Raw genomic sequence first — 263,286 nt, 5'->3', positions numbered from 1 at the left:
AACACTAAGAAGTCTCAAAATAACAATCAATCAATAATTAATCAGACACGAGGTGTTCATCTGCAATTACGCCTCAAGATGTGTTGCAAGATTCAAGTCTTCATCTGACAACGGAGAATCCTACGTAAATTATCAAAGTTAAGGCGGTGATAATAGGAGTTTAAATCATTGTGTTTGTAATGGATATTTCTTTATGCAGCAATAGTATGGCATGAAATGTCCAATATTTAATTATCAATGTTAAATAATTAAATATTACTTTATGAAAGAAAAAAAAATACACCAAAATACTTAGGCTAAGTAAACTAAAGTATTTTCACTAAAATTATTAAGTAACATTAGTGGTAAAAAAAATAATTTAATTGAATAACTTCAAATTAATTTGCTATAATTTTGCTTAAATAAATGATAAAGTCTCTTCTTGCTAAGTTTTCAAAGTTTTTTCATTTCCTTCCAGCACTTTTACAAGTGTTTTTTGACAGTGGAGTCACCTGTGCCACCCCACCTCACTTTTCTGCCAATCCGTGACCAACCACTCACCAACCGTCATCGAAATGTAGCCAGCTAGCTTTTAGTACAGCCGTGGTGACGGCATAATTTCAATAACTCTCCTGTTGTAAACCAACGCAGTGCACAGTATCTTATCGGCTTTTATTTAGCCCGACAAGGCCATGGATGGCTAACATTGCCTAATTAGCCAGCTAACTAACTGGTTTGGCTTGTTAACATTTATTAGCATCAGCTTTAAGTGAAGAGCCCGGTGCCTGCAACAGCTAGCTCGTTAATCCAATGTTACCTCTGCAGCGTCGGGGTGTTATTAGAGAAGGACACACAACTCTCAGAAGAGAAAAAAACTCACAAAGGTTACCTGAAATCATTCCCATGTTCATTAATTTTTATAACCCAGTAGTTGGAAATAATTTCTTCTTTGGTTGTAATCGCCATATGTCTATGGGTATCGCTAGCAAAATGGTTAGCTAGTGCACAGGCAGTTCGTCAGCCCGCTGGAAGGGCGAGCGACTGATTTGATTGGCTGAAGGCTGAGGGGGGGCAGTCCTTCATTATAATTGACGGTTAGAGTGAAGTACCGTTGTAAAGATACACCTTTGAATAAACGGTATTTCCAATTAAAAGTGAATTCAAATTACATTGTTATTTGGAAATTTAAAAAAGTGAAGGTATTAAATTTGATTTAATTATATTAAAATGTATTGGTTTTAAATATATTTTTCTTTATGATTCATTCATGTGATTATTTATTTTGTAATATTTTACTTATTTGAGTAATATTAAATCCTCCTTATTTTTGACACAAAGGCTCAAGAGAGTTAACAATATATATTCAACATAATCTGACTCAAGCTTTCAATATAGTAAATACAATTTCCAATACAATCATACAAAAGTATCATCCCAGAAGCAACCTTGATTCAACCCAAGCCACAATTAAAAATAACCCATTAGAAACTTCATAAAACTCAATCAGGTTAATACAATGAGATCGTAAAGTGCCCAGAGCATCAGCAGCAAGATTTTCTGTAAAATTTATGCAATCCTAGATCAAATGGCAGAAGGTTTCCAGGAACAGGGAGCCGGACGCATAAAGCTCTTTGACATGTAATGGAGCTATAAGTCTGATCATGAAGTGGAGGCCAGACTACCTGACTTTTTATTTCCCTCTGGACTACTGATGGAAATCTGGCCATGATTTCCCCAAATCCCTCTGCCGGTTAACAGAAATGGGAGCATGTATTGTTGGAATGAGAAGAATCCAGAAACGTAATCTTCAAAATTATCCAGGATTAGATCATTATAGAAGGGCCTTCATGTGTTGAATCAATGTGGATTGGCCCGTGTGTGCCTTTTTTGACAGAATCTAAGTAATTATTTATTTGAAGCATGTTTAAGCGATAGCCCTCCACAGAAAAGTAATAGTTTTATTATGTCAGAGCACAACGTTTATTTGATGCTTTTGATAAATGTTTTTTCAAGGCAATATGTCTGTAATGATGTGAGGACATTGAGGGAATAGAGCCATATATCAAACTGTTTCATTCAGTGCCTTTCTCCTCCGAGTTGCCAGAGCACCGCTCGCCCGCTGTGATGGGATTTGGGCTGGAGAACTGGGAGGCCAGGTTGAAGCTCAAGCTGTAAGTAACAATGATGTATGATTCACCCACTCATCTGAATGGCTGCTACTTGTCAATGTCAGTGCTTATGCAACACAGTTCAGCTGTTTTTCATGGATGCTGCCCAAATTAGACCAGAATTTTTAACCCCTATAGCCTCATATATCACGTCCTAATGTGACAAATGTGCTCATGAAGCTCAGCTGATTGGGTCGTGTAGGGTGCAGCTGCCTTATGGTGTCAAAAAATTGGCCCCTCAAAGCAGCGCAACAAAAGTGCAGTGTCGGCTACATTAAATGCATGCATGCTTTTATGAATGTTTGCGCATGTGTGTGAGAGACCTTTGTGTCTGCGCCTCACGGATACTTTCCCTCTGATGAAAGACGGCTCAGTGGGGGGCATTAGGCGGAGAAAAAGGGGGGTGGGGGCGTTGAAGGAGAAAGGCAGAGGGCCAAGACAGCGAAGAAAAGAGGTTTATAGTCTGACGGAGTGTAACTGTCTCCAGGTTTGATCGGGTTTAAAACTTCAGCACTGTTCAAAGATGCACTTGAAAGGACGCTGCATTATTTATTCATCAATAGACAGGAATCAAGATGCTCAATGTGCCCTCAATTACGCATCAGTGTAGGTACTGTGTGTGTGCATGAATCTGCTTACATAAAAGACTGCTGGAATAAAAGGGTTTTACAAAGGCGCTGCAATACTGAGCAAGCTGCAAGGTGTTCAACACTGACAAAGCTTATGTGTAACAAAAAGAAACATTCCTGTCTGTGCTCCTACTTCTGCAGACATTTTGTAGTCATTTGGCAGGCAGTAAGTAAACAAAACAACATCTGTGCAGAGAAGAAGTGAGACATCCACATATCACAGAAACACTTAAAGGCAGGGAGGAAGAGAGAGGGAAGAAGAAGAGGAGGGGCAGCAGTGTATTAAACCACATCCAGTCTGTCACAGCCAGCAGATACGAAGTGTTAGCACCCTCTATCTCACTGTTCCTCCTGACGTCAGTAATAAGTCATGATGGTGCTTCAAAGCAGGTTTTTTTTTTTTTATCCTTTCCCAACATGCACCACAGGCTGGGTTCTCCTCAGTGTGCAGAGCGCGCATCAGAAACACACAGCTCCCAGGCTGCAGCAGAGCTGTGAAACACTGCCCTCCTCTGGTGCAACACAGTAAACATCTATCCCACAGGCATGAGTTTATAATTCATGTAAGCAGAAGACATGTCCTGACCTGTGAGGTTGCACAGATCAATCTAGAAGACAGTGACTCTGATACTGTTTTTAGCTTCAGTAGAATATCACCATCTCGACCCTTCATTCAAGAAAATGCACAATGCTGTAATGTAAAAATACTCCATTAAAACATCCTGAAATTAAGTGAAAGTACTATCAAACTGTAAAAATGTTTGTATCTAATCCAACTTTATCATATGTGGCATAGTTATTACATCATTGCATGTTATTTCACTGTTGCAGCTGGTTGAGATGGAGCTAGTTTTGTTCCTTAATGTATTGTAGTCCAGTCCAGTGGTTTCTTATAGGGATCGAAGTGTTGCAAGTTTAACTGCCACCCAGCTGTTTAATGCACGCTTCAAACTCACCCGAGTATAATAATTATCATCTGTAAGAGCAGCGACACTCTGGACTTGGAAAACAAGGAACTACACGTCAGACTGTACAGCATTTGGTTTTGTTATCAACTTTTTATTGGCAAAGGCTTCTATGCCAATCTCCAATTAGGATCAGTGCCCATTCACACACTGATGGCTCTGCCTTCTGGTGCAATTTGGGCATTAGTGTCTTGCTCAAGGACACTTCGACATGTAGACTGTAGCAGTCAGACATCGAATCCCCAACCTTCCGACTGAGAGGCGACCGACTCTACCACTGAGCCACAGTCGCCCAAGCTGTCAAAGACAAGAACACAAACAGCATTTCACACAAATGATATCTTGCTATTGCCTAGAAATAAGAAAAACAAATATATTATATTAAGGAGGCTCAGGGAAGAGACGACCATGACTGTATTTGAGTGTATTATGTTCTTCTTGGCAGCAGTTAAACCTGTAAAAGTGATTGTCCTGTGGGCTAACAGGCTTTCATCCCTGAGGGCAAAATAGAAGTTAAATAGAAGTAAAAAAGGCTTTTTATATATTGGAAATTCTAGGACAGACACTAGGAAGACACTTAGCTACCTTAGACATTAAATTAGATACATTTCTGATATATTCTTGGCTACATTTAAAACATTTTTGTCAATCTGTGAGCCTCATTTTGTAGCGACTGTACGGTGTGGCTTAATTTTTATAATGAATGAGTTTATATGCTTTGTTAAAGAGATAAATATAAGGTCCCAAATATCCAAGTGAAGTTCAAGATTTAGTTCTTCAGTGTCATGATTTCAGGACAAGCGTCTCTGCCTTCATTGATAGGACAGCTGAAGAGAGACATATGGGCAGAAGAGTAAGGGGTCGACATGCAGCAGAGGGCCGAGGGTGGGAGTCGAGCCGGCGGCCGCTGCATCCAGGACTGTACCCTCTGTACATGGAGCGCCTGCTCTACCGACCGAGCTAAACCAGCGACCCCCTACTCCCTGAGTTTTTGCACTGACACTAAATCATTAGAAATATAGGACAGCAGTTCAGCAGAGGACGTCTGAGGGTTAACCATGGTGCTCATTTAAAGAGCGGGTTCTGTAGGAACTTGTTGCTAGTGTTGTATACTTGTGTGATTGTATTGTTAGTTTAAGATGACTTAAGAACAAAGTGCTGCTGCAGAAAAGGGTTTTTATCATTCATCATCTCTGGTCGTGTCTGGACTGTGACTGCACATCCGCTGCTGGGTTAGCCCTCAGCAGATTTACAGCGATGCTATTATAAAACAACATAAATGTATGTGTGTTGTTTCTATAAAATAAACTGAGCAGCCCTGTTTTTATTTAAACATATGACCAAAGAAAAGTAAAAAGAAGTGCTGAGAGGGAGAATGTTTCAGCCAGGTTGAACTAAACTGAAATGTTACATGTCTTGTCATATTAAACTCTATGCTGTCACAGGTTTATTCTATTTGGAGAAGAGGAGTAGAGCACAACCTTATCTTTCATTGGGGGAACAGATTTACTTGCCCAAAACAGTTCTGACCAGCCGGTCCAAACCAAACTCAGGTCAGGGTGATCAGACCCCCTCGAGAGGGTCACAAGATAAATCTGAAGGGTCGTAAACTGATACATGAGACCTTATCTTTGACCTCCTTCAGCCTCAGACAGTCTTTTATTTAAAGTGTCAGGTGTTTAGAAAGAGACTTTGGTGGGAATCATATGTCATGTTACAGTGGTATTTGTGGGTATCTTTACGTGTACGACCTGGTGTAACACTATGGATGTCTTTAAGGAAAGATTTTCTGAACAGTGTGATGTTTTCCACATAAGCATATATATATATTTATATAAAACATACAGTACGATATAACTTAGATTATCATATCTGTCTTACCTCCTACAACGGTTATAGCTGTTTCAGATATGTATATGAATATATAAATATAAATGTATATATAATGTTAAATCAGGAGAGACTTCATTTTGAGTAACAAGAAGTTAAAGTTTAGAAAAGAATGTGTGTAGAGTGTAATGTCTTAGGTGTTTAGACCCCAGCATGACGTCTTCATGTGTTCAAAAGGGGCAGAGAGGCAGAGAGCAGGATAGGACACCCCCTGATGGAGTCTAGACGCTGGTGGTGGTGAAGGAAGGATGGATGCTGGATGTGATGAGGGTGGACTTCTGAAGAGCTGGACACTGAGAATTGGATTAGAGGTGAGTGAGGTGGAGGAGATAATAATCGCACACTGAACTGACAAACGAACAGCAGCAGAGAGGAGGACAGACTGCAGCAGAGTGATCGGCTGATTAAGGTCATGGCAAATTCTGTTGTGTTTAATACTTAAAAGAGTAAACACCTATGATCAGCTGATTGGAGAAGCAGGGGGAGAGAGAGAGAGCGAGATAAGAACGAATGATGAATAAAAGAATGAATAAATGATATGAAACAGTCTTCCTGGTTGAACTTGTGCTGAGCTTCGTTACTTGAAGGTTTATGTCACCTCTGTGTCCCAATCCAGGGGCTGCATTCTCAAAGGAGGCGTTCCGAGGAGAATGAGTCATTCGTAGCCTGTGTAGACGCTAAAGCCGAACTATAATGAAACTGTCTGGTCTACTCCTGTTTGCGTCACCAGCTGTTCCCGCCCTCACCAATGCGTCCCCAAACGGTGCTCTTGTTGCCTAGCAACAGGTAGCTAGTGGGAAAACTAGATAGCATAACTAACGTCGAGTAAGTTCACCTATTATTTTAAAGATAATTTGTTTCAAGGCCCCTTTCGTTTTTTAATATGTGTGTCACGAGCTATTCGACTGAGTTGAAACCCAAAACTTGTATTCCACGGCCGCGTAAGAGTCCGCAATCTCTTTTGAACTGGCGCGCAATGCATTTTGGGATACATTGGGCCGCAAAGGATGCACCCGATGGATCCTTCGTGGCCCGGGAAAAGGAGGACGCATTTGTTGGGCGCATCTGAAGGAGCCTTTGAAAAGTCACAGCCTTCGATGTGCGGCTGTGACGCAATCGGTCTTCAAATACGGCCCCCGGATTGGGACACAGCTCTTTTCATGTAGTTGTCTTTGTTTTAAGCTGCACATATGTGACACTGACTTCAATACAAAACTGGAGTTCAAACTCTGTGCATGTGCACACATACCTGACCAATGAAGCCGATTTTGTTTCTGATATCACACTAACCCCCTGTGGAAATAGGAGAAATACTCAATGAAGTACAAGGCTCATAATTCCACTGTTCTTTGCCACTTCTTTGTTATTTCCACAGATGCACTGCAGGGCTCGACTCTCGTCTATTTTTGGGGGGTTTCCTGGGAGCATAAATTTCCGGTGACCTTCACAGCAATGACTCCGCTTGAGAAAAGCGAATTCACAGCAGTCAGTGTCTAAAATGCGCCTGCATACAGATGAAGAGTGAGAAACATCTGGCTGCATGGAGACCGCCTGACTGCCTGCATGTGCTGCTCTCCTCCAGAGGCTACACGCTCTCTGCTTCGTCAGGGTTTCTGCTGTTACACGGCTTTATTTTGAGTCCTCCAGAATAAACACAGATAGTGAGTCAGAGAGTGATTGGATGTAACACAGAAGATCACTTTACAGAGCAGAGAGAGAGGATAACAGCATGGATGAACACTTTCTATTTCATGGCTCCACTGATCTGTTAATGTCACACACCAAAAAGCTGAAAAGACTATTGATTGGACACGAAGCCTAAAGGGCCTCACTGCCCTTTTTCAGACATCTCTAAAGTCTAAGATGTCTCATAACAAGCACGGTTTGACATCAAGCCAGAGAGGGAGAGGGAACGAGACTTTCACTTGAATAATTTTCAGTCAAAACACTTTTATGGAGGTCTGAAGCGTTTATTGCAGCGGTCGTGTGGAGTTTGGTGACGACGCTCTGCCCCTGAAATGATCCTGACACACATTTAAGACACAGACCGTCCCTGAGCTCGCAGACCCTCCGGCGCGGCTTCGGATACAGACGCATTTGAATGAGCAGAAACCCACAGAGAGAAACATCCCAGAAATCACACAAATCTAAATGCAAATGCAGGAAGAGGCTGGAGAGGTGGAGCGGCACGCAGCAGAGCCGAGCGGAGGAGGATGAAGTGAGAATGAATGCCAGAGCTGTTTATGGCGCCTGTTGGAGATAAAGTAGTCTGTGGTCTTATATGATAGTATTGTTTATAACCTTTGACTTTAAAAGAATTGCACATGAAATTTCAGTGTCATTTCTGATCTTAGAAACTGTAGCTTAAAAAACAAAGCCTAAATTTAAGGGCAAAGACTGTGAATAAGAAGTGGACGTAGCCTTAAACCTGCATTCTTTCTAATGGCCTGCAGAGGGCGCCTGCACAAAGAAGTCTGATTATGCAACAAGAAGAGAAAATGACCTTCTAGACTTCTAATCACCTAATCATCCATTGCTAGTTTTAAGTCTTCTTCATTTTGTAAATTAAGGTTCCATATAAAGTAAAATTAAGGACAAAGCAGGTATTTTGGGGACCTTTCAGCCACAGTAAAAAACATAGCAATGCTAATCCAACCTAGCAGCAAAAAAAGGTCACTGCAGGCTCCAAACAAACAAGATGGCGACGGCCAAAATGCCAAACCTCCAGGCTTTCGGATAGTACTTCACAAATCAACAGGAGACACGGACAGGCTGTTTCTTCCGACCACATCCCAAGGATGGATGGATTTTGCCCCTTTACAGTATCATTGCCATGTAGCTCTCGGTTGTTGGAATGGTATGAATGGTAAGTAAGAAATTCAATAATAATCAGTATGTGATGTTCTGTGAGGTTCTCTGTATGTGTTCTATGTAGAAACCAAAAGGAGAGACCAAATTAAAGTTTGAACAAAATTAAAGAAATATTTTATTTTAGGTCCAACTAATGCTTTTCCTGTTGTTATAGGGACTGACGATAAGCATGTCCATCCATCCATCCATTATCCATACCGCTTATCCTGTTCAGGGTATCGGGGGGCTGGAGCCTATCCCAGCTGTTATTGGGCGAGAGGCGGGGGACACCCTGGACTGACTGCCGGTCGATCACAAAGCTGACTCGTAGAGACAGACGACCTTTCACACTCACATTCACACCTACGGGCAATTTAGAGTCACCAATGAACCTAACGAGCATGTCTTTGGACTGTGGGAGGAAACCCACGCATGCATGGGGAGAACATGCAAACTCCACACAGAAAAGCCCACTATACGTCTGAAATGGGATTCTAACCAGGAACCTCCTAGCTGTGAGGTGACAGCGCTAACCACTGCACCACCGTGCAGCCTTACGATAATCCTGTATTCCATTCAAAATTGATTCTTGTGCGACTTGCCTAAGAGCTAAGCTTTTGGATGACTCACCTGCACGATGAGTCATCAGGCAGGTGCATTCTGAGACAGGCAGGTAGGTCATCAGGTCACTTTTTTTCAGTCTGAATGAAATGATTGGACATTGGAGTTATTTCAGTCTTGCGAAGCCCCAGACACATGGCTGTATTTTTATCGTGATAGCGTTTGAATTATTGATTGTTGATGGGATTTGAAGAGAATTCTCCAACAAAAACTGTCCACCCTACCTTTGAGTCACCCCAGAAAAGAACCAGGTCACACATCCTTGCACAGATGCTGCATATACCTAACAGTTACAGTTAAAGGCACATATGCAAGAGGAAGCAATGAGGCACACCCACAAATGATCACCTACTGAGTGTCACCACATTTGTCGACCTGTAAGACCCTGTTGCAACATTTTCCTTAAAAGCAGCCTTTTGACAGCTCTATTGATTTGGGTGCAAATGTTTGCTGCTGTCCTTTGAAGGGAGTCAATAAGACTGTGAGCTCAACACAGCAGACACACTGAAGCAAGTACCCACAGCAGGAGGGACAACTGCACATTTACTTAAACAGTCCTGATTTTTAGCTAATATCAGAGTGGACTATATTTCTATAAAGCACTCTAAACTCAAATACAGACAGTTATCAGGATAAAACTGCAGTAAATGTTCTTTATTATGTGTAGAAGCCATGTTTGTATTATACATGTAAATCTTTCTGCTATACCGAGAAAGTTATCCGATCATTTCCGTCCATCTGTGTTTGTTTTCTCTGCCTGTGATCAACATATTCCCAAAGCTAATGGCTGAGTTGGACACGAGATCTGTTGTGTACATTCACACTCCCACCAGGAATCACCAGCACCAGGCCTCACTTTGTGCTTCTCTCATATAACTAATATGTCAGAACAGTGTTGACTGTGAAAGTAAGAACAGACTGTGAAGGCTGTTTGGCCTAAGTGGAGATCTGCACTCTGTTCTTTTTCCTGTATTATCCTCCAACAACAATGGCCGACTGTCTGGTAGCGACACAGAGTCATTTCAGCTCAGTCAAGAGTCAAGATTTCTGTGGCGTTCAGCAGGAAGCTTTCAGTTACAGCTACATGATTTTTTAATTCCTGGTCCATGACTTAAAAAGGGAAATTGAAGTCCTTGGAAAATAATCCTGCTTAAAAGTTGCATAAAGAACACCAGAGTGGTTCTAATGGCTGTAAAAAGTCAAAGAATGTATTCAAGCACCAGTTTTAAGACCCGCAGCGTACATTAAGTGAAAGTTTAAGACACTCAAAAACACTTTAAATTAAGAGCACGGTTTAGAGATCGCTCAAGTGGATGAGTGGACAAATGTTTGTGCATTTAGGGACAAGAGTAATGGGTGTGTGATCAGTGGGTGCTGCAGAGAATGATAACATCCACCCTACAGTCAAGTATTACAACACCTGCAGAATTAATAAGTCTATATTAGTTATTATAAACCTCAGCTGAGTCCACATGAGCTTTAACAATATGTAAGGCAAGCGGCAGATTACAATACAGCAGATTGCAGTCAGCCATGATGTTTACACTGCTGTTTGTGCACCTAAATGGGGGGTCATGTTGGATTGCTACTTGTGGTTGTATAACCAATATCAATATGGGGACACACTATGGACCTCTCTGTCCCTTCTCCTTGGTTTAGCTCTAAGATTTGGTGTTAACAGTGCACCCCCAGAGTCACCCAAAGACACTGTGTCTCCCACGGGACCCTGGAGGAACAGCAACAACACAGGCGGGAGCAGGGAAGACGTGGCGGGCTCCTGGCGAGACTACGACACCATCCTACCGGCCTCCCATCCCGAGCATCTTGCTGGCTAATGTACAACCCATTAGCAACAAGCTGGACGAGCTGCACTGCTGTGTAAACTCCCAAAAGGAGATGAGAAAGTGCTTTTTTCTGTTTATCTGAGACCTGGTTAACATTGGATACCCCCTGACAGGGCCACACAACCAAACGGCTTCTCCACTCATCAACTTGAACACCACGGTGAGCCGACTGGCAAGGTGAAAGGTGCGGGGATGTGTGCTTTCTGGTCGACAACTCATGGCGCACCGATAATTTAACCGTCCTGTTCACTGGTACCGAACATCTCACAATCAAGTGCTGGCCATTTTACTTTGCAAGAGAATTCCCATCCAACCTGATGAATGCTGTTTACGTCCCACCTCAGGCCAAGGCGGCAGTAGTTCTGGAGGAACTATGAGGACCAGCACCTGCAGGCTATGTCCATCATGGCGGGCAACTTTAACCACTGCAGCCTCAAATTGGTGCTAGCGAAATACTACCAGCAAGTAGGCTGCCCTTCCCTTTGGCGACAGGACTCTAGACAACTGCTACGCCCCCATCAAGGGAGCATCCAGGTCGATTCCAGGGCCTCATTTTGGTAAATCTTACCATTCATCTGTGCTCTTGCTACCTGTTTTAAAGCAGGAAGTTAAGAGTGCACCTTGAGGACAGTTCAGTGCTGGTCAGCGGCGCTCAAACTCCAGAACTGTATCGAATCAACTGACTGGACGGTTTACAGGAACCTGCTGAACCTGAACGAGTGTGCTGATGTCGTTACTGACGATGTGAAATTCTGTTTTGATTCCCACTCATACCATTTGCTCCTATCCAAACCACAAACCTTGGATGAATAGCGTCGTCCACCTGAGGCTGAAAGCAGAAGAACTGTAGCTTTTTAAATCAGGGGACAACAAGCACCGCGAGGAATCCAGACATGAGCCAAGGAGAGCTATTAAGTCAGCCATAAAACCAACACAAGCTGGAGCAGCATTACTGCCCTTTTTCTTGTCCTTAACTGAAAAATGTGAAGACTACATACTTGAAGAAAACAAAGCACTACTTATATACATCTTGAATATTGGTTATATTGCTCATAAATCCCCTTTGTTCTGTAATTTGTTTTCATCATTACAATATGGCTGATACTACAGCTGTAAGAATTATTAAGCTTTTCTATGAGATCAAAGTTGGACACATTTGAACTCCTGGTTATTGAAAGCCGGTATTCCCTCAGATCTTCAGAATCAGTAAACAGTGAGCAGCGTAGTGAAGCGTTCCTGCAGCTTCTCATTCATTCACTCATTAATTTTCTTTGCCCATCTGTTCCTTCTCTGGGGGAGGAGGAGGGGGGAAGGGGGGCTGGAGCTCATCCCAGCATGCACTGAGTGGGAAGCAAGACTAAATCATTTAAAATATGAATATAATCAACACAACATTATCAGGGAGTGATTGGAAAGAGTCTAGTTTTGTGCATTTAAACTACTTCCTGATAACAAACACATCCCTTATTACATCAGACAAAAACAATAATGTTCTGTTTAAACTGAATCATGTTCAGATGATACAGTTCTGTTCTCTGTGGATCTGGATGTTTGTGCTGCACTAAGTGGCTCAGCTATGAAAACTTAATTTGGTGTGTAAACTCTAAAGTAAAGCTATTTAATATCTTCCTCTTCACTGACAAGAAAACACCACTAGATGGTATAAAAGTAAGGTGGGATGAGAGGGGGTCAAAGTAGGATTGGATGAGAGGGGGTTGAAGTAGGGTTAGATGAGAGGGGGTTGAAGAACAGTTGGATGAGAGGGGGTCAAAGTAGGATTGGATGAGAAGGGGTTGAGGTAAGGTGGTGTGAGATGGGGTCAAAGTAGGGTTAGATGAGAGGGGGTTGAGGTACGGTTGGATGAGAGGGGGTGGAAATAAGGTAGGATGAGAGGGGGTCGAAGTAGGGTGGGATGAGAGGGGGTCGAGGTAAGGTGGGATGAGAAGGGGTTGAGGTAAGATGATGTGAGATGGGGTCAAAGTAGGGTGGGATGAGAGGGGGTTGAATTAGGGGTTGAATGAGAGGGGGTCGAATTAGGGGTTGGATGAGAGGGGGTCTTTGGTAAGGTGGTGTGAGATGGGGTCAAAGTAGGGTGGGATGAGGGGGTCGAGGTAAGATAGGATGAGAGGGGGTTGAAGAACAGTTGGATGAGAGAGGGTCAAGGTAAGGTGGGATGATGGGGGATAAAAGTAGGGTGGGGTGAGAGGGGTCAAAGTAGGGTGTATCCTCCTTTTCACTTACTTTAAATCATAGTTTTAGTATCACCAGAGTCTACACAGTACTCAGGAGTCTGCAGCGCAGCACCTGAATAATGATGCAATATTTCACTGGTTAATTATAATCTACTGGTTAATTATAATCACTGACTCACTGGTTGTGTTTGAAAATGATTTTTAAAGTGATTCATGAAATTAACATTTGAATTATACAATTAAGTATATTAGTAAAAAGTTAAATGAGCAATTATACAATCATCTACAATTATGCAGCATTAGATGTGCAAATTAATTAATGTATTTCATTATTCAGATGACTCACAACATTTTGCATGGAATATGTAAACCGTCTGTATCAATAAAATACTCTCAATATGGTTTGAAACATCAGCTTGCTAATTCACTTTGTCATTATGTTCAGTGTTACAGCTTATTTACCCTCTAATTCATCACCTGTATGTTTTTGTTCTGCCTGCCTGTAAAGCTCTCTCCCTCAGAGTGACACTAAAGAAAGAACAGCCTGTTACAGCGCTGTGAAATGGATCTACTTTATATGTTGCAGTGGTACACCGGGGGTCTCTCTTGATTTAAGGATGCATTGATTTTGTCCACGAGGTGGCAGAAAAACAAACCGACGTGTACACACACATTTCACATGTGAGTAACTGATGAAGAATTACAGCCAACATGTTAGCCTTCTACTACTCACACATCTGACAGCACAGGGCCACACTGCTGTCTGACAGGATCATGTTTCTGAATGAGTCTCAAAAATCAATCTCCATTTAGCTCTCATTTATGCCTGAGCGAAAAAATCTCTCATTACACATCTTCCATTCGGTTGAAAGAAGCAATGCTTGGGATTTATCTCAACATTTTTGCTGAATCAGCAGCCAGACACAGCTAGGGAACAGGTTAATGAGAGCACTGACCCTGAAACGGGCCAATAGCAAAGAGGTCAGTGGTGTGCAGTGGTCCCCCGTGAAGGAGCCCTCAACCTACTGAAATTTAATTTAGAAATAAAGAGTGTAGCAATCGCTGCCTCCACTGCAGTGTGGGAGTATGGAGGAGTTTTTCCTCACCACTGTTGACTGGTGTTGCCGTTGAGTTTGTTCTTACAGATGCCACACCGACACGTCGCCCTCAAGCACAGGAAGGAGAAGTGTTTTACATTATCTTTTGTTACACTTTTCCCAAGCAGTGTGAGGTTTCCAGATGGTTCCTACAATATTTTCTCAGAGGTCCTGTTGTAATTTGTCTGCAAGTTCTGTTATGGCAGGAAGACCCAGACCAGATGACCTAAATACAGTTAAAATGCAGTTTCCAACTAACAGGGGCATATAAAGAGAAAATTCTTTGTCCTGTTAAGCAGGGTACACACTGCAAGATAATCAGGCCGATTTTTGGCCCGATTCCCCTCTCTGCAAGCAAAGTCCCGATTTTTTTGATGGTTCTAAACATTATCTTGATGTTCCTGTGGTGTGAGGGATGTTAAGAGTGATTTAACTTACCCAGATCTGTCTGGAAGGCCGTCGTGGCTGCACAGATTTAAAATCCGTTACCCTGTTGTGTGGGGGGAACCCTGATGACAGCGGAGCGCGCAGTTTGTGGATTGTCATCTGGAACGAAACAATAGCCAATGGGGAAGCAAGCTGACTGAAGAAGAAGGCACAACAACTGCAGCCACGGCGACAAAAGCAAACAGGGAGCATAAAGTAACATGTACAGCCCGTGTTCACGCCGTCTCCACCACTTCTTCCACAGTTTATTTTTTCTTCCTGAATTTTCAGTAAAAAGTCCAAAAACTATCATTGCTAAGTCTTCCTGCCCGTCGTCCGCCATGTTTGTTTACTCTAAAGTCGCGTTTGACCACGAGAGTTTTGCGAGATTTCCAGCTGTGAGAGTCGGACTCTGGTTGTTGGTGAAAGAATCTGTTAGTGTGTGCTGTGCTGTTTCGGTGTGATCGTTGCTCTCCACACACTACAGGAGTAAAACTGTTAATCTATGATTATACATCATCATGTGTGGAGTCTCTCACATTTTCAACATCTGTTAAGATTTGAAAAATCTTTTAGTTTGGGCCTGGCATTAGTGTATTAATACAGATGGCTAAAGTGCTAAACTCTACTAATTTTGCTGTTGCATTTCAGAGTATCATATTGTTTGGCTGACATATGGGGCTGCCAACAAGATGCTGCAACGTGCACAAAAAGTGTGATTAGGTCACTGCATGCAAGACTTAAGAGAATCACATTGCATTTCAAAAACATCAGGATCAGGATGTAAATTAACTCCATTATTTCCTGCTCATATTATGAACAAAATACATTAAATCCTACATATGAAATAAAATGTATGTACGGTATATATTTCTCTTATTTCCCACTTTTGTTTTGAATGATTAATGGATGTTTAAAAAAAGTTAGCACAAAGTTTCTCCTGTACTGAACCTGACAGTTCTCATAACATTATTCTGTCTGTGTTTATCGATGATTGTAACCTCCTTAACGTAAGGTTACACACACCATTTTGACTTGTATTGAAATATATTGGTTGGTGAAGCTTTAAGAGACAGTGTTAACCTGGGCTGTTTTATTCAGCTGATCTCTTTTAATTCATCCTTTATATCCTCCATTTCAGAGTTCCATTTAAGAGGTTTATCGTGTGCAGCACCGTCAAGGTCAGTAGAGAGTAGGCATGCAATGATACCTTTTTACATCATCATGTCAGGTTCGGTTCTCTAGTTGTGCAGAGCACACACTCAGAGGGAGATGACGTTTAACTGATTTATTGTAATGCGCTCAGAGACCTGGAGAGTAGATGAGCTTGATTTAGGTGTCTTGTCTGAGGACGTGATGAGCAGATTGCAGGTGAGTATGGCTCTCTTTGTATGTATGCAAACATCCTCCGGAATCTTCTCAGCTGTGACTCTGTCTCAGAAACAATGTTTTGTAAATTTTTCAAGATACGCTGAAAAAAAAACTTTTGGGTGTACTAATATATACTAAATGAACTGTCATAAATGTTACCCATAAAAATCAAGATTAACTGACAACTAGAAATACTTAAAGCTCCTGTGAGGAACTTTCTGTTTGTGTTGATTTTGGCGCCCCCTGTGGACAAAGTGGTAACTCTTATCTCTTCGCTGATCTTGTCCTGTCCATGTGTAGGTCAGTTTTTACATACATGACACTTGCTGTAAATCTTTGCCATTGAAAATATAGAAAAAAGGCTGATTTGGCAGCACATAGTTAATCGCATCGTCTGACACCTACCCCCCGGCAGTGGTTACAGGTATTAATAACTATAAAGATATAATCAGTCTTTGATTTGAAGCAGGAGATTTCTTTATCTGAAAACACTTCTTACACATGAACAGGACAAGACCAGCAAAGAGATAAGAGGTACAGCTTCGTCCACAGGGGGCGCCAAAGTCAACACAAAACTTCTTCAGTGTAGCTTTCAATACATTTGCAGGCAAGGGAGGCACCACCTGACCAATCATCATCAACCCATTTTAATATTCAAGTCCTGCCTAGAAACCATTCTCCATTCAGATGAAATAAGAATACAAAATGCAGTTCTTTCTAAAGGTTACATTCTGGAGAAATATGTCAACATTTTGATGGAAGACGAGGACATGAGAGATGTCAGAATGGATTACTCATTACACTGCAGCAAAGGGTCATTCACAGCTCACCATGATGGGATGAGATCAGATAGGAAAAGCCCTCAAGAGACAATCACTTGTCAAAAACAGGTTGAAAAACGTGTAAATAGTCCCTGAATGGACACATTTATACCCGATGGCTATGGGAGCAATTTGGGGTTCAGAATCTTGCCAAAGGACACTTCGACATGTGGACAGTCAGGGATCAAACCCCCCACCTTCCAACTGAGAGACGGCAGACTCTACCACTGAGCCACAGCTGCCCCAACATCTATCCTAGCTAAAAAAGGTATTCCAGACATCCCTCACCCCAGCAATATTTTCCAGCTCCTCCTTCAGGATCCAGGATGTGTTTCCAGGCCAGATAAGATATACAATTTCTCCGTCTCTACACCAGTGTCTACACTTCCAAAAGAAGGCACCCAGGTAGGTCCTGATCAGATGCCGGACCCATGTCAAGTGGCTACTTTCCACGCGAAGGAGCTACTCCTGATGTTTGAGCTCCTTACCTTATCTCCAAGTCTGAGCACAGCAATCCTAGAAAGGACACATTTTAGTTGCTTGTATCCCTGGTCTCATTCTGTTGGTCATTTTCCAAAACTCCAGAACAAAGGTAAGGGTTGAAGCGCCATTCGACTGGTGAATCTAAAGCTTTAGCTTCTGCCTCAGCTCTCTCTTCAATCGAGACAGTTTGGTATAACATCTGCACTACTGCTTTCAACACTATGGCACCAAGCTTGAAGGAAAAACTCATTGACCTTCAGGTCAATTTTTGCTTCAATCCTCCTGGTCCCCCACACTTTGGTGGAATCTGGGAAAGGGAAATTAGATCACTCAAGGTTGCTCTGCGAGACGTTCTTGGAAAAAGTTGTTGGCGCCATAGCCAAATACTCACGGACCATTTCTAGACAAGCTTTATCCGCCATTATCTTCCCCTTGAATGTGGCATGGTTGTATTGATTGTGGACCCTCAGCTTCCCCGTTCTCTCTGGCCCATTGGAAGAGTGATTCAAACGCACCTTGGACCACCTGGTTGGGTCAGAACAGCGGAAGTGAGAGTCAAAACCCAAACTTACCGCAGACCAGTTGCGCGGCTGGTTCCACTGCCTGAGCTCAAAGATGAAGACGTGTCATGGACATGGAGGTTGACTCAAAACTGCAACCAGTTTTGCGGGCGGCAATATTCATGTCTGCCATGATCCCTCTGAGTTCAGGGAGGAGCAACATGCACACCTGTGCTGGCTGGAGTCAATCAGACACAGCTGAACTCTATCTCCCCTCAATCACGACTCTTATCCTCATCCTTTGTGGCCTGGGAAAGAGGGGGTGCATTTGTCAGCCACATCTGGATGAACCTTCGAAATGGAACAGCCTTGTCGCGCCGGCTGATTGCATCACTCTGTGATCCTTGAAATATGTCCTTCGAAGGATTCAGCCCCTGAATTGGTACAGTTGTCACCCTGACTCTGTGCAGACCTTTTACTCTTGAGTTCACACATGCACACCACAAAGTGGAGAGATTTCAGATTTCAGAAGCCTTTGTGAAAGGAGCTTTAGAGAGTCGGACCTTCAAGAGATAAAACAAATTTGTTAAAGGACTGACCTTTAACTTCAGACTTCTTCAGACTACAGAGTTCAAACTTTGAAGGCTTTAACAGAAAAGATGAAGGTCTCTGACTTTTCATTTCTGCACAATAGACTAACAGTGCTGGACACACTTGGCACCATGGCCCTGCTTGCATTGGGAACCACATAGATAACAGTGTGTTCACTACATTAATCCAAGTTAGATTGTCCTGCTAGCTTAAACAATGAGCAATTTGTCTTTGTAAAACCCTACAATAGATTTCTTTAACCAGGAAAAAAGAGTATTTGTTGATACTGAATTACAAGAAGCCTCTTCAGTCTTACAATTGGCACACAGGACGACCCTCGTGAGAGCTGGAGTTGTTTGATCGTTAAAAGAATCATAAAAGTGTCCCAATTTTACAAGAAAGACCCAGAGTAGAAACACTCTCTATAAACCAGAACTGATCACTTTTATTTCTTGTTATTGGATGACACAACTCGCCTTCTAGTTAGAGAATAAGTATGTAGCCATCCAATCTGATTGGCTTGTCTGACTGAGCTGTAAAGACGTCACACAGATTTGAAACTTTACAGAAAGTTTTTATCTGCATACCTGATATTATTCCCATAACAAGATCTTTTCTACAGATCACAAACTTTGTCATTTATATATCTTTTTTACTGTGGGATTATTTCTGACCATCTTTTTTAAAAGTTTCAAATCAGTGACCTTTATCTAATCCCACACACCATAATTCCGATCTTTGGGACTCAAGTGGTGATGAAAATCTCCAGGTGTGAACATGAGCAGCAGGAGTTGTGATGTAGCACAAATGATCAAAGTCTGTTGTGTCTTTCCGGGGATATTCTTCCTGCAGACCCCTGCAATGATCTGCCCCTCAGGCTGCTCTCTGACTCAGAAAGAGCAGAGGACATGGTGGGAGTCTGCAGGTTGTCAAGCTGAAAGAGAAAGCGCTCAAGTGCATAACAGAGCTGTCATGCTACAACTTCATCTGTTTGTAAGTTTTTTATCTCAGATTTAATCAAAGAAATCTTTTCATGAGCTCAAACATTTGCCACTCAAATGAGGAAAGTTCATCTCATCACACAACCTTGAACAACAAATATAACTTTACTCGGGCTGAAAAAATGTGTGTGGTGTGTGTGGCCAAAATGTAGTCTTTAGTATGCAAACAAAAGCATAATGTGCCCTGTGCCAAAAATACCCGGCTGTCGTACTGATCTGGAGAAAATCTCCAGTTATGCATCGGACCAGTCTACCTCGCCTACTGTCTCCCACAATGCAAAGCGCTGGGACGTCACAGCGGCGGATGAAATGACGGACAGCAGCAGCATTCCGGCAGAAGGGGGCGCATGAGCTAAAGAAGCAGCAGTTATTGTTTACTTCTGCCTGGCGTAGCATACTGCAAAATGAATTTGAAAAGCTTCTCGGTACTACATGCTACTGCAGAACACAGCATGTAGGATGTATTATGTAGTACGGCATTGTGAACACAGCCAGAAGGTCTGACACATGGCAGAGGGTAGTGGAAGGAATCAGAAGCGAGTGTTTTAGCCGAACCTAACCTAAACCAAACCAAAGTCTATTTGAAGACTGTTGAGTAAACGAGCATTTTTTGTGGAGTAAAGAGTCTCTGGATTGCCCTGGACTACAGGAGGAAGCTGCCGACAGACACAAAGAGCGGGCTGACTGCTCCTCTTGATTTGGGGGGAACTGTTCACTGCGTCGGATAATGGTGCAGTTCTGTTGGATCCTAATGGTGATTCGGTGACACTTAAGGCTTCTGAGGCTAGCCTCTTTAACACCTCTCGATCACTAACCTTGGAATAATCTTCATACCCTTTGCATAGGGGCACTCTCACACTCCCGCACTCTCACACTCTCACACTCTCACTCATACACTCTCACACTCACGCACTCTCACACTCTCACTCATACACTCTCACACTCACGCACTCTCACACTCTCACTCATACACTCTCACACTCACGCACTCTCACACTCTCACACTCTCACTCATACACTCTCACACTCACGCACTCTCACACTCTCACTCATACACTCTCACACTCACGCACTCTCACACTCTCACTCATACACTCTTACACTCACGCACTCTCTTACTCACACACTCTCACACACTCTCACTCTCGCACTCTTACTCACATACTCTCACACTCTTACTCACTCTCACGCACTCTTACACTGTTACTCACACACTCTCACACTCTTACTCATGCATTCTCACACTCCACTCTCTCACTCACTCATGCACTCTCCCACTCTTACTCACACACTCTTACTCGCGCACTCTCACTCTCACTCACACACTCTCACACTCTTACTCACTCCCAAGCACTCTTACACTCTTACTCACACACTCATTTTTGTTAAGTCTATTCAGTAGCGTGACTCTGCAGTTTATTTAGGCCTTAATTATTGTGCCCTGAATTGTTGAATGACAGACTTGGCTGTCTGTCTGGCACCCAATTTTAACAGATATAAAACTTACCAGCCTTCAGTTTCGCCAATAATCAATCAGACTCCAAATCAAATTACTTTCCAATAACCAGCAGGCAACAAAACAAACAGGAGGAATTGTTCTCTCAGGCTTTGAACAGGTGACAAATGTTCCTTCTCTTTATCTCACGTCTTTAACTTCAGCAGAAATGAAGGAGAGCAGGAGGGAAGATGTGAAAACATCATTTATTGATGCGTCGTCACAATGACAACAGAGGACGACACGTACAAACTTTTCAATAACCTCTTTTTTTCAGTGTTATTCAAAGATTACCTTCCTCAAGGACGAACCTCAGTAATTATTAATCCTGCTCCTTCTTTCATCCTGCTTCCACAAAAAGAGAGAAATGTGTTACGAAATGATCCCAGATACTTCAGTGTATCCTTGGAATTAATAACCAAATGTAAAAATAAACTAATTATCTCACACTATTATGTGTGAGTGTGTGTGTGTTATTTCTGTGTGTAATCCCCTGCTTAAATCAAGTCAACATTAGACAAGGTGGTGTATTAATTAAGAGTAAGATTAGATGGATGTATGCCAGGTAAGGCAGATAAATGTCCTACAGTGAAGAAGACATTAGCTCAATGCTAACCTTGTGTTAGAGGAAAAAGAGCAAAAGAGAGTGTGAATCAATGAATGCTAACAAGCTGTTGGACTCAATGAACTTAAGATCGTACTCGTAATATTGTTAATATAAGCGGCACTAAAATAGTTTATCCTCTTGGGAGCGCAACAATTTTTTTTTAAGGTACACCGAGTCTTTGGGAATGTTGACTTAATTGGCTGGAGGTGGTGACAGAGGAATGTTAATGCAGTGTCCAAAATGGGAATGATTCATGCTCCCCAGTGGATGAACACATCTGCATGAATAAAAATTAAACAGCATGTACTTGCACAGCTTGCGTAGGAGGTCAGTTGGTACACTTGTAATTTGTGTGATGGACTCAAACATAACTACCCGTGGCACCGACAATTGTGCCCACATATATTAACACGCTGTCCATTCTCCATTACGCACAGACAGAATACAGCCATGTGATCCAGCAGCAACAGTAAGTAAATAAACATTTACAGCCGACCTTTCTTTGATGGTCAGCATGCAGAACTTTAATGAACATAAAATCCTGTCCGAGATTTAAATCATTAATGCTGTGCCTCGCGTGTAAATGTACACAGCGTGCCTCTTTTCATTTTCGTCGCATCAATCCATGCTTCCGCATGTATCGTACAGTAACCTGTGTTTTTTTCTGCATTTTCAAGAACACAGTGGAAAGACATAAGTTAAATAAGCCGGTCGGGGTCCAGTTTGTATAAGAAGAATGACGCCTGCAGGCGCACCGGGCTCTTAAAGGGAATGACAGCTGACACTCTGATTGGTTTGATTCATGTTATGCTGAAAACACGCCTATGAATAATCCAGGGATTTAAGCCAACTTCTTTGCGCCTTGTGCCTCGCTTTGCGCCCAGATTGTGCGCAGTGTAACAAGCAAAAGTGCGTCAGACACGCCTTAAATCACTTAACGCTGTGCGCTTTAGACTGTGCACCTTCTGCTGTCTAAATAGGGCCCTCTGTATGATTCATCTTCTGAGGACGATGATAATTCAGAGCAAATTTCAGAGAAATCTATACATTAGTTCAGATGCTTCATCATAAGTTAAGATACTATCTACTTTACTGATCCCCGGAGGGGAAATTGGGTATTATAATCATACCAAAGTGAGATGTGGACATGATTTCAATTGTTTTAATGAAGTGAAAATTCAGGAAGTCATCAAAATCACTTGGAATCATCCTCTCAGGACTGAAAATCTTACATGTAAAAAACTAACAGCAGCAGTTTTTTTTTGTATTGTAGAACATTTCCATGTAAAAACTCCTCAACAGGTTAGTGTCATAATCATCTGCTGACTTTAGGACTGCTCCTCTGTGGACCATAAAATTAGTCAGTAAATGTCAAGGAGAGTTTTTAAGATCCCCTGGCATGGACCATCGTACAGGTAAAAGACATATTCCAACCTGACGGTGGTGTTAGCAGAATGGTCAGAGGGGTGCAGAAAAACACACAAGGGCAATGGCTCTGAGGAGGGAGAAGGCACCAGTGCCCCCTGTTTCCACCCAAGGGGTCAGTGTGGACATTGTGGACTCGGAGTGTGCTTAGATAAACTGGACTGGGCCAAGAACACTGAAGCCGCCTTCAAGAGGGGCCTGAGCCGCCTCTACTTCCTGAGGAGGCTGAGGTCCTTTAACATCTGCAGGACGATGCTGAGGATCTTCTATGAGTCTGTGGTGGCTCGTGCTGTCCTGTTTGCTGTTGTGTGCTGGGGCAGCAGGCTGAGGGCAGCTGATGCCACGGTGACGTTGTGGGGGTGGAGCTGGACTCTCTGACGGTGGTGTCACAGAGGAGGATGCTGTACAAGTTATGTGTCATCTTGGACCCACTCAATGATGTAATTGATGATGATAATTTTACACATTTCTTTTTATATTTGCTATATGTGTTTATGCCCTATATTTCCTCATGCTTCTTTCTGTATAAGAGTAACTGTAACACCCACATTTTCCCCAGGTGATAAGTAAAGTATTTCTGATTCTGAAATGAAAGGTCAGAAGGTCACTGCAATGACTAGATATCACTAAAAATGTCTCACTGGCAGGAAAGCAGCTGCTGCTGCAGCATCCACACTTGTGTTTTGTCAGTACAGAGGCTCAAACTGAATTTAGCATTACAGGGATAGTTTGGATTTTTTGAAGTGGGCTATGAGATCAATAGTAAGTGTACTATGTACAGTAGATAACAGGCAGCTCAGCCCCCATTAGGAGAAGCGGAAGCCGGAGTTCCTACAGTGAAGCTAAGCTAAGCACCGCTGCAGACGGGGTCAGGAGTACCACGTACATAAAAGAGCCCTACACATAAACAAACATTTTGGTTTAAGTGTGCGCTGTATTTTAGTTTTTTGTGACCGCTTCACCGATCATTTTTCTGAAGAGGATTATGCAAAACCAACGCCAAATAATCCAGCTGGACTCTTGCTTGCTCTTCACGGTGGAGACTATTTATGAACCAGAGAACACAGAGGAGGTACTTTTACAGATGTGACTGGCTGTCGGAGAGACGGGGAAACAACAGAAAACTGCAGTGTTGCATGTTGAAACAGTCCAGAAAAAAACAAGCACCAACCGTGACATCTTCAGAAAAGTGAAGTTTGATTTCAGTCTGTGCTCGCGGCTGCACTTTCTGACCCAAACAGCTGACATACGGCAGAATACACTCCACAGCATGCGTAGGAAAACATTATCCTCTAGTCCCCACTGTGAACGGCACTTTGTCGTTGCCATTATATTGTATTTTCTTTTGTTTGTCGTCTCTTCTACAAACCGCTGACACAAACAGCTGATCCGACACCGTGCGCTGCATGCGTAGGTATACAGGGCCGATGTGCAGAGTGAGACATAGTGCCGAGGGAAAAGTGTGACGTCAATGTGAAGGGGTGACAAAAATAAAACACAGCGCACACTTAAACTGAAACGTTTGTTTATGTGTAGGACTCTTTTAAGGGGCTAAAGTACGTGGTATTCGTGACCCTGTCTGCATCCGTGCTTAGCTTAGCTTCCGTGTGCCGGCTTCTCCTAACAGGGACGTCACACAACCCAACCTTTAAACACCGAGCTATCCCTTTAATGGTACAGCATTTCCTGGATAAGTTTTACCAACAGATATGACTTTTATTTTGGTATGTTCAGGATGTGAACGGATAACGATTGGAAGAATAGCATCAGATAAATAAATATGTGCTAATGAGGGAATTAAAACTTAATGACCGATCATTTTTCAAGGGACCATCTGGACTCTCCCACAGCTCCCCAAGTGTTCCCTTTTTCCCCACTTTTAGAGGAAACACTTTAAGTGTCCACTTTCTAAAGATTTATTGTGGCCCTAATTATGGACCAAGCGCTCCACTTTTAATCCTCTGTGCCGTCTCTTTATGCAAACTCTCTCAGCATCCATTCAGGATTTCCGCCTCCCCAAACCCTTAATTTTATTGACAGCTCTGTTTGCCCATCCTTCACAGCGGCTATCAAAAAAGCAGCTGTGGTCTATATTTTCCTCGGCTGCATCAGCGGGGGACTGATGACCGGGATCAGAGGAGGAGGATTTGAGACAGCTGGGTTATAAAACCTACTGAGTCTATAAGCCTGTAAAATATATGAAATTGTTATCTGGAGACCAAAGGGGGGGGATTGTGTGCAGTTCTGTTTGAGTCTCTCACAGGCCTGTCTCTTGACCTCTTGTAGCTGCTGATCAATGGGGAATGAAGCCTAATATGGAGAGTAATTTCTGTGGCTCGGAGGTGGAAAAAAGTGAGAAGACAACAAACTGCGAAAAGAAACAGATCAAAGATGGCATCCCAAACTCAGCCGGAAATCTGATTCCTCTCCAAACGTTCATGTTTGTTCAAAGACGCAAAGAATCTACTCGATCTGCTTCAGGTGTCCAAAAAGATATTCGCTCCATGCAAAACTTCAAGCAGCACAGATTTAAAGTACAAAATGGCAAAAGTGCATAAAGTTTTTTCTTGTATGATTCTGCAAAGTGCCCGAGGACACCATGCCCCAGTTTATGTTGTTTTTGAATGCGATTGTTTGAGATGGTCGTTGAAGCCGGGGGGCAGAAAGTGTCGAGCAGTTTGATTGACGCGGGATGAAAGAGAACGATCATCGGCTGGGAGGCTTCTGAGAGTCTCTCAGTGTAAAAGTACAGATAACACAAACTGTATCCAGTCCTGTTCTTAAAGCAGAGCACACTTACTGTATCAGTCGTAGTCTTGTTGTTGTAATGTTGCAGAGAGACAGCTCAGTGCTCGAGCAGCCCACAGCCTGTGAAACACTAATGTATCTCTTAAGACACATTTAGTCAGAGTGTAAAGAGAAAAAAAGCGTTGAAAGCTGTAAAGGTCCGTGATCCAAATGTAAACAGATCTCAGATCTGTGACCGTCTATCACTCTGAACATGACTGACAGCTTTTCTGATACAAACGCTACAACTAGACGGCAGCGATGACAGAGTCTGAGATGTTGCAAGATGCTGTTCAAGTTTGATTACATCAGTGTTCTTCATTAAAAGAAGACTGATCACACTCTGAAGTTTACAGTTAACTGTAACTGATGGATAGAGATCGTTTATTGATTGAGGGAATTTTACAAGCCAAATGAAAAGAGATGCTATTAATGCTGCAGTGCAGTTTTAACAGTGATGAGCAGAGAGCAAACAGTAAGGTGCAACTGTGCATGTTTATAACCAAATAAGTTATAGTTACAGTGTTCTACTTGTTGAAAAGCTCACTAGACAGACAGACAGACAGACAGACAGACAGACAGACAGACAGACAGATAGATAGATAGATAGATAGATAGATGAAATCACACATCTGTCAACCAATCTCCGCACCCCCCCTTTAGCCGGTAAGAAAATAAAAACATTTGATGCAAAATAAAATAAAAATAAAGGCTTTTAAAATTAAAAGTGTACACTGCAACACTGAGTATTGGCTGTATGGAGGTAGTGCAAAGCACGATGAGCAGAGTTAGTGCAAAAACAGTACGGTGCAAATGTGCGTAACGATTTATAACCATTAATAACTGAGCGTTAAAGTCTCATAATGCTTTAAGTCCTGGTAATTTAAATTCACTTTTCATGACACTTATTGACTTTCTCTAACTTTATGAGAACTGCCTGTAACCGATGAAGATCCACCAGCCAAAAGTCCACCGCAGGAAACTACTGATTAATCCAATATAAGACCCTAAGAGACCCCATACTGTATATGCTCCACTGTCCACTCTCCCTGATAGGTCTATTAGGATGTTTGTCAGTGGGGCTTTGCAGCACGTATTACATTTATTTGTGTTGTGTATTAGGTCTGATCCAACAGAAGAGCTCCTGTACAGCTCAAACTGCTGAAAAGGTTACAGTAATGCTGGCTCTGATAGGAAGGTGTCAGAACACACAGAGCATCACAGCTTGCTGTGTGTGGGGCCTTTATGTTGCAGCCAGACCACTGAGGTCCTCGAATGCTTCTCTTTTAAATGTTCCTTATGTGTCACACAAACGCACCACAGAGAGAGCTTTCTGTTTTTATGCCCCTAAACTGTGGAACTCACTGCCTCTGGATATCAAGACGGCGAGCTCTGTCGCTATTTATAAAGGGAAATTAAAGAGCTTTCTTTTTAATCTGGATTTTAATTAGGAGTAATTTTATAGCCAAAGTTCTTATCATTGTTTTATACAAAGTTTTATCTCTTTTTACTGTACAAAGCTTTTTAATGTTTTTAATTTGTAGATTATTAACATTTTATTGGTTTTACTGTCGTTTTAAAAATATTTTTATTACTACTTCCTTGTTTTAGTCTTTTAAAATGTTTAGTCTTTTAAAGTTGTATTTGTTTTGTCTGTTCCTTTATGAAGCACTTTTGGCTGCGTACTTGTTTGTATGAAAGGTGCTATATAAATAAAGTTGTAGCCGCAGACCGTTCACTGTGCCCGCGCTGACCCCTGTCCACAGCCGAAAACACCTACCATGGGCAGGTGAGCATCAGAACTGGACTAGGAGCGATGGAAGAAGCTGGCCTGGTCTGATGAATCACGTTTTCTTTTACATCATGTGGATGGTGCGTGTGCGTCGCTTACCTGGGGAAGACATGGCACCAGGATGCACTATGGGAAGAAGGCAAGCCAGTGGAGGTGGTGTGATGCTTTGGGCAATGTCCTGCTGGGAAACCTTGGGTCCTGCCATTCATGTGGATGTTACTTTGACACGTAGCACCGACCTAAACATTGTTGCAGACCCAGTACACCCCTTCATGGAGACAGTATTCCCTAATGACCTCGTTCAGCAGGACGTTTACCAACTACAAGGGCATCCATGAGGGCACTTTGGAGGCATCATACACAAACTATAAAACATTCATTACATTTAAAGCAACCTTATATGTGCTGATAATGTTATGAAGTAAAGATCCCACTAACACATTCGCCCTCTACACCAGCCCCTCCTGACATTTGATTAATGTAATAACTCATTCTAACGAGCCGTTGCACCATGTTGAAACTCTCACTTTAACATCAGTTAGTGAAGGTGTTCTGCAGCTTGAACCCCTGGCGTGTTAATCTCCAGACGTGAATATTGGATTCCTGCGCTCAGCTTCTTCTCTGTGAAGTCTCTGTGGGGTCTCCGTCTCCCCCACCCCCAAACACACGCTGGTCAGGCAGAGAGGGGAATTTTAATTGACCCGAGGTGTGAATGTGAATCATCCGTGTGTACGAGTGAGTTAACTCAGTAATGAACAGATGATGTGTGAAGGGTGTTCCCTCTGTGCATGCTGGGATACGCTCCAGACAGAGTGGATAGGAGGAGGTATTGTTATTCCAGCAGGTGGCAGCAGACTCAAACCAATGTGTGCGGCTGGTGGGTCTGTTTATGTAAGCAAGGCTGGACGTGCTGTGCCTTCAGTTTCACTTTCATAACCGTGGCTGCTCTAATAATACACCCTTCATTTACTAGAACAGAGTCGGTCCATTAGGGTAATTGTCGTGATTTCAGGAACAGTAGCAGGTCTGATAGCCTTCCAGTCTGCTCTCACACACAGAGTGCTGTTATTCAAGAGTGACTTTAGGAACACACGATTGAAAAGGGTTGTTTCAAGGCCCTCTGTGCTTGAAGTTTTAATTTTCCATCATAGGAAATAGTTTTTTTTAATAAACTTTATCAACATATTGTCACTTATAACAGGTTCCAACAGCAGAAATAATGAGGCCCTGTACGCTCAAGGTAGACGACAGAAAAAATAAAGTATGAAGAAATAAGGCAAACAAATCAAGCGTGCTCCTTTGCACCTTTAACAGTGATGTCACAGCGTACTGACACACCCCAGAGAGCACTTCACTACACTACATCACTGCAGGAAGAGGGGAAGTTGCAAAACCAGGATTTTTACTGGTTGTTAAGTTGCTGGAACAAATATGACCTTAAAGTGTAACTTTGTTTCAATTATGCCAAAATCTTTTCATGATTTTATTGATGATTTCATTCACTGACAATGAATCATAGGAATATACGAATCAGTAACCGATTTCAATGTTAAAAATGTGACTACATCGGTACGCAGAACCCTTGGTCGGTTTGAATGTAATACAAGCCGGACGATGGCCCGATTATAAAGTTATAAATCGGTCTACTGATGAGTTGCTGCTAATCCTGCACGCTGTGCTCAGCGTCCCCAATCCCACGAGACTCTGATGTTGACCTTTTAGGAGAGTAAGTGTTAGGATGCTTCCCCCCAATGTCGTTGTATATTTATTGTTTTTTAGGAGCTATTTCCCCCCAATTCCATGAAGTAAGAAAATACTTGGGATTCTCTGGTCTATAATCAAATATATCTGTTTGAAGGTGAGCATAGCCCCGTTTATAGAATTAGTTTAATTTATAATGAAAAAAGGAATATTTAAAGATTTAAAGATCATATCATATCATATTGCATTGTATTGTGTTGTATCGTGTTGTGTCATGTCGTATCATATTGTATCGTGTCGTATCTTATGCTGTATTTTATCGAATTATTACGTATCGTGTCGTATTGTAATTGTGTTGTATTGTATTGTATTGTATCATGTAGTATCTATTGTGATTGTGTTGTACTGTAATTGTGTCGTATCGTGCCGTATTGTATCATCTCGTGCTGCATCTTATTGAATCATTAAGTTTCGTATCGTATTGTAATTGTGTCGTATCATGTCGTATTGTATCGTGTTGTGTTGTATTGTAATTGTATCATATTGTACCGTGTCCTATTGTATCATATTGTATTGTGTTGTATTATATCATATTGTATCATATTGTATCGTGTTGTATTGTGTCGCATTGTATTGTGTCGTATTGTATCGTGTCGTGTTGTATTGTAATTGTGTCGTATCGTGCCGTATTGTATCGTATCGTGTTGTATTGTAATTGTGTCGTATCGTGCCATATTTTATCATAACGTGCTGTATCTTATCGAATCATTACATGTCGTATTGTATTGTATTGCCTCGTGTCGTATTGTATCATGTCGTGTTGTATTGTAATTGTGTCGTATCGTGCCATATTTTATCATAACGTGCTGTATCTTATCGAATCATTACGTGTCGTATTGTATCGTATTGCCTCGTGTTGTATTGTATCGTGTGTAGATGTATTGTACTGTGCCGTAGCTTATCGTATCAAACTGAATCATTCTATATAAAATATTTTATCTATAAATCATGTCGTACACTGGATCTTCTTGAAAGTGAGAGATGCACACCTTTAGTACAAATGTATTCTCAGTCATTCATATTAGGCTTATTGATGAAGAGTTGTGTGGTTAATGTGTCCTTTGTTTATAATCCTCAGATTTGTGTAAACACTTTGTAAGAACTTGCTCTGTGCAGGAGAAGTTATTGAATTTGCGGAAATTACAAAGTTCTTAAAGAAAGCACTAAAGTCAAGTCAATTTAAATTTTCCAGGAAATAAGTATAAAATGATGCACCAAACCTAAAACATCTAAAACATTTCTATTGATAAATGCTGAAGGCAAAAAATCATAGAGTCTAAGGAGTAAATATATAACTTAGAGCTTCAATGAAGAGCAGAGAGAAGTTGATACAGTAATTATGTTGTCAGACACAAATTATTTCAACAAGTACTTGAAGCTTCTTTAAAAAGAGAAGATTTAGGGAAATGGGACTATTGAAGTTTGTGTCCAAATAAGTTGTTGATGTTTGGGCTTCAAATATTTTACATTCATACAGGATGAATCAGGCATGTCTAGCAACATCACATAAGGGGTAATGACCGAGGCAGATGTATTGACTGCAGAGGACCAGAAAAAGCAAAGAAAAACAAAGTCAGTTTTCTCAGTGTTGAAGTATTAATAGTCATACAAGTATAGAAGTGGACAGCAAATTACATCAGCACAATAAAGCACACAACACTACAGACTGCCCTATTTCCTGGCCTACATTATTAAAGCCTTTTGAGCATAAATGAGTCAAGATAAAAGGAAAAAACAATTACAGGCAGAAAATAAGGACAACAACATAAAAACAAATGAGTTGGATACAGTCGGAAAACAGCACGATATGTAGCCCTCAAACCAAAGCACATTCATTTTTAATAGAAAACAAAATAAGATGAAATTCAGTGTAGTATGGAAACCCTGAGAGGAAATTGACGAAAAAAATCTGGTTTATTTCAACCAGTAATCATAAGAAAGATGTGATTGATGTTAGAAATACATTTTTCTCAAACATAGTTTCTGTCATTATAGTTAGTTAGTTTTTATCAAATTGATTTATGTCCAAGTGTTCATTTTTCTGACACGTTTAGTTTTAATTACGGCTCCTGCAGCCGATCTGTTCCTGATTAGCAGAGTGGAGGAGGAGCGGCGAGAAGAGACGTAACTAGAACAATCACTACAATCATTTAAGTTTACACATCTGTGAACGTCTGCTTCAGACCAACACAAAGAAGCTGTTCTGCTGTTAAACACGTCGACGTGTGGGATCTTTGCTGTTGTTTTCGATAATTTAAGTGTGTGCTTTGGTTAGTAGAAGTGGCTACGGCGGCTCCACCCGTCGATCTTACTTACTGCACAACTCTGGCTCCAAATGACGTCGCCATCGCAAGATGGCAGCACCTATCACAGGGGCTATTTTGGCTTCAATTTCGTACAATGAGAGCAGATGGAGACCATCGTCCATCTATATGTACAGTCATTGTTCAGGCCTGTGATTGACTGGCGATCAGTCCAGGGTGTACCTCGCCTCTCACCCAATGACAGCTGGGTTAGGTCTGAGCCCCCCCAAGCTAACCTGAACAGTAGAAGCAGTATAGATAATGGATGGATGCTAACTCTGCTAAGACGATATTGTGTGTAGCTACCTTGTGTTTATAGTGTAATGAGAGAGACTGTATATTGCTTTTAATGTCTTGCTATGTTGTTTTTACATGTAAAGTGTCTTTGAGTACCTTTTAAAGCGCTATATAAATAAAATGTATTATTATTATTATTATTATTATTATTAGAAAAATTAATTCAATAGTAAACATACAAGCTTCAGTCCTGTGTACACTGTAGGGTAGAGGTTCACTTCAGCCTCTTGTGGTGGAAAGTGGTATTACAACGTAAAAACGTACAAAGTAATAAAAAGGTATCATACAAAGTTAACCTGGCATGCTCTTTATTTTAACAGATAAAACTTTTACAGACTTTTACCGATTTTAAATTGTAAACTTTTTTTCCCCCCACTTTTTTCCAAGATGAAAATTACATTTTTATAACCTTTTATGAAATTTTTATGAAGAAATATGCTGGCAGAAAACTTTTTAAAAAAACATAACAGAACATAATTTAGATCAGACAAAAAATAAATCCCCATTTTTTTTTGTCCCTCAGGGCTTCCAAACAGCAGTCTATGATTTCTACACTTAATAAATCAAATCATTGTGTTTTCTTGACTTATTCTTTACTATTATTGTTGTCATTATAATGCTCGGTATATTTAAAGGAAATAAGCAATATCTCAAGTGTTCAGATATTGTTTATTTGGCAAGGGTCTAGTTCTGAATAGAAGCACTCCTCCAGATGACGGGGGGATTGTTAATGGTCAGTATGAGTGTCTGTTGGTATTTAGCGAGTGGGCAGTTGACCAAACTCTTGCTCTGTCTTTTCTGCAGCCCTCAGCTGTTAACATTTCTCCCAGATCTATGCGGGACAATAAGATGCACAGCTGATGAGAATAAATCCCCATGAACATTTCACTGCCGGCAATAACATCCCCCTCAAACTTATTATTCCACTCACTTCATTGAACAATTAACCAATCTGACACAAAAGGCTAATGAACGTACTTAACTCTCTGTCTCTGCGTTTGTGTGTCTGTATTTATTCTCATGTTCCTTTTCTTTTTATCTCCTACGATCAGCTGCGTAAATAGATTCTGTCACCTCCGAACACACACACACACACACACACACACACACACACACGCACACAGATACGCAGACATGTCTCCTGGGCCCTGAGCCGCCAGAGCAACATTACCGCAGATATGATCACCCTGCTCCGAGCGGTCGACCAGCTCAGCTCCCAGGAAACCGCACAGGGAAGATAAATAAAACCAAGGCCCAGACACTATCTCCTGCCCTCACGGTTTGGAAATATTCCTTTGGCCACGTGTATCTCTATGTCCTCTGCAAATAAAGAAGCAGCCAGACAGCTAAACAAATAATCCATTCTGTGGGGGCTAATGGAGTCGCACTTAGGCCAGGTCACCACGCTGCTTTTTGTTGCCCTTCCTGGTCCTGGGTTAGCTCATGTCGCCTGGTTTCCCTCGGGCAAAAAAAATCTATTCTCCTCAGCTCATTTCTCGCACAAAGAGGACGGCAGAGATGCTCTCTGATAGGAGAGCTAACTACAATAGAGCCGCAGCGAGAAAAGACATCAGTCAGTGGAGGAATTGAAAAGAAGCGCTGCAAGAAAAAGAGACTTTCCTCCCTGCTTTCATTTTTAAGAGCAGTGTGCATATTTTAATTGTGCAGGAACATAATTGTTTTCTTTACCACCCGGTCCCGGCACACGGCGGCTGAATAGTGAGCTGTGGTATGTAAATGTGGATAAGGCAGGGTGCATTGGGCTGCATGCTTAGTACTGTCTTTGAATGATTACTGTCTGGCATTAGGCAAATGCTCCATGCTTATGGGAGCATGATAAGGGATTATGTCGCCTCAAGTAACACCATGTCACCAAAAAGCAAGACAAGAAGCAATTCCAATGAAGATTTCTGACTAATAGTGCGCCCTTTAACCTCCCCTCCCCCAGGGATGTGTCCACACTTTTTGGACTACGGTGGCCCAACTGGGGAACTTGCAGGGGTGGTGTCTGTGTATAGCATTAAGTTTACACTTTTTCTTTACACAGGTGTCACACAGATGTAACATTCCTGTGTATAACTGTTTTACTTTAACACAGTGGCAACATATAAATCACATATGAGTCTTTAAAGTGATAATCTTGAAGCAAACAAAGAAAAGATGGATGACTACAGATACAACTTCAAAAATAAGTGAAAATCCAAAGAGAAAGAAACAAACCGGGTCGGTGTCCCATGAAGATTTACAGCACGTCAACCAGGAGTTTCTTTATTTACATTTTCAGCTGAAAACTTACTTACAGTAAATTAAACATTTGACAGTTAAAAGACAGCAGTAGGGTTTTTTTTGTTACAGAACTACGTCTGCAGGCACAGTCGGCAGAGATATGTTGTTCGCTTTGTCCACAGGGGTGACAAGGACCGACACCAAAAGAAAAGTTCCTCATAGCTCGAAGGACTCGAAAAGAACTCACTAAAGAGAGTCGGGTTTTGAAGTCACTTGAGTCATTTACCCAGAGCTTGAATCCCCCCAAGCGCCCATAGAGCATGCGCTCTAGAGAGTTTCGTCGCTCGATCGGGCCAACCTCCGGTTTAGCGCTCTAATCAAGCAGCTCTTCTAGAACTATTGCTTGTTTTTGGATCTAATTGATCAATGTCTGATAGTAAAGGAGTCGTTTTGCACGGTTTGTGACGCTCATTCCCCATGATTGTGTGCGGAAAAAGTGCTTTTGTGCCCTGCCGTGTTAGGAGAGCGGGTACTGAGTGATTCAGTGAGTGATTCGTGTAACTCGAGTCAGACCTTCAGCTCAGGGCAGGGAGGGAGCTCTGGGCACCGAACTGTGTGAGCGAGTGCTGAGTTGAAGCAAGTGTTTTTTCTCCCAGGGCTCAGCTTATATGGTGGTCTCGCCTCAAAATCGCAGTTTGCAGTGGCTAGTAGCGGGTAAGTGGGGTGAGTCAGTGAACGAGTTAGTGGAGATGATGACTCGTGACTCCCGATGTCAGTAAAAGTCGTTTCGACTCGTACATCAATGTGGTATGAACTTAAGTCCCGCCTCCAAGAAAGCAGACAGTTAATCATAGTTCAGGATTATGGGGTGGCACTTCTGGTGGTGGCCAGTCAGACATCTGGGGGCCCATGCCACCCTTGGACACGCCCCTGCCCCTCCCCTCCCACTGAGCCCAAGTTTGCCAATAACGCAGACTTGTACTCTTATGCATGTTGGACTACCATTCCAGTTTTCCATCTACATACTGCCACTTTAATTACACCTGCTCCTTCCATCCCCTCCCGCGGCCTCTAAAAGTGTAAATACCTCTTGTGTAATTTACCCCAAAGTTCCCTTTCACTAATTACCCCCCCCTAATCCTCCCCCACCTAGCAGAAACCAACTCCTGCTCCAGGTCTCCCCCTGTTACACTATGGATTCCCTGTCGGCTCGCTATGGAGAAGATCGAACTCTAATTAAGATTGTTAATGAAGATTTAATTTTCCACTTCAAATGAGCCAGTGAACTCTGAGAGCGTTCTGAGCGAAGCGAGAAGAAAGAAGGGAGGAAGACGAGAAACACGCAGAAAGAGGAAGGGGCAGGTGGTAAAAAACCCCACAGGGACAGGTAGAGGAGCGAAAAGTTTCTAAGAGGAAGTTGTTAGATGTTTAACTACAAGGCGGGATGTTGTCGCATCCAGAAAGTTACACTCGCCTTTTCAACATCGCCTCACCACCAACTCCTCAAATACAGGTTGGTCTGTGGGCCTAAGCTTCAAAGTCAGCTTTGACTGTTTAAGTTCTATCTAGTGTTAGTTTGGCAACGTGCAGGCAACCAGACAAGTCAGCAAAAGTCAATATGCAGCGTACGTGAAACTTTAAAATACAGCCGTCAAGTTAGAGACAGTAAATTGGCGACATCCGGTTGGATTTCGAAAGAAAACTTGCAGACATATACCTCACATTTTTATGACTTTAAGATGTGCAACAATCATTAGGTAAGGGATCATGTAAAGTGAGTGAACCCCTTCAGGGTGAGACAAGTCCCCAACGCAAACTGCTCACCCCGTCGGGGGTTCTTTTCCTCCTCACTATACATTATCTCGCTTATTACACAGCTTTTTACTTACAAACTCAATTATTTGACAAAATATTGATTTGGACATGATTTTATGGATTTAAAGAAGATAATTGTTTTCTGTTTAAAAATCCATTACACTTACAGTGAGAGCTGCGCCCATAGCAGTGGTTAACTTGGTTGACTTTTTATTTTGACCAACAGTTAACGTTTGTGGCCTTCTAAAAATGAGCTAATCTAGCTGTTTTTACTCACATGACAATGAGCTAAGCTATCTGTTATTACTCACATTAAAATGAGCTAAGCTAGCTGTTTTCACTCACATTAAAATGAGCTAAGCTAGCTGTTATTACTCACATTAAAATGAGCTAAGCTAGCTGTTTTCACTCACATTAAAATGAGCTAAGCTAGCTGTTATTACTCACATTAATTGAAACATTTCCACTGATGTTGAAGTAAGACACGGTTAACTGGGCCGCAGGAATCAACAGTCTGTTCTTCATAGCAACAGTCTGTTATTTTGAAGTAACAGACCACGGAATGCCGTAATTAACCAATCAGAATCAAGTATTTAACACAGCCATGTAATAACATGGTTAACATTTCAGAACAACTATAGTTTGGCTATGCTTAAGCAATAAAACTACTTGGTTAGGTTCAGGAAAAAGATCATGGTTTGGATGCTAATATGTACTATTATATGCTAAGACAACTGGACTTGTTTGAAGTCTTTGAAGATGTTTGCCTCTAATCCCAAAGGCTCGCTCAGTTCTAAAAAAAAAACCTTAAAGAGGGGGTATTATGCTGTTTCACATTTTAAGACATATAAATAGTTACAATGTTGGATGTACATACTTACGTGGGTGAAGTTTCAAATCTGTAGGTAAAAGTATGTTGGAGTAATCCCCAGGCTTCTCAGCTCAGTCTGCACGCTGCTGTGAACAATTTTCAACATCAGTCCTATCATGCTATTATAATGGAGCTAATGCCATTATGGTAGGAAAAAAAATGCAATTTTGCTCTGTGCCTTTGGAGGACGCTATCCGCTTCTCCAATGGGCCCTGGAAAACCTCCGCCAGACTACGTAACACGTGTCCTCTGGTGGAGGACAGGGAGCTCGCTAAACTACACTTCCTCAATCTAGGACGCCCGCCTCTGATGTCATGTCTCGTTCAAAATCGTCAGGTTTGAAATGTAGACTGCAGACCTGAAGATCTTTTAGACGATCCACCGATATATTCTCGTCCTGTTTTGGATTTCCTACCGCTCTGAGCCATCGCCTGTAGCAATCAATGTCCTTGACTGGAAAACAGTAGTATTTCACTTCAGCGTCTCTCGCTGGGCCGTTCCTTTCAGAGGGAGGGGCGCAATGCATGCTGGGTGTTGTAGGAATGTAGCTGCTCCTTTAAGAATAATCCACTATGAAAAGAAGTTTGTTTGACCCATCCATCGCCCCAACCACTCTTTATAGTGTGTCATCCGACCACAGCCACACATCAAAACAACAAGCTAAAGAACAGCTTCAAGGAATCACATTAACAGGGTACCTACAGTGTGATTCTTTGACGCACTTGGCCACAGTCCAAGCTGTCACACTTGACGTCTGGGGAGTGAGAACAGGTTGGGATCCACTGCGCTTGAAATTCACATCATTCCCTTATACCTTCCTTGTGTTTGGAATCTGCCTTTAAAGTCTGTACACACTTTAAATGCAAAGATGCACAGGCACAAGTTCAGACAAACTGTACACACACACACACACACACACACACACACACACACACTCACGCTGTGCTGAATAGCCAGAGGGATTTTGTGTGTCAGGAAGGTTCAAACAGAATGAGGAATCTCCATGTACTTGGATCCTAACACACACACACACACACACACACACACACACACACACACACACACACACACACACACACTAACTGCCCTGTGATGCAATCCTGCAGCACAGTAAGTGTGTACGTAGCTCTCCGGTCCACTGCTTAGTTAGTCACTCCCAGGTGTACTGCTTAAACACGAGCCCATTTTATCTGCAGCTCTGCCATTATACTATGATCAATTATGCATGCCGTAATTATTGACAGTGCCATGACAGCGCCTCATTCTCACCTCGAATGCTGCAATGCGGTGTTGATGCTCGAGGTGGACCGATAAACGTACATGTAGGAGTCGTCAATCGATAAGAATGTTGTGTCGGTTAAAAGTTGATGTGTTTTATCAGCTGGGCGGCAGAGGGCGGGGGGGGGTTAAAGGATCAGTCAAAGCTGTTTTCGCCTCTTTAGATACAGGATGTTGCCTCGGTAGGGGGGAAAGTCAGCCCCATGAATCGCATAATTATGGCAGCGCGCAGACAGACGAGATTGAGAAGGCTCTTTCCTCAGCACTCTGTCGAATGAGCTCTAACCCAATCACAAATACAGTTTTATGTAACGCAACAGACTCGCATATTAACTGCTAATACGCTTCTCCCTACCCCATCCCTCTCCCTCTGTTTCTCCCTCTCTCTCCTGACTTGAGGCGGGTATTATCATTGTAATCAAGCGGAGACCCGGCTAACACGATCATTCTCTAAACCATCATGTAGAAATAATCCCCTCCTTCATATTTGATTATTGTAATAAATCTTTTTAACCAGCTATTCAGTCACACAGAAATGGCGCACATATCCCCGATCCATCATCCGGCCGGGGCGAAGCCGGCAGAAAACAGGAGAGCTGCGAGGGATGTCGAAGGGGCCTCGTATTATTCGGTCAGAGCTGTCAGGTCTGCTCTATTTGCTGCGGCTCTGGAGTTCAAAATGTCCTTTTTTTTCTTCTTCTTTTTCCGGGGGGAACAAACAGAGAAGTCTCCCCCTCCGTCTGAAGGCGTGATTGCTCTGCAGAACTCTCTGTCTGTCCTCTATTACTGACCTCACATCCCCCCATCGTGCTGGATCAGACCAGACAAGGTGTTCCTTCATCCTGCAGACACACACACACACACACACACACACACACACACACACACACTCTGTCTGTGCTTTGGAAATTTCAAGGGGCCAATTTGACGAGGCACTCCCGCCAACTCACAACAAGACACATGCTCACAAGGTGCGCACGCATTTGTATGCCCAGCACGAAACATCTTTCAATCGCTGTATCCCTCCCTCCCTCACACACACACACACAAACACAGACACACACTGAGAGCACACGCAAGCAGCAGAAGTCTGATTACCCAGAAATTCAGGAAGAAGCACAGAGCAGGTCTGAGTCATCGCTTTGAAATAGTTCCTTTTTTATTCAAATTTACAAAAAGAAAAAGTACAACAGAAATAAATACACTTTGTTCAGCACGCAATTGTGGAATTGTATCAACATCGTGCAGGAGCGATGAAGTCTCTGGGGAGGTGCAGAACCAGTGAGGTCTACCTGTTTGGGGTCCAGAGATATGACCTGCACCCTGTAGCTACATATCAGCCTATCTCAAAGCTTAGATACCTGCTGTTATCCTCAGTGTCTCTATCCTCTGTATTTAAGGGTTTTTTTGGGGAGGGCTCAAGACTTGACAAATAGCCTGACAGGACCACTTTGGCCCGTCAGTGTGGTTCGGAGCATCCAAGGTAGCTAACGACTGAGAAAGAGCCGTGGAGTGCAACAGAGACTGCAGGCTTTTTATTCTATTCAAAACAACTGATTCAACTAATCACGCCTTTGATTGAACCAATTTGCCGGGCTCAGGAGGTGCGATAATCAACTCCGTCAAGTGGTTTAGTCAGCGCGGCGGCTCTCCAGAACTCTGAAGTAAGAAAAATCAGGAGAATCATCGCTTTGATTTTGACCAATCAGCCGGAGCAGAACTTTGATTTGGACCAATCAGCAGAGATGAAACACCTGCAGCCAATCAAGACGCTGGAATAAACCATGTAATTAGAAGGCAAGAAAGGTCACTTATTGGGATACCGATGCGAATTGCTTTTGCAATGGCTGCCACAGAAGTGTCAATACTCTTATGAGAATGAGGAAAGTGTTTTTGTGTGTGTGTTGAGAGACAGAGAGAAGTTGGCACATTCCACATTAATGCTGAGGAAACATTGCCAGATGATGATTGGCAAAGCAGCACACTCCTTACAACAATACTTATTCTCCTAATAGAATGGGTCCCACTTCTTTGGCAGTCATTCTAGGTATACCGGGGCAATTATCACTCAAGTCATAAATTTACTCTGCCCATTGTAAACGGTTTGACATTTACTGCAGTAAAATGAGGTGTAAAGGATAACTCTGGTTTATTACATGTCAGGTCTTGTATTTGTAGATTTAACCATTTCTATCAGTTAAGATGACATTGGACATAGGCTACTTGATGAAATGCTCAGAACAGGAAACAGTCTATCTAGCTACGCGCTATGGCTAAATTCACACTTCTCACAATTTTATTGTCTTGCACCCCAAGAAAATCCAATTTACACGTTTGTTCTACAGTAACCAGAAGTGTTTGGTTAATGCGGAAATATTAGGAAGTATTAGTTAAAATTTAAGCAGTAAAACATTAACAGCTAATATAGCTAGCTAACAACTGAGCAGCTAAGCTAGCTAGCTCGCAAACTGAATAACATTTAATTTGATTCATGGGCATGTTTATGTACTCTCAATAAATGCTTGAAATCTTCATGGGGTCTCATTCAAGCCAGAACAACAGGCGGCTAACAGAAAAGTAACACCCAGTTCAGATCAATGATTCGCAACGCAACAAAACTGTTTTAGAATGTTGCAGAGAAACTTGCAGCGGGGTCAACTGGTTAGTTGCAGAGCGTCTGAAGCCGTTACGTGGAGTTGCAAAAGATTAGACTTGTTAAATGTCCAGATGCAGTTTTAGAACTGAATATTTCACTTCAGCCAATCAGGAAACAGCATAAATTGGCGTAGGCACCCTGTCTCTGGCGCTGCAGTAGCCAAAGACGGCTCCAGATCCTCTCTTTCCAAACTCTCTGTCTTCGCCGTTTATTAATCAGTGTTACAGCTAACATTGCGAGCATGTCACTGTCATCCATTTCTTTTTATAACGATAGCAGAAATCCAGCTAGTTCATTCATGTAACCTGGGCCTAATACTAACGTTATAGAATTAACTAACGTACTAGTATTAACGCAGAAGTAGTGGGGTATGTCAGTGTGTTGTTGCTATGGAAACGATCAGCTGTGTCTGCGTGTGTTGCGTTGCTTTGACGTGAACGGCCCGGTTTTAAAACGTTTACGATCACATGTTGGGGGATTCTTTAGGCAGTTGCATCCAGTCTCTTTGCGACTCATTGATCTGAACTGGCCTTAACATGTCTTAGAGAGGCAGATGTAATGACGTCTTTTAGCAACTAGCTAAAATGCAGAGCAATCAGATTTCAGTCCATCTCTGACACATGAACACTTCTACTCTTTTTTGGCTGACCGTCGGGGTCAGCCCTACAAATGGGTCTGTATGTGACTGACAGCGTAACTGAGTGAGTGTGTGACAGTACTTTCACAGCTGTAGAGACAGAGAGTTGCGACATCGCAATGGCGGAACATGGCGCGACTCTCCGTCTATATGGCTCTGGAAACTTTGTTCGGGGAGTAGGCGGGGCTGCTCCTCAGCTGCTCGTCCGCTGTCCTCACCTACGTCCGCAGCGTGTACCTGCTTTCAAACACGTTGTCATCGTCCTCATAAGGACAGTCCTTGTAACACATTGCCCACAAAAGCGCACACTGACCCGATGCGGTCAGCCACATACTAGGTTTTGACCTAGTCTTGTTAACATCCAAAAGCTGTAGGATTTACCCAAGGAACATTTAATGACTTGGTGTAAATAGGGTCAAAACGTATATAACAACCTCTAATTGCTTTGAAACACAGTGTGCATGCACAACTAGGAACCGCGCAGTTGGGCTGTAAACCTTTACCGTTTGGCTGTTTTGTCTTCCACATTTGTTTAGATGGTTTGAGGGTTTCTTTAAGACCTGTAATCATTCATATAAACTAAAGCAAACACTATTAACAAAAGTTGCAATAAACTGGAATTATCCTTTGAGGTCGGCACTCGGCACATAACTGTGAATTGTTAAAAGCCAATATGCTTTGTCACATTTGATTATAGTTGTTAGAGACCTGATAAAAGGTTTGGGTAGCTTTAAGATGCGGAGGTATTGTTAGTCGGACAAAAATAACTATGACTCAGATCCCCCAAAGGTTCTGCACCCCCCACTCTCCTCCAGTCATTGTGCAGTATTTGTACATTGGTCCTGACACCATCCAGTCTGCACAGTGGCACCGTATGGACACGTCTGTGGCTCAGCTAAAGGGTACAGAGGTGGATATGGGTTTCTGACTTCCTGAATGGTTAAGTAAGTGCTGACAGTAGCAGACCTTGACAACAAGATTATGGTGGACCAAACTGGCGGACACTAGCAAAGCTGGCAGCTTGACTCATGTGGGTGGCTTTACAGTGAACCGGTGATAAAAGGTGACGCATCTGCGATCCGAAGACGTCCACATTCAGGTTCAGGCGTGCGGCAGAATCCCCCTCTGGTGTCAAGTAACTTTAAATCTGCTGATTATTTCACAGATTACAGAGTGTTTGACTTCAAATAGAAGCAGTAGGCAAGGTTTAGCAGAGGAATACTAACAAGGCCATTGAGTTGCATTGCCTGAAACTCATGAAATATTAAACTTATTGGACAGTAACTTCCCCGTACTCATTAAAAATCTCACTTTTAAATCTACAGTATAATATTTGTACAGATAAGTAACTATCTGCAAAACTTTGCAATGTCTCCCAGGCAGTGCAACATTAATGACAAAGCTTTCCTTCAGACTTATTACAAATTCCCTTTAAGTGTATTATTCTTCTTTTGCAGAATAATAATCCAGATTTTAGGGAAAACAATGAGTTTCTGTTGTATGCCTAAGAGGGGAATTCCTCCTCACTCCATTGGGTTTTCATCAAATTGGTTCCTCGCTGGAGCAGGAGCCGGTTCTGAGGCTTTCTGTAACTAATATTGTGCACAACAACCATCTGCCAGAGGCCACATGTATAATTGAATCCTTGGCTTGTCCATCTCAGACAAGAGCAACCACAAAACAAGCCCCAAACCTGCTCATTAATACACAGATGTTGGATACATGGTGTTGCTTTCAGCCCGGGAGGCTGTTTAGTCCAGCTCAGTTAATCCATTTCTAATCTACAGTACATACAGATAATCCCAACAGTGCTCCTTTTGGACATGTAACTGTTTTTTTTTTACTAGTTTTTCTTTATATACTCTCTTTTAGCAATAATATCTAGTGGTATTTACATTTGAAATGCTTTAACATACAGTCAAACATTGTATCTTTTTCTTTAATTGACATCTTATAAAACAGCTGTATTCTTTGACATGATTCATTATCTATTATTGAACATCACACAGTATAAAAGTGCATTCCAGCTGAAAACTCCAGCTCATTTGCATCCTGACCTTTTACAAGAACAAAAAAAAAAAAAAGCCTGTCGCGGGAGTCTCTGCGGGTTCTGTTCCCCTATAACTTCATCACGCATCTATGGAGGTTTTCATTTGGGCAGTATGAGTGTTCAAAGTGGAATTGATTGCCTGTATTTTTTTTTTTTTTAGCTTTTTTGTTGCGTTCAAAAAATCATGCATACTTTGTTTTGAAGATGTGTCTAGTGGAACTACAGGGGGGGATAAAAAATCGAAGACTTCTGCAGTAAAAACATTTAAATGATCAATTATAGAGTCCTCATTACTCCATAGAGTAGATGGAATACTTGTGGATGGTGTTGCTTTTATAATTCACTGTAGTACAATCAAAGCCTTATGGTGTGCGTCAGTTCTTTTGTGTCTGTGTGTGTGTCTGTGTGCGAATCGTTGTAAACATAACAACACTCAACTACAAAAAGCTGGGAGGATGAGAGAGGGATCACACCCCGAAATGACTTAAATTTTTCACTATGTCTGTTTTCCTCGCGGGCTGAGAGGAGGGAGAATCTTTTGCAGGATTTAAATGATTCATCATTTTCATTTGGAATGAAGTAGTGAGCTGAATAATTCACTTTTCTGCCACTGCAGATGGAATAAAAAGTAACAGTTTCTGTACAATCGTCTCTCATCTCCAGCCGTTTTTCTCCTCATACAACCATCGCCTGCCCGTTTACTTTATATTCAAATATATATTTAATCCCCCTGTGTGTTATCCTACTTTCTTAACTTCCTGTTTAAATGTGCACATTGTCCTGGAAACTAATGTTGTAGCTTAAGCATCATCAGTCTTGCCTTCGGGTATCAGTATTCCTCCCTGCCACCGTCTTTGTTACATGTGCACACAAACACACTCAAACATACAAGTGCATGTGTGCACTTTTTCCCCCCTCGCACATCTATCTTCCGTCACACACAAACACACGTGCAGACACAGAGAGCAGCAGACCAACACGCGCCCGTCGAGAAACGTCTTTCTTCTTGTGTCCCGCTGTTTCTCATTCCATACGTGAGAGCTGAATTAAATCGAGTCTTGGATGTTTGGGTTGTTTTTCTTTGTCCAAAGCGTTTAACAAATTGTTGCTGCCCCGAGCAGAAGCAGCCTCTGCATTGTCTCAGTATCTGTGCTCAACCATATCAGCGTTTCAACACTTATTGCTTTAAATTACATCAATCACTCCCTCCCCTGCCCTCGCTCTCTCCACCCTCCCCAGGCTCATTTTTCTCTGTCTCTTTTTATTACTTTGCCTCTTCATCTTTCTCTCCTTTAACTTCTCTTCACATTATTCGAGCTCTGGTTGCCTTTTCATCATCCTCCCATTTCCCCCCCTTCCTCTCTTACCCCCTTTTTGCCCCTATTTGTTTCATTTTATCCTTCCTCAGTCTTTTCCCTCGTCTGCAGCCTGTTCTCCTCCCTCTTTTTTCTCCTGATCTTCTCTCTTATCCTTCTCCTTTTTGCCACCATCTTCAACCTTCTCTTCCCTTTCTTTCTCCCTTTCTTTGAAGAGATGGGCTAACTTTTGGAATTGGGGACCCCACTCTTCCAGCCCTGCCCCCCACTCCTCCTTCTCTGCATCCTTCTCTCCTTCGCTCTCGAGGGAGCTGAGGGATCCGGCTCGGGACCCTGTGCCCTCCAGGCCGTACACCTGCACAGAGTCGTACGGCGGCTGCGATGGGTCAAAAGTGACCTGGGCGAGACGCAGACGGAGGAACTCTCCCACCCTCAGTGCCAAAGAGGGACCCCCGGGACCTTGTGCTCCTCTGGCAGCCTCCATCCCTGGAACCCAGCCGGCCCCAAAGCCCAACACTCCACTGTATGCCCCTCGAGGCTGCCCAGGGAAGGGAAACAGCTGGGGGGTCATATCCCTCCTGCCCAAAACATACCCCCCCAGACCCATCCGGTCACGCCAGTCCCCAATAAAGCCAGCTGCTTCTGGGTAGACGGATGATATCCCTCCGCCCTCCCTGTCCGGCCTTGCCACCACAAAGTTGCTCCCCATCTCCAGTCCTCCTCTCCCCAAGCTGCCGGGGTAGTCCCTCTGTCCAGGAACCTCCCCCTGCGGGACAGTGGCGTAGTTGCGTCCACTGGCAGGTTGTCCATCTGTGGAGGTGCCATTCCCACTCCCCCCTCCTCCTGCACCACTTCCTCCTCCTCCTCCTCCGCTGGAGTCAGATTCAGCCTGGCCGGAGCTTGTTCGTTTTGGGGACAAGCCGGTGCGGGAGGTCCTGCGTCCCGCCAAGGGGAGGGTAGCGGAGTCGCACACCCAACCTCCGCCGCTGTGACCTGGGCCCATCATAGAGCCGGATCGGGTCATGACGAGGTTGTGCTCCCTGGGTAAAGTCTCCGACTGCACCTGGAGGGGACGTAGGTGAGCACGAGTGGTTTCAGTTTGGGGCTGGGGTAGGGTGCGGTGCTGTTAGGTTTGGTTACAGTTACACAAAATGAGGTGAAGGATGATTTAATAAGAGGCGTAATAAAAGCGTGTGATGACATAATGCCAGAATGGAGCGAAGGCAGGAGATGGTGATGATAAAAAAGTGATTGAGAAGAAAGAAGCGACAGGCGTTGAGCAGAACAGAGCGGGAGAAAAGCAGAGTTGGAAGAAGCCATAGATATTAATTGAACGCTAAAATGAGCTAACACTGCACTGTGAGAGGGAAATGGAGAGGGAAGGGATCGGGAGATAAAATATTGGAAAATTAAATAAAGGAGGGCCAGAGAGGCTCGCAATGGCCTAATAAATAAAACAAAACACAGAAAAGATAATGAACAGCAGGATATAAATGTGCTGATATCTCTGAATCATCTTCTTTCTCCCAGCATTGTAATACATATTCTGCCACCAGATTAAAAGTGCTACAGTGTCGCTGCAATAATAAAGTGTGTTAGTCTGAAAGCAAATGTAATAATTATTTGATATCTGCTTCATCACTTTCTTACTTACTTGTTTGCCTATTTAATTGAATTATTAAGTTATTCATTCATCTTTAATGCTTTCACCAGTGCAGCCGGCCGACATTAATCAAGTCATTCAGTTTTTATTAATTATTCAACGCAACATCTATTATGTCTCTGCTGGTTAAACGACCACCTATACGTTCATCATCCATCCATTTAACTGTCCACCCATCCATTTTTAAATACATGTATCCATCATCCATCCATCCATCCATCTTTTGGTCCATCAGTCCATCCAGCCATCCATTTGTCCATCCATATCCATTATCCATCCGTAGGTCCATCCATCTTTCCATCCATCCGTCCGTCTATCTATCTATCTATTGGTCCATCAGTCCACCCATCCATAGGTCTATCCTTCAATCCATCAATCTATCTATCAATCATCCATCCATCCATCCATTTATGCATCTACCTATCTATTTATCTATCTATCCGTTCACCCATCCATTTTTCCATCCATATATCCATCATTCATCTATCCATCCATCCAGGTCCAACTGTCAATCCATCAATCTATCTATCCATCCATCCATCCATCCATTTTTTCATCATCCATCCAATTTCGCATCCATCCATCCATCCATCCATCCATCCATTCATCCATTCATCCATCCATCCATCCATCCATCCATTCGTCCATCCATCCATCCATCCATCCGTACATCCATCTATTAAACCTTGTTACATTACAGAGTCCATTTATATGCCAGTTTAACATCAGATGTGCAAGTACAATGCAATATAACAGATTGTCATAATAGATTGAAGGACGTCATTGACATAACATAACAGACACCATCTTTAGTTGAAAGGTTGGCTACACATTTCAATAATTCTGTCCTGGTTGACAGGTCAATGTGGTTGACAGGTCAATGTGGTAGCAACTTGTTAATCACAGGTAGCTGTGCCCTAACAAAGCCTGCCGTTTAGTTGATTTTACTCCAAATTGGGACCCTTAGTTACAAAATGAACATCATGGTGTATAGAAGAAGACTTGAGTAATTGAGACAATAAACTCATGAGGAAGAGTTTAAATGTTCACTGAGGAAACACATCAACTGAGAGGTCAGGTCATTTTCCTATTTGATTTGATCCAATCAGACTTCTTCGTCGCCCCCCTGCTGGCCATTAGAAACAATGCAGGTTTAGGTCACTTCAGTAGAGGCTTTACTTTTGAACAAAGGGGCTACTTTCCCTTCTTATATACAGTCTATGCTGCCCTCATCAATGGCAGAATTCCTAATGGTGGTCAGGATGTTTTGGTTCAAATCAGATCAGCTGAACTCTTATACCAAACTTTGCATTCGTTGTGAAAGCAGGGTCACTGTATGTCTTACCCAGTCCACATCTTGACCATGGTTCCCTTTGTCCTCACCGCTCCCCTCTGTACAGTTGCTAGCAGTTCCCGTCCCCCCTCCTCTCTCTTGACTGTCACTGGTCCTAGGCGTCCCTCCATCCGACGTACTGACCCCACTTTGAGGTGCAGTTCCATCACGGCTTCCTGTGCGACTCCCCGTCCGACTTCCCGTGCTGAGATCTGTGGGAGTTATGTACACTGCCCCGGACTCCATCGCCCCCACCATGGCCCCCTGGTTCTGGATGACCAGAGAGTGGTCCGGATGGCCTCCGGGAAAGCGGTATCCCAGCTCTGCCAGGCCGGGTTCAAATGTTCCACCTGGTGTGCGTCGGAGAACAGGTAAGGTGTGGCTGCTGTAGCAGAGGCGACCGTAGAGAGGTCCTCCCGGTCCTGAGTAATTGTGCTCTACACCTGGATTCTGGGCCCAGCTGTAGGTACGAGCTTTTTCTTGGTTACGTTGGGTGTAACGTCTGCAAGACACAAGGCAAAATCTCCATTTAACTTTGCTTAGTTGGGTTATATTTCCAATTTTCCATTTACATTTAAAAGTGACAGGAAGTAAAGACCTCTGGTGACACTCGTATAGGTAAAGGCTTTAACTTGCTGGCCCTCCAAGACATATTGTTTATGAGTGTTTTTAAAACCACGGTTTGTAGCAACTTGAGACACAAGAATGGGATTGGAGGCTGATTACAGGGATTGATAAAATACTAAATGGTAGTAAGATGATGCTGTTGGGTTCAGGGATTGCATTATGTTCAGTGCTTCAAACTCTCTACAGGGGCTGTTTTCCTTTAAACAACTGAAGTCCTCCAAAACATGATTGGTAAATACCACTTGGACTTCAAACGAAAACCAGAACGTGGACACCAAAAATCTTGTCCATCGCCTGCATATTATGTTTTTATTTTAAAGATGGGCAAAAGAATAAAGTGAATGAGTCTTTTATTTGTAGTTATCCCTACAATGAAGACAAGATGCAGTAACGAAGGCCAATTGTTGCTTCTCCAAGCAAACTCTGACGACATAATCAGGGCTTCTTTCTCAGACTCTAGAGAGCTCCCTCTGGAGCCACAGAGGCCATTATAGCGCTGCTGCTATTCCAATGACACGCAAACAGGACCTCATGTGTGCTTTTGGTGGACTATGTAAGATCTCACCAATGCAGCAGAAGAGAACCACAAACTACAGCTTCAAAGTAACCAAATATTGTAACTACCCACTCCTCTGTGAAACAGTGTCAGGAAAAATGAAACATTAAAAACTCTACAAAGGTGCTTTTATTGCGGGGACATTGCAATGGATTGCATTAGATTTCTAAGGTTTTTTCGTGTTGTTCTGTCCGCCATAAATTTCGGGAAGCAATTTTCGATAAACTTCCGGCAGCCTTTGTACTTGTTTATGGCCTCCCTATATAGCTCGAATGAATTCATCGTGTTTAATTATTAGTCCAAAGGCAACAACAGTGTTTTTCTCAGAAACATCAAAGTGGGTGCAAACAACTCTGATGTGGCAGAGCATAAACAGGCTTTAACGAAATGAGAACAACAAAGTGGTCTCCCAGGACCGCAAAGCTTGATAGCCTTCTGTCTCAGCGTTTTGATCGCTGACTGATTATGACACGGGAGTTTTGGCATGATTAGTTACTTAAGTTGCTGGACTGAGATAAAAGCTTTTACTCTGAAGAGGTAAATTTGTTTCCTTCCTAGCTTTATTTTTGAATTTTAGAAGAGGCCAGTCGTGAGGTTTGTTGTAATTCAAAGCATGTAAACAAACTCCTACACACTCCATAATCGTACTCACACATTCCTGCTGTCCAACGTGCGGTAGCCACGTGAGCGGGAGCTGTGTGGAGCACTCTGTAGCGCGGCAATGTCAAAGGCAGCGGTGTCGGCCTCGCCCCCGCCCTCATCATCATAGGTTATGATGTTCTCACGTACGTCGTCCTCCTCCAGCGGTGACAGGGAGTCACGCTTCTGACGGCGCAGAGACAATGACAGGGCACTCACCGCTGCAGAGGGGTGGCAGAGGGAATAAAGGATATTGAGGCATAGGAGAGAAATTGGTAAAAGAATGATGAACAAGGGGGAAGGGGATGAAGTCACAGGGGAAATAATGGGAAGGAGGAAGAGGAGGGAGTGAGCAGGGGAGAAAATTTCAGGCAGACAAAAGAGGTGAGACAAAACAAATACAGAGGAGGCCTTGGGTTAGAGGGCTGGTATATCATATCAGCAGGCTGCATGCCTCCACTGTGTAATTGACATTGAGCTCCAGCCAGGCAAATGGTCGCTTTATTCTCCCATGACTCCATGACTCTTATCCAATATTCCCAAAGCAGAGAGCTACATTTGACCCAGGGCTGTGGGCAAAGAACCAAGCTATGTTGGCTCTGCGACAGTTGTCCAACATGGCTACCTGTGATAAATTCTACCCAGAAACATGGATTTCATGCACTATTTGACAAGTATTTTTGGTCTACTCAATAAGTAAAGCTAATACTTCTATAAACAGTAGTTAAGAGAACACTTGCATGAAGACTTTGGGTCTCTTTGGTTCCAAAATTTGACACCCGAGATGACTCGCAGGAATTATTATTCTTTCTTAAAAGACATCAGATCCAAAAGGCCCAGACACCACCCCACACACGTCTATTTTTTGGTAATTCTTTAATCAATTGGTTTTAAATTTGGATGCAATCTTAAAAGTTCACGAGGTGGTTGAAACCATGTCTCTGGCAGGCTATTTAATCCATCCATCCATTATCTATACGGCTTATCATGTTCAGGGTCACAGTGGGCTGAAGCCTATCCCAGCTGTCATTGGGCGAGGGGTGGGGTACACCCTGGACTGGTCACCAGTCAATCACAGGGCTGACACATGGAGACAACCTTTCACGCTCACACCAGCAATTTATGCTGCGTTCCAGAAAACTGGGAACTCGAGAACTTCCCAGTAGAAATGTCCGACTTCTGATGGGGAAGTTGGGGTGGAAGAATCTGCACTGAGTTCACAAGTAGGAACTCCGACTTTGAATGTCGTTCGAGAGCAATTTTTCTAGTCGGAGGTCGGAAAAATGCTGCGTTCCAGTCGGAAATTTACTCAACTTCTCAGGTGTCTGGAACACTGGATTAGAGTCACCAATGAACCTAACGAGCATGTCTTTGGACTGTGGGAAGAAGCCAGAGTACCCGGAGGGAACCCACACATGCACGGGGACAGCGCTTAACACTGCACCACCGTGCAGGCGAGGCTATTTAATGTTTCCACATAATTTATTTAAAATGCAAAACCCATAAAAGGTTTTAGATAAACCAAGACAGAGCAGCAGTTATTAGTCTAGGCCATGATACACTTGCATCTTGGTACTAATGATGTTCAGCTTGTATTGGAAGTAATGCTACGTTAGAAGTGTATATTATAGGCTAGGCTAGTTAGCCAATCACTGCAGCACACATACTGTTTCCATTCCTTACGCTTGTTTTCTTGACTGTTTTTGGTTTGGTAAAGGTTATAACAAAAGCCAGAAACCTCCAAGTGTTTAACTTCTAAGAGCTCCATGCAAACTGTTGCAGCATGTGGAGCAACCCACACATAAGGTGTCTTTGTGGAAGCATAGGCGGTTCTGATGCTTCAGTAAGTAAATCTACAGCTTTAATGATGTTTGCGGTTCCATTATTTGATTTCCGTGGAGCTAATCTAATCTGATTGCTGAAATGAGTGGGGGGGAAACTCGAATCCCCATCACAGTTTGAGGGATCGCCTCCATGCCAGGATGAACATGTATTTCTGTCTTCATTAGAGCCTCTGTCCACAAGGCTCGCGTGAAGCATGGTTACCAAATGGCTTGATATCCACCTTACGTATGCCAAGCCCTCTTGTTAATAACCAGATGGGATCCTGATGGATCTGTTGTCAGAGCTTCTGTAGGAACATTTGTGTAGGGCCCAGTTATGCTGTTGGGGATTTGCACGAACCTCTTATAGACAAGAAGAACAAGACAGTGCTGGAACCGATGTCGGGTCTATTTTCAACATGATGTGGTTGCTCTGAGGTTGCGTGCATTCCTTGCATTGTTATGCCCTTGTCACTAAGAGAAGTAAATTCTAAACTCCCCCAAAAGCCACTGTGCACGATCACCTTCACGCCATGTTGCCTTTCTGTCTTGATTGAACCGGGCTCTTCCAGAATGATAATGCCCCTATCAACAAGGCATGAGTAGTGATCCAACAGACTGAATAGAAATGACAATGAAGCTGGCCACGAGCCAAAGCCTTCTCAGCACCTAGACATTATCTAATTGAGCATTTGAGTTTCTGCAAAGGTGGCAGTGACATTTTATTATGCCGCTATCAAAAACCGGAGGGCCCGGATAATCACTCAGAGTTGTTGTTTTAGCAGTGATTAGTGCTGACCTTGCCAGAGGAGATAACAGGACCAGAATTGCGAGGAAAAGTAAACCTCGCTATTGAGCAGCTGTGACTAAGAGAAATATTTACGCTGCTGCTTCCATTATTTTCATATGCAGATTAAGCATCCAGGGATGTAGTGAAGGGTAAACAGCACTTTACACTATTTATTCATCTTTTTATTTGTTGAATATCATTAAACTCCTTTTGCAGACAGTAAATCTTTATGACTTACATTCATAAAAAATACATAGCTAAAAACTAGCTTAAGGGTCTGTATAGGGACACTTCTATATCTTTACACTGTTATTATTGTCTTACAAAGAAGAAGAGAATTTACCTAGTAGCGTAGCGACACAAGCCAGGATAGCCAGCAGGGCGGCGGTGCTGAGCCCCGGAGAGGGCAGTGTAGACTGTTGAGGGAGACACACCGCCTCTCTCTCCCAGTCCCACTCGCCCTCTGCCTGTTTGTCCTTCTCCTTCTCCCCAGCCCGTGCCCCTCCTCTCAGGCAGGGACAGACGGACACGGTGACCGTCCCGCTGCTGGTGAGGCCGGATGTCCCGTCCCTCAGGACCAGCGGTACGTAGAGCGTCAGGGTGGAGGACGCGGAGCGGGACAACGGCAGGAGCTGGGACAGCAGCACCAGGCTGGCTGTGGGGCCTGAAGGAAAACAGACACAGAGGATTAATGGTGCAATCTTCTAATTGCTTGTGCTGAATGGCAATAGGCTGTTACACTGGTGAAATTATTGTCAAACATCCTGCGCTCAAGGTTGCTCATTTGTGATTCGAACCAATGGGTGATTCATTTATACCAATAGATCATTTGGTCATCATTTTGTCTTCAAAGGAGAAAATGGGAGCAACATCACAGCACAGTGCACGTTCTGCCTTCCGGCTTTCATTATCCACGGACTCGACATCTCATTTACAGTAATATTTACAGGTAAGACCAACCGCTAACGTTAGCTGCACAGAATTACAGTTATAAATGTTAGCTAACCTGTCGTCGTCTTCCTCTACTACTGAAGAATAGTTTGTGACTCTGGTGATGGCTGCGGCCGGGATGGTGTGGGTAAAAACACAAGCTCCAGACTGGAATAAGTTTATGGCAGTTTACTTTATTTGCAGATTTAGTATTGAAGTAATCCAAAAGTAACTGATTTCATTTTAACTGTATCGGAATACATTTTTAAAGTAACCCTGTATAAAACCCTACGTACAGACACAGCTACCGTTAGCCACTTACTGGCCAATACTGTTAGCTATTATTAGTAGCTGAAAGCTAACATTACACTTTGTTACATGTCACAATAGGAAAGAGGTATATTTTTGGCAAACAAAATGTGAGCTAGGGTTTACTTCCTCGCTAACGTAATATTAGCTAGGAAGTTGTTGACTGCTAACGTTAGCTGTTGTCTAATGTTAGCTAGTTGTTTATCAAATATGTTTTTAATTTGCATATGGCCGAATGTCCACCCGGATTTTTCACTATCAATTGTCTTTCATTAACCGGGAAACAGTGAAATTATAACAATGCTAGCCACGTTACATTAATAAGACCTATAACCAGGAACTCAGCAGTATGGCATTATTACAACATTTGAGCTGTCCCACCCTGAGCATTGCCTTAGAGAAAAATTGCTGCCGTATGATTATGGTGAATAAAGAGCAGAGTTATTATAGTTTTGAAATTTCCATTAGTTTTTATTTCCAGTTTAGTTTTAGTTAGTTTTAAGAGTTCATAAGTAGTTTAAGTTTAATTTTTATTTTGAGAAAATTGACTATTTTTCATTTAGTTTTAGTGTTAGTTTTTGGTTTGTTCATAAAGTGTCGTCTTCTTTGGAGTTTTTACGGGAGCCAACATCTGCTATGTTACCCAGCTGCCACCTTTTGGAACTAGTTTGTTAGGGCCTGATCAGACAAAACGCGCTTTAGCAGCTGGGGGCGGCAGAGGGAAGCTTTCTGCGCGCTGCTTTTGCATTGCTGAGCGCCTCTCGTTTTTCCGCTCTGTGCGCCTCGTCTTTTTGGGGAAAAAAAACTTCAACTCAAAGCAGAAAAGCACCCAACGTCATGACAATTTTTTCTCATTGTCCAATCGGATGAATGTAGAGGTGGGCCTTCTGACAGTTTACAAAATAACAGTTAAGTTAATGAAAGCTAATGATTTGGCTTAACAACAGAAAAAGAGGTGCAGGGACCTGCTCTTTTTTTTAACCGTAGGCTTCAACAGAAAGCGTTTTACAGCCTGCAAAAAGCTTAGTGTGCCATCTTCATTTTAGGTTCTTTTTGTTAGGCCAGTGTCTCTCTCAAACCGAATAGGACTTCTAAGTGGTTTCGCAACGAAAACTAAGCTGATTTTACCTGCAATTCTATTTACTTTCAGTTGGTGTTGCACTTTTCACTGTAGTTTTTATTCAGTTAACAAAATTAATTTTTCACTGCTAGTTTTAGTTTTAGTCTTAGTTTTCGTTAACTGTAATAACCCTGATATACAGGTGCTTTTAACCTGCATTCTTTCTAATGGCCAGCAGGGGGCGACTGCACTGGTTTATAACCTTTGTAAACAGTGTTTACTCTCAATCACTAGTTCTGACTCAATAAAGCATGATGTTTTTTTGTAATTTCTGTTCCCATTTAGAGTGAAATTAATGATAATGATGCTTATGGCATGGCTACCTGTGATTGACAAGTTGCTACCATGGCGACCTGTCAACCGGGACTGTGACGTTGCAATATGTACCCACCCTATCGTCCAAATATGGTCACTTCTGGCTAAAAAATAAAAAGATGTCAAACATGAGACTTCAAAACAGTAGTCCACAAAGCAAAGGGTGAGGTCACCATGACTACGCCCACTTCTTATATACAGTCTATGACTGAACCAAATATAGAGGAGACAGGCAAAAGATCTAACTTTAATGACTCTAGCTTCCTCCTTTGTATTGAAATGTCTATTTATCATCGCCCTTAATTTGAGACTTTCACCAGCACTCAGGCTGCGATGTCTCTCACTGAATAACAATAATACTCATTTGAGAAAACAGGAAGAATCTCATGTAGATTTTCTCCATCACACCAGAGAGTGCTGCTGCCACACTTCATGAATAATGGTTCCTAATTGACTACACAATTAAAATATAAAAATCTGATAAACTCTCACATTTACAACCACTGCCATTAAATCCAATCTGCGTAGGAGAACTGTCCAATACAAACACCTGTCAGCTCGCACCTGTCCTGCTGAACAGAGCCAATACAACATGTGCAGAACAAAGCCGTACAGACATGGATCACATCGTGGGCACATCCATCTTTCATCTCACTTTTTTTTTATAACAGTCTCACATGAAACAATTTAGCTTACTGTGCTGCTGGGAAATACAAAGTGTCTGTGTGGGAGACGCTTTTAGATTTCGTCAAAATTAAATGAACAAGGTAACAAAAGTGGGCACATAAATATAGTATGGGTAATCGGTATGAAAGGCTCGGCAAAATCACATAAACATAACTCAGCTCCAAATCACACATCAAATCATTTCCTTTTATACGAAGCAAATAATGTAGCATGCTTTTGTCAGACAAGCTGTCCATACGAGAACAGAACGAGCCCTTCTTTCTCTCTGTTCTGCTGTTGGACGACACACGAGAGAGGACTCTGATTGCACGTGTCAGTTTATCCGCCTGAGCCACAGTCAAACCAGAGCAGGTACGCTCCTCATGGTTTCGCCAAATTTGGGAACAATTAGCAGGTAGATAAATGATAGCCAATGAGTTCTTAGCACAAAAGCTAATGGGCTTACAAATCATACTTTGCGACATATCAGACAAATAGCAACAGTAGACAGTTACAGGTTACAGGAGAATGTGTACACAGCTAAGGAAAATTATTTCTTAAAAAGAGTGGGAACCCTGTTTAAGGAACATTTGGAGTGCTCTCTTATTTTTTTTCCAGGAGCTGAACATGGGAGAATTTAACTTGCAATGGCTTGAAACTGAGACCTCTAGCTAACATGACACATGAACTCAACCAATCACATTGCACTTAGAGAATAACTGAACCTTGGAGCATTGTTGTTGCAATGTTCTGATGGGTATTTCTGCCAGCTGCAGGCAGCACGAATGCAAATCTGTGGCGCATGTGGGCTCCCAAAGTTTGACTCTATTCCCGGGATTGACAGTCTGCGGCTGCTTTAAAAACACGAAGAAGACCGTGTGCTGATGCAATCAGGGATGTGCTGTGCAGTAAATGGTGCATGCTTCAAAATATTCAAACACATCAGCAGAGCAAATGCTTTATGTTTTATTCAGCATGTTTGTAAGGCCTCAAGGATACAGACAATATGTTTTGGTGTGAAACACTGAGTGCAAACAAAACTGTGTTTGTTTACAGGAAGCTCCACAGGTGAGGCTTATTTGCAAGAGAAATATTGGTGGAACAATTGTGAATAAAATGTGAAATAGAAAATGTTTTAGTGAGGTACATCTTTATCAGTGAATGTAAAAAGTTTATTTTAAATGTTAAGTTTTCTTCAGCAGAAATAATGTGGATATTTAGAACAGCAAACAATCAGTTGTACATGACGTCCTTTTGTTACCAAGCTTAACATACATGATTGTGATTGTGTGTGCACTGCACTGTATGTTTTGCACACTGCACGCAGTACAGTATGTGGGAGTATTTGTGCAGCCAAAGAAAGCCGCGCCGACAGAATGTACCAGAAAAGGCACAAAGTAGCTGAATTCAATTGAGTTGAAGTGAATTAAATGAAGCAGCTCAGATTTCTTCAAAAGCTTTTCATTGGAAACAGCGAGTCTACGCGGCTGTGTGGGGGGAGAAGATGGATGTAGTGGATACGGGAAGGCAAACAAGAGGGACGATTAAAAGAGAGGAGGATAACAAAGCACAACAATGAGGCCACCGGAGTTGGGAGATGGATGGTGGAGGAGAGAGGCAGAGACAGAAAGAGGAAAGGGGGAGGTGGAGAAGAGGAAAAAGGGGAGAAGAAAGTGAGTAGGAGAGAAAAGACGAAGATGGAGAGAGAAAGGCGGGAAGAAAATGTGGGATTAAGAGCCTTAAAAAGTGGGAAGAAACACCAAGGGAAGAAAAAAAAAAAAAGGGAATTAGGGGAAATATATATAGACAGAAAGATTGAGTGCCTACCACCACTGTCCCTGACGCTGAAGTTGAGAGCAGCGCTGGACTCCGGGGGGATGCTGAAATACACGGTGCTGTCATTCCCTCCCTCATCTCTATCAATCGCCCGCAACACCTGCACCACCTGAAACACAGAGATAGAGAGCAGAGGAGATTGTGTGAGGGGAAGGTGTCAGTGTTTGTGTGTGTGTGTGTGTGTGTGTGTGTGTGGAGGGGATACAGAGAGGGGAGAGAAAAAGAAGGTAATGGGAGAAAAACTAACAGAGAAGGAGAGCTATTAGCCGACGTCAAAACACGGCTAATAATTAGTACAAAGAGACGGGCCGACTGTGTCTGAGTCTTTCACACATACAGTGCAGCGTGGCTTTCAATTGAGTAATAGCATGCGAACAAGTCTGCCGAGGCAATCGTAACAAAATTAATCTTAAAAAAAAATCTCCCCCTGCCTAAGCTGATGGGTAATTTCCTTTTAATGAAAAACTCCAGTCGTCATTATGCGAGACGTCCTTTCAGAGATGCTTTCGAGTGCTGCTTATGAGACTGAATGGCGGGATGAAGGGTGTCTCATGCTCTCTGAGTTAGTCAGTGTCCCTAGGCCTTAGGAAGATTTGTAATGTGCAGGCTCACGATGTTATCAGCTGCTGTGCGAGACTTTTCAAACGCCTTCTCGGCTAATGACTTGTCACACAGAGACATGCGAACACAAACCCCCGAACACATGCGAAGATATCATAATCGTTCTTTCTTGAACTGTCTCTCCCGCTTACACAAACACACGCGTGAAACATCACAGGCAGAAACAAATTAAAACCGCCGCCATAGAATCATAGATTTTTTTAGTGGCGAAACAACAAAAAGACACAAGCAGAGCGACAAAAACACCAGCGTCAACAACAGATGGGCCAAGATGCCAAATTACAGCGATGGAGCCAGCATGGAATACAGAAGATGGAGGAGAGAGCAGAGGACGGTTTCCAGGGATTGATTGAGGAGCACAGAGATGATTTCTATAATTGAGATAGCATCAAATAAGAGCACAGTGATGCAGAAAAATGGAGAATAACACAAATAAAGCACGACGGATAGAAGGAGGGAGGGAGGGAGGCAGCCGGAGAGGAGCTACGGGTTTAATTACAATGTGAATAGCTGCTGCGTTCAGATAACAGGCCAAGGAGGATTCACCTGCCTCCACAGTGAATCGCCACGCCGGAGCTGCAAGCTGCCGTATCTGAATAGATATAGCTTAGCGCTGTATATGCTCCTACACTTGAACATGCATGCTTTGTGTGACAAGCTTCCCTATTTAAATGGATGCAGCTTTGAAGTGCTGCATGTTCCTTTAGAGGATACATCTCTGTTTTGAAATAAAGGAACTCTGACAACTGACAGCACATGAACCTTGTACACGAGCATGTTGTCATAATAGCAATACAGGCAAATGTAATCCATTGTAAGAGTGAATATCTTATGATTTGTTTATGTAACCTTGTACAACAAAATGCGGCAAATAAAACAGACATGTTGAATGGAGCATAAAGAATGCAAGGATGCTAATCCGCGTCATACACAAGAGCTAAACTAAAGTTACAACTTCCATGGCTACAATGTCTACAGCCATGCTAGCAGCTTTGTAAAGCTTTACTTAGAAGGCTAACATATACCCCATTCCCATCGAAATAAGTGCATTGATGCAGGTTTTTCAGACCCAAGAAGACCCGCTTATAGATGCCGATTGTCTCTGTTCCCATTGCCAGTGAAGTATACTCCTGTCGGTCTCTTTTCTGCTGCGTCACCGTCAGACGTCACAAACGCACCGGAGACAGGGTGTCTTTATTGTATCTATTACTCATTCAGTCTGTGTATCAAACTCGGTGCTGACTAATTTGGAACGACGTTCGAGCGCTGCTCGGACGGAGACGGGATGAATTTGTAGCTGAGATGACGAGGAGTCGCAGAAGTTACCTACGGAGCATAGCATCGCGCCGGAAAGGGGGCGGAGATTAGCGCGTCGACACAGGTTCTGTGTTGACCCAGGACTGAATGCCGATTCCCATTAAGCAAAACAGCTGTGTGTCACCTGGCTTTTTGACCAGTGGGAAAGCAGCTTTATTTACAGGGTACAAAAAACATCTTATGTTGATATTTAAAACAAATACATTTTATTAGCATCATAACATGGAAAGACAAAAGTCAACAGCTTCTCTGTGGGGCTGTACTTGACATTAGCATGCTAACACCATGACAGTGTGCAAATAAATAGAAACTTTTTGGATATTTAAAGAATTTTTTATTAGCATAATAGCGTATAGTATTGAATAAGACTAAGTAACAATCATGCTAGCAGCTCGGTGAAGCTGTACTTAGCAAGAGCAGTCTAAGGCTACGTTCACACTGCAAGCCACAGTGCTCAATTCGGATTTATTGCTCTGATCCGATCCAGATTTTTTTCTTTGTTTGTTCACATTATTTTAAAAATGTGGCCAATATCAGATCGCAGTGTGAACTGGTCACAGTCTTGAACTGACCTGCGTGTGTAAAAGAACAACAACAAAGACGAAGCATTTAGGAGCGCATATGAAAGTGTCCCGAATCAGATTTGAAAAGATCAGACTCCATGTGATTTGTGGTGTTTACGCTGTCATGAAAAAAACAGACCTAAGTCACATACGAGCAAAAAAAATCAGATTTAGGCCACATTTGCCTGCAGTGTGAACGTAGCCTAATATGCTCATAAACTGTGTCCTAATCCAGGGGCTGTATCCTTCGAAGGACAGATTTGCGATTGCATCACAGTTGCACATCAAAGGCTATCCCATTTCGTAGGTTGCTTCAGATGTGGACGACAAGTGCGTCCCAGAAGGATCCATCGGGTGGATCCTTCGTGGCCCAACGTGTCCTGAGATTCGTCCAATTCAAACGAGATGGCGGACTCTTAAACGTCGGAACAGCTGGAGACGTAAACGGGAAATAATTTGTAGACCAGACCGTCTCATTATTGTAGCGGTCTACACAGGGTACATGCTGCGTCCCTCGACGGACACGGTCTACAGAGGATGAACTGAAAGGCCGAACTGAAATGAGACGGTCTGGTCTACAGAGGATTTCCCGATGGATTCTTCATTGCCCGGGAAAAGGAGGATGCATTTGTCAGCTGTATTTCAAGGAGCCTTCGGAATGGGACAGCCCTCGACGTGCAGTTGTGACGCAATTGGCTGTCAAATACATCCTTCGAAGGATGCAGCCCCTGAATTTGGACACATCTTACAAATGATTCATCCTCCATAAACCGCGTCCTTCAAAGGATGCAGCCCCCGAATTGAGACACAGCTACAGTGTCTGTGTTAGCCAGCTAACGTTTAGGTGGTATGATGTTTAATCACATTCTCTTTAGTAGTTTAGGATATTAGCATGCTAACATTTGCTTAATAGCAGAAAACAAACAGCTGAACTGAAGGACAGGGATGTTATTTTTGCAGGTATTTGCAGGACTCCCTTGTGAAAGAAATCTTGTATCTCAATGGGATTGAAGTTGTTACGGTTCATCCAAAGGGAGGCATGAATATGTGTACCACATTTCATGGCAATTTATCCAACAGCGTTGAAAACATTTCACTCATGCACATAATATGTGTAGAGGAAAGCTCTGGAGGTCATTCAAGAGATAAGGATTCATCCTCTGGGGACCATGACTGTCTGCACTAAATGTCATGACAATTAATCAGGTATTTGTGGAAACATTTCACTGAAAAGAATAGATTCATATGATGGCTGTAGATGAAAGCTCAGTGGTCCTACATGTCTGGATTCATCCTCTGGGACCATGAATGTCTGCACAACATTTCATCCATCCAATGTTTGTTGGGATGAGCCTGGAACTGAAATGGTGACTTAACTGAATCACTATATAGCAATCCTTGTGCCACGAACGTATTAAAAATGTGTTAAAAGTCAGTGTCAGACAGCAACGCATTGATCCACCCCGGGTCCAACCTGGGGACACTGACATGAAAGATCGGCGCGGCTCGTTTTCCAATGCAGGAACTTGACAACCATAACCTCGGGCTTCCTGTGATCTGAACTTTTTATGAACCTTGGGAGGCTTTGTTGCAAGGTTCTTTTGAGTCTTCTTCACAAATTACAATCCTCAGCACTGCAGACAACCCTTGAAAGTACCTTGAAATTTCTTTTTAATATTCTATGAGCAGTGCCAAAATTTAGTTCCAGGAACTCGTCCCCGAGGTGGGAGGAGAAGCACGAAAACAAAAGCAGACTCTCTGACAACGGCTATACGTCAAATTATGTTTTGTTATGCTCCTGCTGTAGAAGAGGCCTAATAGACTGCAACAATTTTCACTGGGATTGTCCCAATTTTCACACAGAGAAAAGCTTGTTCCAGCAGAATAAAAATGCAGAGACAACCTTTTTTTTTTTAACACACTGAGGCTATAAATTGAAGTTTTGGAGCAGAACTCTTCATGCAAACAAATACACTGACAATAAACGTCATTTAATCACATACTGACCTGTCCGATGGAGGAGGAGTCGCACAGGGCCGTTGTGTATTGCCGGTCCAGCTCGGGCGCATTGTCATTCAGGTCTAACGTCTCTATTGCAACCACAACTCTTGACACCTGGTTGGGATTGTCTGAAAGAGCCAATCAGAAATATAAGTCAGTTTACAATACAGCGCTCAGCAGAAGCCTGCAGGCAGCAGTATGTGGGAAAATATATGAATACAATCCCCCAATGCAACACGCAGCAGTGTATTCACCGACACAGGTGCACGTTCGCACTCCATTAAATCCACTCAATTGTCCTCACAGGCGAGATCAAGCATTTCAGCGTTGTCCAAAAACTTCAACAGCACTCAGATCACATTAGGGAGCACACAATTGGCTACACATACAGTAGCATTTGGTTTCATTTGGCTTGTGTTACAGCTCACAGGCTCTTATGCTTCCATAGCAGTCAAATTTTTCCACATTAAACTGTTCCCTTCTTAGCCAAAGCATCTCAGCAGCGCTGAGTGTGTGCGAGTCCGTAAGAAAGAGCGAGAGGGAGCAGAGGAGGGATGTAGAAAGCAGTCAATCTGCATGCAGTTACACAAGGGTGCAGTTTAAATGGATTGGCAGAGGGTCTCCCACACCCCATTCATTTGGATATGCACACACTCGAACATGAAGTTCTCAGAGCCACGCTTGAAACGCACAGAGTCTGACTCTGAGCCGAACATTCAACATCCCATTTCAGGGCTGCTCTTGCACGGCTCAGACACGACCCGGGCTCACCAGCACACATCTTCACTCTTTTATCTAAGCAGGCAACCTTGCAACACAGGGGGCCACACTTTCTGTAAACTAACACACACATACACACTAGTACAGTGTATTTGCAGACCTGGAGCTGTAACACTGTGTCATGGATGACAGCGACCGGTTCCCAATCTCTGAAAAGCTGAAAATGAGCTCTCGCTGTAATGCCACCGGGTGAGCCGGCCTGCCCGTAGCCGTGGCGGAGCTCCTACTGCGCTTTATGTCAACACAGCCTCCAACAGTCTGTTTATTAGATAGAGCTCATTATTCACGACAGGCACTCACTGTGCTGCCTCCACAGTCCGACCAACACCGCTGCCACAAGGTAGATTTTAAGTAAGGATTAACTTTGTCCAGTGCAAGACTTGGCAGGAAAACAACATCCCCTCCTTGCACACTGGACAGCACTCTCCAACAATACTTTCACTTTCACACCAACCAGTGTGGCAGATTTTTTTTAGGGCAGACTCTGGAGGAGAGTCAAATAATTGCTTGTCAACTGCCAAGTGAGACTTTGTAAACGTAGCCAGGATTTAGCAGGAGACGGATGTTAATCCTTAAACGTCTAAATAGGAGAATAGGTGGTTTGTCATCGCCTTCTATAATGAGCCATAGTGTGTGTTAAAGAGCATTTTCTGATCTGGCACCTTTATAAGCAGCAAGAAATCATTTGTCAGCGTCCTCCTTAAGACTATAATTATTTCTAGACTTATAACATCATCACACTTAAAGTGATAATCTTGGTTTTCATTCAGATAAATGTCGGTTAAGTCACTATCTATGAGGTAACACAATGGTGATTGTGCCTATGGCCCACTGATGAAAGCATTTGCAGTATTACAGACTGGGTGTCTGTGGCCACTTTCATGGAAAAAAAATCACAATCCTCTGTTGTTGTTCATTAAACACATGATTAAAGTTACAATTACGAAAGCCTGGGATTTAGCCAATCAACGTTGACGCAGGCTGAGCTCAACTCGACATGGTGAAAACAGACGGTAGGTTTTAAATGTTTTTCAAATAAAAATAAATTGAAAAAGTGTTGAAATAACTTAATGTTTTTATAAATAAATATCTATAGACAACCTTTTTTCCCCCTGAGAGACCCCGAAAAACAGACTTATATTCCAAATTTTACGGTAATATTCACAACCTTTCTTTCATTTGAAAAGAATGGGCTTTTGTGGAAACAAGTACAGTAAAAATATACCTTATTCCCTTCCTTATCCTTTAAACCAAACCACATTACCTGTGTTGTTTCTACTGCAGCCACTGCAGGCTGTGCTCACCAGCATCCCCGCACTATCAGTGTCAAGGCCAGAAGGCTCTGGAGGGGCTCTCAAAATGTCTCAACGGTTTTTACCACTTGAAGTAGTTCACAGGATCAACACCAAAGCTTCTTGATGTATTAATATAGAGCATCTGCATTCATGCTTTCATTCTTGACCTTTGAAACAGCAGTTGACAGAACAACCTCGCCTTGATCACAATTGAAAGCTACAGAAAAGCCTCTAAATGGACCTTGTGATCTTCCTTTCCTGGCTGAAATAGAGCCTGTGAAGTGCCTCAGTGTTTACTGAAATAGGCTACCCTTACTTGGAAGCTGAAGGATGTTAAATGTTCTCCTTTGCAGCCTCCGTGTGCCTGAAAAGCCGCGGCTGTCTTCGATTTGTTGCTTTAATTCCTTCTTTCCAGTTGAGTCATTATAAGAACAGATCTATTGCAGCATCAGATAACCCACACAATAAAGATCAATTGATCCTCAGGCTCGCTGTAACAAACTATTTGTGGCGCCAAACAGCATTCCCCTCATGGCTTGATGATTCGAGCACTAAGCCGCTTAGTGGAGTGCATCGCACAGTGGATATGTGCTTTTCAGATACCTCACAATACACGGTTTACACTTCCTTAAACCTCTTACACACTGCTCATCAGTGGTGCAGGTGTCAGAGGTGGTAAAATGTCGGTTTCATTCAAGAGTTTCCGCTCTAAATGAAAGACTCAAAAAGACACGCTGTAATGATGCCGTGAAGTGTGATGTAGTGAACAAAGAGCGACCTCTGACCTCTCTGGGTGGCGATGACAGTGATGTTGTGCCAATGCTCGCGCTCCCGGTCCAGCTCCGAGGCCGTGGTGATGAGGCCGGTGTCTGGGGTGATACGAAACAGAGCCTCCGGGTCCGACTGAGGATCAATGGAGAACCTGGAAGAAAGAGAAAGTAGGGCGGGAGGAGGAAGATAGTTGTGTTTAGAGAAGGTGAAGGTAAATGAAATGAGGAAAAAGAGTGAAGGGAAGAAGCAAGCAGAGATGACAGAGTGAAAGAAGCTGGCAGGGCAAGTGTGTGCGGCAGCGATAAGGAAGTCTGCATTCAAATGGCCAAAGAATTAATATAGGCAGATTATCGCAGCTGATAGGAGTTCTTTTGAAGTGCCACCGATTATCTGAATATCTCTATGAATACACCAACTATCATTCCTCCCCACACACTCACTCTTAGCACTTTCGCCGCTGCTAATTGGGACACGCTTTTCTGCGGTGGTTGTTACAGAAAAAATCACTCGCCTCCCTCCTCGAACTCTTTCAGAAAAAAAAATCAACAGCTAACAGAAGCGCGGAGATTAAAGCTGAAAACGTATGCGCTTACAGAGAGCTCGGGGGAAACACTGAATGGATGTTTGCTTGGCTTAGATTTATTTGGTTATCTCTTACTGTTGTGTCTTATTTCTTTTAGTAGAAGTGGTGAGTTTCAATTTCAGTCCAAAAAAAATGACATTTCCTTTGCTTATCAGTGTTTATGTCTGAGATTGAAAAATCAATATAACATACAAAACAAATCCTATCCATGAAAACGTCAATAAACCAAGAAATATAACTCACAGCACCATAAAGGGCTTCTGTGATTTTTCTTTTGGCAGTAAAAACTCACAAAACACACAAAAGAACAGAATAAAAGAGACCTTTTCTCTCCCTGAAAAGTAAGATTCAAAGATCGGTACCACTCTTGTGTCTTTACGCTCGATACAAGGCTACAGCCAGCAGCTCGTTAGCTAAGCTTCAATCTTGGAACCAATCGGCTATAGTCTGACGATGATATAGCCTCTGGGGACAACGGTGAACTTCCCGGGCGTGTCTGGTGTAGCCAGCGGTTAGCGTTAAACGACTTACAGTCAAGACTTCCTTCTCCGTGCGCTGTATTGTTTACAGTCCAGTTGGCAACTTGAGAAGCGACCGGACAATAATAAATAAACGCTGTCATTTCTTGGTTCATTAAATCTCCAGGAGGAGATTATAGTAAGTTATAATAGTAAGTTACACAGAGGCTGCACTCTGGCTAACTGCAGCGGTTTGAACCAGACAAAGAAACAGATTTTCTTGTCATTGACTTTAATTAACGGGTCTTAAGTTTGCTGAAATTTCAACATCTTGATGCAGATTAGCAAAAAGTAAAAATGAAGCTTTGTCAGGTCTGTCCTCAAGAGGAGAAGAAAACTACTTTGAAAATGCTCGATTGATGAACGGAGGTCGGTGACGGAGGTCGGTGACAGTGCCAAGAGAATTTGTCTCAAGTGAAAGAATTTAGATCTAGAACAGATTGTTAGCTGTTAGCATGCTGTTTATAGAGATTAATAAGAAGCTAAGTCGTCATTAGATAGCCGCTGATGGGAGCCTGGATGTCATTATGGCGCATTACGTTACGCCGCAGCCTGCTGATACGTGATTGGTCAATATTACTCGGACTACAAGAAAACAGAAACCAGAACACCCCTGCATACAGATTCTACATTTTTATGTAGAATCTTAGCTTAGCACAAAGACTGGAAACGGCTCAAAACAGCTAGCCTGGCTCTTTCCAAAGGTAACAAAATACACTTAAAATTTCCAGCACCATAAAGGCTGATACATTTTTATGCTATATATCAGTGTTTAATCTGGAGCCTTATAAAATCCAAGCTAGTAGGAATTAGCTTTTCCTGCTAGCTAACGGTCATCAAGAAGGAAAACTAGCACAGTTTACTGAATCTTAAAGGATCAGTTTAATACTGAAGACATTCCACAAATCTTAATAATGAGTATAGAAAGGACAAAGTGAACAGCTTAAGATGAGTTCCACCACGCTTTTTAGCTACATCCATTCATCCATTATCTTTACCACTTATCCTGTTCAGGGTTACGGGAGGGGCTGGAGCCTATCCAAGCTGTCATTGGACGAGAGGCAGGAAACACCCTGGACTGATCACCAGTCAATCACAGGTTTTTATAGCGACATGTGTTGGAAATATATCAGCACTATTGAGATTAGATACTGTATTTAAGGGCAGAGGTGGATTACTGTACCTGATATTGTTGGTTAGCCCAGTATCAGGGTCCACAGCGCTGACCCGGCCCACAGTGCAGGCCGGCGGGCAGTTTTCCGACACGTCCATGTGGTAGCGTGCCCGGGAGAACCTCGGAGGCTCGTCTGCATCCAGCACTGCCACCCGGATGGAGGCCCGGTCCTTGAAGGGGCCTCGGCGCAGGAAGCGAGGATCCACTATGGGGTTGAGGACCTCCACGGAGAAGGAGTAGGAGCTCCGGCTCTCGTAGTCCACGGCCTTGGGAGGAGGGAGAGGGGAGTAAGTAGAGTTAGAAATGTAGAAGCGTATAATGGTACAAGGGAAACATGCAGTGAAATAAGCAATGCTGACAGCTTTTAAACAGCAAGAAAATTAAGCAAATGTCACTGTTACAAACATCAGATTCAGTGAAGCATTTTGTGCTTTCATTTGGTCCAATTTTCACAGCAAATTTTCCACATATGACTTCCAAATTACAAATCAAACGCCGAGAGATGATAAGTAATGAATAATTCCAACAGCTTGCAGAGCCTTGAAAAATGGTCACATCCAAAACCAGCTGAAGGATTTGGAGTAGGTAAAACCATGGTTACCTTCCATGTTGTGAGGCCTGGAGTTTTTTTGAAGTGATACTTTGAAGGCTGCTGTGGGTGGATGCTTAGATGCCGGTTTTTGTGTGAAGTAGGAAAAGACATTCATGAGGTGTTGATGTAACAGCATTGCCAATGAGACGCTTGATGCTCAGAGAGTTGAAAGGAATCTTGAGAGCTTCGACACTGAAGTGAGAGCATGACTGACATTGCTTAGGGTTGATGTTGGGTTTATTCTTGTCATGCGAAAACTGGAGGATAAACAGCTGTAAGATGCAGTGCTGGGAAGTTGAGTGTTATTGATGTGTATGTAGGAGTTGTGGAAGATGAATGCTGCTATCTATATGGAGCACAGAGTGACGGATGTATGTGGTAGTGGGGTGTTTGCATCGAAGCATCCTTCTCTGGCATTGTTTTGTGCTCCAATCTTGGAAACACACAAGGAACTGTGTTGGTGGATACCTGGCAGGTACAGGAGTGTGTTTTGCTGTGTTACGAGCACGTTTGTAGGAGTAGTTTCAGACCTTGAGAAAGATCGTGGGAGGGAAACTTGGACAAACTTGTTTTAGCGAACAGGGAGACAACAGATTTGGAGTTAGGACAATGCAGATCTCCAGCGATGTCGACAATAGCTGCCAAATACAATCAATTTTCTTGGATGAAACTGGAAACAAAACCACTCCAATCTTCATAAAAACTCCTGTTCAGCATCTCCATCAACATGGCGACTCTATTATCAAAATGGAGATTTGGCTTTGATGAGCGTTCAACATTCCGCGGGTAGAAGTGATTCCATTTGGGACGGCAGCTCAGGCCCCAGTGATTGTTTGTTACAGAGGAGTTATGAGGCCTATTTGTCTGCGGCGTCCGTGTGATTGTGTGCCACGAATCCCACCAGCGCGTCGCCTCGGAAGCGATGAAATAGCCTCTGATCAGGTTTGCTGAGATGATTGTTAGCGAGGTGCAGATGCGCACACGGGTAATCACATACATCCCATGTCTCGCACACAAACCAGCCCTTCTTCTTCTGTTGATGAAATTTCAGGAAAGCAACATGTTTGAGTCAAAATACCTGTGCGTGCGTGGGTTTGTGTGCGAGTACAAGTGGTTCTTTTGGGCCCGTGTATCCTCAGATCCCCTGTCAGTGTGTGCTTAAAGAAGAGCTCGTATGAATCATCTGAGTGTGATTGGCACAGGGATCCACGTTGGACGGAGGATAAATAGGCTCACTGACTATGCAGAATATTCAATGTCAGATTCAAACAGGCAAAAAAAAAATCATTCTGAGGATCCCAGCGGCAGAGGGAATATTGATATCCTCTCGCTCTCCTTCCTTTCTGATCTCTCTTTTTCTATTCCTTCATCTTTATTTCTTCCCTCCATCAGAGCCGTAAACCAGAGCTAAACTGCTTCGCAGAAAATCAGCACTTTTAGAAAGAGGTGGAGATTGATGAGAAATTATGCGGAGAAAAGGGCGAATTGAAAGACTTGTAGGCAATTTGAGGAATATTTCTGCTGGAAGATAAATAAACAAGAAGAATTGTGTGAGGAGATGGAGTGTGTGTGTTTGAAGGGGGGGTGGGGGTGTTTAGGTGGATAGACGAGGGGAATAGTTTCTCTAACGGGGTCCCTGTTACCGCCAGAGAGAGACAATCTGTCTGAGGACGAGAGGTGTCACTTACACTGTGAGCACACACTCATCACCCCTTCCCCGCCCTCCCTCAATCCAACACTCCATCACTCCGTCCCCCCTCCCTCACTACATCACACACTCCATCACCCACCCACCCCCCCAAACCCTCCACCCAATCCTTTTCCCCCCAGCGAGTGCGACAGGGCTCCAGCTCTGACAAACCACAACGCACACACTCATCCCTCTCTCGCCCTTACAGGAGGCACTTATCACGCTGCGGCTGCGCTGTTTCTCTATGTTCTTCTATGTTGTTCTGTCTCGTGTTCATGTTTGAACAGGTGAACATTACTCACAGGTGCTACAGAGGCTCATGTGGAACTCGCACACACAGACACACACACACACACACCTTAAAAGGACCAGTGTGTAGGATTACGGGGATCCAGTGCAATTATATAATATCCATAAATGTATATTCATAAGTGTATAATTTGCCGTTAGAGCAGGTCTTGTCCGTGGGGTTCGGCCATGTTGCACCGCCAGGTTTCTACAGCAGCCCAGTACTCATAAACCACTGGCTGTTGAGGGGGCTGCACAGTGGTGCAGTGCTTATTGCTTTTGCTGGAAGGTTACTAGTCTGAATCCCAGTTTGGGCGAAGCCTTTCTGTGTGGAGTTTGCATGTTCTCCTTGTGCATGTGTGGACTCCCTCCGGATACTCCGGCTTCCTCCCACAGTCCAAAGACATGACTCCTCAGTGCACGCTTCCCCCACTCTTTACTCCCCACACTTCCTGTCTCTCTTCAGCTGTCCTATCAAATAAAGGCAAAAGCAAAAAAAAATATTTTATCGTCCAATCCATCTTTCTCACCGGCCGAAATTACTTAAGATCCAGCAATTATTCCCTCACCAATGGCCAAGGGTGCTGTTCAGAGTTGCTTGAGCAGCTTGCTTAACGTTAGCTTAATAGTTAAGTTAAAGCTCCTGTGAGGAGTTTTTCGCTGGTTATGAAACAGACTGAAATGAATTCTTATGACTCCATATGAGCTACAAAAGCAAACCAGACCATCAGAGGCAAGACTGATTATTTCTATATAGTTATTTTAATGCATGAAACTGCTGATGGGAGGGGTAGGTGACAGACGAAGCGATTAACTGCACGCTGCCTTTGTTTACATTTTCCAGGGCAAAAATTTAAAGCGAGTGATTCATATGACCGTTAAAGAAAGCACAAGGTAAGATTATGTGTTAAAAACCACCACTTAAGCATGAACAGGACAATATCAGCAAAGAGATAAGAGGTACGGCTTTGTCCACAGGGGGCGCCAAAATCAACACAAACTGGAAACACTCACAGGAGCTTTAACGTTAGCTTTGAAAGGCTTTAGCAGAGGTAACAAAGTGAGTAAGAATAATGACTGAGTTGTAGGTAAGATTACAAATACTGTAACTGTAGCTGATTTCTGTATATGTCAAATGTTTGATTATATCAGAGGCGGGTTAGAAATGTAGCTTTGGACCAGAATGTCCTTGTATTTTTTTCACACATTTTAGAAGTCTTCCACTTCTCCTTTACACATTTTCTGTCATGAAAACAAACCCAGAAAATATGTGTACAAGTGGATTAACCAAAAATAATTGAAACTTCCAAAGAATCGCCGGCTCCGGCTTCTTAAATTTGAGGATAAGCTGACTTTTCTTCCATTGCATATTGGATTTCAGTCCATTTTGGTTGGACAAAACAAGCAATTTCAAAATGTAATCTTCAGGCTTAATAAAGTTGTGATATTTGTTTTGACCATTCTGACCTTTCACAGACACAAACATTTCATAATCAAAAAATCAATCCACAAAATCAATCTAAAAACAGACGTCGCAGCCCATCAGCACTGCTCAGTGTTAATGCTGCCCTCCTCTTACGCACACACACACACCTCTACAAGTGTAACCTTCTCTTGTCCTGCGACGCTGCTCCCACAGTCCGTTTTGAAATTCAAATTCCTTCATACAATTTCCCTTTTAAATTGGCTCCACAGTTAGCAGAAATTAATTAGCTAACCTGCATGCAAGACTGGAGATACATAATACATCTCTACCCAAAGAGGCCGACCCACAGGCACGCATGCTCGACTGAGAGAGTGTGCGCGTGTGTGTGTTCCAGTGTGTATGCATGCATTAGGGTAAATGTACATCACTGCAGGGCAAAGCTTCAAATCACAGAGGTGGTGTTTCTCCTTGACTCGTCTGTAATTGATGTAAAATAAGAAGATTCTGCAAACGAGCGTGCAAGCCTGTGAACTTCTCGTCTCCTACGAGCGCGCGTGTGTGCGCTCTGTGCTGTGCGTGCCTGTGTGTGTTCAGCGCCCTGCTGTCCTTGGCAGCTTGAGTCCTTTCTTGATTTGGTGCATTCTAAATCAAGATCATACATCACATTTGTCTGATGACAAACGCAGCTTTGGACATTTCTGCCAACAAGCACAACTGCAGAGTCGAGAGAACAAAGCCTCCTCTAAATCTCCTCTTTTCACTTTGTTCTTCCTCCGCCGCCTTCTCTTCCCTCTGTCACTTGTCTCTTGTCTTCTCTCTTATTTCCCTCTCAGATGTCCCATGTCTTCTTTTTTTTCCAACTTATGAGCAAGACATTGGTCTCTCTCTTTCTCTTTTTCTCTCCATCTCTCTCTCTCTCTCTCTCTCTTTCCCTGTGAGGAGATTAACACAATCTCTCCTCCGCGTGAGAAAACAAACACAGATAATCCTGGGCGCGCTGCTAGCGTGTGACCGAGGATTAGCCAGCCGTTTTAAGTGAGAGCATATGGAAATAATAACGGCAAACTGACACATGCACGAGCTAGCTTGTCCCCCAGGTAAGAGGAAAGAAAGGCGCACAAATAGCAGGCTTACACATGTCATAGCAGCCCCGAGAACACACCTCAAAAAGGGGAACCTCCTGAATCGGGACACCGCTGAGTTCACATTAATGATGCCTTCTGTTGCATTTTCGTGATCCCACTTTGTGACACGCGTGCTGCTAAATACAGCATACATGTGTAATGAGGGGTTGTGAAATCAGGGCTTTGTCGCGAAAGTTTCCTTAGCGGCTTTGAACGCATCACAATACAAACGCTCTGTATTAAATCATCACATGATTTGCATGTTAAGCATCCGCATCCATCAGCTCAGCATGGCTTTTCCTATACTGATAATTGCTCCACATTGTAGCTGTTGATTAGATTGTGATTAGTGTATTGATTTCTAAACCATAAACCACCACAGAGGGGTCTCTACACATGCTACCCTCTGGCCTCTAGGGGGCACTGCTGCAGAGCAATGTCAAAGAAGGAGCTGCTGTGCTGGAGAGTGTTATGCTAATTCTTCAATTACCTGCTACTTACACTGTGGCCTTGTTCACACGCTGTATCAAAAATCTATTAGCGGCAATATGTACGTTCATTAACAGCAATATGTGTTAAGTAAATAATTGGAGTGGAGCAGTATGGGTAAAAAAAAAAAAATAGCAACAGAGAAGAGGAGATAAAAAGAGCATACAATAGATTAATTAAACTAAATTGATTGAAAGTCGGAGTGTGTGTTAGTATGTTCGCATGTGTCCGCTCTTTCTAGGGTTTTTTCTATATGCGTGCGCTTCTGTGCGTGTGTGTGTGTGTGAATACAAATGAGGCAGACCTGGGCTGAGTCAGAGCAACAGACAAACAGCACACACGCTCTGATATGGCCTCCAGACACAAACCAGAGTAAGGACGGACGAGGCGAGGGAGGGGAGAGGGAGAGGGAGGGAGAGATAGGCTGGGGAGGATCTGTGTGTGTGTGTGTGTGTTTAACTTTTGCGTCCCGCTGCTCTAAATATTTGGGCCCGTGTGGAGAGATGAGGCAGAGAGAGAGAGAGAGTAACAGAATGCAGAGCGACAGAGACGAGGGGGTGAGGGGATAGGGGGGTGTGAAAAGGGGGGGAGCAGGAGAGAGGAACGGGAGACGGGGAGAGAAATCTTTCTCTTGCTGGGGGTCTCTGCGGGCCTGACAGTAAATAAGCAGTGATAAGCAGCAGGCAGCTTCAGTCGGCCCCTCTGACTCGCAGGCTGTTAATGACCCAGCTTCTCCGCGCTTCCCGTCCCCGCATAACCCTCGCCTAACCACGGCTCGACCGCACTCGCGCTCTCTCCCCTAATAGGCGCGTCTTCCTCACCCTCATCCGCCTCGCTCCCTCTGTTTGCCTTCCTCCATTTTGTCATCACGCATTCTCTCTCAGCCTCATTCTGACTCCCATCTCCCTTCCTCCAGCTCTCCCTATTGACTCTATTTCTTCTAATCTGCTGCTGTTAACCCCCCCCCCTCCTCCAACACCACCGCAGCTCCGTCTCCCACCCACCTTCCATCTGACACATCATTCTGAGGTGGAGACGAGCTCCGCCGCGCAGCAGCATCCCCAGTGTCAGTCCTTAAAACGAGCAATCGCTGGCTTTTTGCAGCTCTTTTCCCTGGTTCCTCACAGTTTGAACACAGAGAGCTACAAGGTCAACTGTGCTATATTGATGTGTGCCTCCGTATACTGTAGATCTCTCTGTGTGGTTTATTGGTGCTTGTGCAGGTGTGTGTGTCTCCTGTGTGTGTGTGTGAGAGGGAATGTGCATCTTAGATCTACGGTTAAAGAGATTCAGCCCACAGCAGCGAGATGACCGGCAAGGTCAAGGCCGACTCTGTGGCAACACAAATTGTTCCGCTCGGAAATCCTCCCTCCTCCGGGGGCACGCGGATCATCTCGCTGCCCCGTTTACAATTCTTCACAGCGTTAGAGCCCTCTGACTCCGGAGAAGGGACCCTTTACATATGCACACATGCAGGAAAACCAAACAAAGCACGGCTGCTTCAAACGTTAGTTCACTTTTAAAAGATTTTATTTTAATTTAGGTCGTTAAACCTTTTCCACTCTGCAATAGAAAAGCATCCACCAGTGCGTAGAGTGGTATTTTGCGTACTGTGATGTCATTTCCTGCACCGTCTTCAAATGAAAAGGGTGGATTGATACAAGTACCTTGGAGTCTAAATCAATAAGAATTGGATTGGAGGGATATTATGAAGCATTATGCTGTCACAGTGAAGTTGACCTTTCTTCTTTGGGGTATAAAAATGTCCTCACGTCATCGTTTTAAACCTTTTAGAAATGTGTGTGAAATTTTGTCATAATTAGCAAATGAATGCTTGAGTTATGGCCACAAATGTGTTTTGTGAGGTCACAATGACCTTTGACCTTTGACAACCAAAATCGAATCACATCATCCTTGAGTCCAAGAGGACGTTTGTGCCAACTTTTATTATAATTAGCGGAGGTATTCTTGAGTTATAACCAGAAACGTGTTTTGTGAGGTCACAGTGACCTTGACCTTTGACCTTTGAACACCAAAATCTAATCAGCACATCCTTGACTCAAAGTGGATAATTGTGCCAAATTTACAAGAAATTCCCTCGAGGCGTTTCTGAGATATCGTGTTTACAAGAATGGTAAACGTAATGCCTCTGGTCACAGCTCTCGCCAGCGGGGAGGCATAAAAATACACAAATCGTTATTTCCATTGGATTTTGCTCAATAAGCTCACATGACATCCATTATCTATACCACTTATCCTGTTGAGGGTCGCAGGGGGGCTGAAGCCTATCACCTCCCAACACCCTGGACTGATCGCCAGTCAATCACAGGGCTGACACAAAGAGACAGACAACCTTTCACGCTCACACCCACAGGCAATTTTAGAGTCACCAATGAAGCTAACGAGCATGTCTTTGGACTGTGGGAGGAAGCCGGAGTACCCGGAGGGAACCCACGCATGAGAACATGCAAACTCCACACAGAAAGGCCCACTTTGTCTGAACCAGGAACCTTCTTGCTGTGAGGCGACAGTGCTAACCACTGCACCACCGTGCAGCCCCACACAAGACAAAAGAATTTGATTCTAGAAACACAGCTTTTTTAGGTTTTGAGATTTGATCATATTTATGAGCAGAGAGCAAAGGCTCTTGATCGTTTGTACAGCAGTAGGAATCCTGAGATGCCTTATATCACTAAAATATGTACAAGGTAAGGTTGTAAGTTTTGTTATTTGTGCTGCAGCTTGTTTTTTAAAATTTTAGATCAGTTCAGCCTAACAGCCTAATGCAAACAGTGATCGCCCCCGGCCAGAGTCTGGCCGCACATTTTCACCCCCTTTTATTCTGCACGTAATGCTACACAATGACAGGATCAATTAATGTACAACGTTATGATGCAAAAGACTGAAACCTTAGCTCTCTGTTGCAGGAAGAATGATTATAAGAATGACTAGAGAAAGTCTCTTTTCGGAGCTTTGGGTGTAGCTGAACTTCTTGTTTTCGTACATTACATTGTTTTTATGGTCTGACCAGCAACTTGAGAAACGAGAATGGAGCTGTAGTTTAGATGCGTGCAGATTTCTGTTTATAGAGTTGATTAAGAGGCTAAATCGTTGTCGGGTAAGTGGATTGTGTTTGCTCTCCACACAGACTGTTTCCTGCCTGTAACCAAAGCCTGCTGATACACGATTGGTCAGTACTGCCCGGACTGCTGCAAACGGAAACCAGAACCAGATCCAGACACCAAAATCCGATCTGGAGCCGGCAGGTTCTGCATTTTTATGAATAATCTGTCAACAGATATTAAACAGGATCATGTCAAATGAACGCTAATTTGACGCTTTGTGTGTTCTATTAGCTGTAGCCTGTCATACATGTTTATTGTCAGCTGCCTGTGTATTCCCTGAAAGGCTTAATCTGGCATGGTTTGGACTCTTAGTTTATTTTTGTGGTTATTTTCTTGTTTCCTTTTCAGTACTATATTTTTGTATGTCCTAATGTGTTCAGTTTTAGGCTTTTATTTTGTTAGTTTTGTGTTGGGGCTCTTTGTTTCCAGGTTGTTATGAGACGTGGGGGTGGTCGAGGAGCGCCGGGGAATCTCATCACACACCTGAAGACCGTTTGGCGTCATCACTGGCAGCTGGTGTACTCCTCCTCGTCTCAGAGCAGGCTGCCAGACTGTCCTCGCTGCTCCAGTGGTGTATCGGCTCTCCTACACGTTTCGTAGGATTCTACTGGTATTTTCCCGTGTGTTGTTTTTTTCATCAGAGTTTCTGACCACGTGCGTTTGTCTATTTCTTGCAGCGTCTCCCTCTGCTATCCCAGCGCTCCTGAACGCCGCCAACCTCACGTCTTCTACTATTCAAGCCCCAAGTCTCCGTTCTTCTGGTTGTTCTCTGGAGAGACTTCACAACTACACACAGAGCAGCTCCAGTCACGTTGTAAGACGTATAAAATGCTCTGCTTGAAATAATAAATTGTGTCGGATATGTTTTTTATCCTCCCAAGGCATCTCCTCCTTCTCCCTCATTAAAAGTCCCCGCCTATTGTGCAAATTTCCAACCGCTCCCGTTGCAAAAACAAAACACGTCTCTGCCATCGTTTTGCGGCAACTTGTTGAAACGTAGCTAGCTTGAAATGTAATTAGTAGTAGTGACGTTAACGTTAGTAGTCAGTAATGAGTTTGCAAATATTACGGTTAAGGTGGTGATACACGTATCTTCTTTTACATCAACAGACGACGTCAATGTTCAACGTTGACTGTAGACTTTTATATTGAAAAAGGTCAACCTCATCTGATCTGGAAATGTCAGATCAGCAGCGACCACTTGTGGTGAACACACAGAATTACATCAGAAATGCTCCAATCACAGCCCAGATTTTGGGTCATGTGATCTCTCACTGAACAATAGCAGCCATCCAAGTGCAGTGGACCGAGGAGAAGGAACTTAAGCTGACAACACATTACTGTGTTAAGTGAATGTGTGAACATCTGTCAGGTAAAAATAATTTAATAAAGACTAAAAACACATTTGAGATGTTTTATTGCCGTGAAATCTGTCAGAGAGCAGATTTATATTAGATCGTTTGAGCTAGCTTAAATTGCGGTCGTACGAGGAGGAGTTGCTATGGTAACGCTGTGGTTGTGACTGGAACGGAGGAGAACAGAGATAACATGGGGATGGAGGTTGGAACCGTTGTCTTGTTGCCCATAGGCCTGTTGCCCTGTGTCTCATCATGTTGCCTGTTAATGTTTACATTGTCAGTTGATGTCAAAGTTGATATGTGTATCACCAACTTTACAGCTGGCTCATGCATCGCTGAAGTGGTTGCCATAGGTTGCACATAATGATTTGAGTAGCGTCACCCCGTGCATCAACGGGATTGGCTCCTTAGGTTTGTGACGTCTCAAACCTGCCAATCAGAAAACGTGTTGTTCAGCCTGTCCTTGGTACACTGCAGTTTAAAAGCAGACAGGCCCAGCCATGGAGATGACTGCTGATGTTGTCCCTGATATGTCTTGTAGCACATGAAGAACACCACATGGAGATGTTTACAAGGTTAAACACTTGACTTTCACTGGAGGGGATCTATTCCAATCACATCCTTTTCACTCATGTTAAGCGTTTAACGTTTCTCACCCACTTTTACACAGACTCCCAACACGCTCAGCTGCAGCTGACTCCTCAAATGATGCCCGGCAGCGTCTGTAAATATTCAATATACGATCCTCTGAGCTCGCAGGCGTTCAGACTGAATCTGCATGTAACCTGTGAGTCTTCAGTTTCAATATTTCACCCAAAGCTGCAATCCTGCGTCTAATCTGTGCGGTGGAGTCTTTGTGGAGGGATTAAAGCGGCACAAAGCAGCGATGAAGGAGGCCGTGTTTTGTGCGCTTTGTCTGTGTCTTTCAGATTGCTGTGGTTGAATCCAGGGGGAGAATTACAGTGGGTGGGAGGTGTTTGCCGTATTTGTTTACATGTAAGTTTCCTTTTCTTTTTATGCCAGGCACCCGGCACATGTTAAATTGATCGATTTTTCCTTTTACGCACAGCATGCTGCTCCGTTTTTCGCTCACTTCCTCTTTCAGCCTGGTTGTTGCCGTGCTGCCTCCCTCCCAACTCTAAGATTTTTATTTTCCTGTCTTCCTGCATGGGTATTTCCACCTCCCTGTGCCTCTCAGAGCCGTGCTGTGCTAATTTCTCTCTATAGCTGTCAGTGATTCTGCAGCTCATGCCGTCTCTTGCATGTCTCTCTCTGGTTCCTTCGTTCTCTTACTCCCTTATTATCCCGCTCCCACTGCTGTCACTGCCTCCCAGGACCTCATTTTAACACTCCTCTCTCTGTGCTTCTCTTCTCTTACTTCATCCGTCCTCTCCTTCCCCTCCTTCCCCGGGTCCTCGCCTTCCACTTCTTTCTTCTTGCATCTCTCACCGTATCCATCCTCCCTGCTCCTCTTCAAAGGAGCTCGCACTGGGCTTGGAAATCCTGCTCCACACACCTCCTCCAGGTGCGGATTGTTTTTAACGAATCCCACAAACCCGAGGCTGAGGACTGACACACGGGTAAATTCACACACACACACTAGCATGCACCACTCCCTCGCTTCAAGAACACACACACGGTTCCTGAGCACACTCCAGAAAGTCGCATATTTCACAGGTCGCTTTTGAAAATCTTGATAGATTTTTGCCAAATTTGCTGCGATTTCATGCAGATTGTCTGTATTCTCCGTCTCGGGCAACCTCTCAGAAACTTCAGGAACATTTTTGAGGACTTTTCAAAGAATATTTGAGGATTTTTTCTCAAAAATTGAAACCTGCCAAATTTGAAGATGCAGTTTTTTCTCTGCGCGGCGGTGAGACAGTCCCAGGATGTGTGAACAGACTGTGACAGGATGACGGGAAGGAGTCAATTTGATGCTGGAACTATTCAGAGATGATTGATTGGTTCATAACCTATGAGCTATAAATCTTCCTCCATTAGGGTTTGGGTTAGAAGAATGATCTTGGGCCTGCCCTGTGGTTATTTGATTCACAAATGTGTGTTGGTGCCCCAGCAGCAGGGCAACTGCCTCTCCAGCGGGAGACCTGTGGTCAAGTCCCAGTCTCTCTCATGTGCAGACCGGTACAGACTCACGTTTTTTCCGTTTTCACAACATCAACACACTGAAATCTTGAAAAAAGAACACTTTTAATTAAGCCATGGTAGAAGCACAGCAATCACGGAATGATCTCCAAATGAGCAGATAATCTACCTTGGAGGTGCAAACTGAACTGTTGTTTGTGTTGCTCTGTTTAACATTTATGTTATCGCGTGATTTCGCAATTGTCGCGCGATCTTGTGATCTCGCGAATCCAGCTGCTTGGGTCAGCGCTCTGCAGGCGTTGCGGATCAGACACGCTTCCTGTGGGCGAGGGCTCGCGCCGTCTGACGGACCAGAACCGCGGCGCAGACGGCACGCGCCGGAGACGGATCCTGTGGGATCCAGGCGTTAGTGAGGAATACACTAAAGGATTGCTCAGCTTTTGCGCCCGTTAAACCTGTGCAAATGACACAAAAAGCCTCATTCTCCAAGCACACGCAGAGGGTTGAACGCACCCCAAAGTGCACCGCAGAGCAAACCTCCGGTGCTCCGGTGCTGTTTGAATGTATTAAAGTCATTTAAAAAAGCACCTAATTGCACAAACGGCAGCACTAACAGCACCGCACAGTTAGAGTGAAGCTATTACCGTCTGCAGAGAGCTGGTGGTAACTGCAGCGCAGTATTATAAGGGCTGTTCTGCTCTGAGTTTAAAGTGATCGTGGCGACAATTCCACTTTGTGTGATCAAAAATGTCTGTAAAAACAATCTGTTAATAATATATTGTCATTATTATTATAATCGGGAGACCAATCAGACCAGGGCTGTGCGAGGCTCAACCCCCGCACACGGGCACACTTTGGAGCTGTTACGCATGCAGGGCTTATTATCTGGACGAGCTGCTGTTGTGCGCTCGTTTAAAAAATAAAGCTGCGTTACAGACAGTTAAGCTAGTAATCACCTGTCGAGTCTGATCTTTACAATAAACTGTTAAAAGAGCTGCCCCCTCCTCTTCCTGCTCATCATCGATCTGTGCATGGAGTTGAGATCCGCCAGTGTGCGCTCATTTAATACCTGAGAGCGCAGCACAGCGCAGCAGAGAGTGGAGGTGCAGACAGCTTCTCTCCACCATCAGACACAAAACAAGAGCAAACTACACGGACCTGTGAAACATTATGGGCGTGTTTGCGCTTCAATATCATCAGGTCAATCTGCTTTGTGAATCAGACCTTGAGACGGAGCAGATAGCGGGGGCAAATGATGTTCAGGTTTAGGGTTGGTAGGAACCAGTTTGGCTTTTGGTTTCTTCATCTGGATATTTGAGCTTCATTGAGCCGAGAGATGTTTGTTCAGAGTTGTTTTGACTTTCCTCTGCTGAAGAGAGAAACTTTCTTTCTACTGAACACCGAGTTTGACGTGTGTACAGATGACCACAATTTAGTTTGGCAGCCAATCAAAGTCCAATCTGCATCTTAAACGAGTGTGATGTGGAAACTTGAAGCCCCCTTTGAGTATGGACTATCCAGTAGTTGCACACTCACAGTCCCTGGACGTCTTAATGAAAGAGGAGTGGATGTAATTTTTAATAAGCACCTCATTAAAGAAGCTCATTAAAGAATCTTTAAGGCGGCCTAATTGAACTTTTTTTGAAATGCCACATCACACACAAATCATTATCTTTACATCACCCTAAACCACAGACTGTATAAAAAGATGGACGACATGACAACTTCCTCAAAGTGAAGCCAAACCCTCTCTATCGCCCCCTGCTGACTGGCTGCAGTATAGATCATAAAGCCCGCCTCCTCCATGTTAACAGATGGGACATGAGTCAAACTATAAAATCAAAATATACGGCAAATAAATGTTTCTCAAACATGGTTTTTGTCATTATAGTTAGTTCTTATCATGCTGATTTACGTCCAAGTGTTAATTTTTCTGATTTTTATTCTCAATTAGTTATTTAATGCTGTAAAAAAGATGATTGACAGCTATGCTGACAAATACGGCTCCTGCAGCCGAGTTTTCAATACGTTCTTAGAGTTTCGAGATCAAAAAGATAATCGATAATTACAGTAATTGATAGGGGAAATAGTCTTGTTGCCTTTATGTAATCAGACAAATTAAATCCTGCTATTTCAAACCTGCATCACATGACAACAAAATGACTCAACAAGCTGTCACCAAACCCCTCAAAGCGTAAGTCCGTCTCACAATACTGTCTGTCTTCCTTCCCTGTTGCCCACCAGGCCTTCGTCAACAGGGACGATGTAAACTTTAATGTTAAATGTATCTTTAAAAAGGCTTCTCAATGAGCTCCAGTTAGAGCAAACGCTTCGCAAAAGAGATTAAGTTTTTGTTGGGACTATTTTCAGCTGAGGATTTGGTGCAAAAACATAATACCTCCATGGTATTTATGGCACAAGGATGGTGTGTGTGTCAAAATAAACTACAGTGTGTGTGTGTGTGTGTGTGTGTGTGTGTGTGAGTGTGTGTGTGAATGGTAATGAAGGAAAACAGTGCGGCGGCTCATTTGCATGTTTTTAAAAAGCAATATATCTGGCTTCTGCTGCTCGGACAATACGTGCTAGTTTATGTTTATTCATGCTTTTCGTTGGCTACAAAGTCTCAGCAGGCTTACAGATCCACCTCATCATACTTCACACACATCTATGCACATACATGCACGCTCTGCACTTGAACCCTCACATATGCAACACCCTTTGAGTGCGTATTACACAACAGACGCACACTCCTGTGACTGACACCGAGCAGATCAGAGCGCTGCTGTCAGCCCTAATGGAGACACGCGTGTGTGTTTATTGAAGTGTCGGAGGCTCTTCTGCAGAGCTCATTTGAAATGAAAGCATCTTATCTCAGACATGCCTCCCCCACAGGACCCTCCACGCTATTAGGTCTGCATGTGAGCACAGACCCCCCCCTGACTCCTCGTCTCCCTCCTCACACAGACACGTCTGTACCCCAACGAGTCACGCTGGTAATAAGCGGCCCTCCACACACACACACACGTTTATAAGAATGATTATTGGAGATGACAGGCAGCTTAGGGAATGACCGTTTGAAATTGAAATGGTGGAGTACACTGAGGGGAACTATTAGCCGGCTGAACTCGGGGTGTATAGGCGTCATGGATCCTTCTGCTCATGCAAATTCCCTGCCTGTAAAAGCTCTCTGCAGAGCAGAGAGGCAGCAGTCACAACAGCTCGACAACACGGGTCACAACATGTTACTCTGAAAGTTTCACTCAGCCGCTGCAAACATTTGCATTCGGATGCCCTGATTGAGTTCGGTGCGGATGCCTCATTGTGTAAACAGATGGAAGTGTGGATAAAAAAAAGAGAAGAGGCCGGTTTGCAGTGAATGGAGCAGAAAATTCATTTGTCAGACACCCTTCAAAAACGCTCTGATGGAGTCAAATGAGGAGACGAGGTGATGTGAATGTAGATTTGAAACCTGACTGGAAAGGCGGCTGAGCGGTGAATCATGGGAAATCTTGCAGGCTGGTTACTGTGTCGTTGTGTTTTTGTGGGTAATCTCAGGTAAACGAGCTTTTAGGCAACATGTTGTTAGCAAAAGAACCTGCACACGTCAGCGGTTTCATCGCCTCTCCTCCCACTCATCATCTGTTCCCCTCCTCTTCTCCCCTGCTTCCTGTTACCTTCACTCCTTTCTAGCCTCCTGACTGCTCCTCTCGTCTCCTTAATGACCTCTAAATAACCTTGTTTCTCTCCTCTTCCTCCCCTCATGCACGCTGTTTCTTAATCCCTTCTTCATCAGGTCAGCTGAGTTAGTGATCTCTTTCCGGTTGCATCCTAAAAATACTTTTATTGGAGAGCCTGTCCTGATTCGACTTCAACTTTAATGTCAAAAACTATATCCTTTAGAACTCCCATTTCATTTCCTTTGTTTTGACTACACTGTATCGATTTCTACTGTCTCAAAAAATGGATGATTTTATGACCTGTCTGTTTTGTTTTGCTGCCTTTTTGTAACCTGGATTTTTAAAGGTACGAAGAAATATCTAAAAGCCTTAAAATCTAGACACATTTTTGCACACTAAAAACATCAATATAAGCCAAATAAGGGCTGCGATATTAATTGAATATTAATCCCAATGAGGATTTTGTCTTCCCACGGTTAAATAAACATGATTGACGTCGATATTGGCGTTTAAAATGAGCATTCCGCCCTTAGAAAACTCTGCTGCATATCAAATCAATCGCTCTCTAAACTAACAGCCACTCCCCCAGGGGGCGATGGAGATGAACGTCTACCTTGCAGAGGCAGTTAAGAGTGGAAGAGTAAGCAACAGAGACCGGTGCTTCGGTTCAACGAGTGACCATGTTAACTGGTGTTTTTCAGCCGAATGTGTCTGTGGTTGTCGTGGTTACAGCGGCTGTAGACAACAGGAAGAGAATATGTAGCTGTCCTCGTGAGTGCCTCTTTGTTGTTAAACATACTGATCTGTTACGTCTTTGAAGTGTTGTTTGTGCGAGCATGTCATGAAGGCTGCTCACGCTCAGTCGCGTTTTGAACGCTGCTTGTTGTGACACTAAAACAGGAAGAGAGCGAGTCTCTCGTGAAAGCGAAACACCGGTCTCCCCGAAGCGGCTCGTCATCGGTTGTTTGGAGGTGTTTAGTTTTTAGGGCAAGTGAAGTTAAAGTTGTAACTCAGAGATCTCAGTTTAGTTCTCTTTGGCGCCACCTATGGTGATAAACGGTAATTGCAGGAGCACACATCCCAGATATCCAGACAGTGCTGCATGTGTGACGTCCACGGTTGGCTCCGGTTGTAACTCTTGATTTTCCTCGCTGACGGTCAATTTCCTTTTTAGACTGTTTGCCTTCATCTGAGCGTCGAGTTTGTTTCTTTTTCTTTGGATTTTCACTTATTTTTGAAGTTGTATCTGTAGTCATCGATCTTTTCTTTGTTTGCTCAGCCATAGTAGATTACTGTTTACTCGCAACACTTGCAGAGAGCGGAAAAGCAGCCGATTAGCTCCGCCTACCCTCTCTGGCAGACCAACCACTGCTGGCTGGTGGAAAACGCGTCACTAACTGGGCGCCGCTTGTGATTTTTTTACTGCGAAAGTCACCACAGACACCCAGTCTGTAATACTGCAAATGCCAAGGCTTTCATCAGTGGGCCATAGGCTCAATCACCATTGTGTTACCTCATTCTGCGATAGATAGTGACTTAACAAACATTTATTTACATGAAAATCTTCAAGATTATTACTTTAAGCAAGAAAAAATACTATGCAAAGAGTGCATGAAACCTGTGTCTGCACCGCAAAGCAACAACTAACTTGAACCAGCTGAAAAAACACACAGTGCAGCATGATGTGTGTCTGAAGGCCAGGAGGAGTAACGCTGCTACTCCCCGTCCTTGTCCAGTGTCAAGTCAGACATCCATAACAACAACGCTGTACAGCGAGACACCTTATCTACCCAACTCCCAAAGACACACTGAAATTACCCACGATGCACTCAGGTGAAGAACCTAATTTTAAGCTTTAGTGATGCAAAATTTGTACACGAGCCGGAAAATAGCAGAAAATGGCCATAACAGTGCAGCCCTAACCGACACTAACCCGCCCGAAGGACACATTTCAGAAAGTGGGCTTTTAAAAGTGATGTAAAACACGACTCAGAGTTTGCAGACCTGATCTCCTCTGCAGGTTGTTCCAAAGTCTCTGAGCCCTGATTTTAAAAGCTCTGTCCCCTTCGTTTGACAGTTTACAAGTTGGAACGACGTGGAAAGGTGCACCTGAGGATCTCATGGAGCAGGAGGGGACACAGGGGTGAAAGTAGATCTGATAAATAACTTGGCGCCGGGCCTGTCTGGGCTTTAAAAGTAATCAATACAATTTTAAAATCAATTCTAGCAGCCACAGGTAGCCGATGAAGAGCAGCCAGGAGCAGTGTAATGTGGTTTCGTCTCCTGGTTTGAGTGAAAATCCAGGCTGCAGAGTTTTGGAGGCGAGGGATGGATTTCTTACCGACTGTATTACTGCATTTTAATCCGTCCGCAGCTCTTTCTCTGTCATCCTCCCCCTCACCTTGTTCAGCGTGATGACCGCCTCCTGGTTCACTCCGGTGATGTTGAACGTGTCCCCGGTCTCCCCCTCCAGGATGGTGTAGTCCAGCTTGGCGTTCTCGCCGAGGTCGGCGTCGCTCGCAGAGATGCGTCCGATCTCGGCCCCGGGGATGGCCAGCTCGGAGACGGAGAAGGACCACATACCTGCGAGGAAGAGAGACACGTGAGGGTGGTAAAGAGGCGGTTTGTCATTTCACGCACCGATACGCCCGATTTGTCGGTTAAACATTGAATTCTGTCTCTGGAGCTGTTTTCAAATTGCTGCTCGGCGCTCGTGCTGAGCCAATATTTACAATATTTCATTCAGATACTGCGGCTTTTCATTTAACAGAAGGAAGAGGATGAAAGAGGGAGATAAAGGGAGAGAAAGGCAGAGTCTGAGCGTTATTAAAAGCCAGGTAAAATATGGCCTGAAACCCTGCTGAGAAAAAAATAACACAATTAAAAGACGCGAGGATTAAAAAACAGAAGGAACAGAGCAGATAGAGAGAAAGCAAAGATTACAGGTAAGAAAAGAAACTCCGTCTGCCTGCAAACATTTTAACTTTGAGCCAACGACTCATCTTAAACATCCACTTTTTACTCTCTGAAGCATCCATTTTCTTTAGTTTGAAGCGAGTTATACAATCGTTAAAGCAGCTCATTATTACAGCCCTGCTGCTGGAATTGCAGTTTATATTATAGTTACACACATTACGAGTCACCTGCTGCAGCTATAAGATGATATACAGAGCACCTGACGCAATCTGATGCATCTGTGAACCTGCATTAAAAGCACAGCACACATCAATCTAAATATGCACCCACCACTTTATGCAAACCACACACACACACATGCACAGGCCACCAGCTGCACCAACAAGAGAAAGAATAGCAGGACTGATTGAAATCCAGCGACACAAAAGGTGAGATATCACTATATTTGGCTGCAGACAGGCTCATTCACACACACACTGTTATCTGTGCAGCTAAAGCGACGTGAATCAGACAGACGTGTAAAAGTGAGCCAGAACAACAATCGCACAAACAGACAGAGTAAAGATAGCCAGCACTTCAGCAGGACAGTATCTGGACCAACACACCGTCAGATGAGTTCTGTGGATCGGATGATGTCACAGCGAAGCGAGGAGGGAGATCAGACATCAGAGAGGCGAGTCAGTGGTGTGTCATTGTTGGCTTTTTAAATGTAATGTCTAATCTGTAATGTAGGCTCCATAGTTAATTTTAGAAACAAAAAGGTTTTTCTCATCCAATCAAAACCATAAAACTAGTCTTTTATATTGGATTTTTTTGCTGATATCCGATATGCCGATATTTTCCAACCCTTTTTGCTGATTTCGATACAGATATATTAGGCACATGATTTTTGTCTGCCTAATTGCAGAGTACATTAAGTCTCAATTGATATCTCTCAAGTCATGTCTACTCTTATTGTAGTGGCCAAAAACTGCCATACCGCAGACATCTTGAGAGGCCTTGTGTCTGATCACTCACTTTTCTGAGCGCACCTGAATGCAGCATCCCTTCGGAACACGGCAGTGAGGGAGACATGCCCGGACTTGTTTACTGCAACTACCAACAGATTCTTTTTATCGTGTGTGCGTCCATGAATATGTAAGTTAGTTTTGCACTGATGTTTATGTTCCACTGTTAGCGTCGGCTCTGGCCATGAGTGTATTTTCAACGTGTTTGAAGTCAAGAGAATGTGAGCTAACTGTTAGCTAGTTAAGAGTGCTTAAAGTTGTTTAACTTCTGTTCATTGGCTCAAGTTTCTGTCACTTTTTAGTCCTTATTTGTATATTGTTGATAACTTTGCGCAGGCAGTACGCGCGCACTCGTGCCAAGTTAATGTTTGAGCATAATGTCAAGCCTTTTTAGGGAAACATCGAGAATTTAGGCAAAATTAAAGCGTTGTTTTATCGTGGAAAAAATATCGGCAGAAAAAGGTCACATCAGCCGATGCCAATATGTCATTTTCTAGCCATAATCTGCAGATAGCGATAACATGCCGATAATATTGTGCATCCCTAATATTTATTCCAAAAACCTACCAACAAAGAAAATTTACAAAGATTGTTCTTTTTTTTGCGTTTCTGCTCTCATCACCTGTGTGGGTACGTTTTGGTGAAGTTTTATGAATCAATTAAAGGTCAAAAAGTTTTTGTAGCTGTAGAAACTGTTTGTGTGTGGACAATATTTAATATTTAAGTCCGAGTCACAGACACCAAGGCGTAGTTTTCATTGTGACATTGGTGGGGACGACAACGTGCACTCTCCCTGCCTTTTGAAGGATTTATGATATTCACAAACAAATAACTATCAGGTGATTATTGTTTCATCACCGCTTGAGACTGAAAAGAAGAAATCACTGTAGTTATATGAACTCTAATCTCTGTTTTTTTTTTATTTAATCTTTTTTGTGTTTGGTCTGTAGTGGGTCCTGCAAAGTGACGTGTGAGCAGGTTGTAACTTTTGATACCGCACGCTTTCATGATGAGGTGTTTCCATTTCAAATGTCACACTGTAACCAAAGAGGTTAGGGAAGCGTTATTAATTGATCTTATTATTTATAATAATTCATCAAACTGCAGAGAGAGAGAGAGTGAGCATGCGTTTGGACAGCAACACAAAAAGTGTTCATTTGAGCATGAGACATGTTGTTCTGCTGTGTAGATTTCAGTTCAGTGAAGTGTATGAACTGAACTGTAGACTGGAGTCCTTGTTTACAGTGAGTCTCACATGCACGACTCCTCCACAGGTTGAAAGTGCAACAGTTACGCGTATCATATAATTGTTGGACAAAATTATTGGTAGGAACAATTCAGTCACATCTGTATATCAGACGTGGCTCTACTGTCCCTACCCAGTTCTACGCACTTGGCAGACACACAAATGTTCCTATCTGCATGTGTGACCCTGAAGTTCCACATTGTCCACTGACCATCCAATCAGAGGACGCTAATCTGTCCAATCCAAAGTTTTCATGATGCAACCCAGAGCCAGAACAAGGATTTTAGAAATGCCACTCCAAACCTATAAACACAGAGGAGACATTTTTTATTTCCCTCCATGTTATGTATTCAATTAAGTTAAAGTGTATTTTCTGTCTATTTAATTCATCTGAACGTCTAAATGCTTTCTCAAGGATTTCTCCAGTTAATCCAAAATCATGGAGGAGAAATTCTTTATTTATTTTCCATTCGCAGCTTAGAGAAACTGCAATCAGCCAAAAATAACTGTACAGTGTGAGTCCAGTTCTAACTGTGACCCAAAGTGTGGTTTCTTCCCTTTCTTCAAGTGTGGGCTCCGAGTGCTGCCGAAGCATTGCTGACCCACTCTCATTACTGTTCCTGAACCAAAGACTGCACTAAACATGTAGATGTAGTCACTGTAAAGCGGTTTGTGGACTTTTGTTTCAAAGCACCATCTCAGTTTTTGAGTGACAGAAGAGACCTTAATTGTGTCCCAGTTCAGGGGCTCCATCCTTCAAAGGCCGTATTTGAAGGCTGATTGCGTCACAGCTGTGCGTTGAAGGCTGTCCCATTTTGAAGGCTCCTTCAGATGCGTCCTTTTCCCTGGCCTCGTCCTTCAGGTGCGTCCTTCCTGGTCCCACTATTCTGAGATTCATTGCACGCCAATTCAAATGAGATGGCGGCAGAGGAATGCACTTTACATGTGAAGGGTCTTGGTTTCAACTCAGTCGGATTGCTAGCAATACAAAAAACCCAAAAGGCTTAGGGCTTTGTTTAAATCATCTTTAAAATAATAGGTTAAGTTTGTATTTGTATAAGTATTATGGAAAACTGAGTGTTTGCCTCCTTTTTAAAAAAAAAAAAAAACTCCCGTCCAAACAAAATCGCAACATACAACAGAAAGGCTGTCATGACAATGCCACACCAACAGGCGGCGATATAACCTGGTCATGCAAAGACGAAGAAGAAGAATCACGGCCAATCAAAAGCCTGAAAAAATCTATCCCGACGCCTTTGTTCCTCGATATAGTGGACGAGTAACTGTACATATATGTGTAAACATGTAAAAAGTCCTGTTAAGCATCACTGATTTTGTCGCGTCAGTCATTTTGCAAGGAATGTCCCCTCATTAGTGACGCGTCACCATAACGACGCACAGCCTGACGTCACGAGCCAAAAACGCTGTTAACTCAGTTTCTAAAAGTCTTCACCCTGGCCGGAGTTTTACAAAAGATCCGTTTTCAGTGACATAAAGCGGCTTTTGTGTGGACGAAAGGTCAACACGCAGAGAAAAAGCTACGTTTTGGAAAACGGCCTTAGTGTCATTTACTCATCTACTTTTATACAACCCGACTTCCTCTTTGCAACCAGTGGAACTACTGGAGCAACCAATAGACTCGACACTTCCCTCTCATCTCTGGCTTCAAATAACCAGTTAGATACTGATGAAGAAACTGAACACCACTGCACATTCTCATGGTTTAAACAAACCGTCATATTAAGGACATTAATCTGTAGGATGAGCTGTTTAATGGTTTCCATACTGAACACTATCAGATAAAGGGACTTTTTGATTACGTGTGAGATGTGGAACGCTGCGGTGCAAAGATGAACAGAAGTGTCAGAACATGAGTTACCCTGTCCTCTCCCTGCTGATGCACAGTTATGTGAAGAATCAGCATGTTATTGCTCTGATAATAGACTCAGTATATTTGCATGACATCATCTGAGATGGATTTGATGGGATTAGACAATGAAACCATGAAACCGTGTGAATACAATAGTTTCATACATTCTAATAAGACACTTTCATAATAAAGTAGTTTCCTCATTATCTGTTTAGCTTCTATTATTTCTCTGAGACAGAAAAAAATCTAGATTTATTAAATGATTTTCCTTTGCAGATGCTGCTGTAACGGCTTCTCAATTGACGTCACACAAAAGACATGGATGGGATTTGTTTTTTTAAAACCTAAATATGCTTGTTTTGTTTTTGATAAACGGTCTTTAATGTTGCGTGTTACCATAGCGAGGAGTTTGACTGACAGCCAGTCATCCAATCATGACAATCACAAACCGGGGAGCTTTTAGAGTCTTCCAATCATGACTCCCAGTTTGCGCTGCGTACATACTTGATAGTTAGACAGAAACTTGACAACACTGAATTTATCATTTCATATTTAACAGCTAACATTCAAACTTATGAACACACGCAAGTCATCCGAGTCATCATGCCTCAAGTCAAGTCAAGTCTCAAGTCATTTATTTTTTGCAAGTTGCAAGTCATCAAAACAGGGTCACCAAGTCTCAAGTCCACATCTCTGGTCATTGCCACTGCACAGAGCACAAGTTGAAACCTGCAAACCTTTCCTCCGTCCGTGCACGGAGGAAAATGTTGGAGAAGCGGCGGGGGCGGTGCCAACAGTGTAAATGGTAAACAGACTGTACTTATATAGCGCTTTTCTAGTCTTTGCGACCACTCAAAGCTGCTTTTACACTACATGTCACATTCACACATTCACACACTGATGGCAGACGCTGCTACATAAAGTGCCCAACTGTCAATCAGATATCACATTCATACCCGTTGGCTATGCCACCAGGAGCAATTTGGGGTTCAGTGTCTTGCCCAAGGACACTTCGACATGTAGCCTGAGGGAGCTGGGAGCTGGAGGGGATCGAACCTCCGACCTTCCAATTGAAAGACAACCAACTCTACCACTGAGCCACAGCCGCCCCACACAGAGTGTTCTGTCCATCAGTCACCTGAGTTGGCTATGGACGTCAGTCACTCACCGGGCCACTGAGAATTCAGAATTAATATAACCTGTAATGTGACGTCCTCGAGAGTCGGCATGTCTGTTGTTTACATCCCACATACGGCCTGAGCTCTGTGGTGTGTCCTCTAGAGGTGTCCTCCAGTAACACACGTCGTGCATCGAGTCGTGTATGAACAATTACACTCATGATGCAGCCGGTTGTGTACGCGAACGCAAGGTTTGTCTGTCTGTCTCTATCCATCTCTCTCTCGCTCTGTCTCTCCATATATTCCCACTTTCTCGGCCCATCCAGTCGCAGCAGACGGCTGCTCACCAATGAGTCTGTTTAGGGTTTTAACTGAGAAACTGACTGATTGTTTGATTGATGAAGTGTTTAGCTGCTAGCTCGCGCCGCAGCGCTTCCTCCGCACACATCCCAGCAGCGGTTGTGACATCAGCGTTAAGCTCACTGCCGTCCTCGTGGCTCTAACAGGCCATGAACCGACCCCTTTACCATCTGCTGCTCTCAGACCTGCTTTCTTCTACTTTACTTCATTTACCTCCAGGTGCACCACTGCTTCCTCCTCCTCCTCCTCCTCCTGTTTCATTAACTCCAGGTGCTACAGCAGAAGCTCAGCGCGTCTCCCACAGCTTTAAGTGTAATGCACAGGATGTAATGGCGTGTTTCGGTGCACTTACCATAACTTACAGACTAACAGCTACTTTCTAAACTAGAAAAAAAACAGGAACTGGAGTTACTTAAAAGTGCTTCAGTCCCTGAGCACCGCTGAGCTGCCACAAAGCTGTTACTCATGCAGGGGAATGCACGATTTATTATTCATCACTCTTTACATCTCAGAATGAATGTTAATATGTCATTATCGCTCTCTCACAATACTTTCTCACACTTCATTATTCTGTTTCTCTCTCGATCACTCAAACTGTCCATTTCCCTGCTTTCTTATATTTAAAAACAGGATCAATTGGCTCCAGCTGTTGATCGTGATCACACACACACACGCTGGTTTATCCTTCAGCCTGATCGGCACACTGAAGTGTAAATCTATTCTGTCTCATTAAACTCACTCTCTCGTGCTGCTAATCGGCAGCTGCAAATATGTGTTGAGCAGACGTGTTGCAGCCCCGACCAAGTTTTACCAACATGATTAGACAACCTTAATTAACAAATCTGGTGAGTTTGAAAATGTTCGTGCTGAAAATATATCTGCAAAATGTTTCTCTTGTTCTCACAATATTCTCTCTGTAATATAACATCCAGTAGATTTAACAAGAACTGAGTTATTTTTAGGTGCGAAAAGAAAAAGACTTGAGATGTTCTCGTGAAGCTTAAGGCTGCAGTAGGTAAGATGGAGAAGAGAGCGGACTTTGCTTCAAAATGTAAAAGATTTCAACCTCCAGGTCCCTCCCCTTCTCTCTCCGCGGCGCTCAGTCCTGCCTTCAAAGCCCTCGCCGCAGAGGAGGCTATCATGCGCAGGCTAGTAACCACAGCAACTGAAGAAGCCAGATATACACTACGTAAAAACGTGAAATGACAACAACCGCAGCCGTTGTATTTTATCATCAACACTATCGAAGCAGATACACATCAAACCAGCGGAAATAAATGGTTTGCTGTGAACGGCAATCTACAGCTAATTCTATTTAGCAAAACCACCAGCAATTAGTTTGCTAACAGAGGCTGTGGAAAAAACAGCGGCAACTAAGCAGTAACACACTGATGTGCACATTTAGGTTACCTACTACAGCTTTAAAGGGGACCTCTTATTCTATCACTTATTTTCTGTCATATATGTGATGTAACACTGTTGGACATTTAATAGTTTGAAATAACAAAGTTCAACAGTTTGTTCTTGTAATCCCTGTGATAAAGAGATCAGGCATTCGTTCTGTTTTCTGCTTTCACGATCAGCCAGCGAGCCTGGATTTATTTATACGGTCATCAGCGGCCAAAGTTCAAGGACACGCACCTTCACCTGCTCACCCTTCTGCAAAAAAAACAAATGGCCACTTTGCACTGAGTTTGTTCAGTGTTTCTTTTCAAAATAAGTGCTTCTCAGTTTAATGTGTTTACCTTTTTTTCAGAGGAAAGCAGCAGACAACATTGGGCACAGCCGACAACAAACCTATTCCAACGTGCTTGTTACTTCTCGCCACTTCAGGGAGGACTCTTTCCAACAGAGCCAAGTATGAAGCTGGATTTGCGGCGAGGTTGGTGCTTAAAATCAGGGCTGTTTTGTCTCTAATGGCAGCCAGATTTATGCCTTTATTGCAACCAGATCCTTGTGATGTTGGTGCAAAGCCGAGATTCTCCCAGTCTCTGCAAGCGTTGCGAGTAAACAGTAATCTACTATGGCTGAACAAACAAAGAAAAATGGATGACTACAGATACAACTTCTGTGTGCTCCCGCAATTAACGTTTACCGCCAAAGAGAACTAAACTGAGATCTCTGAGATTACAACTTTAACTTCACTCGCCCTAAAAACTAAACACCTCCAAACAACCAATGACGAGCCGTATCGGGGAGACCGGTGTTTCACTTTAACCTGTTTTAGTGTCACAACAAGCAGCGTTCAAAACGCGACTGAGCATTAGCAGCCTTCATGACATGTTCGCACAAACAACACTTCAAAGACGTAACAGATCAGAATGTTTAACAACAAAGACACGTACAAGGACAGCTACATATTCTGTTGTCTACAGCAGCTGTAACCACGACAACCACAGACGCATTCGGCTGAAAAACACCAGTTAACACGGTCACTCGTTAAACCCGAAACACCGGTCTCTGTTGCTTACTCTTCCACTCTTAACTGCCTCTGCAAGGTAGGCGCTCATCTCCATCGCCCCCTGGGGGAGTGGCTGTTAGTTTAGGGAGTGCTTGATTTGATATGCAGCAGAGTTGGGAAGTGTGCTCCTGCAATTACCGTTTATCGCCACAGGTGCCGCCAAAGAGAAAGAAAGTGAGATCTTTAAGATTATCACTTTAAGCATACATGGAAGAAGATCCAGCAGATACTAATTAAGCATCACAAGCAAACTCCCACACATTCTGTCACAGTCCTGCACAGCTGATGGTATGCAATTGTTAAATAAGTAAATATTATATAAAGTAATTTTTTGGAGGCAGAGTTGTTTGCATAAGAAAGGGACACAATCATTTGGAGGAAAGACGGGTGTTACACTTCTTCACACGATGATATTTCAGAGAATAACCTGCTTCCTTTTCTGTGGATACAGTTTCAGTTCGTCCCCGTTTCAAGGTGACAAAGCACAAAGCCAGCTCGATAAATAAAGTGTTCTCTGGGTTTGGTTTGGTTTGGAAGAACTGGACCGGCCTGTACCGAGCTCTGACCTCATATCTACCCAACACCTTTGCGACAAATCAAACAGAGACTGCGGGCCAGGTCTTATCGAAACACATCAGAGTCTGACCTCGGTGACGCTCCTGTGGCTGGATGGCAGCGAGAACCCAGAGCCAAGATCCAATATGGGATGATTCAAACGTGAAATACGAGTGTAAAACTAGTTCATATAACATGATAGCATTCACGGAAGCACGGAGCATTGTGCGGTAAATATATTCTGCTCCTGAGTACGCCGACGCCCACGAGGCCCCGTAGGCTTCTGCCCACAGAAAGGACAGCATGTGCCAGTGAATCAACACTAAATGCCAGTTTATGCGGTGTGACTATCATGCGTACCATCTGGGACCGACGCCGCACCAGAAGGCTGAGACGAACACAACTCCAACACGGAGAGGGATGCTGCTAATGAGACAGCAAATTAGGAAAGTTATTTACAAGTCAGAGACTGCGCTTTCTATTGATCTGTGCTATTGTATGCTGGAGCGGGGCAGAGCACGCCTACGCCGACACACCAGCCGCTGTCTGGGGCTTTCTGTGTCTCTTACACACACACGCTGCGACAGAGCGAAGTACTCCAGCCGCACACTCCCTCATACACACTTGTCACACCCAGGGAGCGCTCACGAGGGGAGTGACAAAGAGGGTGTGATGCCGGCAAAGTAGGCTAGACCGAGTCATTATCAGCTTTCTGCTCACACGGGAGAGCAGCTGGCAACACAAGTCGTACATCATTTCCACCTGTGATGGACTGGGAGGAGGAGAGGGGAGAAAAAAAAGGAACAGGGGGAGAGGAGGAGGAGGGAGGATAGTGGAAAGGTGAGTGGCAGGGTGAGATTCCCAGCTCATTCTGCACAGAGAGAAGCTCAGAAAGCAGCACAGCTTCTGATTAAATCACAGATCAGGTGAGAATCGAGCGGCTGGGATCTGTCTCCTGCCTTTGTCGCGCAGGTACAAGCTATTAGAGCGGGCTGAGAGAGAACAGCATGAGCACGCAGGTTCAATGCTTCATGTCTCACTAATATAGGTGCTCCCTGCTGAGCCGGCCATAATTGTGCTACAGAGAATAGATGGGAGAGCTCCCTTGCGCTGTATTTGGGCTCCGCTTCACAAAGAGACGCTTCTGTTCTCTTCTCTTTCTCACCTGCAGTCCGTGTCAGCGCGCTCCGTCTCCCAGGTCTGTTGTCAAACTGGAGTCCTCTGAGGGACGTTACGATTGGTCGGGGACTTCCTGTTGTTGCAGGTGAATTGACGAAAAGAGCCGCGCTGGCGATATGATACAGGATACAGATAACAACAGGTGGGGAGTGTTGATAACCGAGGATGTAGTTTAATCATAGTCTTGGATGTTGCAACTGTGGTGTTACCCACCGGCATCCTGCTCATCGCCTTCTTTTTGGAGCCAGAAGTGACCGTATTTAGACGATGGGATTCATACTCATTAACTGGGTTTACACGGAGCCTGATATTCAGATTATAATCGATTTAAAAGCCCAAACTGAATAAAAACACCTCAATCACTTCAAGAAGAAATTACAAGATGGCGGCATCCAAGTAAAACTGGACAACCTTTGAGAAAATATTTTTAATTCAAAAATTAAGAGAATTAAAGGAGCAGTTCGTCGCTCAAAGCTGGTGTTCTCTGTAATCCATAGAAGCAATAATATTGGAAATTGGCGGCATAGCTGTGGAGAAAGTTGTACAAACAGCTCGTGGTTTCGCCCATTCTACATTCCTACAACACCCAGCATGCATTGCGCCCCCCCCCTGAAAGGAACAGCCCACGAGAGACGCTGGAGTGAAATACTACTGTACAGAGTCAAAACACTACGAGAATATACCGGTGGATCGTCTAAAAGATCTTCAGGTCTGCAGTCTACATTTCAAACCTGACGATTTTGAACGAGACATTTCATCGGAGGCGGCGTCCTAGATTGAGGAAGTGTAGTTTAGCGAGCTCCTTGGCCTCCGCTAGATGACACGTTTTACATAGTCTGGAGGAGGTTTTCCAGGGTCCATTGGAGAAGCAGATAGCGTCCTCCAAAGGCACAGAGCCAAATTGCACTTTTTCCTACCATAATGGCATTAGCTCCCTGTAACAGCATGATGGGACTGAGGTTGAAAATCAACAAACTGGCCCTTTAACTCTCTCCCACCGATCTTTGCTGCGGACCTTCATCCAGCGATTGCTGGTCTTATGAGGAGGCATAATAAGCGTATGCTTCGCAGAGTAGGTCTAACAGCTTCTTATGCCTGTCTTCTCCTCTCCATTGCTTCCAGTAGCAGTAAGGATACGTTGGTGTTACGCTGTTTCTTGCTTAACAACAACACAACAACAGCAAGAACTGTGCTGAACAGACGATAGATGTCCATCTTGAGCTGATATAAAAGGCGGCAAACCGAATGCATAACGTGCACGTCACACAGTTGTTCTGATTTAATGCGTCGGCACATGTAAACTCCAGATCGTAATGGATCACACCCCATGTAAACAGTCGACCCGTAATCTTCAATTAGAATGACTTCAGTCAGAATGACAGAAAAGTGTGCATGTAAACCCAGCTATTGTTTCATTTCTGTCCTGGTTAAGAGGCAGCTGCGGTTGTGACTTGTCAATCAACCCTATCATCTTTTTCACTCTAAGTGGAAGCATAAATTACAACAGAAACATGCTGTATTAAAGGTGACTTCAAACTACGGCTTTATACCAAAACTAATTTAGAAAATAAAGATGTAAGCTCATCTTCCTGTCTGGTTTCTAGAGTCAGACTTCTTTTTGCACCTAGCGGAGCCATTACACAAAAATGCAGGTTTAGGCACTTTTTCCCATTTCCTTCACTTCTAAAACCAAAAACTACTTCCCCTTCTTATTCATCTCTTTAAATAGAGTCTGCATATGAATGAATGAACGCTGAGCATCTGTAGAACAGGGACGAGATGGTTTCTGTTTTTTTTTTCTTCTTTGATTGTTTTCAGGAAAACAGATCCCACTGGCTGTCATCTGCAGACCATTCAGCTTTTTATCAATTCATCCACTACAGCGTGTTAGGGCCATTTCAAAACAAAAAATAGATCCAGAGGAGAAGAGTAATGTATAAAAGTCGATTCCAAGTTTAAAGTGGTAAATTTGTTAAGAGAAAAACAAAAACTATAGGAAAATAAGTTGGGGTTCACGGCCCCCTCCCTCTGGATTCACCTGTTTCTCCTCCGTGCTCTGCCTTGTTGGCGCTGCTGCTCACACAGGCGCGCGTGGCACGAAGCTCAGTGCATATTTAGCCTACACAACAAGCTGACTTAATAGTGGAGAAACACTGAGCGACCCTCTTCTGCAAAAACACACGTTTCTATGCTCCCTGTTTGGCCCTGGGTTTACCATCACACATGAAAGTTACCCTGCGACCTCACGACGGCTACGAAAAGTAAACTAACCTGCATTACAGGCAAAAATATACAAAACTACTTTAAAAACCTATACACACTATTATCCCGGCGTTTGTTTCTCACAAATGTATTATTTTATTATCACATATTATTATGATTATATTGAGTTTTATCGCAACTTTACTTTAATCTCAGAGATGTCAGAGGTTTTTTCTGGCAAATTCACAACTTTGAATTTCAGAATTTTTGAGTATTTTCTTGTAATATTACTCTTGGCCTCTGACTCCGGCTTCTCCTTTTTTTGATGACATACAGATACAAATGTCTACGCCGTCTGTATATAAGTGCGTGGTCGTGGGCGTAATCTCTCAAATCAAACTCAGTTCTCGAATCACAAGTTGCTAGTCGGACTGTAAACACTGACCATCACATGAAAACGTAAGTCTTGGGGGCGCCGGTTTAGCTGAGAGATTCAGCCACACGTCCCGTGCACGGAGGCTCAGTCCTCGACGCAGCAGCGCTGCATTCGACTCTGACCCTCGGCACGTTGATGCATATCATAACCACTCTCTCTTCCCACATTTCTGACTCTAAGCACTGCCCTATTTATAAAGACAAAGGCCAAAAAAATTACCTCTAAAGGATAAAAGAAAAAGAAAGCCTTGGCCTGGAAATCCTTCATAGCATATCTCATTAAACTTTGGCTAAAACGGAAGAGGCCCCCAGAGGCTGAATTGTCCTCAGACAGTGTCCGATTGGTTCTGAAATTGACTTCCTATATACAGTCTGTAAATCTAATAAAGGTGTAAAAGTGCAAAAATGAGCTAACTGCTGGATTGAAGGGAGGAGGGGGACTGGAGATGATCTGAAAAAAAGAGGGAGGGGCTGTAAGATAAATGTGAAATGAAAGATGCAGCGACGCAGACAGAGAGAGCAGGAAGAAGACAGCACCCGCGGGGAACTACTTTCTGAAGAAAGGTGTGACCGGGCCTGTAAAAGAGCTCAGAGAGGACAGAAGGAGACAGAACAGGAAGGCGGTTGCGGTGGGAATTAAAGACTAAAAGTTTGTGTCTGTGGCTCATCTTATCTGAGCCAGAGGCTGAGTGTTGCTTGTGATGCTGCCGGTGTTGGCGGTGGTGGTGGAAGGCGTCGAGTTAGGGGAGTCATTAAAAAAATGTCTAGCTGGCTAAAGCGCGAGCACTGGTTTTGAAAATAGCCTGAATAAAATCTGCATCCACTTAGGGAGGGGAGTCCATCGAGCAGGCACTCGTACTCAAGAGGGCTTAAGGGAAAAGGCCAGGGAGACGGGAAAGGGAGGATCAAGGCGGGGAGAGAGCGATTTAGGCATCATCCTCGAGACGGAGCGAGGCCGGATGAAGAGATGAAAACTGCAGCGTTTTGCTGTTGAGGCAGAATTTTTATTCTTCCCGAGCCACGACAGGGTTAAATGAAACAGTGTGATGAGAGGGAAAGCAACAGTGACGCCCTCTATCACGGTGCTAATGGGGTTAATAATGAAGGAGTGTAGATCTGCAGGGGCAGGCGTATAAAACACTGCTTGCTGCTGTTTAACTTGTGCGCACAGATAGGCCATTAGCCATTACTGGGCTCGGTGCTAATGCTGCATAGAGTAGGAGGAAGAGGCCTGAGCGTGTGTGTGCTTATGCGTGTGTGTCCATTAGTCCATTAGTATGTGGATGCTTGTGCTTGCGTGCGGGCGTGGGCGCACTCAGGTGCTAAGTGCAAACAGTGCTAAACAATGTCGAACAATCTGCCACACTGCGTCCAAACCTGCATCAAAGGCGGCTTCTGTAAGGTGGAATAACTAACAGTGAAGTGCACTCGTAACTCAGATAATGGAGCTTTTTTTAACTGCGCCATTGAAATATTCTTAGAAGTCACATAACGGTGAGGTTATGAGAGAACTGGAGCACCAACTTCAGTCTTTCCGATGATATCAAGAGGCTAAAAAGGCGTACATCGACTCCCTCTGGAGCTCAGTGGAAACGATAACGACTAAGTGGCTGAACGTCTGACTGATGTGGCTGCGGGAAGGGAGAGTGGAGTTTGGGGCTGGAGGAAACCTGCTGCAGACGGTCACCTCCACCTGCGAGATACTGCGAGAGAAAGAGAGAGAGAGAGATGTACGGCGAGGGAGGAAAAAGAGACACAAGCTGAGAGCGAGAGAGATGTGACTGAGAGCAATGTTTCCAGCAGTGATTTTACTGTCTATTGAAGCAGAAAGCACTGAACTTTAGATGAAATATTAATACGTAGCGAGAGAAACAGAGGGATGGAGAAAATAAAAGGATAAGCGTGCTGGTATTAGCCATCTCCATTTTAATTAGTTTCTCCTTTCATTTCATTTCCTCCATCTCCTGTTTGAGCTCCGAAGATGTGAAACTTAATTAGAGAATAACAATTATTGGAAATTATTGCCTATTACCTAATTGTTTAGGTTATCACGGTTATCATTATTACTCTTTGCAACCACAACCCCGGCCATTAGAGCCGGATGAAGTTCGTCACACTGCTGAAGGAATGAAATGAAGGATTTGGTGCCGCTGCAGAGCTGCTGGTCGTCCTGCGCAAGACGGCTGCAGCCCTGAGAGGAGAGGTGTTTCCTCTTCAGACAAGGAGCATCAATTTGTGACAACACTGAGTTTTTTTTAAAGGAGGAGACGCTCCAAATGAGGAGCCAAGAAAAGCTAAATTGAAATATTTGAGCAAAGTGATTTACACTGATTGACTTCATGATGTGATGCTGGAGGGTTTGGGAAATGCTATCAGGGCCTGTGTTTAAAAAGCGTCTCAGAATCACTCAGAGGAACTGCACTGAAGATTAACACCAGACTAAAAACTGAAATTGAAATGATGTGTGTGTAAAATAGTTCATTTGATGTGCATGGGCAGGTAATCTGTGTAACTGCGATATCAAGGCTTTAGCTCCTTCTCATCCTGCATCGTTGCAGGTGTCCAGAGCCAATGATGTTACACTGGTACACCCTGAACAGGTCAACAGTTGGCTACAAAGCTAACACATACACATCTATGGTCAATACCATAGACTGCATAAAAAGATGGACGACATGACAGCTCCCTAAAAGTGAAGCCAAACCCTCTCTATCGCCCCCTGCTGACTGGCTGCAGTACAGGTCATAAAGCCCGCCTCCTCCATGTTAACAGATGAGACATGAGTCAAACTATAAAATCAAAATACACGTCAAATACATTTTTGGTATTCATGGTTTCTGTCATTATAGTTAGTTCTTATCATGCTGATTTACGTCCAAGTGCTCATTTTACTGACAAGTTTATTTTTAATGAGTTATTTGATGCTGTAAAAAGGATGATTGACAGCTCTGTTGACAAATACGGCTCCTGCAGCCGATCTGTTCCTGATTAGCAGAGTGGAGGACGAACATCAAGAGGAGACGTAACTGAAACAATCACTACAGTCATTGAAGTTTACATATCTGTGAACTTCTGATTCAGACCAGCACAAGAAGCTGTTCTGCTGTTAAACACGCCGGCGTGCGGGATCCTTGGTGTTTTTTGCAGTAAGTTAAGTGTGTGTTTTGGTTAGCGGACGTGGCTACGGTGGCTCCACCTGCGGATCTCTACTGCGCAGACTCCAAAAGTCACCAGCACAAGATGGCAGCGCCTGTCATAGGGACTATGTTGGCATCACTTTCGAACAATGAGAGAAGACGGAGACGCGCCGTCCATCTTTGTATACAGTCACTGATATATGATATATATTTGTCTTTGGAATGGGAAACAAGAAGCAAGAAGTGGTTAGGTTAAAGGAGAAGTTTGGTATTTTTAAACCTGGGCCCTATCTTTACATATTTGTGTGTTGAAATGACTCACTGGAACAAAAACTTTTGGAATCGGTCCAGTAGATGTCCTCTGCTGCAGCCGCAATACGGCTGCAATGGCTGCAACATAATGGGGCAAATGCGCCCGATCAAAGTACGTCCACTAAAAGTGCTTGTTTTTGCCGCTCAGATTGTTACGGAAATGATCCCTACAAAGATCGTCCTTTTTGTGAAAGAGTAAGATCCCTTAAGTGTAACCAGAAACAGAAGTCTCGCTCTGAAATCTCCCGGTTGGTGAGATGTTACCGGAACAGGATGGTGGAAACGTGAGTTAGAGTTAGGATTTGTTTAAGTAGAGGACTGCCAGCAGGAATATAACTCAAAAACCACAGGCTGAATATTTACCTGATTGACGATGAAGATGAGGCATTTGAATTTGATGGCTGCCCCTATTTATTTGAGCCAGAGTTTACGGACGAAGAGCTCAGAGAATTTAAGAGAGGACAAGGAGAGAGAGAGAGAGAGGATAAAACAAATACACTAACCTACCCATCTCTATGTTCTCTAATCTTCTCCAACTCTAACTGTGGGTACGTTTTACAACTGCATCAGTCTGCAAAACATTTCCTCCTAAATGTTTGCTGTTACAAATGAGCTGCACATGAACATTTTCTCGAGGAGGCCGGGCTGCACAGGAACAACACACTAACTCTAAACAGACTGTTGTTGCTGTGAGACAAGGCGTTTAAATATCATAGTGACATTTACCTATAAGCTGCCTTTAGATGAAGGTAAACACTGGTGATGTTTACAACACTGACGCGCCTTTATCAGAGCCACTTCTCACCTCTGTCATACAACACTGCACACTCAGCGCTGCACCTGCTGCTGTGTGCTCTTACAGGTGCTGCTCGGGAATGAGTCTAAAAACTGTAACAAGGTTTCAGTGTCTGTGCTTCTTGTGCTTTCTTTTACTTCCCAGCGAGTTCAGTCGACAGATCGATTCATATTTCCAACAAATGTGTCTCCTAATGATCTCATCCTGTAATATCCTTCCTCCCGCTGATTGTGCCTGAATGTCTCTGCCTAAAGGCCGTCTGCTGGCAGCTCCTATCAGGTTGGACACTCACAGACCTCTACTTACCATCAGCACAGAGAGAAGTCGTTCACTCAGGGAGAAGCTGATTAAACGATTTCACACTCGAGACTCAAAGAAAGGAAGAACGAGGACGTTTTATTCGGGAAGTTTTGGGCAGTTAAGACGTTTTTCTTTCTCTGAAACTCGATCTGTGATGTGAGAGGGAAGATGATCTGAGACGTACAGAGAATAAAACTAAAGAGTTGCTGAGATTAAATGTAGAAATATTTAGATCTTAATAAGAGAGTCAAGCAGCGTGATGTAGTCGAAGTGACAGTAGGAAACTCGAAGGTGATTGGCTGCTGCTCTCAGAAGAGTTCGGTCAAACTGCTGTTTTACATCTTAAACCAGCTTAAATGGTGTCAAACACATTTCAGATGGAATAAATATCTTCTTTACATGAATGCATCTAAAGCATTTTACATCACATGACTTGTGATACATCCGTCCCCTCTCTGCCGTTTAGCGTGTTGTTATGCAAAGCGCTGCACTCTGCATTCACGCTCTGCAGCCAAATGAGCCTGGTGAGAGTTGAACCCATAATTGCAAGTGCAGCAGTAACAACGCGCCAGAGCCACACGGGAGCCGTCGTACAGTCGTGGAAAAACAATGACAGCGCAGGTGCACAGCTTCGACGGAGAGAATAACACCACTTACACAGAGAAATATAGGCGGACGTTTTGATGCCTCAGTGTGAATGTTTTTCTTTCTCCCATCAAGTCCGTACAACAAAAGAAGCGTTTGGAAACAGTTTGTTTTCTCCTCCCAGCGACTATTTAATGTTGTGTTCAGAACAGGCCCTCTGTCTTCATCCAGCCTGGCCTTTATTCTTCCTCAAATCACCTTCCTGTTGCTGTTTCTCTCAAACACATGTTTTATCTTTTGAATCAGACCTGCAGCTTTATTAACTTATCTTTTTAACAGTTTGCAGCTAGTTTCCAAAAGAGGCTCTTCAGGGTCCATTTAAGCATCACGTGTGTCTCTGAGCATCCTCTAAAGCCCGCCTAACAACTTTTATAGAAGGGACCAATTTAAAAAAGAAGCCAGAAAAATTACATTACTTTACAATACAGCCTATGGCCCACTGATGAAAGCCTTTGCATTTGCAGTATTACAGACTGGCTGTCTGTGGCGACTTTCGCGAAAAAGCGGCGCCCAGTTAGTGACACGTTTTCCATCAGCCAGCAGTGGTTGGTCTGCCAGAGAGGGTAGGCGGAGCTAAGCGGCTGCTTTTCCGCTCTCTGCAAGTGTTGCGAGTAAACAGTAATCTACTATGGCTGAACAAACAGAGAAAAGATGGATGACTACAGATACAACTTCAACAATAAGTGAAAATCCAAAGAAAAAGAAACAAATTTGACGCTCAGATGAAGGCAAACAGTCTAAAAAGGAAAGCGACCGTCAGCCAGGAAAATCAAGAATTACAACCGGAGCCGACCGTGGACGTCAGACATGCGACACTGTCTGGATATCTGGGAGGTGTGCTCCTGCAATTACCGTTTATCGCCATAGGTGGTGCCAAAGAGAACGAAACTGAGATCATTGAGATAAGCACTTTAATTACGCACATTTGTCATCTTAACAATAAAGTCGTTTTTTGTTTGAATAAACAAAAGGTTCAATTTTATTCAGTTTGACTCCACTAAATTCCCTCTGCTTAAAAACAGACATAACAAAATAAATGATGATCTTTTAGGGCCTGTGTCCACTAACAGAGGCAGTTGTGGTTCAGTCGGAAGGTCGGAGGTCAGCTCCCTCAGGCTACATGTCGAAGTGTCCTTGGGCAAGACACTGAACCCCAAATTGCTCCCAGTGGCATAGCCAACGGGTGTGAATGTGATAACTGACTGACTGTTGGGCACTTTACGTAGCAGCCTCTGCCATCAGTGTATGAATGAGTGAATGTGACATGTAGTGTAAAAGCAGCTTTGAGTGGTCGCAAAGACTAGAAAAGCGCGATATAAGTACAGTCCATTTAACAGTCAATGCAGTTCAGCGTCCTCAGCATCAGCTGTTTGCTCTCAGTTGAAAATAGTTCAACTTTTAGAACACCACTGCGCTCCTCAATGTCACTTCTCCCTCACCGACCAATCAAAACGAAGAAGGGGCGGGACTTCAGATATCAACTTTGTCTACAACAATGGTGGAAGAGAAGCGTCTCCTATCGTTTTTTCCAGGGTTAAATTTCCTCACATAAAAGCAACTATTAAGCACACAGAGCGATTTAAAACAGACTTTAGAGAAGTAGAAGTGTCGCGAGTCAACTTTCGTAACCTAGCAACGGTAAGCGCTGATGAGAAGCGGTCTGAAATTGAGGTCATGGACGTTGCCAGAGCAAAAAAACGCTGTTGGTGGACTCAGTCCCTTAATAACAGGTTAAATAAAGACCGTAATGCATTTCACATTGTTTATTCAGTTTGACTCTGCTTTTAAAGCTTTTTAAAAACAGTAATTATTTCTGTGCTGAAAGATAGAAGCGCCTGATTGAGATCATCAAAGGGACGGGGTTTGGTCCACAGGCCGCCAGCTGAATAAATCTGCCCTCACATTTACGTAACACCTGTTCCTCACTCAGAATTATCGTCTGTTTACTCTGTATATCCAGGAATATTTATGATTTATAAGAAAGCCGTAAACACACGCCCGGCCCTGCCATCCTTTATGTTTAAGGATGAGAGTGAGAGGCTGAGGCGATTCATTCTGCACCCCGCGGCACATAGTTTACCCACCGCCGCCTCCCTGACAGAGACCGTAGAGTGGATGGAGCTGCTGAGCGTGTCTGGAGGAGGATGACACGCTGGCACATTTCCAGCTGTGTTTTCGAGGAGCAAGCAAAGAACAGGGTCAAGAGTGAGGAGGGGGCAGGAGGGGACGGGGGAGGGGACGGGGGAGGCCTCGGGGAGCGTGTTCAGCTGGATCCTCGGAGGGGTGAGGTGGGGATTTTACATGTTCAGCCGAGTGGACATCAGTGTAGCTGCTCTGAGCCAGGGGATGAGCGACTTTAAGAGACTTTCAAAGAGTGTTCTCCTGTCCAACTTTTTCCCAAGGATCCATTTTGAAAGAGGATTTGCACTCGTGTATACCAAGACGAGAGGCGGGCTAAGTGAAAGGAAAAACAGAGAGAAAAAACACCCAAACACACAGTGATGTGCGACAGCTCGCAATGGCCCGCCACACCCCGCTGAGGATGTGCCGCTCACAGTCCAGCGACTCCATTCATCAAGCTCGACAGAAGAGAAAGCGAGCGCGAGGGAAGAAAGGGAGAGCGGGGAAGTAAACAGAGGCTGAGAGGTGAAAGGTAACGTTGCAAGACAACAGAAAAGGATTGAGTGCTCGGAGGACGACAGCAGGTAAAGGTAGGTAAAAGTAGGAATCAGACAGGAAGCGAAGAAGGAGTGATGGAAGAAAAGGAAGGAGAGAGAGAGAGAGGGGTTTAGACGCTGCCGGGAAGGTTCCCATTAACATGGAAATCACTTCCTCCTCCCCGGCTCTCCATGGCTCACTGATGGCTCGGCAGAAAGAGAATGGCTTTAGCTCCTATTATTCTGCGTGAGGGGGCACACTGCCAGGTCAGATGAAAAAGCAACGCGGAAAAATAAAAAATTGTCAAGACAGTCTCTTTGCGCCCTGTCTCCCTGCCTTTCCTGTGTGTTTCTCTGCAGAAAGTGTGATGGATTCACCTCATTTCCACAGAAGCCACAGCTTTTATACCAGGAAAAGAAAGAGAGAGACACAGAAATGGTGCTGTTTGGACGGTTTAATGAAGTTTTAAATTTCCCTGTATTTCCTCTGTAATGGCTGCGAAAGTTGTGAGAACAGAAAGTCCCTGAGTGTGGAGAATTTAAGACCCTCTTGGGCTTCCATAAGACTGGATTGCCTGCATGTAGGTCTATTGGAGAGGGTGATTACTGCACGAAGAATCTCTCCTCACAGGCTCTTATGGCTGCACTGGATTGTGGGAGAAAAGCTCATCAGGGGGAAAAGTGCTGCCCGCGGATTCCTCGCAGGAGCCGCCAATTTGCTGCGGCTGCGAGGGCGGCGCGGTGCCTCGTTTGTTTGTGCGTGTGAAGAACAAGAGAGAGCGAGAGAGGCAGGAGAACAAAAAGGCACTACCCACGAGGCCGACTGACCCTGCTACTTCAACACTTGTGCACCCGCTGGACACACACACACACACACACACACAATAGAGTTAGCAGTCTGCAGCAGCATTCATACCCACGCAGGATGAAAGCCGAGAGGAATCCATCCAAGCTGAGCTCTACATTGTGCCCCCGTTGACTGCAGGGCAGAGGCTTTGCAGTGGCGGGCCTAATTGTGTGGTGTGATATGAGGTCTCAAACCCATGAGCTGGATGCATGTACACATTTTGCATTATTTACTGTATATTGGGGTAAAGTGTGTGCGTGTAAATTCTTTGAGGGGGGTCTTTAAACATACAGAACGAGCCACAGCATGCAAATAATGAATCACACACGGCTGTAAACATGTTCCTTCATGTTCACAGCAGACATAAGTTCAAAGTGAGAGGGTTTCATTATGCGATAATGACCCCCTAACTGTACCACGCTTATCACACCGCTACTTACTAAAGATAGCAATAATTTGACAACAACATTTTGACCTGGAAATGCTAAAAAGTAGTCCCTAAGTTTCTGTGGTTGGAACTGTTTCCATGAGAAGGTAAACTCTGAAGCCATCCCAAAATCTGTCTTTTAACCTCTGTTGCTTTCTCTCTTTGGTCACGGACAAACATCTAATTTACCGGACTTCTTTCTGCGGATTAATATGATTACAGTAAGTCCTCCAGAGTCTGTGATTAGAGCTGTAACTATCAAATAGAGAATTATCACACGGCTGTGTTAAATACTTGATTGGTTAATTACGGCATTCTGAGGTCTGCTATTTCTAGATAACAGGCCGTTGCTATGAAGAACAGGCCGTTGCTAGGGATCCAATCACACAATCTGGAGGACTAACTGTAATCATATCAATCAGCAGAAAGAAGTCCGATAAATTTGATGTTGGTCTGTTTACAGAGGGAAAAAGAAAAGAGACAAAACAGCGGAGAGAAAGCACTGACGTAAACATTAGACAGAACACAGTACGGGAGACGGCGGTGTTTAAAGACAGTGAACAGACTCTGACGGTGACGAGACAGAAAACCTCCATCGGGTGCTGCGCTGATTCCTGCGGTCCGGTTCACCGTGTCTTACTTCACCATCAGAGGAAATGTTTCCATTTAATGTGAGTAAAAACAGCTAGCTAACAGAGTTAACCGTTGCCATGGACTCAGCTCTCACTGTGAGAGTAACGGATTATTTTTAAAGGTAAATATAATCATTTTAAAATTAATTAAATCATTTCCAAATCAAGATTTTATGTCTAATTATTGATTTCCTAAGTAGGCAGCCATGTAATAAGTGGGATAATGTATAGGGAGCAGGTTGTTATAGTGATAACCTATCAAAACCAAGTATTCAAGCCGTGTAATAAAAACATATATATAACATATAACACCATCAAAACGCCATCACTTTAATCCCAATATGCCGACACACTCTGCAAATGTAACAGCTTTTAACACTTTAATGTGGGCAAAAGTTTCTAGGAGGTGGATTGTAACAAACTTAGGCTACCTTGTCAAATTTGTGCATTCTGGGTAATTATCCAAGAGAGTTTATCACTAAGGGTGTTTTCACTGTGCAGTTCAGAGGATGAGATCGGCTGTACTGTGCACATACGCAGATTCCGGAGGAGACATTATAAAAAGCAGTCCACTAATTTTGGTACAGTAGCTTTCACACCTGATGCGTACCGTACCCGACGACACATGAACTGTACTCGAGACCACCTTTTCAAGCGGCTCCGTGCCCGAGTACAGTACACAGTGTTCACACTAATCAAATGAACTGGACTCTAGGGTCAAGTGTACTCGGATCCGGGCCCGGGTCCCTAATGTGAAAGCCACCTAAGAGGAATGCGCATGCACTGATAGAATAGACAGATAAATTGCTCTATGATAGAAAAATGTGAACAACGTATTAATCAATATATTAATAATCAATCAACACGTGTTGCTGTGGAAAAACTTGCATATATAATTACAGAAAAGCTAAGTTTTAGAAAATATCCGAGGGAGCTTCATGGTGCAACAGCTCTGGTCTTAATTTTGACGTGTGTAGTTTTTGTCTGTTTGTGTGCGAGCGTGTGCGTCCTGACTGACTGGAGTCTTAGGTTCAACCAGGGTGAGTGCAAGTTCCACACATTCAAAAAGACCGGCTTTAAAACAGTGGAGCTGGAGTCAGCTGACAGCAGCACCTCGTCCTCCACCTCCAAACAATCATCTGTTATTTTGGTTTATAGTGTACGTTACGAGAACAGGTTAAAGTGAGTCAGCAGGGGTGAACTGCAGTTTCCTCAGAGTCATTTTTCTTCTGTTTCTGCTTTAAGTTAGGGAGTCAGGTTTAGCAAATGTCTTGTGGTTCTGTTAGTTTCATTGAGGGTAAGCAAGCAGTTTAAAGGAGATAGTTTCTTTTGTGTGCTGTGTTGTACAGAAGCCCTGAGCGGACACACATCCATACCTTTTATTTCGTTATTTTGTCGTTTTCTCAAAATCTCGACTTATTTTCCTCGTTATCTCAGGAAAACAAAGCTTGTTTTTGTGATAATTTTCTGGCGATCTACAACAGGCTGGTCACTGTTACAGACCAGGACATGCCATGCCCACACTAATGATTTAAGTTAAGGCTGTTCATATGTTTGTTTTGTGCTTTTGCAACTCTGTGGATACGAGTTATGATCATCTGACGTTACGGTGGTGCAGCGTTGCTATCTCAAGAAAACAACTGGAAAATTACTCGTTATCACGGGAAAACAGAGTAAATAAAATGTAGTGATGCATGTCCGCTTAGGGCTTCCGTAGTGTTGGCCTCTGCACGACCCAAGTTAAATTAGCTTCAGGTCTTGTATTTATTGCACCTTGTTAATCGTAATAAATAGTTTCAGCCTCTGATTTTAGGGACCGAGGAGGAAACATCTCTTTACACGTTTATTTTGCGCTCCGACTCCTGTTCACAGGGACGTAACTATGGAGTCAACAAAATGTAATTATCAATAAAATCAGTGACTGGAGTGGAGGCAGGACAGGACGACATCAGTAGTAGTCACTATTTATTTGGTGGATTACTGCTAGATTGTTTGAATTGCATAACCCCGTTAAATCATGCTTACAATAAAGAGATACGGCCTGCATGTATTAAAACAAGCAGAAACATCTGTGTGCATCATAGTCTCTGAACACACCCCTGAAAACCTGTTTCAATCCATTTCCCAGCATCCCTTCCTCTCCGTGTGAGATGAAGTGATTCTCAGCTCGCCTGATTATCACTGTCGCCCATAAAGCCATTAGCTTTACTCCTCTCCTCTCTTCCCGTTCCTCCATCTCTCTCTCTCTCTCTCTCTCCATCCCGTCGTCTCCCTCCTCCCTCCTTCACGCTTTGCTGAACTTGCCCCCAGGACTTGCTTTGCTTTCATGCATCCTAAAGAGCGCCGGCTCCACGTCTTTTATCGTGCCAGTCCAAACAATGGGAGACGTCAGCGCGTGGGCGGCGATCATTGGACGGGGCGACAGGACGTGGGCGCCGGCGTTGGACCGGATTGGCCTGCGCGCGTGTCCCTTTAACTCCGATGAGCCCATTACTGGCCCCTCAAATGCACATTAGTCATGCCATTTAGCCAAATTCATTATCGATGCCCTATTGAAGGGGACACAAGCTATTTTCGATATGCATTAGATGTTATGGAATGTGATGGGACTGCTAAACAGGATGTAACAACAAATGATGCATTCGGGTGCCAGCGCTGGCGGCTGCACGCTTTATAGAGACGTTTTAGTTGACTTAAAGACTCTGTGTGCTTTTAAGTGTCTTTTTTATATAGAAAGAACTATAAAAACACAGAAAAGGCGTCTTACAATCCTCGCTTCATGTTCTATTAACATTATTTTAAGCATTAATATTGTATAACACTCTATTAATAATGTAAGAAGAGTATTTGAAGAAACTTTAATGGCCAATTTCCAGCACAGAAGGTGCAACGACGACGGGAGAATGTTCATTAACAAAAGCTGCACTAGTTTCTGTGGAGATTGTAACATGCAGGATTTCTGTGCACACACGTCGTCTGCCACTCGGCCTAAAAACTGACTGAGCGCTCAGGGTGCTGCAATATGAACAGATGGGAGAGGGTGTGATAAGGGACACGAGGGTACCGGGCGTGTGAAGAGCGCACACTGAGAGTGAGTGGGAGTCAGGAGTGTGTGTGTGTGTAAATGTGTGTGTGTGTCCTGACAGGAGATGACAAAGTCTGTCACCTCTCTGTCTCCATGCTTCCTCACCTCTGACTGATCATGCGAGCGTGCACGGAGGCGTGTGCGCGGATCAGAGGCGAGCAGCATCAAAAGCAGGTTGCAGAAGATGCAGAAATAAAGTGTGTGTGTGTGTGTGTGTGTCGCAGATAAATAAAACACACACACAAGGTTAAGTCATTACGTCGATCTGTGAGCACGCTTTTTGCTCACCCACTCATCTCTCTTTATCGTCTGCTCTCCTTCGCTGTTTTTTCTGCACCTCATTCTCACTAAAGGACATAAAACCCTGATTATCCCTCCTGACTTCCTCCGTTTCATTCACTCCCACGCTCCCTTTCTTCTACGTTTGTCTCCTTGTCTCCTCTGTGTTTCCTTCCTCTGTGTTCCTCTCACCCACTCCTTCTTCTTCTCTCTCCTTCTGACAACTTTATCGCACCTTTCTCAGCGACTCCATCTTCCTCTTCTCCTCTTTCAGGGGAAAAAAAAAAGCGTACTTTTTCTGGCACACACCTCGTCTTCCCTCCATTCACACTCTCTCTGTTACAGCCTTCGCTCTCGGGGGAAATGAATTAGTAATATTTATGATGAAGCCCTCTCTGAGCGTCTCCCTCTCTCTCCTCCTCTCTCTGTTTCATCTCCCCGCTGTATAAAATGACACTGATCTTATCGCCTGCTACCTATGTAGTCATCCGTCAGCCCATCTATCTTTCCATCCATCAAACCTCTGGGAGAGTGATGGCTCCCTCAGCGTTTTATGTGGCGCCGTTGGCAAGCCAAGGTTGTTTGGAAACCACATAAAAAACAGGAAGCAGCACCTGCGCCTCCGTCGGCGAGCGGAGTCGTAGCTGTTCAAACCAAAGTTTTCCAGGAGTTACGAGTCTCCGGCTGCGTCTGGCGAGTCCGTGTGTGTGTAGTTAAACTATAACAAAGTGCGGCTCCGACTGTCACCACCCGATGACTTAATGTTTCGCCCTTTGACAGGCGACAGATGAATTTGGGCTCCATAAAGCGGGAACACAGCTGGTGCAGAGATCACAGGGATCGGGCCGGATCACACATCAAATGTTGACATTTCACAGAGAAGAAGCATACGAAGAGTGACATTTCACTCTCATATTTTCACGCAGAAGAGTGAGGATGTGGAGCTTTTTTAGTTTAGAGGATGAAGATTAAAGCTGAGTATAAAGTGAATTATATGGAAGACAGAGAGTTTCTTATTATTCTCTTTATGCTTTTACAGAACTCACTGTGTTTCTTCCCTCTTGTTAGCAGCACGGCTGGTCTGATTGTTTATCTGTGCGTTTAGATTTGTGCATGACATGTTATTTTATGCTTTAAAATAAGTGCAGATGGATTATTTAGGAGAACAACAGAATCTCTTTTTGAAATCACTTTTGCTGGAGCTACAGGCGGGGTGAGAATAAACCCCAACATGGAGAGAGCAGAGTTGTAGTACTGATGTCTTCGACTCGAGCATTTACTGCATTCGGACACGGAAGATGGAGAGTAGTTTTTTGTACAAAAGGAATGGACTGCACTTTTCTAGTCATGCGACCACTCAAACATGCTTTTACACTACATGTCGCATTCACCTTTCACACACTGATGGCAGAGGCTGCAACGTAAAGTGCCCAACTGTCACTCATGACATTCACACTGATGTGGCACTTAGAGCAATTAGAGGTTTAGTGTCTTGCCCAAGGACACTTTGACGAACCACTAGTGCTGGGTACCGTTCCAAAGAACAGCTCGTCGTTGCCTGCACTAAATTCTCCCGTGTCAACACACGCACATTTAAAATTCTGCGCTTTTAAAATTGAAAAGTAAACAGCAGAATAATGTAGGAAGAATTAATCAGCGTTATTGATTTACAAATAACTTTGAATGCCTACAGAGATGTCAAAGAAAAAATAACAAACTTGGCGGAGGGACATAATGTTGCTCACCGTCAGCACTATGTTGTGGCCACATAATTCGGCTGCGCGTGACCTCGTATAGCGGAGCTGCAGTTGAAAAAATCTGCCTGTGGTGAGTCAGCATACAGGGGAGTGGATCTCGGAAATTTGGGCACAACTATAAAAAGAACGGCACTCACCTATGACTCGGTTCCCGTCGTTCGCGCCAAAGAGCCGTTCAAAAGAATTGGATCGTTCGCGAGCGTCACAACACTATGAACCACCAACCCTGAAGATGACCGACTCCACCTATGAGCCACAGCCGGTGCAAGGCCCTAATAAATGATTCAGTTTCGAGCGAGGGCTGGCACGTGTGTTCACTTGCATGCGTGTTCATGTGCCACCTTGTTCCGCAGCAGTTCGTGCCAGGATGCCTGAAGAGAGAGCTTCCAAAGATTTAGTAAATGCTAGCAGAGCAGTGCAACATGTTCGATATGTAAAAGAAGCATCGAGGAGAAGACGTTAACATAACTTTAACACATCTGTCCAGGAAGCACCAAGAGAAGTAAGTAAGATGCTAAAGTTGGACTGTTGGCAACAGGTTGGCAACAGTCCAACTTGACTAGAATTCTTCTTCTACTCTGACTAGGAACTCTGGAGTGCTTTGCTGAATAACTTACAGTAGCAGTCATGCAGTAAGCTTCAATACATTATATTTGAGGATGTTCTTCAGTAACTCTTCACTTTAATATAGAAAAGTTCATCCTAGCTGCATAGGCCGCGTGTTCGACTCTGACCTGTGGTCATTCGGTTCATGTCTACCCTCTCTCTCTCTCTTCACCATGTTTCCTGTCTCTCTTCAGCTGTCTCATCTTCTAAAGGCAAAAAAAAATAAATCATCTTAAAAAATAAAATAAATAAACTTTGCTCTCAGTCTTGGAAATACAGTTGTGATTTGAGATTATGACTCATCTACTCACGTCTGAAGCTCTGCACTCTCTCACACTGACTTCATTAGCAGACGGAGTTTGTTCCTCTGTGATGGAGATTTATCTGTTCGGAGCTCCGCTGCTGAACACTGGAGCAACTTTATTCAAGAAGATTGTATGATGTGGTTGAAACGCTCCGGAGGAGGAAAGAAAATAGATCTCTGACCAGGATTGTTTGCTCAGACTAGTTTTTGAAGGTCAGTGTCTTGTACGCTTTAAACAAAGGAGACTATAAAAAGCTGGTTATAATAACAATAAGGATATCTTAACAAACAAATCCCGAGCCGGCTTTTCAAAAACAAACCACTGAAATAAAACAGTTACTTTGTGATAGCTAAAATAAATTAGTTTATTATTGGGATAAACGTCAGACCTGCTGCTTTGTCAGTTAAGTATAACAATCCATCCATCCATTCATTATACCGCTTACCCTGTTCAGGGTCGCAGGGGGGCTGGAGCCTCTCCCAGCTGTCATTGGGCGAGAGGCGGGTACACCCGACTGATCGCCAGTCAATCACAGGGCTGACACACAGAGACAACCTTTCACGCTCACACCCACACGGGCAATTTAGAGTCGCCAGTGAACCTAACGAGCATGTCTTTGGACTGTGGGAGGAAGCCCGGAGGGAACCCACGCATGCATGGGGAGAACATGCAAACTCCACACACAAAGGCCTCCTATGTCCAAACCAGGATTCAAACCATGAGCTGTGAGGCAACAGCACTAACCACCGCACCCTCAGTGTGGCTCCAGTTAAGCATATGTCATTTGGAAGTACATGTGTCACTAGAAATGAAATCGCACGACTGATGTGCAGAGGCTACAGCTCTCGATGCAGCGGCCCCAGGTTCGACTCCCACCATCGTCCCTTTGCCACGTGTCATCCCCCACTCTCTCCTCCCCTGTTTCCGACACTGTCTCTCTAAAATAAAGTCATAAAAGGCCCAAAAAATGATCTCATATTATTATGTTTAATGTACAGGGAAGTCTTGTAACCCCATGTGAGACTAAAGCTAACCCTCAAATTCCACAGGATCCGTCTCCGGCGTGTTCCGTGTGTGCCGCGACCTCCAGAGTCGACAGCGCCTTATTCAAGTCAATGCTCTGGATTCCACAGCACGTCTCCAGCGCGTCCCAGAAGCGTCTCTCCGCTCTGCTCCGCTAAAGAAACGCGCCGGCTCATTTTTGACGGAGGCCGCTTTAAGCACGCGTCGAGCTGAACAGAGCAGATCGTTCCAAACAGGAAGTCACACACAAAAACAGCATACAGCATCCGGTCATTTCAAGATTAAACTCCATGTACAGACCGGTACAGACTCCCATTTTTTTAAGATCAACCGCCAGACACGGATCCTGTGGGATCGAGGGGTAACGGTTTGACATGACGCTCAATAAAAATCACGAACGTCCCTCACCTGATCTGAACTCTGTGTCCCGGAGTTATAAATCGGAGGAATCACAATAAGCTTATAATCGGTGCTCATGTTTACATTCTTTGCTGATATATTGCAGTATTGGGAATGTTCTCGTGCAACAGGAAGAACTGGGTCATGTTTATTTTTAAGCTTTTTTCAGAAGCATTTTTAAAGCACACTTCCATTGTTGTGTCTTGTTTGTGGTTGAGCTGCCTTGCATTTCTTTTCCTCAGGTGTCAGCGCAGAAATTGCTGAAACTAAACATGGATATATTTAAAGTTCTGAACTCCATGTTAGAAGAGAGAAAAGAAAGTTGCTGCTTTTAATGTTTAATGTAGGATATATTCTGTGGTGCATTTGTTAATAAGGTTAATATGCACCATGCATCTTATTTATGCTCCCAAATAACCCACTTTCAGAGTGTTTAGAATAAAGCAGAGTTAGTGGTCATCTTATTTTTAGGACCACTTTCAATTTCATCCCGAGGAGAGTTCAGCTGCGGAGTTCACACAGCCATAAATTATTCAGCTACTGTAAACATGGAAAAACATGTCGGAATAAATGACTACATGGAAACAAGGGGTGTGAGATATCCCATCAGCCGAACAACAACATTACAGGCCTATACTACAAAGCTTTATGATGCTGCTGGAAGTGGCACCGGCTTAATTTCCCTGTGGGTTACCAGAGGAGGAGAAAGTCATCTGCGGCGCCCATCCTGTAGCTTTGTAACAGGAAGTAGATAATTTCAGATGTGATTGGATACCCCACACCCCATGTTTACTCTCAGATAATTAGCCAAGCATGTATTCATCCCGACACTATCATAATTAAGAGCTTACTTATTCAGGCGACGGGGTAGATGCAGAGTTAGACGATAATAGAAAGTCGCCTTTAGCGCAATTTTTGCATCCGTCTGCCTTGTTAAGCAGCAGCTTTAGGGACACAAAACGTTCACAATGTGACACTCTCTCATAAGTAAAACAGGCCCGCTGAGAAATACAAACTCCTGAGAGTATTAATGCGACTAAAAGAGGTAAGTATCAAGAGTCCGGTGATATTTCTAGGATGAGACTTCAAATATTTAGAGCAAAAGATGATTTCTTTGTGTCTAAATCACCTTAAAGTGTTTAAAAAGGCTTTAATTTGATGTGGATGAAAATAAAATTAAAGTGCTTCTCGCACCCAGGAGCGCTGAGGAGAGCTCAAACATCAAACAACATGTTGCTGTCCAAACACATTTGGAGCACAGTGAGGGCCGGAGAAAAGTGTGGTTAGAGCGGTATTCACAAAGGAGATGTCTGAAAATACCCCACATTTATCATTTAACCAAAAAACAACTACACGTGTACCGTAGCCTACTTTCCCCTCTGCTGTTACAGCCTCTGCGGGCTAACAGAAGTCCCCTGACAGCATTCAAAACCGCACACACACAACACAAGTTACTGGAATCATGTTTAGGATTGAGAGAAATTCGAGGACGCCGTTAAAAGACAAGCACACGAAGCCGAACCTGTTTTCCTCCCTCTTGTTAAGGCTATAATGTAGAGCCGATACCTGGTTTGTGCGCTCCGTTGTAATCCTCTCCCTCTGGTAAAAGCCACGAGGAATAAGCAGCGTTGACCTTGGGGAGACGCGGGGGCCGGATTTGAGGGTGTCTTTTTTTAAAAGCCTGGGTGTGTAATTGAGTCGAGCGGCGGGGTGGCGGTCTTTGATGGTGTTCGAGCAAGCACAAGAGAGCCGGAGTGTGTGGGAAAGCTGAGGATTGAGGATACACACACACAAAAGCACACAAACTCTACGTGTAAGCTAACAGCAGTAGAACACATTCATACAAGGAGTCATCAGCAGCAACAGCAGAGGCAGAATTCAGCAGCTTCATCGCTCATACTGATCAGGATTTCTCTCCAAGAGGGCCTCAGGTCCTGAGGGCAGCCGGCTCCACAACACCACCTCTGATGGGGGTTCAAGTCCACCAGCAAACCTCCGCCGCAGGACATCATTAGTTCAATTTTGACTTTAAAGCCAGTGAACTGTTGGCCTTGTAAAACCCTCATCGTTGGCCCCTGCCAGCTTCTTTTCTCTGCTATGCTACGTTATGTTAGCTGCTACTGCTAAGAGGTTATTTGGTATGTTAAACCTTACATGCAAGTTTGGTGTTCCAGGTTTTGTAAATAAAACTTTTTGTAGATCTTTTTTTGTCTCCCAGTTGAGGTTGGTTGCAGGGGGATTTGCAGCCATCTCCAGAGCCTTCAGAAATGAGGTCATCGAGGGAGAGAGGATAAGGAAAGCCCTCCACAGCACCACTGAAGCGGCAGAAAGAGCCTCAAGATGGCTAAGGCTGGAGGAGGGAGTATGATGTTGAAACACCCAATGATTCCAGGTACATGACTAAAGATGTGTGCAGATCAATGTGAAGCCAAACCCTCTCTATCGCCCCCTGCTGACTGGCTGCAGTGTAGTTCATAAAGCCCGCCTCCTCCATGTTAACAGATGGGACATGAGTCAAACTATAAAATCAAATAAATGTTTCTCAAACACAGTTTCTGTCATTATAGTTAGTTCTTATCATGCTGATTTATGTCCAAGTGTTCAGTTTATTTTTAATTAGTTATTTGATGCTGTCAAAAGGATGATTGACAGCTCTGTTGACAAATACAGCTCCTGCTGCCGATTTGTTTCGGATTAGCACAGTGGAGGAGGAACGATGAGAGGAAACATAACTAAAACAATCACTACAGTCATTGAAGTTTACATACCTGTGACATTTGCTTCAGACCAATGACTGTAAAGATGGACTCGTCTCCATCTGCTCTCATTGTACGAAATTGATGTCAAAAAGCCCCTGTGACGGGCACTGCCATCTTGCGATGGTGACATCATTTGGACCATGAGCTGCGCAGTAGAGAAGCTGAAGCTGTTCTGCTGCAGACTGAGCCCACGTTTTTTCCCGGTAAGTTAATAGTGTGTTTTGGTTAGCTGAAGGGGCGGGACACCTCTCTACTGTGCAGACTCCAATTAACGTCACCAGCGCAAGATGGCAGCGCCCGTCTCGGGGGTATTTTGGCTTCCCTTTGTACAATGAGAGTAGATAGAAACATGTCGTCCATTTGTACGTACAGTCATTGGTCCAGATGCATCAGAAGATGTATGTTCCTGGTGATGAATTGTACTCTACAGAAAGAACTGGACACCTCGATGTTTAAAATTATACTATGCTTACATAATTTACACCATCTTCAGCTGTCGGAGGTGAAAGATTAACTTGTGCCAACCAATTTACTCTGCTGATTACCATGAAATATGTGTTGTAAAAACAGCTAGAGCCTTGGTTGCTTGGTTTTAGTAGAACCACTTATCTGCTTTTTGGTGCCTGTTTTGTTATTAGATTTCTGGGTTTTATCGCGCACTGTTCGCACTTCTTTTATTCTCCTCTTCACTTTATTGTGGAGCACTTTGAACTACTCCTCCTAAATGAAAGCCTCCACATAAATACAGTTTTTTATCCCAATTTTATTATAATCTGGTGAGTGGTGTTTATGTAAAGCACTGCGAGCTGCTTCTGCATGACACGCTGCTATAAAAAGATAAACTTGAATAGGAACTGGTGTTTACAGGAACCTTCACAGTCTGTGTCCTTTCGCTGTGTAAAGCCCCCGCAGAGAGGCGGAGAGGAGGAGGTGTGAGGTAAAGATGCTGAGTGAGGTGAAAGGGACAGACAGGTGCATGCTGGTCTCTAAACTCAACATGAAGTTAGTTCAGCTGCTGATTTGGCTCGCAGATCCACACAGTCAGCAGCACCTGTGACTCGCAGCTCATGGCGGCTATTAAGAGAAGTTTAAAACCCTTGGTGCCCATTTAGCTCAATTTGTAATTCATACTCCTTCTTGGAGTCGTAACTCAGTCAAATCTGAACACACACACATTATACACACACTTTTAAGTTCTATGTGAATTTCTATATATTTCTCTACCACGTCTACTTCAAATAAGGTCCATTAATCCTTATAAGGCCGGAGATAGACTTGCTTTTTAAGCTTGCGTTCGTGTACACAACCGTCTGCGTCATGAACGGGTTGTTCACATTCTTGTCTATGCAGTAAATGTGTTACTGGAGGATGCCGCTAGAGGGCACACCAGAGAGCTCAGGCTGTATGCAACTACCGTATGTGCAGGATGTTAACAACAGACATGGCGACACCAAGCGGCAACGTCCGGTGTTGGAAAATGAAGCCAATGCGGAAGTACAAAAAAACTGTAGTTCCTCGAGTGGCCACTCGAGGCTGGCTCCAGAAAACAAGAAAATAACATTACAGCAGATGGGAAAATGCCCATTTTTACAGTACAAATAAACATGTTTACAGCCTGGTACAAAGTATTATAATTAATGTAATATAATGTATTTTTATTGTTAAAGATAACTGTACTTATGTTATCTTGAACATACTTTCAAATTCAAATTGAATTGACAGCTGTGTCCATAGCAACGGTTAACTCTGTAGCCTTCTTAAAATGAGCTAAGCTAGCTGTTTTTACTCACATTAAATGGAAACATTTTTTCCTTTGGTGAAGTAAGACACGATGAACGGGACCGAAGGAATCAGCGCAGTTTTCTGTCTCGTCTCTGTTCCATTCACCGTCTTTAAATACCGCCGTATCCCGTACTGTGTTCCGTTTAATGTTTACAACAGTTTTTACATCACTTAACCTTCATTCCTTTCTCTCCACTGTTTGTCTCTTCTTTTTTCCCCCTCTGTAAACAGACCGATTACAGTTAGTCCTCCGGATTGTGAGATTAGAGCCGCATCCCTAACAACGGTCTGTTCTTCATAGCAACAGTCTGTTATTGAGAAATAGCAGACCTCTGAATACTGTAATTAGCCAATCAAATATTTAACACAGCCGTGTAATACATCTCCTTATGGGTTGACATTTCTGACCGGCTTTTTGAGGCTCAGGGGGAGGCCATCGATAAGGAACTACATCATCTTATCAGATTCCATTGATGTGGAGCAAACTGAATTTGTTGGCTACAAGACATATATAATTATCCTAGCATTTAAACAACACAAAATATGAATTTAAACAGCAGCCACATTGTTCCTAAGAAGATTCATAATCAGATGCTTTCTAACTTTCTACACATATCATTCAGCCCACAGTAGAAGTATTACTTTCCCCTGAATACACCTCTTGGTATTTCACTTTGTTAGATAAGAAAACTGTCTTTCCCATCAGCCACTCAAAAAGTCCCAAAAAATGAGTAATTGTACAAAGGCTACATGCATATACTCCAGCTTCAACTCTCTTCACTTTAATTGGAATAAGGTCAGCAATTATCTTTGAGGAGACGTAGCTCACTAAGATAACAGACAGTAGTGAGGGTGACATTAAGTAAAAGATGACAAGAACACAAGAACCTTTTCATTCCCAGGACGACTAACAGGCTCGTCCTTTCGCAGGTAATGAAGGACACGCCTACATATTTTGGAGATGTAACAATGGAATAATTGATTAAACAGGCCTCTAAGACACATCGGTGTTTCACAGAAACGAGAGAGCTGCACGGGTACTCCTCCAACCAGCTCAGAACTAACAGAATGATTTACAGTATAATTTCCAACTTGGACAATAACGTCCAATAATCACACCTCATTACAAAAATCTTCATGGCGACCAGCAGCTGTTATGTAAATGACTAATTTGGTCCAAATTTACGGCCTAATTTAATTTATCAGCAGTGTAAGCCACACAGAAACACACTTCTCCATCTCTCCTGTGCACACAAACACCCTCACGAGCCCAAACTGTGCATTCAGTCAAACGTCATCGCAGAGTTTTTTAGTAGGGAGATTAGGTTGGCCTAAATAGAGGTGCTGTCAGATTATTTCCCAAAACCTGCAAGTATGGCTGCAGTTGGAAATAGCAGAAGCTAATAGTAGCAGCGAAATCCATGAGTGAATGTTTGATGAGGCAGTTTGCAGCCCTGCAGGAGTCTCCTCTGCCTGACTGCTGCTGACAGGACCTGCAGGTCACAGCGGTCTGACAACTCCTCTGCCTCCCGGTGCCAAACAAACTCTGTGTTTATGCTGTAATGCAGCCACTGTTTGTTTCCTCGTCTTCTTTTACATATAATGAGACAGTATTAGAAAGTTAAAACAGCACCAAGTAATTAAAAGTAACTTTTGTTACTGTACAGTGACTGACAGCTCACTGCTTCCTGCATTGTTCTGATGAGGCCCACTCATGTGCTGATTCAAGCTGTGTTAAGTTCATTAATTAAAGTTATGACGAATATATTCCTCAACGATCCTTTTTCCATGACGAAGACGAGACGTTAACGAACTAAAAATAGATCTTTAATAATGAAAGCTCTGACGACACGTTTGTTTTGTTTTCGTTAACAGGATAAGACTGGACTAAAGTGTTAGCGATGGCTGTCAGACATTCAAAATCTGTTATATCTTAAAGCCTGAAGCACCAGTTAGAGATAACAGGTATCACAAAGCTGGTTGTGAACTTTCTGTGTTAACCCAGGCTTTCTGCTTCAGGCTCTGAGCACGCCCACAGAAAAAAGGGTCTTTTTCCGCGTCATTTTCTTCTGCACAAGAAGAGCGATCATCGGCTGTCTGCTTCAGTCAGACTGTTTAAATGAGAAACAATGATGACAAGTAATCTATAGATGCTGTGTCCTCATCGTTCTATAACTGTCTGGATGATCTGCTGAAATTAAAGTGTGAATTTTACCCAAAGCAAACATGTAAAAACGAGAAGAGGAGGACTCAAGAGAGAAAACGTTTTGATTAAAATGTGATTTTTATCGACTAAAACTGGACTATAATGTTTTTATGTTGCCGTTGACTAAAACTATACAGCGTTAAAATGACTACAATGTGACTAAAACTAATACGCACTAAATCTAAAATAGCTGCTAACATTGGCTCCAACCTGTGTAAAACTGCAACCAAGGATTTGCAAACATTGTTTTAAGTCTCAGGAAACCTAAATACACCACGGCCCTCTAACTAAAGGTAACTCAAGGTGGAATGTGGTGAAATTCTTAAAGGGACGGAGCTGATTGAGCCGTTTCAGACAGAGGTTGTTTTTTTAACTGTGAATTATGCTAAGCTACTCCACAGGTATCACAGAGTGAAATATGAAGCTTGAAATTATCATAGTAATCCCCCTTCAAACTTTCTGTGAACTTTCCTGATACTGGGTTTGAATTGTGTGCTGTTGTAATCGGATATTTATTATGTTCATGTAATTGTTCATGTAAATTGAATTAAAGGTAAAGTCAAACCAAAGCTAACCGTTTACACCCAACATGAGCATCGTCTATAGGCCTTTATTCGTGGAAAATTAGAAGCATCTTAGCTAACGTTGCATGTGTATGCTAACAGCTAATCGTGATATGGACAGCAAAGCATGTCTAACCCCCCATTCAGTGACCAGTTGAAATATATATGTTCAGATGGCTTCCGCTTCCGCTTCCTCCTCTGACTCAGACAGCTCAAAGACACTGCTCAGAGCTGTACACCAAGAGTCACATTAGCCATAAATGTGCAGATGAGGCAGGAGGATGTCAATCAAACTGTGATCGACCACTCACTCAGTCTTAAGTTAGCAAGATGATGAAGGTTAACTCATCATTCATGCATCTTTATTTCAACAAGCCACATTTCCAGGGGCTTTCACAGTGTGAATGAGTGGTGTGGGGTGCAGTGGGAGGTTGTACAATAACTCTACATATGTGTGCAAACAGAAAGCGCAGCAGTCTTTGTTCCTCTGATGTCGTGCTTCCTGTCTATTCCTGGTAATCATTCTCTCCCTGTGGGTGTCTGCGTGAGCTGCTGAGTAACTCACTCTGAGTGAAGCGTGGAGGATTGTCGTTGACGTCACTGAGCCTGACGGTGACGGTGGTGGTCCCAGATAATCCGCCCAGGTGGCCCCCCATGTCCTTGGCCTGAAGAAGCACCAGGTACTGGTCCTGGGTCTCCCTGTCCATGTCGGGCACAGCGGTACGCAGAATACCTGAGAAACACACATACACACACACAAAGAGGTTGGCAGTGAGGCATTTAAAGGAGTATGAAAATAAGGTTTTTACTGTGTCAAAACGGCACAAAATGCCTGTAATATATCAGCGTGGGATTAAAAGGTTCTTTGATCAATATTTATGACTCAATGATTACCAGCTCTGAACCTTTTGGCTTTCAAAATCCCAATTTCTGGCCTGTGCTCCGTTTTGGAACAAAGGCTCTCAGCATGTTGGGCCCTGATCCAACTCTGTTCACATTTTTAAATACAGAGTTTCCTTTACAGAGTGGGATCGCAACACCTTTGGTAATATGATAGCTTTTCTTTTGGCCAAGCTCTTGTAGGCAGTGCTTTCTAATGGGGCGTACTTTGTAATAAGTTTACAAGCTGTAAGTTATGACCTTGTTAAATAAGGGCTAATGCCAGAGGAGGTGTCCATTATCAGGAATTTATAGACGTGAATGCCAGAATAGCTTGCTTCCTCAGCCTCTATAAAGTTCTGCTTATTGACACCTCGAAGGGCATTATCCCGCTTATACCAGGTCACTTGCAAAAGAAAAACAACAGGACCACTACGTTAAGTTACTCCGTTTCCCTGGTAATGCGTGAAGGTCTGACTAATACCTGTAAATGTCATTCACGTCCCATAAGGTTCTAATGCAATGGAAACGTTGTTCACTACTCCAGTAAATAGAACAGGTCTTAGCTAACACTCAGCAAAAGATAGAGATATTTGTTGTCCACGGTGCGGCTCATGTGGAGTGCTTTAGCTCAGCTATTAGCCACAAAGCTAACAGTATGCTAGCAAGACTCAAAGTTAATAACATTACATACAGTTGATAAAAAGTAAATATAATGTGTTTAACAACAAGACTAGCAAGCTAACCAGTCATATCATTGCTCCTTAATCCACATCAAGATTTTAATGTCAAATTATCAGGAATTAATGGATACCCTGCAGCCAATCAGAATTGAGTATTCACCCAGACTATGCTCTACTGTGGTAAATTGTGGATGCCATTAGGTCCAGCTTGTTTTCTTTGTCTCTCAATCCAGCTCTTTAACTCATCACCAGTTCACATGTTTAACAATTGCAGACCTGGTTGACCTCTTACCTTTTGACTTGTCCCCGTCAGAGGCAACTGGACTAACTGTTTTCCAATAGTACAACACCTCACCTGTTTTATAACCAGACGTCTATGCAGTGCTGGACCGAGAATCTTAATAGAGATCTTGACCTTTATTAATGACTTACTTACTTTTATAACAGCACATCTGATTGCTCATTATGAACTCAAAGAGTCATGACCCTGTATTACAGACTTCATCAGGACTGCGGTTTTACATGTTAGTAAGTCATTAATAAAAGGTCACGGGTTCCTTGCTTTCCAATAAGCCATTTAGCCTGCGGTTATGAGTGTTGTTATTTCATGGAGGCTGGTCCAGATGCCCTGCAGATCGTTTTAGAGGGTAACTGTTAAAACGGTCGATTGGAGGGTCTGCTTGATAAATTAAAGAGACACAAAGACAAAAGTTGCTGCAGCCAAATAGATTTTTTTTTTAAAACTAGGCAACAGAGGTCTTCTTTTTGATTACTAGGGATCAAGGAAGGCTGTTAAGTTAAATACTGCTGCACTTCTGTGCCTTTGATTGATTGTTTTCTAAATTGCACATTTATTACCTTTGATGGACTTTGGGCAACTTACAAGTTATTATGGCAGACTGTACTGAGCTGTTCCTGTAGCTATATTTTACTAATTTTATTTCGTTTTTCTAATTTTATCTTTGACAGTTAATTTTTTCAATCTGAATATGTAAAGCACTTTGAATTGCGTTGTGCATCGGTGTTTGAAATGCACTACATAGATAAAGCTGCCTTGCCATGCCTAAATTTGCCGGTATGAGGCCTATATATTAACCGATACTGGGCCAATATAATAGCTGAATTTAGGCCAATACATTAGCCGATATTGGGTCAATATATTAGCAGATATTGGCCCAATACATTAACTGATATTGGGCCAATATATCAGCTGATATTGGGCCAATATGGGGCAAATATATAAGCCAATATGAGGCAAATATATAAGCCAATATGAGGCAAAAATATTAGCTGATATTGGGCCAATATATTAGCTGATATTAAACCAATATATTAGCCGATATTAAGCCAACATATTTGCTGATACAAGGCCTATATATTAGCTGATATTAAGCCAATCTATAAGCTGACATTAAGCCTATGTAATAGTGGATATTAAGCCAATATATTAGCTGATAATAAGCCAATATATTAACTGATATTTAAGCAATATATTAGCAGATGAAAGGCCAATATATCAGTCGATATTAAGCCAATATATTAACTGATGTTTGGCAAATATAGTAGCTGATATTGGACCAATATATCAGCTAGAATTAAGCTAACCAATAATATTAGCCAATAATAAGCCAATATATTAGCTTATATAAGGGCAATACATTTGCAGATATTGGACCAATATATTCACTGATGTTTAGCCAATATATTGGTTGATACAGTATAAGGAGAATATGAAGTATTATCTGACATTAAGCCACTATATTAAATGATATTTGGTCAATATACAAGCTGATAGTTGACTAGCCAATATTGGGCCAATATATTAGCAATTCTTTTAAAAAGAATTTTCTGATCGTGATCAAAAGTTTTTCTTGTTTATGTGAAATAAAAATAATAATAATAAATGCATGTTGACTAATATATAAACTTAAATTCCTAAATATCAATATTGTATCAGCCTCATGAATACAGTATCATTTAGGCTATGATTACTGATTCATGAAGCAATACTAAATCATTCAGCAGCCATCAGTAAATCCATTAGTTATACTTTGTAGAGAGTGCCTTATTAGAAAGTGGTGCCCACTTCTATTAACTGCTGTAGTTTACTCTTCCTCATTGTAATAATAGGGCTGTACTTTAACTGAGGAACTTAATTTATGTAAACACAAACAGGCTGTATGCTGAGCCATAAACCTGTCAGTGCTGTCAGACGTTCCTTGATCGCTATCAAAGGTAATAAAGTCATCAAGTTGTTGCTGTTTAAACCCTGTAACATCGATTAAAATGTTTTCAGTCTCAGTGACATATCAAGTTCTTCTTAGTCGTCTTTTAAATCCCTTTTGACAATTTCAAAATGCACTGTCATCAAGCAGAAAACACGACTGATTTCTCTGCAAATGTGACAGCTTTCCTCTTTTTTGAAGACACTCAGTTTCTATTTGACAGCACCAATATATAACTTAATGTCCCGTTAAAGGCGCACAAACACACACAACACAAATACTGTACGTGAGGAGGCTCATATGGAAAAGATGAATCACCACCAAAGACATCCAGACATGCTGACGGAGCGTAAAATGTCGCTCTGTATCTCACGCTCTTTAACGGCACACCAAGACGCATCACTTACACCCGTTCAACATCGATCACCACCTCCGTGTAAATGACCTCATTCTGCTACATGTGATTGGACAGTGCTCATCAGGTGCACCAGCCAGACACAGCAGGCCAGGATGACTTGGCAGCTCAAGGTGAATCACATTCAACTCTGAAGGTTGTTTTGAATGCTAACGAACGAGCAGGAAAGCGTCTCGGTTTCTGAGCAGAATTCATAAACAAACAGACTGAATGTACGAGCAAATGTGCTTCTCCTCCGAGTGCACATCCTGAATGAGACGTTTGGTGATGGAGCCAGCGAGGAGCGGGGTGATTGCAGAGGGGAGATAGAGAGCGGGGAGAAGAGAGCGGACATGTTCAGAATACTAAAACTTGTCTGGTAGCAGAGAGTCACGGCTAATTCACACAAGGCATATAGTCCTTAATTAGCATTTCACAGAGACGCAGCTGTAAGTGCTTGTTGCGGAGGTCGTCACATATCAAAGCAATCAGTTACTAAACATTGACATTTAAATAGGTGAAACTTAAGTATCTGCTTTATTTGACCTGTGTGATCATGCATATATTTATATGTTTATAAATATGTTTATATACAGTATAAGTAGAAAGACCCACCCAAAACTAGTTAGCCCTTTAAAGATGACCTAAGCAACAGGGAAAAGGCGACTGAAAAATAAAAAAATAAAAAAATAAAAAATTATATTTTATAAAAATAACTACTATCAAACAAAAATAATATTATTATTCATTGATATATAAAGTTAATGTTGGAATAAAGAAAATGAGTGAAGACATAAAAATTAAAAAACAAATTAAGGTAAAAATAAATGAAAAGTCTTTTTCCACATTTATTTTCTTCGTATTTACACATTTTAATTTACCAAATTATTTTTTTATTTGTTTTTATATTCCAACATTTATTTATTTATTTACAGTGTTGGGTAACATTACTTTAAAAGTAACTTGTTATGTTACTGCCTTACCTACTGAGAAAACTAACCCCCTTTGCGACTTGTTACTGCCAGGACGACGTGTAGCCTACTGAACGTCTACCTTTGACTGTATTTACTCTACAGTCATCACACAGCCTTGTTTATGGCCCATAATCTGTAACTCTGCAGCCTGATACGACAGACGCAATATAACCTTGACAGCTCTTTATTATGCTAACAATCTGTATTAGTATTAGGCACAGCTGTTTCCATGACAATAAGACAACACAGGCTCTTAGTCCCACCAGTGTTGTGGAGCTGTGTTTAGCTGCAGATTATTCTTCACATTTGAAGTCGAGCTCTTCACAGCTGACGTGTACCTATACCTCCAGACACAGCTTACATTTCACTGTGATGTTGTTCTCGTCCCTTTCGCCCAAAAGTCTAAAGAATGTGAATATTTCCACAAAGTAAATTATCCTCTCTGCCATCTCGCTAGTTAAGTTAGCTGACACACACACGAGTCTGACCTGTGATCTGAATTCCCGCACGTTCTCATCCGAATGATACATTGTTGCAAGTTAAAATACACACACACACAGCACTTTCACCATGACCAGCGCTTTCTAATCTCGGCCAGGTCTTCCCGGATCCACTCGGGTATTACACATAATTTTTAACAGACCTGGAACCCGGTGGTTATAGAACGAAACCCGTCCGGATTCAGGTGGACCCGTGAAGACCTCTACATTCAACTAGCAAAACAAAGGTATCTACTACATGTGACCTGTGTGGACGTGCAGGAACATCATGCTCTCACATGCAGACAAAAAATAACCTCTGCAGCCTCCTCTGGTGTTTATGTGCTCATTGTCACTCAAAGCAGCATCTGAAGCATCACAGTTAGAACTTCACTTCTGCTCCAACAACAACGACTGCCCTCCGAGGTACGGAGCTAAAAAAAGTAATCATAATAAAATGTAATATATAAATAAATCTCTGCACGACTAAAACTTGAGAGCCCTTGGGTGACATGTATGACACAAAGACCCATCAACCACACACATACAGCAGACAGGTCCTTTGAGCGCCCCCCCGCCCTGTAATCCATCCTGTGTAATAGTTCGCAAACCTTCGCTGACATCTCTCTTTGAACACATGTCTTTTTGTTTTTGCCTCAGCCACAAATAATAACATTAGGCTGCAGCTGTGTTTTGTTCAGGCCCTGCCATCATGGATTCATTCCTGCCAACTCATACTGGAGCGAACCGGGGAGGGGGAACAGTGGGAGAGGTGGGAGATAAATGTGTGTGCGTTGTGTGTGTGTGTTTGAGAGGAGGGTGTTTTAGGCGGCACAAGAGGGAAAAGAAAAGCGAGAAAGATTGATGACTAAGTGTGACAAGAGAACGAGGGATGCACAGGAGGGAAAGGCGTTAGTTGGGTTAGTTTGTATGTTATTGTGTGTGTGTTCTGTGTGTGTGTGTGTGTTGGACTTAAATGTATGTGAGTAACAGAGTGAAAATGAACAGAGGGGAAAAAAAGAGTCAGGTACGCTTCTCTGTTTTGCATGCAGCTCAGCATATTCTCAGATGCTTATCTCCACCTGTGTTTGCACACTCATTCACACCTGCATGCAAGTGTGTGTGTGTGTTTTAATATGTCCATCCGTTCTCACCATAGACTGTATAAATAGTGGATAAAGCCACAGTTACATCAACCATTTGTTTGTCGACTGCTTCATAAGCCTCTAATTGGACATTTTGCCCGTCGCCATGTTGGCCTTCTGGAACTAGAGGTGACCGTATTTGGAAGAGAGGGTGGAGCTGGAGAGGAGCGATGGGTTGGCAAACGCTAACTTATCAAAGCTAAACAGTCTGTGTCTCTGGCTAAATCATTAGCTGGTTAATTAGACAGTCAACCATTGTGTTACGAGTATAATGAGATTATTTTTTTGGGTTGTAGCTGACCAGAGTTTATTTCTCTGGCTGAATAAGCTTAGAGAGCTCGAGGAACGTAGCAGACTCGCCAGGTGTGAGCGTGAACTACGAGTTAAGTAAACAAACCGGGTAATCAGTCTTCTAATCGCTCATCACGGCCCGTTGTCTTCTCTGAGGGGGTGGAGGGAGGGAAAAGCCAGCAACAATCCTGACTCCCATACACAGGTCGCCACAAACAAATCATTATTTTGGAAGCACTCAACAAGCGAACAAGCCATTTTCACTCATCGGAAAAGCTGGTGCACAGACTTCTTGGACTGCAAAACACAGCCGAGAGGTGAAGTTCAGCGACTGAATTAGCTGAGGGGACACCTCAGCAGACAGCTGGCAGCACCCAACTGTCACTCAAAGTGACCACGCCCCTTATTATGAATATTTAAGCCTTGATATAATTAAAACAGGTGTGTTCTGTACTTTGTAAAGCACATTCAGTTTTGTTTTTGATACTGCCCCCTCCTGGTTATTTATCAGCATTAGCTTTTGAAGAGTGAATTTCCCTCAGAGCCAGTTAAGTGTGGTCGAGGACAGACTGCTTCTCCAACTGACCCTTCGCTAAGCCCCTCCCTTGAACAGCCACTGTCCAATCCTACGTTAGCAACCGTAACTAGGTGCGGGAGGCCCGTCGTGAAATTCTTCAATAAATATCAAGAAAAGTAACACCATGTGCTTATTAGAAGACTTACAACTGTTAGCTAACTGTCTCGCTTTGTCTCAGCAACTCATTGCAAGGACAGTATAGGGTGAACTGTATAAAGAATAACTAACCGTACAGTTGTCAGAAATCGAAAAATTAGCTGTAGAGACAAAAATGTTTTTTGTAGCAGGCTGTAAACATGTTGGATTCTGCTGTAAAGTTGGGCATTTTAAAAAGGGATTGACTCACTTTTGGAGCCAGCCTCAAGTGGACACTCGAGGAACTGCGGTTTTTGGCACCTTTGCTTTAGCTTCATTTCTAAGCCCTGAGGTTTGCGCCTCGTTTCTCACATGTTCAGCACTTTGTGTGTGTGTGTGTGTGTGTGTGTGTGTGCGTGTACTCAGGACTAAATGAATTCACTTACTTGCTCATACAGTGTGTGTGTTTGCGCTTCAACATCTTGAGTATATTTGCTTTTGTGCAGCGTGTGTATTAGCTCTCCGACAGCTGGGCATCTTTAACATTACTCCGCCCATGTGTGAGTGACTGTGTATGTGTGTGTGTGTGTGTGTGTGTGTGTGTGTGTGTGAGACTCTCAGATATATAAACACACTCACCTGTCTGGGGATCGACTGAGAAGTACTGCTGGCCCTGCACCAGTGTGTACACGAGCTTGGCGCTGTTCCCATAAGTCGGGTCATCAGCATCTGTCGCTGTCACCTGGATTATAGACGTGCCTGCAGGGGAGGAGAGGAGAGGAAGGAGGGAGGAAAAAGTGAAGAAATGATAGAGAGGAAGCAAAGAAGGAGGAGAAAAGAAGAGAGTGAAAAAGGGAAGAAAAAGAGAAGGTTGAGTCGGAGCTAAGTGGACAGGAAACAGCCGCACTTTAAGAGCATAAGAAAGCTTTAAATCAAGTCGACCTCCGCTCTCCTCTCCCACTCCTCCTTTTTCAATCTCTTCCAGACGGCAGTGTGACAAATACTTTATTTACCCCTCCTTCTCCCACCACATCCCCTGCGTGCTCACCTTCCTCCCCCTCTCCCCCCGTCTATTCCCTCTGTCTCACTTCATTTCTCTTCATCTCCGTCTCCAATTCCCTTTAGCTCCCGCTCTCAATCGGACCGTCTGTCTCTTCGACGGCCTCCGTCTCCATCTCTTAAATCTGTCTTCTCGCTACGGCTCGCAGAGTGTCAATTTGGCAGGAATGTCTTTAAATTGTTAGCAAAAAATTGAAATATTGAAATACGCTTAACACACTTCATACGTAGAGGAATCTTATATGTCTATATTTATACGAAAGCAGAGAGAGACGACTATTTCCACTGGGACTGGAGCCAGACAAGATAGGAGGAAGACGGGGATTGTGGGAGCAGCTGCTACTTTATTCCTGATCAAAGTCATGACAGTATCACTACGGGAGGATAGGTGGAGTGTGTGTGTAGGTGTGTGTGTGTGGGGAAACAGGGAGTTGGGATCATCTGGTTGGTGATCCACTACAGGTAGATCAGAGGGTTATTGACAGATGGTGGATGTAAAGTGTGTAAAGATTGCACCAGAGGGAGCTCGGGAGATGGATTGTGGTGTGTGTGTATGTTTCTGTGAGTGAGTGAGTGGAAAATGTCATGCTAATTGAAAGACTCTGCTCGGTCTACATGCTGGAAAACTGACAAAATTAGAGTGGAAAATGACACATTTTCTGCTGCTTCATACGTCTACTTAACTGTATATATTAAGATTTTACATAAAACAACATATAAAGTTTTTAAATACAAAGTGTGTTAAAGGTAAAACCAGTGATTCCCAACCTCTTTTGAGCCCCTTGTTTCAGATGTTCTAGCATTTCCTTCCTAAACTTCTCAGATGTTTCATTATAAAAAAAAACAGTTTCTGGCTTAAAGAGGCAAAATGATCTCCTCCATTAATCGCCAATTTAATATGTCGGAGGGGTTTGCGGGCACTGGCCCATGGTCAGGTCTCCTAATGCAAATTGAGCCCAGGGGAGGGACCAGGCTAAGAGTGGTTCAAAGACCCCTATGAAAAGGCAAAGCGTGGTACAGCTACTTCGCCCTGGGATCAGGGAGACCAGGCGTGGGGGGGATGCTCAATGGCAAGTACTTGCTCATGGAGCCGCTGCCTTGTTGAGCAGGTGCATTGTAAATAATTATTCAATATTTTACAAAAAGAAAGATTTGAATGATCTCAAAGATTTTCATGTAAATAAATGTCTGTTAAGTCACTATCTATCGCTGAATAAGGCAACACAATGGTGATTGAGCCTATGGCCCACTGATGAAAGCCTTTCCATTTGCAGTATTACAGACTGGGTGTCTGGTGCAACTTTCGTTAAAAAAAAAACAAGTGGCGCCCAGTTAGTGACGCGTTTTCCATCACCCAGCAGTGGTTGGTCTGCCAGAGAGGGTAGGCGGAGCTAAGCGGCTGCTTTTCCGCTATCTGCAAGTGTTGCGAGTAAACAGTAATCTACTATGGCTGAACAAACAAAGAAAAGATGGATGACTACAGATACAACTTCAAAAATAAGTGAAAATCCAAAGAAAAAGAAACAAACTCGACACTCAGATGAAGGCAAACAGTCTAAAAAGGAAAGCGACCGTCAGCGAGGAAAATCAAGAGTTCCAACCGGAGCCAACCATGGACGTCACACATGCAGCACTGTCTGGATATCTGGGACGTGTGCTCCCGCAATTACCATTTATCACCACAGGTGCTGCCAAAGAAATCTTCGAGATTTTCACTTTAAATACCAATTAATGTTGCTTCCTTCTACTGTCCAACCCTTCTAATGATCTCATGACCTCTTAGATTCAGTGTGCAGCACTTTGGAGCTTGAGAAACTTCTGCTTCCACATTTTGCATCAGTTTAGCAATCAATATGTCCAATGTAATAATAACAATAATACTTGCACTGTTATTTTTTAGACATTTTACTTGAGTATCTCATCTGATAATTTTGGGCAAAGTGTCTGTTGGGAAACGACATCTTTATCAATGTATCTGTGAGGACAGCAACTTTGCAGCAGACTGTGAACACTTGTCGAGACAAGTCAGTCAATAGCATCGTTAATAAACCTTCAGTCTCTCTTTGAATATATGCAAGACGTGTCTGACCAATATACACGCTGGTGAAACACAGGAAACGCTTGACTTTTGACTGTCCAGAGAAATTAACAGAGCTGCTCCCAGCTGCAAAGGTTATTTGAAACACCACATATAGAGCGGATATATCTAATATATAAATGTAGTGGATGGACGTGAGACAGCCCGAGGAAGATTCAAGATACCAAAAGTAATATTCAAATTACCACTGCGTCGTTGTGTTACCTTTAATGAGCACTGGCATTTCAGAGACGGAGAGATTGATGCCAATTGCTGCACCTGATGCATAATCTCAGGTTAAATTATTGATTCCTCATTGATTAACTGACTATGAGTATGAGTACACAGTGCAGACTGTATACAGTTAGCAGCAGGGAATGAGCCGCTGTAAGTAAAAGTGAGGGTAGGTAACATGAAACGGAGACGACAGTAAAGGCCCTTTATTGTGTCTCAGATGTTTGGCTTAGTTTTAATCCGTGCTCACTTTTGATTTCTTTCCTCATTCTACATATTTTCCAACCAGCTAGAAAAAGAAACTATTAGACTTTCAGTTTTTATCTCAAAGCGCTCCCCTCTACAGCAGCTCCTCTCCGTCTGACACAGACTTAAAAGTGCCTGCTATTGAATCTCTTTATGTTTTAGGCTTTTCTTCACTATGGATTTTACAGATAAGAGCAGGGGGGCATGAGCAGATAAGTAGACAGAATGTTTCTTTTGACAGCAGTAGAAATTAATCAGACTTGGGGATCAAACAGTTTGGCTCTGAGGTTGATGCAACAAGTGCCGGAGCAGGGAAAGCGATTGGTATGCAGCCTGTCAGCCGTGCTGTACAGCAGTCACACTCCACAAGGATCAAATATTCACAGTGACGCGCATCCGACTGGAACGCACGTACTTACCATCAGGCGTCTGTCCTCTGACAGCGGGTAGGAGAAGAAATTCTTCCATACATCTTTTTATAGATATACAAAAATATGATTTCAGTATTTGTGCTCAAGGTTAAACTTTAAATGTGAGCCACAGTCTGCTCACATGTTTGTAATAAGTTGAGTGAAAGCAACTAAAAGCAGACACAGATTTAAAGCAGGGTCTGGCTCGGTTCCAGAGCACCTCGCGTCAGTTTCCACAGATGAGACACCACCTCCCCCACCCTCGTCCTTAAATGTCTCATGTAACGAGCCTTTGATAGGAGCCTCACAGCGGCGCCGACTCCTCAGTCACGCGTGCCGCAGAGCGCCTTGGTAAATATTGAATCGTCAAGTAAATATTGGATCCATGATTGACTGAACAGCTCAATCTGGAGACTGAGCTGCCATGAGGAGGAGACGCTCATACGGCAGCTGATAGGATTACTAAAGAGCGCTCGTCTCCGTTGCGGCGTCTCCCCGGGCTCGGCCCCGGCACGCTGCTGGCAGGGTCATTATTCTAATCTGAATTAAACAATGGAGTGCAGGAGGGACCTTGATGTTCGGGGAATCCATAAAGAGGCAGATGGAGAGGACCTCGGGCCAAATCTGCCCAACTTTTCTAAACTAACCAGTTAAAGGGTGAATTATTAAGAATAATGGCCTATTTTTTTGGCAAATTCTAAAGTTTTCCTGAAAGCAATTCTCGGCGCTGTTAAAAGGCGAAGAGCGCTCCTCAAAGTGGAACCCATTTTCAAGGGGCAGAGCAGAGTGTAAATGGAGATTAGAGCACTTTTTGTACATACAAACTGTTTCCTACAGGCACTCGGCAGCCCTGCTCTGAATTTCAATCTCACACAGTCATTGTCACTCCAACGTCTCGCTGCAATACGAGTGCAAAAACGACCCCCATCCCTGCCTCCACCTCGTATTTCATCCTCACTCCGAGCACTCCTGTCACATTGAACATGATCTTCCTGCGGTCACAGGAATATTATCAGGTCACCGCGGCTGTGACATGCGCTCTGTCACAGATTCGACACTGAAAATGAGATGAAAATCAGTCGCAACTCGTCTAATAATCCTCCATAATTTCTTATTAAATCTGAAATGGGATCCTTTCTCACATTACTCGCAGCGACACTCAAATCCCACACAGCATCCCTCTGCTTCTAAAGAACGACTCGGCTCTGCTCTCATGAATTCGGTTGATAAAGTGTACTGTGGTTTTTGGGTGGTAAACATTATCTGATACACAGACGCAGCCATACATCACTGCCAACACAAAGCAGGCCTGTGTTTAAACAGGAATTCAAAACTGTATCCTCAGATTTACAGGGGATTTTCTACCAACTGAGGTCTCCATGCTCTACTTTTGATGGAGTCCCCCCCCCCCCCGCCCCGCCCCCCTGGAAACAACACTTTTTCTTAACCAGCTGGCTGAATTTATTGGCCATTAAAATGATTTCACAGAGCGCTGCTTCCCAAACTGGGTGGTTTCCTTTTCGTGCCACAAAGCAAGCAGGGTCTGTTTGACCAGCTCATTGCTGCTAATTTTTGTTGCTCGATGCCATATGGAGGAAAGAGACTGAAGGAGGATGAATACATTATACATAAACACAGAGACCTCGCTGAACTCTTCTATATCACCCCTTTCCCACCAAAATTGTGGGATGCCGATTGTCTCTTTTCCCATTGCCAGTGGAGTATACTGCTTTCAGTCTACTGCGTCACCATCTGACGCCACAAACGCGCCGGAGACATTGTTAGTAAACAGTGAAGATGTTACGGGGGTTAGGTCTTTATTACTCATTCAGTCTGTTTATCAAACTTGGCGCCGACAAATGTGGAACGATGTTCGAGCGCTGCTCGGATGGAGATTGGCGTAATACGTAGCTGAGATGACAAGGAGTCGCAGAAGTTACCAACGGAGCACAGCATCGCGCAGGAAAGGGGGCGGAGATTAGTGCGTCGACCCGGGTTTTTTGTTCCCATCAATGCCGATCGGAGCCGAGGCGATAATTACCCAGGTCTACTGCAGAGTCATTGTAGCCGATTGTAGCATTTCCAACAAAGCAAAAAAGCAGAGTGTTAGCGGATGTTAAGTTAAAAAAAACACTTAAACCGGACAATTTTAAGTCAGCTTTTAAAGACTCTTTTCTCACTGAAACATGCTCCTGTTTCTCCACCTAAAACGCTAATCAACTAATCTCTGTCTGTTAACTGCTTACTGTTGTCCTGTGCATGTTGTTGTCATTTCGCTGCTGTTTTATGTCTTGCCTGTTTGTCAGACTGCTTGCGTATGCTTTGTCTTGTTTGGCTGCTAGCTACCTGCCCAATGCTTGCGTACTAGACTGCATGCCATGTACGTACTGCCTGTTGTAAATGTTTTCATGTGTGCTGCTGCCTTTTGAAATTTAACCTATCCCCATTCCCTCAAGAGGCTTTGCCGTTTGCCAGGCTGCCTTTGTGAATAAGAATTTGTTCTTACTGTCTTGCCTGGTGAAATGGAGGTTAAATTTAAAAAAAAAAAAGTTAGTGGGTCTTTGAGCGGTGGGAAAGGGCTTAAGTTGTCATGTTACACCTGCAATTAAAAGACATGGCTCAACCTCAAACTGCGCTCCAGAGAGGATCCTCTACAATGTGAGGAAGAGACCCACGATGTTTAGAGCGACCTGGGGAGCCTTCATAGATGCTCTACCTCGACTGAAATGTGTTATTTTTCTCTCTGGACCAGATTTTATTTTCTCTAAATGCTCTTTGAGACTGTTATGATTTTTTATGACCTTTTGACTGAAAACAAAGAGCTCAGAACAAAACCAAACACAGGGATTGGGGTGGGGGTTAACCATAAAATCTGGAATATCAGACGCAATCTGTTTTTGGTGTATCCCAGAGGGGGAAATGTTTCCTATAGCTTTATATTAATAAAAACATGTATACAAGTTATCTCAACACTATTTCAATGTATTTTCATTTAAAACATTCAAAACACACAAATTACAGCCCGCCATCTGTTTTCATCATGCTGAGTTTGCAATCCTGCTAGCCGCTGGTGCTGTAGCTAGCGGTAGCTGGCAGCCTACAGTGAGGTTGATTGTTGTGAGGGTTAGTTTAAAACAGGAAAACAGTACTGCTGCATATTAAATCGGAGACGTTGTCGCGGCTTGGACCCCGAGACAGTTTAATGCGGAATTGTGATGTCACCACTTAACAACCGACAACTTTAGCTAGATTATAGCGCCACCCGTTTATAGGACGCAGGCCACTTTTTAGAAAAAAAGAAAGTATTAAAAGTGCGTCTTATAGACCGAATTTTATGGTACTTGTGTTTTTTTTAGTATTTTGCTGTTCCTTTTTGGTTTCTTCTTTTTAATTTGTTGTGTGTGTTTTTCTTTTTTCCTATTTCTACCTTTGTAAAATATCGGTACAGATCACAAGGGATGTGCCTATTTCTCTATCAATAAATAAATCATAAAAAATAACTGGAAATGTTATTTTTATTGGATTGTACTTAACGGACCACCACAAAATAGTCCATAATTAAAAAGTTGGCAATAGGGTTAGTGCATGCGAAAATGTTTGAGCGCTTTACTTTGAAATCCCAAACTAAGACCAGGGCCCAGCTGTTCAGAAGTAATCTGATTGGATTGCGGCCATCAGATTGGATCGAATGTTCAGAACGGGTTGTTCAAAAGAGAAAAAAAAAAGGATTCTGAAATCTGATAAGATCAGGTAATCCGGGTTTGGGTTTTATCTGGATCAAACCTCCTGTATGTGTTCTTTAAAACTTTAGAGGAGGCTTAAAAAATCTTTGATACAAAGAAATCAGGATTATCCTGATCCCAGCGGAACAGATTCACGCTGGACCAAAACGCAGTCAAACTTTTAAATTGGTCAAACTATTCAACATTCGTACTTTCTCATTTATACTGTAGACATTTTCTATATTTTACACATGTGCAAGGTTTACCCTGCAGTAGTCATTTTATCATATTAATATGCTACATGGTGTGTGTTTAAACAACCTTGAACAACTTGTAGAAACTGATCTATCTATCCATCAGTGAAAAGTGTACATTTATCATTATTATTCTATTCTGTTATTGTCAGTATTATGTCCTTTGCCATTTTTATCCATCACTTGTTTACCCTCGTCCTTTACTGTCCTTTACTTTGAGCCGTTGTGACAAGTGATTTTTCCCCAATGGAGGATCAATATCGTTTCTCTTATCTTATCTTAATTGCTTACTACGGTGACATAGCAGATAAAGTAGACGTTAGGGTTGTCGGTGATAGGAGGGGGAAGCAAACAAGAGACAGACTGAAAAGCAAATTTACACCAGGACTAAAGATGACACTTTAACGCTCACTTATTTATGGCTGTAAATCTGCACATTTGCACCGTACTGTTTTTGCACCACCTCTGCTCATCATGTTTAAATTTGCACTACCTCCATACAGCCACTACGCAATGTTGCAGTGTATAGTTGTAATTTGAATAGCCTTTATTTTTATTTCGGTCCCTAATTGTATTATTTTCTCACGGCCTTATGGGGGGCTGGGAAGGTTGGGTTGACAGGTGTGATTTCATACGTCTTGTAAGCTACTGGATGCCTAAATTCAAACATCAATCAATCAACTATATTTATAAAGCTCCAAATCATGACCAAAGTTATCTAAAGACACTTTACAATTAGAGCAGGTCTAGGCCGTACTCTGTTATATTATATTATTTACAGAGACCCAACATGAATCCACCATGAGCAGCAACATTTGGCAACAAGGAAAAACTTTCTTTCAACAGGCAGAAACCTCGAGCAGAACCACTCATGATGAACAGCTGTCTGCCTCGACTGGATGGGCCAAAAATGTTAACTGTTAGGAGCTTTAATTTTGTGTGGGTTTTGGCGCCCCTTGTGGACAAAGTATGTAGTATTTAGTCCCCTTAAAGCTGCAGTAGGTAAGATGGAGAAGAGAGCGGACTTTGCTCCAAAAGTTGAAAGATTACAACCTCCAAGTCCCTCCCTTCTCTCTCCGTGGCGCTCAGTCCTGCCTCCAAAGCCCTCCCCGCAAAGGAGGCCATCATGCGCGTGCATGCTAGTAACCACAGCAACTGAAGGAGCCAGATATACACTACGTAAAAACGTGAAATGAAAACAACAGTAGCCGTTGTATTACACCACCAACACTATCGAAGCAGATACACATCAAACCAGCGGAAATCTGTGTTTTTGCTGTGAACGGTAATCTACAGCTAATTCTATTTAGCAAAACCACCAGCACCTAGTTTGCTAACAGAGACTGTGGAAAAAACAGCGCCGACTAAGCAGTAACACACTGATGTTGTGAACATTTAGCCATGAGAGCACAGGCACACAGAACTATCAGGAGAAAGTCTGAAACGGTAACACTGCCTGGGCACAAGCATATTTTCAGCCACACTGCCATGAAACAACGCTGAACAGTAGCCACATTGACAACAAGCTAACGTTAGCCCGACTGCAACATCAACGTGACACAACGTCAAAGTAACTGCAGACATCTTAGCAATGTAAAACAAATTCAGCAGAAATGAAGCTGGGGTAATTACCTGTCGAGCAGAACTGTCTAACTCAGCATCGCTTTTTACTCCTCTTAGGTCCCTTAGCTTTCTTCACCTCGGGAATGTCGCTCCACTGTTTACTCTCGTTTCATTTCTGTGTCAGTCCGACTCTTTCTTTTAAGCTTGCTTTTCCTCATTTCACTTCTTCGGTGTAACGGTCTTTGTAGTGTAAGCCTAGTTGGCAGTGGAGGGATGGGCAGTTTTTTCATTCCTGGTGGTTGTTTTTAAGCCATTGTGGACACAAACCGGCTGACGCTGCGTACACTGAAGAAATTGAGCTTGACCGTGTGTGCATGCGAGGAGTAGTGGTGCTGCGCGGCGAGTGATTGACAGCGGCCTGAGAGACTGCTCGGCTCTGATTGGTTGTGTGTTTCGGGAGTTGGACTCTCACAAATGCCATGAGGAGCAGTAGGAGGAGCCAGAGGAACATGATTTTTTTTTTTTACATTATCTCTCTCATGTACTACTGCATGTTTAAAGTGACAGTTTGAGCAAATATGACAAAACGTTAGTTTTAATAATGTTTAATAACCTACTACAGCTTTAAGAGCTCTGGTAATTCGATCAAATCCAGCTTTATTTTGAAAAACCAGGACAAAAGTAAGATTGGTTTGCTAATCCTGTATAGCAAACAATTGTCTTTAAGGTCAACTTGTGCAGACATTAACGGCTGCTTTTTGGACAGCTCCTGTTTGCTAATAAAGCAGTAAAAAGCTCTAATAATTCTATTTAAATTCCAAAATTTTAACTCTGTAAAATGTGCAAGATTTGAAGAAGGGAATATCGATGGTAGGCTCTGTAATTGGACAGAAAAGAGCTTTTGCTGGCAGAGGTAGGGAAATTTGGGTTATTGGGTTCACGTCAGCTCGTCACAACTTTCAAAAGTGTCAGAAATGTTCCTCATGTGTTAAGAATAAAAGTCTTAGCTGGTGGAAAACTGCTCTTCCATCGTCCCAAAGAAGCAACACGGAAAACGTGACTGGAATGTGAACAGGCTGCTCCCTAATAGGAAGATTATGCCTTCTTTTCATGTCGTACAATTCAAGCTGTTTCTATTTGTACTCCTCTTTGCGTCTACTTTTTGTGTGCTCAAATGATTACATATATTGTATTCAGTTGGTACCATCTGTGTGCTTTACATTTACATGCACGTAATTATGCAACATCTGCAAATACTGCGATAAAAACAATAGTCTGTTTAAGCCACTTACATGATTACATAACCCCGAGCTCCCCGTGCTAATAATCAGCACATTATCATTCTGGAAACCCAAAATGTGTTCTCTGTGCATAATTACAAGCTGCACATCTCTTAAATCAGACGCCGCAGATGAGCGTATGCACTGTATCAATGCCGCTGCTGAATGATGTCTGCAGGTATTTAATCAACAAAAGAGGAAGGCCTCATACATCCTCCAAGCAGCTGTGAGACAGTGTTATTAAAAATCAAACATTAATCTCACACATTACACATTCTGCCTGCATTGCACTTACATTTTGCTCCCATTCGCATTGGATTTTTGATTTTTTTAGAGGTCTGACGAAGCCAGCCATGAAATCTTCCCTGGCTGGACGGAGCAGGCGAAAACAGAGATACAGTTTGATGCCAACGAGTCATAAAACTGAACAGAAACTAAACTGCTCCCAGCAAAAAGTGGGGACCAAATGCTTTAATATAAAACTTCTCTGGAAGCAGAATATGTTGAACATGAATAAGTATTGCATTAACTTGTAAAATAACTTTACACTTTGTGTCCTAAAAGTCTGATAACACCATAAATCTACATTGTTATACAAACATGTTTTATGGAGGTGAGAGCTGTGAACGCGAGGTGTGAAGTGGTCTACATTTAAAGCAACTATAGCGGTGCCTATGTCCTTCACTTTGTGCCGCTTTTAGCTTCGAAGGCCCTTACGAAACCATATCTAGGTGTTACGATCTGAAAAGGGCACCGATTAATCCCCAGAGTCTTGTATTCTGACTCGAGCATGGACACGGTCAGACATGCAGAGGGGAACATTTCCCTCCCTGCACCTGCTGAGTTTCTTTGACTTTGCAAGAGCCAACGAGTCTGGAGACCAAACGCAGCAGGGATGAAATAAGGCCCTCATTAACATTTTATATGGACGTGCATTGATCCACTTGTTCTTTCATTAGACCTAGAACAGGCCATTCTGCTCTGTTTTATAGCTCAGTATGTTCTGTGCTATACCTTTACAATCACTCAACACAAACAATGTCACAAATTCAGAGCCCGTAATGTTTTACAGATACATTTTCACCTCGTGTGTAAAACTTAACCTTGACTTTAAGCCACAGTGTTGTTAAAGAGCAGCTCCAGTCATGTTTTAAGACGTATAAAATGTTCTGCTTGAAATAATAAATTGTGTTTCATATCTTTTTCTGCAAAATACATTTAATTACCTTGTAAAAATCCTTCCCCCTACTGCCTCATTGAAAATTCCCGACTCTGCCTAGTCCCCGCCCACTATGCACATTTCCAACCGCCCCCCTTGAAAACAAAACACGTCTCTACCATTGTTTAGTACCAACTAGTTGAAACTTAGCTGGCTTGAAATGTAGTGAGTTTACGATGACGGATACAGCTGGCTCACGCATTGCCGAAGTGGTTGCCATAGGTTACACTTTATGATATGCGTAGCGTCACCCCGTCCATTAACGGGATTGGCTCCTTAGGTTTGTGACATCTCAAACCTGCCAATCTGAAAGCGTGTTGTTCAGCCTGTCCTTGGTACACTGCAGTTTAAAAGCAGTTTGCTGCATTAAATCCCCCAAAACAAGTCTTCCCATAACTTTAAATATTCATAACTAAACACCGCAATCCATAAATTATTATATTTACCTATCACTAGTCAGTCCAATCCAGTTTTACTTTGAAAAACCAACTGGTCCCCAGGGGCAAACAACTGTTTCAGATTCTATCAGTGCTTGCAACATGCTAGTTAGCTTGTTTGCTAACTAAATCAGGAATCAAACATAAATCATGCCCCTAGGCCCGACTAACAAACAATAAATAACAAATAACAACATATATTAAAAAAAAAAATTTAATATGAAGCTAAGTGTTCATCTATAGCCCTGTATAGCGATTCCGTAACAGTGCTGCTACGAAGCTCCGCTGTTACGCCGCCTTTGCGATGTGTGTTTTTGCGTGTGTTTTTACATTGCGGTCCGAGCTAGTGGAAGCAAAAGGCACGCAATGTGTTAACAAACAGCGCAAGCTTCACATGGCCCTGTTCTGCCTTGCTGCTCCATCATTTACACTTATGCCGTTTCGCCTCTGTTACACCTGCACTAATTGATCGTGTTGATTTTACTCCAAATGGGACACAATATTACAAAATTCGCATCCTGCTTAAATGAAGAAGACTTGAATCTACCGCTGAGACCATAAACTCATTTAGGAACACATTTGAGGGAATAAATGGACTGAGAAGTCGGCTCATTTCCTCCCAGCAGAATCGCCCCTGCTGGCTGTTAGAATGAATGCAGATTTAAGGCACTTCACTTTTGAAACGGAGAGGCTACATCCACTTCCTCTATACAGTCTGTGTGTTTCATCGGATTTGATTGACAGTGACCAAACAACAAAGCGTTTGGTGATTGGTGCTTGTTCAAACTGAGCCCCGCCCACTTCAAAACGATGACAAGAGCAAGATACATCTGTCGTATGAAATAACCACAATTGAGTCCTCATCACTCACAGTAAAAAGCTGAATGAGAATATAAGACGTCAGGGCCTTGAATATGAAACGAGACATAGAAAACTTTAATTTTAATTTTTGAAGAATTTAGATTTTACATCTCATTTTCTGTTTGAATGGAGGGAAGAGTTTGTTTATTTTTTTCAACTTAAAACCCCTCTATGATGGAGTTCATGTAAATGTTGGAGCAGTGACATCATCATAGAGATTGCTGCATTAGCTGTGACCACAGCGGCGATACGCAGCATGAATAGAAAGCAACAACTTTAGAGGACAGCTGATCAAAATTCAGGACTTTTGATATAACATTAAGCATTCAGGCTCCATCTGTAGTGGTAAATAAACTCTGCACTCTGTATTCTGAAAACTGTCCATGCATTGAGCCCATTGCATTATATTGAAGCTCCTGAATGCAGCAGGTTTCCCCACCATACAATACCCATTTAAGCAGTCATTGTGATAAAGGCTGAAATGCTGTGTACAAAATGGTAACACATTGTGAACGTTATCGTAATGTTATGGCTGCTGTGTTGTATAATGGCTGTAGAGCTGCAGCTGTCAAAACCTCATATTGAAAACATCTATGGCTACATTAACAAGCTCATTGTACTTCAAATATTAATCCACGGAAGTGCTTATCATAACAGGTCTTTATATTCCACTTCATCTAACAGATGCTGCGTGCATTATCGCTTTTATTTAGCTGAAAATAATTGATCATTTCTATTTGTTTATATGTTACATTCTTTTCAAAGTAAAAGGATGTTTCTGTGCAGGCTGCTCAGACCACAGATTCAAAGCTGTTGCATAAAATACCTTGAAGCAATTCATCCCTCTGAGATAGAAATAATAAAACACAGTCTCGCTGTGGTCAAGTGGGACATCCATCATTTTGGAGGCTGACAGCATGGACTGGCTCGTGCTTCATTCTGATTAAACAGCAAACCAATAAAATGCTACAGCCTATTTTATGTACAGAATGTGACTCCAATAACCCGCTCAATCAAGGTAAGTTCTTATCCCAGCTATTAAGATTATTTTTATCACTTTTGCTCCCATTACTCAATCAAAACCTTCAGATTCAAAACTGAATTTCTGCCAAATAAGCCACCAGAACCTCCCCCAAATCCTGCATTGTGATTATGTAACCTCATATTTAGCTTTGCACAAAGGTTACCTGGTCACACTGTGATAACAACAACCCCCAGGTTGGCTTCTGTTCTAGGGATTAAATGTAATCATCTTTCTTTCATGATAAATGGAACTATTCACAGCTGTCTGGGTGGCAGATGGTGCTGAAAACTGAATTTATTCATGGTTTTAACTGTGTTAGAGATGCAACAAAACGGGGTTCTGTGGGCTACTGAGCTCAGATCACAGCACACAGTTCAGATGATCATGTTAAAGAACAGCTTTCCTTACAGATACAAACTAGTTTATGTACAAGAGTTCATTGTTTAAAGGGGAAAAGAACATCGAGCAGACGTCTCTGTGTTCTTAATAATAATAAATGTGTGACTAAACAATCTATTAATAGATAAAGCAAAACAAAAACAATAAATAATGTTATAAATTTGTAAAACTCATTATAACACATTTTTTTAATTTTGTTACTTATTAAGTTAAGTTAATTGTTATTTCAACATGTCCTTTTGAAAAAAAAATGGTTTTATTAAATGATTCAATTTTTTCAATTATATTTTTGTTATTTTATAATTCTGGTCGGAGTACTTTTTCTGACCCCCTCGCCTTTCAGCCAATCACATGCAGCCTCGCAGCAGGCTGCTTGCAAGCTAGCTTTTTCCATTGCTACAACTTGTCGATGGCATTATCCATCCATAGTCCATCCATAATTACACCCCCTTTTTTAGTAGTTCACTATATGACATATAAAATAATTCTTAGAGTGTGAAATAATTGCTTTATTGTATATGTTGTCTCTTTCCCATATTTAAACAAGAAGGTAGACTAGACACTTCTTACTCAACTATCATAACACTGCAGAGATAACACTGAATTTACGAGCTAGCTGTTGCTGCTCACACTGGCTCTGGATTATTTTGTTGAGTAATACATTTTAGCTTAAAATGTCAAGCTGGTTAGCTGGCTGTTAGGTAGCATGAAGCCGTATAATTCCAAAAACAAAAGGAGATGGTAGTTAGTTATGGTAGTATAATTGTTGACTGTGATTCATTGGAGCCACTTTGTTCCAGAGTTGGTTTAGCATTTCGTCGCTCTCGCTCACACAAGCTAGCTGCCTAAAGTTGGTTACCCTGCTGCACATGTTGATGGGCTGACAGGTAAAGAGAGCAGGCTCTTTTTACTCAACTGTCAGGGTGTTTTCACATTAGGTACGATTGCTTTGTACAACTGAGTACAGTTGCCCCCCCCCCCTCCGCCTCTCACCCACCGGTCAGCTTTCACATTAATAATTTAGTTCCGTGCCCGAGTACACTTGCGGTAGGACTCCGAAGCAGAAGGTGGCGGTAATGCACCTCAAAAATAAGGAGAAGAACAGGAGTATCAACTATGTTACATTGTTTATGTTGTTGTTCTAGTGTAGAAAAGCGTGTGAATCGCATGATCGCAAGCCCATACTATGGAGTTTACCTTTGCACTATACCTCCCATTATTCATATTTTACCTACATTCCTACTGTATCCTACCTACTCGAGACCACCTTACCATACTCGGGCACGGAGTACACATGAACTGTACTCGAGACCACAGTGTTCACACTAATCAAACGAACTGGACTTTGGGGTTAAGTGTACTCGGATCTGGGCCCGGGTCCCAAATGTGAAAGCCCCCTCAGTCACTGTCGGTGCATTATGGAGTAAAAATGCTTTTGAAACCAAAGTAGTAAAAAATATTTATAAATTGAAGTGTATTTAATTAAATAAAATAACATAGAGATTAGTTTTCATAATAACAAATTGGGTCCTTTATATATTCATTACTTTTTATGAAGTTATTTCCTGTTATTCCCACTGCCCCTGTCTTCCCGTACCTATATTTGCCATCTCAGGCACGGTGGCGATGTAGGGGCCTTCGTCAAAGATAGGCGGGTTGTCGTTGATGTCCTGCACCCGAATTATGAACTGTGACGAGGGCTCCAGGGCCCGGTCCGTCTGCCTGTCGGTGGCGGTGGCGATGAGGCGGTACTCATCCTTCTCCTCACGGTCCAGTGGCTTGGTGACGTGGATGTTTCCGGTCTTCTCGTCTATCACAAAGACCGAGCCCGCCCCCTCGCCTCGCAGGACATACTTAGTGCGTCCATCATTCCTGTCCATGTCGGTGTGGAGCTGAGTGAGAGAGAGAAAGGGAAGAGAAAATGGAAATGGAAAGAAATAGAAAAAAAGGGGAAGTGGAAAGGACAGAGCATAAAGGGAGGGAGAGAAAGACAAGAGTAAACACCAGTTAGAAAATTAAGTTTGTCCTTTTTTCTCTGAGACAGGCAGTGAAGACAAAACAAGCAGATTATCTTCCGCATGCCTCCAGGACATAATGAATTTAAACAGAGGCACACTGAAGAAATACCCACAATACCACCCTCTCGCACACACTTCCCTCTTATTGCACTGCGCCTCATCTCTCTACTTCCTGCAGTACGAGCCGTTATGAACCAGAATCTCCTTAATCTCAATGATATCCAGAACACAAACTCCTCTGCTCGCTCTTAAAGCCTCTTTTCACTTACAGCAGCTGTGGACGGCCAGAGCTTACCAGTCTGTGCGCATGCAACGCCTGGCCTGTTTAATGAAAGCACCAAATCAAAGGAATAATGAACAGCGGGCTAATCAATTATTCCCTAACTAATAGGTGTGTATGGGAAGGAGTGGAGGTGTGTGTAGCAGTGGGACATGCTGTATCGATCACAGCCCTGTGTTGAGCTTTATTGGATCAGCGCCCGGCGGGATGGCGGAGCAGCAGAGCGACCATCGTCCTCTCATGCAGGGAGAGGTAATATCAGGGAAGGCTCCACACTGTCCTCCGTCCCCAAGCAGAAAGACACGCCAGCGGGATGCGCCCAGCACATCAAGATTCAATCTCATTACCTTGCACACACGTGGATGGAATATCAACTGTGTCAGAAAAAAAGGAGCGCTAAATTAGCCCCCTCTCGAAAGAAAGCGTGACACTGTGACTTCAGACGGAGAAAAAAAAGCAACAAGACGGCCGGGGAGGGGACGGGGTGTAGCCGAGGAAGCAGTGTTGCGTGGCAACAGCTAAGCACATTCACGAAATGAAATGAGAACGGATACTGTGAATCGAAATGTTCATTTACTTTGAGGAACGTCATATTTCAAGAGGGGAAATAGCATGGATACGCCGGCTTTCCGGGGGGTAAACGATAAGTACGGATGTTGACAAGGTTGTTTATGGCGAAGAAAGCAATCATAAGTTCAGACAGTCGGAAAGTTGAAAGCTAAAACTGTGTGAACAATTTGGCGGCGAGTCAAAAAGTTAAACAACACTTCTCCTTCAAAAGATCGCTTTATTTAAATGATAATGCAAATTGGGGAATCTAAAAGCACTCTAGCCAACATAGAGGGTGTTGTGTAAGAGCAGTAAGCACTAAGAAAACTAGTAATAGATCCACTGCTGTTCTGAAGTCTGCTCGGTACATACAGCTCCGGAACAAAATAAGAGACCACTCCAAATGTTCCTTAAATCAGCATCTCTCTCTACATGTCACAGCTGGCCCAATCCAGATCCGAACCCCACTGAAAACCTCCTGACTGTGACAAAGAGGGTGATGGATGGTCACAAGCCATCGAACAAAGAGCGGCCTAACGTCACCCAACAGCACTGTGACAGACGGGTGGAGAGCAAATATTGATTTGTGAACTCTTCCTGAGTTAAAACATTAGTATTCTGTTGTTTCAACATGAACTTGTTTTCTTTGCATTATTCAGGCTCTTTTTGGATCTTTTGTTTATCTTAACCAGTCGTCATTTTCTGCAAATGAAAGACCTCAATGAGAATGTTTTATCTGCAAGTAGGAGAAATGTTGTTCACAATAAAACAAAAGTTCATTTTACACAAACACAAATCTATAAATAGTAGAACCAAAGGAAAACATACTTTGACAGTGGTCTTTTAATTTTGTCCGGAGCTGTAAATGCACCTTGTACTGTTTCTACCGGGTTTAACTTTGCAACTAGCTTTAGCATTTTTATGCTAGCTCTGCTTCTGAAGTTAGCAACAGGAACTAATGTGCCCATAACTAAAGTGTTATGTGATACTTCAACTGGATTTCTTTTAGGGATGCACGATATTATCGGCACGTTATCGGTATCTGCAGATATGTCATTTTTCTGATGATATTTTCCGCCGATAAAACACCGCTTTAACTCTGCCTAAATGCTCGATGATACCCTAAAAAAGCTTGACGTAGCGCTACAACATTAACTTGCCGCAAGTGTGCGCCCGCACTGCCTGCACCACGCACCTTCCTTTACGCGTGAAGAAAGGGTGCAAGATGTCTCCGGTGTAGCAGTTTTTAAAAGTTCCTGAAACAGACAGCATGGTTGATTTCATTTCATGTATTAGATCTGTGCAGTGGGTAAAATTTGCCCTAGTTGTGTCTTGTCAGGATAGTCTCAGGGAGAGCATCATCCAAGCCTGTCTAAGTTGTGTGAATATTACAGTTTTATTTGAAAGTGTTACAAACAAATAAATATGGCATTTTGTACATAACCACACATAGAGACAGACAACCTTTCGCACTCACACCTACGGGCAATTTAGAGTCACCAATTAACCTTACAAGCATGTCTTTGGACTGTGGGAGGAAGCCGGAGACCCCGGAGGGAACACATGCATGCACGGGGAGAACATGCAAACTCTGCACAGAAAGGCCCACTTTGTCCAAACCTGGGGTTTGAACCAGTGACCTTCCTTCTAGCTGTGAGGCAACAGCGCTAACCACTGCACCACCGTGTAGCCAACACTCAACCCTTTAAACTTAATTGGGAAAAAATGTGTTTGCATCTTTATAAAGGAGGCTGTGGTCAACATGGATTCACTTTCAGCGGTATCAAAGCATCCTCAAAACAAACCACCAAGTTTCTTCTGTCCATTCATAAGCTGTATATGTTGAACAAAATAAAGCTAGATACGCTTCTTTTATGTCAATGCTCAAGCACGTCTCTGCTGAGCTCATTCACAGTTGAGTGTGTTCACTCGTTGAAGAACTAGTTTCCCATCGGTCTGACTGTCGAGCACGAGATCATTGTCAGAACAATTTTTTATTTGACATTTTGAGTTTGTTTTTTCAGTGTGAAACTCTTGAAAGACAGATTCTGAGCAGCAAACCATTTGTAATCTGTCAACACATAACTTCTCAATATAAATTTGTCATAGAAACAGCAGCGCTTTACTTTCTTTTTGCACTTTTTTCCGATTCGATCAGCCTGCCAGTTCCCACTGTGTCAGTAAGCTTTTCTCACAGCAGACATTTTCACCTGTCAGTAAGAAAAGCCCAGGTGTAACAACATTAGTAATTTCTCTGCTCTTTTTAAAGTGTATCAGTGAACCATGTCGGTGTGAAAGTGAGTCATCGTGCGCGCTAACAAGACCCCGGAAACTGAAGCAGGTAACAAGAATACAGGCATCATTCTTTCATTATGCGCACATGTGCTTTTCCTATTGGGACATGTCCAGACGCTTCCCTTGACCTAATCCTTGTCACAGAACTATGACAGGGATTAGTATTAAACGCACTATTAGGATCACGCCACATTAAAACATAATCCAAAGACAGACTGCATTGATACATGGCATCCACATGAAACTCTAAATTGGGTGGCCACTTGGCATCCAATTTCACAACCCAGGTCAAATAAGTGTTGGTGCACTTTCTATAGTCACATAAAGGAAATGAGATCTCTAACACACCTCCGAATGCGCAGGCAGGCCTGGTACAATATATAAACATGGAAGAAGCAGTGTTGCAAACATAAAGGCAAACTGGTGTATGCCTCAGTTTCATTTTATTACCTGTGAGACAGAGAAGCAAACTGCCTACCCATAACTGTCAACAGTTGAAATATAGATATGGGCCAATATCTACAGTATCTTTGCAACCAGCAGGTGTGTTCCACTCATATCAGATCATATACACCGATCAGCCTTAACATCATGACCACTGACAGGTGTTTCACTTCACCTGTCATTGGGTGGAAAGGCTGTAAGTGAACATCTTGTCCTTGAAGTTGACGTGTTGGAAGCAGGAAAAATGGGCAAGCGTGAGGATGTGAGCGACTTTGACAAGGGCCAAATTGTGATGGCTTGACAACTGGGTCAGAGCGTCTCCAAAACTGCAGCTCTTGTGGGGTGTTCCCGGTTTGCAGTGGTCAGGAACAAAAGTAGTCCAAGGAAGGAAAAGTGGTGATCCGTTTACATGGTCATGGGCGGCCAAGGCTCAATGATGCACATGGGGAGCGAAAGCTGGCCCGTGTGGTCCATTCCAACAGAAGAGCTACTGTAGCTCAAACTGCTGAAAAAGTTAATGCTGGTTCTGATAGAAAGGAGTCAGAACACACAGAGCGTCACAGTTTGTTGTGTGTGGGGCTGTGTAGGCTCAGACCGGTCAGGGTGCCCATGCTGACAGCTATCTTCCACCATAAGTGCCTACAATGGGCATGTGAGCATCAGAGCTGGACCACGGAGCAATGGAAGAAGGTGGCCTGGTCTGATGAATCATGTTTTCTTTTACATCATGTGGATGAACGGGTGCATGTGTGTCTCCTTTCAAGTGGGGAAGACATGGCACCAGGATGCACTATGGAAAGAAGGCGAGCCGACAGAGGCAGTGTGATGCTTTTGGCAATGTTCTGCTGGGAAACCCTGAGTCCTGCCATTCATGTGGATGTTACTTTGACACGTACCTAAACATTGTTGCAGACCAAGTATACCCCTTCATGGAAACAGTATTCCCTAAAGGCAGTGGCCTCTTTCAGCAGGATAATGCGCCCTGCCACACTGCACACATGCTTCAGGAATGGTTTAAGGAACACAATGAGTTCAAGGTGTTGACTTGGCCTCCAAATTCCCCAGATCTCAATCCAATCGAGCATCTGTGGGACGTGCTGGACAAACAAGTCCGATCCATGGAGGCCCCACCTCGCAACTTACAGGACTTAAAGGATCTGCTGCTAACGTCTTGGCAGATACCTCGGCACACCTTCAGAGGTCTAGTGGAGTCCATGCCTCGACGGGTCCGGGCTGTTTTGCAAAAGGGGTTCCGATACAATATTAGACAGGTGGTCATAATGTTATGGCTGGTCGGTTTATGTTCTTTTTCCAAAGCTGGTTGAATACTCTGTTCGGATTGTTTGGAACTACTGCATTCTAAGGTACTGTCTTCCGTCTACCATCTTCCTGAATCAACGTGAATGCTGCATGATGACGATAAACTTTCACTTGAAAGTGATACGTTAAATTTGTCTCCTCTTCAAATTCCAGTTTGTAATTTAAGGGTCCATTGTTTGACCAGTACTGATAACATACTTTAAAAAAGCGAGACTACGAAGGGGGCAGTTAGAAAGTAATGTAATCTATTTATGCCTCAACACCGCGAAACACCAGAAATGCCAACTAGTGCAGAAAGACTACTGAGCCGGCTGAGTTGTAGAGGTCCAACCATTTGCTTTGCACCAGTGCACCTGTGTCTACAGGTTTCCACAAGAAGGTATGTTGTTACAGCCAGGCTCATACATGTTCATAGAGAACCTTTTTGACCTACACTGACTTCAGGCTCGTCTCATCCTCCATCTTCTGTTCAAGCCAACTGGGTCCAATTGACCAAAACACCCGGCTGGTCAGGACCACCTCGGGAGCCCGGTTCCTCAGCCTCCTTAACGAAGAGCCATTAACAATCAAAGTCTTAACGGCCCTGCGGCTTAACGAGGGGACTTAACGAGCTTCTTAATGAAGCCCCGGCCATCATTACCACAGTGAGCGGTGGCAGCGCTGATTGAAAGCACCGCTCAGAGTCATTCTGGAGCAAGAGAGCCCAGCCTGAGGAAACCAAATCCATTTAAGGCTGACCTCTCACCCTTATCTGCTCCTCTAAGATTAATAGGAAAGTATAATAAGGAAAACCCACTTAAGCAGATATAATGGCAATGGATATTTTATGGCTTTGAGGTGGCACAGCTTTGGGCTTTGAATATCCTTCAGCCACCTGCCAGTGTGCGAAAAAAAATCCAAACAATATTCTAACACAACGGGATATCATCATATTTCACATCCCCTTTACTCTCCTAATATGACATCTCATAACTCCTGCATTTCATATCCCCCTGATACACCATCAAATATATCAAAAGCCAAACAATATGAAGCCACCGGCCACAAAAGCCAAATTTACTGATGTGTCACCTCAGCATGGAGAGCGATTTCAGCCTGATAAGCTGCCATTTCCATTTTCTCTGGCGTCAGTTGTGTATGCAACAGCCAGCCTCCCCAGACTCCTAAATCTCCTCAATTACTTATATTATCATAAGGTAATATGCTTATACTCATATACTCAATTTCAAATTTTTGCAATAACCATAAATCACGAAGCGAGGAGGAAAAGTACTCCCCGCCAACCTCTAAATCACTTAAATAACTAATACCCCCGTATACACAATTTCACATTTCTGCCGCACAATAAATCACAAAAACACCAGGAAAAACTGTGTTTTTTCCACAGCTGTGCATTAGCCTAATGAATGTGGACGCTTTCACCCACAAATTCAGCATGTTTGTGTGCGTGTGTGTGTGGGTGCTGTGTTTGTGTGAGGCTAAACGGGAGGTGAAGTTACAGATGAAGGAAAAATAAAGAGTGCAAGATCAGCTGGCAGCACACGAGAAACGTCGATAGGCGTACAGAACCCTGCGATTGGCAGCAAGGTTCAATTCCCCGAACACACCAGGGAGAGTTTGCAAGGGCACACATGCAGGCAGGTGTGAGAATTTCCCCCCAAATCTCCCCTGCAAGCCTGCGGTGGATGGTGGTGGGGGGCTATTCATCTTCTGTGTGGTAACTTCAAAAAGAACCGCAGGCCTGTAAGAGAACCACGCGCCCCGCCGGCCAGTTGAAATCCACAACAAGGCTGGGTGGAGGTACCGCCAGGGGCTGGGACTCTGCCAGCTTCTTTCATATCAGCCAGGGAATGTCAGGCAGGGCAGAGGGGATGGGGTCAGCCAATCGATTTGGAGCAGACCCGCGTGATTCAGAGAGACGTCTGAAGAAAGAGGCCGATCGGGGAAAAGCGGCAGTGAAATTAATTTGGGACAGGGCCCGTAAGAGTTCAGAGAGCCCGTTTGAAATGAAACTGTGCCTTGTGGCCAGTCTACCTACCACTGCGATGTCATTAGTTTTGCTTGAGGGTATGTGTGAGTGTTATGTGTGTGCATATATACTAACAGCAGTCTTTCCAGGTGAATGTGTGTTAAAGAAAGAGGTGTAATGACTCTGAGTCTCCCTGCGCCCTGGCTGAACCTCCACTTGGCACGGTCATTGCACAAAGTGGACAAGGAGCCAAGGCGTGACTAAGAATATGTGTGAATGTGTGTCTGGCCGTGTGCTTTGTGTGTGTCTGTGCGTGTGCCAGCTGCACCTGACCTGGAGGGAGAAGAAACAGTTGATAGCAGGCCAGGAAGTGCGGGCGGTTAATAGAGCACAGCACAAAGCTGAGGCCAACGTCGACACAGCGACTAATAATTAAAGGCAACATCTCTCTGGGCCACTATCTGATATCTGCGCTCCCATCTGGACAGCAGTGGATCCCCATCTGGGCGTCCAGAGAGCGACACACATATACAATGATAAACAAGCGTGATGAAACAGGTATGTTAGGCTCCTTTGATGTCCCTCAAGTTAACTGCAGGTTAGGGACTGTATGAAAATGATCTGTGTTGGGGAAAAAGCTGAATCTTTTTCAATCACTTTTAAAAACAAAACTCATCCGCATTGCCAATTTTCTATTTCCCTGTCCTGGTAATGTCTCAATTTCACCTCCATTGCAACCTTAATATGCAATAGGAACAAAATAAGTTTCATATACCCACCAAATTACACATCAGAAGTGAAGTAGATGAAGACCTTTCCTTCAGAGAGATCTGTAAATTTGGGAGGAAAAAAGTTTCCCCAAAAGAAAAGTTTGATTTATAGTTTAAAGTTAAAGCTCCTGTGAGGAGTAAGCTGGTTATGAAACGGACTGAAATTAATAATGATGCCTCTATATGAGCTACTAAAGCAAACAAGACCATCAGCGACAAGATCCATTATATCTTTATAGTTATTTCTAATGCCTGTAACCACTGCCTGGGGGTAGGTGTCAGACGAGGCGATTAACTTCATGCTGCCAAATCAGCCGCTTTTCTATATTTTCCACAGCAAAGCTTCACAGCGAGTGACATGTTTGAATGTTCAAAGAAGGAAAGATGAGATTTTTCAAGATCAAGATCAGCAAAGAGATAAGAGGTACCACTTTGTCCACAGGGCTCACCAAAATCAACGCAAACCGAAAGTTCCTCAGAGGAGCTTTAAGTACATGTGCAGTTATTACATATTTATTACTGGATATGCTACAAATTTACTAAATTAATTCAGCTGAATTTAGAAAATGTTTTCTGTTATTGCAACAAAATTCTGTGGTTGTACTGTATGTACTGGAAATTATTCAGAGAGTAAAAGCTCTTTTTACACGGCTGTGTTAAATACTTGATTCTGATTGGTTAATTACGGCATTCCGAGGTCTTTTATTTCTCAATAACAGACCGTTGCTATGAAGAACAAGCTGTTGCTAGGGATGTGGCTCTAATCACACAATCCGGAGGACTAACTGTGATCATATCAATCCGCTGAAAGAAGTCCGATAAATTTGATGTCAATTTGTTTACAGAGGGGAAAAAAAGAAAAGAGACAAAACATCGGAGAGAAAGCTATAAAGGTTAAACGATGCAAAAACTGAAGGCTACAACAGAGAGATCTACAAAACTGAAGACAGTACATGAAGTAAACATTACACTGAACACAGTACAGGATACGGCGGTGTTTAAAGACGGTGAATGGAAAAGAAAACGTCAACAGACTGACAGTGACGAGACAGAAAACCTCAATCAGGTGCTGCGCTGATTCCATTGGTACGGTTCACCGTGTCTTACTACTTAATGTGAGTAAAAACAGCTAGCTTAGCTCATTTTAAGAAGGCTATAGAGTTGACCGTTGCTATGGACGAAGCTTTTAGTTTGCCCCTGGAAAAAGCCACTGTCAATCAAATCTGGTGTTCTTTGTAATCGATAGAAGCAATAATATTTGAAATAGCCCAGTGAGAGACACCGGAGTCAAATACTACTAATACTGTTTTCCAGTCAAAGACATTGATCGCTGTGATTTCAAAAGCTCCTCCATACTACATACTACCGCTGAATGCAGTACGCTGTATATAGCATATAGTATATAGTACGTAGCATAGAAAGTATGTAGTATGTAGTATGTAGTATGTAGTGTATAGTACGGCATTTCGAACACAGCCTATATCTTAACAGTGGAACATAAATAACATAAATAAACAAGACTAAATCATGACAAGAACTACGAAATACGACGAGAATATATCGGTGCATCGTATTAAAAAGATGAATGAAAACAATGTTTGAAGTTGCAGCCTCAGTTTCAGATCAAATACGTGACAGTCATTAAAACTCAAGCAAATACATGATTCCCAATTCCCATGACAAGACAGTGTTGGATCCTCAAGGGGGGATCAAAGAAATAATTTGCATACGGTCCCTAATAAGTGGCTGAATAATTATCTTGGTCGCACTGTCATACATTTGGTCGTTATTTACGCGGAAACAGAGAGAAGGGGTCAAACAATTGCCACTTATTTGAGAGAGAAAGGAGCTGACTGCACAGGAGGAGATTTACTACATGTGCAAACACTTGCGATTTTACCTCCATGTGGATTTGATCATTCATATTCTGCTGGCTTATTTACAACCTGTGTGACCATCTGTTTCCTGCTTCTGTGCAACTCTGAAAGTAAAACCCAAGTTACAATTATCCCCTAACTTTTAATCATTTCACCTCGATTCCCACAAAGACGATAATTGTCATTATGTGTGAACACTCCCTGCCAGGCTACGACAAATCATTATAACCACACAACCACGGCTATAAAAGTATGCAAATGATGTTCCTCACAGGTGTGACACTCACATGCATGCACATTTGCATCGCTCTCATTCAGCTCCTCTCTAATCAATGCGCAGACGCATGACAAAAACACCCTCCAATTACGCAGAGGCACTCAAACATAAACCCCCTCCCCAGCACAAACAGGAGCAGACTGCAGCCGGCCTCTGAGGAGCGCTTGTGTCTTCAGACGACAGACTGTGACAAGTTTTAAATTCTGTCTGAACTTTCAATCAAACCCGTGTGTGCGTGTGGGGGGGAAATTCCCTTTTGTTCTGCGCTCATAGTGAAATGTCAGACGTTATTGAAAACAGTCTCCTCTCGCTCCCCGTCTGTTTGTCTTTCAGAGAGACGCGCTTTAAAGACGCCAGGAGGAGCAGGAGTTAATTGTTTAGCATTGATCCGGCATTGAAGTTCGGTGCGCGTCGATCGCCTCTTTAATTCACTTGCGGTTGTGGACATGTTGCCCTGTTCTGGTTTGATCTAATTCAGTCTGTCTCTGCAGGGCACGTTGTGGCCTCCGCTTCAACACACACACAGAGCACGAAATCACTCTCTGTCACACTCCAACACACACCTCCTCCCACTCGCACACTTCCTAACAGAGCATTCATTATTCATCATTATTAGACTTTTCCTTTAGCGGCATTAGCTTTTCAATGCATCCAGCGACTGTTCCCTTCCTCTGCGATACATAATTCAGGACAAAACGGAGCTTTTAGCCTCAGAGAAGGCAAATCCTGCTTTTCATTATCATAATCAGCTGATGTTTGAGTGTGTGTTTGTGTGTCGGGTGATTGTTTGTGTTTTATTGCTTCCCGAGCTCCACTCTGGTGGTCGTGTTGGATACTTCACATCATATTTTTAGCCGAGGGAGACGAGTTTAGAAAAGGCCACTGGAGGCTTAACTCACTGCTGTACGTTTAAAGGGCAGATCGCCCACATATATGCCAGCGCGTGCCACCGCCAAGAGGAACGGCTTTTACCATCACGAACCAAAGGCCTGTGTGTGTTTATGTGTGTGTCTCTCTGAATAAATGGGAATGTCAGGCACTGTTTTATTATCCTCTTCATTACCATGTTATTGTTGATTGTTGTTTTTCTTGTGACAAGGGTTATGATTGTTTCTCAGCCGCAAATGAGCAGGTTGTGTTTGACTCTGAATAGAAATAGGCAATTCACTGTAATTATACTTTATAATAGATTGTTTGAAAAATTGTGTTTTACAGTTGAAACATGTTTGTGGAGTCTAGATAATCACATACCCACATGCATTATAGAAAACGATAAATGGTGAGTATAGCGCAGTCTCAAATACATACTTGAAATGCCATGACCTCTAAACATGACATTATGTGGTTAAAGAAATACAAATCCAATGCAAAATGCACAGAGGAGAGAGAGAGAGCCTTTACAACCTGGTGTTCACCTTGTGAAAGGTCACACTTTAGTTCGGGTTAGACAGCAAAACTACTCCGTTATGTTTAGAAAAAAGGTTGTAGTTTGTTTTCATGTAAGAGCTTACTTCAGTAAAGTTACTAAGGTAACATAAGGTAATCCATCGCCTTCTACCAGCACTGAAGTGGATCGCTCCTTAAAACCAAGACTAAGACTATGTTTAGTTTTTGGCATGCCCGCAGGGGGTCGGCCCTACACATGGGTCTGTATGTGACTGAGTGACTGACTGACTGACTGTACATTCACAGCCGTAGAGAGAGAGAGAGTTGCGACATCGCAATGGCTGATCATGGAGCATATTGGACCTCCGCGACTCTCTGTCTATATGGCTGTGGATACTTTGTTTGGGGAGTAGGCAGGGCTGCTCCTCCGCTGCTCGTCCGCTGTCCTCACCTACGTCCGAAGCGCGCACCTGCTTTCAAACACGTTGTCATCGGCCTCATAAGGACAGTCCTTGTAACACATTGCCCACAAAAGCGCACATTGACCTGATGCGGTCAGCCACATACCAGGTTTTGACCTAGTTTTGTTTTGCCTGCTTCCATCACACTCATTAATTTCACTCAATCTCTTAGCGCCTCTCACCAGCGCTTACTGTTGCTAGGTTACGAAAATGCGGGTGCACTTCCGCGTCCCTCTGTGGTGACCGTTAAGTCTGTTTTAAATTGTTTCTATTCAAGATACATTTTTACAAAGAAAACATCAATGTAAAGCAATTGTGTCCTGGCGTTAGCAGCAGCTCTACAGCTGGAAATTGTACCCTACAAAAAAATAAAAAGGATTAGCTTTTCCTCCTTGATATCAGAAGTCCTGCCCCTTCTTGATTTTAGTTGGTCGGTGAGGGAGAAGTGAAATTGAGGAGCGCGGCGGTGTACCAAAAGCTGAACTATTGTCAACTGAGAGCGCAGCGACAAAAAGCGCCAGCAGTTAGTGGACACAGGCCCTTACTCTTACTGATGGCATTTTAAACTGTTTTAAGATGCACATCTATGTTGTTAGTCTCCTGTCTGTTTTTTTTATATTAATGCTACGTCGCTCGACATCCTGACTTTCATGGATTTCTTGTGCCCACAACAACAAATAATCCTAATTGACCTTCTATTGGCAATGTTTCTGTGCTGCCGGCATGTAATTTAACATATTACATTAAACACATAATGCTGTGCTGAGAAGTCGTGGTCATTTTACGTATTTCTGTGAGACCAGGTTGGGGGTGTACTATATATACTTTACACTGTATTATCACAGACTGTATAAAAAGATGGACAACATGTCAGCTCCCTAAAAGTGAAGCCAAACCCTCTCTATCGCCCCCTGCTGACTGGCTGTAGTGTAGGTCATAAAGCCCGCCTCCTCCATGTTAACAGATGGGACATGAGTCAAACTATAAAATCAAAATACACGTCAAATACATTTTTCTCAAACATGGTGTCTGTCATTATAGTTAGTTCTTATCATGCTGATTTACGTCCAAGTGTATTTTTAATTAGTTATTTGATGCTATAAAAAGCGGGTGTAACGTCATGACTGACAGCTCTGTTGACAAATACGGCTCCTGCAGCGTTCTGTTACCACGCAGTAGAGGAGAAACAGCGAGTCTTTAAAGTTTCCATATCTGCTTCAGACCAACACAAGAATCTGCTCGGCTGTTAAATATGTTGACCCCGAGGGATCTTCACCGTTGTTTGGGTTCCTGAAGGGGCGGGACGTCAGTGCTGCAGCTCCACCCGCCAATCTCTACTGTGCCGACTTTGGCTTGAAATGAGCAACATGGCAGCGCTTGCTTCTCGGAGCATTTTGGCTTCACTTTTCTTCATTTCAATATTGTGAGTCATTGTAGGACTTTATCAGTGTGCGTGTATGACTGACATGCCTTAAATGCCTTAAGTGCAACAAGTGTGTCTGCATCTGTCAGCAAGCTGAAGAGATTCCCTCCTCTCCTTCTGTTCCACTCCCATCCTCCTCTCCCTACTTCTTCTTCTATCTTGTCATCCTGACCCTGCTCTCTCCCTCAGACCTAATTATGCTCCCCCTCCTCTGTTGGACACAAATAACCGCCCCACTTCCACAATGAGTGAGCATTAAAAAATATTTATATAAACGTTGACGTTATGTTACAATGCAGGGAAACGTAGCGCTGTATTTTTATCCACATCAATGATGAATGAAGTGACTCAGTTTAACAGTGTATTTCAGGGTCTTTGTGCTCGTTATTCTGGCTTTAAAGCTCACAGTTTTACTGTTTGCTTCACACTCAAAGCTTTCATTAAACGTGTTTTCAGTCTCAGCAGGCGGCTGCTTTCAGGAAAGAGCTCTCATAAACCCACACAGCGCTACCTGCAGCACCAAACAGCACACAGGCGGATGAGCTGGAAAACATTGAAGGGCATTTAGCAGAAAGAGATCTTATTTTATCTTCTATTTTATTATTATTTATATTGTTACAGTCTGTACTTGATCTATCTTATTGTTGGCTGTCATCTGTGTAAATCTTTGAGCATCTACAAGGCATCAGTGGTGAAATAATTGAGCTGAAATCCCTCTTCATATTGGCAGGTGAGGTTTGACCTTTGACCTGCACTAATCTGAAGTACATGAAAGCTGCGACACAAACACAGATTTACTGATGGATTGATTGGTGGTTGGCACGGAACAAAGGAAATACACTTGACCGAATGTGAAGCAAGCATAGTTGTTTACACTCCTTTCCTCTCATATCTATCCACATGAATCCTAATTAATTTCACTGCATGAAAATAATCGTTTCATTCTTTGAAGACGAGCTTACAGATCAACTACCGTCGTGTTGAGTGAACACGTCACTTTAAATACTGCTGCTGTATTTACTGTGGGATGTTAGAATCTCATTTCCTGTTAGAAAGAAAGTTTCATTATAAATATTTGAAGTGAGGTTTTATGTTTGTGAAAGTTTTTTAGCCAAGAAAACCTGGAGCTACTTTGTGGGGCCAGCGGGAGGAACTATTTCAGGCCGCTAACCCATAACAAACATGACACGTGTCAGGGGAGCACACAGAACATTAGCTCGTGTTTGTATACCAAAAGGCCACACCAAACTGGTGGACATGGTAAATATTATCCCTGCTAAACATCAGCATGTTAGCATGACAGCTGCTATGTTTTTTTACATTTTAGGTGGGCAGGTAGGTAGGTAAGTGGGTAGGTGGATGGGTAGGTAGGTAGGTAGGTAGGTAGGTAGGTAGGTAGGTAGGTAGGTGGGTGGGTGGGTGGGTGTATGGGTAGGTAGGTAGGTAGGGAGGGAGGGAGGTAGATAGATCCTTTATTGTCATTGTATGTTATACAATGAAACTTTGTTTGAGCAATCCAGTTAGTGGGGTATGAAATAAATGCATATATAATAAATACTAAATAAAAACAGTAAAAAAGTGATTGCACACACAACAGTTATTGCAGTAATCTACTCTGGCTGAACGAACAATGAAAAGATCGATAACTACAGATACAACTTCAAAAGTGAAAATCCAAAGAAAAAGAAACAAATTCGACGCTCAGATGAAGGCAAACAGTCTAAAAAGGAAAGCGACGGTCAGCGGGGAAAATCAATTTTGCTAGACTGTCTATGTGTATGCAGTGAACATTTTTCCCACTGGCTTATATTTTCGTTAAAAATTTCTGTTGCAGAAAATTTGTATATAAACATAATTCATTTTAAGAATGATTCATTGTTGTTAAATTGATAATATTTAACAAAAGTATTCATACTAATGGGTTTGTGTAAAATGAAGCCTGTATTATTGTAAACAACATTTCTCTCTACTTCCAAATAAATTATTCTCATTTAGATCTTTTATTTGCAGAAACTGACGACTGGTGAAGACAAACAAAAGATGTTTTTCAGAGCTGGAATAATGCAACGAAACAGGCTCATTTACAAACAACAGAATATTAATGTCTTAACTCAGGCAGTGTTCAGAAATCAATATTTGGTGGAACGACCTGGTTTTTAATTACAGCTTTCATGCATCTCAGCATTCTCTCCACCAGTCTGTCTCATTGCTGTTGGGTGATGTTAGGCCGCTCTTTGTTCGATATGCTTGTGACCATCCATCTCCCTCTTGATCGAATTCAGGAGGTTTTCAGTGGGGTTCAGATCTGGATTGGGCTGACCATAACATGTAGAGAGAGATGCTGACTTAAGGAAAATTTGTGGTCTCTTACTTTATTTCCAGAGCTGCAGATAACCAACTTTGCTGCCTTTTAGTGCCTGAATTTAGTCCAAGAAAAGTAAAGCTCAGAAGCTTCTCCAACAACCTAATTTAACACATCATTAATGTTAACATGGGAGTACTCCACACTAGAGCAAATGATTTAATACTCTGATTTTGATAAAGTGCTGAGATTTTGGGTTATCTTTAAGCTAAGATTAAAAACAACAAAATAATCAGTCTCTGCTTGCTTACTGAGGTTTATATTAAAATGTTAATCTAGTATCGACTCTCCACAAAGCTCAGCCTCTGGTAACTGGAGGCTTATTAATGTGCTGAAGTTCAAATCTGACGTGTTTACTGGTAATGATGAACTGACCAGATCCTATGATTAGCTGCAATAATCTGCTCCTCTCTGTCCGCCTGAGGGTGAGCTGTGTCACCTTTCAGCTCTTTCCTTCATTCCCTTCACTCTGTCTCTCTCCCTCCCCCTGTCATATGGCTTCCTCTTCTGTAGCCTCCTCTGCCCTCCTCTCTCGCCTGTGCCCTTAGCTCCCTGACTCACGGCCTCCTTCAGGGCCACGGGGAGAAGTGGAGTGCACGGTCCGGGCCAACGCATAAATATTAGCTCAAGGTCACGGTCACAGAGCTCAAACTGGGCTATGCATAATCATGAATTCAACCCCTACCCAGCCTCTTCACTTCACATATTCCCTGCGTCACATCTCTGTACACCAGCTAAACACGCACAGTTTCTCACCATTGACACGGCTAACCTTGAATGGTTAACCTCGGGCGATAAACCAGCCCCTGCTCCCAAATCACCCTGTTCACACAGTAGGTCAACTGCTGTTATAATGTTATAATGCTCCGTGTTTAAGTGGACAGAGGCAGAAATGCAGGGTTTGAGGCACTTTGTAATCATTTCACCCTTTTCTGATCGATAAGCAACAGAAAAGGAAATGGAAAGAGATCCTGGGGGACGTTGGGCCATTTTTTAAGTTAAAAAACATACTTGCTAACCCATTAGCTGCCAACAGACAATAGCTAATGTTTAGCATTCTGCCACTCTACAACTACAGTTAGCTAGGAAGTGGCTGAAAATGTTGCATGTGTTGTACCATACGTTCAGAAACGCTTATTTTGCCAACGCAAATGTCGGCAAGGAAGTGGTTGAATACTGACGTACACTGTTGCCTGATGGTAGCTTATGGGATGTCAAATACAGGTCTACTTACATCTTTCATATCCTGGCTAACAACACTTCCAAAAGGTAGTGTTAGCACTTAGCCAACTCCTTGCTAATGGTAAAATTTGCTTGGAAGTGGCTAAATGCTACTGTTACTTTTTCATTGTGTTGTACAATACAATAGGAAAGGCTTAATATGCTAACTTCAATGTTAGCAAGGAAGTGGCTGACTGCTAATATAAGCTGTTGTCTGATGGTAGCTATCAAATATTTTTTTTGACAAAGCTTAATTCGCCAATGTAGGCTAAATGTAAGCAAAGAAGTGTTGGAATGCTATCATTAGCTGTTGTCTAATAGTGGCTGATAGGTTTTCATGTTTCTTTTTATACACGTCTAGTTACACATTTTATATGCTAACTAATAGCTCTTCAAAAAGTATTGTTGGCACTCAGCCACCTCCTTGCTAATGGTAATATTTGCTTGGAAGTGGCTTAATGCTACTGGTACCTTTTTTATGTTGTACAATACAAAAGAAAGGGTTAATTTGCTAATGTAAATGTGAGCAAGAAAGTGGTTGAATGCTACTTGAAGCTGTTGTCTGATGGTAGCTATTTAATCTTTTTGTTGTTTTTTTACAAAGTTATGTCTGTTTATGCCCCTGTATCTTAACACTTTCAAAAGCATCCAGTATCGTCCTAGCTAAAAGTAATATTTACTAAGAAGTGGCCGAATACTAAGCTGTTGTCCGGTGGTAGCTAATGGTTTTTCACACACATTTTTATCACCTTTCTCTCTTATGGTATCACACTTTCACCAAGTAATGTTAGCATTCACCCATTTCCTAGCTAACAGTAATATTTGCTACAAAGGGGCTTAATGCCAGCATAATGTTTTGATTGTATTGTATGATCTGAAGTGTTGGCATGGGAGATGTTTAATGCTAACGTAAGCTGTTGTAGATCAAGGTTATCAAATATCTTGTTTTTAACAGTTGAAGTTGGTTAACACCTTTTCTGCCTTGTAACACTTTCAAAAGTAAATGCCACTACCTAGCTTACTGTAATATTTGCTAGAAATGGCTTAATGGCTAAATGCTAACATTAGCTGTTCTCTGAGGGACTTTTGAGTTTTGAAATAAGTTTGTTTAAACTTAAATGTTAAATGGAAGCAGTAAAATAATTATGATTTGTCAGATCTCCTACATTTATACGACTAACACAGTTCTTTACCAGCGTTTGAGCTTCTCACCCTGAGCCTGACGTCAGAGGGAATATGGCGTCTGTGCAAATGTGCTTTTTTCAAAGTGATCTCATATCTTTGTCTGCTATGGTTACACGCACACCAACATTTCCAGGGTTATCTATGAATGCATATCTCACATTAAGTTGAGAGATGTATTCGAACTGGTTCATATACTCTCTGAGATAAAAAAAATTGTAATAATAAAAAAAAAACCTGCCATTTTCACATCCGTGGGAGCAGGATGCTTTAAATTCAGATGCTCGCTTTGCTGATTTGTTCGACATTATCCCCAGATAAAACACGGGCTATAAAGCGAGGAGGGAGATTGGAAGTAAAGGAGGGAAAGGCAGCCTGTGTTGCCTTTGCGCTCCATCTTTAATAGACGCTACAGTCTTCCTCTTCTTTCCTCTCTCCTAGCCTTGTTCCCTCAGTCATCCTGTCTATTATTTTCTCATTGTGATCCTGCACCCACTCAGCACAGAGATACACTTGAATGTGGCCTCCACAGGGGTTTGCATTAAAATGGTATTTAACTGCTTTCTCTAACTCTCTCGTATATATCTTCCTCTGTGTAAACCCTGCCCGTCCCCGCGCTCATGCCCTGGATTCCCAGCTGCCTCCTTTCATAACCCTCTTTTCTCTCGGTTTGTCTTTTCTTCGGCACGCTTGAGGCCGGGAAGGGCTGTAAGGTCAGCTTAAGAAACGTGTGTGATCTCTCACTCCTTCTCCTCCTTTCTTTTTCCTTAAACTGCCTCACACGTTTCTTCCCCTCCACCAGTTGTAAGCCATTAACCTTTCCTCACTTTGCGCTGCACTTTCTGCATGCCATTAACGCCGCCTTTACTGTACTGTTCTCTTTTAACCTCTCTCTAGTTTTACCCCCGTTCTTACGCATCATCCCTCCTCCTTCCTGCATGGTAATCCGGCTCTCCTCTGTCTTGTTATCCCCCCTCTCCTCTCTCCCTCCCTCACTGTAGTCACTCTCTAATTGCTGTCTCACCCCTGCTGTGCTCGGACCCGCAGGCTAAATCATTTCTGCAGGGAGAGTTTGAGCACACGAAAACACAGAGCAGCTTTTTTTTAAACATCATTATTGATGCGTTCCTTGTCAGGAGGTGTGTGTGTTTACAGTTAGTGTCGGCCCTCCTCTTGGCACCGTCACACATTCTTCTTATGTTTTACAGTACGTCTGCGTGGCTCCGTGTCTCTCTCCGCTCTCCTCCCATCACTTTCATAAAAGACCCTTTTATCTGAGTACTGTTATTAGTTGTGACTTTGAAGAAGGATTTACAAGCTCTCTGTGTTTTGTGATGTGCTTCTGTGCTAACATGATGTGGGTTTTACCCATTTTTTTTAACTAAATGTTTGTAGAATCAACAAGTGTTTGTGTGTTTATCAAAATGTGCCAGCTTCCTTTCAGGTCAGTGAAGAGGATTAAGCACCTGCATACAGCAGCAGTAGAATATTTTACATTGTATATTCAAAGTAAAAGTAGCAATAGTTTTGCCCACAAAAGTTGAAATCAGAAAGAGTTATCAGTCAACATGAGCCTAACGGGGAATCTACACAGGCATCGTATTTGAAGCTTGATTTTGACACACGTGTGCCGGGATAGAACCGCTCCAATGTTCAATGCTGCAATCTACAGCAGCCTTGTACGCTGCGTGGGAGGCGGGCGTATGACGCAAGTCATTTTCTGCTGCTCCGTTTGTTTTAAGTCTATTTTTCTCCGCTGCTGCGCTTCAGTTAAGTGTAGAAAGCCATTGACTGCTTTGTAAATACATGCACACAACCAAGGAATCCATGTTAAACATGTGATCTCTTCATTTGCATACTTTGATGGGCAGGCAAGATTCATTTGAAAGACTGAATATGTACATCTCCTCAACATCTGGGTATACCAATCCTATTAACTCATACTCAATTGACTTCTACATCCTACATTAATGCAGAATTTATGCACAATTATTACTGTTTCCAGCAGACTGCACACTTTTTGGCGCCACTGCCACCCCTATGTATGTCCAGGAATCGCAACTACATTGGCTAACTTTGAGACTCATCTCTGCAGTCGCAGCCGGTGTAGATTGTGAAATAGATGCTGCCGTGACGCTTACGTGTCGCGCACATTCGTCTGATGCTACAGTGTCGGTGGAGATTCCCAGTAATGTCCCGCTCCAATGTATTTTTTTAATGATGTTTTATATAGTTCTGAGTTTTGTGCCCACACTTAAAAGCTAAAGCTGTAGCTAGAGTTAAATGAAGTCCAATGTCATCCTCCAAGTTTGCACAGCTGACTGTCATGACCAATGACTGTATGGACGACGCGTCTCCATGTGCTCTCATTGTTTGAAATTGATGCCAAAATAACTCAGGTGACGGACTCTGCCATCTTGCGATGGTGATGGCATTTGGAGCCAGAGCTGTGCAGTAGAGATCGGCGGGGGGAGCTGCAGTAGCCAAAACACACACTGAACTTACCAAAAAAAACTGCAAAGATCCCGCACGTCAACGTGTTTAACAGCAGAGCAGCTTCTTGTGTCGGTCTGAAGCAGACGTTCACAGATATGTAAACAATACAAAATCACAACATTATAACTAAATTCACTGAGTGTCGTGAAACTGGAAGACATCTTATGTAGAATATTTCTCTGGCAGCTTTGCCTGAGTTTGCTGATTGCTTCCTTGTTGCTGTTAATGCTAACCAGTTAGCTCAGGGCACCAGGGGAGTGTTAGTGTTTACATGGCTGGCACCGATCCTTTGGAGGAGGAGGATGTTTTAATAATGTGGCGGTGGGGGGACTCAGCGGGGAATGCTGGCAGCGAGCAGGCATGGAGTCATCGCCAGAGCCAGGCAAGCAGACAACGGTAACGCACCCTGCAGCTTCCCGGTGCACACGGGACGACTGGGAATACAGCACCTGTGATTTACAGCGGCTCGGACAAGAACTCTGGTTTAAAATACCAGGCAGGATGGCTGCAGGGTAACAGGAATCAAATCGAGCAAGAAACTCACCTCAGTACTTTTAATTCTACACCTCAATTTATGCTTGAGTTACCATATGCTAGAGCAGTAATCTGGGTGACTTTTAAACGCACCCCCGAAGACGTCAACCGAAAAACAGTGAGAAAAGAGACAGACTTTAAAGATTTATGTCACTGAAGTTATGGTTGTTGGTGTTAATGCTTAATATTCCAGGAGTGCGACGTGAAATGAAGCTTTTATCCATGAACACAATTCGAGCTGTCAGAAATACCACAGGAGAAGAAGAGTGAATTTCTCTGCAGCTGTACTCTTATGTTTGCCTGGAACACGTTGTTCTGCTCCTCTAGTTAACAGCACAATGTCACAAATGCAGCAGCACACAAATTGCATGAAATGAGTAATTTTCTCCACCATGTGCTTCAGTTATTTCCTGTGAATCGCTCTCAAATAGAATATGGAGACGTAAGTAATAAATGTAAAAACAATTCATTGCTATATCAGAAGAAATACCAGCCGTAAGGAGTTTTGTTATATAGAAATGTTAAGGATTATTACTTTATTTTACTCTATCTATACTTTCATTAAGTTTGAGTTTGATATAAAAAGATTGTGGTTAGGATATTTGGACTATAAGTGTAAATCAAGCTCCAAAAACATGGGATACTACGCTTCCCATAATGCAACTCAGCTGCGTATTTGGTCAGACACATCTGTCTGTGAAACGGCCACAAGCTTTTCGTCACTTTCTGATAACATTCAAAGCCCAAGCAGAGATAACCAGGTTTACAGCTGGAGTACAAGATTAGTTCTCTCCCTCCACGGCACCTGCAGAGTACTCGACTGTTATGACAGCTAGTTCTGACTAATCTGATTGGACAAGAGGCGTTGAGTGCTGATATAGAGAACAACATCACTGGGACTTTTCACTCTGTGTATCACTCCGCCTCAGCCAGATGTTCTCAATATTGTTAATTAACACTACAGCAGACTGTGTGTGTATATATATTGATCAAGCTGGTGCCTCTGAATCACACAGCAGACTCTTATTTCACTGATTGATGATAAATTAAAACAAACAGATAATACTTGAGTATTATTTTTGGGAAAACGTATTACTTTTACCCCACTACACTTCTATAAATGTCCTCGTTACTCACTACTTTTGCTCTGAAGGCAGGTGATGAATTTTCTTTTCTTTTCTAAAATCCAAAAGACAATAAACTCTGTTCGTGTAGTTCTTTGTGTGGTTTGTCTCAGTGGTGTTGCCGTACCTGTACCTCGCACATCACCATCGTTAAACGCAGAGCAAACGTCACTCAGATCAGGCACTTCATTTAGCGGCGCTAACGATGGCTACGGCACAGAAGGATGACGGCTCTCTGACATTTAGCCGCAGAGCACCAAGAACGCTCGGTCAGTTAGCTAGCTACTGCGCTGTGGAGAACGTCTGTCTACGCCCACTTCTTAACGATCAAATCAAACCCCTCTAATGATATGTCCCGCCTGCACGTCCTGTTTCACTCGGAAATACGTCACGATACGGAAGCTAGATACTCACGAAATGCCGTTTCAGCTCGACTTTAATAATCATGCTATCTGTGGAATGCTCCTTTAAATGGTCACAAATAAAAGTACACAATATGCAGAATACAGATGTTATTGGATTACTACTGCAGACACAACCATTGTATCCTATTTGTTGATCGGTTTTATAAGTAAAATCTGCAAACCGAGTGTGAAACAGAGGGTACAATCTTATAAAAACATAAATCATTGAAAAAATTTACCTAGTTACTTTCCATCACCGGCTTGCAGCTACTAACAGAGTGCCTTTGCTAGAGTGAGCATCAGAGAAAACATTATGTGTGCATGCACGCTTTCACCGTCTCAAACACCAGCCCTTAACTTCCTGTGACAGCCTCCTTCTCGTCCTTGCATCACACCGTCAACTTCCCGCGGGCGCTTTCACAATATCATGTGTACGCACGTTGAACCCAGAGGCGCCGCACGGAGGCGCAGGAGGCACCAATAACACGCCGGTCAATAACCGTGTTATTTATATATCTTCTGATGCCCTCGGGCCGCAGGAGTCTTTTAACTGCATTTTGTAGGGCAATTTTCAGCACTGAGTGTTAATGAATGATTCACGAGAAAAGTATACGCTGCTGTGGGATGGCTGGTATTGTTTAGAGTGTCAGAATCTAACACAAAGTATTTAATTACTGATTCACATTGATGTCTGCGTGTTTCTTATTCATGCTGTGCTGTCGTGCGAGTGTCATGTGCGGCTAGGACAATAATGTTAATTGTGCAACAGGAATATTTCGCTATCTATGAATTATGTATGTTCATGCTCAAGTTAATGATATGCTAATGATGATAGCCTAAGCTCATTTCCTGTTGCACTGGTGAATTACATATGCGTATTAGTAACTTCGCAGGTAGCTCAAGCACTTGAGTTGTTCTAAAGGTGAAACAGAGCAGATGGAAAAGCTGAAATTTCCTCTCAGGGTGGAAGAAACGATTATATATGTCACGTTTTCTCCCCACATGAGGTGTTAGGGAGTTTGCATTTCAAGAGAGCAGTGAGGATGGAAGAAAAGCTAATCAGAAAGTGGTGTTTTTTTCTTAATCCCAGCTCTGCTGAGGCGCCTTTTCTCCTCAAGAAAAATCTGTGTTTCTTTCACACTGCCTCTGCAATCACTTGAAACCCCATTACAGACCATGTGACAGCATCAATTAAATTCACAATTATCACGGGGCAGAGACACTCCGGCGTGAGAAAATATAGTAACACGGCATCGTCTGCGAGTCTGTGTTCGCGCGCGTTTGTGTGAGCGAATGTGTGCGTGTTTGTGTGAGAGAGAGATAGAGAGACAGGGCGTGTTGATAGAGGGCAAAAAACTGAGTCACACAATTCACCACTCAGAATGTTTCATGCCCTTTTTTGGCAACTCTTGTGAACCATAACAATTCTCCAAAAACAAGATGCCACAGTAAACAAAAGCTCAGATCTCTGACGGTATTACGACATAGCAAGCGGCGCTCCCGCCACAGTGAGCGGACAGCTGGTGACTCGTTGGCTCGAGTCTTTTTAGATTTAATTCCAAATGAGCCGGGCCTTTTCATACGGCTTTCTAACAATTTGAAATCAGAGAAAGGACTTATAAATATCTATTCGAAAACTACACCGTGTGCTGTCAGTGCGTCCACAAAGTTGGCCGCAAATTCATTATCAGTTTAGCTGCAGAGCCTTTGTCTCGCATTGACATCACAGATTAGAGTCCTGGCTCTTGTTTCCAGCTTTAGTGGAGATTTATCCAAACCGAGCTCTCTGCGATCACACAAAAACACAGCATGAATCAGTGTTAGCGGGCGGCTTGTTAAAGGGAGCCCGCAATTAAACACAGATCACACCTTTAGATGTACACGGTGTGTGTGTGTGTGTGTGTGTGTGTGCAGACGCGGTACAGCCAACAGCAAGCGAGACACGTGTTGTGAGTCACAGGCAACAGTGTTTGTGGCTGATTGAGTCTGAATTCGGTGTTTGGATCTGGCAGGTGGAGCCGGTCTTGGCCCGTACAGTGAATTTTTCTTCGCACCCTCCATCGCAGCTCTCTCCATTAAAGCACAATCAGGTCCCTGATGGAGAAAAAACAAGGCAGCGTGTCCGCATTGATCTCTCTACCTATAGCGCCAGCCTACATGGAGCAGAGCAGGAGATTAAAAATTCATAAGCGTATTAAGATCTATAAGAGCATTATTCATGTGTGCCGTCACTGTATAATACAGTGTGGGACTAATCATACGCATCTCCAGCCCAGCACACACACACAAACACACACAGTCACAATAGCTTTCTGGGCGTACTCCAAGTGTCAGCACTATCATATGGGCATGTGTGTGTGGCCTGGCGTGGTTCCCTCCTTGAGTGCCATACAATGTGCTGGCATCAATACCTGCTTGACACAGCAGATTGGCACTAATGGCTTTACACACAGTGCCATCTGTAAGCTGGACCGTTAGCTCTTGCATCTTCTCTATGGCGGCTAACGGTGCTTTGTAGCGTTCGGTCGGAGCATCATCAGTCATCGCGCGACGGCAAAAACAACCAAATTAAATGTTGGCTAATCATCCCTCGCACTAAGAGAGGCTGCTCGTGAAGCCCGCAGGTCCTGCCCAGCTGTGTGCACCTGGATATTAAAATACAAGAACACAAAGCAATGTGAACCTTTCTGTCTATTGAGTGTGAGTGATCTCCTACTGAGCTGAAGCTCTTAACCACCAGCTCAACTTCAAGCACTCACACATTTGCACACTTACTTCTCACTATGTGGCTTCCAACAGCCTGCAGCAGTCACACAGGGATCATTACTATTCATTTGCTCAGCAAACTGGCCACACAGGCTTATAAATTAGCTCATCTACCGCAGCTGGGTACTGAGACAGTTGGCGCATGCTGAGGACTGAGAGAGAAGCCATTACAATGCTGGACTCTGAGACACCTTCTGTACGGCCCACGTGACCTCCTCCGCGCTTATCTGCTCGCTCCGTCAGTAGGAGGTGGGAGTGTGCATCAGGCAGTGAGGGTGAGACGTGCCCAGTCAATGATTGTAATAAATTACGTTGCAGAGCATGAGGACTGCAGCCCTGTGTGTGTTGTGCTGAGGGAGGAGGCGGTGATAAATCCTGTCAAACCAAGTGTAAATCAGTCCAAATGAAATAGCATTAGTGGGACCTTGCAGACCTCTGACCATGAGGGACGAGAGCTGGCAGGCCTGACCTACAGGGAAATGAGGGAACACTCCGACTACTCTTGCTTTCTCGCCTTGGGCCGAGGATCAATGTTGGAAGGAAAAAGTAAGGCTATTAATTCTCATGGATATGTCAATTCCCATTGGCCGGCGTGGATTGGTAGTGATCATGACTAGCCCCTTGGGTAAATGTGATATGGGGCTTTTTGTTGTGCCTCAATGCGCCATTGATTCATTGGAGTTTTTACGGCTACCTTGAAGGCACCGCAACGCAGGGAGGCAATGTAAATCAATTCCAATTGTAGCTTCATAACAATGCAGAAAAAAACTCAGTGTGTGACTCCGAGGTTAGATTATGCTAACTAGTCTCCAGTAAGATGTGTACCTGAAGACCTGAGGTTAAATAAGCCGTGTAAGAGGCTTGTAACAGTGTCTTAAATATTCATAAAACATTCATAAAATAGTTCACAGCCTTTGTAAATGTTGAATGAAGGTTTTCTTTTTCCTTACCCGTCCGATGAGCACAGGTTCTGGCCCGGCGTACTCTTCAATCACAAAGAACTGGTTCCAGATCCAGCTCCTCCTGCTGCGAGAGCGTGGCCCCGTCTTTTCCATTCGGTCAGGCACCTCCTCCGCCGCCTCCGACTCCTCCGCTTCCTCAAACACGAGGCCTTTCCCATTTTCTGGATCGACAGCTTGCAACCCAGCGTCTTCAGCATCGTGGCTCCATTCGCGAGCCGGATGGAGCCTCAGGACATGACTGCTGTTGACAAGTTTGTTGTCTTCATCTGCAGGGTACTGAGCTGTGCTGGGTTCTGTTTGAGCAGAGTGAACTGACTCTGTTAATGGGTCTCTATGGGAATCTGCTGCTCTGTTCCCCGGTCTTACTCCCAGGGGTTGCATTGTCAGCACAGACGGCGGAGAATCATTTGTTTCAGAGGGAGCAAACAGAGGGAAGTGTTTTGTCGATGTAAATGGTGGCTCTGTTTGGCTGACTATTACTTCTTTCTCTGGGCTCAGGCTGACCTCGCTGCGAGGTGTTGACAGTAATCGGACGAGGTGTTTGCTCTTATTATCTCCACTATCTGAACCCTGCATTCCCAAGACGCCCTGCCCTTTACTTAAAGCTGGATTGACTTCAGTTAGAGGATTATTATGAGTGTTGGCGCCCTGGTCTCGATTAAGATCTGGAGTGGGGACTGGGCTTACGTAAGGATATGCTGTCTGATTATCAAATCCAGTGTGAAGCTGAGTGACAGCCATATCTTGTCTCTGCACTCTCTGAGCCTCTAACTGTCCGTGATTAACGTCAATCAAATCTCTCTTCCTGCTCCGGCTACCCTTGCTCGGGAAGCTCAGGCTGGGAACGCTCTGCATTTGGGAATTGACGATCCTGACTAAGTTCTCCTTCGAGAGCAGCTTCAGAACCCCGTAACTCCCAGTGAGATTCAGCTTTCGGCTCGAATCTACGCTGAATCCTTTCCCTGGCACCCCTGTGGTGTGGACATTCAAATCAGGTCTGCTCCTGGATCTAGACCCTGATTTAAACCTGGTTTTATTGGTGTGTCCTTCAGGCTTATGATGGATAGCGAATGCTTTCTCCAACCTTCCCGTTTTGGCAGAAGTCTCAGAGTTCTTGGTGTTATTCCTAACTTTCTTAGCGTCCTGGTTTAACTCCTTGTTGGTGGCTACGACGTGCGAAGTCCCTTCTTTTCTACTGACAGAGTCGACCTCACGCTTGGGCTTGTAAGGTTGCCTCTCCTTGCTAGCTACCGGTGGAGCAGCATGACTCTGCAATATCTTAGAATAAGAGAAAGACCCAGAGTCGCCCGCCTGCTCGTGGCTCATCAGGTTTTTAAGGGTAACCACGGGCATTGAATTTGCATCCACGCTTGCATCCCGTTGGTCCATAGCTCTGCTGTCCACTAGCTTCACGATGTGTGATCCACCCACTCCTCTTCTCCGTAAGATCTTACTGGCTGCAGCACCTCCAAAAAGCCCCTCCCACAGGCAGAGGGAAACCAATAGGAGCAGATTTCTTGTAATCATCTTGTCTTGTGGCGAGATGTCCTAATTTGAGCGAGGTTTGCTGTGAGGCAGGCCTTGTTTTCCGGTTGTCTTCATTCTCCTTTCTGTTTCCCCTCTTTTCATGCCCCTCCTCTCACTCTCGCATGCTGTGCCCTTCACACTGAGCTGGAGGGCAGGTGTCACTCACTCCGTCTTTCTCTTTTTTTCCCCCCCTAATGTCTTCGTCTATCTCACCAAGCCTCCCTCCGCTGGTTTTTTTCCCTCTCCTCTTGCGAAGCGTCTCATTCAGTTTCCCGCAGAGGGCTGAACACCCTGAGAGAAAAGATAAAGATAATTAAGTTAAAACTTTAATCATTGCACTGCGTTAATTAAAAGTGCAGCGACATAGACAGGTAGGAGAACTCGCAGACACGCAGACAGGATGGACCTTTTAACAGAGCAATCACATTTTCACAAGCACAGGGGGCTTCTTAGGCCCAGAACACACATTCATTTATACCTTTATAATGACCCAAGTGTTTTTTTTTTCTCATCTATTAGATAGACGGGGACAAAGTTATCATCATACTATTCTGCACGGAAAAAGATAGGATAACAGTAATAGAAAACGCTCTGAGCATTTAGTAATGAGAACAACTGTCAAGGATTTGCGACTGCAGAGCAGAAAGGGACTGAAACTGGCTTCATTTCACTTTGATGCGTGATTAATTAGCTGGATTAATATTGTGCTTTGATCAGTTAGTTAGAGAATGTCAATACAGATGCAAGTCGTAGATGCAGATGCACTTTGTTTTGCTCTGCGCCTTGAGCGACATAAAAGGTTCCTCGGCTCTCATGCTTCTGACTCAGTCTCTCAGCGTGTCTCTTCAGCACTCAAGACACACATGAAAATCCTACGCCAAATCAAAATGTCAGATATCAATCAGAGCGCTTGTTTTAAGATGAGAACAGGCAAACATCACTGGTATTTCAGTTACATCAGCCCACGCATCTGACAAGGCACTAATGTGACTATTTGCCACATTGAATTAACATAAAAACCTTTTTATCATTAATATGTTTGCAGAAAACGATGTGTGATTCAGAAAATGACTGTTTAAAGGGGCACTTCAGCAGTTTGATACAGCACTTTTGAGCATTAGAGGACTCACGTGAGACAGATTTTTGAAAGAATAGTCAGAATTAAAGCAGCAGACTTGTCAATCTTGGATCCCATCGGCTACAGTCTGACGACGATATAGCCTCTGTGGACAACAGTGAACATGACGGACGTGTAGCTGGCGGTTAATAAACAACTTCCAGCCAAGACTCCCTTCTCCACTTGCTGCATTGTTTACAGAAAAAGGACCTTTTTTCTTGTGATTGACTTTAATTAACTGGTCTTAAAGATACAATCTTGAATATTTCAGTTTTGTGCTCTTAAGCACCACCTGGCGATAATCGGTAAACACAGGAGCACACTTCACAGTTTGTCCAGATGTCTACTCTCTCTGGAAAACGCATCACTAACTGGGCGCCGCTTGTGATTTTTCCTGCTAATGTCGCCACAGACACCCAGTCTGTAATACTGCAAATGCAAAGGCTTTCATCAGTGGGCCATAGGCTCAGTCACTATTGTGTTACCTCATTCGGCGATAGATAGAGACTTAACAGACATTTATTTAAATGAAAAGGTTTGAGATTATTACTTTAAGTTTGCCAACATCATGATGCTGATCGTAAAAAGTCAAAATGAAGCTTTGTCAGGTCTGTCCTCAAGAGGAGAAGAAAACTACTTTTAAAATGCATGTTTGTTTAACCGATTGATCCGATGCATTCAAGGAAGTAGGGAAATCTGAACACTTAACGGCATCAAAGGAATTTATATCAAGTTGAATTTTAGATCCACAACAGATTGTTAGCCGTTAACATGCAGATGTCTGTTTATAGAGATTAATAAGAAGCTAAATCATCATCAGATGACACTGATGGGAGCCGTGATGTCATTACGGTGGGTTACGTTCCGCCTGCTTTTGCTCTCCACGCGGACTGTTTTTCCTGCATACGCCGCAGCCTGCTGACACATTGGTCAAAATTACTTAGAAAAACGGAAACCAGAACACTTGCCATCCCTAAAATCCACGTCCTACACAGAAATGTAGAATCTGTAAATTGAGATTAGAGACAAATATATCAGGACATTTGCTTCCTAGCATGTGTAAGACTCCGGCCTACACTCTCATATTTAAGTTTACTGTATTTTGTTGAGAACATATAATTGCATTTGTGGTAAAAGCACCCTTTTAAATCCTCTTCATTGGCAGAGGAAGTGCAGCATCGCCCTAAGGGGAGCGAAGCAGGTTGGAGGGGATGTGTTTTGTCTTTGATGATTGACAGGACCGTCCAGCTGTGCTCTAAAGGTCGTCTAATAGCTTGTGTTGGCGGGCCGACCATCTTTCCTGCGGTTTTAACAATCCAGGACAGTTAGTGTCTGTTTGCCTTGGTCTCTCTCAGGCTTATATTTTAACACTTCAGAACATTTTCCCCAGAGTTTAGAGACTGACCACAAACCCAGGGTTGCCAGGTCTGCGGGAATTCAGCAGCTACTGTTGCCGCAGGGTGAATTTGTTCTCCGTGGGTCGGGTAGATTTATTTTGCATGCAAACTACATGAATAATCTCTCTAAATAAAAATCCATATTTCCGAATTTTGTATTCATACCAGAGTCTTACAAAACAAAATCATTGAGCAAGAACACACATGGACACGAGACTCACATGCCCATAAACACACACGCCCTCCTGTCAGTAGTAAGATCAAAGAGCTGTTCAAGGAAATCACACAGTGAAGTTACAAACACATCAGACACACAACAGCTCCTGAAGCAGGACTGTTTAGGGAAAACTGCTTTTAATGCTGGCACAAGAAACATTTCTGGTGTTACTTTGTAGATATTACAACACGTTTGGCATCAATATCAATGCTGCTGGACTTTGAAAGCAGCGTATAGAGTTTTGCAGGCTTGTTTTTTAGCTGGTTTTGATTGGCCTAGTTCTGTCCATAGTCGACATAGCCTATTGGTTTTGAAAGTGATCCAGTGTTAAAGGGGTGTATTATGCTCATTTAATGCTTCATATTTCACTCTGTGATACCTGTGGAATACTTTAGCATCATTTACAGTTAAAAAACTATTCATTATTCTCACACTGGTGCTCTGTGCAGGCCCTCATACAGCCTCTGCCTGAAACGACTCAGTCAACTCTGTCGCTTTAAGAAACTCCGCCCCTACAAGCCTGATTTCTTGTGATTGGCCAACTTGAAGAGCAGAGCCGTTGAGCAGTGTGGTAGAGTGAAAAAAATAAATCTCTGAGGCAGACTGAGATGCTGAGTGGGCATGTCCTTGAACTGTGCCAGGGGTAGGAAGTTCTGCTGTGTCTCGGGCAGATGCCCAAATATAGAGTTCCTCCACTTTGTGACATCACAAAGTGAAGCGTCTGGAGAAGTCTGTCTGAAACCTGGCGTTCACAGCAGACTGCAGAGACTTTTCAGCAGGGGATTACTCTAACATACATATCTGAGTCTACTGAAAAGTGACCGTGGATTTTTTATCTCAGTAAACATTTTCCTGAAGAGTTTCAATCGCTAGTTTAAAGTCTCCCTCGATACAGCATGATGTTAATTTTGTGAACAATTACGGTCCTATTATAGTAAAACACGCAATAAAGCCGAGTATACTTGAGTCTATGGCTACATAAATGGTAAATGGACTGTACTCATAGAGCACTAGTCTTGCAACCACTCAAAGTGCTTTTACAACGCATGTCACATTCACCCATTCCCACACTGATGTGGCTGCTATGTAAAGAGCCTGTCAATCACATTCACACAATGTTGGCTACGTCACCGTGAGCAATTTGGGGTTGCCCAACAACATGTAGACTGAGGGAGCTGGGGATCAAACCACCAACCTTCCGATTGAAGAGGACCCACTCGACCACTGAGCCACAGCCGCCCCCTTCATGTTATGTACAAGTTGCCACCACAGCGAACTGTCAACCAGGATAAAGACATAGCAACACTGATCCACCCCCTCGTCCAATGTTGGTAACATCCACTTCCTATAGTCTAAGTTTTTTCACACAAACCTGGCAACCCTGCCCCCTATAGTTTCCTGATTAAAACAATATCTGACTAGTTTTCTTTAATAAAGAAACATATCATACTGTACAGTCATGACGGTATCATCAGAGTGATTATCTCAAGCCCTTTTTACACTGCGGTTCAGCCTCAGTGCCGTTACGAAGCTCCGCCATCATGCAGTCTTTGTCATTTTATATTGGACCAACCAGCGCCGGTGTAAAGCCGCCCCAGTGTGTGTTTTCACACAGCGTTCCAGCGTTGCGGAAGCAAAATGTACACGAGGTGTAAACAAACAGTGCGTGCTTAGAATACACACACACGGTGCTGTTTTGCCCTGCCGGCTCTGCTGTTTACACAGACGCTGTTTCGCCTCTGTCACTACCTCCGATGCCGGCTCAGAGGTGGAACGACTTCGCCCCACCATTCCACCTCTGTGCGTTTTACATAAAAGACGGAACGTAACAGAGGTGTAATAATCCCGCCTTGAACTGGCAGTGCAAAAAGAGCTTCAGACTTCAGAGAGCTACTAAGCTAAACTTAATTCAACTGTTTTTAAAAGTATTCTTCATGAAGAACCAGCTGAACCTCATGCTTTAAATCTGTGGAGTGTTTCTTATAACTTTCATTTTGCTGTGGACAAACTCTGTAAAAGTGTACCTAATGTTTGTATACTTTGTGGAACTTGTGTTCTGGGTTAAGCAGTGCCGGCTTCATCTTGTCCTGCAAGGCGCACTGCGGTTTGTCTGGGTGTATGACACTTGCTCCGCCGTGGCGCAGACAGACCCTGTCAGCACATTCACTGGGGCATGACTGAAGTTAGGATGCTCCTGCTGGAATACTTTTCACCCTTTTCCTCTCTCTCATCTTCTCCTCAACGTCCTCCACTACCTCTCCCTCGGTCTCTCTTTCTCTATGCGACGCCTTTTGATGAACACTAAAGAAAGGAGAAAAAAAAGATTACCCACCCCCTCCTCTTCCTCTGCGCTCTCTTTTCCCACCTCTCCCACTCACCACCTGTCCCTTCCTCGGCCCATCTATCTCCCTAAATCTCCCTCTATCCCTTCTCTTTAACGCGCTATTGTTTTAGTATCCTATCCTCTCCTTTGCTTACTCCTGTCCGCTTTCCTCTCTCTCATCTGCGTCAATCACAGGCCTGTCACTGCGTCCCTCACCCTCTGTGCTCTCCGAGGCTTCAATCAATCAGCCAATCTGGCTCCTCGGCCTTGCTACATCGGAAGTGACAGGCGTCTCACCGGCCACCATCTTGACGAGAGGCTACAACACGATAATTGTGTGTATAAATCTAGTCATCAAACTGTAAAGTGCTGCTAACAGGAGATATCCTGGACTTACATGAAGCTAGGGGCGACGGATTGTACAGAACAGGACATATATATATAAGCGTCATGGAGGCCCTTATAGAGGATGTGAGGCTGGGTTCGGTTATCTCCAACGTACAGCATGAGGAGACGATCGGGGTGAATTCAATGACAGAGCTCAGCTCTCTCCCAGAGGAACTTATCAGCTGGGAGTTTGATGGCCAGGCAATCATTGCTCCGGGCACCTTGTTAACAAGCCTGGGGCAGGTGGCGGGATGCAGGGCAGAATATCAACATGGCGCCTGCACGAGCCGAACACAAATTTATCACAAGAGCTTTCCTGTGAAGCATCAGAAACATGATTCTTTCATCTTTTACACCATTTTCAAGCCCTGAATTTCCTCTTGTGTACGTATTGATCTGTGTCACAGCCTTTCACACTGCGCCGGCACCTTTGTGGAGGGCTGTTGTTCTGCCATTAGCCTGCATGCTTCAGCCTGTAGCGCGGTAAGTGGAAATAATTGGGCGCTCGTGTTTGAAGCGCGTGGGAGATAATATTTCCTCATTAGAGTTCGATGTGAAATAAAACACAGGGAATTTGTTGTGTGTGCGTCCTTGTGGAGAAGCAGAATTGGGATTTCACCTGTGGTCTTTACGTGCGGCGCTGTGGTTTCCAGTACAGTAAGTAGAGATAATAGGGCGATACAGTTTGTAGCTTCAGGGAGCTAATTAGAGCTTTAGAAATTGTAAAGTTGAGGATTATTCTTAAAAAAACACATGATTCCAGCTGTACTGTATTTCTGTGTAGGATGTGTACACCTACAGCAAGTCTCTCCATGACCTGATTAATTGAGGCCGTAAATATCTTAATTATTTCCCACTTCCTGTCCCCCTGAAATTTAAATGATCCTTTAGGTCGTTAGTATTGGAGGCAGATGCTCGCCATCGATTGTGAGCTGTCGCCAACTTAACGAGACTGAAAGTTTTAATTACGATTCACCTCGTCGCTTCCTGTCTATCTTCTTTTTTTTTCTTGCCGTAACCCTCCATCGAGCAGGCAAACACGGGGAGATGCGCCGCCGCCGCACGCCCACACGCACCCTCCACTCTCCACAACAATGAACAGGCGCGCTGAGCGACTTCAAGCCCTGTTGACAAAACAATCTCCAGAAAAACCACTTATTTACTTACATGCGCATACAGAAAAAAAGATGCCTGGACTCACAAAGACACATTCTTCCAACCCTCTCAAACAGTGGGTGTCCATGAAATTCATGAAGATACTCAGAACTCCCCGAACTCTCACGAAGTCCTCCTCCAACCACTTCTATCTGTGAGGAAAATAAAGACGGCTCCAGGGACTGCCTCTCCGGACGCAGTGAAGTCAAAGAGAAGAAAGGGAGCGCTCTCTCACACCGGGAGGGGAGAGAGCGAGAGAAGCCACCCCAAAAGAATTATGCATGGACGAACAAAGGTGAGAGGAGGAGAAGGAGGAATGGCTGTGGGTGCGTAAGCGTGTCTATGTGTGTGTGTGTGTCCTCCTTGCAAGACCAACTGGGTAGTTTGAGCGGCGTGAAGCAGCTCCGTCCTCACTTTGAACCTCGGCAGATAAAAGCGGACCTGTCAGTATGTGAGGAGACGGAAAACAGCAGCAGCTTTGGTCTGTTAATGTATGAATACCTGCGTCACCTGTGTCCCCGGCCTTGTCTCTATCTCGCACGCTGACAGCAGGTGCTCACCTCCCCTGGGAGAGCACACGCATCAGTCTATGGACAGGGGAGGATTCTCCAGAGGCTGCAGGGCGTGCAGGACGAGGGGAGGAATAACAGCAGGTAAACAATGTGACAGCATGAGCTTTACATTGAAAAACAGTGGAGTGAATTCACAGCTGAGCTGTGAAATTCAGCCTGCTCATGTGTGGCCGTTTGCCTTTTGGTGAGATTAAGACTAAAAAGAGTCAGTTTAACAGAGCGGCGACGGGGGGCTTTGGATTTGCTGGCTTTGAGCGAGATCAATGAGGTTACATTAAATGGCAAGAGTCGAGGCCTGAGCAACATTCAGCAACAACACTGAATTTAATATACAGTGTGTGTACTGAAACGGCAGACATGAGGAGAGTGAGAGTTCAGTCTTGTTAATAACCATTTCTACAAGAACATAGAGGACTGGGTACAACAGCTGTTTGCAAATCCATCCAAGTTCTGAGGAGCTACAAGCTAGTTTCAACAGGGAACTTGTTTCGTCAAGTTAGGCCCACGACATCTCGGGGAGGCCCAACGGACTTCTGGTCGCATACGTGACACATGGTATGTGTTATTTCACTCAACCAACGACCCCAACAGCCTCCTGATGATTAAACTTTTCTCACTCTTTATGCTGTATCTTTTGGTTTCCTCCTTTACTTTGCTGTTGTCATAATTACTTCAGCCACAAGGCGTTGCAGGTAAATATTGGTGGTTCCTAATGGTAACAGCCATTTAAGGCTTACCAGAATCAGCTGTGTTGTGTGTGGCACAATGTTTTGTCCTTGAGTTTTTTAATTCGAAACCTTCCTAGTTTTCATCATTGAAAAAAAGTGTCATGGCGGACATGATGACCATAGAAAAGGTCACATATTAGCAAGCTAATGGAAGCTTGTCTGTTGTTTTTCTAACAGTGACACCCGGTTGTGACTGTAAAGTAACAACTCTAATTAAAAACGTGTTTGTTTGGTGCCTCTTCTTTTAATCTACACATTTTTATTTATTAACCACTTGTGTCAGAATCAGGATGAGCTTAATCTTTCAAAACGCTGCTACAAACGGCTCCAGCTCCCGTCTGCACTACAAACCCAAGCTCCCCTGCTGCTGCTTTATCTCGGGCTACAGTATATAAACTGTGAGAGGTGCCATAAAGATCAAATAAATCCTGACAGGAGACAGTCCGGAGAATCACAATGCCAGGAGACGTGCCAGTAGGTCACGACTGGGACAACATTTGTGGCCCATATTTTACAGCCTTGGCGAGAGTTCAAGTAGTCCTCCGTCTGATTTGTCTGGTCGTAAGGCCTGGATAACAGTGTGCTGAACGCCTGTGGTTCGCTGCTAAATTCTGCTCATCATTCAGGCCTTTTATAATCATAAATTATGTATGAGTAGCAGAGTTTATGCATTATTGGTAAAAAGGCAGAAATTAATACCATAGGAGGATTTACTTTGAGTTACTTCTGCTCTCAATTCTGTCTTTACCAACAACTGTGCGATAATAGGCAATAAAGCAGAGAACAGACCATAAGACTAGAGCACAAATCAGATCTCCTTCATCAAACATCCTCAGATATCTGACGTTTTTATGCTCAACACAATACAATCAATGAGAGAACAACTCTGATTAGAGTCCCGTTACAATAAAACCCCCTCAGATTGAGTGGGAAGGACAATACCAGCTTGTTCCTGCACCGAACGAAAGAGGACATCCATCAGAAGCTGTGCAATGCTTTAAAACGATGCTGCAGTTTGTGTGCAGAGAAAAGATGCTACAGTTAGATGAGATATTCGATGGTGGGATGGTGGAGGCACTGCAGGTGGAGCAGGGAGGTTGTGAACTTTGTAAAATTGGGGTGAATCTCAGACGACCTGTGGCTCTGCAGTGAAACCAAACTCTCACCCACGGGTCACTGAACTATTGTGTCGCTCTGGGATTGGAGGTTCTTTCATAACTATTTCTCTGAGGGATGCTCCAATCCAACATTTTCTCTCCAGATGCCGTTTTCTATCTCAGGGTATCTGAAGATAAGATCACACACCAGTGGTGTACTCAGGTACTAAATTGTTTTCCCAATTAACCCCGCGCTGACAACCAGCAACATCTTTCAGAGCAGATACTTCTCAGAGACCGACGGAAAAGTATTTTCTAAGAGACACATTTAATATCAGTGTAACTCACAATGTGGAACCCATTGGGATGCTTTATGTTTAAGGTCAGACATACAGTATTTGTGTTTAATGAAAAAGCTCAAAGGTGTATCGTTCCATATAACTAATACCTGATTCATCTGCTATGGTCTGTGACTGGGCTGCCAACAAAGTCTGCATATTAGAAGCAGGCTCGGGGAGAAAAACAAGACCCCCAAAACCTAGTATGTGAACACTGGAAGCGGGACGTGTTCATTTTCATTTGAATTGACTATAAAATCTCACACCAAAGTCCGATCACGCGTGTACATATTATTCATATTTATCTCGAATGTTTAAATAGAGATTGAGAAAATGTTTACTGAGGTAATAATTCAGGTGAGAGTTGGGTTCTCATTAGGTTTCTTACTGTCTTGACTTATTTTAGCAGCTGACAACAATTAAGCGAGTCATATTGGTGCATCCCTGTACGTGAAGTCAAGGGTTCCAATTCAAACACGGTTCAAGTAATGATCATGAGAACATCCGGAGATCATAAGGCAACAAACACAATCCATAACAAAACACACTTTCTGATCTTGTCTGCCAGCTGTGAGCAACCTCGAGCCCAGAGAAGAATGGACTCTGTCAAACTTGGACCATAAAGTTGTGACAAATCGTAAGTTGTGTGCTCTTGCCTTTGGTCAGATTCATTCTCTTTGGCGCCACCTATGGCAATAAACGGTAATTGCAGGAGCACAATTCCAAGATATCCAGACAGTGTTGCATGTGTGACGTCCACGGCTGGCTCCGGTTGTAACTCTTGATTCTCCTCGCTGACGGTGGCTTTCCTTTTCAGACTGTTTGCCTTCATCTGAGCGTCCAATTTGTTTCATTTTCTTTGGATTTTCACTTATTTTTTAAGTTGTATCTGTAGTCATCCATCTTTTCTGTGTTTGTTCAGCCATAGTAGATTACTGTTAACTCGCAACACTTGCAGAGACCGGAAAAGCAGCCGCTTAGCTCCGCCTACCCTCTCTGGCAGACCAACCACTGCTGGGTGATGGAAAACACGTCACTAACTAACCCAGTCCTTAATGCTGCAAATGCAAAGGCTTTCATCAGTAGGCCATCGGCTCAATCACCATTATGTTACCTCATTCGGCGATAGATACCGCGTTTAAAATGTAAATGTTTTTGGTTTCAACTCAATCGAATAGCCAGTGTTACACATGTTTAAGAAAACGAAAGTTAAATTATCTTTAAAATAATAGGTCAACTTACGTGACGTTAGTTATGCTTGCTAGTTAGCCCGCTAGCTACCTGTTGCTAGGTGACAGGAGCGGCGTTTGATGACGCAAGGGTGGATCAGACCATCTCATTTCAGTTCGGCTTTAACGGTCTACGCAGGCTACAAATGGAGCATCCTCCGTGGACCACCTCCTTCGAAGGCTGCAGCCCGTGGATTGGGACACAGCTAGTGACCTAACAGAAATGTATTTATATGAAAATCTTATTTCCTATTATTACTTCAAGATATGCAAACATCATCTCAGACACTGAAGTAGAAGTGGTGACATCATCAGTAATAAAGTAGATTCATCTCTAAGTGACACCAGCTTATGGACACCAGTAACTAAGTGAAATCTTGTATCCTTTAATGTAAAACAAGAAGATATAATCTTGCTTCTGACTCGATCATATAACGTTTACATTATTATAGTCCTGAGCTGTAACATCAGACACCTGTCCGTCTCTCTGCCCCCGTGCTGTTTCTCCTCCGAGAAGTTTGAAGGAGCCGAACAGCTTCAACGATCTTCATGCTCAAAGGTCAGTAGATGTTCTCGTGTCAGGCAGCTCGTCTGGTTCCAGACAAAGTCGTTCCACGTAGGAGCTCAGCCTGCAATTTTCTGAATGGTGAGTCATCAGCTGCCAAAGCGTTTACCAAAATTACACCTGATGCCTATCAAGCCTGTCTGTCTTCCTCTTCTTCCGCCTGACTGCCTGAGCAACATCAAAAACCCATCTGATCCTTTCAACACTGCCTGACATTTCAGCGAAAGTCCCCGGGATTTGCAGATGGACTTTTTCTCTCCAAAGCTGAGTGTGTGTGTAAAGTGTGTTTAAGATGTGTGCGAGAGAGAGAGAGGACAGAATTTTTCATGCAAGCTGTCACGGAAAGATTTTTTAGTTGGAGCTTCGAGTATGCGCACCTGTCATGTCAGTAAGCCTTGAAGAACCAGGTTAAGGTACTTTACTGAACAGCGTTTGGTGAAGGTTTAATTCATTCATTACCTCCACTCCTGCTGTTTACCTTTCAAGGGTGTTCCTTTAAAGACAGGACAAGGAGCAGGTGTAGAGGACACGGGGAGGTGGGAGAGGGTCGTTTCAGAGATGAATAAACACAATACACACAAGGTTACCGCTGATAATTTGTGAAGCATTGTCAAGAAGGAGATGGCACATTGTAGAGAGGATCCAAGGCCACTGGCCAAGAAGGAGAGTGAATAATGGCGCTCAATATTCCACCTTAATCGGCCGGATTCCTCCTTCAATTTACATTTAAGGATCTTTCTCATGTTTATCTCCCATCCAGGCAGGCAGCGAGGGGAAACGGTGTACTTACTTTTAATGGCCGTCTGATGGAATCAATCAGCCTCTGCTGTGCACTGAAAACTTTCTCTGAATGTGTCTCCACAGGTGTTCAGGGTCGTACTTTCTACTTCTACTCCCTGCTGAGGCTAATTTTAAAAGCAGGTGTGTAGTATTATGACCATTACAGCTCGTTTATTTAGTTTGTTGAACACCTGAGGGATGAGAGTGTTTGTTAAGATTTCATGATACTTCCTAAAGGTGTTAACAAGGGGAGCAATCATCAATCGATCTGGATTAATGTGTCGCTCCAGTAATCAATGACCCGATTTCATCTATGCAAATTGAAGACAGGTTCATGTTATCACTTTTAACACCTTTATTTTGGCCCTGTTCCCTTTATATTCTGACAGTGTTATATTATCAAATGACACTGTCTTATCCATCACACGCCCTGACTTTAATCTAATCTAAATCGTATCCAGGCAGACTTTGTGATATCAGCAAATATATGGTTGTTCAGTTTCCCCCCGGGGATTAATAAAATATTTCTGATTGTGAAAGAAACAGAAACAATGAAACACTTTTTTTCGTTGTAAGTACAACGTCATGAATGCCTAAGAGGAGATACTAGAAAGAGGACATTGTTAAACAAGACTAGGTCAAACCTAGTATGTTTCTGACTGTATCAGGTCAATGTGCGCTTGTGTGGGCGATATAATACAAGGACTGTCCTTGTGAGGCCGATGACAACGTGTTTGAAAGCAGGTGCGCGCTGCGGACGTAGGTGAGGACACCGGACGGGCAGCGGAGGAGCAGCCCCGCCTACTCCCCGAACAAAGTATCCAGAGCCGTATAGACAGAGAGTCACGTCAGTGGAGGTCCAATATGCTCCATGATCCACCATTGCGTTCACTCTCTCTCTCTGGCTCTGAAAGTACTGTCACTCACTCACTCACTCAGTCAGTCAGTCACATACAGATCCGTCTGTATGGCTGACTACAAATAGAGTACAGACCTAAAAAAGAGTACGGTCTACACCTGCTCTTTTTGTAAAGTGTCTTGAGATTACAAAAAGAATTTGATAGATTGATATCGCCATCTGTAAGAATCATTTTCCCTCTTCTTTCATGAAAGGGTTTTCGCTACACCTCCAAGTGTGGCAATTCAATACAGTTGATATTTCAGCCGCAGATATACTTGCTTTTATCTACGCGATCGCGTGCACACGATGGCTGCCACGCGTTCCCTGCGTCTGTTTGACGCGTCAGCTGTAAGATGCGGTATACTACTGAACAGTAGGGGCAGTGTAGAGGCAGAGGGGATGTGACAGGGTCAACACAGCAGCAGGGATAACAATGGCGGAAAGCTTTGAAGACAAACTGCAATTATCCACATCTGTACGATGGGTCATTGCCACCGCACAGAGACAAACATGCCTGTCAAAACAGCTGAAAGATAAGTTCCATTATAGAAGTCGACATGGAAACCTGCAAAGCTAAATGGAAACAAATCGGCAGTGTTTCTGCCGTGATCTCACAATTGACAACACAGTAACCTCCTCGAGTGTCGCCATGTTTGTTGTTTACATCCCTCACGAGGTAGTTGCATTTGGCCTGAGCTCTCTGGTGTGCCCTCTAGAGGTATCTTCCAGTAACACGCGTAGTGCAGAGACAAGTATGTGACCAATTACGTTCATGACGCAGCCGGTTGTGTACAAGAACTCAAGGTTAAAAACTCTTTGTAAGAACTTTAGTTTCAAGTATACCTCAGCCTTAAGGCAATGCAGTGCTTTGAGCTAACATCATTAGCAACATGTTCTCATTAACCATGATAGCATGCTGATGTTTTACTGTTTACTATCAAAGTATTTGGTACAGCAAACAAGCGTTAAGTGGGTTTATAATGTCAGTACCAAGTTTTATGGTATTTCATCCGATGGAAATTTACTCTGAAACCAACAAAGGCCAACTTCCTGTTTGTAGTAGAGGAGGTAAGCCACAAGGATTCATCCTCTTGGATTGATGAATGTCTGCTGAACTATTGTGACACTGGGTCACGTAGATGCGGGGATGTTTCAGAGGATAATAGATCTTTTTGACTTGCTGGTGGTGCTAGATGGAAAGTTAGGAGATCATCAAAATCATATGTATCCTCTGGGAGCGATGGCTGCATTCCTTGTCAAGAATGTTCTGGACCAAACTGGTGGACAGGCTTGCTCACTGTCTGGCAGAACAACAAGCCATGACCAGCGAACATGAGCATCTCTGGAGACCTGCTGACATATCTTCTCTCTCTATGTGAAAGCTTTACATCTCAGCTCAGTCGTATACGTCACTATATACAGTATAGCACTGGAACTAAGCCTGGGAGCTGGGTCCCTGCGAGGAAGAGAGGAAATTACTCTTTGATTGAATTCCTTAAAACTAATCGACATGCAGCGTGAGATAAGGAGCCCAACATTTCTTGGGACTCAGGAGTTTTAATCCAAAAAGGTTGGAATACGTCAATATGTAACACTCATCAATACAATTCAGTCATTAAATTAAATTAAACTCCCGCTCTGGGTCCCCCGGAGGTCCTCGTCTTGCTCTAAACGTTTTCCCACCAAATCAGAATTGGAGCGCCGTGCTCGGCTTGCTCGCATCTTTTCAGCACTGACTCGTTATCAGTGTTTTGTCAGAACCATCTATCCCAAGGATGTTGTTGTGTCCTGCCGCCTTATCGTAGCCGGCTGCCTTCACGCCTCTGCTGCGCCGCTTCATCGTTGTGCGAACACGTGGGCCTGGGAGCCAGCACTGCCACAGCTTCTAATCCCCCTTCGTCGAAGCCACAGAGTCCCAGCCTTTATTAGCATATATCCCCCCCTCCCCTCTTTGTGTGGCTTTCATGCTCCCTGGGTCTTCTCCTGCTCCTGCACCGTATCTGACAGTACATTTTTGTAATTCTAATGACAGCGGCCCAATCTCTGATTCATTTCGCCTTTGTCTCTCTCTATTTGGGTCAGTTTCTTGCTTTGTTTACTCACAGGCGGCTCAGGGAGGCCAACAGATTGCGGTATGTTTAAGTCGCTATCTCTGGCAGGTTATACGCGAGGCCACCTTGGGTGAGGATCGGATAAGGGATGTGGAAATTAAAACTGAGTTCCCTGTGCAGAAAGATGTTGTGCAACATCCAGGGAAGCATCAGAGGCGCAGACGTTGTTTCCTTTTTAGCGGGGTAGTCGTCAGCTAAAACGACAGCGATGCTACGTGGGCAAGGAGTTCACTATCCTTCTTTTTTATATCTTTCCAACATTATTTGTAGCAGCGTTGTTTTTATTGGGAGTATTCTTCCAAGATAGTTCAAAGACGTACAACAAAGCTGTAGGTGTGTGTTGAGGGAAGGTTTCTAAGCTGCGTTCGCACGTCTCAGCGGTGTATCGCAGGGCGATGTAGGAGATCAAAGTTTGGCAGTGTTACATTTTCAGGGCGTTTTTTTTTCTGCAGGGTGCATTCATGCTGTGTAATGTTTGGGATGTTCTGGCAGCTCTCCAGCACTGGGACTATAAATTCTGTGTAAGACGTGGGGGGCACAGGCAGAAAAATCCTCTCAAACACACATCACCTTACATCGATCCCAGCACCAAAGAGAAACAGAGCTGCGATTCTCTTGTCGTCTTCCAAGGTCAACTCTCCCTCAGAGAAGGCGCGGTAATGATCCCACCTCCAGCGTGTAAAGGTTACCGAGGTGGGAGCAGAGATCGCCTTCCAACTTGTCCCCTGAAACCCCCTTTTTTTTCCTCCCTCTGCATCAAGGGATGGAGATAGCAGCCATCAGATAGCGAGGACCGCAGGGGAAGAATCCCCTCCACGTCCTCCGCCCTTTGCCTTTGTCTCTAATGTGGAGCAGGGATAGCAGGGGCCGCTGCGTTTTCAAAAGCCCTGTGTTTCTCCCATAAAAACCACATCTATGGCCGTGGAGAAGCTTACTCTGTAATCCTGCATGACGGATTGAGTCTGCCACTGCAGCACTCTCCCTCTCTTTCCCTCTTTTTCTTTTCCTCCTCGTTTCTTACAAAAACTTCCACGGCAGTATGCATGTTCTGGAGGTAGCGGACACGTCTATCGGTGTGTCTACGGGGGCCCAAATACGTCCGCGTAATGTGCATGTGCGTGTCTGGGTGCATCCTCATTTTTCGCCATAGAAAACGTACAGCTTCCTATAGCTCTTGAATTTTGCACTAACAGCTGAGGGAGTGAATAAATAGATGTCAGCGGCAGCGAATGGAAAATAGGTTTCCTTGCAAGTGAAGGAGCGGAATGTAAAAGATACCGTCACACAGTCGTGCACAGTACAAGAGAATGAATCCCAGTGGGGAGTCTCAGTGAAAGCACGAGCTGGAGAGGTATATAGATGACCTGGATTTTGTATCCGCGCTCCCATGGCATGGATTACTGCGCACTGGTGGAAACGGCCTCTAATATAAAGGACATTTATACGCTCACGGATCACTACTATTAGGAGCCCTCTGAGCCTGATTTGCTCCTGTCCTTATCTATCCATCCTCTTGTCACTCTAACTCTTTGTCTCTCTCTTCCTTCCCCACGCTTTATGTTGTTTTTCAACCTCGCTCTCTTTCATAATCTCTCTGTCTCTCTCTCTCTCTCTCTCTCTGGGTATTAGGCATTCAAAGATCTTTCTGTGGCATGTGGTTGAAGTTATCACCCCATCTCTCTCCCTCTCTCACTCTATCTCTCTAATCTTCCTTAATCTTCCAGCCCAGAGTGAAGTGAGAATTAGTTTCTCACTCTCCCTCATCAATCTCTTGCACCTCCCCTTCTTCGTCTACTTCGCTCTGCCTCCTTTTTTCTCTCCTCGTCTCTCTCTCTCTCTTTTTCTCCGCCACTTTGCTCTCCTCTGGATCATCCTCACCAGCTGCTTTCTTAATCCTCCTTCTTGCTCAGTTTGTCTCCCCTCTTCTCCCTCGTCTCTCCTCTCATTCTGCCTCATGTCATCAACAAAACTGCAGAGGTCATTTCTACCTCGCCCTCGTATTTCTCTCCCTCGCCTCCTCTTTCCATTTCCACCTCTCGCACTCAGGGTTTTTTTTTTCTTCTCTCGCTCTCTTCAAAAGGCTCCTGGGACGTTTGCATTCAACCCCAGCCTGTTAACCCTGAGCCAGGTCCTTACCTGCTCGCTGTCCATCGCGGCACTAACTCTCAGGCAGGGCTGATGTTAACCTCGTGATTCGACACTTGAAAAGCACAAAAACATGTGAAGTTACAGTCGGATTCAATTTATAATAAAATCCTAAATTCGTGCCGTTGTAAGACGCACATTTATTGCATGTTCGGATGTGTCCCATTTTTCAAAAGCAGGATTTTTTGGGATTTGGGATTTGATTAGTTTTTCTCTCATTGTTCTCAATTGCACTCAGACTCCCCCTCGACCCGTCAGAGCGCACAAAGCACTTCACAACCATCAACAGAGGCAGAAGGGTGCACTGCTGGCCCGCCACAGCCCCACAGAGAGGATTTAATAAACTGCAAAGTCAAAGGCCAGAAGTGGAAACTGTCCCCTTCAGCACATCAGCTTACAAATCCAAAATATATCTTTTCACAAGGGGTTGGGGAAAATCAATACAGCAGAGCTCTGCCGTTTTTACTGGGTCAGTATTGTAATAATACACAAACGCCAAGTATCAATCGTCTGTCAATCAACATTTTAGTCATTTTTTTCAGCCCTACACACGGGTCTGTATGTGACTGACTTGAGTGAGTGACGGTACTTTCAGAGCAGCGGCCCGGGAAACACTCCAAAATAAAAGCATTGTGTACAAACAAGGGGTCGGGCTTTTACTTTGAAAAAGCATACAGGAAGTGTCTTTACTCTCCATGCCTGTGACTTTTACTACAGGAAGAGATGTTGATATTGCTGTCAGAGATCAATAGGACTCATCACAATTCATTTTCACCATGTATAATGATGGAGAACTGTACGCGGCAGTAAAAATAGGCGAGCCTCCTATTCTCTACATTTTCGCCGCGTGAGTCCTGTGAGATACGCGCGCATCACGCCAGCAGTGTGAGAACTGTTTTCATGCATATGAAAATGAACACGTCCTGCAGCTGTCACTCACATCAAGGTGGTACCAAGTGTTTAAATCTCTAAAGCACCAGAATCTGTGAAGTGGTAGAGTCGGTCGTCTTTCACTCAAAAGGTTGGTGGTTCGATCCCCAGCTCGCTCAGTCTACATTTCAAAGAGTCCTCTGGCAAGACACTGAACCCCAAACTGCACCTGGTGTCACATCAGTGTGTGAATGTGATGACTGATTGACAGATGGGCACTTTACACAATAGCCTCTGCTATCAGTGTGTGAATGTGTGAATGTGACATGTTGTGTAAAAGCTCTTTGAGTGGTCACAAGACTAGAAAAGCGCTAAATAACCCAGCATGCATTTCGTCCCTCCCTCTAAAAGGAACGGCCCAGCAGGACGCTGGAGTGAAATACTACCGTTTTCCAGTCAAGGACATTGATCACTGCAGGCAATGGCTCAAAGTGGTACAGAATCTGAAATATGAAGAGAATACACCGGTGGATCGTCTCAAAAATCTTTGGGTCGGGGCGCTGGTTCAGTTCAGTTGGTAGAGCAGGCGCCCCATATACAGAAGCTACAGTCCTCAGTGCACTGATTGCAGGTCCAACTGCCGGTCTGCCGATCATTTGCTGCATGTCATCCCCACTCTCTACTCCCCACAGTTCCTGTCTCTCTTCAGCTGTCCTGTCAATAAAGGGAAAATGCCAAATAATAAATAAATAAAAAGAAATCTTCAGGTCTACATTTCAAACCTGCCAATTTTGAACGAGACATGACATCGGAGGCGGGCGTCCTAGATTGAGGAAGTGTAGTTTAGCAAGTTTCCTGGCCTCCGCCAGACGACACGTTTGACGTAGTCTGGTGGAGGTTTTCCAGGGCCCATTGGAGAAGCGGATAGTGTCCTCCAAAGGCACACAGCTAAACTGCAATAGCTCCCCATAATAGCATGATTGGACTGAGGTGGAAAATCGGCGAACTGGCTCTTTAAGGGGCTGCATCACTCTTCCATACGCTGCATCGTTCAAAATACCTGAAATAGTACAGGAGTGTACAAAACCTTGCACTCAGCTGGGTTGGACTGTAATGCAAGTCGAGTTTGTCAGGTGAGTGTGTCATTTAAAGCAGGATTTAATGACAGTGTTGGTCAGTTTGCTGCTTGAAATTCACATTTTGCTGCGGTATAAATGAGTGAAATGAGACGATAGACTGAAATCTTTGTCTTGTTCGATAAAACATGTAGACAGGGAACTCCTTTGGGGACATGATTTGCAGTAAAAAAGTTATATATAGGGGCGCTGGTTGAGCTCAGTTGGTAGAGGCGACAGTCCTCGTCGCACTGACAGCAGGCTCGACTCCCCGTCTGCCGGTCACTTAGTGCATGTCATCCCCCACTCTGCCCTCCACATATTTCCTGTCAATCTTCAGCTGTCCTATCTACTACAGCCAAAAAACGGTTATGTTTATATCACATCAAAATACTTGGCATATCACAAAATGTTTTAAATTGGGATTACATCGTGTCGTTGGGCCTCTGGTGATTCCTAACCCTACTTTATGCTACAGCTTCTCATCTTCCATGTCCCACATCCTAATCATGTTATGATGAGAAACGCATTAGGCACAAGTCTCTTTTCTCATTTTCCAGCGCGCACAAGGCTCCATATCAGAGCTGTTCATGTGTGGGGGGGAAACACTCAATTTGTCCAACACACACCTGATGTTATTTTCATCTTCAAACCCCCCTGTGGAATATTTGATTTAAAAGCGCAGACTGAGCTCACAGCAACAAATGTAATGCATGAGCAACCCCCAGTATAATTAGGTACGCTTTTAAAGACCTAAATATGTTGTCTTTTTTTACTCCAAGTTGTGCCAGTAAAAGTCATTTTGTGACTCTAAAAAAACTCTTCCACTTAATTAGCGAGGCGCCTTGGCCACAAGTACTACACAGGGAAAACAAGATCCCTGTGCACTAACAGTCCTCGTGTTGGATTGTCTCTGCAGCGCTGCCGTGTTAAATTCAACAAGAATAAAGTACATATTTGCGAAGCTACAAGGATGACTAAGTCAGTAAGTTTTAAAGCAGCACCACGCACTTTCACTTTGAATCCCACTTTGATTAGACTCGTGTACATAAGCCGCGTGCCACACAAGAGTACTCCCATTTACATTTTACAGTCCCTGTGGACGGAGAGGGACAAATGAATATTAATTCCCCTATTTCTCATTATCAGGGCGGCATAATCATGATGAATGTTATCCTGCATAGAGTGAGCCTTCAGGATCGTAAAAACAAAGAGCGGGCTGGAAATACTGCACGTCAAGCAATTAGTCAAAGTGGAGAAAGGGAAGAAAGGAGGGAGAAAAAGTGCCTCTTAGAAAGCTGATGAATAAAATTCACTGTGAGCTGCAGCTTCTTCGTGCTAACACGCTCACAATGTCTGTTAATATTCGGAGGCTCTACACGTATAATACAATAACAGACATCCTTGTTTGAGTGTTTAAGCAAGGAAACTGACATTACTCAAAGCAGAACTGGGGCTGAAGGTTATCTGGTCTTCAATATTGGACAAATTGAAACGTTGACCTGATGATGGAGCTGGATGAAAAGTCAGGGCATAAAAGTCAGCAAGAAATATCATCCTGAGGGGAACACGAAGTTAAATACCTAAATCTATCCGGTACTTGATGAGATAGTTCTCCAAAACCCAAATGTGTAGATCTAAAGCCATACTGCTAGGACGGCTTAAAACCGAGCGGCAAAATGTAGCTGCAGTTCCTCCAGTGGCCACTTGAGGCTGGCTCCAAAGATGAGCCAATTCCCGTAAGGTCTAGGGATGGGTATAGTTAGGATTTTATCAATACAGATACTGCTTATCGATACCGATACTTATCACGATAGTACTCTCAATTATTTGGTGCAAAAAATAAAGACGTCTGTTTTAGGGTGTCTGATAATGTGCCTCTGAAAGGGAGGTTGTAACTGGGGTAAACAACAGTTGACAGTGTAGTAACAGTAACGATCATAAGCAATGCAATAATAGTTTTCTGGCTGCCATGGCAACTCAAAATTCACACTTAGGCGGTCTATTAGTGACTAGCGTACCTTAACCAACTGGACTCCACTGTAGTGAAGTAAATCTTTAACAGTAACCATGGCGACAGCCCTGTGACATTCTGCGTTTTCTGTCCTGTGTCCTTTTCCCTCGTTTAGCGATGAATGGATTTAACTTGGTGTCAGATTTCTGCTAACGGTACCCACTGCAGTTGAAGCTGGGGCTGCTGCTTGACTGACGCTGTCTATGGATTAAATTGGAACATGACTTAGAAGCGCTAATAACTGAAGCTAGCTAACAACAGTGACTGAATAATTATTTATAAGAACAATGCGCTTTAACTGCTTTTTTAGTTCGGCTAACCCCATCTGCAGAGTTGCCATCGGAGCCACCAGGACTCGGAGGCTGCACTGAGGACGTACTAACAGTAAAGCTGGATACGCTGTTAGCATTAGCCGCTTTGCTAAAGCAGTCACACACGTTAAGAGAGTCCAAACTGTCGGGCGCTTCGCTCTGTCCGCAGTATAGACCTACTAGACTTTCTCCAGAGAACCACAACAATGCAATGTTACGGATGCCAGCTACATTAGAATCAAACGTCTAAATGAAAAGGACATTAAATAAAATGAAATGTTAAATACAGATAGAAGCACCATTTGTCCATGAGCTTATCAGTACGTTTGGTAATGACCAATCACATACCGGTACCCAACTTGACAGCAGAATTCAACATGTTCAAAGCCTGGTACTACAAACGGTCTTGGCCTCTGTAGCTAATTGTTTCATGTGGGATAACTGTATATAAGGTGATTTTTTCTTGAATAACTCGCTTGTTTGAGTTACATTAGGGGCGTGGCTGCTTTGAGTGATTGCTGCTAGCTGTCTGCTAGGTGTCACCTCAGCTAATTCGATCACTGAATTTGTGATGCCAGTGCCTTTAGAGATCTTTTTTAATGCAAATATCAGACAAATAATAGATCTTACTCTGCGATTAAAAGTACTAACAGGCCCTCTGTGATGTATGTGCGCCAGTTTTTCGCAGAGTTAATACAAGTATTTAAAACGTTGCACTTTCTAGCAGGTATCGTTGTCTACGCTCACTGTAGCTTTCTTGTTGGATTGTTGATTGTTTGTCATTCATTGATGTATTCGTGGTTATTTGTGGTGGCTCATGCATGAGAGACAAGATTGCTGAGGGCTTTTCACCTCAAAGAGGACGGCAGGTTGAAGTGCACAGAAGGCCGGCAAGAGCTAGCATAACAAGCTACTTGAGCTCTTTGTGAAACTAATTTGCACAGTAATAATCCCAGTAGCATATTCCAGTCCCATACAATGAAAGCACACGTTCTTCTACAGTATATAGATATTACAAATCCTCCTCTTCTATAAATTGAGACCTTTGCATCCAGAGTTAGCTAGCCTAAATCTACCCCTAAGTTAGTGTGGGCTAAATCAGCTTTGTAAAGAACATGCTTAACGTTTAATTGGAGAGAAACCTTGAGCAAAGCCGAGGTGCACATGAGAACAGGAGACGATAAGAGTCAGATAAAAGCAACAAAAGGCATTAAAGCAGAGAGAAGATTAGCGAGAGTGGGATAAACAAATAAGGAAGGCACGCATGAGATGAGAGGCAACAAAGTTAAAAAGATACAGCGCAGGGAGGAGGGGAGAGATTGGCATTTACGCCCCCTCCTCCTTTCTGCCCTTTGTGAGGAGAAAAAAAAGAAAGAGGGGAGGAAAGAGATGAGTTAAGGAGAGGGAAAGATGGATGAGAGATGAGAATCACACCGAGCTAAACTGGATAAGGGCTGATTACAGCGTAGATGAATGCTGGGTCAGGTTGTTGCCTTAATCAGGAGTGGATTTGCCGGCTGCAGGGCGTGTATTAATACATTACAGCTTGAGGTTTTAAGCTGTGGATGGTCTGTGCGGCTCAAAACGAGAGGGGAGCTGGGTGCTAGTCATTAGCATGCATGCAACAAAGCATGAGAAATCACATTAATCGCTGCGAATGCTAATGACAGTGATTGGCGTAATCACAGCAACACGAGCAGAAAGGGTGTGACAACGGGAGGTCATCCATTTCTCTAGTTATTATTCCTTCGTGTTACTCCACCCCCGCTGATGTGGCTCCACGGAAAAAATAACGCCACTTGTCTCCCGTCCTGCTGCTGCTGATGGAAGTTGCGCCACATTATCATTAATCGTGATGATTGACAAATATTGGGCTCTTTTAATCTAATTTTAACCTCTTTATCATCGTTGAAGTAGCAACCGACGCTCTTATGACTCAACGGCAAAGCATCCCACGTCGTTGCAGCTCTCCAGCTGGTACTATTTTCAAATCGTCTCTCATTTATTCTAAGCCTGGATTCAAACAGGTCTTATTTCGGCGTGTGTATGCTTTTGTGCTGGAGCCGCAATAACAAATGGACCGCAGGTTGCATTCCCGGCGGTATGGTGTAGCTGTATCCACAATCAAGGCAATTAACCTGTGTACGTCTGCAGGGATCTCCAGCTGTGGGGAAGCCGGAGTTTAACACTGTAACCTACCCAAGTCTAGCTGGTAGAGGGCATCTGTTCGACAAATCAGCAAAGCTACAGTATGTAATCACGTTTCACACCACGCTAATCACTTCAGCCTAATTTATCACTGCTATGAAAACAATCTGCGGCGCTATTAAGAAAGAGCAGACGAGGAGGAGGAGGAGGCGATGGGGGAGAAAGAGGGACAGAGCGAGGGGGAGGTAAAGCTGCGAGAGCGGAGACAGAAGGGAGAAAAGAAGAAGGAGAAATGGAGAAAGCAACATTGTGAGCATGTCCAAAAAGCGCTCCGATTTGTCTAAAGCTCACTAATTCAATCTTGGAAATCCGATGGAGTGACTGAGCCGTCCCCCTTTGCCCTCCTCCCTCCTCCCGCTCCCCCACCCAGGCCTCATCTTCAGAGCTCTAAGAGTCCCTAATCCGGCTTCTGATAGCGAGGAGGGAGACATCAACACCACACAGGGGTGGAGAGGGAGCGTGATGAGTGGCAGAAGATGGAAGGCTGCAGAACAGAGGGGGAGGCAGGCCGATAGAGAGACGAGGGAGAATAACACAGGATTGTGCGCCAGTTGAACTCAGTCTGTTGGTCGCATCAAATTCCTCTTTAATTAAAAGTCTAAATCCTCCTCACTTTAAAGCCCCTACTTTATAATTACCACTCTGATCTCGCCCCCCTCCCCCTCATCCGCTCACTCCAAAAGAAAAACAATTAAAAACTTTTGCGATTTTTACTTCAAAAACCCATTAATTAAAAATGGCCAATGAACAATAGTGCAATATTGAGGCAGACCCCCACTTTGCTCATTAGCCGCTGGTTAATTGATCCTAACAGCAATGTTTACCAAAGGGACGCTTAAGACGAAAACATTATCATTTTACCTCGTCTAATTGCAGTCTTTAAAGGAGGGGGGGCCGGGAGGGAATATCTGAATGTTTGAGATCACAGGGAAGTGGATCTACAAGGCTCCTCTGTGGTTTCCTCTCTGCGGGCTCGCGGACGTTTTACAGCACTTATAAAAGGTTACGGGATATTCGATATTACATACCTAAACAATTCAGCTACAGAATTAAACATGGCGCTGCAGACGCTGTAATTTCTGGTGGTCAGTCATCAAAGGCGGTGGAGTCAGTCGCTCAGACCCCAGCACAGGCCGGGCGCCGCTCATCCATCAAAACTCCATTACCCAAGATCCATCATTACAGCTCCCAACAGCAGGGCTTCTATTTTTCAGAGGGCCATAAATACACTCACAACTTCCTCTGTATTAGCTTTCCTCTGCTCTCCTTCCTCAAAACAATTTCGACTTTTATTTCCTCCCGACTTCCTCTCCCCGTCGCCCTCACCTCGGGTCGGGGGCCGGCTAATGAAAGGCTGCTCTCAGAGGAACACGGGTGAGACGTATCATGGTGTCTCTCAGCCATCTCACCGTGAAGCCAGATATAAAAAATTCAGGGCAGCTGCTGCTTCTGTCGCCACCAGAGAGCTTCTCTCTGTCTTAAAGCCACCTGAGGTGCAGGCCCGTGCTCCTGTCTTTCTCTCTGCTCCTCTATTTTTCCCTCCGTTCTTCAGTTTCATGCATTATCGCTATCTTATCAAAATTCAACCCCATACCTCTGGCCAGGTCTGTCCTCCTTTCCATGTCATTTCATCAGAGCACAATTCTCCTCATTCTCTTTTCTTAGAACCCCCATTTCCATTTTTCTCCCTCTCTCTCCTTCATGTATTTTTCTATGTCAGGCAGAGTATGATTTGACCCTGATTAATAAGTCCCCTCTCCCACACAGGAGCGGAAACAAGGTGCAGATGCAAAAAATTGATTTCCCCTGTTCGTTTTTTCCCCCTGTCGTTTTAACGGCAGCAGAGGGAGAAGGGTATCGGAAAAAGCCTGTTGAGTTATTAACATGAGTGATGATGTCGTTAGCGTGATCCCTGGACCTGTCTCATCGCATTGTTAGCATGTTTGCGGCGCGGCGTGACAATTTGATTAGCAGCTTTGGATTTGGAGGCATTACGCCGCTAAATCAAGTCTGTCAAAAAGGGCAAGGCGCAGATTGACTGCCATCTCATGTTGACTCACAAATTCACAGTGATGTACAGAGGCATGAACACACTCAGACACAGATCCATACAGCACAAACACTGAATCATCCCACTGCATATTTCACTGCATATCTCATTGTTTTTTTCTTGTAAAATCCTTCATTATACCTTCATCAAAAAATAAAAATGTACCAACACAGCCGAATTAAACTGCTTCTTTTAAAGGATCAGTTCATCAAAATTACTAGTAAAGAATTGAGTGTCTACTCATCTAGAGAGCCAACATAAGCGAGCTGAACTGAGTTGCGTGTTTGGGACTCAAAGATTTGCCATCAAAGATTTAACAGCAGCTTTTCTTCCAGGAACCAGTGTCCCTGTTTGTTTGGATTAACAACAGCCCTCCCTGTGAACCTTTGTATGTTAGTTATTTAGACATCGACAGAAGAAGATTCTGAGATTAAGTTTCTGTTGGAAAAGTTGCCAGTGAGGTCATCCAGAGTAAAGGCTCTGTCACACCAGCAGTTGGCGAAATCAGTTAGCATCCAATTTGTTTGTTACACTCAGTGATTTTTCTCGCAGGAGGAAAGTTTATCTGCACAAATTCTTCACTTGTGAATATAGACCTTTGACCAAAAGTCTTTGCAGAGCTGACCTTGGTGAAGGAGAGCTGGAAAGGCCAAAAAGGAGAAGCCTCTTAGCTGTTTTGTAGCTTTCACTTACTTCTATTTTTACCCTCCACTGTCAGAGTGAAAACTGACAGTTATGAGACCAGAGTCAATGTTGGAAATACTCTTTTAAAAGAACTGTTGAAGTCAAGGTAGCAAGAAAAACAGCATGTTCCTTGCTTGCCAGTGACAGTAGTTTGCTAACTAGCCTTGCTAGTAGTTACACCAAGCTTGGAGCACCACGTATTTTACAAGCTAGCAGAGAGGACTACTGCTGAATGAATTTCTGCCAAATATTTTCTATTGAGAAGAGTTCTTTACAAAATCAAATCTACAAATTCTAAATTCTAAAAATATTTCTCCAACTGTCTCAAAACAAAGATATTTGACAGTTATGAGACCACAGTCAATATTGGAAATACTTCTTTTGAAAGAACTGTGTACGTTTAGCATCCAAGCTAGCAAGCTCGCTGTTAGTGTTTAGCTGTTAGCTTGCCGGCCACAGTAGTTTGCTAACTGGACTTGCTAGTTACACCAAGCCTGTAGCACCACATATTCTGCACGCATGCAGGGAGGACTGTTGCTGAATGAATTTGTGCACAATATTTTCTACAAAATCAAATCAGCAAATTCAAAGTATAATATTTCCCAACTGTCTCTCATCAAACAATAAGAAGGCTTCATAGCTGTTTTGTAGGATCCACTTACTTCAATTTAATCCTCCGCTGACAGAGTATAAACTGCTGAAGAAGAAAAATGTTTGCCAGTTATGAGACCAGAGTCAATGTTAGAAATACATCTTTTAAAGACACTGTGTAAGCTTGCATCCAAAGTAGCAAGAAACTGAGCATGTTCCCGCCTTGCTGTGTTTAGCCGTTAGCTTGCCAGCTACAGTAACTAGCCATGCTAATAGTAACACCAAGCTGGGAGCACCACGTATTTTGCAAGCAAGCAGGGAGGACTGTGCGAATATATTTCTGCTGTGGAAAGGAGCTCAATACAAGACTTCTACAAATTCAAATCTACAAATTCAAAATAAAATATTTCCCACTCTCTCTCTCTCTCTCTCTCTCTCTCTCTCGTTATTCCCTCTGAAGAAATCCCTTCTGCCAACAACCCTTTCATACAAACTGGCATATACACTATTTAAACCTGACTCATGCACCAAAATATGATTAAACTAATGCAAAAACATCAAAAACAACCAAAGCAGAAGTCAGTAATACATATTTTGTTCGTCAGTGCTGAGTGCCAAAAATTAAATTAAATTTAACACTGAACTTTTATTTTGTCGATTTGGGCGGTCCCTGTGGACAAAGCGTCTAACCTGCTGCTGATCCTGTCCTGTACGTATGTTTGTAGTATTCCCTAACGACAAATCTCTCCCTGCTTCTTTGTAACTGCTTACTGACTACTAACTGTGAAACTTCTCCTGGGAAATGTAAACAAAGGCTCTTTCAGTCTGCGTGCTGTAAATCGCTTCATCAGAATACGTCCCACTGACAGGCATTAAAATAAATCTTTAAAGCTGATGCTCTGGTTTGCTTTTGTAGGTCATGTAGAGGCAACAGAATTAATTGAGACTGTTTCATAAGCATTTAAAAACTCCTCACAATAGGTTTAAATTCCATTCACCTCCATTGTGCAGTAATAATTTAAAATATCTCTACCTGCACTTTCTCCCAACGTATGAAACCCTTCCTCTCTGTGCTCCCCTCTCCCCTCTCTGCAGTCCCCTTTCTGCTTTATAACCCTCATTTTTTTCCTTCTTCCCCACTCAAACAGAATGTTGTCAATTATTTATTCACCTCTCCACTCAATAATAATGTCCTAATTGTCCACGCTTCCCTCACTCGCCTCGCCACGCTCCCGCAGGAGCACTCTGTGGGCCTCTGCCTTTCACACTTTCCACTTCACCTCCCGTCTCCATGTCTTATCTTCCTCCTCTTTGCATTCACACTCCCCTCATGCATACCCCCTTCTCTTACATTTCTACTCTCTTTCCAGCTCCTCCGTCCTCATCTTTCTTCCTCTTCACCTCTCCATCACTCCCACCTCCTGTCCGTGCTTCCTCGCCCGTCTCTCCCACCTACCTTGGAGCTCGTACAGCGGGCTGCCAGCGGCCTTTTTCATTCAATTAGGGCCCAAGCGTTGCTGTTATTGTTACCGCTAATAATGAAGGTTGTGCGTCTAGCTCGCTGCCAGGCTGTCACAGGCACGATCATCAATAGGCGCCATCCCTCATCTCCGTCTCCGGCAATCACCGGCCTTATTACTATCATCTGAGGGGAGAGGAGGGGACACACGCACTGAAACACACACACGCAGAGGCAGCGGCGTGCGTGCGTGTGTGTGTGCAGACAGAACGAGACAAGTAGGGGGTGGATGGATGGATGGAGAGCCTGAGGAGAAGGGAGGGAGAGAAATGGAATCGGGAGACAGTGGAGGGAAGTGACAGAGGAGATTTGTGTGTGTGTGTGCCGGGTGGGAAAGTGTGTGGCTGGTTTGTAGGTGGGTGTGTGAGCGAGCTGGTGTGTGTGTGTGTGGGTGACAAAGAGAGACAAAGCTAGGGGGAGTGATGAGATTATTATGCGTGAGTGTGATATGTGCATATACAGCGTCTGCGCGTGTGGGTGGATTTGTGTGTGTGTGTCAGAGGATAGTGGAGTGGCAGGCAGGCAGAGATGTTGAGTGTGTAGCAGGAGAGTGAAGGCCCCTCCAGGCTGTTGTTGCATTTTGAATCCAGGACGTACACTGACATGAATGTAATTGGTGGAAACTAGCTCGGCTTGTGTTTCCGTGAAAATGGAGACGTAGTCGTCCTCTTACTCTCTGTCTCTCTCACTTTGTCTCTCCGTCCCGCCCCGCCTCCATCCTCTCTCTGGCTCCCACTCGTCCTCCTCTCGTTTTCTCGTCATGTTGATTTTACTTTATGTATCGCTGAACGTACTCATGTGTAAGACAAATTCCCTTTGGAGCAATTAGGGCACGTTCTCATTCACAAAGACGCCTCCTTACCTTCTCCTCTGTGTCGTATATTTGCGTAGCCTCCTAGTGGGTACATTTGAATTCTCATACCTTTCTTTCGACCTTGACTTTCTATGTACACACTTTCTACCAGTTAAACTCGCGGCCTTCGTCTTTAATATGCCTCAAAAAACCAATTACTGGCTAAATGTGCCACAGTTTCCGACATCTTCTTCGGGGCGACAATTTGCACGTCCACTCCCGGTGACCTTCCAGAAGTCACGAGCTGCTCTTCACAAAGTTTCCGAGACAAAGAATAAAAGAATCAAGCGTTGAAATTCTCGCAGAATACTGAAAATATCCTGACCTTAGCGTGATAAGGTTATAACTGCTTAAATCTGTCAGATGGCTGTAAAATGGATTCCAAGTCAGTCTGCTTCCCCAAATGTCGTCGTGCTGCATCGTCACGGACGAGCCGAGATTAAATCCAACATCTGCACTTTTAAGATATTATTTTCACATCTCCTTCTCGCTGCCTGCTCCTTCAAAATAATGAAATCTCTGAAGAACAATAAAATATGCAGGTAAAAGAACAAACTATGAATGAATTGCAGGCGCTCGTTTCTGCCTTGTGCAGAGAAAAGAACTCTAGTAAGCACCCAGTTGGTTTCCTAACTGTGGGTAAAAAGACAGCTCCATTCCTCACGCAGAAAGGTGTTGAGTTTTTTCACTTCCCACCCGTCACTCATGATAAATAGCAGTGAACTAAGTTGAACTACGGCGGTCTCAAAGGCCCAAAACTCTAAATATTTCCAGACCAGCACAACAACTTACAGTAGCTGGATGGGAGAGAGAGAGATGGAGGTGTAAGGGTTAATCCCTGCGCTAAACTGTGCACTGTTACCTCTACATTCAATTACCTCTGGTTAATACCCCCGTTCAACCTTCCTGTGTCAGTGCGGGAAGAGACGCCGTGCCAAGGAGAGCCAGGTGTAAAACGCTCGACTCGTTTCTGAGACTCGGGAGGCAACGGAAAATTATTTCTTTTCATAAACATGTTATGCACAGCGGATTCACGCTGATTGGTGTCAAGCTGATTGATGGAGTGGGAGGGCAAGTTAATATACGGAGCCACGAGGAGGCAAGCTGCAAGGTGCACGAGTTGCACAAAGAGCTGCAGCGTGAGGGAGGGAGGCTGGATGTTTGTTGCTCCTGTGGGCGCGTGCGTGAGGAAAACACGGGGAGGCTTAAATTGAACGCACCTCTTTACAACATGCATTTGCACTCGAGTACAAATGACTCAGAGCGTACGCCGTGTCTGCTCGCCCCAAATGTAATCACGCGCGCGCACAGCACGGCTGTGTGTTTGTGGGCTCTGGGAAAAGTGATCGGTCCCTGTCTGAGCTGGAATGAGCCCAGAGTTATAAATACACGCGGGGAAATATATCCCTGAAATAAAGCGCCAATACAGAAGCAAGTGAAACTCTGAAGCGCTCCCATTTATCGCTAAACTTCCCTTCTCTCTGTTTATAGAGCCGGCTTAACAGAAACCCTCTTTAAAGTTATTCACTCACTGGTAATAAGTCAACGCTCTGCCCGCGGTGGATAACAGCAGACCGGATGACCTATCAATAGATCCTGATTTTAAGCGACACAATCCAGAGTGATGACAGCGGCTTCTGACCCTTTATTATTTATCCGGGGCAGCTTTCTGCTGAGCGTGCATGCTCTTTTTTAGTAATACCCTGCTTCACATTCATACCATTCCATACATTCATGCCTGAGAGCTGCCCAGAACAACCACAGACATCCACTGTTGGCCACTCAGCAGCTTCACAGCGGCATTACTCATTCAGTCCCCCTCTTTTGCTGCCTCACCAACAGCCTCTCATTCACTACGGATCTCTCTATTTCAAAAAGCATCTTGTTCACATTCAAAACTTCGGAGGCGGTCGTACATCAAGCGGCGGCGGCGGCAGTGGCGGCGTTATTATGGCGCATTGCGGCTGCACAGAGTCACAGTGCATCACGGCGGCGGTTCCATTAATTGGAAAAGTGTCGTCTATTCGGGGGGCATGATTAAAATGTGGAGTGCTGTGTTTTTGCGATAAAGACTGAGGGAGATGGAGAGATAGGAGCAGAGCGCGCTCAGAGGAAGGAGAAGAGAGGGAGAGGGGCCCGGAGGCCTCGGCATGCTGGGTCGCAATCCAACGCCTGCAGAGGGTCAGCGGTGGGGAGGCGGAGCTTCTCCAGGCTGTATGAAAGTGGACTGAGAGCCTGTTTTTCCCCCCGTATGTGGTTCTCTAGGAAAAAGGGCTCGAACAGGCGCCAGAGAAGGAGAGAGGCTTGTTTCCAAGAGTTTTAATTGTTACAGGAGATTGAGTTTGAAACTTCTTTCAGATACTTTTTGTTTTTAACTTACAAAACTTCTCATTTAAGAAGCATTTTCACCACATTACTAAAAGTCTGAAGGTTATTTTTATCAAGGATTTTAATTTAGAGAGAAGTCTTCCTTATCTTGTGCTTGATTATGTGAAGATGTCTTGTACATACACCCACTGTGATTCATTACAACCTTCTTGTTCCTAACTCGTCCCTGTATTTTATATTCAGCAGTGTTTTAGCCTGCTTTAACGCCGGCAAAACTTTCACGGCGTTCTGGGTACAATTACCACCTACCTTACTGGTGTTCATTTCGTTAACGAATATAATGACAATAAATGTTCGACAACAACCTTTCTTCCATGAAGACGAGGCTAAAAAGATCTTTGATAATAAAAACTGTGACGACACAATAATCTCAAAGATTTTCACTTAAATAAATGTCTGTTAAGTCACTATCTACGCTTAATGAGGTAACACAATGGTGATTGAGCCTATGGCCCACTGATGAAAGCCTTTGCATTTGCAGTATTACAGACTGTGTCTCTGTGGTGACTTTCGTGAAATAAAAAAATCACAAGCGGCGCCCAGTTAGTGACGCATTTTCCATCACCCAGCAGTGGTTGGTCTGCCAGAGAGGGTAGGCGGAGCTAAGCGGCTGCTTTTCCAGTCTCTGCAAGTGTTGCGAGTAAACAGTTATCTACTATGGCTGAACAAACAAAGAAAAGATGGATGACTACAGATACAACTTCAAGAATAAGTGAAAATCCAAAGAAAAAGAAACAAATTCGACGCTCAGATGAAGGCAAACAGTCTGAAAAGGAAAGCGACCGTCAGCGAGGACGTCTGGTTAAATTAGGACGTATGCGCCTGCAATTCCTTTTTATCACCGGAGGTGGCGCCAAATAGAACAAAATTGAGATGAGATAAGAAGACGGGACTGAAATGTAAGCGGTGGGCTGTCGGACATTTAAAATGCATATTTTCCCCCTCTGTGCGTCTAGTCTGTCTGTCAAAATACAAACAAATCACTCCTCTAACTGGGTAACCTGGTTAGAGATGACGGGTATCACAAAGGTGGTTGTGGACTTTCCGTGTTAACGCAGGCGTTCTTCTTCAGGCTCTGAGCCGATCACAGAAAAAGGAGCATTTTACGCATCATTTGACGCTTCTCCTGCACAAAAAGGAGCGATCATCAGCTGTCTGCTTCGGTCAGACTATTTAAAGGAGACGCGATGTTGAAAAGTAATCTTTAGATGCTGTGTCCTCATCGTTCTTTTACTGTATGGATGATCTGCTGAGTTAGTTAGTTAATTAGTTAAGTTAAAGTTAATTTTACCTGAAGCAAACGAGGAGCGAGACACTGGATGGGGAAGAGACATATTTTATAAATGTGACTTTTAATCAACTAAAATGTGACTAAAACTAAGAAGCATTTTCGTCTGAAGACTAAATCTAAAACATCTTCCAAATGAACACTGCTACCTCTCCTGTCTTTAACCTTGAAGGCCGGAAGTCACAGCCTTTGTTCACTGAACATTGTGCAATTTGTTGAATGACTCTGAATGATTTTAAATCTTTGGCGAAGTCTTTTGAGTCGAGTCTGTCTCCGTGTGTGTTAATGTTTTATCATTTAATGTTCCTCTACATTTTGGGTGTTGCTGCCTTTGCGGCCTGGTCTCCTTGTAAAAAGAGATCTCTGATGTCAGCGGGTTGAATAAAGGTTAAATATAAGGAGAAGGAGTCCTCATTACAGAGGGTGCTCATAGATTCGACCCACAGTTCCAGAGATGACATTTCGAGCTGTAGAGGAGCAAATGTTCTGACACAATAATACCCCGTTTCACAGCAGTGAAGATATAAAAAAGGAAAATCTCAGTCTCCCCTCTGAGATCTTCTCCTGCACACTGCTGCTCACTGACTGATGAATATTTATACTGTTCGCACTTTAATACAGCCTGATCTCAGCTCTGCCATCTCACCCTGCTGCTGATACTCCACATGTGAATGTGAGAAGAAAAAGTTGCACAGTTCGGGGACATTGTGTCTCAAATGGGGGAAATGTGTGCAGCTCCCTGCTTCTTGTCCCTGATTCCACGGTTTGATCGCCTGTCAGGCCCCCGGGGGTGTACAGAGTCGGTGTGGAAACCGGTTTGGCTGACTGCGCTGGCGTCACTCCTTCTTCCACACCTCCAGGGGGCCTTTTCTACCAGCCTCCCATGCTGCATTTTGCACCCCAAGGTGGGCTTTACCCCTGGATAGTAATCCATTCATGCTCCACAGCGCTTGGCTCCCTCAAGGCCGAGCTGGCTGCATACAGAGGCCAAAACCCGGGCTGCTTTGTGGGGAGGGAAGCAGCAGAGCCGGGCTGGAGGTCCTCCTCTGGGGGGGCTCAGCAGGGAGCCGAGCTGGAGCCAGGTGGCGTGGCTGGAGCGCTGCTAACCACAGGGCCGGTTGGAGACACACACACAGCTGCTAAAGTGAGCACAGCAGCACTTCCGCTGCATGTCTTCTTCATCTTCAGCTTCTTGCAATCAGCCGCACACCTCAGCAGCCATTGTCGAAATAAAAATGGGTTCCATTTTCACTGCGACTTTGTTCAGGAGCAGTGAGCTGAGCAGAAGAGGTGGAGTAATTATAGGAGCCAGAATGAGCGCTCTGATTGCAAAATAATGTTTCAGGGGGGAATTGTTTAGCAAGAAGAAACAAAAGGGGAAAGAATGGTGAAAACTTTCTTGAAAGGACTCCATAGATTATGTGTTCATTTAAAACATAAACATTGTCCTCTGTAATTAATGTACATTTCTGGAGCTGCGCGATTTCATGAGACTATTTTTGTCGTTGTGCAAGTGTCCATTTCTCTGTATTCGACTAAAACAGCCCGGCACGTTTCAGATGGCCGGCGAAAAGCAAAGAAATGTCCCCGTCGGCCATTTCCCGTCTACAGAGTCCTGAGTACCATGTGGTGGCAACAAATCGAAAAGCATCTTCACCTGCTGTGTCGACTTCAACTCCCCGTGTCCGGAGACGCGACACGCACGCAGTACCCCGACGCCGTTCCCCCGCCAGCCATCGATCTGAGGCTCGGAGACTCGGCCAAAGAGCTATCAACCTTCTAAAGTGTCACTTTCAGAGGGAAATGGATTGCTGCGGTGGGAGGAGGAAAGAAGGGAGAGGGAGACGGAGAGGTGGAGGGTAAGACATCCGAGGACAAACAACCGGTGTAATCAAATCAGTCCCATCAGAAGCTCATCATTCATGCCTTAAACAGCTCACTTCAGTATATTAGTGTGCATGTGTGTGTGAATACTGAATGTGAGTATATGATCACATTAAGTGTCATATCCTGTTTGTTTACTGTCATAAATCACCGTGTGAATGTTTAACTGAGACGCGCCGAGGGACGGCAGATGCAAATTAGCTTGGAGCTAACTCCGGTACATCAAATTACAACGTTTAATTTAGCTGAAAAGAAGAGTTTTGGCAGGAGCCAACGTCCATTTTATTTACATTAAGAAACTGAGACAAGAAGATGAGATCGAACTTTTAATCTCATGGGACTTTTTTTAAGATTTGATCCACGCCGAAGGAGAAATCTTTTCTCCCCAATATATTACCGCCTTGTCTCGATCTGCTGTGCTGTGATTGGCTAGCAAAGCAAGGTCAAACTCAGACGACTACTGCTTTAGTCCATGAGACAGCCAACGTTGACTCAATCCTTTAACCCAAAGTGCATGATCTTTTCCTGAAGTTAACCAAGTAGTTCTGGTGTCTGAACTTAAACTAGTACATGGTTCATTATGTTACAGTCATGTTTTGGGGGAAAAAGATGCATCAACATGGTCAGACCTCCTGATGGCGGCCTCATATACTTTGAGGTAACCTGTACCAGCCAGTAACTTAACAGTAGTACTAGCCAATCACAGTGCAGTGGGACAGGCTTAGGCAGTAATCTATTCAGTAAATAAAACAATGCATCAGGACCAATAGGACTGTATATATGGATGGACGACGCGTCTCTATCTACTCTCATTTTACAAAATTGAAGACAAAACACCCCCTGTGACGGGCGCTGCCATCTTGCGCTGGTGACGTCATTTGGAGCCAGAGTCTGTGCAGTAGAGATCGGCGGGTGTAGCCACTTCCGCTAACCAAAACTTCAATGTCTGTAGTGATTGTTTCAGTTACGTCTCCTCTCACCGCTCCTCCTCCACTCTGCTAATCCATAACTGATCGGCTACAGGAGCCGTATTTGTCAACAGAGCTGTCAATCATCCTTTTTACAGCATCAAATAACTAATTAAAAGTAAACTTGTCAGAAAAATTAACACTTGGATGTAAATCAGCATGATAAGAACTAACTATAATGACAGAAACCATGTTTGTGAAAAATATATTTGACGTGTATTTTGATTTTATAGTTTGACTCATGTCCCATCTGTTAACATGGAGGAGGCGGGCTTTATGACCTATACTGCAGCCAGTCAGCAGGGGGCGATAGAGAGGGTTTGGCTTCACTTTTAAGGAGCTGTCATGTCGTCCATCTTTTTATACAGTCTATAGTACCAGCCAATAAGTGGGTAGTCCGAGTTCAGAAAAAACAATGCATCCGCACTTGTTTATTCTAGCTTAGCATGAAGCTTGGAGGCAGGGAGGACACAGCCACCAATTATAATGATTGAATCTACTGATTTAAATACTCAGACTGTAGTTATGGGTTGAAAAACGGCAGAGGTCACGGGCATTTCTGGCGGCTTCAACTCGTTGAAAAGATCTTCAGAAGTGTCAACAGACCGCTGCAGACACACCACTGCCGGCTGTTACATGTAAATAAGCTCAATCATTAACATAAGGGAGGTATAACAGGAGATGTATGTAGCTGGTTTGAATCCATTAGCAGAGGGGTCTTTCCTTTCCTCTCACTCTGCAACCCCAACCACACAGCATCAACTCAAAGGCAGCAGACAGAATTTCACATCAAATTAAGTCCTCAAAAAGAATCTGTTTCTTTAGTAGACGTCGTCCATTCATAGAAAATAAATGAAATAATTTGAATGAATTTTTTCTTTTTGAAGGAAACACTTTCACACACTTCTGACCCGGGAAACTAAGTCAGACAAAATGCTCTCAACTCAAGGTCTTTCTACATCGCACGGCAACAAAAGTGATGTTTCAGTTAGAAACTTAATCTGTGCTGAAATTAACGACGAGCACATTGGGAACTTGTACTGAATAGCTCTGTCCCTGCCCAACGGATCAGTTTGTACTACAGGAACTCACATGCACACACAAGGTCACAAACACAAAGTGCTGTAGTTTTCAAGGAAGATTGAAGCACCTGTTTTTATCAGCCCAAAGTCCCATCGCACCTTTTCTCTGCTCTCCTACTGCTTGATTAAACGCCCCGAGTGCTCTTTAGGGTTTCAAGTAACTTCAGCCAGTGGATATCTGAATGCAAATCAGCACAGTTGCATGCCAAGACGTATATCTGTGCATGCACGTGGGTGTATGCAGCAGACCCAGTGCTACATTATGTTCTGCAGTATATCTTTGAACTATTAACCTTTATGTGGAAACTTGAATAATTCAAAAAGCCTTCCGCCTATACGGCCCTTTATTTAACCATTCTTTTCTGTACACAATCGCACGGAAGAGCCGACCTACAACCTATCCTTCTGTTTCATTTAGATATCGCCGGACTTCGCAGAGATTCCAAGCTCCAAACAAAGCCGCAAAAGTCTGCCAAGATTTCTGTTTTTATTTCCTTTAAGTCGGAGAGAAAAGGAGGAGGTGGGAGAGACAAGGAGACGGACGCATTTCTTCGTAGTTGAGGGGTCGAATCTTGAGCAAGCACCGGTCAAATTCTGCATTCATCTCCATAAAGAAGTCGAGAGGGTGTGTAATAGGAAACGTTCACACATCGTGGATTTGGCAATTATTGTAATGAGAGAAATGCTGGCATGGAGAGGAATAAACTTTTTAAAGCGGAGTGGGGGAATCAAGGCCGCTCAGCTGGCTCGGCTAATAGAAGAGGGTATTAAAGGAGGGCTGCGTGTTAAGGCAGCGCTTCTGTCGAGCTCTTTCTAAAGGTGGAGCTGTGGCGTTATTGTAAAGAGAAAAATACCCTCCGGCCATGGGAACCAGCAAAGGAGCTCACAAACACCCACACACGCACACACACGCACACACGGCATCAATCTGGCCTCTCATACACAGGCCGAACACACTCGCACAAGGCCACGAGCAAGCAGGACTGCACTGCATGAATACACACACTATATTTCTCCAGAGGTAAGACAGAAATCCAAAGACCTGACAAGACAAGTCAAAGGGATCCAACGCCTTGAGGCAGCAGGGAAGGATGGAGGAGGCTGAGGAAGAGGGAGCGGAGGATGAAGGATGAAGGGAGGAGAAACATTCATGGGGGATAGAGAGAGTGACTCCGGATGAGGTGGAAAAAGAAAATGAGGGTGGAGGAAGAGGAGTCGGTGTGGGAGGAAAGATGCAAAATACCGGGAGAGGAGAGGAGTGAAAGCGAGCGGAGGTATGAGGAATGAGCAAGTGTGGGAGGAGTGGGAAAGACACGAACATGAAGTGTAAAAGGAGAGGAAAGAGCGAAAGCGGCGCTGGGTTTGGAGGTACTAAGTGAGTCCGCGGACAGGACTCGGGAGGAGAAAGAGAGACGTGTTCTGTGTGCGAGCCGGATGAGAGCGAAAGAGACAAGGAGATAAACTGTCAAGAGAAGCCAGCGGATCCAGAGCGACAGAGAGGGGGAGCATGTATGCATTTAGATGTTAGTCCTGCATGTGCGGAAAAAAAGGCCCGAGCGAGGCTAAAATATCCGGCGAGAGATGCCCGAGAGAGGCAAAGAGGGACAAAGTGAGCGAGCGAGATGGTGGCGGTGATTCGTTGATGCTATCTGGGCGCAGGGAGATGTGTGTGACACAATCTCAAATTGGAAATCGCTGTTTCAATCTCGCCTCACTCTGTGGCTACCCGCTCCACTGATAACAAGAGCAGCCTAATTCTATTAAAAATATCCCGTGAGTGCGGTGGTGGCTGAGACGAAGACAGCGAGGGGGAAAGGGAAGAGGAGGAGAGGGTAAGGGTGAGTAATGGAAGACGACAGAGGCCAAACGAGGGACAGAGAAAGGGAGAAGGATGAGTGACTGGCGAAACAAACCTGGGAGACAACAGCGAGCCTCGAAGCGCTCGCACAGAGAGGAAGTTTGTCCGTCTTCCACCATATCTCTTTACCCCATCTGCCCATCATCTCAGAAAAATCAGCCCCCTCCGTCTATCTAACTACCCATCTGTCTATTTATCGCTCCATCCATCTGCCAGCTCTTATCGCTCCCCACAGGTGACTGTTCCCATTTAGGACAGCTCTCTCCGCTCCGCCGCATCATTTTTTGACTCTTCAAATCCATTTGCTCCACTCGTTTTACGCGCGCCAAGTTAGCTAACTTCGAGATGGAAAGCCTGTCTGACAGCCGGTTGCTCTTTTATCTTGCTCTTCAAACTCCACGGCCAACTGGAGGGCCCTGAAAAGTACTTTGTTTTCCAGGTTTGACTAAAGATAGAATTAAGTGGCCGGCTAATCACTAATCAGCGAGCGGATCAATCTGAATTCACGGAGGACTGCGAGGGAATGGGTCCTGGTTTAATTTGTCCTCAGCCAAGTAAGACTGAGCCTCAGTAACAGTTGGCTGGCTGAGAGTGGAGCTTGTCAGTAAGACAAAGGATTTGATGGAGATGAGAAAAAACTAGACCATGAGGGCCAGCCAAGGAGCACTCTGCCACAGTATCATCCTGCTTTGGCCGGCTCAAAACATCATCGTTTGTGCTACTATTTCTTAGCTTGCAGAGACAAAGAGAGCAAGAGAGAGAAAGCAGGAGGGTCGAGAGCAGAGCGTGTACACGTGGGCGCTCTATAACAATCATGTAAACTCAAAACATGTCAGTTAAATCTGACTTGGCTGTTCAATACGTAGCTTTGACCATTCGTTCCTTGTTATTTTCCAGTCATGACAGTCCGACATGACGGCAGAAGCTGAGACTGTTGAACACTGCAAAACACGGCTGTAGGCTGGGAAATAGCTTAACTATGCCCTACTGACTGCTGCTCACACACACTTATTCAATCATTGCTGCTGGCTGTTTTTAATTCAGCTGTTTTATGCTGCTATCTGTTTTTTTATGCGGCTACGGTAAACATTTGGATGTGCAATTGAATCCACTTGGCTAAGTTTTCTCCCCCTCACTCACTCATTTACATACATTTATTGAGGTATAGTTTTTATTGTACAGTTGTATTTTATAGAGTTTATAGATTCCTACTTAGAGTCTAAAGTTTTTATTGTTGTTACTGTTGTATATTATAGCTTTCTTTAAACCAGGACCTTAGTACCTCATTTCGTTCTGGAGTGACAATAAAACTCCTTGAATCCTTATCGCACTTTTCAGAGGTATGCATTGACACTGGCTGGATTAAAAGATCCACCTGACTACTTTTCTAGTTTTTCAAGTCACATTACTGTCGTTATTCGCTATATTCTTTAACCGGATAAAGGATTTTATTCAGCTAGTGAGCTAAAGTTAGCAACAGCTCAGCTCACAGCCAAGCTAGCCCCTCTAAAGAGTGTCATAGAAGCAATTTTAACAACAAACTGCTTTATTCAGTGTTTTTAAATACCTGTCTGTTTGTTTTGAGACCTGTGGAATCATACTCCTGTTTAAAAAATCCTGTGAAGGATGAACACTGAAGGAATTCAGATCTCAAAACAACCTGAGCAGATTTTTAATGTCCTAACTGCTTTATTCTGTGTTTTTATGGGTTGTTTATTTGGGAGAGGGAGGCTGTGTAATTTCAGCTCTTTGGGGAAAACAATGATGAAGCAATCTTAACCTAAAAACTAGCCAAGCACTGTAATAAAAGCTAGCGGTAGCTAAGCTAGGAGATCCTCCTGAGGTAACACTGATTTTAAATGTGAAACTGCTTTATTCTGTGTTTGCATTTAATGTTTGTTTTGGAGTCCTCTGTGGAAATTCTACTCCCGTTAAAAAAAAACCTACGAAGGATGAATACTGAAGGAATTCAGACCTCAAAACAATCTGAGCACTGTCAAACAAGCTAGCAACAGCTCGGTTCACAGACGTCTGGTCTGTCAAAGAAAAGTGTGGAAGTGCTTTATTCAGTTTTTTTTATGGGTTGTTTGTTTGGGAGAGAAGAAGACCTCTGTAATTTCAGCTCTTTGTAAAAACCTTGCGGGGAAAGCAAATTAAACAATCTTAACCTAAAAACTAGCCGGGCACTGTAAGAAAAGTTAGCAGCAGCTAAGCTAGCAGACCCTCCTGAAGTCCTGTGTTCGACAAAGTAGAACGTGCAAGAAACAGTTATTTTCAATGTGAAACTGCTTTATTCTGTGTTTTTATTTAATGTTTGTTTTGGAGAGGAGGAGGCCCCCTGTGGAAATTCTACTCCCATTAAAAAACCCTGTGAAGGATAAATACTGAAGGAATTCAGACCTCAAAACAATCTGCACTGTCAAAAAAGCTAACAACAGCTCGGTTCACAGACGTCTCGGTCTGTCAAAGAAAAGCCTCAGAGAAACAGATTTTTAATGTGAACCTGCTTTATTCTGTGTTTTTATGGGTTGTTTATTTGGGAGTGAGAGAGACTGTGTAATTTCAGCTGTTTGGGGAAAACAATAATGAAGCAATCTTAACCTAAAAACTAGCTGAGCACTGTCAGAAAAGTTAGCAGCAGCTAAGCTAGCGGACCCTCTTGGAAGTCCTGTGTCAGACAAAATAAAAATTTCACTCTGATTTTCAATGTGACACTGCTTTATTCTGTGTTTTCATTTAATGTTTGTTTTAGAGAGGTGAGTCCTCTCCCGTTAAAAAAACCTGTGAAGGATGAATACTGACGAATACTGAAGCAATTCAGACCTCAAAACAATCTGAGCACTGTCAAACAAGCTAGCAACAGCTCGGTTCACAGACATCCTGTGTCTGAAAAAAAAGAGCCTCAGAGAAACAGATTTTAATGTGAAAATGCTTTATTCTGTGTTTTAACGGGTTGTTTGTTTTTGAGGGAATAAGACCTCTGTGTAATTTCAGCTTTTTGAAAAAACCTTGTGGGCGATAGAAAGTGAAGCAATCTTAACCTAAAAACTAGCCGAGCACTGTCAGAAAAGTTAGTGGTAGTTAAACTAGCAGACCCTCCCTCCTGAAGTAGAAAGTCCAATAAACTCTGACTTTCAATGTGAAACTGACTTATTCTTTGTTTTCATTTAATGTTTGTTTTAGAGAGGTGAGTCATCTATGGATATTTTACTCCCATTAAAAAAACCGTGTAAAGGAATTCAGACCTGAAAACAATCTGAGCACCGTCAAACAAGCTAACAACAGCTCAGATCTCAGACGTCTGGGTCTGACAGAAAGAGCCTCAGAGAAACAGATTTTTAATGTGAACCTGCTTCGATCTGTGTTTTAATGGGTTGTTTGTTTTGGAGAGAAGAAGACCTCTGTGTTATTTCATCTCTTTGTAAAAAACCTTGCGAGGAAAGCAAATGAAGCAATCTTAACCTAAAAACTAGCAGAGCACTGTCAGAAAAGCTAGCGGGAGCTAAGCTAGCAGACCCTCCTGCAAGTCCTGTGTCCGACAAAGAACAGCTACGAAGAAACTGCTTTTATTCTTTGTTTTTACAGGTTGTGTGTTTTAGAGAGGAGGAGACCTCTGTAGATAAATCGGCTCCTTGTAAAAACCTTGTTGGCGATGAACATTGAAGGAATCCTAATCTAAAAACAAGCTTAGCACAATCAAACAAGCAAGCAGTAACTCGTCCTGGGTCTGACCAAGAAGAGGCTCAGAGAGTAAATAATAAACACTTATGGGTGATTCTGAGAAGAAATTGGAGTAAATGTTGTCGCTCCTGCATTTCTTAGACTAAAATGACACAATTTAGGCCAACAAAAGTGCAGAGATTCAACTGACAAAGTGCAAAATTCAGGGACTAATCAACTGATGATTACAATCATCGACTTTTAAGGGGCAGTCTAGTCTAAAATAAAAAAGTAAACAGCTGTGATTCCAGCAGCGAGGCAGTGAAGTGTCAGGCTAATGAATTAATCAGACAGTCATTAGTTTCTATCTACGGAGGTCCGAGCCGGCCACTTTTTCTCCCCCTCGCCTCCTTTGCAGACGGAGAGAATGGAGCAAGCAGCGAGTGAGTGCTCATTCAGCTGTGAAAGACACTGTGTGTGTGTGTGTGTGTGTGTTCACCCGCTGACTGCATGCCTCTACTGAACTGTGGATGCTAGCGTGCGTGTCGGTGCGTGCGTGCGCCCATTACGTTTTGTAGCTTCTGTTGATGATCGCCTGTCATCGCAATAAACTCAATCTGAAGGCCTGAATGTGAATCAAAGGAGGAGAGACGGGGAGGTGCACAGAGCACAAAGTCAAGGAGGAAAAGGAGGGAGGAGGAGGGGGAGAGATGGGTGAGAGGGGAAAAGAATTAGGTGGACAGTTGGGAGACAGTCAGAGCTGGGAGATAAGATACTTGGATTAGCGCAGAGAGACTGAGAGATGAAGAGTCTGAGATACGGAGAAGGGCAGTTGTGTAATCTCAGGCTTTAAAATGAGTTGGCTGCTGCTGTGGTCAGAGGAAGAGCTCTAAATTGAGATTATAACAAAGGATTGTGGGACAAATAGCGCTACAGAGACACTAATCATGACAAAGATAAAGGAGTCCGAGAGTCGAGGATCAAGACGATAAGTTGTTTATGAATCTGCTCACCGCCTGATACTTAATCCCCCTTCAAATATCACTTCATTAAGCTCAAGCAGAACAAACTGTACACCAGACACAAACCCACAGAAATGCATAAATAAAAGCACTCAGATAAAAGTCCCTCTCTGAAGCTGCCTTTGTTTAAAATCAGTCTCAGACTTGTAACCTGTAATACTGAGCTTGGTAAACAACACACGGTACACACAACGTTTCAGTGATGGATGCAAATTGAATAGAAATGAGGAAAATAGGCTACAGATCCCAAAATAGCAAAGCAAATAAGACGGAATAATGAATTCAAATTGCTATGGACCAGGCGCTTATTTAAACAAGAGAGCAGCCACTTAACACGCTGCGTTCAAGGTCTGACCAATAATGGTAGTTCCAGCCACAGCTCTTACAATCAATCAATAGACTAATAACCAGGGATATAGAGTCGGGTAAGAGCATGAGTGAGTTAGATCAGAGAGGAGAGAGGCTAGCCGCCTCTTTAAACTGACTCATACCTGACTTTTAAAGATGATCTTTAAGGCTGCGCTCACACGTACATGAGTTGTTGGGTTCATTTAGGCTGGTGTGAAGGCTGCCAATCACACTCCTCTGCGGGCCAAATAACTAAGCTAATGTCACACTCACACCTGCAGTTCAGTTCATCTAGAATGACATTTGCTATGTTCATGATCACTCTGACTTATTTAAAACCAGTCAAGGTAAGCATGGAGATATATGGACCAAAGGACAACTGTCCTGCATCATCAGCGCCACATGGACACACATGGGGTGTCAGTTTCTGGTGACTGACAGCTAGTCAGGTTGCACTCAATCTGGGAACCCATCGGCTACTGTTTGACAATGATTAAGTCTCTTGGGGCGACAGGACAAGGTTCAGGTGTAGCCAGGGGATATCAGTGTAATGGATAAGGTATATACGGGCCAAGACTTCCTCTTCCAGGTGCTGGTCATAGATCAAATCCAACTACCAACTTGAAAGGCAAGAATGGAGTTGTAGTCGAGAGGCGACAACTACAACCAGAGTTTTATCTGCAATCATGAAACAGATATCTTTATAGAGTATTATAAAAAGTTTAATTCCCATTTAATTAAAGTCGATGGGTTCTTGGACTGCTTTCAGCCACTGCATGCTGGCTCCTGCTCTCCACACAGACTGTTTTCCTGCATGCACCAAAAGCCTGTTTGTACTTGATTAGTCAATACTATCCTGACTACAAATTCACTACAAATCAGAGCACTGCCAATACATAAATCTTACCCAGCACCTACAGAGATTTTGCTGCAATTTACTGAATCGTACGTGTTACTCATCTTCCGTGAGCTCATCAAGAAATCAAAAATTGAGACTGCAGCTGCTTCAGATACCGTTTTTTTCATTCCTGATACAGATTCCAAGACCTGGACTTGAGTATTAGCTGCTCTGATAGGCGTGCAATTACAAAAAATCCAAATAATATTGGCAAAAAAACACCGATTGCTGTCGTTTTGCTAGCTTTGGCGGATGTTAAACTCTTTGCTAGTTCCACAGTTGTTGTTGTTTTGTTTTGTCACACGATAATTTACCTGAAACCAGTTGATTTTCCTGGGAGGCTGATTGTATCGCAACGCTGAATTGACTCACAAATACTGCATTTGAGGCTGCATCAGAGGCCAATGATGATACTGCTCATTGTTAACATGGCAACTCTAATAAATAGTAATGAACAGTTGGGACAAAGAAGAAGCATTCTGTACCAAAATATAATGGAAGATAGTCACTGTTTGGTCACAACACGACCATAAATACATAGGACACTGGTTTCACTGCTTTCCACTCATCAGTGAAAACCCATACTCAGATCAGATCAGTGTCAGGCATACTTCTTAACATGCTACACAACGGACTCACTGCAGTCCACATGTCACCGTGTCCTTGTCCAAATGATCCTGAAGAGCAGATTGGTACCTTTTATGGCAGCTTCGACCGTCACTGTGTGAATAGGTGAATGTGGCAGTATTAAGTCCTTGGAGTGGTTGAAAGACAAGAACAGCGCTGTATCAATACAGTCAATTGACCATTGAACAACATAATACATTCATACAAGTGAAATGTAGCCAGCCCACGGTAGCTTTTCCAGCAATCGTACTGTACAAGACGCCTCTTTTTTATTGCACATGGTCAAGTGGCAGTATTGAACCTGACAACATACATCTACACATATAAAGCAGATTAGTCTCACACTCTTAACCATTTCTACCAAAAGACATAAAGTTAAATTAGCTGGAAATGGCTCGGATTAGCAAAACACTAATTCCCCTCATGAACGTTAAATCTTAGTTAAATCAAAGACACATAAATACAGCTTCCATACAGTGAGGAGGAGAGAGCACTCTTACAGCAGATGTTGTTGGCAGGACAGTTTCAGCAGAGTAATGGTGATAAGTGTCAGGTTGTAATTGGTGTGCAGTACACCTGGATAATTATGATTGGACGCTGCTAGCCAAACAGCTGCTGAATGAGCCGCTGATTGTGAAGCATGAATGAAACAGCTGATGCCAATCATCTAATACAAACAGGACTTAAAGCTTCCATGAAAACAGCTAGCAGACTGCTGTTTTTAACAACGTACTTATGTGTTTCCAGTAAAAACGGAAGGGGGGGACTCGTCGCAGATAATGATTGACATTTAGAGCAGTCAGTAGAGCGAAAGTGCATTACGAATTCTTTCACCAAATTTCACAACACAATGAAACACCCAGGCTAACGTAACTGCTAGCTAGTTGAACAGAAATGTACCAATTCTGTCCCCTGCTCATTTTTACCCACATGGAGAAAACTTGAAATAAACACCATCACAAAGAGGATTTCTAATAAACAAAGGGGATGGAGAGTTTGTATTATCAGGAATTGAAACTCTGTATGATTGACAGCTTCCAGCCCAATTAAAACTCAAAACCAGCCCAATTCAATAAAGCCCAATAAGCCCAAATCATAACCCTGCCAGACACTGTGTAAAACCGTAAAACCACTGCATACACAATAGAAAACAGATCATTAGCATGCAGAGCTTCATGCATGCACCAAATAACTAAAGATAAAACATTGCTCTCGCAACCAAAAAAGAGTTCAGTTAGACGCACGTCTGAAGCAGTGTGCCGGCTACTTTTGTCCGCAGACTGTCAACAGAGCTAGCTAACCACCCGTGAACCTTGACCTCAGGCTGCCGAGGCGAGCCTCTGAGGGGATTAATCAATAACTAGGGCCGTTAGGGTGTAACATGTACGGAATAGATCCAATGTCAATGTCAAGACATAAAGGTAACTAAATCCTCCCTTATTCATATGAATGAATACAACTCATGTCCATTTAAATGGGTAAACAATGAGACAAAGAAACCTTGCCAACTGTCGACAGAAGCAGCCCAAAACTCATCAACCAGCCCAACACTATGTTCCCAGCCCAAGGTAATCAAAACCTGCCCAATCTGGCAACACAGAGAGCAGCAGAGAGAGTAGCAGGTAAATCAAAAGGGTAAGCAAGAATGGGATGCTAACCCGCTGGCTAGCTCGTAACTCGTAGTTTTGTAAATATTTGAGGGAGCATTTCATTGGATACATTAGTATACCTCCTTAGGTGAATGCAAATCATTAGTATTTTTCCCAGGACACGATAAACTCTAAAGGCGGCTGCACACTGCCCCGACAAACGGCAACTGTCGGGTCAGTGTGCGCCGACAGCTGGTGTTGGTTGGATGGAGTTGTTCGAGTTTGACATGTCCAGTCGGGTTTGGTGGAGTCGTGGAAAGTCGGACAAATCCCAACAAACCGCAACATTCTGAGAGTGCGTTCCCGTGACAACTAGCCTATACTTGCACGCGGAACATCAGTACACACGAACATCCATGTAAAATACAGCAAAAACTTGAATAAGAAAAAGTAGGCAACAAAAGTCTCTCCTGTCAGCTGATGTCTGGGCCGTGTGGAGCTGGCAGTTGGTTTCCAGAACATTCTAAAGACTGAAACCAGCAACTGCCAACTTTAGAATGTTGAGGTGAGTTGGGGGTTGTCTGAGCAGAGTGCGGTCACCATAACACATCATTAAGAATAACTACAAAATACTTTTTATCATTATTGGGCCGGAAAATGGCAAAAAAATGCAATGATTTTGAATTCATGAGAACTTCCTGAGTCCTCACTTGAACTTTACACTTATTCATACAAGCGTGTGACCCCTCATCACTTTACGTTTCAAGCTCTTCTTTTGTTTGTTAGGACGGTGTCGACACAAAATCGACTTTGACCACGCTGTGCTCACAATCTAAACTAACACCTGAGAGCCGAGCTTGAGTAAATGTTGACTATGACACGGAGCGCTTCCTCTGTCTGATCAATACCCAGACCAGAAAGGGAAGGATGATTGGCATTTGTCATGGATCAGATCTATCTGGTTATCTCCTCACCTGTCCCCCTGTCTCTGTGTTGAGTAGAAAAAGAAAACTGATCAATGCAACCGATCGATGGCTTCAAAGATTTCGCCTAAGCTCTGCGCCGCTCTCAACGGGCTGTCATTCACCGTTGGCTGCTCAGATGCATCTTAAGCCAACAGGAAAGACAGCTTTTCACTTTTTCCAGCTTTCAACTGTTTGTGGAAAGTAAAGCGCTCGCTGTCGTCCATTCTGAAGGATTCTGACAAGAGGCGATGGCGTGTTTTCAGGGGGTTGGGGCGCAGAAGATCTGGATTGAAGTGAGGAAAACAGTCGCTTGCTGAGGCTGCGTTCAGGAAATCATCAAACAGCAGTTGGTTAAGGGTCTCTCTTGTTCTGCAGCAGTAAAGGGACCCTGATGATGTGACACCAGGCTGAGCTGATGAATGTGACTTTTGGCTCTGGTTATAGATAGTCCCATTTTGTTTCGACACGGGCCGCCTTTCTTCCCCTGGCAGCGCGCTGAATGGAGGCTTGGCATTTGAAAGGAAGCCGAGAGATTTGCTGGCGGATTAATCCTTTCATTAGGGAAAGTGAGAAGTTAATTGCGGCAACAGCTGCATCTCTCATGTTTACACGACTGACGGTTTAAACGCCGTCCCTTTAAACGGAAAAAAGCAATTATCAATAAATGCAGGGCAATCTTGCCATGATGAATTGAGCTCAAATTAGGCTTTCTTCTCCTCTGCAGCGCGTGTTCGGGGCGCAAACAGCCGTGTTGGCTGGCAGCACGTGGTCTCATCCAGTGTCGAATTGTCACACAACAAAGATAAAACACTTGACTTTGTGCGATGAAGAGTTCCCAGCGCGAGTGATCAAAGGTGAGTCGTGATGAAGAGAGAGGGGAGATGAGGAGAGAGCACAAGGGAGGCAAGAAAAGGGGGCTGTAGCTCGGTTGTGGAAGCTGAGGGAGGATGAGGAGTCGGGTGTGTTGATACACTGTGGAACAACAACTTCAACAGAAGAAGAGTTTGCCAAAAAAACAAGAAGTCAAATTATTCTGCCAATTGAGAGATTGAGACAGCGTGGTTGTCTGCATCCCAAAGTTTTACTTGGAAAATGAGGTTTCAGAGTGGGACGGAAAAAAGAATATGTGAAGACTCAAAAGGGGGAAAGATGTGAAGAAATTGGGACGGGCTTGAACTGTGAGAGATAAAAGAAAGGGTGGGAGGCCAAAAGTAACCAAAGGAACTGAAAACAAGGGCAGCAGGGAGTCAGAAAGGGAGACGGGATGGAGGACAAATAAGGCAGCGAGCACGGCGGCACAGAGAGTAGGAGGAACTGAGGCGCTGAGGAAGGCCGGGTAACATTCACTGTTAGAGACGATCAATTTCCCGTCCCCTCAATAATAGATGTGACGAGCACGGTGGGCTGTTATCTGTCAGGCTTGACCGACCGAAATACAATCCCCACTGGGAGCCCACACACACACACACGCACTAACAAGCTCACCCACAGCCCAAAAAATGTCAGATTTCAGTGCACGCGTACTTGAAGCAGAACTTGTGAGCTAACCTTGAGGCACGTGGCGCAAAGAGAACCAGAAACGGGATTTCAACAGGAAATGGAAATGGTTTGTGTTCGCCAAGGCCTTCGCTGTCATCGCCATGGCCTCGCACTGCTGCACCGGTGCCCCCATTCATCAACCGAGCCCACCGCCCATTTCACAAGCAAAGATATAAAGCTTCTCTTCTCACGCCCTTGTGTCGCGTCCTTTTAATCTCTCACCTGCAATCTTTCTTGGGAACCCAATGACACGTCACACACACACACATGTTCGAGGCCACGCTGCTCCGACGCTTTAAACCGCTCAAGACTGCGGTGGTATCAGAACACACACGCAGTTAGCATCAGGTTACCTAACAGCTAGCGGGAGCGTGGAGCAGACGGTGGGAGGCAGGCATGTGGAAGGAGCTTCAACGTGACAGAGCACAACAGGAACAGGCTCCCGCTCAGCCCGTATCTGTCAGGACCCCCTCGTGTCGCTTTACCCAGATGTGTCACACCAGAACACACACACACACACAGCCTACACATGTGCTTTATCTCCAGCTGTTCCCCGCACACGTCGTGGGAGGGGGGATGCACCTTAGGTGTGTGTATGTATGCATACGTTCACACAGATTATTCAAAACCCCGTATCAGTTCATGTGCATTCTTCTTTTGTCTCTGCTGGCATTTGCCATATTGCATGTGTCACTGCATATCTGTGCAGATGCATGCAAAGAGAAGGTGACAAAAGTAGAGCAGTGGAATATGTCAGAGCGTGTGGTACATAGAAAGGTATCAACAATTGAAAACATGTCAGTCTGACACGCTGCAAACACACAGAGGAAGTGGAGGAGCAGAGCTGGTACGTGAGGCATATTGAATCTAGTGTTAGAGATGAAAGAGGGGGCTCCTTCCTGGCAGAGAAAGTTATTATGAGGGTTTAGATGAGTTCAGCTGTATTAAACCGCTCAATCAAGTAGAAAAATAAATGGCCATAAAATTTACCAGGGAATTTGTGGGAGTCGGCTGAATGTCAGCAGTGATGTCATCGTGACGGCCTGAGATCATGGATGACAAATATGAGGGCAGAAGAAAGTAGGGCGGATGCTGCGTAACCATAAGCTGTATGAAGACCTAGCCACCATGATGTCACCAAGCTGTTTGTGAATCCGCTTCTGAAGCCTCGAGTTCGGGACGACGGGATGGATATTCATCAGGGCTGCACGATTACGTCCAAAATGATGATGCATTTCGGCTCATGTGCACATTTTGCATCAAACTAAGACTGAAAATTAGGTTCTTTACCTGAATTTGGAGCATTTTCTAGAGGCAAGATGCAATGCAAATTGCTTTTGTGATTACAATCTGTCTTTGGGAGTTGGGTGTCCAGAGTGTTGCACCGAACATTGCTGTTACGGAAGTCTGACTTGATGCTGGATGAGGCTGGGGAGTAGCGATGTTCTTCCTCTTGGTCTTCACACACTCATCATGCTGCACTTTGTGCTGTTTTTTCAGCTGGTTGAACAAGTTAGTTACGTTGCTTTGCAGCGCAGACACAGGTTTTATGCAAGCAAGGTTTTCTTGCTTAACGTCTCTTGCCCTAAACCTGAAACGGTGTTTCGATTTGGTGACTTTTCTCTCTTCCTGTTTTAGCGTAACAACAAGCAGCGTTCAAAACGTGACTGAGCGTTGGTCACCTTCATGACATGTTTGCACATCACTTCAAAGACGTAACAGATAAGTGTATGTTGAGATCATAATGAAAAACAACAAAGAGGCATAGACGAGGACAGCTACGTATTCTCTTCCCGTTTTCAACAGCTGCTGTAACCACGACAACCACATGACTGAGCAACAAGCAATAGCAGCAGAGTTTACGAGTGGAGCGAGGATAAATATCATCGGCTATTTAATTTTTAATCGTGGGAAGCCAAAATTGTATTAGGGATTAATATTTGATTAATAGAGCAGCCCTAACGTGCATTGAAACATCTTGGTGACGACTTAATCACAGGCTGCTACCCTTTGAAGCATACTCTGATTTACCGTCAGTTGTACTCTAAATGGGACACCCATTTCCAATTGAACATCATGCTGTGTGGAAGTCTTGAAACTAGCCAGGATAAACTCATTAGGAAATGCTTACTAAGGGTAATAAATCAACTGAAAAGTAGAGCCCAGCTAGTTTTAATCATCAGTGCGGTCACCCTCTGCTGGCCATCAGAAAGAAAAAGCAGGTTCAAGGCTTCAATTCTCTCACTCTTATTTACAGTCTATGATGCTGCCACGGAAAAAATACAAAGCAACTGCTGCTGGCCACAGTTGACAAAACACCTCAGTCATCAAGCACACAATAACATGTAATTACGACGTCTGGAGACACCTATGATTTATTTACTTGTGGATAAGGAGAGATGTCAGCAGCTATAGGAACAATCTGCTCCTGCTGTGCTATAGTGGCAGTGATGAGTGCTGTAGGCTTTTATGTGACGTGTCGTTCGTGGTTTAGATGTAGAGGGGAGCTGCAGGGGAGCTACTGAGCAGCACCTGAACGAGCAGCCAATGTTGTTAAAGAGGAAATCTATAACCTATTTAATTTCTTTTGCACTGTACACAAAACACCCACATGATTATTACAGGTACACTTTCTAACTGACGTTTTTTTTTACATCAATACACATTGCTGATCAAATTTAGCTTTAATGTGCTTCTGCTTTCTTGTTTCTATAATTACACTAAATCTATAGGCCAGTACATGTTTTACTGGGAGGACCTACAAACTCAGAAATGTTCCAGTGATGTAGCTCAGGGCCCCCTTCATTTCTTCTTCTGTGGTACTTTCTCTGAATTCCTTTTGCCCCCTCGCCTATCACTTATTTAAGCTAATTATTTTCCGATTCAGTTCAATAAAATGTCCTGTTAATCCATCGATTTCAATGCATTGAATAATAGTGATTGCTGCGAGCTTGAAGTTGCTGCAAACTAAGGGGCTGATTCCTTCAAAGGACATATCTGAAGGCAGATTGCGTCACAGTGGTGCATCGAAGGCTGTCCCACTGCGAAGGCTCCTTCAGATGTGGCCGACAAATGCGTCCTCCTTTTCCCAACATGAGTTTTTCCTTGGCATTGTGTCAAATGTTGCTAAGTGCGGCTCATTCATGTTGGGTCTCTCTCTAAATAATATTACAAAGAGTTGGTCTAGACCTGCTCTTTTTGTCAAGTGTCTTGACATAACTTTGGTTGTGATTTGGCGCTATACAAATAAAATTTGATTGATTGAATTTGAAACGAGAGGTCGGACTCTTAAGCGGCCGAGGAATACACTTTAAAATGTCAATTTTGGTTTCAACTCTAACGAAAGCGGCCTTCAAACAAATCATCTTTAAAATAATAGGTTATGTTACGTGACGTTAGTTATGACAGCTAGTTAGCCTGCTAGCTACCTGTTGCGTTTGGTGACACAAGATTAGGGACGGGAACAGCTGGTGACGCAAACAAGAAATCCTCAGTAGACCAGACAGTTCAGTTCAGTTCGGCCTTAGCGTCTACACGAATACGAATCCTCCGTAGACCGCGTCCTTCGAAGGCTGCAGCCCCTGCATTGAGACACAGCTTATGTGTCTATTAGAACAAACGGTGGTGAGCAATAAGAGACCCCGGTGTCACTGAGTCTTTCTTCTCTCATCGACACAACGCAGAAGCCCACCTGTAGCAGCCTCAGGTGCATGAGGTGTGGACATGGCCAGAGACTCAAGCTTGTCAGGCTCGAGACCTCGATTATCTTCTCTTTCATTATTGTCCCCTGTGGTGCATTTTTTGAATATTCTTACTGAGACTGTACCCTTTAAATGTAATTTGCATTGTTTGACCTTTGCAACATGATTTAATATATTATTGGCATGAGAGTGGTAGTCATCCCCTCTCCTGACAGAAATAGATCTGTCATTGTGTGTTATGTTTTAATCCAGCTGATGCTGGCATTGAGTAATAACAGTGATATTCAGCTGTTCTTTTTTTTTGCACAGCAACATTAGCCTGAGCGACCCTGCACACCCACACAGGTGTTTTCACTCATTGTGGCTGATTAGATCAGAGGGCGGCAGAGATGTGCTGGGAGATCTCTGAGGTCCCTCAACTCTGTATACCTCATAAAGGTCTATAAGGTGAGAGATACAGCTGGTGTAACAGGAGATATCAATAAAGGACAGATCCACCTATGAGCAGATATTAGCTGGAAAATCAAACAGAAATAAAACACTGTGATCATGTCAGCCATTTTTTTAAGGTGAGCTTTTCTAGTTTTATTCAGACCAATCAATAGAATGTCTTGAATAGCATCTTACAGCAGTAATGAGTTGTTGTTTCTTTTCCCATTTAGCCTATGTCTTGTTTTTTTCCTATTCATGTAGCTAGGCAGCAAGCTAGCCTTAATGGTAGGAGGATGTCCCCATTCAACAGTCAACTCATTGGTTGACACGTCAATGGGAACAACACCAGACTAGTATGCATGGCTGAACGGGTCTGAGATGTGATCGCCAATCTGAGGTGGAACCAGGCTAGCGAGAGGACTGAACTCATGCTGTCAAAGGCCACGCCAGGTCTACAAAAGTTTAGATTTTTACTAAATTCGCCCCTCAAGATGATCAGAGGAAAATCTGGTGAAGACCTCGGTCCTAACCGATGTCCGTACAAGACTTTTTGGTAATCAGATCCAGTCTTAATCCTCACAAACAGCTGGCAGACTCATCAGGACCAACCCGATAATATCCAGTCCACATGTATTTATGAATCAGAAACAACAATAGTTGACCAAAGTGCTGTACAATCAAACATAAAGCCGTAAAAACAAAACAGTAAAAACACTAAGACCAATTTAAGGACAACAGGACAATAAAATAGTAAAAAGCGTTCAGAGTAATAGTAAAGGAAAAGGACTAAGAAATGTGACTCTCCTGCAGAGCCAAAAGCCTGAATAAAGGTGCGTTTTGAGGTTTATGAAACACGTTTAAATTTCAGATAATAACACCGTCTGAGTGGGACTACAACAATAAAAAGTATTAAGGCATTTCTAGGCCAGGACCAACAGAGAAAACTGCTTCCCAAGAATCAAGCATGACTCCCCAGTAAAAGATGACAGAGCTGCTGACGGTGTCTCCGAGCAACGGTAAATATGCTAGCCCCCGAGTTTAGCCGTGTTAGCATCATTTGCAATTATATTACCATTTTAAATGTGTCAATTCTGTTTGTAATGTATTATTCTAAGTTTTACACTGGGACTGTATGGGTATTTTGTGTGAAACGTGAGAGCCCTATGGCTTGGGCCCCTGCAGACTTGAGTGGTGCGTATTCATTTGCATGACCGCTACCCTACAGTGACTGCCTGCGCAGTGCTGAAGTGCACGGGACAAGAGGTGAGAGGAGAGAGCAACTCGGAGCTGTTGGCGGAGGAGCCATGAACTGCAAATACTCTGAGCAGCGTACATGGGAGTGAATTACAATATAATGTATTTCAATGGTCTAAAAAAGTCCCTAAATTTGTAGCTAGTTGCTTTTTAGAAAATAAGTCGCAGTGAGGGTCTGAAAAGTCGCTATAGAGAGAAAGTCGCTGAGCTGGCAACACTACGTGGTTTTTTAAAGAGAACCTCCGAGTTTAACATCCCACGTATTCAGGATGATATTGATTTCCTGTGGAGTAACTCAAGCTCAACGTGTCATTATGCTGTGCTAGCTTAATTTTAGCTTCATCATTAACTGCAGTCTAGTTTACTAACTGACAATTAGACAATTACAATTATTGGAGCTTATTGCCACAAGAGTGACTGTGAGAGACCTAATACGCCTCTGTTGTTAACAGCGTGTTGGAGCCTGGATCATCACATGAAGGAAAAGAAAGTTCCCAGGCTAATGTTAGCTAGCATGCTACTGTTCACTCGCTCATGTGTTCATATCTTCTTCCCCGTTAGATCATCGTATGTCCTGTAGTGTGTGAAGTGCTATTATTTTGAGACTGATGAGAAGAATATCTGTGAGGTCCTGATTTCAACTCTGGTTAGTGAATCTGTTTTTCACAAAATTCACAGGATGAACCAGGTTAAAGGTGTAAAGTGATTCTATACAAAGCCTTCAGCTTTGTTGTGCAGTTTGTCTGTTCTCTACGCGGCCTTGTTTCCATGTTTTATGCCCTGCTTGTGAAAATCACGACACAATAAAACAAAATTGTGTTTTTCACAGACTCAACTGAAAGCATCATAGTTCAAACGTTGCCTCAATCACCAGTGGATTGGTGTGTTTGAGCGCTTCGTCTGCCTGTTCTCACCCTGCGATAGACTGGCTCCCTTCCCGGGGTTTTGTTTTTTTTCTTCTGCCTTCCGCCCGGTGCATGCTGGGATATGCTCGGGAGGACTTGTGACCCTTGACAGGAGTAAGTTGGCATGTTAAATGAATGGTTGAAGCTTCAGTAGATTGGGAAATTGCCTGATGTTAAATAAGAAGGATCTGTTACGCATCGCTCCACGTGTTGCAATATAATAGATTGTATTTTTAATCCTTTCTGCACAAGATAATGAGAAAATACTAAAAAATATTTATAAAGGACAATTAATTATACATCAACTACTAGAAGACCCTTTAAATTTTCATTCTCTTCTTTCATGTAGCATTTCCATTTTCAGACAACATTGCTCTGGCTTTAAATAGTCTTGCAGCATGTGTAAAAATAGCTGGAATCAGTGTACGGATACAATATGCTGGGGGGGAAAGTATTATGATAATAAAAAGTATTAAGGCATTTCTAGGCCAGGACCAACAGAGAAAACTGCTTCCCAAGAATCAAGCATGACTCCCCAGTGAGCAGCTCACATGGCGCAGCAGCCCTGCACGAACGAGGAGAGCGAGAGAGAGAGAGAGAGAGAGAGGGGAGAAAAACTTCCACTTAGAGAGGGACAAGTGACACGACTGTAAAGAACAAACAACCTCTCTGCCTGACACTGTGTTCGCCGCTACACGAAACAGACTCTCCATCCAAGCAGCGCTCTGTCGGGCTCGGAGCATGAATCCAGCATTGTAGCGCTGTGAAGTCTCTGCCATGTAGGCCAAGCCAAAACAAATGTGATGTCAATGCAATAATAAACGAGCTTTGTGTTTGAGTGCGACCATGATAATTAGTCTCAAGACGGTATGTTAGTAGAGAGAAGGCTCATAAAATATAGAGGCCGTTTGGCGCGCGCTCAAGAACAAATCTGTATTCTGAGAGCGTGGGCTGTTACACTAATGTTCGACATAGTTTAAATCTGGCAGAGGCACACTCACAAAACTTTGTTCGGAGGAAAAGATGCTGACGATTCCAAGCAGCAGGGGGGGAGGGGGGGGATTACTGAGTCAGCGCACGTGCGTGGACACACAGAACACACATGCCGACATGCACACGCACACATTCCACTAAAGAAAATTTCTTTTTGTTGACTCGATTGCCCGTGTGCCCGAGAGACCGTGCGCATCACCGTTCGAGGTTCCTGACAAAATTGGGGTCGCAGCTGAACAGCGCAGCAACTCAAGGTCGGGGAGATGATAATGATGTTTATGAAGTCTAAATCCACCAAATAAGATTCCCTCTGTATCTCCCCAAGTGCCTACCTGCCGAGCAAGCCTCCATTGTGACCGAGAGTGAAAGGTCTGGTTCGCAATTTCAGCTAGCGGCGCGCGTCACATTGTGCGGCGGAGCTGGGGGAGGGAGGCCGAGGAAAGCACACATAAATATAAGAAGCCTCGTGAAGTGTGTGCTGTTTGCAGGCAGGCGCAGTCTCATGCAGTGAGATATAAGATTATTGTCCCAACCCTTCAAATCAGCAGGGGGATGCAGTGACATTTTGACAACACTAATCACCTCATTCTGAACCTGTTCTGTTTGCTCAGCTGCGCGGAGAAACCTCCAGCGGCTGAGCGCCGGGTAAAAACCCCGCAGCACAAATAAAAAGGCGTATAAAAGATCTTCGCTGCCCGTTGGGTGGTCCACCAGCTCCTGGTGGGCTCTTTGGTTCGAGATGCTCGCTGCATGCTCAGATTGTTACACGGTGTGTTTTCACAGCTTCTCCTCAAACAAACCCCCTCCCCTGCCATGACACCCCCTTCTGCGGAGCTGCAAGTACATCTCGGCCATCTCCCGAGAAAACTGGCAAACAGAGAAGAAAAGACACTTTGTATTTCTTTGAACGTCGAAGCCTCTCGTCTTTTCATTTCTGCGGCATTAATTATGCATTTAAAGTGAGATTTTTTTGATTAAAGCATCAAAAACTCAGCAGTGTAGTTTAAGCGTGGATTTTTTTGGAAGAGAAACTTGCCAGGCCTAATTGAAGTGCGCTTTAAAAGCAATCAAACAGAGAAAATCAGAGACAGTGAGACAATGAGAGAGGGTTGCTGGTGTTGTGAGCGCACACAGCTGGGCCTGTCATACTCGTACACTGGCTGAATGTACATTTAACAGATCAATGTAGATAGAGGAGGAAAGATGAACAGAAGCAGAGAAGTATGTATAATTCTCCAAGGAGCATCCATGTGCACCAGACGATGACCAACTCTGACCAATATTACCACAGAAGTGCTCTCTTAAACACACACAGGCAGATCCTGGACCCCGAGCAACTGCTGCACACACAATTACAATTAAATTCTGCTCCGGCTGCTCCTCGGGGCCGAGGTATCGATGATTCATTTTGCGTTTTATCAAAGAAACAGGAGCGCCATTAAAAAGAGATCAGTCAGCCACCAGGCTTGAGGAGTCTGCCTCTAATTGGCCATTCATCAAAAAGCCTTCTCGAGTAGATCGCGGCGCTGAAATATCACGCGTGACAACTGAACCGCGAAACATTAATTACACTACTGATGAACCTCGCGCTCTGCCGGCTCGCCCCGTGTGGTTCTGGAGAGGCTGGGGGCCGCACAGATGCACACACACACCTGGACACACAACAGCTTGTTCTGACACTTAACAGGTAAAAGTCATCATAGAGTTAATGTTATTTGACATTGAAATAAGCATGACAAAAATCTCTTTGCCTTCGTATTTTTAGCTTCAAAAACCCTCCCCGAGGTGCTGCCATTTCCTCCGCTCAATATCATCAGTCAACCTTTAAAAGAAGCTCTCAACCATTTCACTTCACAGCATGTCCAGCATGTTTCCACACAGACGGAGCAGCGGTTTGAAAAAAAGGTTTTGCAGTCAATGTGTCTCCGTTGTCTTTGTTCAACTTAGCAGCCATCAGGACCGGCGCAGGCGAAGCGTTTTGAGCTCCATCTCTCTCCTGCCGCCACGTGTGGGGAATTCTCCCTTTCATCCATTTCCTGATGCACTCTAACTAGACAGTTTTCGGTCATGTCCCAGAATTATCCGTTCTAGCGATCTAGCTACCCTCACACACGCTCAAACACACACACACACACACACAACAGACGCAGACAGACACACAGGAACAGCTGCACATCCGCTGACAATTCATCCATCTCTGAATCTCTCATTTTCTGGTTTGAGCGTTTTGGTGCTTTTTTCTCCCCTCCTGTCTGAGCTGCTGGATCAGCTGGGGCCGGGTTCATCACTGAGCAGATGCCCAGAGGCCAAGACGCAGAGAGAGAGGCAACCGCTGTTAGTGCGGTTACTGAGCAACTACAGGGGTTAAAACAGGCATAAAAAGAGCTCCATGCACACACACACACACATATATATCTGCGATGTTTCCTTTAGGCTCAGGACTGATGAGGAAGGAATCTTCAAAGTGACGCCGTGAAACCCAGATGGTGTGTGATGTGTGGATAATGATTTAGGTATGGCTAAGCAACACTTTCTCCACATGCGAGCTCAAAAGAAGCCCGAAACTGTCGTGTAGACTCGGGTATGAAAACCAGAAATTGAGAGCTTTACGGGGCAGAGCAAATCTAGCTCTGAAGTCGTGATGTGCCGGCTGTTCCTCAAGCAGACTGCCTGTTCAATACTTTTCATACATCAAGAAACGGGAGCCATTTATGAAGGGAAGAGATGGCAAAAGAACTCGACTAAAGTAGAAGTACAGGTACCTGTGTAAAGAAGACAGACTCTGGTAAAAGCAGAAGTGATTCGAATTCTTTATGAAAGCAAAGTGAAAAAATACAGCCTCTGAAATGTACTCACTGCGTGAAAGTTAGAGGCAGCCCTCTGAAGGACATTTCTACCGCGTATTTGTGCGCACAGCTAACTCAACGTACTTCTTATTTAGGAGACAATTAAACTTTAAGCATTATAACTTTAAAGTTGTAATCTTAAAGTCCTCTCTGGCGACACCTTTGGCGATAAACGGTAATTACAGCACACTTCCCAGATATCCAGGCAGTGTTGCATGTGTGACGTCCACGGTTGGCTCCGGTTCCCAGCTTGCAGGGAACGTTCCCATAACATTGTCTAACGTTACCTACAAGTTCTAATTACGTTTGACAGAAAATGTTTTAATCTAATATTCAAAGAACATTTTAAGGGTGTTTATCATTACAAATAAAGAAGATAAAGATATTTTCAGGATGTTTTTGAGGCCTGGGATGTCAGAACGCCTTTTATAAAACATTTGCTCAATGTTACATAAAAACAAAGGTAGAACATGCTCACTGCAGCATCCTGAGGATCTTTTCAGGATGTAAGTACAGCCTGAACTATCAGAACGTGATTTATAAAACGTTCCTGAAATGTGATTTGAACATTCTCACTGCAACATTCTGAAAATGTTCTCAGAGAACGTTCTCCGTCTATTAAAAGGAACATTCTGGGAACCAAATAAAAACTTTCCGCTCAAAACATTACCAGAACATTGCAGGTAACATTCTCAGAACGTTCTTAGAACAAAACATTTCCAGCTGGGTAACTCTTGATTTTCCTGGCTGACGGTCGCTTTCCTTTTCAGACTGTTTGCCTTCATCTGAGCGTCGAATTTGTTTCTTTTTCTTTGGATTTTCACTTGTTTTTGAAGTTGTATCTGTAGTCATCGATCTTGTCTTTGTTTGTTCAGCCATAGTAGATTACTGTTTACTCGCAACACTTGCAGAGAGCGGAAAAGCAGCCGCTTAGCTCCGCCTACCCTCTCTGGCAGACCGACCACTGCTGGCTGATGAAAAACGCGTCACTAACTGGGCGCCACTTGTGATTTTTTCCTCGAGTGGCGCCACAGACACCCAGTCTGTAATACTGCAAATGCAAAGACTTTCATCAGTGGGCCATAGGCTCAATCACCATTGTGTTACCTCATTTGGCGATAGACAATGACTTAACAGACATTTATTTTAATGAAAATCTGAAAATAATGAAAATCATTTATGAAAATGAAAATAATGAACGTTTAACTTTGCTTAAATGTGCAAATCAGTCAGTTTTGGACCGTCTTTCTGTTGTGAATCTGCTCCAACGTTGTCTGCAGTGTTTGCAGGTCAAAGACATAAACTTCTAGAGGCCTCTTCTTGAAGTCGAGTTTTCCGCTCTTATCTATTTGGCCGTAGGTATGTCTTTTACGCCGTTTTTGTCATGCTATGTCTGTTATTCGTGATATGCACTTGTGGATATACATATTGCTCCATCCATTTCGGCTGGAATCCAGTCTTGATGTTAGTTGAAGTTAGAGTGCAGCAGGCACTGGTGCATAAAAACATAATATTGTAAGGTGTAAAAAGCACAGCTATTTGTGTTGAAATGTAGGAGGTCAAATTAAAAAGTTGTCTGTTAAATCAACCCTGGAGTACAGATACCTGAAAACTCGACCGAGACTCGACAGTTACAAAGTATTTCTGCTTCCTTCAGAAAAGGGGGACCTGGAGGGAATCCAACTTGTTCCCTTGCAGACTCTTCTGGTAGACGTCTGTCCCTGCACAGAGACTCTGTGCTGCGCTCTGCAGCTATCAGTTCATCATTGTCATACAGTAATTCAGTATGTAATGTGGCTCTGAGTCCCTAAGAAGCAGAGGAGCAGACACACTGTCTACACGGAGCATGCTAAGCCCAGTCCGTGTCCTGCAGGAGCGGCTATTTAACACAGGAATAAGCCAATTATCTTCGTGGAGTAGGCAAATTTACAATAGGATTTACTCAATTCCTGCCGGACTCCTATGTCAGGGGTGGCAGCTTATAATGTAGGTTTCTTTCTGTCATGGCCACACACACACACACACACACACACACAGACACACACGTCTGCAGCAAGCCGTGCAGATGCACATTACCACCAGCCCAAGCAGACACCTACACAGTCACTCCTACCTCAGGCACACACAGCGTCTCTCAGCCTTAAACAAGACGAGTCAAAAACACTGAAGTGATGAATAACACACACAAAAAAAGAGCTACCTTCTGTACAAGCAATTGTTCGGAATAATAGTTCATTTTCTCAGTATGATGGGCTATATTTAATTCCTTAAACGGCACTTACAGTCGATGGCACCTTTTTTTAACAAAGCTTATTAAATTTTTCCTAAATTGTGTTAAACAACCATGGTGAAATTATATAAGTAGCTACAGTTAGTGCTTTCAATTTCACGTGTGCTCATGAGCTGAGAAATAGGGACGAGTGTGAGACAAGGATGTGAAGGCCGTAAAATTGAAAAACTGCTTTTCCATCACGTGTTTTAAAGATTTGCACCAGAACTAATCACTTCAATGTGCAGTCTGAGGAGAGAAAATTATATTTAACATTGAATATTATGAGTTCAGATTCAACATGCTAATTGTAGCCTCCTCTATTTCGCTCTGGCTAAGTGAGATTTGAACCCCATTATGGATTCCACCTTCATTATCCTTGTACATGTAAGTAATGCAAGCCGGGCTGTGTGACTGATACGCCTGTTCTTTGATTTGTTCTCCTCTTTTACACCTCAGTCGTCGCACCACCGTGACTCAGGATTTAAAGCCACACTCCAATGGATGAAGGCATTTTTTGGATATCTCATAATTTCATTCCCTGGCAAATTTGGTTTGCCAAACTACTCTCCCAATACTTTACTTAAAGGGCCAGTGCGCCGATTTTCAACCTCAGTTCTATCATGCTATTATGGGGAGCTAATGCCATTATGGTAGGAAAAAAAAAAGGAAATTCGCTCTGTGCCTTTGGAGGCACGTAAAAAGCATAATCTGGCGGAGGCCAGGGAGCTTGCTAAACTACACTTCCTCAATCTAGGACGCCCGTCTCCGATGTCATGTCTCATCAGGTTTGACTAACTTTTTAGACGATCCACCGGTATATTCTGGTCATATTTTGACCCATTGTCTGCAGCGAAACGGTAGTATTTCACTCCATCGTCTCTCGCTGGGCTGTTCCTTTCAGAGGGAGGGGCGCAATGCACACTGGGTGTTGTAGGAATGCAGAATGGTCGAAACCACAAGCTGTTTGTACAACTTTCTCCACAGCTATGGCGGCAATTTCAAATATTATTGCTTCTATCGATTACAGAAAACACCAGCTTTGACTGACAGTGGCTTTTTCCAGGGGCGAACTGCTCCTTTAATTCTTTTTAATCCTCCAAATTACAACTACGACGCATGGCCACAGAGGAAGCTGAAAGATATCTTAACCCTCCAAGCTTGGGCAAATTAGCCGTCATGACTAAACATAGCAAGGTCAAAGTTCATAAGCAAAGACATCATTAGAGAGGAGTGTTTCTGACAGCAGGCTTCGGTTATTGGTGTAACCCAACTTTACAAGCTAATTCACTGACCCTGTCCCACTGATGGTGAGACAGGGTCATATTTTATCAATAAAATACTCTCGTTTTTCCTCTGATTTTCTACAGATGTTCTGTCTGAATCTTTCATTTATAGATTTTCCTGATGAACAGGTTTGTTACTTGTTGCTGCTCAGGTTTAGCCTGAACTGGAAGCATGTCCTACTACAACAAAAAGATATTCAGACCAGGGGCAGAAATACTGGCAAGGACAGGCGCGGAGTGATCAGCAGTCCTGGAGCAGGGCAATTGGACAACAAAACCGCATTAGCAACCTCCAGGTCAACACAGCTAAACCACAGCCTCTGAAACTGTACGTTTTTCCAGTTTGACAACAGGAGTACCAAGGTGAATTACAGCAACTCTGAACATGATATCTGACTCCGGGGACGAGAAAGACACGGCAGGTTCAGACAGGGACAAGAGACGAGTTAAGCGGGAGAGCAGCTAGAGGGAGGTCAGGCATCAGTCAGCTCCCACCTCTGAATGCCTGAGGGGGGGTTACAGCGGGGTCAGGCCCAATCTGCCAGGAGTCGAAACCCACAAGAGGTTTCTGTAAATATCCTTCACCCGATTTTATGTCAGTGATTGCTATACCGTGTGCTAGAACAGCAGAGTTTGAAAATAAAAAACACCCCCATTCTCTGTTTGAGAAAGAAAGTTAAAACGTTAAAGAAAACAGGACGTAACTAAGCTAACATAAGCTAGCTAAAGCCCTACAGGGTGAATGTTGGCAGAGCTATATGAAGCTAGCTGGTGGTTAAGATGACACAAAGCTCTACCAGGAGGATATAGGCTGTCTCGTCACACTTTTCTTAGCCAAAGCTAACGTGTCCCACATCAGCCTCCTGATAGCATGGGCTAAGCTGACATAAGCTAGCTGAGCCCTACAGGGGAAATGTAGGTAGAGCTATTTAGCTAGCTGGTGGATAATATGGCATAAGGCATTTCTCTTCTTATGATACAGGCTAACTGTCTCGTCACACTTTTCTTAGCCCAGGCTAACGTGTTCCACAGCGGCTTCCTGATAGCATGGACTTAGCTAACATAAGCTAGTTGAAGCCCTACAGGGGAAATGTTTGCGGAACTATTTGTAGCTAGCTGGTGGATAATATGGCACAAGACTATGTATTTACAGGGAGGCATTTCTCTTTATAGGCTAAAAGTCTCCTCACATTTTCCTCTACCCAGGCTAATGTGTCCTACAGCAACCTCCTGATAGCATATAGGGCTAATCTAACATAAGCTAGCTGAAGCCCTACAGGGGAATGTAGGTAGAGCTATTAGGAGGCACATTTCTCTTCTGATGATACTTCCTACTTTTTACCCAAGGCTAATGTGTCCCACAGCAACCTCCTGATAGCATACAGCACTAGCTCTGATCAAACATAAGCTAGCTGAAGGCTTAGCAGAACAATAGCTAACTAGTTATTACAGCATCAAGGCATTTCAAATACCAGGACACACAATTCTCCAGTCATGGTAAAGACGAACTATGTCCTCACACTTGCACCTGCACACCTAACAGCAGTCTGTCCTCTGAACGCAGAGAGAAAAACTGATTTCACCACTTCTTAAAACTCCCTGCTACACAATAAAAAGAAAACTTTTCAAAAGCAGAAAAGTAACCTGTCAAAACAAACTGAAACTAAATTTCAAGTTATTTCACTTCAAGGATTTTGTAAATCCAACTATTTCCATAGTGTTCGTCTTCCTCTTTTTCTGATAAACACTTAATATTTGTGCACCTGATGTGTGCAAACATTGAAATATTTCCAATAGGACATGACAGAAGTGCTCAGAATTGTGTTCCAGCACTCAATTCCTGGAACAAATTCAACTTTTTTTCAGAAACAACTGGAGAAAAAAATTCATTTTAGCTCACTGCTTCAATACTTCAGCCAGTGGCAGCAAGTCTATAACCAACTCACACACAGAGGCCTGCAACCATCAGTCATAAAAGCTTTCTCGTTCTGTCAATGTCAGACTCCCTTGCCCTCTCCCTCTCTCATTTCTACACAGTGGGGTATAAATGTAAATACACAAAAAACACACACACACACGGACACACATTCAGCCTGGAGCAGCCTCCCATCTCTATGTATAATAATGTCTCCAGTGGAGCGAGCTGCTGTACTTTTTTACACTGGAGTCCTCCTTCATCCCAACTATCCAAACAGCCATCCTCCACCAAGCTGGGATCCAACATCCCACTCTGAAATTCAGTCCACTCCAGCAGGAATACAGACCCCCTGCTGAGCGGAGAAAGAGAATGCGACTTCATACTTTAAACCGTCGAAGGGAGAAAATTGAAGAAAATCAGGGTAACCGGTCTCTGCGTTGGTGCAATTTCTGTTTGAAGACAAAGATTAAAAATGACTTTTCTATGTCACTCTCAAGTGTGTGCGTCATATCTTGATTATGCGCGTGCATGAATGTATCTGCACCTGCCTGCATTACGGCATGCACGCGGGTAAACAGCGATGTTGGTCTGAGAGCAATCAGACCGTGACAGACTCTGCTGCACCATCCCACAGGCCTCCACAGAGAAAAAACACGGCGCCACTAGACACTGCCATTTTCTCTAAATGACCCCTCTCGTCCCCTCCCATCCCCACGAGGGAGAGAGAGGCTCCATGCCTCAACAAGGGTTGGTGGGCAAAACTGATACAGCATAATATCACGATATTGATCTTTCATCAGATAAATTATGTTATATAATAAATACTAAATTAAACTTCCCAGTATAAGAATGATAAAGACAATCACCTTTTCATTTCACTAAGTGATGAATACTTTTTAGTTCAGGTCAGCTGGACTTTTACAAGTGGTTTATAACAAAGATGGAGACTAAATTATTTGATTTCAATTTAGCAGCAATTTACTTTAAACTCCTGCAGTTGCCAAAGGAGCTGCATAACATTGTGTTGCATTGTTTAAAATACCTTTAATAGCACAGTAGTCGTCACGCATAAGCATTCAGTATTGTTGGACTATGTCCATTTTAATATAGCCTCAGTTTATGGCGAGTTTACAGAAGTGTTGGTCAGTCTGTTTGCTTCACAAAGTCTTATTGTGCCAATACAAATGAAAGTGAGATGAACAGACTGAAACCTTTTCTTGCTTAAAGTGATAATCTGGAAGATTTTCATTTAAATAAATGTCTGTTAAGTCACTATCCATCGGCGAATAAGGTAACACAATAGTGATTGAGCCTATGGCCCTCTGATGAAAGCCTTTGCATTTACAGTATTACAGACTGGGTGATCTACTATGGCTGAACAAACAAAGAAAAGATCGATGACTACAGATTCAACTTCAAAAATAAGTGAAAATCCAAACAAAAAGAAACAAAGTCGACGCTTAGATTAAGTTGTTGTTCAGCCATAGTTGATTGCTGTTTACTCGCAACACTTGCAAAGACTGGAAAAGCAGCCGCTTAGCTCTGCCTACCCTCTCTGGCAGACCAACCACTGCTGGGTGATGGAGAACGCGTCACTAACTGGGCACCGCTTGTGATTTTTTCCACAAATGTCGCCACAGACACCCAAGTCCATAAAAAGGCTAAGTACTGCAAATGCAAAGGCTTTCATCAGTGGGCCATCGGCTCAATCAGCATTGTGTTACCTCATTCGGTGATAGAGAGTGACTTAACAGACATTTATTTAAATGGAAAAGTGTGAGATTATCACTTTAACACTTTAGTATAAAACATATCAAAAAGTTGTTTGGAGGGGGGGCATGATTTGGAGTTGAAAAAGGGTAATAGACGACAGTAAATTGCAATACTCAGTTTATCACAGTGTTTAAAAGTGTTTAAAATCACAATAATATGACATTGTGACTGCAGTATCTGTATCCTGCTGGGTCTCTGGTGATTCCAACCCCCTAGTCACGACAAAGCACAACTCAAGTCTTTGGTCCGTGTGCTCGGTTCAGTCTGGGGACGTTGGGGACACAACGCTGCGTCAGAGGGACGATGGGAGAAAGAATGAAGGATGGTGTATTCATGGTGAAGAATTCAAACTAAATCGCACGCTCCCACTTTTTCAGAGAGATGCTTCTTGTGAAACCTTTGTAGAATCCCCACCCTCCATCCCCTCGTCTTAAAAACTCTGCATCAGCAATCATGTGTCTTCACCTCCTTTGATGCATGATCACCATCAAAGGGCACTGAGGGAAGCTATAGCACACCATCCCTCACATCTACCCGGAGTTTAAAGGGAGCATCACGTATGGATGAAAAATCGCTCGTCAGACACTTGCCTTGAGTCGGTAATTGGAGATGATGTAGTTTAGATTCAGTTCGGCGAAAAGTCACTGCAGAGTCACAGGCGTTTCACTCCCCCTACAACAGACTGACACGGGAGGAAGAGCTCTCTGCCCAAGGTTTTATACAGCTCATTCCATGTTGCCTGGAAAGCGAGAGGAGGGGGATACAGACGGGATCTCAGAGGACATTAGATCCTGGAAGCACTGTGTTTCCTTTCCCGTCTGAAACAATCGGAAAGGGAATTCTGCCATTGCATTATCTCAGGGCCCAAGGGAATGTTCATGTCTTGAGCACTAAGCATTTATTTCCTTGTTCTCCGGGAGGATCCCTGGGAGGCCATGTTGTCTGATTCATTTCACTGAATTGTCAGCTCATGAATGGTACGCGTCCGTCGGCTGCCACACACTGTCGGAAGAGAAAAGCCCCCATGGGTGCGCATCTTGGGGGTTCTCCCATTCTCATTAGGAGGGAATCAAAAGGAAATAGAGGCTCACTGATCGTTTACCATGTTTTCTGTGTGCTTCCCAAAGGGGGTGGGACATGTGAAGCCATTTTTTTCTCAACACTGAAGGATGATCAGCGCGTTAAAAAACGTCTTTATCAGAGACATGTCACCGTCTGATGGAGTCTTTCAAGAAAGAGTCTGGAACATAATTAGTCTGACTTACTGGCAAAACAAAGCAATGCAGGCAAGAGACATTATGTACGATTGGTGGGGGGATAGCACAGTGCTATTTGTTTCCACATATTTACATGTTTCCTGAAAAACAAAGACAAGGCAGGGACTTGGCGAGAATGGCAGCCAATAGCGCTGGAGTAGGCTACCACCCCCACCCTGCCATCCCCCGACAACTTTAAAATAAAACCGCAGCTACGACCTTTCGCGCAGGACAGTGGAAACGCTGCACAAACCAGGCTAACATTACTGCTAGCTTGTAAAATCATGGAGAAATGCTCGTCTGTTCTGGATGGCAACTGGTAGCTATTATAGTCCTTTACCATATTTATAAGGCAGACATTTTTTCTCTGATGCTACGCTCAGGGTGGAAAGCTAACATGCTATGTTATAATGTCCTTGTGTTCCAGGGTAAGTCTTATAAATGTAGTATCTGACAATCAGGGCCATAAAACAACATATTTATAACCCAGAAGCTACTGTTATGCAACAGCTAACGTTAGCATTAAACCACTTCTCGCTAATCTTATGTTAGTCATGTTAGCTAATCTATTATGTTAGCTAGGAGTAAGTCCAATTTATGCCTTTCCTCTTGCATCGTGTAACATAACGGCAAGTTAAGTTTTCAGTTACTTCCTAGCTAACATTAACATTATCTAGTAAGTTACTGAATGCTAACGTTAGCTGTTTCCTATACCCTAGCTAATGGGTATCCAATTTTGTAGTTTGCGGCCCAATTTCCCTCCAAATTGTCTTTCTTTCCTGTATTTTCAAGAAGCAGAGTAATGGCGAGGATTTGTCTGATACCCTAAATTTTCAAAACTTAAAAAAGAGAAAGAAGTACGACATGCGAACAGCAGTTTAGCCTCCTGAGCATAACGTGCGAAAAATGCTCTCTGTTTACAGTCAATGGGGGGGAATATAAATTCATGAAAGTGTTTCAATGGAAGAAAAAAAACAAGAAAGTGTTTAATTGGACACTAAATTAGCAACGCCCCCAGGTTCAGGACGATTATGAACATTTTTAACTGCTGTCTGGGACGTTACCACCTCTGAAAAATATTTTCATTGTTTCGCCAGATACTGACATTTATGTGACCATAAATGCGAGACAAATGCGATGTGGGAACTCTACAAACACTGTTCCAAGTGCATCCTTGCTTGAACACACAAACACCTTTTTATACGTCCTCTGTGTTTTTCTGCTGAGTCTCTTCCATCCTCCCTCCTCTCTCTCTGTATCCCACCACCCATCCCGATCCTCTCTTCCTCTCTTATCAGCCTTAATAACACACGGTAATGTCCGCTAATGGGATTCCATGTGTCCCTCTCTGGTCACAACTACAGCACCTCTCTTTTCAGCTTCTATTCTTCAGGCAGTTTTATCGCCGGCATAAGTCACCGTCTCAGCGCGACCTGTCTGCTTCCACCACCACCCCCACCCTTACCTCTCCCCATCGTCTTCCTCTCGATCTACCCACTCCACTCATTTCCCGCTCTTTCTTCTAATCTCTGCTCGTGTTCCGCCCCACCTCTACCTCTGTCTACCTTTCATCTACTCCATCTTTGTCAATCTTACAACCCCTCCTTCACTCCTCCCTTGATGTCTCCTAACCTTCTCCTCTCCTTCTCCTTCTCCTTCCTCTGCACTCCTTCGCATCTCCGTTCCAATCTGCAAGGTAAATGCAAAAGCTATCTGGTGCTTTACAATTGCTAACTGGATGCTGACACACAGATTGCTGCTCTCTCTCTCTCTCTCTCTTAACCACATTACAAGAGGAGGGAGTGTGCGCCCAATCACTAGTCTCCCTCGTCCTATTTTCCCCCCAAAATAAGAAATGTTGCAATGCCACGACTGGTCCGGAGAAAAGTGCTCATGCAATCTGAATGAAACACACACACACACACACACACACACAGATAAATATATGCAGAAGAAAATACACACACATATCATAACAGAGACACATAAACAAATACAGACTCGTGGCGTTTGCACGCATTGCACTGATTGTACCTATAAACCCTGGTGCAACAGTGATGTATAATACATGAGCTCTCCACATACATAAACATGTCTCACCCCGATCAGAGCCATTACAGTCGCTTAAGGCCCATCGTGTGTGTGCGTGTGTGTGCGTGTGTTTGTTTGGGAGCCATTCATGCCTCAGATTAGTTTTTATGCATATGTAACAAGGGGCTATAAGAGCACAGATCTCCCACTTGAGATTTGACCCAGCTGCAGAGATGACTGTATCAGAAGCTGTGCTCCCTGCAACACCAAGAAATTATATATAGACGTGGCAGACCCACTTTTCTTGCTCTTACAAAAATATAGTACACAGCAGGCTGCGATAATCGATATAACCTGAGAGGGCAGGTCATAAATCTAACCAAATGTATTTCCCTGAAGGGCCATGAAAGCTTTCACACAAACACAAACATTATAACAGAAAAAAAGGAGCATTTTGCGCAAACGCATCACAGACAACTCCAGATATGAAGGCAAATACTTATTATCACCGACTTATAAGGTCGCGTAATAAATGGACGCAATTAAGCCGAGGTTTTGAAGCGTCTCGCAGCCGATCAACCTCATTAGAGACGCGCTGAACCGCGGAGAGATTGCGCATACGGACGCCGTGCAGGTAAAAATGTTTGCCCCGGGGTGTCTGCGCTCGGTATGTGACTGTCTGTCAGCCGCTGCCCCCCTGCCGTCCTCCGGTAAGTGCCGCGTGCAGACAGACAGGAGTGCGCACACGCACGCGCGCCGTCTGTTAGGGATCGTCTCGCACGCGTAAAAATATTGCGCCCGTCCAGTTTGCACAAAAAGTGACAGCACATTCTACTCACCTTGTGGTCCGGAGAAAACATTGACTGTAAATCTGTGAGAATCGATACACGGATCAATAAAAGAATCGATCAATGTATACAGCAGTTATTATGGCTGAAATTCCCTCACATAAAATCCCATCTGTGTGCGCCAGCGGACAGGTCCTCAATCTCTTTGACCGATGGCTCCCAATTAGGACTCTACGTTCAATGTCGCCCATTATGAAACAGGCACAGCTGTATTATTTGTTAAAACCACAACTCACAGATGATTTCACACGAAGCTTTAATGGATAGAGTTTTTAAAACGGCAAAAAGCCTGCAAAAAGCCTTCGGGCTCTCGCAAATACGCACGGAGTCGGTCCGGTGTGAGAATCAACCACAGAAATCCTTGACTGGAAACAATTAAAGGAAACTGCATATTGATATTTAAGTATTTAAGGTTGCACGTACCGTAATTTCAATATATAAAATGTGATCCCTGGTGAATGTCAAGCAGCGGTGCCAAAGAGCAGAGCAGGCAGAGAGAGACGCAATTCCCAAATACCAAGCGATGAGAAACTAGGTCTGATCCTCACTCAGCCTGACCGCCGTAAACACATCATACATGCTCAAAATGACAGGTTATCTGACTGTGGACAAATATACTCTGAAATTACCTTTAAATGTCCGATCTCGTGGTGAATGTCTCAAGTTTGTTCGTCCGCTGCTCGTTCTGCCCGTCAGCCGGTCTCAAAACTGAGTCCAAGAAGGACAAACGCTGTTATCGCGCGCTCTCTCTCTCTCTCTCCCTCCCTCCCTCCCTCCATCTCTCTCTCCCCCGCTCTCTCTCTCCATCTCTCTCTCTCTTCAATAATAACGTGACTCTTGAAAATCTCTCGGCACGTTCTTAGTATCCTCTAATTTCTCGCTTTTGTCTCTTTTTCCGGTCTTGATCTCTTCATCATCGCCTCTCTCTCTTTCTCCCTCTCTCTCTCTCGGAAGTGATTATTATTGGTGTTGTGTCCATCATCACTCATAATCACCACTGCCTCCTCAAACACCACCACCATCATGATCATCATCTCCATCATCAGCGTGGCATCCAAAAATCAATACAGCTTACTAATGAGCTTAATGTGAACGTGCTGAGCTGCCCTGTGTCCTGTGCATGTGTCTAATGTTTCTATAATAATCCAGACCTGTGACTTTATGTGTTGTTACTAATGTCACGCTTTAATTAATGCTTAGTAAATAATAAACTGATGCCTTATATATTCATCAATAGGATAAATACATGACACAACTTTGGCTGCCAGGCTGATTAGAAATTTAAAGGCTCATGAGTATTTATTAATACTCTGGTGAAAAAGAGGTCGCTATAACATTACTGCAGTGTGCTGCATGCTGCTATTGACAAAGTTTAAGATTTTCAGCCTCATCCGTATCTATCTGAATAGTGTTAATAGTGTCATTTAATGTACTGATCTGGAACAAGCTATTTTAGCATGTAGCGTCACCACCTACTCCTGTTTTTCAAATTAGCTATGAACTTTGCAACAAAGTGAAAATGGCTTCGAAAAATGTGTGCATTGACTGTTAGGTAGGAGGATACATTTCACAGTGTGTAGTAGTACGGAAGCATCGTGTGGTGCATCCTGGTGCATGATGCATCGAGGCTCGCGTGGCACAAGAAAAGGTTTTGTTATATATATTCATTAAGATATCATCGTTATAACTAAAGCTTCAAATTTAACTGAGGCTTTAGTGATCGTGGTGTATATTTGTGGCGCCCCCAACGTGGTGGAGGGGTTTGTGTGCGCCTGGGAGCTTTGTTGTCCGGGGCACTAGTTCCTGGTAGGGTGTCCCAAGACAAGTTGGTCCCCGGGTAAGGACAAGACTAAGAGCGGTTCAAAAAACCCTATGAAAAGGCAAAAATGTGGTGCAGCTAACTCGCCCGGAACAGGAAGACTGGGTCTACCTCTGCAGCAAGACAGGGGGAATGATCGACAGCGAGCATCTGGTGGTCGGGTTCTCATCCATGGGGCCCGGGCGGGCTCAGCCTGAAGACCTAACATGGAGCCACTGCCTTGTTACAGTGTTACAATTTAATTTAGCAGATTCTTTTGTCCAAAGCGACGTACATCTGAGAGTTAATACAACACAAGCAACGATGAAGACAGGAGCGAATGAAGTCAGTAAGTGCCAAAAAACAGCTTCAAGTGCAATTGGACACTGGTGCCAACAGGCAGTGTATAGGGCGTTTCTTTTCTTTTTAAAAAAAATAATAATAATCATCATCAGCAACATCAACAAGATCAGTATAGTCATCATCAGCCTTGTGGGCCCACCACCCGCAGGGAGAGGCATATAGGGGCCGGGTGCATTGCAAACCGGGCGGCAGTCGAAGGCGGGGCCTTTGTTGGCTGATCCTCAGAATAGACCGGTTCTTGGTACGTGGAACGTCACTCCCCCGATATTTGCAGAGCAGTGAGGCAAAAATTTGCTTCACATAAGGTCAGAACTTTATGAACTTTAGGAACTGTCGACGAACAAAAAGAGAGACAGAGTCGTCCTCTGGTACGTCCCTCCAACTAATTTATTGATTGAGGTGCGACGTCTCCTGTATAGTATTGACCTACTAATGAAATAGTTTGAAAAGTTTAAACGTGGTGCTGATAAGATTCACAACAAATTTGGATTCAACCGCTTTGATGTGCTACGTCATGAACAACAAGCCTCCTGCGCACGTGGCTCAACTGAAGTGTAGAAAATCTTTTGTGCGAAAGTCAACAGGGTGACACACACAGAGAGAGACAAAAAGAAAGGGGTTCATGTCACTGTGTGCAGAGAGCAGAGGGGCATGTGTTTGGAAAAGAGAGCTGAAAGGAAGCAAGGTGAGCAAATAGAGGTAGTTTGTGATTTAAGACTATCACGGGGTGAAGAATAATCAGTCCCTGCAGGAAGCTACCATCACACAAATTTACGTCAATTCAACAACACATTTTTCACAATTTTGGCCAATCACCCTATTATCCCCAAACTACTACTGCTTGATTTCTTATTGTTATCACTTATCCTTGTTCCCATGGTGAAAACTGTTAGCTGTCTACTTAGCCACTTGTGGATCTCTTGTGTAAAGTCGATTGAGCAATCAGAGACTGTGTTCCTAACTTTCCAACCAGACGCTCTGGTACAAATGTGAGTCGCCGCTGCTCGTAAAGAGTGTTTGCACAGTGAGAAAGAAATCTTTCTCTCTTTTCAATGCTTTTATACCAACATAGCACTCAAAACGACAAGCACAACTGGTAAATGTCATAAATAATGTGTCAATTCTCCCTTGCGCTTGTTGATAGCATTGTAGCGTGCACTTGCAGTGAAAAAGGGCAATTTACTTTCGTTTCATTTAACTTATACACATTTTATTTGGCATCAGAAATCGACCGCAAGTAATGTCCAAAGATAAACAGCTTGCTCAGCCAATAGATGGCTTTGTCCCGCTCAAAGTAGATGTGTAATGTGTTTCAAAGAAAAAAGCATTGCAACTCGCAATGCAACTTTTTAAAAAAGCTGCCGTGTATTCCACATTTGTGGCTGCAACAACCACAAAAAAAAGCATGCAAAATCCTTGAGGGACTAAGTAATCCTTGATACTAAAATCGGGGTGCGATTGACGTGCATAGTCATTCATTTTCAATGAGAGGCGAGCGGGCAGGTAGGGAGGCGCGGGCGATCTGACAGGCGGAGCGACAAGCGGGGGCGCGGTCCCGTGAAACTGTCCCGCCTGCTGCCAGAGTTCTTAAACTTTTTTCTACGTTCTGCGCAGTAGTAACCGGAAAAGCAATGCATGAAAGACTGATCCTTGCTGTGTGTGACATCCTGGAGTTTTATAACCACTTTTGAAACAGTTACAGGGACATTAACAGGAGGGCCTTTGCATGGCAGAGCGTCGGCGCGACACTGGATGTTTCAGGTAATGTATCGTAGCTATATGTTACGTTAGCTGTAAAGAAAAACACAGTTGTACCGGCAGGGATACACTAGTGCGCAGAGGCCATTTCTGTGGATACCACATGTAGAACGCCTGCCGTTTGCTCGCAGAGCACTTGTGTGCCTGTTTAAACACACGAGGAGCGCAGTGAGACCCCGCGATCAGAGCGGGTACGCAGGCTGAGTGTCGCCCCCCTGTCTGAAAAGACCTTAATGCAGACTGAAGTCTTCTTGTGATGCAATACTTCTCACAAAAAATGTTGATATATGCGATTAATTTAAAAGTCATCACAAAGCCTGCAATTAATGAATCATTGTTTTATTACCACAGTATGTAAAGGGGGACCTTTTTGAACTTATTAGTGCACCAGTAGAGCTCAGGAGCAATGTTTCTTTGCGAGTGGGTGCTTACTTTGTTTGTATCGTTCACACACAAGGACGCACAAGCACTCAGGTAGAGCGATATTCATTCTCACTTATTGGCAGGGGTTGTTGGTAATGTGCCAAAAATGCAGAGAGGAAGAAGACGACGATCGAGCAAACACGGATTAAAACAATGTGCGGTTTAGCTTTCCAAACGATTTAAGAGGAAGGAGGTGGATTCAACACGATGAAGATATTTGTGTGTGAAATCCTGAAACACAGCGTTCTGTCCACAGGGCAGCTTTAACGCACGTCCCTCCGCACGTCTCTTGTAGCCTAGTTACTGCACAGCGATGTTTAAAAATGTCCCCTTTTAAATCATTAGAGATCTTCTTCAACAGGGGCACAATCATCATCATTAACTCCATCATTATCAACACTGAGCCATCACCTGATTACAGCCCAGTGATAACGTTATTATACTCGTGTTAATCACACCATCTTCATCTTCGTCCTGGTCTTATTTCAAAAAGCTATTACCTCCATCCTTATCACTTAAGAACAAATTATACGCACACTCAAACCCCCCCACACGTGCCCGGGCGAATCCACGCACACACATTTCATTAGGCTGATATATCCTCCTCGGTCATTACACATGCTGTAAGTCCCCTATCTTCGGTCGGCAGTGTACTTGTAGATTGACTCCCGCAGAAGCCCTTTGAAGAACAGAGAGGGAGAGGGGAAGATGTATGTGTGACCATTGGAAGAGTAAAAAGAGAGGGACTGCTCCTTCTCTATTATAGTAACACAGAAGAACAGGGCCAGGCAGACGACAGAGCATGAAAGGACTGATTTATCCACCAGGGAGAGACTCTCAATGTGTGTGTGTTTTTGTGTGTGTGTGGAAAAGAGAGTGGAAGAAAGAAAGAGAGGCCTGTTTTGCTCTCTTTATCGCCGACTCGGTGTGTATGTTATTAAATTGAATGTAAACGTCTATGTGTGTGTCATACTCTGTCTGGGCCTTGAGTGCTTCTTCTCGCCTACCTGGACGCGCCGCTCTTTGCAGCAGCCCGGAGAGCCGGTTTTGCCGTACATGTGTTTGGCAGGAAGTGTCAGCTGGCAAGGAGGAGGAACCAGGCAGCGGCTATGTGGGTGATGTCTGGTTAACACAGCACCAGAAGATACGCTTTAAGGCTTTTAGGCACAAGACGCAAGTTGTACCACATCGAGCTAGAGGGCCTATTGTGGTTCATGTTCTGTGTTAGGCTGATTCTGTGTTCATGGTGCTGTTTAGGGTCTAATCATAGACTGTATAAAAAGATGGACCACATGACAGCTCCTTAAAAGTGAAGCCAAACCCTCTCTATCGCCCCCTGCTGATTGGCGGCAGTATAGGTCATAAAGCCCGCCTCCTCCATGTTAACAGATGGGACATGAGTCAAACTATTAAACAAAATACACGTCAAATAAATGTTTCTCCAACATGGTCTCTGTCATTATAGTTATTATTAGTTATTATTTGATGCTGTAAAAAAGATGATTGACAGCTCTGTGGACAAATACGGCTCCTGCAGCCGATCCGTTCCGGATTAGCAGAGTGGAGGAGGAACGGTGAGAGGAGACGTAACTAAAACAGTCACTACAGTCATTGAAGTTTACATACCTGTGTCTGCTTCAGACCAACACAAGAAGCTGTTCTGCTGTTAAACACGCCGACGTGGGGGTGCCTTGCTGGTTTTTTTCGGTAAGTTAAGTGTGTGTTTTGGTTAGCAGAAGTGGCTACGACCGCTCCACCCGCTGATCTCTACTGTGCAGCTATGACGTCATCATCGCAAGATGGCAGCAGCCGTCACGGGGGCTATTTTTGCGTCAATTTTGTACAATGAGAGCAGATGGAGACGCGTCGTCCATCCATATATACAGTCACTGGGTCTAATACATAAAGGATTATGTACAGGAAGCAAGTTGTTATGGTTAATTTCAGCATTCCAAAGTCTGTTATTTCGCAATAACCGTTCAGGTGTTTCATTCTGTGATAACAACCTGCTCACTGTACATTATCCCTTACTTTTTACACAGCTGTGTAAAAGACTTGATTCTGATTGTTTAATAACAGCATTCCGAGGTCTGCTGTTTCTCTACACCAGACTGCTAATTACCAGAAATACAATCACTTTTAAATGAAGGAAATTCTTTCCAAATCAATATTTTGTGTCAAATATTGATTTTTTAATTAAATAACCGAGTAATAAGTGTAATAATGTATAGTGAGTGGGTTGTTATAGCAGAGGAACCCCTTCACAGTTCACAGTTCATCCCGTGCACAGAACCCTGATAGGGTGAGCAGAATCCTGAAGCAAACCAGAGCGGTTTCTTCTCTCCCTAAAGGGGAACATCGTACATTATCTTGCTAAATACAGGGCAACTTACTAAGTGAAGCACCTGATTGAGATTTTCTGTCTCGTCACTGTCAGAGTCTGTTGACATTTTCTTTTCCATTCGCCGTCTTTAAGCACCGCCGTATCCCGTACTGTGTTCGGTTTAATGTTTACTTCATGTCTTCAGTTCTGTGGATCTCTCTGTCGTCGCCTTCAGTATTTGCATCGTTTAACCTTTATTGCTTTCTCTGCTGTTTTTTGTCGCTTTTCTTTTTTCCATCTGTTCACAGACCGCCGTCAAATTCACCGGACTTCTTTCTGTGGATTGATTTGATTACAGTTATTCCTCAAGAGTCTGTGATTATAGCCTCTACAGTCTGCTAGAAGTAGCAGACCTGTGATTCACAATGTCTTACTCAACACAGCCTGGCAATAAATGTGAAATACTTAAACAGATCAAACAACAGCAAAAAATGTTTTGCGGTATTTAGCCATTCAGATAATTTAGGTTTGTATATAATTTCTGTCACCACCGCAATATATAGACCCATACCTACTAAAGTACAACAAGCCCTTCAAAATCCAGACTTCACTGTGAATGGTTTTTAATAGCTGCTCTCACAGTGAGGCCTTAGGGATTGTTATGTCAGTTCTCTGGGTCACCACTTTAGTCCAGACTGAAATACTTCCACGACAACTGGATTGATGGCCATGAAATTTTGTGAAGACATTTATGGTCCCCAGAGGATGAATCTTAATGATTTTTGTCACCCCCTGACTTTTCCTACGAGCCAGTCAGAGTTTCACTTTTAATGCAGTGAAGTCTAACATCTAAAAGATGGATTAACAACAGGCATTCATGTTTCCCCGACAATGTATTGTGACTTTGGCGATCCCATGACCTTTCATGTACTACCATCATCATTTAAGGCTTAACTTGTAAAATACTACAAAATTCAAGTTAAAGGTCAAGCTCTTTGTTGTGATATGTACAACAATTGAGCCGTTTAAGAAGTCCAGCAGTTAAATTAAAGGAAAAATGATGCATCCATCTATTATCTGGGGGCTGGAGCCTATCCCAGCTGTCATTGGGCGAGAGGCCGGGTACACCCTGGACAATCGCAGGGCTTAAAATAGTAATGACAGTCCCATCAGCATGCTAGCAGCCTGAACTGAGGTGGAAAGCAATATACCAGCTAACATCAGCATAAACGTCATTGTGCTAACGTTGGCTCTGAGGACGTTAGCATGATAATATTAGCATTTAGCTTTAAGCACAAACATGCCTTCGTACAGCCAAGCAGAGCTGCGGACTGTAGTTTTGTTGGAGCCACTTTTGGCTGTAATATAATAAAGCAGAGAGTCTGTCACTGACTGAATAATTGATGAAGTGACACAAGGTGTCTGTCAAGTGTTTTCCCCATTGGCCCTTCTCTTTCTAAATGAGTAGGTGTGAACTTGTGTTTCAGACTCTATAAATACACAGCCTTCAAAGTTAAAGCCGGTGGTATCACCTTGTGCATACATTAAGAGGAGATCAGACAGTCAGCTCCCAAAAGCTGCTTTTTCTTCAGCTACATAGAGTAACCAGAGTCAGAATAAGAAAAACTGTGTGCATAGAAACATGTAAAATGTGCGTCCATACAGTGTGATGAACAATCACAGGCACAGTGGGTGTTGTGGCGCAGGGTTATTGATTTGTTCTGACGTTCTGTAGCTGTTAAGTGTTCATCAGAGTGACAGCCTGTGGGAAGAAACTGTTTTTTGGTCTTGTTGTTTTGGCGGCAGTGTTCTGTGACGCCTACCAGAGGGCAGAAGTTTAAACAGTTTGTGTCCGGGTGTGAGGGGTCCGCAGTGACACACCTGATCGTTTCCTGACCCTGGACCAGTATGAGTCCTGAATAGAGGGCAGGTCAGTTCGATAATTCTCTCTGCAGACCCGGCTAACCCTTGTAGTCTGTTTTTGTCCTGTTTGGTGGCAGATCCGAATCAAACAGTGATTGAAGTGCACAGAACAGTTCTGATGCTCACCTGCCCATGGTAGGCACTTTCGGTGGTGGACAGGGGTCAGCATGAGCACCCTGACCGGTCTGCAGCTATGCAGCCTCTAACACAACAAACTGCAATGCTCTGTGTGTTCTGACACCTATCTATCAGAACCAGTGTTAACTTTTTCAGCAGTTAGTTACAGTAGCTCTTCTGTCGGACCACACAGGCCAGCCTTAGCTCCCCATGAGCACCAATGAGCCTTAGCGGACCATGACCCTGTCACTGGTTCACCGGTCTCTCTTCCTTGGACCACTTTTGGTTGGTACTGACCGCTGCAGACCAAAACAACCCGCAGGTTTGGAAATGCTCCGACCCAGTCGTCTAGACATCACAATTTGGCCCTTGTCAAAGTTTCTCACATCCTTAAGCTTACCCATTTTTCCTGCTTCCAACACATCAACCTCAAGGACAAATGTTCACTTGCTGCCTTACATATCTCACCCACTGACAGGTGCCATTGTAACGAGATAATCGATGTTATTCACTTCACCTTTCAGCAGTCATAATGTTATGGCTGATCGGTATATTTCCAAATGGCACAGAGAGGATACAAAACATTCACCTTGAGAAAATGAAACCGTAACATAAAACTTACTCTGTGAAAACGGAGATGATGGTTACACGTTGTCCAGGACAGAGCAGAGGAGAGTGAACTTAATGTACTAAGAGGCTTGAGGGAGAGCACAAAGCGTAACTCCCGAATAAAACACACTATACAATCGTTCTGGCACAAAATACAGAGTCAGGAAGTTAAAATAAATTGAAATACTTCAGTTCTGCAGAAAAGAAAAATTGTGAAAAGAAGAAAAGGAACAAAACATTGCAGATGAAGTTTCAACATTCAGGATTTGCCTGGTGCTGCCAATGACCATCTGTGTAAGATCGCTGTGTACCAGTGGAAGGCTAGCTAAATCAACTAGCTAGAAGGTAGAGAGGACAGCATTTACTTCGTGGAAATATTCACATTATTTTGAATGTTTGGGTGAAAGGGACGAGAACAACATGACAGTGAAATGTAAGCTGTGTCCGGAGGATAAGTGCTTGTCAGCTGTGAAGAGCTCGACTTCAAATGTGAAGAAGCATCTGCAGCTAAACACAGCTCCACAACACTGGTGGGACTAAGAGCCTGTGTTGTATTGTTGTTATGGAAACAGCTATGCCTAATACTGTATGCCTCTGCCCAGTTCACTGTCAGATTGTTAGCATAATAAAGAGCTGTAAAGGTTATATTGAGTCTGTCATTCCTGTTATTAGGCTGCAGAGTTACAGATTTATGGGCCATAAACGCAGCTGTGCAATGACAGTAGAGTTAATACATTCAAAGGAAGACGTTCAGTAGGCTACACACCATTTACATATAGCAGACATGTAAATGGTAAATGGACTGTACTTATATAGCTCTCCGTGTTACTTCTTATTAATCTCTTTAAACAGACATCTGCCTGCTAACAGCTAAAAATCCATTCTAGATCTAAAATTCCACTTGAGATCAATTCCCTTGATGCTGTGCCACGATGGCCGTTCAGCGTTTAGATTTCCTGACTTCCTCGAATGCATCAGATATGATCGATTTTCTTCTCCTCTTGAGGACAGATCTGACAAAGCTTCATTTTTTACTTTTTACAAATCTGCATCATGATGTTGAAATTTCAGCAAAGGTAAGACTAGTTAATTAAAGTCAATCACAAGAAAAACAGGCTCTTTTTCTGTAAACAATGCAGCACGCAAAAAAGGAAGTCGTTTATCGCTAACTGCCGGCTACATGCCCCGGCATGTTCACCGTTGTGCCCAGATGTTATATCATCGTCAGACTATAACCAATGGGATCCGAGATTGCGTAACAAGCAACGTTAACCAACACCGTTAAGACACAAATCTTTTTAAGTGTGAGCATCTGTATGTAAGGTTTTTCTTTCAATCTAGCTATGAGGGCTATTTCTTGATCACTGTAACATTCTTATACAATCACACTCTTCATATGTTTATCAAACCCACAAACTCTAAATTCATGGCTTCCTGTGAGCCAAAGCAATTTAGCACAGGAAAGACCTTCCAGCAAGCGTAAAAGCTTTCATGCACCGGGAGTGGGATGAATCATTTCTGTGGCATTCTAATCAGAGTCAGAGTAACAATGCTGATATTTATTTCAATGGCAGAATCAGAGATAATTACTGAGTGATCTGATTTTACTCGGATGCTGGTGTGATGTTAAAATCGCAATTTCCGTGTTTTCTGTGTCACTCTGCTCTCAGTGTAATGCCGAGCTGCTCTTTAACTCCATATCACACAAACCGTCACACACACACACACACACGCATTTGATTTATGCACTGCCCTCTCGATCCCATAACTGCTGTCGGATGCTTCATTTCTGTGCACAACAGCGAGTGTGTATGTGGTGTACATATGTGCAGCCTGACAGCATGTGTGTGTTTTGAAGGCCACTGTCATGTGCGGGGAATCGGGGAGGAGGGGGCACTCCCCTGCAGCGACGTCGGAGCTTTGATCCCAGTAAATCTCCCAGTCATGTATGAGTGTATAGGATCCACAGGGAGCAGAGAGAGAGAGAGCTGGCATATGCACAGCACACACAGGAAGCCGGTGATCGTATGTAGAGTGACAGGGAAGCAGCACGACCGCGGATGCATCAGATCGACAAGCAGGTGGGCAAACAGACAGGAAAGTGTGCAGGAAAACGCAGCTCGGCTTCATAGATGGACAGACACGAGGACAGACAGGCAGAGTGACAGATAGCATGAGGATAACAGACGGCCGGACAGATGCATGATGGTAGTGCAGATTCACACTGGTCAGGTAAAGCGTTTAAAAAGCACGACACACAAGACAGCTGCTGCACGCTACACTCCGAGTCGAGCAGAGATGGACAGATGCCCTTCTCTCCGGGCTGGAAAGATGCCGCACCTCTGCTCACACACAAACACACACACACACACACAGACGTCTGCACTCGTCTTCCTCCCGTCTCCACCTGTCTGCTCCTTGCTGTCAGGGAGCCAGACAGGAGGTGATGTTTGCTCCCTCAGGCACTGTCATCTTCTCTTTTTCTCCCCTCCTCCTCGCTCATATCTTCTTCCCTTCCCTTTTCCTCCTTCCTTCCTTTCCCTCTCCTTTCCAGTTTTTTTTTTATTTGTGTGGCATTTACAATTTGAAGAGCTGCTGCCGCCTTCAAAATAAAAACACAGACAGACAGCGCAGAGCGGATTGTATATTTGTGTGTCTGTTGGTGGCGAGGGTCCAGGTATGAATGTGACAGGGGACTTCGTGCCAGACGAGGGTGCATGAGCAATTGTGTGAATGCAAATGACCATATAAGGATGCATTGTTATTGAGCTTCTCTTTCTGGCTCCTTGTTTTCTCTGTCACTCATCCAGCTGGCAAAGACTCTTTTAGTAAATGATATCAGGCTTTGAGCGGCTGTTGAAAAATCAGTGAAAGAGAGGAAGATGTGGACGGAGAAGAGAAGAACGGGAGGAGGAGGAGGGGAAGACGCTGCTCCGCTACTCTAAATCTGAACATCGTCCTTCACGGGCGCGTCGGAAAATATTCATAGAATTTCTTTACAGTGCGTCTGATATGGCAGCTTTTGGCAGTCCAGCCGCTCTCACTTGTACATATATACAGTATATATATAGTAGGACTGTTGGGTCCAAGTGGCAATTTTATTTTTCTGCATGAAGCCAAACATTCACATACCTGGAAGTGTTTTTGTGTTCAAGAATAAAACTTGTCTTAGTTAGGGAGGCGATTTTGTTCTCTGTGGCGCCACCTATGGCGATTAACGGTAATTGTGGGAGCACACTTGCCAGACATCCAGACAGTTGCTGTGTCCGAAACCGCATACTAACGTACTGCCTACTACATACTCAAACAGTATGCATACTGCCTACTAATCTGACTATTAGGATGTCGTTGGCATCATACTCAGAGCCGTCCTTTCCGTATCACGTGACTTAATCGTTTACGTATGTCCGGTCTGATCTCCGGTCCATCTCCGCCATAGTACAAGCTGAATAGCCGCAATGCATTTTGGGGCGGTTGAGTACAACCAGTGAGCTCCCGTCTCATACTCAAATATTCGGGCCGATCTAGTAAACATCCGGGCATTTCTCGCATACACAAAATTGCATACTATGAGATGGGAACGCATGACATACTCAATTTTACGTCACGGTTAGTATGATGGTATGATAGTATGCAGTTTAGGATACACTGAGTGTATCATTTGTGACCTCCACGGTTGGCTCCGGTTGTAACTCTTGATTTTCCTCGCTGACGGTCGCTTCGCTCTGCGAAAGGTTCAGCTGAGTGAGAGACCTTCTTATTGATAGCTTAATTGCTCTCTACTTATGAAAAAGAGCATTACATTGTTTGGGCTAACATGTTATCAACAATTGCCGTTTTACACTCTAAAAGACAGCGTCATATTATCAAGGCTCATGCCTGGTAATTCAGTAAAATGTCAAATGCTCCAGATCTTTTTAGGTCTATTTTAGGTAAACACAATCAGCTGTGGGAAACTCTGGTTTTATATTGGTTATTGCTCCAGCTTGTTCACCAGCTAGTCGCTAACTTGCCTGCAGTTTGGTGCATCTAAAGTGAGGGTCAACCAAATGACCTAATGCCCGGCCCACACTATAAGATTTTTAAAATCTTAACAGATGCTGAAAATGTAAGAGACCCCACACATGACGACAAGTAATGACCGATTTAACAGTTTTGTTCCTGGAGTGTGGAGAGCAACGATATGATCAAAACAGCACAGCACACACTATTCATTCACCAACAACCAGAGTCCGACTCTCAAAACTGGAAATCTGGCTAAATCTCTCACCGTCAAAGGAAACTTTAGAGTAAACAAACATGGTGGAAGACAGGCAGGAAGAATTGGCGGGTTTTTTTTAAACTTTTTACAGAAAATTCACGAAGAAAAACGGCCTCCCGAGCAGATCGGGGGAAGTAAAATCACTCTTAACAGACCTCAGGAACATCTGGCAGGATCATCTTTAGAACCATCTAAAAGTCGGGATTCTGCTTACTTTTCTTGGAAGGGGGGAAACAGGCCCAAAATCAGCCAGATGATCTTATAGTGTGTCCCCCTAACATGTTGTAAAACCAAAACAAAGAGCTGATAGAAGCTAAAGTGAAGCTGACAGGAACCAATGCCACAATGAGAGTTTTAAAACATTGTTGCCTGCAGCTCTAAAGAATTCAGGTTGTTGAAATCTTGATCATGATCCCTCTGAGCTCTGCAGGGGCGACATTCACACCTGTGCTGGCTGGAGTCAATCAAACACAGGTGAACTCAGTCAGGACTCTTACAAATCAGAGGTGAACCCATCGTTCAGTTCGCTCTGCCACCAACCAGACCCGCGTTCTCCTTTGACTGCCAAGTGTGTCTGAAGTGAGTTTCTCAAAAGGTTAATTAGTTTGATGATGCCCTTTATTTGTTAGGCCCATAATTAATTTAGTGTTTAATTGATGTATTTTCCTGTTTAAAGATAACTAACATTTGTTGAGCTAATGATAATTTCACATGTTAATTGAGAATAATTATTTGTGTTAGGATGACGAAAGGCTTGAACTGAGCCATGATGTTATACTCTTTTTCATCTCATTGTGTAAATGATACAGAGCCACCGTTTGACAAGTTAAAGGTGCAACTATTTGCCTGAATAAAGTTCGTCCCTGTGAAAGCTGCTGTTTCTGATGCCTCGTGTCCGTCACTTGTTGTTTCTAAGCTCCAGCCCTCCTCAGTTAGGTTACGCCTAAAACATGGTTATTTTATCCAGCTAAACCGAATCCAAAATGTAACCAGAGATTGAAACCCTAACGGGGAATCAACACAGGCAGCGTGTTTGAACCGCTCAAATGTCATTCTATGCTGCAATGCGTCACTGCCTCCGCTACGTATGGCCTGGAATCACAACTACCATCAGCTAACTCTGAGACTCATCTTTGTTGCAGTCGTAGCCGGTGTAGATTGCAAAATAGATGCTGCCGTGACGTTTGCGTGTCACGCACGTTCGTCTGACGCTACAGTGTCGGTGTAGATTCCCAGTAACACAACTGTTACTCAACGAAAAAGCAGAAACGTGACTTGGAAAAGTCTTAGTGACTTTGTTCCCTGCAGCGTGATCTCTGTGTTCAGATTGTTTGTCCAACATAAGTATAACTCTGTTTCACCACGCTTTAATTATGTTTGGACTGTGACTACAGAGAGACGAGTCTGCTCTAGTAAATAAAACAGCTCATCACGAAACGACATCCATCCTCAGTATAATCTCCCATTGGGGGAAATACACTTGTTACAAGAGCTCAGAGTAAAAGACAAGAGTAAAACAAGTTGTAGATAAAAAATGCAAGGACAAAATGACATAAATACAATACCATAATAATAAATATATACACTATATACACCTTTTACTTATCGCTAAATGGTAAGGGAAAGGATTGCATGTTGATATGGTTGTGGTCATGTAAAATACTGCAGAATAAACACAATTGCATCTTAAAAAGTAGTTGCACAGACATAATTGCATGTTAATAAGTGGTGATAAATATGTAATATGAATATATACTATTATATACTACAGTAGATGTGCATAACGAGTCAATAATATACAATTTGTGTAGCTTAGAAATGATGAATAATCTGGGAAAACAGTGCAAAGTAGCTGCCATGTAGTGACTGATGGATGAGTTACAGAGAAGTGTTGTCATCAGACGCTGATGCTGATGTTATAGAGTCTGACAGAAGACGGGATGAAGGACCTGCGATGCAAGGTGGGTGAAACAGTCTGCTGCTGAAGGAGCTGCTTAAGGCCCCCACAGTCTCATGCAGGGGGTGAGAGGGGTTGTCCATGATAGATGTCAGCTTGGCTAACCATCCTCCTCTATGGAGTCCAGAAGACAGTCCAGAATGTGACCCCCTGTCTTTTCAACCACTTTTCCTTGACCTCGATGGACGTCATGAGGTCAAGGAAAGGTGTGAGGAGAATTTAAAAGGAGTGAGGAAAAGACGACGGGCGTGCTCAGAGAATCCGACTGCACTCACACTGGGCAGATGTGACTACAAGAAAAAACTACAATCTACCCATGATGGACTACAAAGAGCTCATCTATCGCCCGGTGCTTTCATACCATGTTGTTTCAGGCAGTCACCAATCTTGGATCCCATGGGCTATAGTCTGAGATGATATAGCCTCTGGGGACACCGATAAACATGCCGGGCGGTAAGCGATAAGCGATCTGATGCATTCGAGGAAGTCTGGAAATCTAAACGTTGAACGGCTTTCATGACACAGCGTCAAGGGAATTTATCTCAAGTTGAAGTTTAGATCTAGAACAGATTGTTAGCTGTTAGCATGCAGATGTCTGTTTACAGAGATTAAGAAGAAGCTAAATCGTCGTCATGACGCTGATGGGAGCCGGGATGTCATTACGGCGGATTACGTTCCACCTGCTTTTGTTCTCCTCACGGACTGTTTTTCCTGCATACGCCGCAGCCTGCTGATAAGTGATTGGTCAATATTGCTCGGACTACAAGCGTAGTACAAACAGAAACACTGGCCTTCCAGGAAATCCACATCCCTGCCTACAGATATTACTATTAAAATATTTAATCGCGGTTAATCGCATGGTTGTCCATAGTTAACTCGCAATTAAAACACCTGTTTTAAATGTACCTTAAAGTAGTTTTTTAATCCTCTTATCAACATGGGAATTGACAAATATACTTCCTTTATGCAAATGTATGTTAATTATTACTGCAACATTCCAAAACAAAGACAAATACTGTCCAGAATATTCTACAGAAAAACCTCAAAGGTCCTGCATGCTCAAAAAATATGCTGAAAGCATAACATGGCAAACTGAAGCCTAACAAGCAACAACAGACGAGCATGTTGACCTGAATGTAACATTCCTGAGTAATAGGTCATTGAGTCTGCAGTAGGAGATAAAAATAACATCATTTTAGTCAAACTTTAATCACTTGAAGACTTTTTTCACAACCTGGTGCTCTCTGCATCAGCTGTGTGCTTGGCCAGCAAGTGGTATTTAAGACTGGACGTGCTCTGCTGGTAACTCCATTCACATCGACAGTAAATACTGATATCTTTTGTCTTGTCCAGAGAACCATCTAGCAGGGCTTCGAGGCTGAACTTGACATTTAAAAGACCCTTTTCTTTATCTATTCCTGCTCACAGAGGTTTGCTTCTGCTTGCTATCCACAACATTACGGCTGCATCGCTTCCTGATTTCCCAAACTACGGGGCGGGTGGAGGGTCATAATAATAGAATGCGCATGCGTTAATCGCGCATCAAAATAAAAGGAATGTGCGTTAATGCATTATTAACGCTTTAACTCTGACAGCCGTAATATATATGTAGATAAATATATATATATATATATATATATATATATATACAATGTTTAAAATAAAACACAACAACACTTTTAGACAGGAGACAAAAGTGCAATGGTGCAATAGAGAGTGCAAAGGTGCAGAGATAAATCAGGTTGTGAATCAGGTTGTTTTGTACCAGAGGTACATGGTTGCAGTATTGACAGAGAATGTGGATTGACCTTCAATGTAGTCATAAACAAGATCAGAGGGTGTTTGTACAACCTTCTCCACAGCTATGGCGCCAATGTAAAACAGTATTGCTTCCATGGATGACAGAGAACACCAGCTTTGACTGACAGTGGCTTTTTCCAGGGGCCAATTGCTCCTTTAATTCAGTTATCAGATACATATGGA

The 263,286-nt window shown here is 43.5% G+C and overlaps 1 protein-coding gene across 2 annotated transcripts; it reads right to left on the bottom strand.

Moving 5' to 3' along the window:
• Positions 1-41,896: 41,896 nt before the first annotated feature.
• Positions 41,897-246,521, bottom strand: LOC138611755 (uncharacterized). Of its 2 annotated transcripts, XM_069684984.1 has the most exons (15): positions 246,401-246,521; positions 191,920-191,983; positions 173,328-175,157; positions 146,817-147,111; positions 131,074-131,193; positions 123,278-123,445; positions 85,248-85,429; positions 66,984-67,240; positions 64,714-64,850; positions 61,860-61,981; positions 57,343-57,460; positions 52,519-52,839; positions 49,576-49,783; positions 47,753-48,242; positions 41,897-45,807 (listed from the first exon to the last, which is right to left on the bottom strand). In XM_069684984.1, exons 3-15 carry the CDS (start codon positions 174,864-174,866, stop codon positions 44,833-44,835), a joined length of 4,932 nt encoding a protein of 1,643 aa, XP_069541085.1. In that variant the 5' UTR covers positions 174,867-175,157; positions 191,920-191,983; positions 246,401-246,521; the 3' UTR covers positions 41,897-44,832. The 2 variants fall into 2 exon arrangements, with proteins under 2 accessions (XP_069541085.1, XP_069541083.1); XM_069684982.1 differs by lacking the exon at positions 191,920-191,983.
• Between the last annotated feature and the right edge of the window lie 16,765 nt (positions 246,522-263,286).

The sequence above is a fragment of the Semicossyphus pulcher genome, unplaced genomic scaffold, assembly GCF_022749685.1.
Source record: "Semicossyphus pulcher isolate SPU_LCO1_2020_fin unplaced genomic scaffold, fSemPul1.0.p SCAF_7, whole genome shotgun sequence".
NCBI classification, from domain to species: Eukaryota; Metazoa; Chordata; class Actinopteri; order Labriformes; family Labridae; genus Semicossyphus; species Semicossyphus pulcher.
This window is presented reverse-complemented; position numbering and strand designations above follow the sequence as displayed.

What these genes read in the sequence shown, in the direction of transcription:
- LOC138611755 (XM_069684984.1), bottom strand. Translation starts at nt 174,866, where the DNA reads ATGATTACAAGAAATCTGCTCCTATTGGTTTCCCTCTGCCTGTGGGAG. An exon ending in TGTCATCGCCACCCAGAGAG is followed by an intron (nt 61,982 to 64,713) that starts GTCAGAGGTCGC and finishes TGGCTCTTTCAG; the next exon opens with ACAATCCCAACCAGGTGTCA. An exon ending in ATGGTCAAGATGTGGACTGG is followed by an intron (nt 45,808 to 47,752) that starts GTAAGACATACA and finishes CGTCCCCTCCAG; the next exon opens with GTGCAGTCGGAGACTTTACC.